This window comes from Mytilus galloprovincialis, chromosome 12 (assembly GCF_965363235.1).
Source record: "Mytilus galloprovincialis chromosome 12, xbMytGall1.hap1.1, whole genome shotgun sequence".
NCBI classification, from domain to species: Eukaryota; Metazoa; Mollusca; class Bivalvia; order Mytilida; family Mytilidae; genus Mytilus; species Mytilus galloprovincialis.
This window is the reverse complement of record NC_134849.1, coordinates 71846914-72135271: the sequence shown is the minus strand read 5'-3', so window position 1 is coordinate 72135271 and position 288358 is coordinate 71846914. Positions and strand designations below refer to the sequence as shown.

The following is a 288358-nucleotide window of genomic DNA, read 5'->3' as shown; positions in this document are numbered from 1 at the left end:
ATATAATAAGACCTCTATCTTTGACACAAAAACGTATCTATTAAAGAATATTTATTTCACTTATAATAAATAGAAGTTAAGTGAAACATTACTTGAGTGCTAATTTAAAATAATAATTATCATGAGAAGAATAATCAGTTCCGTGATAAACTTTCAGTTTTTTAATTTCAATTTCAATAACTGTAAAATGGTTATATCTGCTCTGTGTATTTTTTTTTTATCAGAAATAGCATAAGGGATGTCAACCTTGCTAATTACACAATTAGTAACAAATGTTTACTTATATGGACAAGCAAATAAAGTTGTTGCCTAAATTTTACCGAAAAATGCGGAAAATTGAAATCACTTATAATTAATATGAGGCAGGCATTACCTGTGAATGGGGACGAAGTTTATGATTTATTTTTTAAATCAACAATGATCAACAATGTTTAAAAGAGAAACGGAAATACCGTAACGTTTTCGATTTTGGTTCTGTTGTAAGGGATTTTAGTTGTGACGTTATTTAAGTTATGACGTCATATTCAATGTAAACAAAGAAACGCTGTCATAAGGTAACGTTTTTTTTTAATAAAAACATTTTTTTTTAAATGAATTAGTATTAGTTCCTTTCTTAGACTGATAAATATACATTTTATTCAAAGTCTCATGTAAACAAGACCGGATACGGAAGTAGATTTCTGCGCAGATCCGGAAATTCAAAAACGTTACAAAAAAAAATTGAACGATTTGAGTTCATTAGTACAATGATTTTTTTTTTTTTTTTAGAATTTTCTACTGTAATAGGGGACTCCGTCCCCATATAAAATTTAACAGAATTGAAACGATCCTTTTTCCAACATTACAATTCTTATAAAGAAATGTTATCATATTAGTTTAAATAAACATATAAAAATAGTCTATTCAGGAGCATTTTTTAGGTAATTGTGATCATACGAATTTAAAACTACAGCGTAGAAAATAAAGTAGACATATGTTTGGTTAATTTAAACCCAGTTCTAGCAGTGTATTACATGGGGAGATTAACACTAAAAATTTAGACCACTTTTTTTACTATTAGTCACCGCACTTTTAACGTTGGTTGTCAAGGTATGCCGGATACATTGATTTATCATATCAAATGATCAGTGAATATAAAAATAAATAGTCACAATATATTGTCTATATACAGAATAAGCGATTATATGCAAGTAAGATAAAATATGTTTTTTGATAACTATTATATTGTAAAAGTAACAAAATAGATATTTATTAAAAAAAAATCTTTAAATTGACTGAAATGTTTTAAGGTTAACATGATTAAAAATGTATTGCATAGATACGTTCTGTAAGATTTAGATAAACAAACGTGCTTACATAAACGCCAATATCAATAATACAATCGATAATACCGTCAAAAAGGTCATGTATTTAATCTTCAAAAATGTACCTAAATACCTTTTTAAGCTTGAAAGTCGATTCACTTCAAAGCAGCAAATCATGTATTAATTTAATCCATCTTACCTGATATTTAGGGTAAAACAGATACAGCTTAGTGTCCCTCATGTATTGATTTCAATTAAGAAACTTCCATTAGGGTCGGTTGAGAACAAATCCTAACGACAAAATGATGATTTCAGCTTCCAAGTTGTGAATTTTCCATTTTTGTGAAGCAGCATTTCAGCAGCGCCTGCATATGAATTTATCAAATAGCTTGGGCTAACTATTTTGTTTTACTTGATAGAGGGTTGCACACAAAGAAGTTGAAGTAATTCCTTCGAATATTTTAAGGACACCATCACGAGTTGGTTGACTAATATGGAATATCTGCGTCACAGATGACCACGGATATGATCTAAATGTCGTAACCACAAATTCTGTCCTCTTTTCCTGAACTTATGATATCACTGAATGTTTAAGTCTTGAAGCATTGCCCTGGTAAATCTGCCGTCACTAATGTTTACCGTTTGTACCAGGGGTTTGTACTAACATGCGCAATACGACGTGTGCCACATGTTGAGCAAGATCTGTTTACCCTTCCAGAGCACCGGAGATCCCACAGTTTATTGGGGGGTTCGTGTTGTTCAGTCTTCAGTTTTCAATGTTGTGATTCGAATACTGTTGTTTGTTTTTTGTTCCTTTTCTTTTCTTGTCACGGACTTATGAGTTTGAATGTCCCTTTTGTATCTTTCGCCTCTCTTTTAACGTGTTTTAAACGCAATCTGTTATGCTTCAAAATAACACAAATGACAATCCAATGACGTTAAACGCATTTCAGAACTTGGCTGTGAAGGCTATTGCATGATAATCTTTTGCCAATTATTCACCAATATTTCAGACTCAGGAAATAGAAAAGAAACGTCAATGAAAACAATGCATGTGTGAATAAACTCATCGTAAATACAATGATTGAAATTTTGTACGCAAGACGTGCGTTTCGTTTACAAAAGACTCATTAGTGACGCTCGAATAAAAAAGGCCAAAGTAAAGTATGAAGTTGTAGAGCATTGAGGACCCAAACGTCCGAGCTAGAATTGATTTATAATGGTATTTCAAATACAGTACGATGTTAAACTGTTAAAATCTATTTGTACTTGTTTTTATCATTCTTTTTTCCTACTAAAGGAGATTGGCAAAAGACAACATGCATCTATAATGTACCAATATAAAGTGTTCAAATCCTAAAACGAGAAATGTCACTGTATATTTTGGAAAGAAACAATTTACACTCTGCAGTATTGGGAAAGCTTTTACTAAAGTCTGCAAACAAGACTATAGTAAATGTTGTATTCCTTTGAACATTCAAATTTTTGGTTAAACTTAAACCAAAAAGCAACGAGAATTGGAATCCAAAAAAAAAAATGAATCAATAGTTATCAGTTCAGTTAATCGATCATGTAATAAGAGCCCATGAGTTTTAAGTTCTGTGAACGGTCTAATTTGATGGTTCAGAGTATCTTGAACAAAGCATACACGCAATCTGCAGTTTTCGCTTGTTGGAGAAGTAGTTCAAATGATATAAAACTTATCTACATACTTCGATGTTAAAAGTCTGTCAAAACTTTTATCATATTTCCACAGAAAATCGTTATCATTGTTCACAGTCAATTTTAGAAATCTGTATTAAATGTTTGTCCTACGCATTCACCCTTACTTTTTAAGTCTCTCATTTACAATTGTAAAAGTGAGTATTTAAATAAAACATCTGGGAGGAGTCCATACTGTCGTCTTCGTGTATCTCAGACAAACTGGTAAAGTCTGTAACAAAGTGATTCGAATTTTATTTCGTAAAGATTATGTAGAAATATCACTTTCCGTTTTTGAAATTGTATCAGAAGTCTCTCATTGTTAGTCATTGATTCACACATATCTGACCGTGTCTGTTTAAGGATACCCTGGATATGTTTTACGATTAAATCCTAGAAGATATTAAGAGACCTTACGTCATTTAGTTTGAACCCATTCAAAATCTCACATCCGTACAGCACCGCAGGAATAACAATTTTAATGTACAAGTTACGCACAGTAATCGGCATTTACAAACAAGATCCAGTGCCGACAATAGCAAACTATGCATTACGACTCTTTCTAAATGAATGCTTGATATCAATACTCGGCGATACGTCAAAATATTCTAAATATCATTATATGCTTGGTCTCTGTTGATACATTAATATTTTATGGTCCGTTTCAGTCCTTTATCATGATATGACCGATTATAGCAAATCAAACTGAAATCTCCATTTAAGTGAAGTGATAAATAGATACAAGAAAATGTGGTATAAGTGCCAATGAGACAACTCTTTATCAAAGTCACAATTTGTAAAAGTAAACCGTTATAGGTCAAAGTACGGCCTTCAACTCGGAGCCTTGACTCACACCGAACAGCAAGCTATATAAAGGCACCAAAAATGACTAGACAGTGTAAGACCATTCAAACAGGAAAACCAACTGTCTAATCATGAATAGATGTTCTCGAATTTTTAAGTCATTCTTTTTAAATCATCTTGATGATTATTAAGCATACTGTATCTACTTAAAAAGTACAGAACGATAATGCAGTTCATTTTCTGTTTTTTGGACACATTTGGACAGAACAAAAATTGTTAAAAGGTTGAAAACTCCTTTAACTATTAAATTTTAACAAACACTACGTTAAATATAGGCAACAGTAGTTTACCAATGTTCAAAATTTCATAAATCGATTGAGAAGATAAATCAGGGTAACAACACAAATTGAGGGAACCGCCCGGACGCCATAGTAGCAAAACTGGGTGCGTCTAAAAGGTAAGTGTAACCTGCTATGCATGCATCACAAACCATGCGATTTCAGACTTAAGGAAATGTCACAATCAAGAAAAGGACACAAGCAGTAAAATTACAGATTATGCGACTTTGACGATCTAAGACTGTGAAAACCTGTCGCTAGTGGGTTGAGACACAAATATATCATATATATCAATCAATTTGTGATGGTCACCGTAAAACTTATTTAGTGTCGATTTGAGTCGTTCTTCCTCATAACTTTGTTGGAACAGTTCTTGTGTAAGGAGGATACTCATGTATGTAAGCGCCATACGATAGAGCAGAGGGTATATTACTGCTGCAAAATGGGAAATTGACAATTTTAAAGCTCAAATCATCATATTTGTCATAAATTCTAGTTTCTCAAAGTAAGATTTTTTATGACCATAAACAAGAAATTTGTATTTACAACTCCCATTTTTTGTAGAAAAGACTCTGTTTAATGATACTATGTATTAGATATTCCAATGGATGATTTTGCTGTAGATCTTAAGAATAACTGTGAATCAACACCTGAATGACACCGTTGGATGTGGTTCTATAATCCTGGTACCTTTCATAACTAATTCCATACACCTCACTTCAATATTTTTGCCCCCAAGTGTGACTGGGGAACATAAATATGGTCACTATTGGTCTTCTTCCGACCGGTAGTAAAATCCTTGTTAAAGTAGGACTTTGTTTGGCTTTACGGGATGTACAAGTACGCAGTCATGCCCGTTCAGTTTTATGTCTTTAAACCCGATCCCTCGTGTAGAGATAGTGCCACACTCTCTGCACGTTCAGAACCCATGCAATAACTCTCTGAGGAGTCCGTAGTTACAAGGCAAATGTTTGATCCCTTTCCATTATACCCTCAATTATCTATGGCAGTTCAAATTTCTCCGACCTTCATACCGGACTACCTCTATTAAATGACCTACCTATTGTATGTACTGTGGATTCATTTTTATTCGTGGTATACCAATTTTCGTGGGTTTCAAGGGTCACAGCGAACCACGAATTTAAGAATTCAACGAAGAATAATCCCGATAAAAATGTATGGAGTCGGATGTTTATTTCCGGTTATGTTATGCAGTTCTAGTATAGTGTTGAATAGCGATAAACATTGTAACATAACACGTGTTTTTTATTAAAAGAAGATACAAGTATTTTGATTAAATCAATAATTAATCTATCGAATATCAGTGATAATTTACTTTTTAAAATTGATTAAAACGGTTCATGGAAAATAACTGCAAGTTGTTAATTACCGTGTCATAGTTTGGTTTACTAGTGATTGAAAATCAATAGGATTAAGTACGGGGATACTGCCCGTAGGTAATATTGTTTATGACAGGAACATTTATTTTCACACCTTTTACTTATATGACTGTTTATTGTATCGTGATTAGGAAAATGAGCTTTCAATCATAAAGTTTTGATTGCCTTATAGAATTCCGACAAGCATTTATAAATTGTAAAACAAACAAATAATTAGTTGTCTTTGTCCATTATTGTAATAGAAGTTTTCAATGAACACTTTAACCTAAAATGACCAAGCGAGGATTTTGACAATTCAAAACTTTTTCAATGAATTCCTTCTTTTTTGTTTGTTTTATTATTGATCAAACCAAGGAGGTTAAATGATCTACTAAATCATAAAGAAATCCACGAATTACGTATCAGAATTTTTTTTTTTGTAATCAGCGATCCACGAATATACGTATACCACGAAACGTCTTTTTTTCTCTATCCACGAAAATTGATACCCACGAAAATAAATGAATCCACAGTATTGTTGATTTGTTCTCATCCTGAACATACATTTTGTCACTTGACGTTAAGCCACCAACAATTGATCAATCAATCAAAATTTCTGAAGGCCATCTTTTACTGCAGAAAGAGTATTGTTAAGAATTTTAGAAAGATGTCTAGTCGAAAATCTAAGGTAAGGTTCAATCATAGATCAAATAAAGGACAGCAAAAACACATACCCTTGAATATTATTTTAAGCAATAAAAGCATAGATGTTATTGTAATAGTTTTCTACATAACTAAGCATATACGGCTATCTTGTTATTCACATTAATGTTCCAGCATCCTGCCGATACTTACATGTCGGCATTCTACAAAGCCATGCTTAACCTTGCTTATGATATTTTCACATTTAATCCATTGAATCTGTAATATTTAAATTTTAGTCTTGGAAACATGGTCTATCAATGTAGTATAAATTGGCTTTTCATAATTTAAATTTAAACTGTACATTTAATTGTTTTCTTATCTTTGTTTAAAACTATAATTATCAAATATACAGGATTTATTAATAAGAAACCAGACTCAACAGTTAAGCTCATATCAAATTAGTTGGAAGCCCGGGTCGATGTGGAAAAGCATTCAAAAACACAAAAATTCAAAAACTATATACCAAATCAAACTGATTCCATCTATGCCAGGGAGTAAACCTTATAGTTCCTTCTTTGAGTATAAATAGTTGAATCTTTAGCACATCTTGATAAAAATCGACGGATTTGCAAAGGTAAGCGTGACTTCGTGACTTCATTGCGCATCGAATTCTTAGCTTTCTTTATATTAGATATACACTTTAAGTGATTTATACAGCAAAACATAATTCTGTGGACGCCTACAAATTTTATGTCTTAGTCGAACGGATATTTCATATGCACTAACATATCATTTACGAGTAACAAATATTGGTAGTACAGGTTTGTGGCAAACGATCAATTTTCATTTTTTTAAGGTGGTTCATAACACTACACTACCAACAATTTGACTAGCATTTACATGTACATTAAATGCCGCTATATAAACAGTACTTTTAGGTAACATCACTAATCAGTACAATAAATGCCACTATATAAACAGTACTTTTAGAAAACATCACTAATCAGTACATTAAATGCTGCTATATAAACAGTACTTTTAGGAAACATCACTATTCAGTACATTAATTTTTATATCATTTTCAGTAATGTTGGGAAAAAGTTGTTTACAGTACTGAAAATTTCAGTCTTTTTTCAGTACTGAAAATTTCAGTCATTTTTCAGTACTGAAAATTTCAGTCATTTTTCAGTACTGAAAATTTCAGTCATTTTACAGTACTGTATATTTCAGTCATTTTTCAGTACTGTATATTTCAGTCATTTTCCAGTACTGAAAATTTCAGTCATTTTACAGTACTGAAAATTCAATCATTTTTAAGTACAGGAAGTTGTAGTCAAATTCAAGACCTGATAAAAAAAAAACTCGGTTATGCTATCAAAACATCATAAGCCCCAAGGGGGAGTTGGGAATAGAAATATGGTCACTTGGTCCTGTTCCGACCAGCAGTAAAAAGCTTCCCAAAGTGGGGCGTCCGTCTGGCTGTGCAAGATGTATCAAGTTTGCAGCTACGTCCTGTCAGAATGCATATGGGGAGGTTAAATCCAATGCCTCGTGTAAAGAGAGTGACAAGATCTCTGCACGTTAATACCCTTGCAACAACTCTTCCTGTTGCATGGCAAAATTTCTGTCCCTATCTAATATAGTTTTATTTTCCAGTGGAAGTCGAAATTCCTCCCGATCATCATCCCGGTGGGCCTCTATTATTACAAGACCTACTAGTACCTGTTGTATTCATTGTTAACTTGTTCTCGTCCTGAACCTTCGTGAAATATTTGCCACTGGACATAAAGCAATCAACAATCAATCAATAATCAACAAATATCATAAGTTGGTTTGGGATAAAAACAAGTATTTTATTTTAAAACTCCATGGCTATATGTATTCTTTCATATCAACACATTAATACATTGAAGAGGATTCTTTTGATGAACTTTATGACAACATTCTTTATGTGCCTGTTTCAAGCCACGACTTCTCATTTTTGATTGTCGTTATTTGTTGTATGTCATAATTTGTGTTATTCAATGTTTTTGGCGTAGATCAGTGCGGTTTTTTTCCTTACGATTAGTTTCACTAGTTATCAAGTAGACTTTTACAGCTTGATGTTTTTATTGTTGATTCATGTGAAAGACGGAAAAGGAGCTGTCATATAGACAGTAAAATTCAATCACATAAGCAACAAATACAAAACCATCAGACAGAGGTCACCAATACAGTTCTTCAATATTAAGCAGTCAACACCATACAAGAAGTTCTGAATAGCTCCGACGAAAAAAATAGATGTCATCTAGATGTACAGCACAATGTCAGAATATCGTTCATCAAACTAAATGTATAACTGCACAAAGACATATCTATAACATGACTTTGTCAGACTTGGGGCAGAGGTGCATATAAATGTGGCGGGTTAAACCGATTTTGTCGACGGCTGACGTTGAACATTATGGTTATATATATATATAGTATCCTTGTTATGTTGTTGTTAGTTGGGAGGCATACCACATCTCCTTGTTTTATTAATAGAACTAAATATGTAGATTATATATGTAGATTATATATGCAGTCGTCTATATTAAAACTGTTGCTCTTTCACACTTTCTTGTAGAACTTGAATTGCAATGAAGTCTTTATATAGCATTATAGTTCACGTTTCTCCTATAGAAAGAAAAGATCCTTCTGATACCATGACAGTTTGTTATCAGTAATAATTTCAAAGTAATTTAAAAGAATAAGCACACGTTTCAAGATATTTTTATAACATGAACCTTGGACCAAGTCAGGAACCTGTAGTCTAGTGGTTGTGGTTGGTTCATTTCGGTCATATTTGTTGTTTGTAAATTATTTTATTATACATTAGGCAGTTAAAATTCTCATATGAATTGTTTCATGTTCATATTTCACATGTTTAAACCTTTTATAGCGACTTTTACTCACTCTATCAAGGCCGTACAATAATTTTATTGACTACAATTGCGTATATCTAACTAAAACTTTGGTGAATTATAGTTGTCATTGAAAATTATAACCACATTTCTTATTTTGACCAACATTGATATTTTCTATTCAACGGCAAGAAAATAGAACTTTGCTTCTTATTGTTCTTTGTGTGGTTTTAATATATATAGCATAAAATTTTTGACAGCAGTAGATTTTGAATGAAAAGCTGGACTAATTTTTAGGGTAGTATGGCAGAATCCAATTAAAATACATATTCTAAATATAAAAAGAAATATTAGTTAAATTCTCACGAAACAGTAACCCTTCTACCAAAGATATTTCAGTCTATTACTATATGGAGTCTAATTCGGTTTTCTTCATCTTTTACATTACAAGTAAAAGAGTGTTCAATTGCAAAAAACTGCATTTTTTTTGTCCTTGACCTAAAGCACTTTCAAAATCACGGTTAGTGTAAAAGAATTATCTAAACTACAGACAAATTTTCTACCTATGAAATTAAAGTGAATCGAGCTATCACATGATTTTTTTTATGGGAAATGAACACGAATCGAGCCTTCACATGAATTTAACAGTAACTGGACATATTTTAGATAATATTATAGAAAGTAAATATGTTTTCTTTTTGGTAGTGAGCATGTTTTATACAACCTTTCTTTATTTCTTTCTTGTTGTTCAAATTTCTTGGTTCTCAACAATCAGTCAGTCTTGTAAGCTCTAACCAATAATGTCTCAAATATAACTTATAACATAAGATGTAACAAGAATGCTCAAGCTGAATCGTCTCGCCTGCTTTTCTATTCACGAATTATTTTATGCTGATAGTCCATTGATAGAGTTTTAGTACAAGTGTCACATACACCACACATTGTCAAAGATCCATGAAAATGAAGTCAATGTGAGATAAACCACAGTCGTTTGAATTTTAGTGATAAATAAACCAAAAATATAGAAAAAAGTCGCCCATATCTTAAACAAGAAACAGACAAAACCATGAAAATTACATATTGACCAATGAACCATAAATTTAACATTGACCAATGACCTGTGCAAATTAAACAAATAATAGTACACAAGACACATAAAAAACTAATGACTAAGCAACACGAACCCCACCATGGGTTTGATCTCGGGTGCTCCTGAAGGGTATGCAGATCCTGCTCCACATATAAATGTAGTACCCATCCTGTTACCCGTGTTATAACAAACCCAGTAAATAGTCCAATTCGGTAGTTCACTAATAGGTAAGTGAGAAATTAACATAACAAAAATAGAAATTTGTTTTCAAGCAGTTGCTTGACAATGAAAATGAGGTCAAGGCCAACAGACACAATACAGACTTTCGTTATACATGTATAAGCCATCTGTACACAAGGTTTGAAGCCTCCAGTTCAAGTCAATTACCATATAAAATATCAGGCTCAAAACAAATAGCTAACACCGTAGGATTGTTATCTGTATCTTTCGCATGTCACAGGCGTGACAATACAGCAAGAAGACAAGCAATGTCATGTACATCGATGACTCGCATCCTGGATTTTAGTTGTATTTGTTGATCAACTTTGAAACAAATTACCCAGGGAAAAGAGTCTCACTTGCAAAAGACAGAACGAAAGATGTTCATTCTTTGATGATTTTTTTTCTAATCCATTTATCAACTTAATATTCTAAAAATAAATTATTCAAACGCCTGCACCAAGGTAGGAACCTTATAATGTAAAAATTATAATGTAATGCAGGGATCCAGTCCCCTATATGGAGCTACATAAATGGTTAAAGCATAAACTTTATACATGTCCGACAACATGGAAAGGACTAAAAGTTTGTAAAAGTTATTTTTATTTCAATGTTTTGTACTTTAACGTTTCATTTAAAACTAAATTAAATTTTGCTCTTTTGAGACTTTATTTGTAATGTTCATACAATAATTTTAATTTAAATTGTATATTATTATGAACGAGCTTCTGGTTGGGAAAATGTACACTCATGGCAAGTTATTACAGGTTCTTTCGGTCTCTTTAAAAATACACCACTGTATGTCTCTTACATTAAAGTATTGTTTAAATGTTCTCCCCTGCACAAAATTACTATTAGTACCCATGGATTCTTTCATTTATTTGTATGTTATATTCTTGTAGGATGTTGATTCAATGATAAAATCCTGTTAAATAAACCGTATTAGACTCTTGGAATTCTTCATTCTGTTGCTGCAATCTAAAAATAAAATTCAGGGTACAATTTTCGTAAAATAATCAAATACTACGGTAACCTTACCAATCAGGGTTATTACTAAGGAATTTTAAAGATGAGTCCACATATTTCGCATTTCTGACATGTGCAATGGTGATTGGGATTACAATCGGAATAAGCTACCAGTTATTTCAAGTCAACCTGAAAAATAGAACAAAAACAGCAGAAAAACGAACAACATGATATAACATAATATAACATTTAACACATGTATATTAACTACATTTTAGGAGTATGTCTTTAATCTAAGTGGTGGGTGGGTGGGTAACTTTTGAAACAAACATTAGTTAATTCATACGGAACCCAATTTTTTGCGTCTTCCCTCTGCTGTATCGTACGTGGTAAAGAAAGAATGATGACGTCACAGTTATCAAGGTTAAAATAATTAACGTGACTCATAATACATAACAAGTTCCACCACGTGTTCAAAGCGGGACAACTCCCAAAACGTAAGCCCACTTTCCTCCGATAACCGGATTTATTCTTCATAGGAATAAATCTTATTATCTGAGACAACGTGGGGCCAAATGACATACAAATATATAAAGTAAGAAATATTTTATTTGGCAAAAGTACAAAATTGTACGGCCACGGCTTGACAAAGAATGGGACTGCCGAGAAACATAATTGGCAAGTCCCTAGTATATATAATTAAACCTTATAGTCCATTCCTTATTCCTTATTTCCACATTATTGTCCATTCCTTATTCCTTATTTCCACATTATTGTCCATTCCTTATTCCTTATTTCCACATTATTCTTATTCCTTATTTCCACCTTATTGTTATTCCTTATAATGTCATTTCCTTATATATCAATATAATATCCTTATTAACATTATTGCTTCCAAAATATATCGGATGCTGGCCCTGGGAAACAGAAGCTCAGCGGATACATAATTCCATTATAAGAAGCATAATATATTTGTAGATGTTGTGTCGCTATTTTCGCCATATGGTCGAATTCAGTGGCTATGCCAAGAGTTATTGGACACTGAGTTCGACCACCGCCACAAATGCGGTAGCGACACAACACACCCGCCGTGACCGTACTTTTAAATGACCACACACATATATTTATATTTAAATTACCCTGTAATGAAATAAGAAAAAAAAAAAAAAAAAAAAAAAAAAAAAAAAAAAAAAAAAAAAAAAAAAACAATTGCCCACATGAGATAAAGTAACGCCGTCAGATGTGAATATATCGGGCTTATTATATATTTCAGGCTATTTTATGTAACAACCTCCCAATTGTATATATAGCTAAGCGGCAAAGGTGTACATTCTTGTGGCTGCTTTATTCATGCTTATTGGTTTTTACCATATCTCCGATTCAAAATGAAACTGAATCCATTATTCCTACATGTATTCAAACTTTTAAAACTTAGAACACATGAACACTGGTACTTGTCACCAAAGTCAGAGAATAAGGGGACTTTAACCTTTGGTCTTTGCATTTCATATTTTTAACAAATAAATTAGACAATATTCTAGTTTAGTTCTGTTATTTCTATACATGTACCATGACAACATTGATCCGTTTTTGAGAATGGGATAACAATAATAGCAAAATTTTGCAACGTGATCTTTCTTTACGGATAACAGTTAGCTGTCCTATAAACCCATTTAATTTGTTTCAAGTGACATATAAGCAATAAATATAGTTGCATGCAATAAAAATGCCTTAAGTGATTCTAAAAGTGGTGGCCAAATGATATCATAATTATACAATTTACGGAACGCTTCGAAAGCCACTAGACATGTACACTATGTTTCTGATGTATCTACTTGATACAAATCAAAAATACTAAAAAGGAACAATTTACAGACACTGTGTCCTATCAATGTATCTACTTGATACAAACTAAATTATCCATAAAATACACAATTTACAGACACCGTGTCCTATCAATGTATCTACTTGATACAAACTAAATTATCCTTAAAATACACAATTTACAGACACTGTGTCCTATCAATGTATCTACTTGATACAAACTAAATTATCCTTAAAATACACAATTTAAAGACACTGTGTCCTATCAATGTATCTACTTGATACACACTAAATTATCCTTAAAATACACAATTTACAGACACTGTGTCCTATCAATGTATCTACTTGATACAAACTAAATTATCCTTAAAATACACAATTTACAGACATTGTGTCTTTTCAATGTATCTACTTGATACAAACTAAATTATCCTTAAAAGACATAATTTACAGACACTGTGTCATATCAATGTATCTACTTGATACAAACTAAATTATCCTTAAACGACACAATTTACAGACACTGTGTCTTATCAATGTATCTACTTGATACAAACTAAATTATCCTTAAAAGACACAATTTACAGACACTTTGTCCTATCAATGTATCTACTTGATACAAACTAAATTATCCTCATAAGACACAATTTACAGACACTGTTTCCTAACAATGTATCTACTTGATACAAACTAAATTATCCTTAAAAGACATAATTTACAGACACTGTGTCATATCAATGTATCTACTTGATACAAACTAAATTATCCTTAAACGACACAATTTACAGACACTGTGTCATATCAATGTATCTACTAGATACAAACTAAATTATCATTAAAAGACACAATTTACAGACACTTTGTCCTATCAATGTATCTACTTGATACAAACTAAATTATCCTTATCAGACACAATTTACAGACACTGTGTCATATCAATGTATCTACTTGATACAAACTAAATTATCCTTAAACGACACAATTTACAGACACTGTGTCCTATCAATGTATCTACTTGATACAAACTAAATTATCCTTAAAAGACACAATTTACAGACACTGTCTCATATCAATGTATCTACTTGATACAAACTAAAATATCCTTAAAAGACACAATTTACAGACACTGTGTCATATCAATGTATCTACTTGATACAAACTAAAATATCCTTAAAAGACACAATTTACAGACACTGTGTCCTATCAACATATCTACTTGATACAAACTATATTATCCTTAAAAGACACAATTTACAGACACTGTGTCCTATCAACATATCTACTTGATACAAACTATATTATCCTTAAAAGACACAATTTACAGACACTGTATCCTATCAACATATCTACTTGATACAAACTAAATTATCCTTAAAAAACACAATTTACAGACACTGTCCTATCAACATATCTACTTGATACAAACTATATTATCCTTAAAAGACACAATTTACAGACACTGTCCTATCAATGTATCTACTTGATACAAACTAGATTATCCTAAAAAGACACAATTTACAGACACTGTGTCCTATCAACATATCTACTTGATACAAACTATATTATCCTTAAAAGACACAATTTACAGACACTGTCCTATCAACATATCTACTTGATACAAACTATATCATCCTTAAAAGACACAATTTACAGACACTGTGTCCTATCAACATATCTACTTGATACAAACTATATTATCCTTAAAAGACACAATTTACAGACACTGTGTCATATCAACATATCTACTTGATACAAACTATATTATCCTTAAAAGACACAATTTACAGACACTGTCCTATCAACACATCTACTTGATACAAACTATATTATCCTTAAAAGACACAATTTACAGACACTGTCCTATCAACATATCTACTTGATACAAACTATATTATCCTTAAAAGACGCAATTTACAGACACTGTCCTATCAACATATCTACTTGATACAAACTATATTATCCTTAAAAGACACAATTTACAGACACTGTCCTATCAACATATCTACTTGATACAAACTGTATTATCCTTAAAAGACACAATTTACAGACACTGTGTCTTATTAATGTATCTACTTGATACAACTATATTATCCTTAAAAGACACAATTTACAGACACTTTGTCCTATCAATGGATCTAATTGATACAAACTAGATTATCCTAAAAAGACACAATATACAGACACTGTGTCCTACCAGAATATCTCCTTGATACAAACTAAGTTATTCTAAAAAGACATAATTTACAGACACTGTCATAACAATGTATATGCTTGATACAAACTAAATTATCCTAAATTGACACAATTTACAGACACTGTGTAAATATTCGTCCTGATAGATATGCCTGAAATATTTGCCACTGGACATTAAGCAACCAACAATCAATCAATCCTATTAAAATATCAACTTAGTACAGAGAAAATTTGTGGTCTAATAAATTATCTGAATTAATGAAATATATTGGAATACCCTTTAACAAGCATTGTAATAGTAATTTCAAACAGAAACTAGAAGATTTCTACAAAATTAAATTAAATTTGAACTATCTAAGATAAAAGATGGAAACTGTGGTTAACTTTTTATTTATCACTAAATTAAGAATAAGTGCACACTCATTATCAATAGAAACAGGTAGGTATGCAAGACCAACAATACCCTCTAATGAGAGATTTTGTAAATTTTGCACTGGAAACACGGATACACAAAATATTTTAACATGTATGTATTCGGTTAAGTTAGGTGCATCTTCTAAATGTACACCAACATAAATACTTATGTAAATAAGGAAAGCATCTATCCATGTGTTAATATCAGTAATCTTTTTACTTAGTTTAGTTTGGATAATCAGCTGTTCATTTGTATCTACTGTTCTGTGCCTGAATTTGTATTAAAGCAATTTATTATATACCTAAATCTACATATTCACCATTAATTATTTTGTTCCGAGTTTTGTGAAACATTTAAACATAGATTATCATTTGCACTAGTTATTGGCAAATATTAGAACTTTGTGTTATACCTGTATTCGATTGTTGCCTTTCATTGACTGAGTCAGGAGATGTAACACTAACAGTAGCTGGAGAGTGAATAAGGGCATTGCCATTGACAATCTGAACAACTTTATTCCTAAGTTCTGGAGTCATCATACATGTAGCTAAAACTTGCATGGAAGTATGCTGTCCAACGACATTGCTAGATCTGTTTCCCAACGGTGTCGGTACGCCCCTCTGCTGTACCCTTTGCCTTTGGCTGCATTTATAAGGACTTTTAGCAGGGCCTTTGTGACATACGATCTGCTTTCCCGATTTCCATAAGATGTTTGGTTTTTAAAACTGAAAAATTACTACAATAATATTAGTGAAACGACCGTTAAAAAGTTATAATATCTATACAACTCGTCTAAACATCAACCCACCAATGTTAGATCTGTATATTTTATAAACTTCATACATTTATTCATTATTGGTTTCTCTTTAAATTGCTTGCTGTGTAGCAGATGAAACATTTCATATAACGATAGTTTTAAAATCGCAGACGTCCATGCGACACGTGTCTTTAAAACCATGTGCGCAGTTTTTATCAGAAATTACGGGTCTGTTAAAATTTCTATTTTTGGAAATATAATTCATGATTTCCACTGAATTAAACCAACAATTAAAAATTTACAATGAAATATTTAGAAACTCTTTACAGAAGAAACAACAAAAGATATAAAATCTTTAACACTATTTAGTATTTATACTGGATCAAAACCATGTGCTTTTCCTATCTTTCAAACTTTCCGAACCTTTTCAGTAAAATAAGATTTTTTGAAAGACATCCATTTCATATACCAAATCAAAGAAATATTATTAACTTTTGAAACAAACATTAGTTAATTCATACGGAACCCAATTTTTTGCGTCTTCCCTCTGCTGTATCGTACGTGGTAAAGAAAGAATGATGACGTCACAGTTATCAAGGTTAAAATAATTAACGTGACTCATAATACATAACAAGTTCCACCACGTGTTCAAAGCGGGACAACTCCCAAAACGTAAGCCCACTTTCCTCCGATAACCGGATTTATTCTTCATAGGAATAAATCTTATTAAGGAATTTTTGTAATTTATAATTTATCATTGCATTCTCCATGATAAACTTGAACAAGAAAAATTTTCTAATAAGTTTATACCAATTTTACCCCTTAAATTAGATCTATATATATATATATATATATATTTGTTATTGGTATACATGTATTAACATTGATTTTATTATCAGTATATAAAAACCGTAGTTTATACACGAGTATTTTATACACATATATATATATTCTTTTAATTCTGTATTTTACTGATAAATATACTCACTTTTTAAGTCAACATCACACTTTTACACTAACAGCAGCAACTGCAGATGAGAAACAGAGTTCTGTGGATCCCCTTAGAAAATGTCCAATCTAGATATCCCTATGAAGATTTCTTGTATCCTAGTTTGGTAAAATAATTATGCTCATAAGAATATTAGCGGAGAAACAGTTTTTACAATTTTAGATAAGTTAACGGACAATGATTACGTGGATAAGTGGGGGCCCACTGACTGCCTAAGACGGGGCCCGTTCCTGTCAAGCTTCAGTGATTCCCTATTTAAGCAACCAAATTTTTTTCCCAAAAAGGGGGGTCCCTCAACAACAACCAGGTGCTTCGCGGGTGCGCAACTTTATACGACCGCAGTGGTCTAACCCTGAACGGTTGGGGCAAATTTGGTCACAATATTCAAGCTTGATACTGTCTGAATTTGGATTGTGATCGAATTTTTTACATAATAAAGTTTTTTGTCACAAAATAAATGTGGTCAAAGATCTAACAAATCTACTGCACAATACTGTGCAATTGAAGATTTCTTCTGAAACTTTTCAAAATTCGAAAGTTGAAAAATTTTGAAAAAAAAGAATCCCTTAAAAAAATTGTAAACAAAAACCCCCCTTCCCCAACTTGTTGACCCCCCCCCCCCCCTTTAAGCAATAACCCTTAAATTCAATCCCATCTTTTCCTTTGTAGTATGGAACCTTGTAGTACAATTTCAGAGATATCCATTCACTTAAACACAAGTTATTGTTAGGAAACTAGAAACATGCTTCTTTTTGGTCCTTTTTTGTTCCCTAATTTCTACATATTTTGGGCAATTAATCCAAAACTTAATACCAGCTTCCCCATGTTATATGGAACATTGTGATACAATTTTAGAGAGTTCCATACAATTACACACTTGTAAGTTATTGTCTTGATTGTTTTTGACCCCTTTTTGGCCCTTAATTCCTTAACTTTGGACCCATAACCCCACAAATAAATCTAAACCTTCTACTTGTGGTTTTAAACATTGTGATACAATTTCAGAGCAATTGAAATACTTATACACAAGTTATTATCCTTAAACTAGAAAAATGCTTGCTTTGTGCACCTTTTGGGCCTCTAATTCCTAAACGGTTGGGACCACAATCCCCAAAGTCGATCCCAACCTTCCTTTTGTGGTATTGAACCTTCTGAAAAAATTTCATAAAGATCTATTTTCCTTTCCTAAAGATACTGTCCGGAAACCAATGTATCTTCGGACGACGCAGACAACGACGACGTCATACCATTATATGATCCCAAACAATTTGTTGCGGTCGTATAAAAAATCACCTATAGTTTACATTGTGGCTTAACTTATAAAATTTGAGGTAGGGCCAATTTCCCGATAATTTTAGTCACAGAAGGGCCAATTTAAAAAAAGTGCTGAAAGAATAAAATTTACTTTAAAAACAAAAAATAAAAATGCTTTTTGATCAATATGTCGATTATCATATATCATGATATGTGTGAAAGATAGTTATTTCAACCCTAAACCAGGTGCTCCGTAGGGCGCAGCTTTATACGACCGCAGAGGTCGATCCCTGAACAGTTGGGGAAGGTATGGACAAAACATTTAAGCGTGATACAGCTCTGAATTTGGATTGTGATCAAATTTTTGACATTATATGGTTTTTTTACACAAAACAAATGTCAAAATTTTACAAATCAATTAAAGATTTCTTCTTCAAACTTATTTAAATCTAAAATTAAATAGTTGACACAGCATAGGTTTCTGACACAGAATGAATGTGGTCTAATGAACTTAAATTTTTTTTTGCCTTTGAGCAATTCACTATGCTGTTGAATATTAATCCTGTCAAAAAAATGTTTGAAGAAATTTTCTTTTTATTTATGAAATCTGAAATGAGAACAAGTATGGACACAACTTTTAAGCTAAAAATATTTTAGATAAGATAAGGAAAAAAATCCTTCATCAGCAACATTTTATATTGGCAAATTTCCAATGAAGTTATTTACATAAAGTTATTGGCAAATAAAAATAGAAAATGACATCATAGTCATGTCTGGCAAATGTCCAACATACATTATCTAAAAACATTTTAGATAAGATAAGGAAAAAAAGCTTCATCAGCAACATTTTATATTGGCAAATTTCCAATGAAGTTATTTACATAAAGTTATTGGCAAATAAAAATAGAAAATGACATCATAGTCATGTCTGGCAAATTTCCAACATATGTTATCAACTACTATTCTTTACAAAGAAAGATAACTCCAATTGAAAATTAATTGCTATTGCACAATATTGTGCATTTAGATATTTTTTGCTATTGCACAATACTTGATATGGAATCCTGATTTGGACCAACTTGAAAACTGGGCCCATAATAAAAAATCAAAGTACATGTTTAGAGAAAGCATATCAAATAAGCCCAATAATTTAATTTTTGTTAAAATCAAACTTAGTTTAATTTTGGACCCTTTGGACCTTAATGTAGACCAATTTGAAAACTGGACCAAAAATTAAGAATCTACATACACATTTAGATTTGGCATATCAAAGAACTCATTTATTCAATTTTTGATGAAATCAAACAAAGTTTAATTTTGGACCCCCATTTGGACCAACTTGAAAACTAGGCCAATAATTAAAAATCTAAGTACATTTTTAAATTCAGCATATCAAAGAACCCCAAGGATTCAATTTTTGTTAAAATCAAACTAAGTTAAATTTTGGCCCCTTTGGACCTTAATGTAGACCAATTTGAAAACGGGACCAAAAATTAAGAATCTACATACATAGTTAGATTCGGCATATCAAAGAACCCCAATTATTCAATTTTTGATGAAATCACACAAAGTTCAATTTTGGACACTTTGGGCCCTTATTCCTAAACTGTTGAGACCAAAACTCCCAAAATCAAACCCAACCTTCCTTTTATGGTCATAAACCTTGTGTTTAAATTTCATAGATTTCCAAAACCAAAAACCAAAAATAATGCTTATTTGGGCCCCTTTTTGGCCCCTAATTCATAAACTGTTGTGACCTCAACTCCAAAAATTAATCCCAACCTTCCTTTTGTGGTCATAAACCTTGTGTTTAAATTTCGTTGATTTCTATTTACTTATACTAAAGTTGTTGTGCGAAAACCAAGAATAATGCTTATTTGGGCCCTTTTTGGTCCTTAATTTCTAAACTGTTGGAACCAAAACTCCCAAAATCAATCCCAACCGTCCTTTTGTGGTCATAAACCTTGTGTTAAAATTTCATTGATTTCTATTCACTTTTACTAAAGTTAGAGTGCGAAAACTAAAAGTATTCGGACGACGACGACGACGCAAGACAACGCAGGACGACGACGACGACGCCAACGTGATAGCAATATACGACAAAAAAATTAAAATTGTTGCGGTCGTATAAAAAGGATGAAAGTCAAATATGCAGAATTTAGGGTGTTTTCAGGTTGGAAAAACAGGGAATCCCCCAAGAACACGGGTGTCATTCGGTTTATCGAGAGAAATGATCGTGAAAGAATATCTAACGGCGGTCAAGTATTGAGAGACGATCGTGAAAGTTCTGGTAACGGATCGTGAAAGACATTTAATGTACATTCTAGTTCAGAATCTTTGAAAAAATGGCTTAATTTTCAAAACGCGGAAAAAATCCGAACAAAAAAATATGTCTGTCAAAATGGTTTAACTTCCTCAACATAACTGTGAAAGAAGATAAAGAAAATATGAAGTGCTTTTTGAAAAAACACAAAAGGCGCAATGCGTGTCTATGAAATTAATTGCAAATAACACGCTTTTTGTACCTATAATGGTCATATTTCAGAATATCATGATATATTTGAAATTTGTTCTTTGGTGTATCTGATAGTACAGTGAAATTAAAGTATGTTCTTCCCTTAAAAGCGTTAATTTGTTTATGAAAACCTTGAATTTGTTGAATTTCCATCAAACTTGATCGTGAAAGATCAGGCTACGTATTATTTTGATCGTGAAAGAAAATGCGTGACCAGACTTAATACATGTACTAGTAATCAGAAATCAGTATTTCTTTTACCATTTGATAAACCTGCAACTGGTTGAAGCCTGTAACTATTTTGATAAGGATGAACATTAAAGCTATTATTTTTTTTTTTCTATTCAACACTTTACCTCGAAAGTTAAAAATAAACAACAACTAAAAACGTGTCTAAATAAGTGTGAAAGATTCAGCTCTGTGAATCGGTCTAGTGCAATTCAGGCAGACCGACACTATTTATCCAATAATAAGGATATGCAACGTTTAAACCAAAATGTTATCCATCAATCAAAAAATTACAGCAAAAACGGCATCTTTCATGTGTAATTTGAGATTGAACGATAACCAACATTTTGTGCAACAGTACTTTCTTAAGTTCTTTATACACAACGCAGATGTGGATTGCTTTAACTATATACTACAGACTGTAGAATACCAGATCGCAAATGCTGTAATGCTTTACTTATGATAGTATATTTGTTTATAACGTCTATAATATCAAGGGTTTTACTAGAAGTGTCAAATGCGCTTAAGATTGTCATTGGTTCATAAAAAGAGGTCAAGGTCAGATGAACCATGCCATACAGATCTCTACAAATATCCCGTACACCAAATAAATGTGTTCCGATCCTTACAGTGCCTTAGAAACTGACAAATGTAAAAGTTATGCTTGGCCAATTAATTCGGAACATAAGGTCAAAAGTATATGAACCCTGACCGACAGCCAGACATAGACATCTTACTATCATTCAATATATCAATTGAAATCACCATTGTCATATATGAAACATGCAGATAGACATGTATACCATACACGAAATACCTTGGCGCTACAAGCATTAAGGTATATAACCAAAAGGACAAACAACATAAAACAAACATTGCCGAATGATGCATGATAATGAGTTCGATGTCAGTTGAAACCTTGCAGAAGTCGAAAATGTACACCTTACAACCATAACAACAACACTGGATTGTTTTTTCGGCGTTTTGTCACCCATTGTCTTTTATTATTGCCGTATTGTTATTTCTTTTTCTTTTCATTTTCTGAAAATATTAATACTTTGAAATGCTTAAACCTATTGAGGATGTTGACCTATCTAGCTTTTCTCAATACCAATAACAAATATTAATTATCATATAATTGAAGAATAATTTGAACGTCTTCGTAGCATCAGATCTTTCACGATCCTTTTCACGATCTTCAAAAATGCGGTACGTCATCTTTCACGATCCTAAAAATCAATTTTGTGTAAATTGTTCTTTATTTACCAAGTTTCAGATTATATTTATACAAAATAACTATGAGAACCATTTGATTAATTCAAATAGAATGCCCTTACTCGGATAAAAGTAGTTTATCTAGTCGAATTTGTGAAAAAAAATCGTGTTTGTTTACATTTTTTATGTCATTGAAATGTCGAGAAGCAATCTGCCTTTTGTTGTTTTGTAAAAACTATGTACTTTTGAAATTGGATATTCTCACATACTGATCATAATGTTAAACCATTTTGACAGACAGTTTTATTTTGTCGTAAATTTGTCTGTGTAATTAATTAAATTAGAATATTTACTGATCTTTCACATGTCCTCTCGATTAAATGTCTTTCACGATCCGTTACCAGAACTTTCACGATCGTCTCTCAATACTTGACCGCCGTTAGATATTCTTTCACGATCATTTCTCTCGATAAACCGAATGACACCCGTGAAGAAGGACATTTCAAACCAAGAAACAAGTTATGTTTTTTGTTGTTGTTGTAATTAATACAACAATATTGAGTTGTAAGGGGCCTTAAAGCTACGGCGGTTTTGTTACAGCTCCTACAAAAAGTTGATTTATTTTGTGTAGAATGTCGTAAGACAATTAGTTTTTTGCTGAGACGAAGTTATATATGAATTTTGAAGAGTGTAGAGCAGTTGGAGAAGTCAGTTATGTTGAATTCTGAATATATTTCAAAAGAAAACGTAGAAGAAAACAAAGACAAATCCAATATGGCGGACACCAGTGAACAGGGTGAGACATATTCGTCTATTTTACAAACACATAACACCCAAAACTATTACGATATTGAAGAAGTTAAACCAGTCTTTATACTAGAAAGTGATTTGTTTGGCAGCAATAAGCCAAGTAGAGATCAATTTTTAACACACTTAGAATTGTACAGAATAATTGATGCAACAGTTTGCCCAGGAAGCCATTTGAGAGGGCTGCAGAGAGTGAGAGGGATGTGGAGGATCTATTTAGATTCAGAGACAGATAGAGAGTCCCTGATAATATCTGGCATTTCGATTCGAAATAAATTAATACAAGTGTACACAAGAAACCCAAGAATAACTCAAAACGAATATCCAGAATACATTAAAGTTAGGGTAAAAAACATTCCATGTTCAGCAGAAGATGGACAGATAGAGCGCTGTCTTGAGTTTAATGGATGTGACATCTTTAAATTATATAGAGAACGTTTGAGGGTAGATGGTCTAGTAACCAATTGCCAAACTGGCGACAGAATTGCGATAGTCGCGCCACTTAGTAAACCCTTACCTAGAACACTACTTATAGGCAAATACAAAGCTTTAGTTTTACATCAAGGGCAAGACAATCATACAGGACAATATGAAATATCTTGCAATAAATGCCTTCAGAAGGGACACAAATATGCACAATGTCCTAACGATTGGGTGTGTCGTCAATGCCATAAAGAGGGACACCGGCAGGCAGAGTGTGATTCTCCTCTTAGTGAAGTTGATGATACACATGACCAAAATTCTGATGGCGATGAAACTGGAGTAGATAATCAAGAGCCACAATCCAAATCTGTACCGCAACCAGACGAAAACACAGTCAGCCAAATATCTATGGTTCCACTAGAAAAAAAACAAACATCCACAAACATAAATACCAGTGTAGACGAAAGTGAAAAAGAAAAAAAAACAACTGCAGAAGAGACTCTAGGTGAAAAAAATAAAGGGCCTAAAAAGAAAGTCGGGATAAGAAACCCAAGAAAAAATGCACCACAAGGAGGTATTAGCCAATATTTCCATGGAACACCTGGTACTGTACACCCTGAAAATCATACGCCTACAAATAAGACCGACAAAAGAAATGCGACGACCCCCACAGATGAATACCACAAACGTACAGGTCCTGCACAAAAGACAAGTAAAAAGTAGTGCAAGACTGTATCATATTATAGTTGTATCAAAATTTATGCATTATAATATTTAAAAAACAAATGTACAAAATGTATATAATTTTTATTATTTTTATTATAATTATTGAAAAAAAACAAAAACATGAATGTGATGTGATTACAGATTGCATACATCCAAAAAGAAATGACAAATTGAAAGTCAAAGAAATGTTTGTTGTGAAAAAGGAAATTATTCCTATATGGTATATGTATGCTATAAAAAGCACAATAGAATCTTCTTTTTCTGGCAGAAACATAATTCTTAATATGAAGTTGATAATTAATCATTTTTTCCAATACTTATTATTCCTTGTGAAAATAATTAAAATATTCACTGAAAACGCATTTGTTATCAAATGTGATAGCATGTATCGCAAATCTTCGCTATGTGCAAGATGTATAGCAAGGGAAAGTCCAATTCTATTTTTAGCCAACCACTGGCCATATATAGTAACACGTGTTCACACAGTTCTAGTATTCCAATGTAAATCCATGAATAATACGTGCAGATTTAAAGTTTCCAAAACACATGGATTACGTATTTTTACACATCCACTATCACATAAATTTTCTACCAGGCCAATTAAGAACTTCATGTGGCATTTAAATTCCTCACAGGTGAAATTGGGTCAACCTATTTTTAAAGGCAAGGTCGAACACCGACTGAAAATAGACAATAAAACAACAATTAGTACAATGTCACAATATTATGAGATACACATTAATAGCATAGTTTACAGTTTGTATATGGATTGCTTACATAATGAAATATTTTTTATTAAATTAACAAGTATATGTAGAAGGTGTATAATATATGGATTTACAAAAATGATTATTGACTTTGGATATATTATTATTATGTTGTTAACATTAGATTTGGGTAAACATTGTATTATTATTAAAACACTTATGACAAATAATGAGTGAAACTGTACATATATGTTCATTGAATTGTCAGGGACTAGGATCAAAAGATAAAAGACAAAGACTTCATATGTGGATGAAGCATCAACATTGTAATATTTTATTTATACAAGAAAGCCATTTCACTGTTAATTTAGAGAAAGATTTGAATGAAGAATTCAAAGGTGATATATATAATAGCTATGGTAATTCACAATCAAGAGGGGTGTCAATTTATATTAATGAGCAAATAGAATATAAATTTATTGATAAATTTCAAGATAAAGAAGGGAGAATAATTTTGCTTAATGTAGAAATTAAAGATAGCATTTATACTTTAGTGAATATTTATGCTCCAAATTTACCAAAGAACAGAAATGTTTTTTTCAAAAAAGTAAAGGATATGATATCAGAGAATAGCTTAGGGATGGTAATTGTTGGTGGAGATATGAATGATACGCTATCAAATATTGACAGAAAAAAATACAGCACAAATAAAAAAACACAAAAACCAGTTAACAGTTTAAAAAATCTAATTAAAACACTAAAGTTGATAGACATTTGGAGAGAGACACATAGTAACAATACACAATTTACATGGAGACGCAAAAACAATATAAATGAAGCCTCTCGCATAGATCTCTTTCTTATATGCCCAGAAATAAGATCACATATATACTCAGCAGATATAAGACCTGCACTTATATCTCACACAGACCACCAAGCTATATCACTAAAGTTGAAAGGGAGATCACAATCAAAAGGGAAAGGATATTTTAAAATTAATAACAGCATTTTGGATAATATTGAATATAAAAACATAATAAATGGCCTAATTCATAAATATAAAAACAATCCAAAACTTACCAAAAATATTGGACACCATTGGGACTTATTCAAAATTGAGGTCAAAGAATACACCATTGAATACTGTAAAAGAAAAGCAAAACAGAATATAAGTGAAATACATGTATTGGAAAATAAAATTAAAAAATTAAATGAAAACATTAATAAACATTGTAAAGATGAGGTAATAAAGCATTTTCATGAAGAATTAATTAACAATGAGAATAAATTAAAGAAAATATATGAAATAAAAACAAAAGGAGCTCAAATCAGGTCACGGATTCAATGGGTAGAAGAAGGGGAAAAAAATACTAAATTCTTTTTAGGTTTAGAAAAAGCTAGACAAACAAGAAAAACTATAACTGCACTAAGAGATAAAGAAGGAGTGATACAAACTGACTCATCCAAAATTTTACAATTAGAGACAGAATTCTATAAAGATATTTATAAAAGTACAAATCCAGATATAAAATCTATAAATGATTATATTAATGATACAAATATTGATCATAAATTAACAACACAAGAGAGTGATATTATGGAAGGAAAATTAACTATAGATGAATGTACAGATTCACTATTTAAGATGAAATTGAACAAAGCACCTGGAATTGATGGTTTAAGCGTAGAATTTTATAGAACATTTTGGGAAGAATTAAAAGAATTCATTGTATCCACATTTAATTTTTCATATAAAAAAGGGGAGTTAACAACTTCTCAGAAATTAGGAGTTATCTCTCTTATCCATAAAAAAAATGATCCACTGAGTTTAGATAACTATAGACCAATTACTTTATTAAATATTGATACAAAATTAATAGCATATTCATTAGCTCAGCGCATTAAAAATGTCTTACCAAAAATTATCCATGAAGATCAAAATGGGTATGTTAAAAATAGATATATAGGTTATAATATTAGACAGATCCAGGATATAATTGATTATGCAGAAAAATTTAATATAGAAGGAGCATTATTATTTTTAGACTTTTCAAAAGCATTCGACTCTTTAGAATGGGATTTCATGTTCTCAGCATTAAAAAAATTTGGCTTTCAAGATTCTATGCTCAAATGGATAAAAACTATGTATACAGATATTAAAAGCTCAGTGATCAATAATGGGTGGATATCTGAACCCCTCAACATTTTTCGAGGGATTAGACAAGGATGTCCGTGCAGTGCTTTAATTTTCGTTATTGCTGTCGAGATATTAGCATGTAGAATAAGACAAGACAATAATATTAAAGGATTTGAAATCAAAATAGATGGGAAAACACATTCTTTAAAAATCAGTCAACTTGCAGATGACACCACACTTTTTTTAAAAACAAAACAAGACATTTCAAAAGTATTAAACATGATTGAAATTTTTGGCACTTTGTCAGGGCTTAAATTAAACAGATCAAAAACAGAAGGAATTTGGTTAGGAAAACACAAACATTGCAAAGAAAAATATGAAAATATCAACTTTACAAACAAACCAGTGAAATGTTTAGGAATTTTTTTCGGTTGTAACAAAAATGAATGCCAAAAACTAAATGCAGAAAAACAAATAGAAAAGTCTGAAAAGATCATAAAAAATTGGGAGAAAAGACATTTAACAATGATCGGTAAAATAACAGTTATCAAATCATTGATCATACCAAACATTACCTTTTTAGCGTCTGTTTCACATATTGAAAAAGAATATATTGTTAAATTTAAAAAAATTATCTATAATTTTTTATGGAAAAGCAAAAGAGAAAAGGTTAAACGCACAGTACTAAGTTTTTGTGAACTAGATGGGGGTTTAAAAATGATTAACATAGATAAATATATAGAATCTATCAAAATTGGGTGGATCAAAAGGTTAATTAATGGAGATTTAAAAAATTGGAAAATTATTCCACTTTTTTATTTTAATAAGTTTGGAAAAGATTTCCTTATCTTTCACATGAATATTGATAACACTGACTCTATTCCAGAGTTAAAGAAGCTGCCAAAATTTTATTTCAACATTGTAAAAGCATGGATAAATAATAAAAAAGTACAACAGCCAAAAAACTTTAGAACTATACGTCAAGAAGTTATTTGGGGAAATCGTTTCTTAAAGATAAAAAATAAATGCCTTTTATTCCAAAACTGGATAAATAGTAATTTTATCTTTATTAATGACATCATTGATGAAAATGGTAATATAGAAGAAAATTTTATTTTACAAAAGCTTAAAATAAAAAGTAACTGGATGTCAGAATTTTACCAATTAAAGAAAGCTATTCCAAGAGAATGGTTAAAGATTTTAAAACAGGAAAACTCAAAGAAAACTAAAGTAAAAACGCCCTATGCAATACATATTATTGATAATTGCAATAAAAAAGAAAAATTAGAAAATGTAGATACCAGAAAAATTTATAATATATTAATTGAGAATGAAATTGAAATACCTGTTGGTTTTTATAAATGGAAGACAAAGCTTAACCTTGTATACATTAAGAGTCTTTCATGTAATATGTTAAAGTTTGTTCATTATTTTTTAAAAGATAATAAATACAAAGTGTTCCGTTGGAAATTGCTACACTTTATTTTACCTTGTAAAGTTTTATTGAAAAAGTGGAAGATATGCGATATTTCAAATTGTCATTATTGCAACACCACAGAGGATTATGATCACATGTTTCTAACATGTCACTATCTTGATAATTTCTGGAGAAAAGTAAAAACACTCTTAGAAAAACTGAATATTAATAATAATATTCTAACATTAAAAAATTTAGTTTGGGGTTATAAAATAAATGATGAACAATACTATGAAATTAATTATTTGATTACAATTATAATGTTTTGTATATACAAGGCAAACTATATGTCTGAACAGAAAACAAAATCTTTAGATGTATATACTGTATTTAAAACAGAATTCATGTACAGCTACAAAATGCAGGCAACTAGTAAACATACTAAGAATAAATGTCTACTTGATAAAGTTGTCAAATTGTTGTAATAATTTTTATGTTTGCAAATGTATAATCTAGCAAAAAATGAGAATAGAAAAAGATAAATAATTTAAAATGTCCAGATCAGGAACTGATTTCGAGAAATAATTTCACCTTTCACCGATAAGCGTGGAGATAACGGTATTGCTCTCCACTTTTTTTATCGTTAAAAAAAATGGGAAAAAAATTAATTACATTCTATTTTTATCAGAATCGATACACATATATTGTAATATGTGTTTATACATACCTGTGAATTGCTTATATTAATCATAAATCATTATTAAAACTGGTATTTCCAAACCAGGAAGAGATATCAATTCAATAATAGGAAACCGATAACGGCAAGTGTGAATTATTTCCGGAAACTTTTTATTTCTAAACAAACTAGATATACATATTGATAAATTAGAATTTCATATATAATTATTTATTTTACGGTTGAAAATGAATTATATACACTATAGTCTAGATAAATTGTACTTTATCATTGTTACACAGAGAGAAATGATATTAAAATGCAGGTACTCTTCACTAGGAGGCTGGACTAGTGGAGTCAATTGTTAACAGCAAGCAATATATTGTTGAATAAAAAAAAAAAAAAAAAAGTAATTAATACAACTTTTCCCTCAAAAATGAAATTGGTTTAGTGTGTCCTTATTACAGTATTACCTAAGAAGCAACTTTTCAATGAAAAGGTTGAACATCGCTCAATTGTACCTATATAGTTGATTAACACCAGAAGTAATCATATGCACCGCCGTGGCTCAATCGGTAGAGCCTAGCACTTGAAGGGAAATATTATTATCAAGAAAGGGTTCGAGTCTCATATGGATGTTTTGATTTTTTTTGTATTGAAATATTAGATAATAATGTTTTTATAATATTTTTTGGGATGTTTGCTTAATTTATAGAGTCATTGTGAATCATTTTGACTATATATCATTTTATTAAAGAAAAAACGCTTATTGCATGCATTCCTATGACTCTTGACTAACTTTCTATTCATGTGTTTACATTTTTTACATATTTGCAAGGAACACCTGCCGTAAAACTGAAGTAGATGCCTGTACATAACCAATAACACGAGACAAATAACACGAGAATTGATTATATAGCAATGAAGCTCAAATGTTGCATGTGTAATATAGTGTAATATACAAATAACTTAAAATAAGGCCATTGTTTACAAGTTTCAAAACAACACAAACAAGTTTTGAACATGGTATTATACGTAACAAATGCAGTCAAAAGCAATTTTGTCGCCAGTCCACCAACTGTGTAGATACTACTACTGAAATGTGAACCACTGTCCCTGTACTGGTACCTAAGTCATCAGAAAATAAAACAACACCACAGAACAAATCAATTACACTACAAATCGTAATTAAATGTAAAACATCAAGAAGCTGTTTTATTTGTTAAAATGACAGGAAAGGACATATTACATGTGATGATGTGTTGTATGGTTGTAACACATTAGGTGTTTTATGACCAACTGATGTCAGATTTTGTCGTCCGGTTAAAATATATAATTATGATCTTATCTTATCTTATAGACGATTAAACCTTACAGACCAGGACAAATACAGATATACATATATTAAGAATGATATAAAAAGCATCCTATTTAAATTTGTTCGATATTATTTGGCTTCCTAACAAGTTACGTGTTATGTTACCTTATGCGCATAAAGGGTGTTAACAACCAGATAAAATCAATAGTCTTGGCCTTGTTTTTTGTAGGAATACCTTTCAAGATATGAAAATAGATGATATGACGTATTTTAATGTACTATAATTAGCATCTATCGGGCTATTTAAAACATAATTTACCTATCTTATCGAATGAAAAGAATTCACGGGAAATTGGCCATACCTCTTTGACACTTTAAAAAAAATAATGACGTGTAACAGTCAGGATTCTACTTCGTCAAAATTATCTCCCCATTACGCCAGTTCATTTTCACAATCGTAGAAATGGAAGCCATTGTAGCGATGACGCGCTGCCAATTTTGCTCTTGAAAACCGATAAATTTATCCACATAGCACCATTACGATCCTTATATGTCAGTTGTATTTTAAAAGACAAATGTATCTACTAGTTAATGAGCATCAGTTAATGATCTTGTCTGCATTGATTCAACTTAAAACTATTGTCTGATCGGTTGTCTGGTGGAATTTTCGAAAATTCTTAAACATTTATAAAAATTCTAATTAAATATTTCGTGGAAGGGCAGACTAAAAATAATCAGTGGTTGAAGTAGATTATAAACCCTAGTTATCACACACACACACAAATATTTTTTTCGAAGATATGCATTTTTATCATCCAACTAAAAAGACTGTCGTCAAGTACTTTTAATTTAAAAAAAAATAGCTATTCGAACACACCTACTCTGTGATTCAATAGATAGGTATTTCACTTGACCCATATATTTTATCTTTTCGTACTGTGGTTGTTTTATGTTATAAAGTCAGCCTGTAGCTTTGATACATGTATATAAAAATGATAGAATCTGAAGCGAGATGATATATCAAATACTCTTGCTTTGTGCGTTTCAAAGACAAAATATACTCCTAAAAGACGCCTTAACATAAAAAGGTGCACTCAATTGTCTCTTTTCGATACATTTATTACCCATTTTTTTTTCTTGAGTCACATAATGGAAGGGCAGACATGAAAATTACTGAACTAATAGATTGATACATATGTTCTCCGTGCGTGGTAAAATTTAAAAAAAAATCTGAGGTTATGCATTTTCTACATCCAACTTGATGGATACCCATGACGTCGACTTGATATTAATTATAGATAAATTGAAAACTTATGCAAATGGTGTTTTTAGAATAAAACACTCCGTTTTCGGAGAATAATGTCGTTTTATTCATTTCTATTTACATTTAAAAATGTTGTTACTATAGTAAACATTACAGTAAGCACTTATCGCCTTCTCTAACAAAGAGCTTCGATTCTTTTGTTCTATTTCAACTGGCTTTCCGACTGGTAGGAGTATTTGAAAGCAGATATACTTTTTGATTTTTTAATTTCACTGGATAATGAATTTCACACTTTTGGACCAGTAAAAGAAAAACTTGATTTGTATAATTCTGTATTTGATTTAGTGACAATACAATTATCCGATGATGAAAGTCGAGTATTGTACGGTTGTTTACTATTTGTAGGCACAATAAGAGTTAAGAAAGTTGAGTTGCGAGTTAAGAACGAGTTAAGAAAGTCGATTTGCGAATTACAAAAGTCGAGTTGCGAGTTACAAAAGTCGAGTTGCGAGTTACAAAAGTCGAGTTGCGAGTTAAGAATGCCGAGTTGCGAGTTAAGAAAGTCCAGTTCCGACTTGAGAAAGTCGAGTTGCGAGTTACAAAAGTCGAATTGCGTAAAACTGTGGAAACGAAACTATTGTTTTGGTGTAACTGTTTAACATTTTGGAATGATGATTGCTTATAGAATTGTATACAGTATTGTTGATTATTTTTGTTGTTTATATCTCTTCGTAAAAATAAAATGGATTGATAATCACTACTATCGGATTTTCTGAAGAAGCAGATAGCCTTTTGAGATACAGCGGATAGCTTGCAGTTTAATCATAATTAAATTTCAAAGCTAGCACCGTCATATTAAACGTAAAGGAAGATATAGCAACCAAGCTATGGTACATATGTAAAAGACCCCTTCTGCAAGTTTCGTTTAGAATGGACAATTTAGGGCAGCTGTAGAGCCGGGTAATATTCGTTAGGGACCTCAAAATTTATTCTTTGACAATGACACTCAAAATTGTGGACGTTAAAATTATATATGTCTACATAGGTTAGAGTTGAAGGGGAAATGATGGGTGTGTATAAAACCAGTTTAAACCAGCCCCCTTTTTGTGTCTGACCGAAGTCGGGACCTTTAGCCTGTTTTGGTCTTGTATATCTTTTACAATTGGAAAACTTGCTGAATTTTTCGTTTCCATTCTCTGACTTTAGTTTGCCCCAATCAAATTGTATGAAACTTATACACACTGCTTTTTATTACAAAACACAGACCAAGTTTGAATTATGGTGGGGTCACCTTAACCGTTCAAGAGTAATGCTCCTTAAAAAAAATGCTGATTGTTTTCGTTTCTTTTCGCTATAAACTTTAGTTTGTCTTAACCAAATGTTATGAAACTTATAAACAATGCTAAATACAACAAAAAACGGATCAAGTTTGAATTTTAGTGTCGTCATTCTACCCATTTTAGAGTTATGCCCCTATACAAATGAAAAAATGCTAATTTTTTGTTTCTATTTTTGCCTAACCAAATGTTATGTAACTAATAAACAATACTTATTACGACAAAACTCGGATCAAGTACACATTGAATTTAGGTAGTATCACTTTTACTGTCCCTCAGTGATGTCCTTTTATAACTTTATACGATATGCAAGCGGGGCTGTGTCCAATGGACTCATTACCTATTTATCTAAATTCTTTAAAGTAACAGATATAATTTATAGAACAGACAAGAGGTAGTTGCAAATATTTCATGTATATTTTGAACACATGCAGAGAAGATTACTTAGGAACCCTTTGCCAAAAAATAAAACCTTCTTTTCTTCTATGTGCCTGCCTTCAGATGTTATGTTTTGAATTTTAGTTTCACTTTCAATATTCGGTATTTATCCTTAGGTAAGCGCCTTGTGGCAAAAATCACGTGATGCAAGAATTTATTATCCTGGAGTTAGGCTATTTATTTCTTTTTGTGGCGGGTATCCAAGCAGACAACGTGCATGTGTTTAACGGCAATGCAGATTTTCTATTATGAAATAAAATTAAAAAGTTGCCGATCCGGCACATAATAAAGATCGGTTAGAAAGCAAGGTTTTCATTTTAATTTAGATCGAAAATCTTAATTCGAGGGTTGAAAATTTAGAGCACAAAAAAAAGGAGGTGTTCCTCGGGGAATCTTTTTATCTTATGCACTCTCATTTGAAAGCTTTATTTTTTAAATTTAATCAAAACAGAGAAAACAAATGTTAGTCAACTTGTGAATGGTCTTTCTTCCTTTCTCCCATGCCACGTTATTCTCGCTAAAAATTCCAGTGGACCTCCTATGGCACCCACTAATAGTAAAAAAAAAAATCATTCAACAAATTAAATTATGACCTGCATGCACTTTGCATACTTTCAAAGGAGGCAATTTCATGACAAAATTGTTCTATACTTAGGGGGGCGGGGGTCTAGAAATTTTGAAAGGGGGGAAGTTTTAAAAGTTTTTGGGACCTTTTTTGGCTAAAAAAACATAAAATAAGTGTAAAATGCACTTTTTAAATGGTTCCTGGCGTGGGGCATGTATATTCTATAGTTGCTGTAAAGTGTAAGGGTTGGACATTTTTTATGTTGTATTCTCCCTATTGATTGTCTATCATAAAATGTTCATGAGTATGGATCCAAATATACACTGATATATTTGATGTTGGACTTGTCAATAAAATAGACATGACAAATTCTCGTTTGTTGTATGTTAAGTTAGCATAACCTCACAGATTTCTTGTTATGGACAAGAAATACACCGGGCTATTGGATGACATTTAGAATACAACCGAAACGAGTTAAAAAATCCAAACAAGCAATTTTTATCTAAATGTTTGGTTGATATGTTTCACCCAACAAAATTAAGGGAGGCTAGGGGTTCCAAATCAACCAAAGATACGAATGAGACTGAAATGACAAGGAATTTGTGAATGACAGTCGACAAATGGAGACCGTGATAAAGGCACACTCAGCAGTCAGGTTGCAGTCTTGAAAAAAAGTATTCAATATAACAGTTCGGAGAAACAGACATTTCGGTCAGATATGCAAACCCCGGCCTCAAAAAAATATGCCCGTTCTTTATTCATCATGATCATTTAATGCTAAATAATTCTGTTGGAAATTTCCGTTTCTAATAGCAAAAAAATTGATAAGATTATTGTTTTCAATCCAGATACGGCCAGAATTTTTATTTAATGCAAAAATAAGAGTCAGATTTTTTTCTCTCAAATACCTTAGACTGCCTCCTCAATTCAAATGGTTCGTACCTTAGACTTTCAAGCTATCCAGAGCTACTGAATGTGGATCATTATTCAGCTATTATGTCAATTTAAACTATCATGTTATTTTAAAATAGGGCTGGGGCGTTTGGGGTTAAACATTTTTTCGTTGGTAAATAATATTGCTGCGGATTATTTTTTTCATGAGAGTGTAATAGAGTTTTACTTTCTGTTTGGTTGAATAGTGAAATAGAAGTCACTACGTTCTTGGTCAATCCTGTGTCGCTTTGAAGGTTTCATGTATGGTTGTCATCCTCAGCCTAATCAACGTGTTACTGTAATTTGAATTTCAAAATGACTGAGTGACGGTTTTTTTACGCACTGGTCAACTCCACCATAGAGAATCACATGACTTTGACACAATCAGTAAATACCAGCGAAATTATCTTTATAAGTAAAGAATTGTCGCATAAAAATGAAATACACAGGAAATGGCAAAATTCACGAAGTCTGATTAATCATTTTACAAACAAAAAAAAAGTTCAAGCAAAGGGGGGTGTACGCCCTCTACGCCCCCCTCTGGATCCGCCACCGGCGTCAATAAGTGAAATTAGGCATTAAACCCGTCAGTAATGCACGCCTTTTTGACGTCATTTACTAGATAGAGGGGGTCGCCTGTTTCCTGCACTATTACCGTTCATCATCGTCATTATACAGGATAAACTAAAAATAAAGTTTGTTTTGTAAGTACTTAATCACAGGTTCCTTATGACAGCAATGCTGATTGTCAATTACGAGGATTTTTATTTGCCGAATAATTTGTACAATAAAGCAATGTAGTTTTGCAACCACTCGCTCGACATTGAAGTGACGATGCCACTAAACGTACGAATGATGTTCACTAAAACCAGTTTTTGACGGAAATGCATCGAACTCGAAAGTTGTCTATTGCATGGCAATATATATATAGTCCCCTATCGGTTAAACTTGTTCTTTAAACTACATTGAATATAACAAATATCAAGTAAATATCGTCAAGCATAATGCAAAAGTGCGGAAATAATTTAAGTGAATTTTCTGTCCAAGGACCGTAAACAGACAGACAGACAAGTCCCAAAAATACTTGAGACTAGCACTAGTACTCAACTGCTGATCATGATAGATGTCTCTTCATGTACAGACCTAGGGCGTTTTTTACATTTTTTTTTATTGGTCTCTTCTGTATATCTCCAGAATATATTCTGTTGAATAGTCCAAAAAAATGAATCAGGACTTCTTCAGGAGATATTATGATGAAGAAGTCACAAAACAACAATTCAATTTGCCGTCGAATATAGCACATTTTTTTTTATGTTGGATTACATAAACAAAGTTTACGATAATTTATTAGAAAATTTAGTTACGCCAGTTTATTTGACACAACGCTAGTGACTATATCAAACCAAAACTGAATAAAACATGTATAATTAATGGTGGTCCATTCATTAATAAAAAAATCTAACTAAAAAAATCATAAAAAAATGTCCTAAAAACAAGATTTATAATTTTTTTTGGTTAAAAAAAAACCGTCGCCACGTAAATTGTGCATTTTTTTTTAAATGAGATAAATATACAGCAAAAATTATATAGTTTTATCATTTTTGATATGAGGAAGGGGCTGTCTTAAATGCCAGCTTAATACCAAGACTATGTCCTATAAATTGATTAATTGTTGGTTGCTTAATGTCCAGTGGCAAATATTGCATGCACAAATTTTGACGGGACGTATTATGGTATACAAATTTGTCCGACTTCCGTCTGTCCGTCGTAAACATGGTACAGTATAATGTCATGGTTGTTTTTTTTTTCGTGATGGTCAAGCGAGTTATAAAATAAAACACAAAATAGAACATAAGTCATGACCGTGCTCGTTTTCGAGAAAATTGAGGCTGTAAATTGGGAATTTGTGCAATTTTGTAAAAAATGTAGGCAATGTTATAAATTTTTTGGAGCATATATTCTGCGTCGTAAATTATTAAGATCGGGTTCAATTTGAAGCTGTGATCAGTGACAATAAGTAAAACTAGAGGCTCTAAAGAGCCTGTGTCGCTCACCTTGGTCTATGTGCATATTAAACAAAGGACACAAATGGATTCATGACAAAATTGTATTTTGGTGATGGTGATGTGTTTGAAGTTCTTTCTTTACTGAACGATTTTGCTTCTTACAATTATATCTATAATGAACTTTGCCCATTAGTAACAGAGAACTATATTTGGTAAAAATTTACATAAATTTACCAAATTAATGAAAATTGTTAAAAATTGACTATAAAGGGCAATAACTCCTTAAGGGGTCAACTGACCATTTTGGTCATGTTGACTTATTTGTAGATCTTACTTTGCTGAACATTATTGCTGTTTACAATTTATCTCTATCTATAATAATATTCAAGATAATAACCAAAAACAGCAAAATTTCCTCAAAATTACCAACTCAGGGGCAGCAACCCAACAACCGATTGACCGATTCATCTGAAAATTTCAGGGCAGATAGATCTTGACCTGATAAACATTTTTATTCCATGTCAGATTTCCTCAAAATGCTTTGGTTTTTGAGTTATAAGCCAAAAACTGCATTTTACCCCTATGTTCTATTTTTAGCGGTGGCGGCCATCTTGGTTGGTTGACCAGGTCATGCCACACATTTTTTAAACTAGATACCCCAAAGATGATTGTGGCCAAGTTTGGATTAATTTGGCCCAGTAGTTTCAGAGGAGAAGATTTTTGTAAAAGATTACTTTAATTTACGAAAAATGGTTAAAAATTGACTATAAAGGGCAATAACTCCTAAACGGGTCAACTGACCATTTTGGTCATGTTGACTTATTTGTAGATCTTACTTTGCTGAACATTATTGCTGTTTACAGTTTATCTCTATCTATAATAATATTCAAGATAATAACCAAAAACAGCAAAATTTCCTCAAAATTACCAATTCAGGGGCAGCAACCCAACAACCGATTGACCGATTCATCTGAAAATTTCAGGGCAGATAGATCTTGACCTGATAAACATTTTTATCCCATGTCAGATTTCCTCAAAATGCTTTGGTTTTTGAGTTATAAGCCAAAAACTGCATTTTACCCCTTTGTTCTATTTTTAGCCGTGGCGGCCATCTTGGTTGGTTGACCAATTCATGCCACACATTTTTTAAACTAGATACCCCAAAGATGATTGTGGCCAAGTTTGGATTAATTTGGCCCAGTTGTTTCAGAGGAGAAGATTTTTGTAAAAGATTACTTTAATTAACGAAAAATGGTTAAAAATTGACTATAAAGGGCAATAACTCCTAAACGGGTCAACTGACCATTTTGGTCATGTTGACTTATTTGTAGATCTTACTTTGCTGAACATTATTGCTGTTTACAGTTTACCTCTATCTATAATAATATTCAAGATAATAACCAAAAACAGCAAAATTTCCTCAAAATTACCAATTCAGGGGCAGCAACCCAACAACCGATTGACCGATTCATCTGAAAATTTCAGGGCAGATAGATCTTGACCTGATAAACATTTTTACCCCATGTCAGATTTGCTCTAAATGCTTTGGTTTTTGAGTTATAAGCCAAAAACTGCATTTTACCCCTATGTTCTATTTTTAGCTGTGGCGGCCATCTTGGTTGGTTGACCGGGTCACGCCACACATTTTTTAAACTAGATACCCCAATGATGATTGTGGCCAAGTTTGGTTTGATTTGGCCCAGTAGTTTCAGAGGAGAAGATTTTTGTAAAAGTTAACGACGACGGACGACGGACGACGACGGACGACGGACGACGACGGACGACGACGGACGCCGGACGCAAAGTGATGGGAATAGCTCACTTGGCCCTTCGGGCCAGGTGAGCTAAAAAATAATCCCTACACGAATGACTATACAATTATTCAAGCCTTGCTTGACCATGCGGACCAGATGCTCAAAGTGGTATTTTTTTATTCCTATGTTAATTATAAAATCATATTTGTTTGGATTCTTACGGCTTTTCTACTTGTGTGTTATACTTTGCGTTTACCCAAAAAGGAAAGCAGGAAGAATTAGATAAAGCCCGTTTCCAATTTAACGTCATTTTTCTGTTACACTAAATGGTAGCAATATCTGACGTTGCGTCATTACGTTTCTAATTACGGAAAATTACACGATATTTTAGTAAACGCTAGCAGTGATGACACATATATGTGTCAGGCATGGTGTAAAATTGAGAATGGAAATGGGGAATGTGTCAAAGAGACAACAACCCGACCAAATAAAAAACTACAGCAGAGGGTCACCAACAGGTCTTCAATGTAGCGAGAAATTCCCGCACCCGGAGGCGTCCTTCAGCTGGCCCCTAAAAAAATATATACTAGTCCAGTGATAATGAACGCCATACTAATTTCCAAATTGTACACAAGAAACTAAAATTAAAATAATACAAGACTAACAAAGGCCAGAAGCTCCTGACTTGGGACAGGCGCAAATAGTCTGTTAGAGAAAATGGACAAGTTGTCACAATTACATACAGACAGACAAAACCTGGAGAGATTTAATATTTTATGTGAAAATGACAATGAGAATGATGGTTGTAGTATGAACGTAGTCAGATCGTAAGAAATCCGTAATGAGGGCGGCATGCGCGTGCTAGTATCATACTATGGTCTTGAACAGCGTGGTGTAAACGTGATATAGTCGTAGTGGAAGCGTAGTTGGGTCGCGGTGAGAACGTGATGGTCGTAGTGAGGTCGTAATAACGTCGCTGTGAGATCGTAATGGTCTCGACCTTTGAGATCTTACCACGACCTTATAATATCCTAGTCCCACTAGGCCACGATCGCACTACGATCTGTGAAAAAAATGCAAATTTTGATGATCGTAGTGCGATCGTGGAGATCGCAGTAAGGTCGTATCACGGTCGTGGTGAGGTCTTCAAGATCGTGAAGAGCGTGGCCAACTTTGAACATGTTCAAAACAGTCGTGGTGCGGTCGTGGCGAAATCAGGTCGTAGTAGAAGCGTAGTGAGAGCGCACTAAGATCGTAGTAAGATCGCAAAGGTCGCTGTACAATCGTAGCGAGAGCGTAGCGAAAGCGTGATTCTATTCGGAGAGACTGCGCTACGATCGCACAGCGACGTTATCACGACCTCACTACGACCATCACGTTCTCACTGCGACCCAACTACGCTTCCACTACGACTATACCACGCTGTTCAAGACCATAGTACGATTCTAGCACGCCCTTGCCGTCCTCATCACGCTCTTCTTACGACCTGACTACGTTCACACTACGACCATCATTCTCATTGTCATTTTCACATAAAATATATAAAAAAAGCTCCCTAGATTTTGTTTGTTTGAATGTAATTATCCATTGCTCTAACGGCTCAACCATGCTTCTCGTTTTTATATAGATTAGACCGTTGGTTTTCCCGTTTAAATGGTTTAACACTAGTAATATTTTGGGTCCTTTATAACGTGCTGATTGATGTGAGCCAAGGCTCCGTGTTGAAGGCCGTACCTTGGCCTATAATGGTTTACTTTTATAAATTGTTACTTGGATGGAGAGTTGTCTCATTGGCACTCATACCACATCTTCCTATATATATTGATACATCTATGTCATCTCTGCTATCGTTCACTAAAATATCGTCATTGAGCTTCATGGACCAGCAATAGGTTGTAATTTAGGTTGGATTGGTCGGTCCGACATCTCTGCTTGATCAGGATTCGTTACTTTGCTCCCCCTGCCTCTACATCAACTCCTACCACTATGCCCACGTGTTCTGGTAGATTTTGGTGGCATGACTGTATTGTTTCCGAGAAATCTACGATTTAATCAGAAATAGAAGGAATTGAACTGTATTGATATGGATCACGATGTTGACGTTATTGCTGAGAACGTAGTAAGATCGCGCTATGAACGTAGTATAATCGTGGTAAGAACGTGTAATAATCGCAGTAAGATCGTGTTGCAATCGGATAACTCGTGGTATGGTCGTAGTGAGAGCATGAAGAGCGTAGAAAGATCTTGATAAGCGTAGTGAGGTCGCAGAATAAGCGCGGTGAGAACGTGGTATAATCGTAGCGGGATCTTTGTAGAAGCGTAGAGAGGACGTAGTAGCATCGTGAAAGCAACGAAAATTTACATTTTCATGCCGCTCATACCGCGACCTCACCACGATCTAAATTTATTTTAGATCGCGGTGAGCGTGGTGCGATCGTGGTCTAGTGGGATGTTGAAGAATCTTAATAAATCATGCGTTGTGTTTTTCTATACGTTTAATCGTCGTGATAGCTAATGCATATAATATAACGTCACAGAGTAAAATCGGTATGGTAACAACGTTACCATAACGTAATGTTTGTACTTCGCGTATTTTCCGACATTCTGGGGGCCGACAAAAGTGCAATATGTAACGAAAATTAAAAAATGTAAATTCACAATATAGATAAATAAATTTAAAATTAATGTCCATCTCAAATAAATAATCAAGTTCATTAACCTTGACTGAACACAATTAAAGTTTATTTCTTAGTCCATTCGTGGATGTTTCTTCTGGCACACACGGTTACTTCACTCAGCGGCAGTTTTCTTAAGCGTTATAATTTCCTGTCCTGTATCTATGTGGCTTGTTAACTCCAACAGTTGAGGGTGTGTTTCTTCAGGCGGTCTAGGTAGCAAGTTACTTCCTTGGAGAGTTTCCTCAAATTGGTTGATGTACGATCTACTTTGTACGAGCCATTGCGATGGGTTTTCTGGTCTTCTTTTGGCAACGGTCATGCCTGAAGGAATATCATCTGGATGGTCATGTTTCCAAGGCAACCTTTCTGTGAAATAGCCTTTCTCGTTTTCAATAGCTGTCTTCTTGTCTGTAATGACGTTTACACGAACTGTTGACGGCTGGTTGATGTTTCTATTGATCGGTCCTGATAATAGATATCCGATCTTTGACTGAACAGCGGTGGGTCCGTTTCCTCTAATTACTTTGTCCTCGATAATGTCCCAATAGTGGTCGGCGCCTATGAGTAAGTCGATTTCAAAACGTTCTGTACTTTGCACAGAATGTGCAAGTTTAATTTCTCTTAAGTGTGGCAAGCTCCTTGTAGTCTGGGAAATATTGTTCTCAATTGGGACGGCAATTTCCGGAACAATGAGTGTGTTAATAAGCACCTTTTCTCCTGTGTCGGTCTGTAGTTGTATTGTTGCAGTGTCTAAGTTACGAACTTTCTGAGATAAATCTCCGAACGCAGACAGTTGAATGCTGACATTTTCTGTTGGTTTAATTTCTAGTTTATCAGCTAAATTCTGAGTTATGAAAGAACGCTGTGCTCCCTCGTCAAATAATATGTTACATTCTACTTCTTGGTCGTTATATATAACTGGCGCAGTTGCTGTTTTCAGGAGAATGTCCTGACTTTGTTGTGATAAATGCATTACTCTAGTCTCGTTTGGTGTTTCCACTTCATTTATCGCTGACTGTTGAATTGTAGGCTCCGGTTTCGTACCCGGAATGACCTCTTTATCTTTGCATATGCTAGTATGATGCATTCCGTTACACTTTTTGCATCTATTAGTAGACTGGCATGCGGCCACTCGGTGTGACCCTAAACAGTTAAAGCATAACTGTTTCTGTTTTACAATTTGATTTCTTGTGTTTGCGTCTGTTACTTCAGTGCACTCCGTCGGATAGTGCTCACCTGAACAGAATATACATGTACGTGTATTTACCTTCTTGCGTGTGTCTGTTAATTTACCTTTATTGTGTGATCTTGGTTGTGTACCTGTGAAAAATGCTGTGGTGTGCAATCTGTCCGGTTCCATGACTCCCTGTCCTGCCTCAAGTATTTCAATCTCTTTAGTTATTGATTTTCGTAAATTTTGCAATATCAAATTATCTCTCCCGTGTTCTCTTGCAATACATTTTCTTATCTCAATCGGTAACTTGTCCAAAACTACAGGTACCAAAAGCGAACCATACATCTCTGGTGTTTGACCAAGTGACTCTAATCCTCGTACGTAGGATTCTAATCTGTCTCCGTAAGACCTCAAACTAAAAGCATCATTTGTCGGTGCGGGTAAATTCATGAGTGCTTTCATGTAAGCATGTATAAGTTTGCTAGGTTGTCCGAACCGATCTCTGAGAAGGTTGACTGCGGTTTCGTAGTTACCATTAGTTAAAGCGAATCCCTCTACTGTTTGCGCGGCGCTTCCCTCTAGCTGGGCTTTAAGATAATTAAACTTTTGGATTGGCGTTAATGTGTCGTTGTAGTGTATAGATGACTCGAAACAATCCCAAAATGTTTGCCACTTGAGAATATCTCCATTAAAATAGGGTAAGTCTAACTTTGGAAGCCTATGGTAATTAGTTTTTGAAGATCTCGGTTCTGACGGGACTTGAAACATGATATTCTCTGACGGACGGGTATGCACTGCAGGGGCGTTAATTGAATACTGCTGGTTCATAGAATCTATTGCACATCTGTTCATATCAACTCTAGCTTCGGGTGTGAAATGATATGCGTCTGGGTTAAGTCTGCTCGTTGAAGGACCAACAGTATCATGCGAAATTATAGTATGTGTTTCAACATGTTCAAAGGACTTAATAAATTTCCGAATTTGTCTAATTTTACAATCAAGTTCGTACATATACTCATCTGAGTCGGTGATTTCCTGCTCCAGATTTTCCTCCGATGTCTGTTCCAAAAGTCTGTTATTCAGGTCAATCAATGTTTTCTGTTTCTGCGTGACGGCATCATCAAGGGCTTTCACTTCGTCAACTTCTGTGTCTGTTTTTGACTTTAACTCGTCGAATTTCACCAGTAGCTTCGTGACGGCTCCTTTGTGTCCAGCACGAACTGACTTTAGCTTTGAATCCATATATATCCAAAGGTTACGGCACCATTAAATGTTGAAGAATCTTAATAAATCATGCGTTGTGTTTTTCTATACGTTTAATCGTCGTGATAGCTAATGCATATAATATAACGTCACAGAGTAAAATCGGTATGGTAACAACGTTACCATAACGTAATGTTTGTACTTCGCGTATTTTCCGACATGGGACTGGGGCTTAAGTGTGCTCTTACTACGCTTCTACTACGACCTGATTTCGACACGACTGCACCACGATTGTTTTGAACATGTTCAAAGTTGGCTACGTTTATCACGATCTTGAAGACCTCACCACGACCGTGATACGACTTTCTGCGATCGCACTACGATCGTCAAAATTTGATTTTTTTTTCAGAGATCGTAGTGCGATCGTTGCCTAGTGGGACTGCGGTATTAAACTTTATTAGTTCACTAGAGCCACATGAGCTTAACAAAAAATATTACAACTTAGCCCACATGTTTACATATGTCCTTGGTAACTGGACTTAAAGAAGCAAAAAGGAGGGCCTGAAAGTGCAGAGTGTACAAATTAGTCCAAATTATGTCTAATAAAAAGAAAATAATATATTCAGACATTTAAAACTTTTTTTCAGTTTAAAAAAACAAATAAAAACTCTGTTCAACAGTAAACTTTCTTTAAAAATAATAATTTGAAAAAACACATTGCACAAATTTAAACTACATTTTATATATATAAAACAGAATTTACAAATAACTAACAAAAACAGATTATGTTTATCTTTTAAAACATAAAAGTTATGTATTTCTGTCGAAAGGAAAAATACGTCCACAAATCCGAATTTTGAGCAAATATACAAAATTTCGACCTTATTTTACTAAAAAAAAAGAGTAGCACATGAAGGTATATTTTTATTACATATTTGATTTAATCACGCAAAAAGTAGCCTATATGCAAATTGTCAGCAAACTGTCGATATGGATTCTATTATATACTAGAAAAAAATAATGGTTGGAAGAAATTGCTGTGTAAGTGATATTTTGTCTTTATACTTTTCTAACTTAATTAAGATAAACAAATACACCTTAAAGCTCAGACTATTATCTTTTTGAAATAATCTGAAACTATTTTAAAAATTGTCAATATTTTACTGGTATATATATTTGACCGAAAAGGACATCTTTTCTTTAGAAATTGTATATAAAAGATATTGCAGAGTTCTTAAAATCTGTTTATTCCCTGTTGGTCCTGGAAGACAAATCTACTAGTATTCGTCAAAACATTAGTACCACCACTTTCTAAGAACCTTAATCGTACAAATGTATATGTTTCAAGGTAAAAGTGTGCAAGGTAATGGCGTTTTTCAGACTGTTTATGACTAAATCCGTTTGTTGTGTAATGCTTGACAGAGGAGGATTTAGGGGCAGGGTTGATAATATACTGAAGCATGATTAGAGCGAGTATCCTCTTGCACAAACCCCGGCCCCTTATGAACATTTCTTGATCCGCCAGTGGTTGATACTTTAATCTGGAAGAGTATGATTTATATGCTGGTTTTAATTGGCTTTTAAATAGTGTGCTAGTACTAATAGTTTTCAGTTACTACAAATACTCTTATTTTGGTGCTTCGCGTTTATAATCTTTAGTAAATGTTAGTTGTTTTTGTATCTCGTATCGATCTTTTGGGTCAATCCAATTGCAACGGACTTTTAAACGTTGTTTTATGTTATACTATTATGTTACAACACTGACTGTCTAAGTTTAGGGGTTGAACGCTCACACACATGTTGAATCCTGCCACATTATCATGAGCATGTAGTTGAGTGGTTATTGTTTGTTCATATCTGTCGACTCATATTTGAAGTTTTTAGAATGGGTTTGTTATATATCGCTAGGCCGTTACTTTATATCGTCTTAATTGTTTCACATTTTTGTCGTTGCCTTTTATAACTGATATACAGTATGGATATTTGTCATTTTTTAAGGCCGCACGGTTGGTTATAATTGATAATACTACTTTATTGAACTTCAGTTGATAGTTGCCAATTTAGCAGTCATACCACATCTTACTTGATATGATATTGTATACATGACTTTTAATTTCGGGTCGTGTCTAAACATTTATGAAATATTAGTCGCTTGACGTTAAAAACAAACAACTAACAATTAATCAATTTAAACTCGTGTTCAATAAGGAGAAAATCATTTGATTTGTTGGGTTAAAAGGGGGAGGTGGCAGGAGTATTTTGAATATGAATATGGTGGGCTGGTAAGAGCTGGAAACAATAGGCATGATTAGCGACAAGTTAAATCCATAGGCGGATCCAGGGGGGGGGGGGGGGGTGTGTGGCTGGGGCCCGGCCCCCCCTTTCGTGGGAAAAATTTGGTTGATTATATAGGGAATCATTGAAGCACGACTTGAGCGGGCCCCCCTTAGGAAAAGTTCTGGATCCGCCACTGAAATCTTTAACATGAACAAAAAATTTCGCAAAAGATCCTCCTGCCAGCCCCATTCCCATCATTAGAATAACAAAAGGTCGTACCCTTACTGTAATTGTCCGTGTGTGTTTATTATTTATCCAGCTAGTTGTCCTTATAGTGTGCTACTAAGGGGACGACTATTTGATATTCTGGGGAGGAGGATTTTGAAAATAAATAACTAAGCCTTGATAATCACAAAAATCAAAGGTTTGTTCTGTGGTAGTTTGAAAATAAATAACCTGACACACAATTTATTGAAAAAATAGGTCTATTCGAAAGTATTAGATGGCACCAGATATTCATAATTTTTTTTCCAAACAAAAATCGGGAAACACTTCCGTAAACTTTACATAATGAATTATAAATATTATTTAAATATACTTGAAATGTGTGAAAATGGGTTTCATTTTTAAAGTTGAGAAATATTGTGGTAGAAATACGCGTTGGTAAATATTGGGTACGAGTTTGCGAAGGTACGAGTTGACATGGCTCCACAGCTATTTTATTCTAGATTTGTAAAACTTTTGACTTGTCAAACTTCTTGATTTGTAACTTGTATTTTTCTTTAGAAACGCAACTTCTCTTTGGCTGGCAGCGGTAACTATTACACAGACGCGATCTCACAAAACGTGACTAAAACAAAGTGACTACATTTAAAAAATTAAGAAACGTAGAAATTCATGAAACTAATGGAGAAAATATGTTTACAATTTAAGAAATTGTGTTTACACATGTATCAAGAAATTACATTTCACAAATCCAGAAATGTAGAAATTCGTGTAACGGATGGAAAAAATACATGTTACAAATTAAGAAATGACATTTTACAAATTAAGAAATTGCATATGTAATACGAATAAGAAATTGCATGCCATTTCACAAATTAAGAATTGCATAATTTTGGCGGATATTCCCTTCCATAGTTTTGCACCCAACTAAAATACCCCAAGTTTGAACGCCTTATTTGATTTCAGGACCACCATACTCAAATGTGAAATACTTTGATCTATTTCGTAACTTTTTACCTTAAAGAATCCTGGTCCTGAGTAGATTTAGAAGTTGTCGTCAGCAAAAGATTAAAACACCGTTCATTGCGGGCTTCCGTTGTCGTTGATTTCTATATTTTGTGCAATGTCAATTTCATCATGGAAAACTTTCTCTACCATCAGAGGTTCATCAAGGGAAAATACTAAATTTGATATTTATGCTATTAATATATGATATTCTAATGCAATTAGTTTGTAACGATAATTTTCATTGGACGTTGATAAATATTTTGAGGGGTTAGATTCCACGTTCTACCAGTCCGTAACTAAGAAAGCCACCATTTTGAATTCTGGGATATGTAATTTCTCAAAATATAAACAAGATATTCACATTTTGAGCCTCAAAATCTTCTTTTAGTCTATATTGAAATCATTCTGAAGCGTACGAAAAGTAAAAATATGTTTAGTATTCATGTTTGACACCCAGAGTAAACACATGACGTCACATTGTTTAGATGCTAAAGGCAATGCAACAGTTTCGCGGACTTTTTCATTTATGCCATTTTTAAGCCAACATATTTATTAAATGACATTTATTTTAATATGTGGCATTAGAATGGAGATAACTGTATTGTATTTTAAGCTTGGCCTTCATAAAACTTGATTTTACTGTCGCAAATATCCGTTTACCTATCTCCGCTCCGCGTCGCTAGGTAAACTCAATTTGCGACAGTAAAATCTACGTTTTACGAAGGCCAAGCTTAAAATACAATACAGTTATCTCCTAAGTTACGATTTAAAAATCAATGTTTTAATTTAAGTTGCAGTATAAAAACAATATTAGGTCAATGTCATAAAGATATAAACTTTTTGGTATTCCGAATAAAACTGGGGAAGGGAAGGGCGCAGTAAAAGCTCGTCCTTTCCCAGTTTCTCAGTCTCAGTAATATTTTTTGTATGAGGCTGAGAAACTGGGGAAGGACGAAGTTCTACTGAGCCCTTCCCCATTTTTGCGCCGAGTACAAAAAAAATGTTTTTTCTGACATTGACCTAATATTGTTTTTAAACTGCAACTTAAATTAATAAATTGATAGCTATTCAAATCGTAACACAAATGTCAAACTTATTTTCATCTCTAAATGGACCCCTGATTGTGGAGAAAGTGTTCCATGATGAAATTGACATCGTACACAATACGGCTGTGTTACTATATTTTATATGAAATAAACAGAACTATTTGCAGTATAAAAAAACATTATATATTTTTCTGACATTGACCTGATATTGTATATTTAGAAGTACTTAAAGATGACAAAAAGTTTAGTATTGAAAATGACTAAAATTTTCAGTACTGAAAAATGACTGAAATTTTCAGTACTGAAAAATGATTAAAATTTTCAGTACTGAAAAATGACTGAAATTTTCAGTACTGAAAAATGACTGAAATTTTCAGTACTGTAAAATGACTGAAATTTTCAGTACTGTAAACAACTTTTTCCCAACATTACTGAAAATGATATAAAAATTAATGTACTGAATAGTGATGTTTCCTAAAAGTACTGTTTATATAGCGGCATTTAATGTACTGTTTAGTGATGTTTCCTAAAAGTACTGTTTATATAGCGGCATTTAATGTACTGTTTAGTGATGTTTCCTAAAAGTACTGTTTATATAGTGGCATTTAATGTACTGATTAGTGATGTTTTCTAAAAGTACTGTTTATATAGTGGCATTTAATGTACTGATTAGTGATGTTTCCTAAAAGTACTGTTTATATAGCGGCATTTAATGTACATGTAAATGCTAGTCAAATTGTTGGTAGTGTACAGGGAGATAACTCTCTAAAATCAGCTGAAGGTTTTAATCACGTTCTATTGTTAAGAAAATATGAAGCTTCTCAATGATCAAAATTAGTGTTTGCCAAACTGCTATATATCCAACCATTTTTTTCCGATAATGTGTCTGAGTTTTTTGAAATTTTACTATTTTTGTCAAAGGGTCAAAGTAAATACTTTGTAAAAATTTATGAACATTAAACGAGCCGAATTTATTTTAGTCAAGGTGTTAGGTATCACCTTAAGGCACTGGGTGGATACTACTACTGGTGGACTATCTCTATCTCCGAGGGTATTATCAGCTCAGTAGTCAGTATTTCGGTACTGACATGATTTATAACACATCTTTTTTAATTAGTCCGTTTACCCATTTAGAAATTATAGCCAAAATTCATAAAAAATCAAATTTGCATGAGGGAGTTAAACCTTAGTTTCTTATAAGATTATTAAATTTTTAAACGGACAATTTAAAAAGGTTTGTAATAAATGATTAATCATGTCAGTATCGAAATAAATAGAATATCTATGGTAAATAAAGGCAACATTAGTATACCGCTGTTCAAAACTCGTATTAATAAGAAACCAGACTCAACAGTAAAGCTCATATCAAAATAGTTGGAAGGCCGGGTCGATGTGGAAAAGCATTCAAAAACACAAAAATTCAAAAACTAAAAAATGGGGCCTTAAACTGACAGATCTTGTACAAATTAAGCCTAATGTATTTCCTCTTAGATAAAAGAACTACCTAGTATCATAATGCATTTGTTTAATGATTTTTTTTACACATATGGACAGTTCAACAAAGTTAGCAAGTTACCGCTTCGACGTCTTATTCAATTGAAAACTATAGCATTAACATATGTATTTTTTCTTTTTCTTATTTTGGTTGATTTGTATATTAGTACTTGAACTATTTAATTCTAACAAACATTTAGTTACAACCGGAAAAGGGCGTAATGTCCCTTTGGTATCTTTCGCCTCTCTTTTATGAAAATTATTTAAAAAAAAGAACAAAGGAAGCTTCATTTTTAATTATGTCCATTACAACGGACACATTATAGAGATAATGTTCCTTCATTATGATACTGTAAAACATTGAATTTTAGATATGATCCCTGTGGTCATGTTATTTAATGAGACCTAATCATCGTTTAATCGGTATGGATGTCTTTCGCCATCTTGGATTGTAAAAATCAGAGAACCTAAGGTTCAGATTTCCAATCCAGTTAGTAAAATTTGATGCAGGAATGCAGTTAACTAATGTGAATTTTCAATCAAAAGACCAAATGTATAAGATTCTAACATATAAATATTAATATTTTTACAAAGGTAGATTATTTTTGATTGATTTTTAATGTTTTTAAATTGGCATTTTAAGGGGAGGTAACTCTAAAACAGTGCATTTGCTGAAGGAATCTACATGGAATTTTCCTTTTTTGTATTTTAGCTGGAAAAAACGCACGGCGACCCTATCTTTTCTTTTGATATTCTCAAAGCATTTTCTAAAAGCTATCTTTTCGTATTTTATTTTAAAATTCTATCATTTAGTTTAGCTTCTAATCACATAATACTGTTTTTTCCTGTATAATCCATACAAAATGTGTCATTTTGTCACAACCTGTAGCTTGAGAAAATGCACGGGGACCTATCATTTTTATTATATTTTTTACGTTTAGGCAAAGTAGGAATAAATTCTATCTTTTTTTTATTTTAGACTGCCAAACCACCTTAAGACCAAAACGTTTGAAACGTTTTGAAAAATTAAATAAAAATATCGTAATCCACTAAAAGAGGGACGGAAAAACAATAGAACACATGACACAACATAGAAAACTAAAGAATAAACAACACGAACCCCTCCAAAAACTAGGGGTGATCTCAGGTGCTCCGGAAGGGTAAGCAGATCCTGCTCCACATGTGGCACCCGTCGTGTTGCTTATTTGATTACAAATCCGGTAAATAGTCTAATTCGGTAGGTCACATTCATGAAAGGGAAGGGGATTGTAGTTACGACGTAAGAACATATCCGATATCATTTGTGAAACGGTTATTCCATTACGGTCAACCAACTCGTGATGGCGTCCGTAAAATTTACGAAGGGATGATTTCAACTTCACCATTTGGAACTCTTGGTTTAATAGCTTCCTTGTAAGCAGTAACCCTCTATCAAGAAAATCATGATAGGAAATGCAAGCACGGGAATATCGTATCAATTTGGAGATATATACCCCGTACTAACCAATACATTAGAAAGATTGACATCAGGTCATAAAAGACGCTCTTGCGCCGTATTCTAAAAATAGTTGTAAAAGGGATAAAACTGATAACAAATCTGATACTTATTTAAAAAACATTATGATAATGTAGATATCCAAAATAACATTTTGAAAAAAAATAGAAAATTCTTAAAAGGGTTACTACTACACCCATATCTAGAATTCGAAACAAATTTCAAGTATTCGCAAAGCGGACTGTTTTCGGACCGGCCGATAATGCAGACATCAATGTGGTGGTGGTAAATTCTACACGGAAGTTTGAGAGAATGCAATTAATAATTTCGATACATTCCGGGCTGTTCGCTCCACAGATAATTATTTAGTAAACAATCATATGCTAGATGCAGTTACTGGAAGTTTGTTGATGAGATTATCAAAGCTGTAAATGTCTTCACACTTTCTGCAAAAATGTTTATCAATATGTTGAAGGTAAAGTGCTAACTGTGCCCCTTTTATAGCAGAATTGTCCTTTATTATTTAAAATCACAGGTAATGCCATTATACATGTACTTGTTTAATTTATTTTTTCAAAGGAATGTAAAACTAGAAATGAATTGCTTTAAGCGCAGTCTTATTTATATAAATATATTCCTCATTTCTGTTGAAGGACAGTTTCTCCAAGACCACTGATGGAAATTGACGATTATCCATTGGATAAATATGGTTTACCTTACTTTATGACTCATCAGCTGGTTTTACAGTATCTAAATGAGATTGCTGATGATAGTGATATTAGGCAATTTGTCAAGGTGAAATAAATCAAAAGACGTCAATGTGTGATAAAGCTTTTATAACCATTCAAGAATACTTACTTCTCGTAGATATGTTTCTTCCACAGCACGGTTAAATCGAAGGATTTCAAATAATATGATAACTGTATCTTATTTTAAGCCTGTCCTAAGTAAAGTGAAACGTAGGTTGGACTGTGCCAAATTTAATTTTCTTAGAGACGCGTAGCTGAGCTATGTTAACGGATATGGGTACAATTTAACTAAGTTTTGAAATCAACATTTTTAGCTTTAGATCTAAGCTTATTAAGCTGATCAACATTTCTAGCTCTAGATTTAAGCTATTTTGAGAAATTTATGTTTCATGCACATATTACAAAATACACAAAAATGTTGTATACAATACGTATATGTCCTTATTTGAATTCCTTCGGTTCACTCTACTGTAAATCAATCATATTTCTCCGAGAAGTAGGTACAGTTATCTTCACTGTAATGCAAAATTAACAAATATCTCATTGCTATTATTTTTCGTGCAAAATCTCTTAAATAAAAGTTACCTCAAACGTTGCACTTCTCTTTGACAACTTAACCACCGAATGTGACTTTAGAAATACTACATTTGTCTAATTAAACGGTAATAAATCTACAGACTTCGTCATTTCTTAAAAAGAATTAAAAGAATCTGGCATTGTTCTTTAAATTCACTTTCCGTTATATAGATGATGCACACTGACTAAAAATTCTGGCATTGTCTTATAACTTCACGTTCCGTTATATAAATGATGCCCACTCACTAAAAATTCAAAACGTTGAACACATCTATCAAATCGACCATGAAAAAAAAGCCACCACAAATACAGTTAAGTAAGCCTACTTTCTTGACTTACATCTAGAAATTGACAATGAGGGTCGATTGAGAACAAAACTTTACCACAAAAGGGTTGACTTCATCTTCCCAATTTTGAACTTTTCATGTCTGTGTAGATACATTCCAGCACCGACTGCAAATGCAGTATATATGTTTAAGTTGATACTTTACTCCAGAGCTTGCGATACATATCATGATTTCATTGAGATGGTTGCATCATACAAGAAAGCTTTTGAACCTAGGGTTTCAAGTGGTTACAGTTGAGATCGTCCCTTCGAATGTTAAGTGTAAAGTCAAGCACCTTAAATCCCCTCCCCGGTTTTGGTCGGGTTCGTGTTACTCGTTCTATAATTTTACTCAATTAATGTAACATCTCATCTGTTCATGTTGTTGTTTATTACGTCATAATATAGAGAGTATGAAAATGTCATTCAATACAAACCGTATCAATATACCATCGTCTGATTATCAAGCTAGCATAGAGCAACATTATAGTTAATTGAATTTTAATTCTATACAAACCGTTTCAATATACCATAACTTACTATTATAAGAGCATAGAGTAGCCTTTACAGTAATCGCTTTTCGGCAAAAGGGGAATAACTTTATTTTAGAATGTTTTGTTACTATCGCTGGACAATCAATGTTTGTCATTCTTTCTCAGCACTAGTTTGTTTATCATTTTTTTAATACGGGCAACCAGTTGTGACAAGGACTAATGAAATTGTTTATACACACGGTAACTTGCTTCAACAAAGCTTAAATGTTTAAGGATAATATTATATAAATAGCTTACAGTATCGGAGAAACCGTGCACCATACAAGTATATAAATAGCTTACAGTATCGGAGAAACCGTACACCATACAAGTATATAAATACGCGTGCTTGCAGTAAAACTTTCATGTTACAGACTTTTAACATAAGTTCAATCACGATCAGAAAAAAACAATTCGGTGTGAGTACTCATGTTTAAGCAGTCGCTGAACCACGAAAAAGAGGCCAAGGACAATGGAAATATGACATACAGTTTGATACCAATTTTTAACTTTTAATTTTTACTGTTAAACTATAAGTAGAGATGTTTTTATTTGTTATTAAATAATACTGTCAGGACATTCGTATGACTATATTTCAGATATCAGGACATTCGTATGACTAAAGTTCAAATGCCCTCTTAAAAATTACTTTTTTTCTTTTTTTTCATATTTCCGAAAGAATTTCCGAAATATGTTTGGTGTTTAGTTCTGTTACCTCAGACATAGAAATCTACCAGTAAGATTATGTATATCATGTATATGGTCGACTATCCTACTCTGAATTAATTACTTATACCTATTAGGTCGAATTTTTCTTTAGAAATTACTAATACCTATTAGGTCGAATTTTACTTAAGAAATAACTTATACCTATTAGGTCGAATTTTACTTAAGAAATTACTTAGATTTTAAATACTACCAGATTTTTACTTTTGTAATGTTTTGTTTACCTAAGATGGAAGACGGAGGATCTGCTCGAAATGAAGCAAATACATTTATTGTAGAAAAGTTTTAACCATTAGTTCCGTAAATGATATGTTTGAGAATATTTTATTTGGTACAATTAAAAAGGGAGAAAACTTTCTGATAATTTATCTATAGTCCAAAATTTACAAATGATATATAATACAAAAATAAAAACGATAATTATTGCTGGGATCACTGATAAATATTAACTAGATATGTTAATTTCATTCAGTTTTGCAATGTTATGTACTAATAAATGGAGGTGTCGGATCAACGTCAATGAGACAACAATCCAACAACACAAATAACCAATAGATGTCTAATGGACAACACACAACGTACGAGTAACAGGAGGTGTTGGATCAACGTCAATGAGACAACAATCCAACAACACAAATAACCGATATACATCTAGTGGACAACATACAACGTACGATTAAAAGGAGGTGTGGGATAAACGTCAATGAGACAACGATCCAACAACACAAATAACCAATAGACGTCCAATGGACAACACAAAACGTAGGAGTAAAAGGAGGTGTGGGATATACGTCAATGAGACAGCAATCGAACAACACAAATAACCAATAGACATCTAGTGGACAACACACAACGTACGAGTAAAAGGAGGTGTGGGATAAACGTCAATGAGACAACGATCAAACAACACAAATAACCAATAGACATCTAGTGGACAACACACAACGTACGAGTAAAAGGGGGTATGGGATGAACGTCAATGAGACAACAATCCAACAACACAAATAACCAATAGACGTCTAATGGACAACACAAAACGTACGAGTAAAAGGAGGTGTGGGATATACGTCAATGAGACAACGATCCAACAACACAAATAACCAATAGACATCTAGTGGACAACACACAACGTACGAGTAAAAGGAGGTGTGGGATAAACGTCAATGAGACATTTCAATCAAACAACACAAATAACCAATAGACATCTAGTGGACAACACACAACGTACGAGAAAAAAGGAGGTGTGGGATAAACATCAATGAGACAGCAATCGAACAACACAAATAACCAACAGACATCTAGTGGACAACACACAACGTACGAGTAAAAGGAGATGTGGGATATACGTCAATGACACAACAATCCAACAACACAAATAACCAAAAGACATCTAGTGGGCAAAATACAGTGTTTAGCAATCCATCCTTTTGTTAGTGAGCAACGTACAGTGTTTAGCAATCCTCCTGTTAGTGGGCAACATACGGTGTCTAGCAATCATCCTGTTTGTGGGCAACATTCAGTGTCTAGCAATACTCCTGTAAGTGGGCTACATACAGTACCTAGCTATCCTCCTGTTAGTGGGCAACAAACGGTGTCTAGCAATCCTCATGTTAGTGGGCAACATATTGTGTCTAGCAATCATCCTGTAAGGGGGCAACATACAGTGTCTAGCAATCCTCCTATTAGTGGGCAACATACATTGTCTAGCAATCGTCCTGTTAGTGGGCATAGTACAGTGTTAATCAATCCTCCTGTTAGTTGGCATAGTACAGTGTTATGCATTCATCCTGTTAGTTGGCAATGTACAGTGTTAAGCATTCCTCCTGTTAGTTGGCAACATACGATGTCTATTAATCCTCCTGTTAGTGGGCATAGTACAGTGTTTAGCAATACTCCTGTTAGTGGGCATAGTACAGTGTTTAGCAATTATCCTGTTTGTGGGCACAGTACAGTGTTTATCATTCATCCTGTTAGTGAGCAACGTGCAGTGTTTAGCAATCCTCCTGTTAGTGGGCATAGTACAGTGTTTAGTAATCCTCCTGTTAATGGGCATAGTACAGTGTTTACAATCCTCATGTTAGTGGGCAACATACAGTGTTTAGCAATCCTCCTGTGAGAGGGCATAGTACAGTGTTAAGCATTCATCCTGTTAGTGGGCAGCATAGAGTGTTTAGCATTCATCCTGTAAGTGGGCAACGTACAGTGTCAAGCATTTATCTTGTAAGCGATCAACGTACAGTGTTTAGCAATCATCCCTGGCCACAGACGCAGTGTTAAGCCTTCATCCCTGGTCACAGACACAGTGTTCTCGTCCTAAATCTGCATGAAATGTTTGTCACTGGACGTAATAAGAAATCAATCAATCAACCAATCAACAGAAGACGGGAAACTTAAACAATATTTTAAGCTCAATGCAGTACAGTCGGATTCAATTAAATTATTATAAAACTAACAGCTCTTTAGACGATATTTGTTAGTATCACGAAAATAAGAAAATTATCTCAATAGCTTATAAAAAAAGAAGATGTGGTATGATTGCCAATGAGACAGCTCTTCACAAGAGACCAAATGACACAGATATTAACAGCTTTAAGTCACCGTACGGCCTTCAACAATGAGCAAAGCTAATACCGCATAGCCAGCCATAAAAGGCTCCGAAATAACAAATGTAAAACAATTCAAACGAGAAAACTAACGGCCTAATTAATGTACAAAAAATGACCGAAAAACAAATATGTAAGACAGCAACAAACGACGACCACTGAATTACAGCCAGGCTCCTGACTTGGGACAGGCACAAACATACAGAATGTGGCGGGGTTAAACATATTGCAGGATCCCAACCCTCCTCCTAACCTGGGACAGTGGTGTAGCAGTTCAACATATAAAGAACGAACTATAAAAATCAGTTTAAAAACTCATCAGATGCTTGGCGTTTTTTTAATGAGTTTCGTTGCAAAAATAACTATAGTTTTATAAGCGAAGAGAATACGCCAACGAGAAGCACCCAAACAACGTTCAATGAAAAGGCATTTAATCTGTCCGAGAAAGATATCTGTCAAACAAAAACATAAGTCAACCAAAAATATCTGTCAAAAAATGACTTCTGTCTAAAAAAGACTTCTGCTTAGTAAAGACATATGTTCAACAAAGATAGCTGTCCAATAAAGACATGTACAACAAAGACACGCACAACAAAATAATATAGTCTGTCCAACAAACACATGTCCAACAAAAACACGTACAACCAAATACTATAGTTTGTCCATGCAACTAAGATATGTCCAACAAAGACATCTGACCAGCAAAGACATCTGTCCAACAAAGACATCTGTCCAACAAAGACATCTGACCAACAAAGACATCTGTCCAACAAAGACATCTGACCAACAAAGACATCTGACCAACAAAGACATCTGTCCAACAAAGACATCTGACCAACAAAGACATCTGTCCAATAAAGACATCTGACCAACAAAGACATCTGTCCAACAAAGACATCTGACCAACAAAGACATCTGTCCAACAAAGACATCTGACTAACAAAAACTGAGACATCTGACTAACAAAAACTGAGACATCTGACTAACAAAAACTGAGACATCTGTCCAGCAAAGACATGTCCAGCAAAATGAGATATCTTATATATTAATTGAGATATCTGATTTATTTAAAAATAAGATATCTTATATATTAAATAAGATATCTTATTAAAATGTTTATAAAGATATCTTATTAAATATATAAGATATCTTATTTAAAATATAAGATATCTCTATTAATTTATAAGATATCTTATTAACTATATAAGATATCTTTTATATAGTTAATAATAGAGATACTATGAACCATGCAAGTGCCTTTGGTGGAGATGTGTATTCCACATGTAAATATTGATGGGTGCTTTCGTCGAGGTCCGCGTTGTTAGCTTCCGTGTTGTGTATTCACAATAAACACAAGTTGCTTTCTTTAAAAAAAAGAAATGAAATCGTGAATATTAATGATGCCTGTTTTTTTTTTTATGAAATTTAAAGAGTCAGATAATTGTTATTTAAGGATCCATGATTTCACCTGATTTTGTATAAAAACTGACGGATTCTTAATGAAACTCATTGTTGGGCATAATTGTCTTGTTTTAAGAATTCATTTCTCTTCCGATAAATAACATTACTGCATGCTAAATAGGAGGCAACCACGTACTGAAAACAGTCTTTGTTTTGAAGAAGATAATGAAATGAATCATGATTATTTGTTTTTGTAGCCAGTTCAAAAACAATAGTTCAAAACCCTAAGCTATATTCTTTTTTGTTTATATAACCCTGAACTAAAACCGTTTTGGAAAACCAATTACACTGGTTTACATGGTTTGGTCATTGACTAACATATCCAAAATATGTTTGATCTCAATTTATTTATACCCAAGGCAACAAACTCCTATTAGGCTTTAACATGTTTAAGAGTAGAAACAGTTTGAAACCTAAACTTAAATCAATTTTTTTAAACAAATCTCATTTTTTCATTCCATAACTTATCCTTTTGTTAATTAGCCAAAATATAATGACGTGTTGATTTGTTGATTTCTACGATTGTGTGACAGGATGAGCAGGAATGACAGTGACAATTCAGTACAGCTCAGCTCATGTCCTGTTTTTTTGCAATTGCATGTCCGTTGAATACGGGTGTTTCCTGTTTGAATTGTTTTACACTAGTCATTTTGGGGCCTTTTATAGCTTGCTGCTCGATGTGAGCCAATGCTCCGTGTTGAAGACAGTACTTTGACCTATAATTGTTTTACTTTTTATACATTGTGATTTGCATGATTTGGATGAAGAGTTGTCTCATTGGCACTCATACCACATCTTCTGATTTATGTTGATTTTAAGAAAAATAATGTGTAACTAAGTTGTGCTATTATTTGTTTATGAATACAAACGTTTTAGTGTCGCCTTATTTTAAAGATATCGTCCTATAGGTCTCTGTCATCGGGTGCATTGCATTTGCGCCAATTTTTGAAAAGTGCAATATATTTTTATCTGCATCTTTGGCACGCATGAAATGTATCATTGTGATGCAAATTAAATATGGTTTATGGCACAAATAAAAGATTGTTTTGGTGCGAATAAAATGCCAAATGGCGCAAAAGCAAAGCACCGCTGTTAACTACACTGTAAAAATAGTGCTTAGAATTAAAACGTGTTGCAAGACTTATGTGCTTAGGAAAGTGTTTAATTTCTAAGCATTAAAAACTAAACATGTTTTGGCTCTCAGCACTTCGCACTAAACATGTTTTGGCTCTCAGCACTTTTCAATAAACATGTTGTTGTGCTAAACATGTTTAGCTACATCGTCAAGTATATGAAGCTAAACGTGTTTAAATTCTAAGCACTTTCAATATTTAGACACTTTCCTAAACACGTTTAGAATTACAACACATTTAGGCCGAAGACGGCATGCATACCACGTGCTAAGTCAAAGGCCACGCTGTTTACTTCTGACCATAACTGACCGTAACTTTACTGTTTCAGAAAGGTAAGGAGTTATAATTATACTGATTTTTATTTTGTACTGCCAATTTTAAATGATTATTGACAGTTATAAGTATTATTTACCAGTACACTACCGTATAGTCAATGCAGGAGAAGAAAAAGGGGGAACCATCCCACGAAACAAGTGCTTGCAAGAGCTTTTAGTGTTCAAACTATTTTGTGTAAAGATAAGAGTTGTTTAATGTTCTATCATGCAAGCTAGCACTTATTATTTTATATATATATATATATATATATATATATATATATATATATATATATATATATATATATATATATATATATATATATATATATATATAATATATGTTCTTGGAAATGAGTTTGTGAGGACAATTTTCATTAGGTACTCCTCGGTAGATTATAATGGAACATGAAGGGAAGCGGAATCTGCCGAGTGCATCATTCGCATTGTTTTAGTCAGCACTTCCTAAATGCACAATTAACATTTGCTCAAAATAAATTAAAAGATGCTTATTTTTCTTCAATAGTTATAAGCGGTTGTGCTTTCTTATATTTTTATTGATATGTATTGTTTTATTCTAGATTAGAGAAGTGCAGAGGAAATCATTTGTCTTGACATGCTAAAAGAGGAGATAATGCACAGTAGCAACTATATTGCTAGGTAAGAATCCGAAGTGTATTTGATTTTAAAAATGTCAATATATATTTGATCAAATGGATGATATTAAGCATGAAAAGAAGTTTTATATTAAAAATATCAATTGACTCATCAGTACATTTATGCTTTTATACCACGGTTATAATGTTGTTATCTTGATCTTAAATCATGCATTTACTTTTTGGTGTTGTAGTTCGTATACTTACAAAAATGTATATTTTTAGATTAATTCTACTTAGTTGCTTATCAATATTTTTCTATCTTTCAGGCCAGTGACCAGCAGTTGGGTACTAAGAAAGGAGAAGTTCTTATTGACTTGTAAAATGAAAACAGGACATTTTCAAATTGTTTTGATTGGTCAATATTATGTATATGTACGTTGATATATGAATTTATGATTTTATGAGTTTATATTTGATTGTGTTCAATGATTAACTGGAAATAAACAATTGCATAAATTCCTTTGTTTCATATGTTGTAATTTTGTTTTTTATCCTAGATTTAATATAATAATAATTTCATTTCAAAAGTTCTAGACTGTTTAAAGAATATTTGAAATGAAGAAAAAATGCAATAGTCGAATGTCGACAATTGAATTAAAGAAAATACTCATTCAGATTGAAAACGTATTAGGCAGCAACCATTTGATTTTCTGGGGGGGGGGGGGGGGGGGGGGGCTATGGTTTTTTTTGGAAAAAAAAGTTTGTTTCCAGTTTTTGGAGAAAAAAATAATTTGTTTTTGATTCTGAGAAAAAAAAATTGTTTGTTTCACCCTCAGCTGCCACTATATGTAATGCTAAAATTGAAAGAAAAAAATTGTTTTCGACTTGTCGCGAAAAAAATAGATTGTTTTTCGCCACAGGCGAAAAAAAAAGTTTGTACAGAAAAAAAAAACCATAGCCCCCCCAGAAAATCAAATGGTTGCTGCCTTAGGCACAATCAATTTGATTTGGAAATTCAAGTTTCTTAGTTTGATGCGTTTGGCTCCTTTTGTGATGGTATGAAAACGTAGTATTGAGAGCTATCATACGTTTTACAGTCTAGCCTTCCGGAATATTAGTTTATTTGGGGTCTAATGAAGTAACGGCTTATCACACTAAAACGATAAACATGTTTCTTCGCGACCCTTTATGGTCTAAACATGTTTACATTCAAAACACTTCACAGCTAAACGTGTTTCCTGACAAAACACTTCTGAGATAAACATGTTTCCAGATACAACACTTTACATCTAAACATGTTAACAGTCTAAGCACTTTTTAGCAAAACATGTTTCTAGTCTAAACACTGTACATCTAAACATGTTTACAGTCTAAGCACTTTATAGCTTGACACGTTTAGGCTGTTAGCACATTAAATATATAACATGTTTAGATTTAAAACATGTCAAAAATCGGTTTCACAAATGTGTTTAGGAAAGTGTTTAGGCTCTAAACACAATTTTTAGAGTGTAGACCTTCTGAATTCGCTAATGAACTCCTCGAAAACAAAGTGACGTAATGCCCATAAACTAGCACAGATTGGTCTTTAGTAGGGACATTAAGTTGTGCACCTGCTACTTCAATTTTTAGTCTGATTGTGTGTGTGTGTGCGTTTAGGGAAAGAGGGGTGGGGTCCACATACCACAAAGAATAGCACTCAGTGTGTCTGTTTATCGTTTCATATCTTTATAACTATTCATAGGACTCAAACGCGTATTCATTATGAACTGCCAACACCCGAAAATTCTTCGGATAATAGATACCAAGATTTACTATAAACAACAATTAAACTTCCTTCACCCGATTCTTCAGACAATAGATAACAGGATTTACCATTAACTCCCAACTTCCTACACTAGTCTCTTCGGACAATAGATAACAGGATTTACCATAAACACCCAACTTCCTACACTAGTCTCTTCGGACAATAGATAACAGGATTTTCCATTAACACCAAACTTCCAACAACCGTCTCCTCAGACAATAGATAACAGGATTTACCACAAACACCTAACTTCCAACAACCGATTCTTTGGACAATAGATATACACACAAAGATAGCAAACAACGAACAACATATAGTTAACATACCATGACTTGGTACAGGCACATCATGTGTGTGGGGTTAAACCAGTTATACAAACAAAGATAAACAACAACAAAAAATAAATGGTTAACATACCCTGACTTGGTACAGGCACATCATGTTTGTGGGTTTAAGCCAATTAAGCAAACAAAGATAAACAACAATGAACAACACATGGTTAAGGGAGCTACCATTTGATTTTTATGGGGAAGGGGGGGGGGGGGGCTAGGATGAAAAATGTTGTCCTGCATTTTTTTGTACTTGTAATCTCTGTCCTGCCTTTCTATTTTTCACTCTAATCGGTCCTGCCTTTATTTTATTAGTGTATCCTGATTTTTTTTACATAACTTGTCATCCTGCCTTTTTTTTTGCCAAGTTGCTCATCCTGCCTTTTTTTTTACTCAAAACTCCTGTCCTGCCTTTTTTCAAATTTCATCCTAGCCCCCCATAAAAATCAAATGGTAGCTCCCTAACATAGCCTGACTCGGTACAGGAACAACATGTAGTGGGGTTAAACCAGTTATAGAAACAAAGATAAACAACAACAAACAACACATAGTTAACATAGTCTGACTTGGTACAGGAACAACATGTAGTGGGATTAATCCAGTTATACAAGCAACAAACAACACATGGCTAAAATAGTCTGACTTGGTACAGGAACAACATGTAGTGGGGTTAAACCAGTTATATAAACAATGATAAACAACAACTAACAACACATGGTTAACATAGTCTGACTTGGTACAGGTACAACATACAGTGGGATTAATCCAGTTATACAAACAAAGATAAACATCAACAAACAACACATAGTTAACATAGTCTGACTTGGTACAGAAACACATATGGCAAGCCGTTTTTTCCTTTTTTTCTTACTTCAAGATACCTTATATAATATAATATATAAGATATCTCATATAATATATAATATATCTTATATAATCTAGCTTTGATAAGATATCATAAGACATCTTCTAAAGTTTAAAAGTTATCTTATAAAGTATTTTAGATATCTTATAAATATTTTTTAAATAAGATATGTTATAATATATTTTTTATATAAGATATGTTATAACATATTTTTTATATAAGATATGTTATAATATATTTTTTATATAAGATATGTTATAATATATTTTTTATATAAGATATCTTATAAAAATGTTTAACATAAGATATCTTCATGATCTTATAAATATCTTTTATATAAAATATTATATTTTTTTTTTATATAAGATATGTAATAAATATTTTTTTATATATGTTGGTCTAGTGTGTCCAGATAGGATGACATGTCCACCAGTATACTGTTTCCTTGTGAACTAGCACGTCAAATGTATGCTTGTCGGTCTAGTACTAATGACTATCATGTATCCAGATAGGATGACATGTCTACCAGTAGATTGTTTCCTTGTGAACTACCACGTTAAATGTATGCTTGTCGGTCTATTACTTATCAGTATCATGTATCCAGAAAGGATGACATGTCTATCAGTAGACTGTTACCTAGTGAACTATAACGTTAAAAGTCTGCATGTCAGTCTAGTACTAATCAGTATAATGTGTCCAGATAGGATGACATGTCTACCAGCAGACTGTTACCTTGTGAACAAGCACGTTAAAGGTCTACGTGTCAGTCTAGTAATAATCAGTATAGTATGTCTAGATAGGATGACATGTCTACCAACAGACTGTTACCTAGTGAACTGACTAGCACGTTAAAAGTCTGCATGTCGGTCTAGTAATAATCAGTATAGTATGTCTAGATAGGAATACATGTCTACCAACAGACTGTTACCTTGTGAACTAGTACGTTAAAAGTCTGCGTGTCGGTCTAGTACTAATGAGTATCATGTGTCCAGATAGGATGACATGTCTACCAGCAGACTGTTACCTAGTGAACTAGCACGTTAAAAGTCTGCATGTCGGTCTAGTAATAATCAGTATAGTATGTCTAGATAGGATGACATGTCTACCAACAGACTGTTACCTAGTGAACTAGCACATTAAAGGTCTACGTGTCAGTCTAGTACTAATCAGTATCATGTGTCCAGATAGGAATACATGTCTACCAGCAGACTGTTACCTTGTGAACTAGCACGTTAACCGTCTGCATGTCGGTCTAGTACTAATCAGTATCATGTGTCCAGATAGGATGACATGTCTACCAGCAGACTGTTACCTTGTGAACTTGTACGTTAAAAGTCTGCGTGTCGGTCTAGTTCTAATGAGTAGCATTTGTCCAGATATGATGACATGTCTACCAGCAGAATGTTACCTAGTGAACTTGTACGTTAAAAGTCTACCTTTCGGTCTAGTACTAATCAGTATCATGTGTCCAGATAGGATGACATGTCTACCAACAGACTGTTGCCTTTTGAACTAGCACGTTAAAGGTCTGCGTGTCGGTTTAGTACAAATGAGTAGCATGTGTCCAGATAGGATGACATGTCTACGAGCAGACTGTGAACTACGCGTAAAAGTTCTGTGCGTGTCGGTCTTGCACCAATCAGTATAATGTACAAAGAAAGAATGACATGTCTGCCTGCAGACTGTAATTGAACCTTGGTAACTAATACGTTAAAAGTATGTGTGTCGATATAGTACTAATCAGAATAATGGGTCCATATATGATGACATGTCTACCTGCAGACTGTTGCCTTGTGAAATTACACGTTAAAATTCTGTATGTTAGTTCAGTACTAAATAGTATAATGTGTCCAGATAGGATGATATGTCTTCCAGCAGATTGTTACCTTGTGAACTTGCATAGTAAATGTCTGTGTGTCGGTCTAGTACTTATCAGTATCATGTGTCCAGATAGGATGAGATGTCTACCAGCAGACTGTAACCTTGTGAATTAGGAATCAAATATGATTCTTGTTGATAGCGCATGTGCAGAATGTGATTCCGCTAGAACGATATCAGACATCAGATCTGAAACAGTCTACAAGACAAAGTGATTCAACTTTTTTATGTTGTGTGGTGCTTGTACAAAATTAATTATTAATAAAAAATTAAATTGATACTGTATATTTAAAAAAAAAAATAGCCTAGCCATGGTTAATGTCATTACAACATTTAATGTGTCTTTTGAGCTTTAATAGCTTTACAGTTTTGCTCTATCTGATATTTATAATAGTTTTATAGTATTACTCTATCTGATAGTTTTAATAGTTGTATAGTATTGCTCTATCTGATGGTTTTAATAGTTTTATAGTATTGCTCTATCTGATAGTTTTAATAGTTTTACAGTATTGCTCTATCTGATAGTTTTAATAGTTTTACAGTTTTGTTCTATCTGATAGTTTTAATAGTTTTACAGTATTGCTCTATCTGATAGTTTTGATAGTTTTACAGTTTTGCTCTATCTGATAGTTTTAATAGTTTTACAGTTTTGCTCTATCTGATAGTTTTAATAGTTTTACAGTTTTGCTTTATCTGATAGTTTTAATAGTTTTACAGTTTTGCTCTATCTGATGGTTTTAATAGTTTTACAGTTTTTCTTTATCTGATAGTTTTAATAGTTTTACAGTTTTGCTTTATCTGATAGTTTTAATAGTTTTACAGTATTGCTCTATCTGATAGTTTTAATAGTATTGCTCTATTTGATAGTTTTAATAGTTTTACAGTTTGGTTTATCTGATGGTTTTAATAGTTTTATAGTATTGCTCTATCTGATAGTTTTAATAGTTTTACAGTTTGGTTTATCTGATAGTTTTAATAGTTTTATAGTATTGCTCTATCTGATAGTTTTAATAGTTTTACAGTATTGCTCTATCTGATACATTTGTAGTTTTAATAGTTTTACAGTTTTGCTCTATCTGATAGTTTTAATAGTTTTACAGTATTGCTTTATCTGATAGTTTTAATAGTTTTACAGTTTTGCTCTATCTGATAGTTTTAATAGCTTTACAGTTTTGCTCTATCTGATAGTTTTACTAGTTTTACAGTATTGCTTTATCTGATAGTTTTAATAGTTTTATAGTATTGCTTTATCTGATGGTTTTAATAGTTTTATAGTATTGCTCTATCTGATAGTTTTAATAGTTTTACAGTATTGCTTTATCTGATAGTTTAATTAGTTTTACAGTATTGCTTTATCTGATAGTGTCAATAGTTTTATAGTATTGCTCTATCTGATAGTTTTAATAGTTTTACAGTTTTGCTCTATCTGATAGTTTTAATAGTTTTACAGTTTTGCTTTATCTGATAGTTTTAATAGTTTTACAGTTTTGCTCTATCTGATAGTTTCAATAGTTTTACAATATTGCTTTATCTGATAGTTTTAATAGTTTCACAGTATTGCTCTATCTGATAGTTTTAATAGTTTTACAGTTTTGCTTTATCTGATAGTTTTAATAGTTTTACAGTTTTGCTATATCTGATAGTTTTAATAGTTTTACAGTTTTGCTTTATCTGATAGTTTTAATAGTTTTACAGTTTTGCTTTATCTGATAGTTTTAATAGTTTTACAGTTTTGCTCTATCTGATAGTTTTAATAGTTTTACAGTATTGCTCTATCTGATAGTTTTAATAGTTTTACAGTTTTGCTTTATCTGATAGTTTTAATAGTTTTACAGTTTTGCTTTATCTGATGGTTTTAATAGTTTTACAGTTTTTCTCTATCGGATAGTTTTAATAGTTTTACAGTATTGCTCTATCTGATAGTTTTAATAGTTTTACAGTATTGCTCTATCTGATAGTTTTAATAGTTTTACAGTATTGCTCTATCTGATAGTTTTAATAGTTTTACAGTTTTGCTCTATCTGATAGTTTTAATAGTTTTACAGTTTTGCTCTATCTGATAGTTTTAATAGTTTTACAGTTTTGCTCTATCTGATGGTTTTAATAGTTTTACAGTTTTTCTTTATCTGATAGTTTTAATAGTTTTATAGTTTTGCTCTATTTGATAGTTTTAATAGTTTTACAGTACTGCTCTATCTGATGGTTTCAATAGTTTTACAGTTTTGCTCTATCTGATAGTTTTAATAGTTTTATAGTATTGCTTTATCTGATAGTTTAAATAGTTTTACAGTTTTGCTCCATCTGATAGTTTTAATAGTTTTACAGTTTTGCTCTATCTGATAGTTTTAATAGTTTTACAGTATTGCTCTATCTGATGGTTTCAATAGTTTTATAGTTTTACTCTATCTGATAGTTTTAATAGTTCTACAGTATTGCTTTATCTGATAGTTTTAATAGTTTTATAGTATTGCTCTATCTGATAGTTTTAATAGTCTAATAGTATTGCTCTATCTGATAGTTTTAATAGTTTTATAGTATTGCTCTATCTGATGGTTTCAATAGTTTTATAGTATTGCTCTATCTGATAGTTTTAATAGTTTTACAGTATTGCTTTATCTGATAGTTTTAATAGTTTTATAATATTGCTCTATCTGATAGTTTAATAGTTTTATAGTATTACTCTATCTGATAGTTTTAATAGTTTTACAGTTTTGCTTTATCTGAAGATTTTAAGTTTTACAGTTTTGTTCTATCTGATAGTTTCCACACACAAAAAAAATGGGTAAAAATTGTCATGTAGGGGCAATATGGAGTCGACAGCCGATTGATTTTTTGGTAGATCTTGTTTCTTATATTAATCAGACCACTCAGACTGTGAACGTGGACCTTCTATAAAGGGGAGGTTAAGGAGGTGGGGGAGACTCCTTTATAGAACTACATATATGGCTAACGCATAGACGTTTTGCATGTCCCACCAAACTTTGGCCCCTTTCGAAATCGTGCATCAGCATCTGAATGTAATCCTGATCCCCTAGTGCTAAGAACCCCTTTAAACAAATGATGGAACTAGCTGCTCCACAAGTGACGAACTATTTTTAACATGTGGAGGAAATAACTGATCCACAAGTGACATGAACTCGATCAATCCAGTATGGGAACAAGTTGCTCTACAAGGAACATGGATTCCATTAAACCTGTGAAGAAACTAGCTGCTTTACTTGAAACACGAACTCTCTTAAACACGTAGAAGGACATGCTGCTTCAATTGGGACTTGAACTGTGTAGGAACTAGCTGTTCCAAAAGTGACATGAACTCCTTAAAATCAGAGGAGTAACTAGCTATTCCACTAATGACATATGCTCCTAAAGGAGGAACTAGCTGTTCCAAAAGTGACCTGAAATCCCTAAAATCTGAGCAGGAACTAGCTACTCCACTAATGACATGAACTCCCTAAAATCAGAGGAGGAACTAGCTATTCCACTAATGACACGAACTCTCTAAAATCAGAGGAGGAACTAGCTATTTCACTAATGGCATGAACCCCCTAAAATCAGAGGAGGAACTTGATATGCCACTAATGACATGAACTCCCTAAAATCAGAGGAGGAACTAGCTATTCCACTAATGACACGAACACCCTAAAATCAGAGGTGGAACTAGCTATTCCACTTATGACATGAACTCCCTAAAATCAGAGGTGGAACTAGCTATATTTCACTAATGGCATGAACTTCCTAAAATCAGAGGAGGAACTAGCTATTCCACTAATGACACGAACCCTCTAAAATCAGAGGAGGAACTAGCTATTCCACTAATGACATGAACTCCCTAAAATCAGAGGAGGAACTAGCTATTCCACTAATGACACGAACACCCTAAAATCAGAAGTGGAACTAGCTATTCCACTTATGACATGAACTCCCTAAAATCAGAGGTGGAACTAGCTATTCCACTAATGACATGAACTCCCTAAAATCAGAGGTGGAACTAGCTATTCCACTAATGACATGAACTCCCTAAAATCAGTGTAGGAACTTGCTATTCAACTAATGACACGAACTCTCTAAAATCAGAGGATGAACTAGCTATTCCACTAATGACATGAACTCCCTAAAATCCGAGGAGGAACTAGCTATTCCACTAATTACAAAAACTCCCTAAAATCAGAGGAGGAACTAGCTATTCCAATAATGACACGAACACCCTAAAATCAGATGGGGAACTAGCTATGCCACTAATCGCATGAACTCCCTAAAATCAGAGGAGGAACTAGCTATTCCACTAATGACATGAACTCCCTAAAATCAGAGGTGGAACTAGCTATTCCACTAATGACATGAACTCCCTAAAATCAGAGGAGTAACTAGCTATTCCACTAATGACACGAACTCCCTTAAATCAGAGGAGGAACTACCTATTCCACTAATCACACGAACACCCTAAAATCAGAGGTGGAACTAGCTATTCCACTAATGACATGAACTACCTAAAATCAGAGGTGGAACTAGCTATTCCACTAATGACATGAACTCCCTAAAATCAGAGGTGGAACTAGCTATTCCACTAATGACATGAACTCCCTAAAATCAGTGGAGGAAATTTCACTAATGACATGAACTCCCTAAAATAAGAGGAGGAACTAGCTATTCCACTAAATGACACGAACTCTCTAAAATCAGAGGAGGAACTAGCTATTCCACTAATGACATGAACTCCCTAAAATCAGAGGAGGAACTAGCTATTCCACTAATTACATGAACTTCCTAAAATCAGAGGAGGAACTAGCTATTTCACTAATGACACGAACACCCAAAATCAGAGGAGGAACTAGCTATGCCACTTATCACATGAACTCCCTAAAATCAGAGAAGGAACTAGCTATTCAACTTATGACTTGAACTCCCTCAAATCAGAGGTGGAACTAGCTATTTCACTAATGCCATGAATACCCTAAAATCAGAGGAGGAACTAGCTATGCCACTAATCACATGAACTCCCTAAAATCAGAGGTGGAACTAGCTATTCCACTAATGACATGAACTCCCTAAAATCAGAGGAGGAACTAGCTATTCCACTAATGACACGAACTATCTAAAATCAGTGGAGGAACTAGCTATTCCACTAATGACATGAACTCCCTAAAATCAGAAGAGGAACTAGCTATTCCACTAATGACATGAACTCCCTAAAATCAGAGGAGGAACTAGCTATACCACTTATCACATGAACTCCCTAAAATCAGAGGTGGAACTAGCTATTCCACTAATGACATGAACTCCCTAAAATCAGAGGAGGAACTAGCTATTCCACTAATGACACGAACTCTCTAAAATCAGAGGGGGAACTAGCTATTGTACTAATGACATGAACTCCCTAAAATCAGAAGAGGAACTAGCTATTCCACTAATGACATGAACTCCCTAAAATCAGAGGAGGGACTAGCTATTCCACTAATGACATGAACTCCCTAAAATCAGAGGAGGAACTAGCTATTCCACTAATCACATGAACTCCCTAAAATCAGAGGAGGAACTAGCTATTCCACTAATGACATGAACTCCCTAAAATCAGAGGTGGAAATAGCTATTCCACTAATGACATGAACTTCCTAAAATCAGAGGTGGAACTAGCTATTCCACTAATGAAATGAACTCTCTTAAATCAGAGGAGGAACTAGCTAGTCCACTAATGACATGAACTCTCTAAAATCAGAGGATGAACTAGCTATTACACTAATGACATGAACTCCCGAAAATCTGAGGTGGAACTAGCTAGTCCACTAATGACATGAACTCCCTAAAATCAGAGGAGGAACTAGCTATTCCACTAATGACACGAACTCCCTAAAATCAGAGGAGGAACTAGCTATTCCACTAATGACACGAACACCCTAAAATCAGAGGAGGAACTAGCTATGCCACTAATCACATGAACTCCCTAAAATCAGAGGTGGAACTAGCTATTCCACTAATGACATGAACTCCCTAAAATCAGAGGAGGAACTAGCTATTCCACTAATGACACGAACTCTCTAAAATCAGAGGAGGAACTAGTTATTCCACTAATGACATGAACTCCCTAAAATCAGAGGAGGAACTAGCTATTCCACTAATGACACGAACTCTCTAAAATCAGAGGAGGAACTAGCTATTCCACTAATGACCTCCCTAAAATCAGAGGAGGAACTAGCTGTTCCACTAATGACATGAACTCCCTAAAATCAGAGGCGGAACTAGCTATTCCACTAATGACACGAACCCCCTAAAATCAGAGGAGGAACTAGCTATGCCACTAATCACATGAACTCCTAAAATCAGAGGAGGAACTAGCTATGCCACTAATCACATGAACTCCTAAAATCAGAGGAGGAACTAGCTATTCCACTTATGACATGAACTCCCTAAAATCAGAGGTGGAACTAGCTATTCCACTAATGAAATGAACTCCCTAAAATCAGAGGAGGGACTAGCTATTCCACTTATGAAATGAACTCTCTTAAATCAGAGGAGGAACTAGCTAGTCCACTAATGACATGAACTCTCTAAAATCAGAGGATGAACTAGCTATTCCACTTATGACATGAACTCCCGAAAATCAGAGGTGGAACAAGCTATTCCACTAATGACAGGAACTCCCTAAAATCAGAGGAGGAACTAGCTATTCCACTTATGACATGAACTCCCAAAACATCAGAGGTGGAACTAGCTATTCTACTAATAACATGAACTCCCTAAAATCAGAGGAGGAACTAGCTATTCCACTGTCATGAACTGCCTTAAAAGAGGCTTGCTGCAATAAATCAATCTATTGTCAGTATTTAACATGATTAAGTTGAAGTCATTACTTATAACATACATGTTATTGTTAAGAAAATCCATGTAAAGGAGGACCACAGAGTTGGTCTAATTGTCTAAGTCACAATCTATTTCTTTTCTTTGACAGTGACATCAACGTATGTGAATTTTCACCAAATGTTTGCTTGCCAAGAAAAAACATGACAGGTGTCACTAGTGGACCAGAACATTCTTACCTTTCCAGAGCTCATGTGATCACCCGTTTTTGATAAAGTTGATGTTTCTCATGTCTTAGCTTTTCTGTGTGGAGTTGTGTGTACTGATGTTTGTTTTTTCATTTTCATTTTCTTTCATAGCCATTGCACTGTCTGCTTTTCTTTAAGACAACTTTTAAATGCCCTTCCGTATCTTTGATCTGCAACTTTTTCAGTTTAAGAATATTGTTGATGCTTTTGGAGTGTCCTTTATATATATATAAAACTGTATGTACAGGCTCCCGACTTGGGACAGGCGTAAACATACAGCAAATGGTGGGGTTTAACATGTTAGCGGTTGAAAGTATCTTCAAGCAAATGTGGGTTTGTTATTAAAATACAGGTGCATTAATGATATATTATTAAAAGAAAAAAAAAGAAAAATGTTGACAATTTTAATACATTTATAATACAGTAACTATACATGATAAATCATAATGAGAATCACACAATCAAAACACAGCTTGTTTATATGTTAAAATTATGGTGAACATATATATACATGTATATACAAATTTCATTATTAATACTATGTGTACTTATAGATAGTGTCCTATATAAAGGGAGACAACCTTTTAGATATGCACTTTTGCAATAAATAACTAGAGGCTCTAAAGAACCGGTGTCGCTCACCTTGGTCTATGTGAATATTAAACAAAGGAAGCAGATGGATTCATGACAAAATTGTGTTTTGGTGATGGTGATGTGTTTGTACATCTTACTTTACTAAACAGTCTTGTTGCTTACAATTATCTCTATCTATAATGAACTTGGCCCAGTAGTTTCAGTGGAAAATGTTAATAAAAATTGACTATAAAGGACAATAACTCCTTAGGGGGTCAATTGACCATTTCGGTCATGTTGACTTATTTGTAAATCTTACATTGCTGAACATTATTGCTGTTTACAGTTTATCTCTATCTATAATAATAGTCAAGATAACCAAAAACAGCAAAAGTTCCTTAAAAATACCGATTTAGGGGCTGCAACCCAATAACAGGTTGTCTGATTCATCTGAAAATTTCAGGGCCGATAGACCTTGACCTGATAAACAATTTTACCCAATGTCAGATTTCCTCTAAATGCCTTGGTTTTTGAGTTATAAGCCAAAAAAAAAACTATGTTCTATGTTTAGCTGTGGCGGCCATCTTGATTTGATGGCCTGGTCACCGGACACATTTTTTTAAACTAAATACCCCAAAGATGATTGTGGCCAAGTTTGGATTAATTTGGCCCAACAGTTTCAGAGGAGAAGATTTTTGTAAATGATAACCAATATTTACGAAAAATGGTTAAAAATTGACAATAAAGGGCAATAACTCCTAAAGGGGTCAACTGACCATTTCGGTCACATTGACTTATTTGTAAATCTTACTTTGCTGAACATTATTGCTGTTTACAGTTTATCTTTATCCATAATAATATTCAAGATAATAACCCAAAGCAGCAAAATTTCCTTAAAATTACTAATTCAGGGGCAGCAACCCAACAACGGGTTGTCCGATTCATCTGAAAATTTTGGAGCAGATAGATCTTCACCTGATAAACAATTTTACCTCCATGTCAGATTTCCTCTAAATGCTTTGATTTTTGAGTTATAAGCCAAAAACTGCATTTTACCCCTATGTTCTATTTTTAGCCATGGCGGCCATCTTGGTTGGTTGGTCGGGTCACCGGACACATTTTTTAAAACTAGATACCCCAATGATGATTGTGTCCAAGTTTGGTTAAATTTGGCCCAGTAGTTTCAGAGGAGAAGATTTTTGTAAAAGTTAACAACGACGACGGACGCAAAGTAATGGGAAAAGCTCACTTGGCCCTTCGGGCAAGGTGAGCTAAAAATTACACAAGGGGGAACACTGACCATGTTGCACCCTCATGGGAAGTGTAGGTCGTTAAAAACCACATTTTAAGCAGTTATTTGTTTTATCATAAATCAGATTGAATTGTTTCACAATTTTAGTTAGACCCTTTTTTCAGCTAACAATAAATCGAGTTTGCTATTTTATGAATGCGTTACAGTAGGCGTTACTTGCTTAAATTCACATGATTTTACCATTTGGTGGATAGCTTTCTCATTGAATCACACACTATCTCCTTATTTTCATTCTGATCAGTGATTATTACAAAAACAGGTCTCTATTTGTTGAAATATAGAAATACACAGCCGAGTCTTGCTTGCTTCTGCTAAAATACATGTACATGATTTATAATGCACGAGCTTGCCAATGTTCCAGAATTTTATGAATCAATAACAAAAAGGTTAACTCAATTAATCATGTTAATTATCTAGAACATCAACATTTTCAAACATTCAAGTAACATAACCCTGGAACAGTAAACATGAATGTATTCTGTCTTTACTGAGCAAACATATTCCAAAACAAAATTCTTTGCGTAACATTGTCAAAAAATCGTATTTAGACGCATTCATTTGTCAAATCAAAATAACAATATAGGACGGAAAAACAAATACATGAAAATAAATGATAAAGAACATGTATGAAAGCTTTCTGTCAGACAGTCTCTTAGCATTGTTGTATTAGATGTAAGGACAACAGACAGGCAAAGACTATACCTATGTCCCGATAGCTTTCTGTCAGACAGTCTCTTAACATTGTTGTATCAAATAGAGGGACAATTAGACAGGCAAGGACTTTGCATATGTCCTCAGCAGCACCGGGAATATATTGAACTAGAGGCTCTAAAGAGCCTGTGTCGCTCACCTTGGTCTATGTGAATATTAAACAAAGGAAGCAGATGGATTCATGACAAAATTGTGTTTTGGTGATGGTGATGTGTTTGTACATCTTACTTTACTGAACATTCTTGTTGCTTACAATTATCTCTATCTATAATGAACTTGGCCCAGTAGTTTCAGAGGAGAAGATTTTTGTAAAAGATAACTTAAGATTTACGAAAAATGGTTAAAAATTGACTATAAAGGGCAATAACTCCTAAAGGGGTCAACTGACCATTTCGGTCATGTTGACTTATTTGTAGATCTTACTTTGCCGACATTTATTGCTTTTTACAGTTTATTTCTATCTATAAAAATATTCAAGATAATAACCAAAAACAGCAAAATTTCCTTAAAATTACCAATTCAGAGGCAGCAACCCAACAACGGGTTGTCCGATTCATCTGAAAATTTCAGGGCAGATAGATCTTGACCTGATAAACAATTTTACCCAGTGTCAGATTTGCTCTAAATGCTTTGGTTTTTGAGTTATAATCCAAAAACTGAATTTTACCCCTATGTTCTATTTTTAGCTGTGGTGGCCATCTTGGTTGGTTGGCCGGGTCACGCCACACATTTTTTAAACTATCTATCCCAATGATGATTATAGCCAAATTTGGTTTAATTTGGCCCAGTAGTTTCAGAGGAGAAGATTTTTGTAAAAGATTACTAAGATTTACGAAAAATGGTTAAAAATTGACTATAAAGGGCAATAACTCCTAAAGGGGTCAACTGACCATTTCGGTAATGTTGACTTATTTGTAAATCTTACTTTGCTGAACATTATTGCTGTTTACAGTTTATCTCTATCTATGATAATATTCAAGATAATAACCAAAAACAGCAAAAATTCCCTAAAATTACCAATTCAGGGGCAGCAACTCAACAACCGGTTGTCGGATTCATCTGAAAATTTGAGGGCAGATAGATCCTGACCTGATAAACAATTTTACCCATGTCAGATTTGCTCTAAATGCTTTGGTTTTTGAGTTATAAGCCAAAAACTGCATTTTACCCCTATGTTCTATTTTTAGCCATGGCGGCCATCTTGGTTGGTTGGCGGGGTCACGCCACACATTTTTTAAACTAGATACCCCAATGATGATTATGGCCAAGTTTGGTTTAATTTGGCCCAGTAGTTTCAGAGGAGAAGATTTTTGTAAAAGTTAACGACGACGGACGACGACGACGACGACGACGGACGACGGACGACGGACGCCAAGTGATGGGAAAAGCTCACTTGGCCCTTCGGGCCAGGTGAGCTAACAAGCTAGTAAAATGCAAAAGTGTAGGTATTTTAGAAACATTTAAGCCGGAATGCACTTTAGTTGGTTTCACCTTAGCTGTAGTCGACTTTTTCTCCATATTGCATTATTGTTCTAACTACTCAGTGGTGTGCACATTCAAGCTATTGCACATTTGTTTAATTTCTTCGATATTGCACCTTTATCTCTGACTTTTTCTGATTCTCCAAGATTCGATAAAACTTCCTGTAAACAAAGTGCTCCTCTCCCAATGTTAACTAAAGCCTGTACCTGAGTACTCGTATTGTAGGTTTCACTGTTCTCTCTTCTCTCCATGCGAATAATACCTCTCTATTCTGAGATGCTAAATCTCTGGGATTATACTCTGAATATTTTCCAGGGTTCCAATCGACAACCCGATGGCAGTGCCAAGTTGAAAGAATACCTGACCAATTTGTGGTGCTAATGCATCCAAGATACCTTCTGTTGGAATAAAATCTAGGTATTCCAAAGGAATTTCTGAAATTTCAGTATTTGTAGATAATTTGACAATTATTTTGAAATAAAGCCTAGCCCGAAACATTGTAAAAATACTATTTGTCCTAAGGAACAAAATCCCACATCAGGAGACCTCGAAAAATTTGTCATTTGTTTTTTTTAAAGGTCACTGATTTCAAAATTTTCACAATATAGATGTAATAGCCTGAAATGGCTGCAAGGGATAACAAATATCTCTAAGCTTTAAAAGTACTGTTTCAAACTCTAGTGATGTTTTCATTTTTGCTTAGCGTTTGTTAAGATTGTAAATTGCATTGCTATACGATGCAATATTTATCCATCCAGCATTCATGCATTTGGTTATGATGTTTCTTTTGTAAATATAAATAAGATGATGTGGCGTGATTGCCAATTAGACAACACTTCCCAAGCGATCACATGACGTAGAAATTAACAACTATAGGTCAACGTACGGCATTCAACAATATGCAAAGCCCATACTGCATTATATAAATGAAAAATGTAAAACCATTCAAACGGGAAAACTAACGGCATAATCTATCTACCAAAAATGTCCGAAACAAATACTAGCATGTAACAAAGCAACAAACGACAACCAATGAATTACAGTACAGAAACAAACATACAAAATGAGCGGGGTTAAATATGTCCCTTTGTATTTGATCCCTCCTTTTAAATTCTTTTCAGTAATAATGGGGGACCAAAGTTAAATAAAATCAATATAAAGGGTTTAAGAGCTGATGCAACCAAGAACCAAAAAAGCAAATACTATGACAGTGAACAGGGGGAGATACATTATTTAGCTATAAATTACACTAAAACATTTAATTACAACAAATTTCAATGTAACATATTTCCTAGACTGTCTTTCCTTGTTTTCATGAAAAACTTGACAAATTTTATAACAGCAAATTTTCATAAACTAACATTTTATTTTCAAAGTACTGGGCTTGTTTGTTCTTCTGTTTATGTATTGACCAATTTAGTTTATAGTATTAGAAACAATTGAAGCTGCACCTGATGCAGAATTCGGTTTTTCATTCATACCAAACTGACTTAGCCTTGACCCATTATAAGATATGTTTTTAAATTCAAAGGAGAATTTTCTTTTACCTATACCAGCAATAATGTAAATTTTCAAGTACACTAGTTCATTTGACAAACATATTAAAGCTGTTATTATAATCCTATCAAGTTAAAGGTTTTGTTGGCTTGCTGGCTTTGTTTGTATAAATGTTTGCTCAATCGTAACAATTAAAATTGTTAGCTGATATCCAAAGATAGGCGGGCTTCAACTTGTATACTTTGCTTAACTTCCAACAACAATTATCATAGTATAATGTAAACCAGTTGAAGCCCCTTCTTACAGTTAAAACAGTTATATAAACCTAGGACACCGATTGTCCGTCAATGAAATCGGATTTAAAGGTTAAATAAAGTTTCAAAAATATTCAATTTACTAATATCTAAAAATATCTGAAATGGTGATTGAATGATAGCAGATAAAAAATGAGGAAAACTTTCATTCATATAAAGGGCAATATCTTTGTAGATGAGTTTATTTGTAGATGAGAAATATCAGATCTCTTTTAATCTTAATCTTAAAACCGAAACAATATGGTTTATTATACATTCAAGATTCAATGAGGCCTCATTACAATTGACATTTCAATTCTCATTTATGTTATAGACCAGATGTCGTCCAGATTGGATAGTTGTTCTAATAAAATTTTGCAGTAGTTGCTTTCAGGCTATTGCACAAGATTTCGACATCCTCTGTTTCTGACCCTGTGGTTTCTTGGGAATTGCACCAATGTCTGAAGAGTGTCCAAGAGTATTCAGATCAACATTCTTAAGAACTTCCTGTAAACAAAGTGCTCCTCTCCCAATGTTTACTAAGGCCTGTACCAGTACCCGTATTGTAGGTTTCACTGTTTCGTCTTCTCTCCACGCGAATAATACCTCTCTATTCTGAGCTGCTAGATCTCTAGGATTATTGCTCTGAATATTTTCCAGGGTTCCAATCGACAACCCGATGGCAGCGCCAAGTTGAAAATATACTTGACCAATTTGTGGTGCTAGTTTATCTAGTATCTCATCCGTCGGTATACGATCTAGAAATTCCAAAGGAATGTCTGAAATTTATATACAAATTGAAGTAGATTTTTTTTCAAATATCGCATATTCAATAATGAAAATATAGTTTTGCATTTAAAGTTATTAGGCGCCTACGTGCAAGACTAGTGTTATAAATAATGTTTATTAAACAAGTGAAACTGCGAGCTACTGCTCACTGATGATACCCCCGCTGCAAGTGGATAATATTAATAGTGTAAAAATATGCAAGTGTTCGGTAAACAGGAAGTTGTCGAGTGATGAATCTGAAAACGCATCACACGGTATAGCTGACTTATATAAATCCTGAAACCAAATTTCAGAAATCCTTGTATTGTAGTTCCTGAGAAAAATGTGACAAAAATTTTCAACTTGGCTATCATGTGTAAAATCATACAAGTGTTCGGTAAACAGGAAGTTGTTGAGTGATGAATCTGAAAACGTATCACACGGTATAGCTGACTTATATTAATCCTGAAACCAAATTTCAGAAATCCTTGTATTGTAGTTCCTGAGAAAAATGTGACGAAAATTTTCAACTTGGCTATCATGTGTAAAATCATACAAGTGTTCGGTAAACAGGAAGTTGTCGAGTGATGAATCTGAAAACGCATCACACGGTATAGCTGACTTATATAAATCCTGAAACCAAATTACAGAAATCCTTGTATTGTAGTTCCTGAGAAAAATGTGACGAAAATTTTCAACTTGGCTATCATGTGTAAAATCATACAAGTGTTCGGTAAACAGGAAGTTGTCAAGTGATGAATCTGAAAATGCATCACACGGTATGGCTGACATATATAAATGTTGATACCAAATTACAGAAAGGGTGGATGTGTAGTTCCTGAGAAAAATGTGACGAAGTTTCGTGGGACGGACTGACTGACGGACTGACGGACTGACGGACTGACAGACAGAGGTAAAACAGTATACCCCCCCTTTTTTAAAGCGGGGGTATAAAAAAAAAACACACCTATAACATAATTGCAGGATCAATCAAATGAATGAATGCATGTCTGGATATTTTTTTATTAGGCTATATTTATACCCTTAAATGATTTATAAGTCTTAGACCAGAAAAATCTCACAATAAGCTTTATCTGACTTATATAGTGTAACAGTGAACATGTACTTTAGTCTTTCACATCAACGTGAAGTATTCTTGACTTATGCATTTTTATTTAACCATGTACAATGACTTAATTACAAATTGAAACAACTCACATATCTCAATATAAACGTAAGTATTATCACTGTTCAGTTTAATAAAATGTTTACTGTTATTGCATTATTGACACTTAACAAACGAAAAAAAGGATAAACAAGTTTCTAGGGGTAATAACTCCGTTTCTAGGACTCCAAAATGGTCTGTTCAATTTTTAATTCAATTCCGCCGGTAGTAATTGAAATGTTGATCAACTCTTCTCTTAGTTTGAGGTATTAGTCAAAAACTGCATACATTAAGCCATGTTCTATTTCTAACAAACAGCGTTATGATATTGATATTTTACAGCGTTTTTTTGTAAGTTGTGATGTTATCATGTTTCACGATTGTTTCATATAATTTTGAAGGGTGTTTCCTATGAAAACGTTTTAACCCGCTTCAATTATTTGCACCTGTGCTTAGAATGGAATATGTTGTTCAGAAATTGTCGCGTTTTAAAGTGGTTCATATGTGTTTCTCGTTGCCTTGTTTTTCACAGAGATTAGACTGTTGGTTTTTTTCCGTTTGAATGGTTTTACACATAATTTTTTACACCTTTTATAGCTTGCTGTTCGATGTGAGACAAGGCTCATTGTTAAAAACCATACTTTGACCTATAATGGTTCACTTTTGCAGAAGTCCGACTTGGATGAAGAGTTGTCTAATTGGCACTCATACCACATTTTTTAATATCTAGTATATATCACAAAGTTTATTACTAATACACTCAAGCACATATTGTGTGCAACAACAGCAACATGATATAGTATACAAACAATGAAATTGGTCAATAAATATGACAAAAAAAAAAAAAAAAAAGACGTAACAGGGGTCATATTTATTGATGAAAAAAATCCCAGGTAAACAAATTTTAAACCAGACACCCGAGAAATATTTAACCAAAGCGTGGCAATAATTCCTGAAGAATCAGGTTAAAGGAGACTTATTTTTAAATTAAACAGACCGACTAGAGTACAACAATGGACACCAAGTGATGACAAAAGCATGCATAGCATACCAATCCTTGTAAGCTAAAATGGGTTAAACATTTACAGACAAAAAGCCTTGCAATGTGTTATTTTGAATGCAACACAAACTCAAACAGTAAGTCATCATTCCCATTACAGCGAATTCCATTGAGTGTGTAGCCAAATGGTTAGCTTGTTTGTTAGCTGAACCGTGAAGTCATTATTAGGTGAGGTATACTACCTTCTTTTCGAGGTAGCATAGTCCAACAGACAGATAGATTGGTTTTCTGTACGACTAGTCTATTTATAAAGTAGGGTAGTTTACCTAACCTAACAATGACTTCACAGTTCAGCAAACAAGCAAGCTAACCAAAGATATTTCCTTTGGCTACACACTCAATGGAATCCGCTGTAATGATTTTATCAGTTTTATATTCACTTATTATCGGTAGACAAAGCGACAACATGCCTTTTTGATATCAAATGGACAGATTGAGCCACTATATACTTGCATGTATAGGTTAGTTTAAATAGTCATATATCATGTTTTCAAGACGAATATAGTTTACACCTATGGAAATGTAATTGTCCGAGTTATATTTCGAAGGAAAAAACATGAAGTGTACCATGTTTACCATTCAACATCCATACATACCTGTCTCTGCTCTTCTTTCCCGTTTTACCTACAACAAATACAATTATGACAATACATTTACCATAAAAAAGTAAATTAACAAGACTTACAATCTCCAAGGAAATTGAAATTTAAAGTCCACATACACAATTTACATACCAAGACAACACATACACCATATACATACCAAGACAACACATACACCATATACATAAAAAGGCAATACGTACACCATGTGCATACCCAAAACGCCACATACACCATCTACATACCAAGAGGACACATACATAAATACATACCAAGACAATTACGCATACCATATACAAACCAAGACAAAACATACACCATATACATACCAAGACGATACATACAAAACTACATTCCAAGACAACATTTAAACCATATAAATACCAAGACGACACATACACAAACACATACCAAGACAGTACATACACAATATACATGTACATACCAAGACGATACATAAAAAATTCATACAAAGACAATACGTGAACCATATATATACCAAGACGATACATACACCAAATACATACCAAGACAAAACATACACCATATATATATCAAAATGATACATACACAATTTACATTCCAAAAAGACACATACACCATAAACATACTAAGACGATACATGCACCATATACATGCCAAGAGCAGTATCAACAATGATTAAATTTGATTTATCATCTTTTGTTGATTGTTGAAAAATGAGATCAGGATATAGTGTTATAAGTGTATTCAATTTCCAGGTGAACGCTTTATTTGTATGAAAATTTTAATGGAGAGCATTCATACATAACTTAACAAAAGTCAGCTTTGTGTATAGACATAGCAATGGATTTACTTAATTTAATCTCCCTTTTAACAGATCTTTGTTTTATATAGACATAGCAATGGATTTACTTAATTTAATCTCCCTTTTAACAGATCTTTGTTTTATATAGACATAGCAATGGATTTACTTAATTTAATCTCCCTTTTAACAGATCTTTGTTTTATACAGAAATAGCAATGAATTTACATAGTTTAATCTCCCTTTTAACAGATCTTTGTTTTATATAGACATAGCAATGGATTTACTTAATTTAATCTCCCTTTTAACAGATCTTTGTTTTATATAGACATAGCAAGGAATTTACATAGTTTAATCTCCCTTTTAACAGATCTTTGTTTTATACAGACATAGCAAGGAATTTACATAGTTTAATCTCTCTTTTAACAGATCTTTGTTTTATACAGACATAGCAAGGAATTTACATAGTTTAATCTCCCTTTTAACAGATCTTTGTTTTCTATAGACATGATAGACAAAGCAATGAATTTACATAGTTTAATCTCCCTATTTGTTTTATATAGACATAGCAATGAATTTACATAGTTTAATCTCCCTTTTAACAGATCTTTGTTTTCTATAGACAAAGCAATGAATTTACATAGTTTAATCTCCCTCTTTGTTTTATATAGACATAGCAATGAATTTACATAGTTTAATCTCCCTTTTAACAGATCTTTGTTTTATATAGACATAGCAATGAATTTACATAGTTTAATCTCCCTTTTAACAGATCTTTGTTTTCTATAGACAAAGCAATGAATTTACATAGTTTAATCTCCCTCTTTGTTTTATATAGACATATCAATGAATTTACATAGTTTAATCTCCCTTTTAACAGATCTTTGTTTTATACAGACATAGCAATGAATTTACATAGTTTAATCTCCCTTTTAACAGATCTTTGTTTTATATAGACATATAGCAAGGAATTTACATAGTTTAATCTTCCTTTTAACAGATCTTTGTTTTCTATAGACAAAGCAATGAATTTACATCGTTTAATCTCCCTCTTTGTTTTATATAGACATAGCAAGGAATTTACATAGTTTAATCTCCCTTTTAACAGATCTTTGTTTTATATAGACATAGCAATGAATTTACATAGTTTAATCTCCCTTTTAACAGATCTTTGTTTTATACAGACATAGCAAGGAATTTACATAGTTTAATCTCCCTTTTAACAGATCTTTGTTTTATATAGACATAACAATGAATTTACATAGTTTAATCTCCCTTTTAACAGATCTTTGTTTTATATAGACATAGCAAGGAATTTACATAGTTTAATCTCCCTTTTAACAGATCTTTGTTTTATATAGACATAACAATGAATTTACATAGTTTAATCTCCCTTTTAACAGATCTTTGTTTTATATAGACATAGCAAGGAATTTACATAGTTTAATCTCCCTTTTAACAGATCTTTGTTTTTTATAGACATAGCAATGAATTTACATAGTTTAATCTCCCTTTTAACAGATCTTTGTTTTATACAGACATAGCAAGGAATTTACATAGTTTAATCTCCCTTTTAACAGATCTTTGTTTTTTATAGACATAGCAATGAATTTACATAGTTTAATCTCCCTTTTAACAGATCTTTGTTTTATATAGACATAGCAAGGAATTTACATAGTTTAATCTCCCTTTTAACAGATCTTTGTTTTCTATAGACAAAGCAATGAATTTACATAGTTTAATCTCCCTATTTGTTTTATATAGACATAGCAATGAATTTACATAGTTTAATCTCCCTTTTAACAGATCTTTGCTTTCTATAGACAAAGCAATGAATTTACATAGTTTAATCTCCCTCTTTGTTTTATATAGACATAGCAATGAATTTACATAGTTTAATCTCCCTTTTAACAGATCTTTGTTTTATATAGACATAGCAATGAATTTACATAGTTTAATCTCCCTTTTAACAGATCTTTGTTTTCTATAGACAAAGCAATGAATTTACATCGTTTAATCTCCCTCTTTGTTTTATATAGACATAGGAATGAATTTACATAGGTTAATCTCCCTTTGAACAGATCTTTGTTTTATATAGACATAGCAATGAATTTACATAGTTTAATCTCCCTTTTAACAGATCTTTGTTTTCTATAGACAAAGCAATGAATTTACATAGTTTAATCTCCCTCTTTGTTTTATATAGACATAGCAATGAATTTACATAGTTTAATCTCCCTTTTAACAGATCTTTGTTTTATATAGACATAGCAATGAATTTACATAGTTTAATCTCCCTTTTAACAGATCTTTGTTTTCTATAGACATAGCAATGAATTTACATAGTTTAATCTCCCTTTTAACAGATCTTTGTTTTTTATAGACAAAGCAATGAATTTACATAGTTTAATCTCCCTATTTGTTTTATATAGACATAGCAATGAATTTACATAGTTTAATCTCCCTTTTAACAGATCTTTGTTTTCTATAGACAAAGCAATGAATTTACATAGTTTAATCTCCCTCTTTGTTTTATATAGACATAGCAATGAATTTACATAGTTTAATCTCCCTTTTAACAGATCTTTGTTTTATATAGACATAGCAATGAATTTACATAGTTTAATCTCCCTTTTAACAGATCTTTGTTTTCTATAGACAAAGCAATGAATTTACATCGTTTAATCTCCCTCTTTGTTTTATATAGACAAAGCAATGAATTTACATAGTTTAATCTCCCTTTGAACAGATCTTTGTTTTATATAGACATAGCAATGACTTTACATAGTTTAATCTCCCTTTTAACAGATCTTTGTTTTCTATAGACAAAGCAATGAATTTACATAGTTTAATCTCCCTCTTTGTTTTATATAGACATAGCAATGAATTTACATAGTTTAATCTCCCTTTTAACAGATCTTTGTTTTATATAGACATAGCAATGAATTTACATAGTTTAATCTCCCTTTTAACAGATCTTTGTTTTCTATAGACAAAGCAATGAATTTACATAGTTTAATCTCCCTTTTAACAGATCTTTGTTTTCTATAAACATAGCAATGAATTTACATAGTTTAATCTCCCTTTTAACAGATCTTTGTTTTCTATAGACAAAGCAATGAATTTACATAGTTTAATCTCCCTCTTTGTTTTATATAGACATATCAATGAATTTACATAGTTTAATCTCCCTTTTAACAGATCTTTGTTTTCTATAGACAAAGTAATGAATTTACATAGTTTAATCTCCCTTTTAACAGATCTTTGTTTTATATAGACATAGCAACGAATTTACATAGTTTAATCTTCCTTTTAACAGATCTTGGTTTTATACAGACATAGCAATGAATTTACATAGTTTAATCTCCCTTTTAACAGATCTTTGTTTTATATAGACATAGCAATGACTTTACATAGTTTAATCTCCCTTTTAACAGATCTTTGTTTTATATAGACATAGCAATGAATTTACATAGTTTAATCTCCCTTTTAACAGATCTTTGTTTTATATAGACATAGCAATGAATTTACATAGTTTAATCTCCCTTTTAACAGATCTTTGTTTTCTATAGACAAAGTAATGAATTTACATAGTTTAATCTTCCTTTTAACAGATCTTTGTTTTATATAGACATAGCAATGAATTTACATAGTTTAATCTCCCTTTTAACAGATCTTTGTTTTATATAGACACTTCAATGAATTTACATAGTTTAATCTCCCTTTTAACAGATCTTTGTTTTATATAGAAATAGCAATGAATTTACATAGTTTAATCTCCCTTTATAACAGATCTTTGTTTTATATAGACATAGCAATGAATTTACATAGTTTAATCTCCCTTTTAACAGATCTTTGTTTTATATAGACATAGCAATGAATTTACATAGTTTAATCTCCCTTTTAACAGATCTTTGTTTTATATAGACATAACAATGAATTTACATAGTTTAATCTCCCTTTTAACAGATCTTTGTTTTATATAGACATATCAATGAATTTACATAGTTTAATCTCCCTTTTAACAGATCTTTAAATATTTAAAAGGAATACTAAAAGTCCTAGATACTTTCATGTGTTAATTCAGTTGTTGTTTTAAAATAGTCTCCAAGGTGACAAACGTATTGTGCAAATACAACATAGATGGGATTGGAGGTCTACCATAACCATGATAACTGCATATCAATCTTAATTATATTCAAAGCCAAAGGTTTTGGTATCAGAATGATTACCTTGAACATATTCAGGCTAACCATTTTATATTCATTGAATCAAATGTATTCATATGTTATTATGTAGGCTTTTGCGTAATACTATGTGCATTAGTAAAACAATTTATTTGAGCTCACTTTGACATACACATATCATATCTAACGATATTGATATAAGAAAGTGTAAAACAAAGCCAAAATGTCAGACTCAAAATCTCATTATAATGTCCAATGAACAAAAACTGTATCGATTAAAACCATAATTTTCCCGACAACTTAAACTTACAAGCACATGGTGATTTTGAAATAGTAAGATGGTGTAGTGATTTTTTTTTACATATATATCATGTATATTCGGAACATTGTAAATCAAAATTGAATAACTCGTTATATTTATTATCATAAAAAAACTAAACCTATCAATTATGGTATACTGGGCTTTAAGGGAGACATTTGTTTTCATAAAATATTTGTACATATCTTTACTAAAATGAACAGAAGTGTTTACAATAACTATTTAAAATTAAAGAACCTTAGTGAGCACGCTCACATACCCCACGTCCCCACATTGTCATTGGAGAAATTAAATAAGTATAAGAAAAAAAATAGTATAAGAAAAAATACTGAATAATAATTTCCTGTCAATATACACATCTACATAGTATGTCCTTATTATCTACAAAATTTCATGAAATTCTGTTGTGTGTTTTCAGAGGAGTTGAGATGACAAACTGTTGCAGAAGTACATTGAAGCAAATAAGTTCAAAGGGGCATAACTCCTAGAAAAAAAATTGAATCGTAATTTCCTGTTGATATGCACATCTACATAGTATGTCCTTATTATCTGAAAAGGTTTCATGAAATTCTGTTATGTAGTTTCAGAGGAGTTGCGATGACAAACTGTTGCAGTAGTACATTGAAGTAAATAAGTTCAAAGGGGCGTAACTCCTAGAAAAAAAATTGAATCGCAATTTCCCGTCGATATGCACAACTACATAGTATGTCCTTATTATCTGAAAAGGTTTCGTGAAATTCTGTTGTGTGGTTTGAGAGGAGTTGCGATGACAAGAAACTGACGGACGGGTCAAAAACATTATACCCTCATTGTTCTAAGTTGTAACCTTTACTATATTATGTAGGACAAACAGAAAACTAAATGATAGGGAGCCACTGTGACCAACCGCATATGACCATTAACAACGAAATAGCGAAGAGCCTACTGATTGAAACAAAGGAAGATCCCGAGGAAATTCAGACATTTTCCTCTACATTTCTTATACATTATCAAACTGCAGCAGGTTTGAATTCTTTGTAATGGATGTTCAGTAGGGTATCAGTAGTCTTCCTTAAGGGTGTACTGATATGAAATAACAAAAAGTCAAGAATTTAAGATTGATACTATAAGTCAGAAGACCATTTATTAAGGAACATAATAAGCTAAAGATACAGAAAAGTTATCAAGCTCCTTTTCGAGATAGTTAATTAAACAAAATGGTGGGAAAAGCATCTATGTATAATAATGTATGTGCAATGTATCTAAACTAGTTACCTGACACAGTGTATGAACCGGTAAGTCCATATCTGTTAAAGCTTTGGATATACTGCTAAATTTTCCTGAGTATTTTTCCCGCCAGTTGACCAGTATTCTATACTTAACAATCTCAATCCGAGCATTATCAGATCTAAGTGTATCCCAATCTTGTAGAGTCATACCAAGATGTATGGCCAACTCTCGTATTGTGGTTTCATCACATCCTGATGTTAATCGATAAAGTTCAACATCACTCGGAATTTGATTTAAGGCACTGTCTAGTAAACCTAGAATTGTATAAATAAGATACATAATGCTAGTAAAATTTAAGATCTTGATAGATTACTTTTTTAACATGGTTAAGGATGAAAAACCAAAGAATGTTCATTATATCTTCTAATATAATTGTACAGTTTACAAAGGATAGATGGCTACATGTATCAAAGGCAAAATTATAAACCTAACCATTATATCAAAATTCATTGGTTGAAAAAACACAGACAAAAAGACACGAACAAGAGGCTATACAGAGCCTGTGTGACTCCTCTAGGTCTTTGTACATCTTCAGTTATGCTAACTATGTAGACTACAATATAATTCATGGTAAAATTATTCTTTTGGTAATACCTTTTGTAATGTATTTCTGATCTTTTTCTTATTTTTATTTTCTCTCCACAGGCAATTGTCTCAGAATTTTTTTCCCTATATTACCTTAATATAACACAAGGTACTTAACTTGCATTTTTGAAAAATGTCAGGCGGTGAGGAAATTCCGTTATATGCCACTTTCTAGTCGGTCAACCCTATTTAAAATTGTTATATCGTAAATCTAAATTGATTTATCTCTACAATGGTGTATAACACGCCTACATTTGTTGTCGGAATTATTTGAAGCAATCCTATTCAAGTATGTCAATCGTAATAATTTTGCCAACCACTGAAAATCTGGAAATAAATGATGTGTGTGAAGTTAGCAGCCGGTTCGTTATTCGATATTCGATATTCAATATCCAACCGGCTGCTAGCAGTCGGTTGGATATTCAAAATTAAGTTGAAAATAAAAAAAGAATAATACTTAATAACATTAAAAGCATGATTTTTATAGTTAAAAGAACTGATAAGATACGTAGGAGATAGTTTCATGACCTCTTCAAGCTGTCGCAAATTCTCGTTGTTCTCGAAAATAAACCCTTTTCTAATTTGCATATTTGTCTAAATGTAATATAGATTAATGTCAATAAAAAAAAAATCAAAGAGGTACAGTACTTTAATACAGGATTTTTCTTAAAAACAAAAACAAAAACCGATTACTCTAGAAAACAATTAGGATTATAAATAGAAATATTTATGGAAAGCCCATAAAAGAAATATATAGTGAAAAGCTACCTGAGACCGCTTAAATGAGGGTGAGACCCCCTAGTCTTTCAATGTTCACAAAATTTAAGTAAATCATAGACTCTGTATATATAAAGGTTGTATCAGAAGGATTGCCCAGAATAATGTCATATTCGATATCTATGGAGGGCTTGTATTGTCACTTTTCAGCTAAAAATTATCAAAATTTTAGGACAAAGGGCACAGGGCAATGGTGAGAGCCCCCTAATTGCTCAATCTTTCTAATATTATGCAGACATTTAGTCAATAGGTAGATACAAACGTGACTAAAAGGAATTTGGATAGACTTCCTGTCTTTAATGTTAACGGAGCGCCCAAAGTTCCAGTTGGATATTCAAAATAGATAGTGAAAAGCTACCCGAGACCGCTTAAATGAGGGTGAGACCCCCCTGGTCTTTCAATGTCCACAAAATTTAAGTAAATCATAGACTCTGTAAATATAAAGGTTGTATCAGAAGGATTGCCCAAAATAATGTCATATTCGATATCTATGGAGGGCTTGTATTGTCACTTTTCAGCTAAAAATTATCAAAATTTTAGGACAAAGGGCACAGGGCTATGGTGAGAGCCCCCTAATTGCTCAATCTTTCTAATATTATGCAGACATTTAGTCAAAAGGTAGATACACACGTGAAAAAAAGGAATTTGGGTAGACTTCCTGTCTTTAATGTTTACGGGGCGCCCAAATTGGCTGTTGGATATTCAAAATAGATAGTGAAAAGCGACCTGAGAACGGTTAAATGAGGGTGAGACCCCCCTGGTCTTTCAATGTCCACAAAATTTAAGTAAATCATAGACTCTGTATATATAAAGGTTGTATCAGAAGGATTGTCCAGAATAATGTCATATTCGATATCTATGGAGGGCTTGTATTGTCACTTTTCAGCTAAAAATTATCAAAATTTTAGGACACCAGCACAGGGCAATGGTGAGAGCCCCCTAATTGCTCAATCTTTCTAATATTATGCAGACATTTAGTCAATAGGTCGATACACACGTGACGAAAAGGAATTTGGGTAGACTTCCTGTCTTTAATGTTTACGGTGCGCCCAAAGTGCCAGTTGAATATTCAAAATAGATAGTGAAAAGCTACCTGAGACCGCTTAAATGAGGGTGAGACCCCCCGGTCTTTCAATGTCCACAAAATTTAAGTAAATCATAGATTCTGTATATATAAAGGTTGTATCAGAAGGATTGCCCAGAATAATGTCATATTCGATATCTATGGAGGGCTTGTATTGTCACTTTTCAGCTAAAAATTATCAGAATTTTAGGACAAAGGGCACAGGGCAATGGTGAGAGCCCCCTAATTGTTCACCCTTTCTAATATTATGCAGACATTTAGTCAATAGGTAGATACACACGTGACTAAAAGGAATTTCGGTAGACTTCCTTTCTCTGTGTTAACGGAGCGCCCAAAGTGCCAGTTGGATATTCAAAATATTTAGTGAAAAGCTACCTGAGACCGCTTAAATGAGGGTGAGACCCCCCTGGTTTTTCAATGTCCACAAAATTTAAGTAAATCATAGAATTTGTATATATAAAGGTTGCATCAGAAGGATTGTCCAGAATAATGTCATATTCGATATCTATGGAGGGCTTGTATTGTCACTTTTCAGCTAAAAATTATCAAAATTTTAGGACAACGGGCACAGGGCTATGGTGAGAGCCCCCGAATTGCTCAATCTTTCTAATATTATGCAGACATTTAGTCAATAGGTAGATACACACGTGAATAAAAGTAATTTGGATAGACTTCCTGTCTTTAATGTTTACGGAGCGCCCAAAGTGCCAGTTGGATATTCGAAATAGATAGTGAAAAGCTACCTGAGACCGCTTAAATGAGGGTGAGACCCCCCTGGTCTTTCAATGTCCACAAAATTTAAGTAAATCATAGACTCTGTATATATAAAGGATGTATCAGAAGGATTGCCCAGAATAATGTCATATTCGATATCTATGGAGGGCTTGTATTGTCACTTTTCAGCTAAAAATTATCAAAATTTTAGGACAAAGGGCACAGGGCAATGGTGAGAGCCCCCTCATTGCGCAATCTTTCTAATATTATGCAGACATTTAATCAATAGATAGATACACACGTGACTAAAAGGAATTTGGGTAGACTTCCTGTCTTTAATGTTTACGGAGCGCCCAAAATGCCAGATGGATATTCAAAATAGATAGTGAAAAGCTACCTGAGACCGCTTAAATGAGGTTGAGACCCCCTCGTCTTTCAATGTCCACAAAATTTAAGTAAATCATAGACTCTGTATATATAAAGGTTGTATCAGAAGGATTGCCCAGAATAATGTCATATTCGATATCTATGGAGGGCTTGTATTGTCACTTTTCAGCTAAAAATTATCAAAATTTTAGGACAAAGGGCACAGGGCAATGGTGAGAGCCCCCTAATTGTTCAACCTTTCTAATATTATGCAGACATTTAGTCAATAGGTAGATACACGCGTGACTAAAAGGAATTTGGGTAGACTTCCTTTCTCTATGTTAACGGAGCGCCCAAAGTGCCAGTTGGATATTCAAAATATTTAGTGAAAAGCTACCTGAGACCGCTTAAATGAAGGTGAGACCCCCCTGGTTTTTCAATGTCCACAAAATTTAAGTGAATCATAGATTCTGTATATATAAAGGTTGCATCAGAAGGATTGTCCAGAATAATGTCATGTTCGATATCTATGGAGGGCTTGTATTGTCTTTTTCAGCTAAAAATTATCAAAATTTTAGGACAACGGGCACAGGGCTATGGTGAGAGCCCCCTAATTGCTCAATCTTTCTAATATTATGCAGACATTTAGTCAATAGGTAGATACACACGTGAATAAAAGTAATTTGGATAGACTTCCTGTCTTTAATGTTTACGGAGCGCCCAAAGTGCCAGTTGGATATTCAAAATAGATAGTGAAAAGCTACCTGAGACCGCTTAAATGAGGTTGAGACCCCCTCGTCTTTCAATGTCCACAAAATTTAAGTAAATCATAGACTCTGTATATATAAAGGTTGTATCAGAAGGATTGCCCAGAATAATGTCATATTCGATATCTATGGAGGGCTTGTATTGTCACTTTTCAGCTAAAAATTATAAACATTTTAGGACAAAAGGCACAGGGCAATAGTGAGAGCCCCCTAATTGCTCAATCTTTCTAATATTTAACAGACATTTAGTCAATAGGTAGATACACACGTGACCAAAAGGAATTTGGATAGACTTCCTGTCTTTAATGTTTACGGAGCGCCCAAAGTGCCAGTTGGATATTCAAAATAAATAGTGAAAAGCTACCTGAGACCGCTTAAATGAGGTTGAGACCCCCCTCGTCTTTCAATGTCCACAAAATTTAAGTAAATCATAGACTCTGTATATATAAAGGTTGTATCAGAAGGATTATCCAGAATAATGTCATATTCGATATCTATGGAGGGCTTGTATTGTCACTTTTCAGCTAAAAATTATCAAAATTTTAGGACAAAGGGCACAGGGCAATGGTGAGAGCCCCCTGATTGTTCAACCTTTCTAATATTATGCAGAAATTTAGTCAATAGGTAGATACACACGTGACTAAAAGGAATTTGGGTAGACTTCCTGTCTCTATGTTAACGGAGCGCCCAAAGCGCCAGTTGGATATTCAAAATAGATAGTGAAAAGCTACCTGAGACTGCTTAAATGAGGTTGAGACCCCCTGGTCTTTCAATGTCCACAAAATTTAAATAAATCATAGACTCTGATTATATAAAGGTTGTATCAGAAGGATTGCCCAGAATAATGTCATATTCGATATCTATGGAGGGCTTGTATTGTCACTTTTCAGCTAAAAATTATCAAAATTTTAGGACAAAGGGCACAGGGCAATGGTGAGAGCCCCCTAATTGCTCAATCTTTCTAATATTATGCAGACATTTAGTCAATAGGTAGATACACACGTGACTAAAAGGAATTTGGGTTAGACTTCCTGTCTTTAATGTTTACGGAGCGCTCAAAGTGCCAGTTGGATATTCAAAATAGATAGTGAAAAGCTACCTGAGACCGCTTAAATGAGGGTGAGACCCCCCTGGTTTTTCAATGTCCACAAAATTTTAGTAAATCATAGACTCTGTATATATAAAGGTTGTATCAGAAGGATTGCCCAGAATAATGTCATATTCGATATCTATGGAGGGCTTGTATTGTCACTTTTCAGCTAAAAATTATCAAAATTATAGGACAAAGGGCACAGGGCAATGGTGAGAGCCACCTTATTGCTCAATCTTTCTAATATTATGCAGACATTTAGTCAATAGGTAGATGCACACATTACTAAAAGGAACTTGGGTAGACTTCCTGTCTTTTATGTTTACGGAGCGCCCAAAGTGCCAACTGGATATTCAAAATATTTAGTGAAAAGCTACCTGAGACCGCTTAAATGAGGATGAGACCCCCCTGGTCTTTCAATTTCCATTAAATTCAACCAAATCATAGATTTTATATATATAAAGATTGTATCAAAAGTGGAATGTTCTTGAACGGACTGTTTGCTGCAGATCAGATCAGACCAGAACCCTAGGCCTAGTAGAATCGATGACCTAGTTGAAAATACAAACCGTCACTATAGGTTGAAGGGAAAATATACAGACCTTTATCACACACCTTCACACAGCTCACACAACCACCCCTTTTGATGTAAAATCCAGGTCCAAATGCATTGTTGATCGCTATTTCACACAGACAACTTAGGGCTCCAACACCTCATGCTGACATGAATTGTGTTCGCCAACATAGGAAAGGCTCGCATTGCCCTTTCCGCTAACATGGATAGGAATCCACTTTCTTTTTGAATGTTTTTCTTCAATTGGTTAGTGCTTTTTTCCACTAGAACCATTTTGTAGAAGCTTGGTGATCTTTTCAATCTGTCGCAGGGTAAACAACATCTTGTGTTCACCATGCAGGTTTGTGTGGGATAAACGAATGGTGACCGGGAAACCTTTTTTGTCTGCTCTCTGTAATATTTATGCAGACATTTAGTCAATAGGTAGATACACGCGTGACTAAAAGGAATTTGGGTAGACTTCCTTTCTCTATGTTAACGGAGCGCCCAAAGTGCCAGTTGGATATTCAAAATATTTAGTGAAAAGCTACCTGAGACCGCTTAAATGAAGGTGAGACCCCCCTGGTTTTTCAATGTCCACAAAATTTAAGTGAATCATAGATTCTGTATATATAAAGGTTGCATCAGAAGGATTGTCCAGAATAATGTCATGTTCGATATCTATGGAGGGCTTGTATTGTCTTTTTCAGCTAAAAATTATCAAAATTATAGGACAAAGGGCACAGGGCAATGGTGAGAGCCACCTTATTGCTCAATCTTTCTAATATTATGCAGACATTTAGTCAATAGGTAGATGCACACATTACTAAAAGGAACTTGGGTAGACTTCCTGTCTTTTATGTTTACGGAGCGCCCAAAGTGCCAACTGGATATTCAAAATATTTAGTGAAAAGCTACCTGAGACCGCTTAAATGAGGATGAGACCCCCCTGGTCTTTCAATTTCCATTAAATTCAACCAAATCATAGATTTTATATATATAAAGATTGTATCAAAAGTGGAATGTTCTTGAACGGACTGTTTGCTGCAGATCAGATCAGACCAGAACCCTAGGCCTAGTAGAATCGATGACCTAGTTGAAAATACAAACCGTCACTATAGGTTGAAGGGAAAATATACAGACCTTTATCACACACCTTCACACAGCTCACACAACCACCCCTTTTGATGTAAAATCCAGGTCCAAATGCATTGTTGATCGCTATTTCACACAGACAACTTAGGGCTCCAACACCTCATGCTGACATGAATTGTGTTCGCCAACATAGGAAAGGCTCGCATTGCCCTTTCCGCTAACATGGATAGGAATCCACTTTCTTTTTGAATGTTTTTCTTCAATTGGTTAGTGCTTTTTTCCACTAGAACCATTTTGTAGAAGCTTGGTGATCTTTTCAATCTGTCGCGGGGTAAACAACATCTTGTGTTCACCATGCAGGTTTGTGTGGGATAAACGAATGGTGACCGGGAAACCTTTTTTGTCTGCTCTCTGTAATATTTAGATTGACCTTTTATAAAGTTCAAACCGTATTTCAATAGACTATTTATTCATGCCTCGCGAAGATGGAAGCGGATGGTGAGATGTTCTCTGCGGAGATTGTGGAGGATCGCCGTCTGGATTGGTGAGGTATGTCTGCATGCGATTGATGGTTCTCAAGATCACGGGTAAGAACACCATATTTTTTGGGGGTTTGAATGATCTTTACCCCAGAATCGATTGCAGTGGGGGGGGGGGGGGGGTAAGCTTCAGATAGTGGACTGTTGGGAGCCGTGTATGTAGCTGCTATTGATGATGCCACTGTTCACCAGGATGCTGTTTATGCTTCTGATGCTAACAATGTCTTCACCCTCTTTGTAACATTTGTTGCCCGATCAAATGTGTAGAGCTGTCGCTTAAATCCCAATGTGGTGTTCGATTCCTTAAATTGTAGTTGGGGGAGGGGGTTGAACAGAGTAAAAATGCGACTGTCGTTTCTAGAGACAAGGATGGAAAACCCTTGTTTTAGGTCTGTGTTGTGGACGATTTGCTGCAACAGTGTGGTGTCCATTTATTTATTAAAACACGACGTTCAACTACTGACCGAACGATTCGAACTGGATGCCTTGGACTCCTACGGAGATTGGAAGTGCAAATGCTTCGGTGTTGGCGGGAACATAACGCTCGAATTCCGCTCGACTTTGGATGTCCGCTCGGACTGATGACTTACATCAATGACCAACAGCGGCTATATGTCAATGAAATCAGAGGGGTTGACATCACCGTTACTAAGGAGGGTGTCAATGTTGTAGAATTTCTTTCTGAAGTCTACATCCTCCTTGAACACTATGGCAACCTTGTTTTCTGAAAAAAACCGGCATTAAAGTCGACGGCTGAGTAGCGTTCAGCTTTGAGGGTGACATGGATATTTTGCAATCGACAGCGATTGAACACGGAAGCATTATTGGTTTTGTCATTATCTGCTGTCGGTTTGAAAGGCAACGATAATATATCTTGGCTTTTCGCGACCACTATTGGCAGCTAGGCGGCAGTTAAACTGTGAGGCTTGGAGAACGACTATGAAATCACACTGTCTCATGCGAAATCCTTTCTGGATGGTTTTGTACAGTTGCATCTTGTTTTCGTCTGCAGGAGTGACGCTCCAGAGTTGGTAAGTTGGGCGCCGGCTTAAGGTTCGAATTCGTGAACCTAGTATTAATATTTTTGAAGACTTTCATCGAAGGTCAACCCTTCTGTGATTGTAAGGATGTCAGACATTATGTATTTATTTATAGCATTGGAGGAAGTTGGGATGGTACCGATGCCACGACCAGAGATGAAATTGTTTAACTGGGTTTGGTTGTTGGGCTTTCTGCGTTTAACACTGAGCTGTTGATTGGGCTTGCTGCGTTTGTCAATGGGTTTTCGAGTGCGGGTCACTTTGTCAACGACATGGTTGACGACTACCACCTACCACTCCTATCATGGCTGCATTGGTGGCAGTGCTCATAGGCCTACTTTTCAATGTCTTGGCAGCAGAGGAGGTGAACATGCGACCAGCGATACTGGTGATAGTGTCAAAAAAACTTCTACCACCGTATGCATACTTTCAAACAAAACCTTTCTTAATTGAGGATATTACGATGGAGTTGCTTATATTCCTTGATGCTGATGTGTTCACCTTTCTTTATGGCATCGATGATCGCCATAATCGCGTTGCGCACACCATTGTTTCCAGCACGGTATGCAGTGTTGCACAGATCCAAGCAAAAAAGGAGCTGGTCAAAGTCGGAGGGTAGAAACACGGTTTGAAGTCCGCCACAATGCTTATCTTGCTTTAGATGTGAGACACAATCTTCGTCCACTTAGATCTTTATCGCCTTAGGGTTCTCGAGAGGGTTAATTGCCTTGATACATGCACCGGAACTGTGCAGGATCTCTGCATAGTCGACAAGGTCTTAAAAACTTCGGACTCAAAAGATTCTGATTTCTTTTTCACCATGAGTTCCCAGAGGTTAAGGGTTCCTTTGTACCTCACACCATCCACGAAAATATCATCGTCGTCAGAAGTAACTGGTTAGCTTCCGATGAAGAGATCGAGATCCAAAGGTGTGGTCGGCGAAGGATCGTTACTGATCTGCAAATACTGCTGTGCTCGAAGTCCGAGGATGGTGTCTATAGGTGGTGCAATGGATAGTGGGTAGTCAAACTTGGGCGGTGGAGGCTGGAGGGCTGTCACTGCTGCAGGAAGTTAAACGATCGTTTAGGTGATCGGTGAAGCTGCCTCTCGCTGAGCCTCAACCACAGGCTTAACACCTTGGAAAGGTCAGGGTTGAGTCCAATCTTCTCCAGGCGATGCTGCATGTTAATGGCTTGAATCTTCCGCTTGATCTCTTGCAACTCCTTGGCGAGCGCCTCACACTGTTTCGGGTCTGTAATCTTTATAAACGTTCATTTATTTAAAGCGTTGACGTGAACCTTCCTAAGTGAAGGTTTGAATACCTGTAAGCGTTTGTTTGAACGCCCCTAAGCGTTGGTTTGAACAGTTGTACCTTTCCTGAAACTATAGGCATATATCTATCGAAAGGTTAAAAAACACACATGCATTTTTGCTCGTTTTTCCATAATTTGAATTGAAAAGGTCGAGCTATAAATATTTGTTGATAAACACTACAATAATTTATGGACCTATGGGTGGTACGGATAGAAAAATACGGACTGTCAAACAGATACATACCATATAAAACATGCTAAAAACAATCTAAATGTTCATATAACCCCACTAAGGAGGCTATATTATTCTTCAATTATCTAAAAATGTATTTCATTGTACAAAAACTTTCATATTTAAAAAATTCACCATGGCCATAATGCGATACTAAACTTCTATTAAACTGTGTATTGCTACAGAACCTTATCGTTTTTGATTTCAACCGCATCGGTAAATCAAAGCACTCAAAGTCCGCGTACACTACGAAAGGGACTCTCATCGGGTGGGTGTTGTTGACAAAAGTCAGCTGGTATGTCCCTTCTTTGGGCAGCTCTGATCTTGGCTGCCTTGTGGTTGACGCAACACTCTTTGTTGTTTTCCAGAACTTCCTTGCTATAAACGTGGTTTAAGCACATGTAGCCTTGGATCAGCAGTAAGTTGAGTTCTCTCTCCCGCTGTTCACCAATGTTTGAAATGTGCAGCGGGTATACTTCACTATCATCTATTCTAAATCAAGGGTTAATCTACCCTTCTCAAGGGTTTCAAGCAAGTCCGTGGTTGAAGGGAAAATCTGGTTTCCCAAATGAAAGTATCCCACGTTCTCATCATCCATCTTACCTGTTGGGTTAATCTTCACAGTGCAGCATCACATTGACTTGTTATCCTTTCAATGCCCAATCGTCTATAAGTTCCACTCTTGACATCTGAGAGACCTCAAGGAAGGTCTGCACCTCCATGTCAATAATAGTGGTCATCTTTCAGGTAGTAAATACATCTTTAAAGGCTTTCTTCAGTGGATGTACCTCAATTTTATCCCCAATGATTTCCTATCTTCTCTGATCTGTTCCTGTAACTTATCCAGTAGTCGATCTTTCGACATCCTGCTAACCTCTATCAACTCATGCTGTTTGGCTTGGGTGATAATATCCTTCCTAGTATAGGGTTGGAACAACGCTAAAAAAATGTTGGTCTTCGTTCCGATCAACTGATCCAACTGATCCTTCCTCATCCGGGAGTACCATCGGCGGTGGTTCATTTTGGCAATACCACTCAGGGCTTTGACGTTTTCAACAACCAATTCCAGCTATTAATAGTTATTGGATCGATGTCTTAATCTTTATAACAATCCAAAATAAAATCAATTTGTTTCACCCAAAACTAATATCCACGATTAAACGGTTTTTAGACCCAGCTTTTGATCTTTCGATCCTATCGTCCATATCAAAAAATATAAAATTCGTGGTAATCATACCCGGTGCGCCTGTTTTTTTTTCATCCCATAGCTCACAATTTGCCGAGCTCAATCGGTCTCTCTCTTTGTCAAGACGGTGGTCAGCTGCTTGTTTAATCTCTCACAACCCCAAGTGGGGATATGGTTGGCCCTTTCCAACATAAGGTTATAATTTCTGCCTACCTATTAACTAAATGTCTGCTTAGTAATACAAAGATTGAGAGATTAGATGGCTATCACCATTGCCCTGTGCCCTTTGTCCTAAAATTCTGATAATGATTAGCAGAAAAGTGACAATATAAGCCCTCCATATATATATCGAATATGACAATATTCTGGGAAATCCTTCTAATACAACCTTCATATATACAGAGTCTATGATTTAATTAAATTTTATAGACATTGAAAGACCAGGGGGGTCTCAACCTCATTTAAGCGGTCTCGGGTAGGTTTTCGCTATATATTTTGAATATCCAACTGGCACTTTGGGCGCTCCGTAAACATAGAAGACAGGAAGTGTACCCAAAGTCCTTTTAGTCACGTTTGTATCTACCTATTGACTAAATGTCTGTTAAATATTAGAAAGATTGAGAGATCAGGGGGCTCTCACCATCACCCTGTGCCCTTTGTCCTAAAATTTGGACATTTTTTGACTGAAAAGTGACAATCTTAGCCCTCCGTAGATATTGAAGATGACGTTTTTCTGGAAACTCCATCTAATACAATCTTTATATATACAGAGTCAATGATCTGGTTGAATTTTAGGGACATTGAAAGACCAGGGGGGTCTCAACCTCATTTAAGCGGTCTCGGGTAGGTTTTCGCTATATATTTGAATATCCAACTGGCACTTTGGGCGCTCCGTAAACATAGAAGACAGGAAGTGTACCCAAAGTCCTTTTAGTCACGTTTGTATCTACCTATTGACTAAATGTCTGTTAAATATTAGAAAGATTGAGAGATCAGGGGGCTCTCACCATCACCCTGTGCCCTTTGTCCTAAAATTTGGACATTTTTTGACTGAAAAGTGACAATCTTAGCCCTCCGTAGATATTGAAGATGACGTTTTTCTGGAAACTCCATCTAATACAATCTTTATATATACAGAGTCAATGATTTGGTTGAATTTTAGGGACATTGAAACACCAGGGGGGGTCTCAACCTCATTTAAGCGGTCTCGGGTAGGTTTTCGCTATATATTTTGAATATCCAACTGGCACTTTGGGCGCTCCGTAAACATAGAAGACAGGAAGTGTACCCAAAGTCCTTTTAGTCACGTTTGTATCTACCTATTGACTAAATGTCTGTTAAATATTAGAAAGATTGAGAGATCAGGGGGCTCTCACCATCACCCTGTGCCCTTTGTCCTAAAATTTGGACATTTTTTGACTGAAAAGTGACAATCTTAGCCCTCCGTAGATATTGAAGATGACGTTTTTTCTGGAAACTCCATCTAATACAATCTTTATATATACAGAGTCAATGATTTGGTTGAATTTTAGGGACATTGAAAGACCAGGGGGGTCTCAACCTCATTTAAGCGGTCTCGGGTAGGTTTTCGCTATATATTTTGAATATCCAACTGGCACTTTGGGCGCTCCGTAAACATAGAAGACAGGAAGTGTACCCAAAGTCCTTTTAGTCACGTTTGTATCTACCTATTGACTAAATGTCTGTTAAATATTAGAAAGATTGAGAGATCAGGGGGCTCTCACCATCACCCTGTGCCCTTTGTCCTAAAATTTGGACATTTTTTGACTGAAAAGTGACAATCTTAGCCCTCCGTAGATATTGAAGATGACGTTTTTCTGGAAACTCCATCTAATACAATCTTTATATATACAGAGTCAATGATTTGGTTGAATTTTAGGGACATTGAAAGACCAGGGGGGTCTCAACCTCATTTAAGCGGTCTCGGGTAGGTTTTCGCTATATATTTTGAATATCCAACTGGCACTTTGGGCGCTCCGTAAACATAGAAGACAGGAAGTGTACCCAAAGCCCTTTTAGTCACGTTTGTATCTACCTATTGACTAAATGTCTGTTAAATATTAGAAAGATTGAGAGATCAGGGGGCTCTCACCATCACCCTGTGCCCTTTGTCCTAAAATTTGGACATTTTTTGACTGAAAAGTGACAATCTTAGCCCTCCGTAGATATTGAAGATGACGTTTTTCTGGAAACTCCATCTAATACAATCTTTATATATACAGAGTCAATGATTTGGTTGAATTTTAGGGACATTGAAAGACCAGGGGGGTCTCAACCTCATTTAAGCGGTCTCGGGTAGGTTTTCGCTATATATTTTGAATATCCAACTGGCACTTTGGGCGCTCCGTAAACATAGAAGACAGGAAGTGTACCCAAAGTCCTTTTAGTCACGTTTGTATCTACCTATTGACTAAATGTCTGTTAAATATTAGAAAGATTGAGAGATCAGGGGGCTCTCACCATCACCCTGTGCCCTTTGTCCTAAAATTTGGACATTTTTTGACTGAAAAGTGACAATCTTAGCCCTCCGTAGATATTGAAGATGACGTTTTTCTGGAAACTCCATCTAATACAATCTTTATATATACAGAGTCAATGATTTGGTTGAATTTTAGGGACATTGAAAGACCAGGGGGGTCTCAACCTCATTTAAGCGGTCTCGGGTAGGTTTTCGCTATATATTTTGAATATCCAACTGGCACTTTGGGCGCTCCGTAAACATAGAAGACAGAAAGTGTACCCAAAGTCCTTTTAGTCACGTTTGTATCTACCTATTGACTAAATGTCTGTTAAATATTAGAAAGATTGAGAGATCAGGGGGCTCTCACCATCACCCTGTGCCCTTTGTCCTAAAATTTGGACATTTTTTGACTGAAAAGTGACAATCTTAGCCCTCCGTAGATATTGAAGATGACGTTTTTCTGGAAACTCCATCTAATACAATCTTTATATATACAGAGTCAATGATTTGGTTGAATTTTAGGGACATTGAAAGACCAGGGGGGTCTCAACCTCATTTAAGCGGTCTCGGGTAGGTTTTCGCTATATATTTTGAATATCCAACTGGCACTTTGGGCGCTCCGTAAACATAGAAGACAGGAAGTGTACCCAAAGTCCTTTTAGTCACGTTTGTATCTACCTATTGACTAAATGTCTGTTAAATATTAGAAAGATTGAGAGATCAGGGGGCTCTCACCATCACCCTGTGCCCTTTGTCCTAAAATTTGGACATTTTTTGACTGAAAAGTGACAATCTTAGCCCTCCGTAGATATTGAAGATGACGTTTTTCTGGAAACTCCATCTAATACAATCTTTATATATACAGAGTCAATGATTTGGTTGAATTTTAGGGACATTGAAAGACCAGGGGGGTCTCAACCTCATTTAAGCGGTCTCGTGTAGGTTTTCGCTATATATTTTGAATATCCAACTGGCACTTTGGGCGCTCCGTAAACATAGAAGACAGGAAGTGTACCCAAAGTCCTTTTAGTCACGTTTGTATCTACCTATTGACTAAATGTCTGTTAAATATTAGAAAGATTGAGAGATCAGGGGGCTCTCACCATCACCCTGTGCCCTTTGTCCTAAAATTTGGACATTTTTTGACTGAAAAGTGACAATCTTAGCCCTCCGTAGATATTGAAGATGACGTTTTTCTGGAAACTCCATCTAATACAATCTTTATATATACAGAGTCAATGATTTGGTTGAATTTTAGGGACATTGAAAGACCAGGGGGGTCTCAACCTCATTTAAGCGGTCTCGGGTAGGTTTTCGCTATATATTTTGAATATCCAACTGGCACTTTGGGCGCTCCGTAAACATAGAAGACAGGAAGTGTACCCAAAGTCCTTTTAGTCACGTTTGTATCTACCTATTGACTAAATGTCTGTTAAATATTAGAAAGATTGAGAGATCAGGGGGCTCTCACCATCACCCTGTGCCCTTTGTCCTAAAATTTGGACATTTTTTGACTGAAATTTTTTTTTTGGCTTTCCATATATATTTCTATTTTTAGTTAAAAATATTTCTAGAGTTATTGGTTTTTCTTTTTGTCGTAAGAAACATTATACACAAAAGTACATCTTTGAAGTCGTTTTTATGACAAAACTCTATATTACATACAGACAAATAAGTCGCACGGAAAAGGGTTTATATTTGAGGACAACGAGAAATTGCGACAGCTTGAAAAGGTCATTTAATGATTCCTACGTATCTTCTCAGTCCTTTTGACTATGAAAATCGTGCTTTTTATAATTTCAAGTATTTAATTTCTTATGATTTTTCACTAAATTTTGAATATCAAACTGGCTGCTAGCAGCCGGTTGGATATTGAATATCGAATAACGAATAACGAACCGGCTGCTAACTTCACATACATAAATAAATGTCTCACAGTAAATTATTATAAAAACTGTTTCAGAAAAAAACCTGTTATTTTTTGTCTGAATAGAACTTATCCCCCTGTTAGTAAATTTATATAAGATACCTTGAAAAAAAAACCTCACAAGTATTTTTTGTGGTATGTCTAATAAGTTCAGAGGTTCCTTTTTTAGATACAAATGTTCCCATGACATCAATGTCATTCAGACTCTCTCTTGACTTTACGTATAAATAAAGGCAACAGTAGTATACCGCTGTTCAAACTCATAAATCCATGGACAAACAAGAGTGCACACGCTGAAATGTCTCGCCTTCTATACTAATCATTGATATTATGTTGATAGTCCTAAGTATAAAGTTAAGCATTATAACAACTGTCACATAAACTTAACATTAACCAAGATAACTAAACAAAGACCAATGAACCTTGAAAATGAGGTCAAGGTCAGATGAACCATGCCAGGCAGACATGTACAGCTAACAATGCTTCTATACAACATATATAGTTGACCTATTACTAATAGTTTAAGAAAAATAGACCAAAACACAAAAACTTAACATTGTGCAATGAACCTTGAAAATGAGGTCATGGTCAAATAAAACCTGCGCGACTGACATAAAGATCATAAAATATTTCCATACACCAAATATAGTTGACCTATAGCATAGAGTATTAGATAAAAAGACCTAAACTCAAAAACTTAACATTGACCACTGAACCATGAAAATGAGGTCAAGGTCACATGACATCTGCCCGCTAGACATGTACACCTTACAATCATTCCATACAACAAATATAGTAGACCTATTGCATATAGTATGAGAAAAACAGACCAAAACACAAAAATTTAACTTTAACCACTGAACCATGAAAATGAGGTCAAGGTCAGATGACACCTGCCAGTTGGACATGTACACCTTACAGTCCTTCCATACACCGAATATACTAGCCCTATTGCGTATAGTATCTGAGATATGGACTTGACCACCAAAACTTAACCTTGTTCACTGATCCATGAAATGAGGTCGAGGTCAAGTGAAAACTGTCTGACAGACATGAGGACCTTGCAAGGTACGCACATATGAAATATAGTTATCCTATTACTTATAATAAGAGAGAATTCAACATTACAAAAAATTTGAACTTTTTTTTCAAGTGGTCACTGAACCATGAAAATGAGGTCAAGGACATTGGACATGTGACTGACGGAAACTTCGTAACATGAGGCATCTATATACAAAGTATGAAGCATCCAGGTCTTACACCTTCTAAAATATAAAGCTTTTAAGAAGTTAGCTAACACCACCGCCGCCGCCGCCGCCGCCGCCGCCGCCGGATCACTATCCCTATGTCGAGCTTTCTGCAACAAAAGTTGCAGGCTCGACAAAAACCAAATCGGGGTAACAAACTAAAACTGAGGGAAACGCATAAATATAAGAGGAGAACAACGACACAACACTACAATGTAACTAACACACACAGAAACGGACCAAGCATCAGATAAAATCCCACGAGAATAACAAATATAACATCAAAACCAAATACATGAATTTGGGATAGACAAGTACCGTAAAAATGGAACAAGATCAAATAACTCTGATAATCATTTAGACTTTCCCATAAAATTGACCAATCGGAAACCGTGATATATAAGCAGACGTGACGCCTTTATTGCCAATTCATTAGCGGTTGGCAAAATTATTACGATTGACATACTTTGGTAGGATTGCTACAGATGATTCTGACGACAAATGTAGGCATGTTAAACACCATTGTAAAGATTTGCGATATAACAAATGTAAATGTTTCTCTCTATCGTCTACAGCTTTTACACATAACACAAAATAAGGTTAAAAGCCATTACGATCATCTTGGTTGATAGATGGGGTCAACGGACACATGCAACTAGATAATATAAAAATAATTTGGGCTAAGTTTGGTTAGATTGGTTCAGTAGATTCATAAACATTTTTTGAAAAAAGATTACAAACTAGATGTGTCAAAGCGACATGAATGGTCCCGTCTCAAAATTTAAAAGATTTGCAATTTCAATAACACATGTGGACACAAACATGATGGTAGTCTCACATGTCAAAAATCAGCTCAAAATCTAGAGGCGTATAGAAAAAAAGTCTGTAAAACAATTTTCGAAGTTGTTAACCCTTCATTTTGTCAAAAATTAGTGGAGCAAAACGAAATTTAAACTTGATCTACAACTCATCATAGTAAGCTCACATACAAAAAATCAGCACAAGATATGTAAGCATTTAGAAAAAAAAATCTGTATTACGCAATTTTTCAAAAAATTCACAAAGTCCAAAGCACAACATTACAGCAAAAATTAGCCGAGTGAAACAAAACTTAAACTTGATCTGTAACTCACATATAAAAAATCAGCCCTATATCTGAATGCGTTTAGAAAAAAAGTCTGTATAATTGTGATTTTCAACAATTTATCAAAGTAAATAGCCCATAATTTCGGCAAAAATTAGCAAAGCAGAACAAAACTTAAACTTGATCTGTAACTCATCTTGGTTAACTCACATGCCAAAAATTATCCCAATATCTGAAAGAGTTTAGAAAAAAAGCCTATATATAACCGTGCTTTTCAACAATTTATGAAAGTCCAAAGCCCATAATTTTGGTAAAAATTAGAGGAACGAACGAAGCTTAAACTTGATCTGTAACTCATCATGGTTAACTCACATACCAAAAATCAGCCCAATATCTGAATGCGTTTAGAAAAAACTCCGTAAGACAGAATGATGGAAATACGGACAAGGGTAAAACTATATGGCACCGACAACTTTGTAATAATTATGAAAAGTGTGAAAAAATTACATGATAGGGCCATTACTCCTGACAGGGTCAACAGACACTTTTGATCATGATGAATTATATGAAGAGATTAGTTTGTTGTACATTTTTATCTCTATCTGTCAAACTATTCAAAATAAAAAATTGAAATTCCAAAATTTCCTTAGAAAGACCAATTTAGGGGCAGCAACAAAAAAATAGGTTGTCTGAAGCGTCTACAAATTTACGGTCAGATATATCATGACATGATTTACATTTTTACACCAAAAAAGATTTGCTTTTAATACTTCAGTTTCATAGATATAAGCTTAACTGGATTTTTACGACCATGATCTATTTTTTTCTATGACGGATAATTAAGACATTCCACATGTATATGGGTCTATAGTTTGAGAGTAGAAGACTTGTGTAAAATGTATTGAACGACGACGACAGATGACGAAGGCCTTCATATAAGAAAAGCTCGCTTGGTCCTTTTTGGACAGGTAAGTTAAAAATGAAAATGTCACTATCATTTCTGTCTTACATTTTTGCTATAAGAGTTATCTTCTTGTAAATAGCTAAGTTGAACAATTAATATAAAAAACACAAGATTTGGTATTTGCTTAAACATTTTGGATAATGCAATCACCATGATAACTCATTAGTTATATTCATAGACATAATTAGTTTTACTAATTAATTGCAAATCTCTCTCAAAATTTGCAGATTAAGGTAAATAACTTCATTGACTGTGGACCGCTACTTGTTGGATTGTTGAAATAATCTGTAATGTTTCCTTGTTCTAAAACAACCATAATTGTCAATTGCTACTCTTTTAGACTTTCAGATATGATGTCTGTATACATATCAAAATTTGTACACTGATTTTTTTGTAGGCAGTATCTTGCCGATTGAATTGACTTTAAAATATCACTGTTTCTGTTATTTTTTCACCTATCTATCAGCTAAAACCAAGGGAAATGTTGTGATGTACTTAAATGCTGAACCTTTTGACAAGTTAAGCAGTTCGAATTATTCATAGATCATGTTTTGCAGATATTTTTACTTTTTAACATGACTTTTCATTTATCTACAATAAAGAAAATACTAACAAATGCATTTAAGGGGAACACACTTCTATAAGCAATCACCTAGCTTACAACTTTGTTCAGATTTGTGACAACCATTGAAAATGTACCGTCAATCAGTTCTTTGTCAAATGTTTAAATTCATAAAAGTAAATATATTATGTTGATATTAGCATGCAATCACTAAGTAACTTGTTTCAAGTTTTAAATCATGTGAAGCTACGTTAGAGAAATCTTACCTGGACAATGTAATTCACACTGTTCTTTTATCTGTAAAAATAAAACATATATACATGCAATAATTTTAATCATCTATAGAATAGGAGATATTTCATTTATCAAAATATGCACCAAATGTACTATCATTATCAGTTTTGGAAATCTGGACCTTGTGAAGAAAATAACTCCAACACAAAAAGGGAGTAACACAATGATGTACATTTGTACCACGAACACAGCCATTTGTTGTTGTACAGTCAAATGGTTTTTGAGTAATACTAGTAGTTAAAATATGAAAAATAGTGTATTATCTAATGATAATTAGCACGTTGATAAAAAAAAATAACTCTTTATAGTTTTATTTACAACTACTTGTTACTACACAAGAAAAGAATGTAAAAACTGGGGTTCTGTTTTTTTAGTTTTCTATCTTGTTCGTTCTTTAAATTAATTTGCAATTTGCTTACTGACCTTACTATATATATATATATATATAATGTTTACCTTATCTTGGTTCCAAACAACCCAGTTTCCTTGTCTGTGTGTAAGTTTATGTTTGTCACAAACCCATTCACTGATCTGCAAAGCTGTCTCTTCACTAATGAAGCATTTCAATTCAAAACATGAATATTCAATATGGAAAGGTAATTGTTTGCCGTGTTTTACATGGATTGTGGACTGATAGAAATCTGATATTCTTTCCATTGTTGTAACCAAGCATTCCTTAACTCCAGTGGCTATATCTGGTACTATAAGTCCAGCCGAGGTTTTATGGACTAAATAAAGAAGAATCTTGTTGCCTTCGACACATATTACAACATCATGTGCCTTGTCAAATGAGACAACAATAAATCCTGAAAAGAGGAGTTTTCTCCCTTCATACTGCTTCAAAGTCCACATGCTCAGACACGCACTGATCAGACGATTGGGCAAAGCTGGTGGTATGACAGTTCCTTTAAAAACAAAGGCTAGACATATTGCTTTCTCTGGTGTACATTCTTTTTCCATAAAGCTGGTTGTGTTTCTTTCTGTAACCATACAGGGAACAAAGAAGTTCTCTACTGGTAACCGACTTCCTGTACCTGTGTCATATCTTCTTTGCTCTGCCAGAATATCTAAATGAATGAGGATGTTGAATATAAACTCTTTGTACGGTAAAATTGGACGGAAATCCTTTTGTTCCCAAATCTGATACAGGTCTTCTCGGTGTATGATTCCACTTTCTGACATTCTACTGAATATTACCTGCATTCTTCTTTTCTTTGGCCAAAATCCTATGTCTGAAAGTAACATACAGAGATAAATCACCCTCTGAGGATGGCATGATTTTTCTTATTCATATTGATTATGGGCTGTACCGGTGTGAAAGGCAAAGTTAACTGTAAATTCAGTAATTAGTGATAAGTTTTCATTGATAACGATAATGCGACTGTAGCATGTTATTTTATATCCTATTCAAATATTTTGGTGCAGATTTTCCTGAAATCGCAATTATAATCCCTTATTTGTGTTCATTCTTAAAAATTGGAATAATAAAGGCAGACAACATTTCTGAATTTTCAGTAAAAATATAAAGGAACACTTTTGTTTAATTTCACCATGTTTATTGTATACATTTATTCTACACCTCTTAATCCAATATTCATCCTTGCTTTTCCCTTTTTGATGTATGGTTAAAGATTTTGTTTAACATTGAATTTGGTGACCTATTAATATTTTTAAAATTCAAAAAAATAAATATTTTTCAATGTGATACAAATCTTGTCATTTCACCTGCATGTCAAAGTTTTGTTTTGAATTTTAACGTGTTTTGTGCATTTGTATCAAGCTAATTGAAATTGATTGACACCAGGAATAAATTTGGAATGGTGTATTAACAAAGCATATAAAAAAATACACATCCCCAAAGCAAATAAATCAAAAATAAGCTATTTTAACCAGAAAACTAGTTTTGCTCTACTTTTAATCTGAATTTTCACCAAAATAAAAGACACATCCAGATGTCGCACTTTCTCAAAACAAGACACATTAATCATGTTAATAATCTTCAAAACAACAAGCTTTCAGTTGAAAAAAAAAACAAACAGTAAAATAAAACAGGTGCCTGTAAATTTAACAAAACATTATTTGACTGGCTATTTGGGTTGATTTCAATTCCCTGTTGTCAAATTAAGTGTATATAAAACTCTGAATTACAAACAAACAAACTGACAATGAAATTAATATAGGAAAATCAGAGGAAAAATAAATCAGTACGAAAACAAATCAAAAGTTAAAAAATACATTTTGATTTGTCAGTGTTCTTTCTGACCAAAGCATTGCCTATTTTAATACCAATTATAGTTGTTAACATCTTCTCTCTTTGTATATTGTTTGATGTCAGATATGACACCAATGACACCTTCACCATGTTCGACTATAACAATAATTTACAATTTATAACTACCTGTCACAAATGATCTCATAACCTCCACCATGAGTAGCGGGTTAATTATAACATAATCTCGGAGCTGAAGGGTATGAAAGTAGATCATCTTTCCAAGAGAATGCTGGAAGTGTAAGAAATCATGAAGTTGTTCAAAATCCAGAACGGACACCTTGCTGATTGAATTCAATTCTTCAAGTTCTACCAATGACAAGATTTGCCTTCCTGCAGCTACCATTTCAGCAATCTCCAGTTCAAGGGGGACCCAAGCGTTGGGCATGTTCTCTCCCCAACAAGGATGATCGAAAGTAAGCTCTGTGATGGCTTTCTTCAGGGATTCAATTTCTTTATCATCTTTATCAGTTGCATTGACAAATATTTGTTTGTCAAGGACAAGATGATTTCTTCCCTCGTGGTCTTTAAATAATTCCTCTACTTCACTGTACAATAGTGCTCGTCTGGTTTCAACATCCTCCTGCCAAAAAATAAAGTAGACTTTAAAACAAAGGCATCATCATGGAATACAGTTTTTGAGGCTGAATAGTATGCTGTTGAAAAAAAAGTTGACGTCATAATCAATTTTTCTTTTATTTCTTTATAAATTAATGCATTATGATGATGATTTAAATGCTTTAAAAAAAAATGCCAAAAAGTGTAAATACTGAAATAATTCATCTGCTTTACAGTTTAATTTATATTTCAAGTTTTAAGAAAGGTTTTATTATAGGTAGATATATACATGATATAGCTTAACGATATACATTATAATAATTGACATATCACTTACAGCTTTAGACTCGGACAAAACAAACACAGATCTAAACAGGAAAAAGAAATGAACAAAACAAACCTTGTTGAACTTTAGACTTCCAACGTTATCATCATGATCATAGTGATGTGGTTTTTTTTCCAATTTTTAAGGACCATAACATTTTAACATAAACATAAAAACCAGTGGAGTATAGAGGGGGGATAGGAGGGGTCCTGATCCCGAAATCCCGGACTTAAAAAAACGAATTCCCGAGGTCCCGAATTTAAATAAAGTAAATCCCGATGTCCCGAAATCCGAAAAAAACGATTCCCGGATCCCGAAAGGGTCAATCCCGAAATCCCGAGCTTAAAAACACCCGATCCCGGAGTCCCGATAAAGGTCCTATCCCCCCTCAGTATACATATTCTGCATTGAGGATATTTTTGCCTGTTCCTGTTTATCGTACACATATTTTGGAGCTTTGGAATAGAGTTTTTCTATATTTGAGTAAATTTTATTAGGCTAGCATTTCAATGTTTTGGATTGGATTTCCAGCTTAAATAAAATCTAGATTACCTACAACCCTTTCTCAGAGGCGGATGGGAGGGGAGGGGGAGGGAAGAAATTTGGTTGATTATATTGATTATATAGGGAATCACTGAGGCATGACTGGAACAGCCCTCTCTAAGGCAGTCAATGGGCCCCCTCTTATGAAAATTACTGGATCTGCAATCGTTTCTATTCCTATTTCATGTTGCTTACTTTGTTTCTTTGTTCCTTACATATTTACTACATTTTTCCATTTTTTTTCTCTCAAAAAGTCATGAAGACCAATTAGCCAAAAAAAAAAATTAGTTCATTTAGTAAGTTATTAAACCCTTGTTGTTTTCTGGAACTTAAATTGTTTTTGATGGAATACATGCTTGTACAAAGTATGCCTTCACATGTCATCATGTTTAAACTATATTTAACAGGTAGTGGATGGTATTGTTCATCACACACTATAGCATGTTCATGTGAAGCTGGATACCAAATTTGAAGAAACTATGATCATGATGATGTGTGTTGCTCCTCTTAAAGACAACCAAAAGTTCATGGAACGAATGGAAACATGGACAGATGTATGTCAACAAGTATACCACCCCTATCCAATATGCGGTATAAAAAAATCATTATATATATACTATAGACTTATATCCAAATCACCTACTTTTGGTACTTTGTTTGTGTAGGCAACACAAACAAGATCTAAGGATTGCCTGTATAAAAGACTTATTTATATCTTGTTCAATTACCACTGGTACCAATGTTATAATGGGTGACACCAAAACAGATCTAAAGATTACCTGTATAAATGACTTATATATATCTTATCCACTTTACCACTGGTACCTTAATCTTATTGGTAACACCAAACAAGATCCAAGGAATACATGTATAAAAGACGTATTTATATCTTGTTCAATTACCCCTGGTACCTTGTCCTCATGGGTAACATCAAAACAGATCTTAAGAATGCCTGTATATATAACCTATTTATATCTTATCCACTTTACAACTGGTACCAAGGTCATTATGGGTGACACCAAAACAGATCTAAAGAATGCCTGTATAAATGACCTATTTATATCTTGTTCAATTACCACTGGTACCTTGTCCTTATGGGTAACAACAAACAAGATCCAAGGAATTCCTGTATAACAGACCTATTTATATCTTGTTCAATTACCACTGGTACCTTGTTTTTATGGGTAACACCAAAACAGATCTGAGGAATATCTGTATTTAAGACCTATTTATATTTTTCTCACTTACCACTGCTACCAATGTCCTTATGGGTGACACCAAAACAGATCTTAGGAATACCTGTATTTTAGACCTAATTAATATCTTTTCCACTTTTCCACTGGTACCAATGCCCTTACAGGTGACACCAAAAAAGATATAAAGAATACCTGTATAAAAGACATATTTATATCTTGTTCATTCACCACTGGTATCTATTCCTCATGGGTAGCAACAAACAAGATCTTAGAGAAGCCTTTATAGAAGTCCTATTTATATCTTTTTCACTTACCACTGGTACCTTGTCTTTATGGGTGGCAACAAACAAGATCTTAGGGATGCCAGCATACACCACCTTACAATAGGTCAGGATTGAGTTTACCCAGTGCAGTAAAAAGACTGAAAGAAAAATAAAGTTAAAAATATTTGTGTTTTAATTTTTTCTGTAACTGAATTTTCAGGTGTGAGGAAATATTCGTTTTGAGAACTTTATCCTTTGTCCAGAAAAAAGTTACTTGACCTGAATTTCTCAATAAATATTGAAGTGTTTGACTGTAAACATTTATGGTTCTTAAAACTGTTTAGTATCACATTATCTTATGGTTGTGACCTGTTATCCCTGCTTGCATGAGTAGATATTTCTAGTATCACATTATCTTACGGTTGTGACCTGTTATCTATGTCTTGCATGAGTAGATATTTCTAGTATCACATTATCTTACGGTTGTGACCTGTTATCTATGTCTTACATGAGTAGATATTTCTAGTATCACATTATCTTATGGTTGTGACCTGTTATCTATGTCTTACATGAGTAGATATTTCTAGTATCACATTATCTTATGGTTGTGACCTGTTATCTATGTCTTACATGAGTAGATATTTCTAGTATCACATTATCTTATGGTTGTGACATGTTATCTATGTCTTACATGAGTAGATATTTCTAGTATCACATTATCTTATGGTTTTGACCTGTTATCTATGTCTTACATGAGTTGATATTTCTAGTATCACATTATCTTATGGTTGTGACCTGTTATCTATGTCTTACATGAGTAGATATTTCTAGTATCACATTATCTTATGGTTGTGACCTGTTATCTATGTCTTACATGAGTAGATATTTCTAGTATCACATTATCTTGTGGTTGTGACATGTTATCTATGTCTTACATGGGTAGATATTTCTAGTATCACATTATCTTATGGTTGTGACATGTTATCTATGTCTAATATGAGTAGATATTTCTAGTATCACATTATCTTATGGTTGTGACCTGTTATCTATGTCTTACATGAGTAGATATTTCTAGTATCACATTATCTTATGGTTGTGACCTGTTATCCCTGCTTGCATGAGTAGATATTTTTAGTATCACATTATCTTATGGTTGTGACCTGTTATCTATGTCTTACATGAGTAGATATTTCTAGTATCACATTATCTTATGGTTGTGACATGTTATCTATGTCTTACATGAGTAGATATTTCTAGTATCACTTTATCTTACGGTTGTGACCTGTTATCTTTGTCTTACATGAGTAGATATTTTTCGTATCACATTATCTTATGGTTGTGACATGTTATCTATGTCTTACATGAGTAGATATTTCTAGTATCACATTATCTTATGGTTTTGACCTGTTATCTATGTCTAATATGAGTAGATATTTCTAGTATCACATTATCTTATGGTTGTGACCTGTTATCTATGTCTTACATGAGTAGATATTTCTAGTATCACATTATCTTATGGTTTTGACCTGTTATCTATGTCTAATATGAGTAGATATTTCTAGTATCACATTATCTTATGGTTGTGACCTGTTATCTATGTCTTACATGAGTAGATATTTCTAGTATCACATTATCTTATGGTTGTGACATGTTATCTATGTCTTGTATGAGTAGATATTTCTAGTATCACATTATCTTATGGTTGTGACCTGTTATCTATGTCTTACATGAGTAGATATTTCTAGTATCACATTATCTTATGGTTTACCTGTTATCTTTGTCTTGTATGAGTAGATATTTCTAGTATCACATTATCTTATGGTTGTGACCTGTTATCTATGTCTTACATGAGTAGATATTTCTAGTATCACATTATCTTATGGTTGTGACATGTTATCTATGTCTTACATGAGTAGATATTTCTAGTATCACATTATCTTATGATTGTGACCTGTTTTCTATGTCTTACATGAGTAGATATTTCTAGTATCACATTATCTTATGGTTGTGACCTGTTATCTATGTCTTACATGAGTAGATATTTCTAGTATCACATTATCTTATGATTGTGACTTGTTATCTATGTCTTACATGAGTAGATATTTCTAGTATCACATTATCTTATGATTGTGACCTGTTATCTATGTCTTACATGAGTAGATATTTCTAGTATCACATTATCTTATGGTTGTGACCTGTTATCTATGTCTAACGTGAGTAGATATTTCTAGTATCACATTATCTTATGGTTGTGACCTGTTATCTATGTCTTACATGAGTAGATATTTCTAGTATCACATTATCTTATGGTTGTGACCTGTTATCCCTGCTTGCATGAGTAGATATTTCTAGTATCACATTATCTTATGGTTGTGACCTGTTATCTATGTCTAACATGAGTAGATATTTCTAGTATCACATTATCTTATGGTTGTGACATGTTATCTATGTCTTACATGAGTAGATATTTCTAGTATCACATTATCTTATGGTTGTGACCTGTTATCTATGTCTTACAGGAGTAGATATTTCTAGTATCACATTATCTTATGGTTGTGACCTGTTATCTATGTCTAACATGAGTAGATATTTCTAGTATCACATTATCTTGTGGTTGTGACATGTTATCTATGTCTTACATGAGTAGATATTTTTCGTATCACATTATCTTATGGTTGTGACCTGTTATCTATGTCTTACATGAGTAGATATTTCTAGTATCACATTATCTTATGGTTGTGACCTGTTATCTATGTCTTACATGCGTAGATATTTCTAGTATCACATTATCTTATGGTTGTGACATGTTATCCCTGCTTGCATGAGTAGATATTTCTAGTATCACATTATCTCATGGTTGTGACCTGTTATCTTTGTCTTACATGAGTAGATATTTCTAGTATCACATTATCTTATGGTTGTGACCTGTTATCTATGTCTTACATGAGTAGATATTTCTAGTATCACATTATCTTATGGTTGTGACCTGTTATCTATGTCTTACATGAGTAGATATTTCTAGTATCACATTATATTATGGTTGTGACATGTTATCTATGTCTTACATGAGTAGATATTTCTAGTATCACATTATCTTATGGTTGTGACCTGTTATCTATGTCTTATCTTATGGTTGTGACATGTTATCTATGTCTTACATGAGTAGATATTTCTAGTATCACATTATCTTATGGTTGTGACCTGTTATCTATGTCTTACATGAGTAGATATTTCTAGTATCACATTATCTTATGGTTGTGACCTGTTATCTATGTCTTACATGAGTAGATATTTCTAGTATCACATTATCTTATGGTTGTGACCTGTTATCTATGTCTTACATGAGTAGATATTTCTAGTATCACATTATCTTATGGTTGTGACCTGTTATCTATGTCTTGCATGAGTAGATATTTCTAGTATCACATTATCTTATGGTTGTGACCTGTTATCTATGTCTTGCATGAGTAGATATTTCTCGTAGTACACTGCACAGAATGTGATACAGAAAAGTGAAATGAAAACCAGCGTTAATTTGATTGGCTTATCTAGCATTGCACAACAATATTACGGCATTATCATTGGTCATCTGTTAGGTCAATGATAACTTTCAAAGGTTGAGACGATGTACATTTCATCCATGGCAATAGACATTGTGATTTCTTCAATTAGATTATACAAAATACTAACACATTTCACCTTACAATCTTCTTTTTCTCAAATTTTAATACATTCTGAGTCTAAAATGTCTGATGTTACAGTTTAACACCGGAAATAGGTTGGTGACCAAAGTCAATTTATAAAATTTTAATCGTCAAAAATGGTACACGGCTATATCATATATCATTGGATTCGGAAATATGTGTACTTTGAGATTCTTCTGGTCGTCAAATGAAAATATGGTGCAGTTTTTCAGAAATCTTGATCATATGTCGTTTTCAAGGAAAAATAAAATTGAATAACTCCATTTTAAATACCCTTTTTACAGTAGAATGATTGAAAACTAAAAATCTATTTTCTTCCTTACTCAATTTTTCATCCAAAAAGTGGAAATCAATTATTATATGAGATTTCCGACTGTACAAAAAGGGGGGTAGTTTTCAGTTTTAAATGATGTATTTTTTTCAAATAATAAGAACAACGTCTGTCAAAACTTAACAAAATTTATATAACATTATGAAAAAATATGTATAAAATTATGAAAAAATATGTATTTATTCATATAACCATCTAGTATACATTAATGAAAGTAATAACTTTTAAGTTTTAGCCATATACGTTGAATACGCTACATGCAAAACTGACAACACAAATTATTTCAAAACATGCTTATAGTTTTTACAATGTCATGACGATTTCTATGAATTAAATTTGTATCAATAGGAAAATAAATCATCTTAAGATAAACTTTCAACTTTAAAAAGGTATGTTTTATGAAAAAATAGCCTTTTATTCGTTTGAAAATGAAAAACGTTTCGGTTATTCAATCCCAAACTAAATGACGCAAGATCATATTTTTTTTAATACGGGATATATTGACATAGCACTAAATATACCTAACTTTAATCAGTAATTCAGACCTCAAATGACTTTTTTAATGTTGGAACGTTATTACGACGTTCTGACCATTGGCTGGAATACGCATGTTCGCAAGTGGAAGTTTTAGTAAATCTTGAATGTCGGTATTGGTCCGTAGTGTTTAAAGAACACAATAAAATTCTTAAGCCACGAATCCGATATTTATATTGCGAATATCAATGTTAAACTTCGGACATTTAACGTGTTGTGCCTTGCAATAGAGTGGTTGTCAAATGTTTGTGTACCACATAGAGTGAGCTTTTACCCATCACCATTGGACATCATCGTCATTACTAAATACACTTTGGCCATGTCATTCTATTTTATGGGGGACATAAGACAACTGAAACATCAGTGCACCTCTAGGACAAATGTCAAAAGAACCCTGTATTGAAAGAAACGTCTTGTCCTACTGCTTGAAACTCAAAAAATATTTCTAAACAAAAGCCAAAAAAAAAAATACCCATTTGTGATCCGCATCGACAGTATACACTAGCCATGATCACATGACTGTAGTCTGAGCAATGTTTCCGATTGTCATGGTCGTTATGCCCTACATTATGATCTGTATAAGTGATTTAATATCTGAACTAGGGAAAGCATTTATATCACACTGCTGATGGTAAAAAAACTTTCTTCTGTGAATGTTCTTGTAATTTAGAATACAACAGTTTGACTCCCAGTAAAGGTTTATAGTAGCTATATATGACAAATAAGCATAAAACAGCCTTTACTTAAATGTTCTGTTTTAGAGAATGAAATTCCTCGTCTTGGTTGTAGTTTTCCTTTACAATGAATGCAAGCATATGAAAGAGAGATGAAAGATACGAAAGGGACATTAAAAGTCATAAGTCTAAAATAAGCTGACAACGCCATGGCCAAAAAATGAAAAAAAAACACAGACAAACAATAGTACACATAGCACAACCTTTGATAGCCGTGAATTCGGTTTCTGACTTGAGCCGGCTGCCATTTTGTCTGTATGTCTCAAAGAAACATTACAGGCATCAGTACGTAAGTTACCGATGGTTGTGTTTTAAACAAAGCTAGGGGAATTCCAGGAAAAACAAAAAAAAATAGTTCAGTTTGGTTGTGTCAACAAGATGTTACCCGTGTCATGCGAATCAAAAGTATCAATATATTACAAACAGGAATGGAACACAAATTAATTTCAAATTTTGAGATCTGATCTGACACTTAGTATCTAAAAATTGTAAACCGCAAAAAGATGTGCTAGTGAGTTGGGTCACGACAGAGCTTAAAGGTATCATTATTTGTGATACGGTAATATAAAAACCTATTTTGTGTCTATTTCAGTTTTTTTCATAATTAAGTACATGACACCAAAATTAAATTTCCATGTTCGACACTCAGGTGTTACAATTGAAACAGAATCTTCTAAACATGCCAGGGGCACACGAGATAACCCCTTGCTTTCAGTATGTTTCGTGTTTATATCTTTGGTGGTCTATGTAGAGTTTTGCAGAATTTTGTTTGTCATTTATGGCGTTCTTCTACTTTTACAATGCCGTTTTGATATTATCGTCGACTAATATGTTTGAATATCCCTTAAAATTCTGCAGCCTGTTTTAAGTAGTCAAAGGTACACCGTACCCCTGTCCACGAAGACTGTATTGACTCAACAAGCACCAGCGTAAGGTATTATTTGAGATATGTGCATATTTTACGATGGCGCAGAGGAGTGTAGTACATTGAGACCTAGCTGGGGAATTTACATTTGGAAAGTTAAAATCGCCCTCCAAAGTTTGTCATAGATTTTTGTTTGTAGTCGTTAATCCGTCTCAATATGAAAGAAAAAGGTCAAGATATGAAGCGAACATTCTAATTTCTGTAGTATCCTTTATCACAAGCTAACTGGGAAATGTAAGTACTGACTGACTAAAACGTAGATAAAAAAGAGAAAGGTAATCTTCAATATATCTGAATTTTTAAATCAAAGAACTAAGCAAAAAGGTTTACTTTAGGTCTTTAAAAGGTTCTGCATTTCAAATTGCAGTGCGAACTGTAGATATCACTATGTCATGTAGACTTATGCATCATTCGCATCCATTTTTATAATAAACAATTTTCAAGCGAATAGAATGAACCCGATGATAGATGTTCATCTATGAATTAAAGTCACAACTATATGCACAATCTTGGGTATATTCCATCATCACACCAATCAACTGTGTCAAAATACCTCAATTTACTGTACGTTTGTAAAAATAAATCAATTATTCTACCACTGCATTTAATAAAATAACACTATTTTAGGGATTAAAATGAATGTTTGCTTCTAATTAAAATGAATGTTTGCTTCTAAGAAATGATAACGCAAAGTTTCAACGAACTTTCTAGTTTTGTTATCTTTTGGGGATTTTGTCGGATTCCTATTTCTTAAATTAACCATTGAAAGACTTATTTAAATAAATAAAATCAAAATAACATAACCCTAAAAAAGAATTATGGACACCAAACTAATTAAGCGAAACAATAAAACATCAACAAAAACAAGTAATATCAAGTCCAAATATTACAGGAAAACTATGTCCCAGCCCAATCATGGACGAGACACAACTATCCGGAATTTTTTTAAGTAAATGATTGATTAGAAGAGATTTTTGAAATTAAAAAAAATATCGTTTTAAACAATATGACCTCATAAAAACATGTGTACATGCAAATAAAATTGCAGTTTAATTACTTTATAGTACAAATGTAGTAGATACGATATAATCCATTCATCAGCGCTTTGTTGTATGATGTTGGAATCGGGTAACACACAAAATTTCCCCTTTAACAGTACATAAGTAGTTTTTTACCTTCATAATTTGTCATCAAAAGGCTTTGAGAATTACCCTTTTTGCGTAATGCATAGAACATTATGTATCACATTTAAATAAAACAAAAAAGAAAGATATACGATGGCAGCTTTTGAATAAAAAGCCAAATTGCATGCCACTTATGATCTGCATTTGATGTCAAATTTGCTGACTAAAAGCTGAAAAAAAAAAATGACTTTTTGACGACCAATCTTAAATTCAAGTAAAATCATTTTTCTAGGATTGTGCCAACTTTTAGCCGTGTACCATGAAGTGAAATTAAACATCTTTAATAATCGACTTTTTCCTATTCTGTCAATGCGCTATAAAGGACAAATGACAAATATCTGTTTGTCAGATTTAAAAGGTCACGACAAGACATAAAAATTGATATCCAACATCCCATTCTCACTCGTTACGAAACATATATCAATGATGTTTGTGATATTTGTGTATTTGAATGAATTAAAGGAGGTATGGGATTAACATCAATGAGACAGAAACCCGACAGTAAAACAACACAAAGAAATCTAGAAGGCAATTTTTCAATGTTTCAAAATGCTAGGTTGAAGGTACATATACTAAGTTTTGAAACCAGTTAAGGAATGAAAACTGGACTATTAAACTAGATAATGCACTAGATTAAGTGTCCCTTCTATCTATTTATTTGCCACAATTGGTTTTTAATTGTCCTTATGCATGTCATTGGTAAATGAAGTAGTTTCAGTAATATAGGTGTTACAATTGTAATTGATATATTACCTGCTGGGGTTGGTGTCATGTGCTGCCCTGGAAAACACAGTACATCACGGATTTCTTCATTCAATTCTTTACTGCCATCAAAAACTACTAGAAACAACGCTCTGAAAGTCATGAATGTCTGGTGTGTTGTATAATAGACATACTGTCCTCCAAAGTCCCAGAAGATGAGTCTGCCAACTTTCATTTCATATTTACCAGTTTTGAGGACCTTTTCCATTTTCTTTCTCATTTCTTTTTTGGTCATTTTAGTTGTCATTTTCTTCTTCATTTGCTGTTTTTTAGACTCAATAGAGGAAATCTGTTGTGACAAAGAATGGGCTGCTTGTGGCTGCTGAGAGAGTTCACCCGAGAGGTTCAAAGGGAAAGATGTTGACTTGGTAGATTGTGGCTGTGTAGAAGGTTCATCTGAGAGGTTCACAGGTAAATATGTCGACTTGGTAGCTTGTGGCTGTGTAGTGGGTTCACCTGAGAGGTTCACAGGGAAAGATGTCGACTTGGTAGCTTGTGGCTGTGTAGAAGGCTCACCTGAGAGGTTCACAGGAAAATATGTTGACTTGGTAGCTTCTGACTTCTGAGAATGAATATAGTCTTTATTTGGAAGTTCAACAAGTTTTGCATCGGATTTATGTTTTCCTGATGTTTTTGTTTGTTTTCTTTCATCCTTTTCAACAGAGGTCATTAAAACCTTATTGTATACTACATCCAAGGCTTTATATGTTCCTGTATATAAAAAAAAGTAACTGTTTTAACATTATCCTTGATATTTTTGTAAGAACAATTTTGCAGGAACATGCACACAAAAAATTCAAATGTTCAACAAATTGCAAGTGTTCAATTGCCTTGTAACGAAACCACTTAATCAATTATCCCTATCCACGAACATTGGTAGAAACCAAAATAAAATAATCCACAGTACATACAAACTAGATAAACTTTGATATATTTATACTATATAGTCAAATAGTCACTCAATGTAACTGAAAAACTGACATCAGCAGAAAACCTGTTTTTCATCATTAAAACCGGAAAACAAATGTTATTCTTTTTCAAAACTGATGTGTCATGAATGCATATGAGACAACTACTCAGTAAAGTGCAGTTGACTAGATTTAAGAAAAAGGTTTTGACCAGAAATCTAAAACCAGTGAAACAGAGGAAACAAGAAACCTTATTAATGTCAAAATAATTCATGAAAAACAGATGTAACAGAAAGCAACCAACACCAACCCTGAATTGTAACAGAAAGCAACCAACACCAACCCTGCATTGCAGTATTAGGACAGGCATCATTTGACACAGAACGTTTGGGATAAGGATTGATTGTCATACAACAACAAAATTCTGATTTCGACCATTTCTTTACAAAATCGAACTTGCGTTCATCTACCTCATGTTAAAACCATATATATAAAAATGTGTATTCTTACCTGGATCAATCATGATCCAATTTCTTGTCTCTATGTCAAGTCCACAGCGACCTTCAACGAGGGAAATGCCATCAGTGGCATGTCGCCCTTCTGGAACATTATCCCCAACTAAAAGCTTGACTAAACTTGATTTCCCTACCGAAAATTGGCCGGTTACCATGCAGCGCATGTCAAAAGATTGGTAGCTTCCGTTGCCAAGCAGTTTGTTCAACATGGAATCTGTGAATAAAAATTTCCTAAATGGTTAAGAAATGATGTATTGCTGATTTCTTACAAATAGTTGCATACACTTTAGGAATAGTGCCTACATATTATCATAATATTCTTCAGCAATAAGTGATATCTTTTTTTGTTACGTCTACCCTGCAATCCAGTTAAACTGTTGATAGATAAAGGAGAATAATTGCAATATGGAGTTGATAGACAAGCACATAATCAAATCTGGAAAGCTCATTATTTAATCATACTATTACCAGGTTTGTACTATATTGTTCCGTAGTTTTTTAGGGTTAAGCTTTTTATTGTGACTTGAGCGTAGCACATAGCGTTGTTTTCCACCGATTGCATTTCATTCAAAATTACACCTGAAAACTGCTTCCTATTTATTTTATTAAAATAAGCCATTGAAATTTAAGATTGTATCTATTCAATTGCTTACCTATACAAATAATTTTTATAATTTGCATTTTACCAATTGTCTTTTATATTCAAAAGATTACACATCAGTTTGATTTAAAGTAAATTATATATGAATATACACTTTGTTGTTAATAAATTTCCAGGAGAGATAATTTAAATCATACATTAGATTTTAATTTCAAAATTTTGTATCATGCATAATGCTGCCCTTATGGAAAAAAACGGGGCACATACTTGCATTGTTTGCATGCCTTACTGACCATGATTGAATATAAAACTTTACATTATCAATTATCCATAACACTGAAGGCAAGGTCAGATAACTCTGAATGATCGAAAGATATTAAGCCATACGCATCAATATATTGCTTAAAGTATTCATTAGACAAAACCATAACAAAACTAGGAAAAGAGATGTGCCTCACATGTTTTGTAATAAAGGTGGAAAATTGCAAACGTTGAAATAAAAATGTCAATTTTTAAAAATGTCAACTATGCGAATCGTTCAAAGTCAATTAACAATAACTGAATGGGCAGGTCTCCATGGAAATTGTGTTAGTGTATCCAACAGACCAAATCGTAATAAACTGTTGAAATCAAGATATATCTCACCCTTAAGGAATTTAAAAGGTCACATTAACCCCATCGAAATAACATGAGCCAATACTCATACAATTGCATACCTTATATCATTGACTACTTTTAAATTTTTTGACAAGCTGAACAGATTTGATAAAAACTAACTGTAATTGGACAAGTCAGAACTTGGAATGCACTGCAATAGGCGGAGAGAACGATTACCATATAGTTGTCACTGCAAACAAACTTTTTCAAGGATAAAACTTTATTACATATAAACGAAAAATCAGAAAATTTACAAAAATCGAAAGGGAGTGGACTGACATCAATAGATATAAACAATTCAACAAAGTTTCATAAAATCTGATGGAAGCGTTTTTTAGTTATTATCTGAAGTGTGGACAACGGACGGACGGACGGACAATGGTATACCATAATACATCCCGTCTTAGACAGGCGTATAACAACCGCAACAAATCTTCCTTGAGACATAAATTCAGATTCAGAAAATTTTCAATTTCTAAAAAGATATCAACTCGAAAACGGTGATCCAAAATTGGAATTTGGTCTGTCTTTTTTGGTAACAAATATTGTGTAAAAAGTTCTTATTATTTTGTCCAGGACCACCTTATTTAAGAAATCACAAGCATTTCGGGATATAGGGACACATGTAGATAATAAGGGTAAACATTCATCTCCCAAATGAAAGGAACTGATTTCGAATCTTTTCGATTCATTGTTGATATAAAGGAATTTCATAAATAAATTATAATAATTGCACACATGAGAGTGCACGTGCTAACATAGTAATTTATTTAAAATCCGTATTTCCAAGGGGTGTTATTTTAAAAAATAGTTGATATGTATCAATTTTCCATTGCAGAAACACAGATACAATCTACAAAACCAAAAATGTGGAAATAATTGTACACATGGAAAAGCTTACATAAATACAAAATCAATAACCCAATTGGACTCATTTTCTAAACATATTCCAGTCTCTTTCTGACCTGGTGACATTAAATGGAATAGGGATCTACCTCGCATTTACACAGATATTATTAGTATTATTTACAATATTTATATAGCGCATTATCTAATTAAAATTTAATTACTCTAAGCGCTTAACACAAAACAATCAATGCAGTTAAAAAAAGGTGTAAAAACATTAAAACAATCAACGCAATAAGAATGAAATAAAATTTTGATACACATATAAAAAAACAAAAAGAACAGAATAGTTAAAAAAATAAATAATCATAATTAAAAGGCATAAGTAACACTAAATACGTAATGTGTCACATCTAATAATGAAATAAAAAAATACCTTTTGTCCTAAGTACAGCAGTCTGAAATAAACAGTAAAATGTATTTAGTGTATATCCGGAAACTTGTAGAAATGTTAAAGTTTAAAAAATAAACACCAACAACCGAATGTAGTCTGTAATGGACAACAAATTGATTGTGATTGATTTATTTTTGGTGGCAAATGCATCTCGCTGACCTATTTCTTGCATGTCATGTTTCTTCATAAATTTTACGCACGCCATCACGAGTTGGTTGATAGTTATGGAATAACCGTTTCACAAATGATATCGGATATGTTCTTTAAGTCGTAACTACAATCCCCTTCCCTTTCATGAATGTGACATACTGAATTTACAAGATTTGTTATCTCATTAGCAACACGGCGGGTGCCACATGTGGAGCAGGATCTGCTTACCCTTCCAAAGCACCTGAGATCACCCCTAGTTTTTGTGGGGTTTGTGTTGTTTATTCTTTGGTTTTCTATGTTGTGTCATGTGTATTATTGTTTGTCTGTTTGTCCTTTTCATTTTTAGCCATGGCGTTGTCAGTTTATTTTAGATTTATGAGTTTGACTGTCCCTCTGGTATCTTTTGTCCCTCTTTTCATAACTGAAGGAAGCTTGAGTACCTAAGAAAATCAACCATGTATAACCATACTAATAAGATAAAATTGGAAATCGTACGCAGTGTGAAGGATTGGGATAATAATATCACTACCTCGAGAAGTATAATATTAAAGTATCAGTATCATTGCCTTCTGTAGACTGTGAATGTGGTATGATTACCCTTAACTTAACCACTTTAACTATCCTAGCAAAACATGTATGAACTCAATATTATATAATATACGGTACGGTGACGGATCATTAACAGAGAGAGAAAAGGTAGAATTGGTGTGTATTTATTTGTTATTATCATATTTGAGCACAGCTATCAATAGTCAGTTGTACATTTTCTACAACCGTTCTAGATTAAGAAATAGGTAAGAAAAGGCAAAAATGAATGGTGAATTGATGAACATTGCCTCAAACTTGTTTAATTTCTCTTTTAAATTGTACGCATTGTACAGAAAGAAAGTTACAGAAAAAAAGATTTAATAGGTATATCGCAAGAGTTGTTACAAAGGCACAATTTTTCTATTTCTGTGCATGGAACGAAAGAAATGAGTCTCGTCAAAATTGAAGGACATTAATAGTTCATATGACCATGGAAGTAATATTTAAAAGGAATAACATCGAGTAATTAGCATGTATTAACGGCCTGTAGAGCCCTGTACTAAAGTTATATGATTTTATCCAATTATAGTCTCAGCTGTAAGACCCCTTTGGTTACTATCTGTGATACCGCGGTTGTAAAATGGCATCTGCAATTTCTTATCAGTCACATGATTTTATCGAGTTCGGTAATTTTAAAGTACCTGTGTGAAATCCGAGGTTTATTAATAAGAAGGTGGCGCTGTATCATATAAAACCTCTGCCTTCAGATGAAGTCGTATGATGTAAAAAACTTGAAAAACGGACGAGAATTGTTCAAACTACAGCAGTTTAACATGGAAAATTGTATTTAATTTAGCATATTTTTGCTTTTTACCGTTTGTTTTAAACTGTTCTAAAAGTATTTTCCGGTTAAAAGCGGATCCCGAGTTAAACAGATAAATACCGATGAATCGATCAGGTTTCACATGATGTTTAACAAAATAATGTAGGCAAATGTAGGCATAGATTTTTTTACTGTTGAAATGTGCAAAGTTAATCGAGATTGAATAAAAGAATTTTAACTTTCAAGTATTCTAAATTTATGTATGTGTCATAAATGTCATTGATTGCATTATTGAAACTGGACAACTAAAATGGGGATAATATTTTCGTAAATATATATTATTGTGGAATGCTTGTATTAATATAATAAGCTATACAGCAAAAATTATAACAAACCCGACGAAATGGGCTTGAATCTATCTTCTTACGGTAAATTCATTTTTACACAAATTAGTTATGTATCAAGAACTTAAATTGAAGGATAGAACCGTTTAGAATTGTGAATATTTTAATTGTCTATAAATACACGAAGGATTTAGATTTTCCGTATTTAATAAAGGGGGTCCAAATGTATTTTTTTTACAATCATCTTCTTAACTTACGGAAATGTTTTTTTAACTGTCTGTAAATATTAAAATTGAAATGACACAATCTTGTTCTCCAATTTCGTATGTGATAGCTGTCGGTTTAAACTATTATGATCAAACAAACCAAAAATAGGGAAAAATTGGACTAAAATAAAAATTGAACGAATGACTCTTTTCGGCAGCGTACATCAACGGAATGTAACGAATGGACTATAAGGGTTACTTCGCACGTATAAACGACAAAAACTTGTCTGTTCGTATTTCTCCGTGAACACGAAAATGACCGATAAGTGTCAGTAATTTGATCGATCACATGCGGAGAATCAACTTCGATGCCAGATATTGAACCAATTAACAAGTTATTGAAAGATGGGCGGTAACGCAGATGAAACCTTTGAAGTGACGACGATGTTATTCCTTTCAATATTACTTCCATGATATGACACAATAAAATAGATATTAACATTACACAAACTCTTTCACTTTTTTAAGTAGTCACTGAACCATGAACATAAGGTTAAGGACAATGAACATATGACCGACGGAAACTTCATAACATTAGACATATTTAAAGTATGAAGTATCCAGGTCTTCGACCTTCTAAAATATAAAGCTTTTGAGTAGTGAGCTAAGGGTGTCAAAACAGATTGCTATGCCTATGTCCAGCTTTCAGTGACTTAAGTCCCAGTTTCAACAAAAACTAAGTTTATTTATCAGAAAATACAAATAAATATAACTAAATATTTGCTATCATTTCGCAAAATAAATTTTGCAGGCTTAACAAAAATCAGGTCAAGGACAATTTACATATGACATCCTACCACCTTGTTTCAAAGGCATCTGCAACCCAGTTATAAAACATCCAGTTATTCTTCCTTTTAAAATTCAAAATCTTTATACAAATAGTTTGTGCCGCTGAGGTATGAGGTATATATAAATAAATATATGTCTGCAAGACACAAAAGAAACCATATCTATTTACTGCAGTGTTATGCCCACTGTTTTTATAAAAACTAGAACCAGAGCATATCTCGAACCTGGTAACAAATTTTAGGACACTGTCATAATTTTACGTAGATAGTTAGTGATAACTGTAGTGTATTTTAAGGTTGACCTTCTACAAATATAGGTTTCACACCAACATACTGAATATTCCTTGATATCGGAGCTATGTTAAAACAATTTCATGATAGTAGAGGAAGTAAAATAAAGTTTTCTGCAGGACAAGTTAACATTCAATTCGTGTATCTCAATTCTTATGGAATCTACAGTAGAATTGACAAAGCAGTAAAATTAAAACATATTGTTTGTGTAAATATCTCTTATATAAAAATTCGTAAACCTTGTTCTTTATCGTACTTGCTTGAAAAAAATGGCAGACGTCTACTTATTTTGTTTACTTAAAAAAAAATCATGTATCAATAAATTAATGAATTAAAAATGGCAGATTACCTTAGTTGAAGGACGACAAAGCTTATAATGTGGCGCCTCAAACAAATTGGGTTGTCTAATCAAACTTGTAATAAAAAATAGATTGCATTATATTTCAAGATATTTTTCAAGCCTTACAAAATGTTTAAAGCTTGAAATCTACTATCTTGGAGCATCCTGGTTTTGTGGATGTGCATGTACCTGCTATATTCTTGATATAAGCATATGTAATTTAAAAGCATGTGTACCTGTAAGTATTCCATCACTTCTTTATACTGTCCCTTTTTTTCTGCTGCCGCTAGATCATACGGAGTCTTACCCTGAAACACAAAAAATTGTTGTATTGCTTTTCTCTGTTAATTACAAATAAGACTTGTATATCTCATATCTCATTATGAGTAACTGAGACCATAATAGTTGAGTGGTGCTTTAATGTTATTTTACATGTGCTCAACTTATAATGTCTAGTTTATAACGCAAAACTAATGCAACATCATTCCAATCCTTTTGAACTTTTGCTGTGGTCATTAAGACAGCTTTAAGTGTTTCTAAAATATTTAATGAATGGCTGTTATTTATTTTGAATTTATTGAACCATAAAATTAATTTTTGACTCTTCACATTCAATAATCCGTGAAGCGGATTATGTTAAATGTGAAGAGTCAAAAATTAATTTTATGGTTCAATAAATTCAAAATAAATTATTGCCATTCATTATAAATAAATTTCTATCAAAAAAAGGCTCAAAAATGTATATCAAACTTATAACAACGTACATAGATGTTGGCGTATGAATACACAACGTTAGAGTGGGTGTGTCGCCATAAAAATTGATAACATTGAAAATAAAGCTAATTCTTTTAACCAATCAGAAGACAGTAAATACACAAAATTTATTTATTATAAAACAGCATTTAGTGTTTGTCACATATCTGTTACATTTTGTTTCTTAATAAACAAGTGAAACTGCGAGCTACTGCTCACTGATGATACCCCTGCCGCAAGTGGATAATATTAATAGTGTAAAAATATGCAAGTGTTCGGTAAACAGGAAGTTGTTGAGTGATGAATCTGAAAACGCATCACACGGTAAAGCTGACTTATATAAATCCTGAAACCAAATTTCAGAAATCCTTGTATTGTAGTTCCTGAGAAAAATGTGACGAAAATTTTCAATTTGGCTATCATGTGTAAAATCATACAAGTGTTCGGTAAACAGGAAGTTGTCAAGTGATGAATCTGAAAACGCATCACACGGTATGGCTGACATATAAAAATGTTGATACCAAATTACAGAAAGGGTGGATGTGTAGTTCCTGAGAAAAATGTGGCGAAAGTTTTGTGGGATTGACTGACTGACGGACGGACTGACAGACAGAGGTAAAACAGTATACCCCCCCCCCTTTTTTAAAGCGGGGGTATAATGAATACATCCTTATGTTTACATAAAGGTTGTAGGGTTTTGAAGGTCTTTTTAACTAATTTATATTTCATTTTTTGATTTTTCCGACAAATTATTCTTTTTTTTTTAATATTTTAGCACCCCGTTATTCTCTTTTTTTAATCAAAGAGCTCTGAGGGAAAAGACGGCCAGTGTTTCTATTTTTTAAGGGGGTATCTTTTGATAGTCTACATACAAAGAATGAGCAAAAGAACAGCTAGAACATATAGAAAGGTTGACAATAATGCAACTAATTGTTGTTTATTGTTATTTCATTTCCTTAGTCAAGAATTCATCATAGAGACAATTTGGACCAATGAGATCTGCACCTTCTAAATCAAAACATTTGATTAAAGTTGGGAGTTAGTTATCTAAAAGTCAATTGAATTTAACAACTACAGCATGTACAGTGGAGATCACTTCTAACCTCTCATTTTAACTGTCAGAATATTCTGTCATAGAACTGTTCTAACCTACTTAGAACAGTTCTACCTAGAACTGTTCTAAGTAGAACTGTCAGAATCAGTTCTAGGTAGAACTGACTAAATCAGTTCTAGGTAGAACTGTCAGGATCAGTTCTAGGTAGAACTGTCAGGATCAGTTCTAGGGTAGAACTGTCTAAATCAGTTCTAGGTAGAACTGTCCAAATCACTTCTAACCGCAGAACTGACTAAATCAGTCAGGACTGTAGAACAGTTCTAAATGACGTCACTGCAGTAAGGGCACTTTAGAATTTAGAAGAAATAAATCACTTCCAATTACTTTGTATATAATAGCAGATTTTCTATATTTTTTACTGATCAAACGTTACATGTACAAATATCGAAGTGAATAGGAGGTTATCCAACTCATCGGAGAAATATTATTATAAGATTGCATATGGAAACATCGTTGTTTACGTTTCTTCGTTCCCCGTTTTTAACAGTCTCTTCCTAAATATAACTCTGCATTAATTGAATGGAATATTAATCGTAATTTACCTTGTTTGCCTTGGATTTACATTCATTTAAGATTCTGTTTTGACAAATGTTCAAACGAAAATTGTACAGTGGATGAATTATGGGATATTAATGAAAAAAGTGTTGTATAACGTAAACTAGAGGCTCTCAAGAGCCTGTGTCGCTCACCTGTTAATGTGTTTACTGATGTCGGCCATCTTTGTTGGTAGGCGGGTCATTAGACACTCTTTTAAAAATAGATACCCTAGTATTATGATTGTGGCCAAGTTTGGTTAAATTTGCCCAAGTAGTTTTAGAAAAGATTTTTATACAAGTTACAAAAATGAGGAAAAGTTGTTTAATATTGACTCTAAAGGGCAATAACTCCTTAGGGGGTCCTCTAACAATTTTGATCATGCTGACTTATTTGTAGATCTTACTTTGTTGAACATTATTGCTGTTTACAGTTTATCTCTATCTATAATAGTATTCAAGATAATAACCAAAAACTGCAAAATTTTCTTAAAATAACCAATTTAAGGGCAGCAACCCAACAACAGGTTGTCCGATTCAACTGAAAATTTGTGAGGGGATATATCTTATTCTGATGGACATTAAAATCTTGAAAGATTTGCCCTAAATGTCTTGGTTTCAAAGATATAAAGCAAAAACTGCATTTTACCACTATGTTCTAATTTTAGCCATGTCGGCCATTTTGTTTGGTAGGCTGGGTCATCGGACACATTTTTTAAACTATAAACCACAATGATAATTGTTGCCAAGTTTGATTAAATTTGGCAAAGTAGTTTTAGAGAAGAAGATTTTTAGAAAATTTACAAAAAATGATGAAAAGTTGTTAAAAATTGACTATAAAGGGCAATAACTCCTGGCAATTTTGGTCATGTTGACTTATTTGTAGGTCTTACTCTGCTGAACATTATTGCTGTTTACAGTTTATCTCTATCTATAATAGTATTCAAGATAATAACCAAAAACTGCAAAATTTCCTTAAAATAACCATTTCAGGGGCAGCAACCCAACAACAGGTTGTCCGATTCGTCTGAAAATTTCAGGGCAGATAGATCTTCACCTGATAAACAATTTTACCCTTCTCAGATTTGCTCTAAATGCTTTGGTTTTTGAGTTATAAGCCAAAAACTGCATTTTACCCCTATGTTCTATTTTTAGCCATGGCGGCCATCTTGGTTGGTTTGACGGGTCACGCCACACATTTTTTTAACTAGATATCCCAAGGATGATTGTGGCCAAGTTTGGTAGAATTTGGCCCAGTAGTTTCAGAGGAGAAGATTTTTGTAAAAGTTTACGGACGGCGGACGCCAAGTGATGAGAAAAGCTCACTTGACCTTTCAGGTCAGGTGAGCTAAAAAACTATATATACATTTGCACCATCTCATCAATTTAGCCAGACTTATCAATAACAATTATAAATGATATTTGGGAGTCTGGAACTCAGAAAAATATACTCGATCTGAACATGAATGAAACATTTGCCCCTGGACGTTCCGCTACAAACAAAATTATGCATTTTTCTTTGCTTTCTTCAAATTATATTAACCTGTTAACAGTATACTATTCCAAGAAGGGAACTTCCCATACATGTACTTTTTTATTTTATTTTTATAATAAAGTATATGAATCCGTCATGTGTGTGTTGGATGATGCCGTTAAATAGTTTTGTTAAAAAAACCATCACAAACTACAAATGACTTAAACATGTTAAAAAGTCACTTTAGTGAAGGTTCATTATTATGGATACAGAGAGGAAATAACGGCGCGCTAAATTCTTAGATATGGTATAAATACACCTTGTCGCTATGTGTCTGCCATTACTGGATATCACACAGGTTCCAGTAAAATTTTGACGTCATAAAACAAAATATCTGACGCTACAATGGAAAAGTGATTGTTGTATGCTTTAAAAGTTCAAGAGGCCGGGTCAGCCAGGATTAGCGATGAGGTGTATTGTGTTTCAAAGTTGGTGTCATTTTTATCATACGATCCGTCCTCACATAGAAATATTATTGGTTTACAATGAGGCCATATATATTTACATGATAAAGTGTACATAAGTTCAGTTTTGGTTGATATATATTGTTTTAACTTATTAAAGACAGGTACATTTTTGCATAGTTAATTACTTGGAAGTTTTCTCTGAAAAAAATAATAAGATAGAATAATGTATTTGTTCACCTAATTTTAAAGATCAAAATTAATAATTAGATGCATCATTTAATCCTTTTGTTTGGATAACCACCCTAATTATAGGTTATAAAACTGTTAATGGAGTACAATTTATAACCTGGGGCAAAATAATGTTAATATCCCTCTTAATTAATTAGACATTGATTTTTGCAGTTATTGAACCAAAAAAAAAAAAAAGAAACCAGAAAAAAAAATTCAACCCTGAGAAATCCTTAGAAAATTATGTAAATAATGATAAATGAAACATGCAGTGGTGAATACAGGTTCAAAGTTTGAGATGCAGGTTGTTCAATAGAATTCGAAGGTGGTACCTTGTACTTTTAATTCTAATGTTACGGAAAGTTTCATGTACATTCAACAGCTTAATTTAGGATTTTTATATTCTTGCAATATATTTAAAAGAATCTACTACATGTATAAGGTAAAGAGTGTCGGTCAACATGAGTGACTAGCTTTTAAGTATACATGCATGACATGTAGATATCAATGAATACCAGCAATTGACAAGTTCAAACTCTGTAGACAATGCAGAAAAAAAAAGACAAAAATATATCAATAGCTCAATCAAACTTGATTGGTGTAAAACACACGAAACATGCACAAGGACTCATAAAGAAATATTTAAAGAAGATAAACATATATAAAAGCAACAATTTGGTACTAAACATGAATCCCAGTAAAAGTTGAACTTGTACAAGTATGTTCCATTAGATGATTAGACTGTATTTGGATAAAAAACATACTTTCAGTCCTGTTAAATATACAGATACATGTATTCATAAAGTATTGCCATTTCCATTATCAAAATAAGACACAGATGAGACTTCTATCATTGTCTTCGCTTATTTATTTTTCTTCCGTAAAGTTCCATTACACATATTGCCTATCGTAAACCACTCAAACTCTATGCATGTACAGTACTGTAAATTCAGAAATAATTGAATGCGAATAATGTGACTAGGTAAATATCGCAATAATAAGAACTTGCATTCTTAGACATTTTTAACTGAAACATACACATTTATGAGGAATTATTTAAAATCACAATAAATAAACATTTTTTAGTAAAATTGAGAATGGAATTTAGGGAATATGCATGTCAACGAGACAACCCAACCAAAGAGCAGATAACAGCTAAGGCATCCATTCTTGAATAATTGCAATAATAAATGATCATATACTGGAAATAGTATAATAAATACATGCAAAACTTTCAGTATTTACACTTTTTAAAAATTGCTGGGTATCCAGATTTAACATCTTTTATAAACTGATTTTATTTAAATTATGAATCATTTTTCAATAATTTAAAGTTGAAAATTGACATATATATATGTGAAATCTAATTTGGTAAGTGTTGGTTATATAATTTCTAAGTGTATCCATATTTTTTTAAAAAGGGGTCAACAAAAAACATGTAAGCAATACACATGATACATGGTCACACAAAGACTTTATTGCAATTTGTCTGTTTTTATATCATATAAGGAGATGTAGTATGATCGCCATTGAGACACTTATCCACTAATTGTAAGTTCTAATTAAATAGCTATATATATAATCAATTACACTATAGGCATATACCTCCTTTGACAATGAGAAAACTCATGCTGAATAGTGGGCTAAATATGGCTTGGACATAAAAAAAAATCAAAGTGCTGGATAGCACCTCTGGAAAGTTTGCAACTGTATAATGTATTATTTCAAATAGGTTATAGACGTGTATATTTTCAAATATGCATTTAATCACAGTTTGGATTTTTCAAACAAAAACATTGTCTCGGCAGCAATTTCCAAATATCACTTTTAATGCCCCATTTATGGACATTATGTTTTCTGGTCTGTGCGTCCGACCTTCCGTCCGTTTGTTTGTCTGTCCCATTCAGGTTAAAATTTTTGGTTGTGGTAGTTTTTGATGATGTTGAAGTCCAATCAATTAACCTGTGTATATATATAGCAAATTCTGAAACACTGTGACCGTTTGGTGGTGCGCCTGTCAGATGAGAAACGTACAGATAAGGTAATAGGTAATAGGTAAATATACTATTGGTATCGGTATCCGATTCGACCCTGAACTTGTTAACTATTGGCAATATTAATCTATTTGGGGAAAAAAGGGTCTGGAGTGGTGTATTTTTTAATCAACACCTTTGTCCTATATTGGATATATATATATATATATAATTGAATTCTTTGATTAGTCATTTTTACCCCATGACGGCTGACAAATTGACCTCGTTATTTTAGTATTATACTAAAACACACCCATGATATCGCAGGTCCGTGACTGACTTAAAGTATATAACTATGCGTATGCCTTATTTTAGTATTGGTATTGTCATCTGATAAAGTCATGCCGATTATAAGATGCACAGTTTTCTCTGCTTTCAAAATCTTTCTGTTTGAACCCGTCGACCTGAAATCTATCAATTATTGGTAGTATTAATAATTTGAAAAACAAAAGGGCCTGAAATGGAGTATTTTTTACTCAACAGTATACAGCAAAATTCTAAATACACCATTTGGTGGTGCGCCTGTCAGATGCGAAACGTACAGATAAGGCAATAGGTAACAGGTGAATATACTATTGGTATCGGTGTCGGACTCTATCTGAACTTCTTAATTATTGGCAATTTTAATTACAGGGAAAACAAAGGGGCCTGGAGTGGTGTAATTTTTAATCAACACCATTGTACTATATTAGTTATATATAAAGTTGAATTCTTTCATTCATCGTTTTTACGTGAAGACGTCTGACAAATTGGACCTTGTTACTTTAGTATTATAGATATATAGATGTTCCCTATGATATAATCTTTTTGATTTAAATGCCAAATTAGAGTTTTTACTCCATTTTCACGGTCAACTGAACATAGAAAATGATAGTGCAGATGGGACATGCGAGTACTATGGACACATTCTTGTTTTATATATCTATACTTCAAAATCTCACCTGATAAATGTATAACTGAAGAAAGCTACAAGTCAAACTTATATATAAGGGTATAAATACTTGATAAGGTCAGAGACATATAATACTGTATTATATGTCTCTGATAAGGTATACTGAAAAATTCACCCCTTTACATCTAGATTGGTAAAAGTGACGCCAACACTTGAAATTCAAACTTGACTTGTGTTTTGTGGTTATAAGCATTGCGTATAAGTTTCATAAAATTTGGTTCAGGCAAACTTAAGTAAGAGAACAGAAATCAATTTTGGGATCATTGTATGGACGTAGTCGTACAAGTAAGGGACGTACATACTTACAGAAAAAAAAACAAGGATACAACTCAATATGGTGGGGGCATAACAGTAGTAGTATGACCTCAGGAATAAAAAGTTTATATACACTAAATTCATACAATGATGATCATTGTCATTAATTAAGGGCATCCGATACAGTTTCAAGGGAGTTAACTTTTGGCGCGACGTTAAGGGTTTAAATTCCCACAAAACATCACTTTTTTCGGGACGTAATGAGTGTCATTTTCCGTAATTAGAAACGTAAATGTGGATTTTTCGATGCCCTAATTTCTGTTTCTCCTGCAACTTACTTCTACCCCGTTAATATTAGTGGATTTGATTCTGACAGGATAACAGTATAATAAAACCATAAGAAATAAAACACATTACTGTTTCTGTGAGATCTTCAACAAAATATCATATAGTTACAATCTCAAGATGACTCACCCTTTTGGTGTTACTAATATAATGCTTGTCAAATATCATTTTTGATATGAGGAAGGCACTACCTTCAGAGGCAGATTTAGGGGGGGGGAGGGGGCCAGTGGGAAAAAAATTGTTTGCTTATATAGGGAATCACTGAAGCGTGACTGGAGTGGGCCCCCACTTATGAAAAATTCTGGATCCGCCACTGACCTTAAATGCCAGCTTAATACCAAGACTATGTCCTATAAATAGATTAATTGTTGGTTGCTTAACATCCAGTGGCAAATAGTTCATGCAAAAAATTTGATGGGACGTATTATGGTATACAAATGTCCGGCTTCCGTCTGTCCGTCGTAAACATGGTACAGCATATTATCCTAATGTCATGGTTGTTTTTTTCATGATGGTCAAACGATCTGTATTCTTTTTGGTGAACTTTTGAGTAACCAAACCAGGGGTGTTTTTTTTTTTCACAGTCTGCGCTGTATCTTTTAAAGGATAGTTGATATGCACTCATTTTCGAACGTGTCCATACGATATCAGTTTAATAGAAATTTGACAAGAACTGTACACTTGAAAAATCTAATTAACCATAATGACCGGAAGGACAGACAGAGGAATGAACGTGCGATATTTTATGTACCCTGCAATGCGTCTCGCTGTGGTGATAAAAAAAATTTAATTACTTATAATTTCCAATGAAATTACGCATAGGTAATATGCACAGTCCTCTCGCTATTGATTCAACCGTTTTTGCCAAATCAAAATTTAAAATAATTAAAGAACCTTAGTGAGCACGCTCACATACCCCACGTCCCCACATTGTCATTGGAGAAATTAAATAAGTATAAGAAAAAAAAATTGTATAAGAAAAAATACTGAATAATAATTTCCTGTCAATATACACATCTGCATAGTATGTCCTTATTATCTACAAAATTTCATGAAATTCTGTTGTGTGTTTTCAGAGGTGTTGAGATGACAAACTGTTGCAGAAGTACATTGAAGCAAATAAGTTCAAAGGGGCATAACTCCTAGAAAAAAAATTGAATCGTAATTTCCTGTTGATATGCACATCTACGTAGTATGTCCTTATTATCTACAAAGTTTCATGAAATTCTGTTCTGTGGTTTCAGAAGAGTTGAGATGACAAACTGTTGAAGTAGTACCTGAAAGCAAATAAATTCAAAGAGGCGTAACTCCTAGAAAAAAAATTGAATCATGATTTCCTGTCGATATGCACATCTACATAGTATGTCCTTATTATCTGAAAAGGTTTCATGAAATTCTGTTATGTAGTTTCAGAGGAGTTGCGATGACAAACTGTTGCAGAGGTACATTGAAGCAAATACGTTCAAAGGGGCGTAACTCCTAGAAATAAAATTGAATCGTAATTTCCTGTCGATATGCACAACTACATAATATGTCCTTTTCATATAAAAAGATTTGTGAAATTCTGTTGTGTGGTTTGAGAGGAGTTGCGATGACAAACTGTTGCAGTAGTACATTAAAGTAAATAAGTTCAAAGGGGCGTAACTCCTAGAAAAAAAATTGAATTGTAACTTCCTGTCGATATGCACATCTACATAGTATGTCCTTATTATCTGAAAAGGTTTCATGAAAATCTGTTGTGTGGTTTGAGAGGAGTTGCGATGACAAACTGTTGCAGTAGTACATTGAAGCAAATAAGTTCAAAGGGGCGTAACTCCTAGAAATAAAATTGAATCGCAATTTCCCGTCGATATGCACAACTACATAGTATGTCCTTATTATCTGAAAAGGTTTCGTGAAATTCTGTTGTGTGGTTTGAGAGGAGTTGCGATGACAAGAAACAGTACTGAAGGACGGACGGACTGACGGACGGGTCAAAAACAGTATACCCTCTGCAACTTTGTTGCATGGGGTATAATTATGGTATAGTTTCTCTGTATGGACAAAAGCATCCTTTAATTAAGACAATGTTTTTCTGTTGTCAGTTTGATCCACTTGAGCATGCTGAACGAGTGGAGGTCCTTATATCCACATTGGAAAGTGAAACAGCTTGTATTTTATAAATAACGGAATTAAAAGTTTTCAAATGATTTTTGGCTTTAAAACTTTCAGATCGACGTCAGTTTGACAAAAACAATGCACTCTTCTATTAAAGCCTGTAATTACCTTTACCCGTCCTTGGCGTGAGACATATAAGCCATATAATTATCGATTATTTTATATTCTATCACCTGTGTATTGTTAAAATAAAACTTGTCAATTATCCGACAACTTGGTCAAATATCAACTTGTTCTCGCATACCGTACTCTTTTGATACACTCGGGCTTTTACTTATTCAATAATAAACAGTTGTAAATATCGTACATAGTAAACTAGAGGCTCTAAAGAGCCTGTGTCGCTCACCTTGGTCTATGTGCATATTAAACAAAGGACACAAATGGATTCATGACAAAATTGTATTTTGGTGATGGTGATGTGTTTGAAGTTCTTACTTTACTGAACGATTTTGCTTCTTACAATTATATCTATAATGAACTTTGCCCATTAGTAACAGAGAACTATATTTGGTAAAAATTTACATATATTTACCAAATTAATGAAAATTGTTAAAAATTGACTATAAAGGGCAATAACTCCTTAAGGGGTCAATTGACCATTTAGGTCATGTTGACTTATTTGTAGATCTTACTTTGCTGAACATTATTGCTGTTTACAGTTTATCGCTATCTATAATAGTATTCAAGATAACCAAAAACGGCAAAATTTCTTTAAAAATTACCAATTGGAGGGCAGCAACCCAACAACCAGTTGTCCAATTCATCTGAAAAATTCAGGGCAGATAGATATTGACTTGATTAACAATTTAACTTCTTGTCAGATTTGCTCTAGATGCTTTGAATTCATAGTTATAAGCCAAAAACTGCATTTTACCCCTATGTTCTATTTTTAGCCGTGGCGGCCATCTTGGTTGAATGGCCAGGTCATCGGACACATTTTTCAAACTAGATACCCCAAAGATGATTGTGGCCTAGTAGTTTCAGTGGAGATTTTGTAAAAGATTACTTAGATTTATGAAAAATGGTTAAAGATTGACTATAAAGGGCAATAACTCCTAAACGGGTCAACTGACCATTTTGGTCATATTGACTTATTTGTAGATCTTACTTTGCTGACCATTATTGCTGTTTACAATTTATCTCTATCTATAATAATATTCAAGATAATAACCAAAAACAGCAAAATTTCCTCAAAATTACCAATTCAGGGGCAGCAACCCAACAACCGATTGACCGATTCATCAGAAAATTTCAGGGCAGATAGATCTTGACCTGATAAACATTTTTATCCCATGTCAGATTTCCTCAAAATGCTTTGGTTTTTGAGTTATAAGCCAAAAACTGCATTTTACCCCTATGTTCTATTTTTAGCGGTGGCGGCCATCTTGGTTGGTTGACCAGGTCACGCCACACATTTTTTAAACTAGATACCCCAAAGATGATTGTGGCCAAGTTTGGATTAATTTGGCCCAGTAGTTTCAGAGGAGAAGATTTTTGTAAAAGATTAATTTAATTTATGAAAAATAGTTAAAATTGACTATAAAGGGCAATAACTCCTAAACGGGTCAACTGACCATTTTGGTCATGTTGACTTATTTGTAGATCTTACTTTGCTGAACATTATTGCTGTTTACAGTTTATCTCTATCTATAATAATATTCAAGATAATAACCAAAAACAGCAAAATTTCCTAAAAATTACCAATTCAGGGGCAGCAACCCAACAACCGATTGACTGATTCATCTGAAAATTTCAGGGCAGATAGATCTTGACCTGATAAACATTTTTATCCCATGTCAGATTTCCTCAAAATGCTTTGGTTTTTGAGTTGTAAGCCAAAAACTGCATTTTACCCCTTTGTTCTATTTTAAGCCGTGGCGGCCATCTTGGTTGGTTGACCAGGTCACACCACACATTTTTTAAACTAGATACCCCAAAGATGATTGTGGCCAAGTTTGGATTAATTTGGCCCAGTAGTTTCAGAGGAGAAGATTTTTGTAAAAGATTACTTTAATTAACGAAAAATGGTTAAAAATTGACTATAAAGGGCAATAACTCCTAAACGGGTCAACTGACCATTTTAGTCATGTTGACTTATTTGTAGATCTTACTTTGCTGAACATTATTGCTGTTTACAGTTTATCTCTATCTATAACAATATTCAAGATAATAACCAAAAACAGCAAAATTTCCTCAAAATTACCAATTCAGGGACAGCAACCCAACAACCGATTGACCGATTCATCTGAAAATTTCAGGGCAGATAGATCTTGACCTGATAAACATTTTTACCCCATGTCAGATTTGCTCTAAATGCTTTGGTTTTTGAGTTATAGGCCAAAAACTGCATTTTACCCCTATGTTCTATTTTTAGCCGTGGCGGCCATCTTGGTTGGTTGACCGGGTCACGCCACACATTTTTTAAACTAGATACCCCAATGATGATTGTGGCCAAGTTTGGTTTGATTTGGCCCAGTAGTTTCAGAGGAGAAGATTTTTGTAAAAGTTAACGACGACGGACGACGACGGACGACGGACGACGACGGACGACGGACGCCAAGTGATGAGAAAAGCTCACTTGGCCCTTCGGGCCAGGTGAGCTAAAAATAGTGTGGGAAAATGTTCATTCATGAAATATTCATTGATATGAGAGTGTGGATGGGGTATACAGATCTAGGAGGGTTTGGATGGGGTATACAGATATAGGAGGCTGTGAATGGGGTATACAGATATAGGAGGGTAAGGATGGGCTATACAGATATAGGAGAGTGTGGATAGGGTATACAGATATAGGAGGGTAACGATGGGCTATACAGATATAGGAGAGTGTGGATGGGGTATACAGATATAGGAGGGTAAGGATGGGCTATACAGATATAGGAGGGTGTGGATGAAGTATACAGTGTCAAAGATTCACGACCTTGTTCAAACGTACCCAACGTTACTATTGTTGACGTAACGTTATTGTAACGCAAACTTGTATGGGATCTGAATTATAGAATTGAAAGCAACACAACGTCTTTTTATTGCCTACAAAAGCGAAGTACTAACCCTAGCATCATAGCATCTTACATATATGATAGATATCTGTATACCTGATCCACACCCTCCTATATACAAATATCTCATATATCTGTATACCTGATACACATCCTCCTATATCTGTATACTCCATCCACACCCTCCTATATCTGTATAGCCCATCCTTACCCTCCTATATCTGTATAGCCCATCCACACTCTCCTATATCTGTATGGCCCATCCTTACCCTCCTATATCTGAATACCCCATCCACACTCTCCTATATCTGTATAGCCCATCCTTACCCTCCTATATCTGTATACCCCATCCACACCCTCCTATATCTGTATACCCCATCCACTCTTTTATATCTGTATACCCCATCCACACCCTCCTATATCTGTATATCCCATTCACACTCTCCTATATCTGTATACCTTATCCACACCCTCCCATATCTGAGGGTGGTAAAGGGTTATTTTCGTGCAACATGATCGCCGTTTTTTATTTCACGATCAACGTGTTTTTACTTTTTTATTTGACGTTCAGTCGTGCAAAACAGGTGCCTCGTTCAACGTGTTCTGCTTATTTATTTTACGTGCATCGTGATTTTCAAAGTCTTATTTTGCGTGCTCGGTATTTTTCAAATAGAATTCAAACACTTGACAGGGATCTCCAAGAAATACCTTTTTAAAAGCCGTAAACCAATTATATCATAAAGTGTATACTAAATCGGGAATATCAAGTAAAACAAAGAGTTAATGTATACAAGAAGACAGTGACTCAGTCACAAAAGGTTCAAAAAAAAGTATTTATTTTTCGTGCAACGTTCATTACAGAAATTATTTCACGTTCAACGTGAAATTATGTCTTATTTCACGTTTTTTTCGTGCAAGCACCCCCCCTTTACCACCCTCATATCTGTATACCCCATCTACACCCTCCTATATCTGTATACCCCATCTACACCCTCCTATATCTGTATACCCCACCAACACCCTCCTATATATGTATACCCCATCCACACCCTCCTATATCTGTATACCCCATCCACACTCTCATATATCTGTATACCTGATCCACACCCTCCTATATCTGTTTATACCATACACACACTCCTTTAACTGTATACCCCATCCACACTCTCTTATATCTGTATACCCCATCCACACTCTCCTATATCTGTATATCCAATCCACACCTTCCTATATCTGTATATCCCATCCACACTCTCCTATCTCTGTATACCCCATCCACACTCTCCTATGTCTGTATACCCCATCCACACTCTCCTATGTCTGTATACCCCATCCACACTCTCCTTTTTCTGTATACCCCATCCACACCCTCCTATATCTGTATACCCCATCTTTACTATCCTATATCTATATACACCATCCACACCCTCCTATATCTGTATACCCCATCCACACTCTCTTATATCTGTATACCCCATCCACAACCTCCTATATCTGTATACCCATCTTTACCCTCCTATATCTATATACACCATCCACACCCTCCTATATCTGTATATCTCATCCACACTCTCTTATACCTGTATACCCAATCCACACCATCCTATATCTGTATACCCCATCCACACCCTCCTTTATATGTATACCCCATCCATACCCTCCTATATCTGTATACCCCATCCACACTAACCTATATCTGTATACCCCATCCACACCCTCCTATATCTGTATACCCTAACCACACCCTCCTATATCTGTATACCCATCCACACCCTCCTATATCTGTATACCCTATCCACACCCTCCTATATCTGTATACCCCATCCACATCCTCCTATATCTGTTCCTATATCTGTATACCCCATGTACACCTAGATCTGTATATATTTTTTTTTACAGCATTTCATAGTTTTTAGTGATTGTTCAAATAAGGAAATAAATAAATTATGACAAGATGACATTTATCTCTAGACAGATTTGTAGAAATTTCCATAGGATCATCTCTTTCAAATTATTGCATTAAATAATTTCCTACTGCCAACAATATGAAATGATTAAGCATTTTTTCCCCCTTATTGAATCCATATAAATATTGTCTAGTAGTGTTTAAGTTTGTTTCACCCATCTTAAAGATTATCTGTCATTGCCCACCTTGCATCTGTTTAAATATATAAACACATGTTGAACGAATGTCAATCCATTGCTTAGACTGTTTTGATATTATCACATAACTTTGTTATAATTGTCATGACAACAGACAGGTGTAAGTTTTGTTTGACAGTTTGTTTGTTTACACAGACTTTAATTACAGCAAACTTCTTAAGTTCAATTCAAATAATCATATGACTTTTAACTATAGCCTTTAAATAGAATCCAACCATATCTTATACATCATTTTAGTAATTCATTACTTAATAGTTGAACACTGGTCATATACTATAAAATATTACCTCACGTGTTGTAAACAAGGGACTGGCACCTCCTTGTTCTACCAGACATCTTGTGATCTGTAGATATCCCTCCTTAGCAGCATAATGTAAAGCTGTTTCTCCACCTCCCTATAATATAACCAAATAACATGTAACTATTATGTACAATACTTTGTTATCAATATCAATAATATACAACATATCCTAAAACTGACATTTAAACTTGTCTGATAAACTGGACAATGTTGTGTAATAAATATAAAACAAAATATATATCACATGAATCAGTGGTCAAAACTGATTAAAATGACCAGTCACACTTGTATTTATATTCTACATAAACAACAAATAAACATGTTTTGTTGTGAAATGTCAAGACTTCCATAAAACCTAATATTTTTTAAAAAAAAAATTTTCAAGAAACGTGTAAAATAATTAACAGGAATTAGTGTAGATTCAGTATAATTGATCATTTTAATAAAATATTTTTTTTTAAGAAACATGAAAAGGAGTAATATTTTCTGACTCAGAACAATAATACGAGTAAAATGAGACCCCACTTGATATAATTATTACAAATATTTGTTCATTAAACCTGTCTAATTAACAACATGATTTAGTGTAGATTAATAGTAATGTGATCAGACTAAGTAGATAACATACTGATGTGATGTCGATCTTACATCCTCTATCAATGAGGAGTTTACAGATCTCCAGGCGTCCTCCAAAGGCAGCAAACATTAATGCTGTCCCTCTATACTCCTGGAATAATACAACTGACATCAAAACTTGTCTGATAAACTGGACAATGTTGTGTAATAAATATAAACGAAATATATATCACATGAATCAGTGGTCAAAACTGAATACAATGACCAGTCACACTTGTATTTATATTCTACATAAACAACAATAAACATGTTTTGTTCTGAAATGTCAAGACTTCCATTAAACCTGATATTTAAAAAAAAAAAAAATTTCAAGAAATGTGTAAAATAATTATATTAATGGATTCAGTAGAACAAAACAAGTAAAATGAGACACCACTTTATATGATTCTTACACATATTTGTTCGTTAAAACTGTCTAATTAACAACATGATTTAGTGTAGATTAATAGTAATGTGATCAGACTTAGTAGATAACATACTGATGTGATGTCGATCTTACATCCTGTATCAATGAGGAGTCTACAGATCTCCAGGTATCCTTCCCCGGCAGCCTTCATTAATGCTGTCCATCCATATGCATTAATACCCTGGAATAATACAACTGACATCAAAACTTGTCTGATAAACTGGACAATGTTGTGTAATAAATATAAACTAAATATATATCACATGAATCAGTGGTCAAAACTGAATAAAATGACCAGTCACAATTGTATTTATATTCTACATAAACAAACAATAAACATGTTTTGTTCTGAAATGTCAAAACTTCAATTAAACCAGATATCTTAAAAAAATATTTTTTTCAAGAAATGTGTAAAATAATTATATCAATGGATTCAGTAGAACAAAACAAGTAAAATGAGACCCCACTTTATATGATTCTTACAAATATTTGTTCATTAAAACTGTCTAATTAACAACATGATTTAGTGTAGATTCAGTATCATTATTCATTTCAATAAAAATATTTTTTTTAAGAAACATGAAAAGGAGTAATATTTTCTAATTCAGAACAATAATATGAGTAAAATGAGACCCCACTTTATATAATTATTACAAATATTTGTTCATTAAACTTGTCTAATTAACAACATGATTTAGTGTAGATTCAGTATCATCATTCATTTCAATAAAAATATTTTTTACTGCTTATGTACAATTTGTTATGTTCTGAAGTAACTTGTAGTTGTGTGTTTTATATTTCTTATGTACAATTTGTTCTGTTCTGAAATAACTTGTAGTTGTGTGTTTTATACTGTTGGTGTACAATCTGTTATGTTCTAAAGTAATTTGTAGTTGTGTGTTTTATACTGTTGGTGTACAATTTGTTATGTTCTGAAGTAACTTGTAGTTGTGTGTTTTATATTTCTTATGTACAATTTGTTATGTTCTGAAGTAACTTGTAGTTGTGTGTTTTATACTGTTGGTGTACAATTTGTTATGTTCTGAAGTAACTTGTAGTTGTGTGTTTTATATTTCTTATGTACAATTTGTTATGTTCTGAAGTAACTTGTAGTTGTGTGTTTTATACTGTTGGTGTACAATTTGTTATGTTCTGAAGTAACTTGTTGTTGTGTGTTTTAGATTTCTTATGTACAATTTGTTATGTTCTGAAGTAACTTGTAGTTGTGTGTTTTATACTGTTGGTGTACAATTTGTTATGTTCTGAAGTAACTTGTTGTTGTGTGTTTTAGATTTCTTATGTACAATTTGTTATGTTCTGAAGTAACTTGTAGTTGTGTGTTTTATACTGTTGGTGTACAATTTGTTATGTTCTGAAGTAACTTGTTGTTGTGTGTTTTATATTTCTTATGTACAATTTGTTATGTTCTGAAGTAACTTGTTTTTTTATTTTTTATACTTCTGTTATTATAGTTCTAAAGTAAATTGTTGTCGTGTGTTTATGTACAATATTCAACATTTTGAAGTTACTTGTAGTTTTCACTGTTTCACTGTGCTTTAATTTTAAGTAACATGTAGTTTTGTGTCTTTTTTTGTTCATGTACCATAAAAGGCTGTATCTTCAAGTGATTTTTCTATGAATTATTAAAATAAGGTAGTTTTGAATGTGAATATTTTACTTACATCTCGATAATCGATGTCTGCACCATTCTGTAGACATAATTTTAAGGCCTCTATATCTCCATCTCCAGCTGCTGTAGTAAGTTTCTGTAAGTAAAACATAAAAATTACATTTAATCTTGATAATCAATGTCTGCACCATTCTGTAGACATAATTTTAAGGCTTCTATATCTCTATTCCCAGCAGCTGTATTAAGTTTCTGTAAGTAAACCGTAATAAAAATATATTAAAATGAATGTCCTTACTGTTAAATTAGGTAATAATTATGTATTCTTCTGTTTAGCAATGACTACATAAATCAGTAGTATCCTTCCTTCAAATAACAGACAGAGGAATTCTTTTAATAGCATATAATTGTTGGGATTTATGCATTTTATATTATCAACAAAAACACCAAGAGTGCACACGCTGAAATGTCTCGCCTTCTATACTAATCATTGAGGCTTAAATTAAAATATTGTTTGTTTGCCCTTTACCGACCGACCCTATAAATTCGTTCCGCCTGAAAATCTTTTATTTGTATTTACCAGCAAGATTTTATTTTATTTTATTTTTTCGTTCCTACCAAAAATCTTATATTTGTATTTCCCGCTCAAAACTTTTTTTACCGGAATCCTCATGTTTTATCTTTAACGTATAAGGTCGAGTCCATTTGGTATCACGTGAGCGTTTGACATGAACACTTGCATTTGAAGTTTCAAAGCATTTGTTTGAAATCGATGTTGAACGATTCCTGAAATCATGATATGACGTACGTTACACTGTACCTTTATACTTGAAGAGCAGGGTTCATTTACAAAAAAGCTCGTTTGATACAAAATTATCAACGTGTGTACAAACTATTTTATAAACGGATGTTGTATTCTATGTAAGGATGGCCTTTTGTGATCCGCAGATCAGGATGATTATGTTAACGATGCCGCTATATTATTAAATCTGACATGACCTAAAGGTGACAAAACCCTGTAAAGTGGAAAATATTTGGCAGTAAAATCGCCAAGTTTTCCATACAGATCATTTATAAATGGGATGTAAAATATGTGACAATTGAGTTTTAAGTCTTGGAACAATTTTATTGGAAACAAAGGCACACACGAAATTTTAAACACTCTAGGGACTTTTTCTACTAATGTATGTCTGCCTGGACACATCTTACCAGTACAAAGTTATCTCTTACAGAAAACCTTTAGGTAAGAGTACAAGGTACGTAGAGTTTCTTGTGTACAATTTGGAAGTTAGTATGGCGTTCATTATCACTGAACTAGTATATATTTGTTTAGGGGCCAGTTGAAGGACGCCTCCGGGTGCGGGAATTTCTCGCTACATTGAAGACCTGTTGGTGACCTTCTGCTGTTTTTTTTTTCTATGGTCGGGTTGTTGTCTCTTTGGCTCATTCCCCATTTCCATTCTCAATTTTAGTACAGAATATTATAAAGTGCAAATTCAAACTCTTCAAAGTTCCAGGCATATAAACGTTGAAGATATGCGGCACAGCTCTATATTTTGATATTTGAAAACAAAATAGTACTATTAGTAGTGCATATGAATTATAGCTTCACATTCTACCTGATATTATTTTTCAAAACTAATTGTCCCAGAAAACTTATTTGCAAAAGCAAAACAGACAAAAATGACATTAAGCAGATTTTGTATCTATAAAATAAAATATTATGCCTACCTGCCTACCCATGACAAAAAATATACCGAGCCAATTTATTTTTTTTTTTGGAAAAAAAATAAAATATTTTACCTACCTACCTACCCTGTTTCAAAACATAGGGTCGGAAAAGGGCAAACAAACAATATTTTAATTTAGGCCTGATATTATGTTGATAGACCTAAATAAAAAGCTTTATCACAACTGTCACATAAACTTAACATTAACCAAGAAAACTAAACATTGACCAATGAACCATGAAAATGAGGTCAAGGCATGTACAGCTAACAATTCTTCCAAACTACAGATATAGTTGACCTATTGGTTATAGTTTAAGAAAATCAGACCAAAACATAAAAACTTAACACTGAGCAATGAACCGTGAAAATGAGGTCAAGGTCAATTAAAACCTGTGCGATTGACATATACACCATAAAATATTTCCATACAACAAATATAGTTGACATATTGCATAAAGTATTAAATAAAAAGACCAAAACTCAAAATTTGAACTTTGACCAGTGAACCATGAAAATAAGGTCACGGTCAGATGACACCTGCCAGCTAGACATGTACACCTTACAATCATTCCATACACCAAATATGGTAGACCTATTGCATACAGAATAAGAACAAGAATGTGTCCATAGTACACAGATGCTCCACTCCCACTATCATTTTCTATGTTCAGTGGACCATGAAATTGGGGTCAAAACTTTAATTTGGAATTAAAATTAGAAAGATCATATCAACATGTGTACTAATTTTCAAGTTGATGTAACTTAACTTCATCAAAAACTACCTTGACCAAAAACTTTAACCTGAACTTTGCACTATCATTTTCTATGTTCAGTGGACCATGAAATTGGGGTCAAAACTATAATTTGGAATTAAAATTAGAAAGATCATATCAACATGTGTACTAATTTTCAAGTTGATGTAACTTAACTTCATCAAAAACTACCTTGACCAAAAACTTTAACCTGAACTTTGCACTATCATTTTCTATGTTCAGTGGACCATGAAATTGGGGTCAAAACTATAATTTGGCATTAAAATTAGAAAGATCATATCATGGGGAACATGTGTATTAATTTTCAAGTTGATTGGACTTCAGCTTCATCAAAAACTACCTCGACCAAAAACTTTAACCGGACAGACGAACGGAGGCACAGACGGACGGACGGACGGAGGCACAGACCAGAAAACATAATGCCCCTCTACTATCGTAGGTGGGGAAAAAAAACAGACCAAAACACAAAAACCTTATACTGTAACCACTGAACCATCAAAATGAGTTCAAGGTCAGATGACACCTGCCATTTGGACATATACACTTTACAGTCCTTCCATAAACTGAATATACTAGATCTATTGCTTATAGTATCTGAGATATGGACCTGACCACAAAACTTAACCTTGTTCACTGATTCATGAAATGAGGTCGAGGTCAAGTAAAAACTGTCTAACAGGCATGAAGACCTTGCAAGGTACACACATACCAAATATAGCAATCCTATTACTTATAATAAGAGAGAATTTAACATTACAAAAAATATTTTTTTCAAGTAGTCACTGAACCATGGAAATGAGGTCAAGGACATTGGACATGTGACTGACGGAAACTTCATAACATGAGGCATTTATATACAAAGTATGAAGCATCCAGGTCTTCAAGTCAGGGGACTTACACAAATAAGTGATTTTTAAATCACTTATTTGAGTAGCAAATTTGAGGTTTTGTCACAAATTGGGATTTTGTAGTTTTTTCAAAATTTTAAAAACATATGTTTAAATAATATCTTTTAATTAGTAAAATTAAAAAAAAATGAACTTTTTGCTTCTTTTAAGTAGCAAGGTTTATACCTTTGATGCTATCATTTAGCTGAAAATTCTATTTTAATTGAAAAAATGCTATAATAATGGCTTAACATAATGAACTGATACTTTCTTAAAAGATTTTCCCAGCAGTGGGAGTATTTTTCCTGTGAAGTTCAAGGTTTCATCTTTCAGATTATGTAATAAAATTCTACTGTTCGCGATAAAAATTTCACTGTTCGGGGGTGTTGAAATTAGTGGTGGTTATTAAAAGAATGATACTTAAAGAAGTGATTTTTGGGAAGGAAATTGAGGTCTGATACTTAAACAAGTGATTTTTATGTCATTATCCTAGATTCAGTACAAGGTCATCACCTGAAATGACCTGGTCATCCTAGACAACACAGATGTTGGTTCTGATAAGTTTAGAAACATAATTACTCCCTGGATCATTAGTATTCTATATTTAAAGCTACATTAAAATTTAATCACTTCTTCTAGTGATTAATTTGTACTACTTAAATAGGTGATTATTAAAGAAAGACAACTCTAACTTCCAACCTTTATGGAAATAATGTTACTTGAATCAGTGATTTAGAAAATCACTTATTTAAGTAAGTCCCCTGACTGATGAAGCATCCAGGTCTTCAACCTTCTAAAATATGAAGCTTTTTTAGATGTTATCTGCCGTCGGATCACTATCCCTATGTCGAGCTTTCTGGGACTTAAGTCACAGACTCGACAAAAATTGTTAACTTTCAAAAAATTATTTTTTTATAGAATCATGGACTAGATTTGGCATATCCTTGATTTTTCTTTCTTGTAGTATTTTCTGGACTTTGACCTTTGTCCTTTTAAAGACATGTAATACACTTAGTCCTTTAGTTGCCCCTACTTTTCGTCCTTTTTAAGACATGTAGTTGTGTTTTTCATTCACTAAGTCCTTTAATTGCCTTTTAAAGACATGTAGTTGTGTTTCATTCACTTTGCCCCTAGGTACTTTCTCATCCTTTTTTCATATCAGCTAGTAGAAATCTCTCTATTAACTTACTTAAAGAGATACATAATTATATAAATGTATGTAGACTGAATAAATGTAGATGTGGGATATAATAAAGCAATGAGAATGTAAACTAACAAGACAAAAAGTGTGTTGCATCAGTCAGCTCTTTATACCATAAAATAGATTTGTCGTATTCCACTCACATGAACTTAACAATGGCAAGGGGAGATAACTTCTGTATTTTATTTTGTTTATGTAGAAAAATTGTCCCAATATTTTTTTCAAATAACTCTACAGACCTACATAGAGTTACAAATAAACAAGGATTCTGAAGGTACTACATAAATAATACACTATCTCCCACTTTAAAAATCTCCCCCCCCCCTTCCCACCTCCCTCAAAAGCTTTCCATCCTCAAAAGCTGTCCATCCCTCCTACATCATGTACCTTCATACTTGAAAAATATTCGCTAAATTTCTTAAACTGCATTTTTGTTTGTTTTGTTCAGTTACTGAATACTGATTCAAATGCTGTTTGTGTCACAAGTGTAATGAGTAGAAATGTTTTTGAGTTCACCTTGCTTTGTCCCAGTTTTGTATTTTTTTTTTTTTTTTGGAATAAGTAGTTTGGTAGTTCACTTAGAATTCTACTAGTTTTTATCTCAAGTTATCACATACTTGTATCTAATTGTACACTAAGGCCAAATAAAAAAGTATGTGTGGTTCCAGTTACATCTGAAAATAAGTTAGGGTAGGTAGGCAGGGAATTTTTTTTATTTAATGTTTTTTTTTTTTACATTGAGTCTATGGGAGCAACATTCTGACTTTAACAGTGCTTAATGAAAAATGACAATAAAATCTTTAGGGTAGGCTATTTTTAAGCCGAAAAAGTAGGGACGGTAGGGTTACTGGATCCACACATATATTTTTATTTGGCCTAATGGGGAACAAAACTATAAATGACAAGGAGACTATTAAGTAAATCTTACCTTATTCCAACTTTCCATTATAGCCTAAAAATAGAAAAGAATAATTATAGTCAATATATACTGTTGAGTTTTAATTGAGGTATTTGTGTTATTGCCAATTGAAACATGATCACTATGAGTGGTAAAATACTGACTTAATATTTTTATCTTCTTATTTCATTCAAATAATATATTATAGCATTGAAACAGTCATTTATCTCAACTTTTCTGCACTATTTAAAGTTAATGAACTGAACTCAAAACCTTAAAAATCTAATCATACCTAAATGAGGTACAAATGTATTCTACAAGCAGGGTGTGACTTTTTCCATCGAACATCAGAACATCTATTGCACTTTTCCAGATCTAAAAATTTCAAGAGTTTTATTTACCAGCATTAAGACACACATAAAGAACAATATTAATTATTCCATATTGATAAAACTTTAGAAGGTTTTTCTATATGAATGAGGATTTTGAATAAATAAGCATATTCACCTGCGGAAAAAGGATATTCACCGTGCATAACGTCGCGTGCTTTTACCTGCACTATTTTGGTAAAAAGAAAACGATTGATGTACAATTGGTTTTGGTTAATAATTGCAATTACATGCATCTCTCTCGGAATATGGAATAAAACAATTACTGTCTTTTGTTTCGGTAAATATGTGGTTTAATTGACTTTTGAAAAACTGATATTCACTTTGGCTGTTGGTCTCAGTGAATATCAGTTTTTCAAAAGTCAATAAAACTACACATTTACCTCATCAAAAGACAGTAATTGTATAATAAAAACATTATCAATAATCAACTAGACCAGTCACATTAAATTCAATCATTTTTTTTTAATTCTGTATGTGCCTGTCGAAAGACAGGACCAATAACGTAGTGGCTGTAGTTAGAAGCTGTGTATTCTACATACAGGGTGTGACTCTTTCCACAGACAGGACCTATATAAAGTAGTGGATGTAGTTAGAAGCTGTGTATTTTACACACAGGGTGTGACTCTTTCCACAGCCAGGACCTATATAACGTAGTGGATGTAGTTAGGCTTAAATTAAAATATTGTTTGTTTGCCCTTTACCGACCGACCCTATAAATTCGTTCCGCCTGAAAATCTTTTATTTGTGTTGACCAGCAAGATTTTATTTTATTTTATTTTTTGTTCCTACCAAAAATTAATCTTATATTTGTATTTCCCGCTCAAAGCTTTTTTACCGGAATTCTCGGGTTTTATCTTTCCCGTATAAGGTCTAATTTGTTTTGTATCATGTGAGCGTTTGACATGAACGAACACTTGCGTTTGGAGTTTCAAAGCATAAATTTGTTTGAAATGGATGTTGTATTGAAAGCTTTGAAATCATGATTTAACAAACGTTACTCTGTGTCTTTATACTTGAAGAGCTGGGTTCATTCAAAAAAAGTTCCTCCAATACTAAATTATCAATGTGTGTACAAAATATTTTGTAAACAGACTTTGTATCCTATGTAGTGATGGCTTTTGGTCCGTAGATCAGGATGATTATGTTAACGATGCCTTTGACCAGCATTGATATATTCTGATTTATATCTAACATGAACCAAAGGTCTGTAAAGGGGAGAATATTTGGCAGTAAAATCGCCAAGTTTTTCCATACAGATCATATATAAATGCGATGTAAAAAACGTGACAATTGAGTTTCAAGTCTTGTAGCATTTTTATTGGAAACACAGGCACACACGAAAATTTAAACACTCTAGGGACTTTTTCTACTAGTAATGTACAAAGTATGCATGGTATGTCTACCCGGACATATTTTACCAGGACAAAGTTATCTCTTACAGAAAAACTTTAGGTCCAGGTTAAGCGTACAAGGTACATGTACGTAGTACAGAATATTAGTAAGTTAAAATTCTTGGGACTATTATACTTAAAAGCAAAAGCATACTTAAACAAAAGCAATACAGACAAAAATGATATCATGCAGATTTTGTATCTATAAAATAAAATATTATACCTACCTGCCTACCCATGACAAAAAATATACCGAGCTCAGTTATTTTTTGGGAAAGAAAAATAAAATATTTTACCTACCTACCTACCCTGTTTCAAGACATAGGGTCGGAAAAGGGCAAACAAACAATATTTTAATTTAGGCCTTAGAAGCTGTGTATTCTACATACAGGGTGTGACTCTTTCCACAGACAGGACCTATAACGTAGTGGATGTAGCGGTGCATTACGTTTGCGCGCATTACCATTACATTTGCGCGCAAAAATCATTACGTTTGCGCGCAGCTTTTGATTACAATTGCGCGCATTTTTTTTGACAGGTAAACTCAGATAAAATACAGGTAATAATACTTATTTATTTATAATTAGTTCAATTATTTACAAGTATAAGTACTCATTCCGTTAGTCTTGATCCCCTACTCACCAACGATAAGGTGGAAGTGGGATTTCGAGCAAGATAAGTCCGTTTTATTATGCACAAGCACTAAATCCCAGAAATATGTACAGATCAAAATGTTAAAATGCTAAAACAAAGCTAATCATAAAGGTAAAAGTATTGATAATTTCATTACTTTACATGTAGGTACGTGTCAAAACTCCATGTTTGTGCCTTGGTGTAACTTTACTGTGACAAACTATCTTAAATTATTTACCTATTTTAAAAACGATCACTATTCGTTTAAATCCTTTTCACTCTGAAATATTCGCAATGAAGTTACATGTATTAAGCTATACTACGGAGTTTATAATGATCACTTTATAATTTGTTTTATAATTCAATATGAACAATATATAGTTTGAATTAAGAAATATTTTCAAAATTAATAATTGATAGTCATATTTATCATGAAAATAAAAAAATATATAGTCAATTATAATTTAATTTAATTTTTATATATATTTTTACCTGAGTTTACCTGTAAAATGAATGCGCGCAAATGTAATCAAAAGCTGCGCGCAAACGTAAGATATTTTAATCCCCAAATGCGCGCAAACGTAGTGCGCCCGGATGTAGTTAGAAGCTGTGTATTCTACATACAGGGTGTGACTCTTTCCACAGACAAGACCTATAACGTAGTGGATGTAGTTAGAAGCTGTGTATTCTACATACAGGGTGTGACTCTTTCCACAGACAGGACCTATATAACGTAGTGGCTGTAGTTAGAAGTTGTGTACTCTACATACAGGGTGTGACTCTTTCCACAGACAGGACCTATATAACGTAGTGGCTGTAGTTAGAAGCTGTGTACCATATTTGTTTTTTTTCATTGTTGTAGTAGGCTGTTGATTTTTTCTTCTGAAATGTTTCACATTTTATCATACCAAGGCTTTTTATAGATGATTATATGGTATGGGTTGCTCATTGTTGAAGGCTGTTGGACGACCTATAATTGTTTATATCTTTGTCCTATGGTCTACATGGTCTAGGAATAATAGTATCATTGTTAATCATACCACAACTCCTAATTATCCTATGGTATGGGTTTTGCACATTGTTGATGGCTGTTGAACGACCTGTAATTGTTTATATCTTTGTCCTATGGTCTAGGAATTATTGTATCATTGTTAATCATACCACATCTTCTAATTATTATATGGTATGGATTTTGATCATTGTTGAAGGCTATTAGACGACCTGTAATTGTTTATATCTTTGTCCTATGGTCTAGGAATAATTGTATCACTGTTAATCATACCACATCTGCTAATTATTATATGGTATGAGTTTTGCTCATTGTTGAAGGCCATTAGACGACCTGTAATTGTTTATATCTTTGTCCTATGGTCTAGGAATAATTGCTTCATTGTTAATCAGTTAATCATACCACATCTGCTAATTATTATATGGTATGAGTTTTGCTCATTGTTGAAGGCTGTTGGACGACCTGTAATTGTTTATATCTTTGTCATATGGTCTAGGATTAATTGCTTCATTGTTAATCATACCACAACTCCTTATTTTGAGATCGATTCAAGATTTGGGTTTTATAAAAAGGTCGGCATTTAAGAAAAACATAAAAATATCAAGTAACAGTTTCTTAAAACATCATCAATAATCAACTAGACCAGTCACATTAAATTCAATGATTTTTTTTATTCTGTATGTGCCTGTCCACAGCCAGGACCTATAATGTAGTGGCTGTAGTTAGAAGCTGTGTACCATATTTGTTTTTTTTCATTGTTGTAGTAGGCTGTTGATTTTTTCTTTTGAAATGTTTCACATTTTATCATACCAAGGCTTTTTATAGATGATTATATGGTATGGGTTTTGCTCATTGTTGAAGGCTGTTGGACGACCTATAATTGTTTATATCTTTGTCCTATGGTCTAGGAATAATTGTATCATTGTTAATCATACCACATCTCCTAATTATTATATGGTATGGGTTTTGCTCATTGTTAAATGGCTGTTGAAAGACCTGTAATTGTTTATATCTTTGTCCTATGGTCTAGGAATAATTGTATCATTGTTAATCATACCACATCTCCTAATTATTATATGGTATGGGTTTTGCTCATTGTTGAAGGCTGTTGAAAGACCTGTAATTGTTTATATCTTTGTCCTATGGTCTAGGAATAATTGTATCATTGTTAATCATACCACATCTTCAAATTATTATATGGTATGGATTTTGATCATTGTTGAAGGCTATTAGACAACCTGTAATTGTTTATATCTTTGTCCTATGGTCTAGGAATAATTGTATCATTGTTAATCATACCACATCTCCTAATTATTATATGGTATGGATTTTGATCATTGTTGAAGGCTGTTGGATGACCTGTAATTGTTTATATCTGTCCTGTGGTCTAGGAATAATTGTATCATTGTTAATCATACCACATCTCCTAATTATTATATGGTATGGGTTTTGCTCATTGTTGAAGGCTGTTGAACGACCTATAATTGTTTATATCTTTGTCCTATGGTCTAGGAATAATTGTATCATTGTTAATCATACCACATCTTCTAATTATTATATGGTATGGGTTTTGCTCATTGTTGAAGGCCATTAGACGACCTGTAAGGCCTAAATTAAAATATTGTTTGTTTGCCCTTTTCCGACCCTATGTTTTGAAACAGGGTAGGTAGGTAGGTAAAATGTTTTATTTTTTTCCCCAAAAAAATAACTTGGGTCGGTATATTTTTTGTCATTGGTAGGCAGGTAGGTATAATATTTTATTTTATAGATACAAAATCTTCATAATGTCATTTTTGTCTGTTTTGCTTTTGCTAAAAAGTTTCTGGGACTATTTGTATAATAGTCCCAGGAAGTTTTGAAAAAAAAATATCATGTAGAATGTGAAGTTAATTCAAATGCACTACTATTTTGTTTTCAAATATCAAAATATATTTTCAACGTTTATATGCCTGGAACTTTGAAGAGTTTTAACTTTCACTAATATTCTGTACTACGTACCTTGTTCGCTTACCTCTACCTAAAGGTTTTCTGTAAGAGTTAATATTGTCCTGGTAAAATATGCCTAGGCTGACATACATCACTAGTAGAAAAAGTCCCTATAGTGTTTAAATTTTCGTTTGTGCCTATGTTGCCAATAAAATTGCAACAAGACTTGAAACTCAATTGTCACGTATTTTACATCGCATTTATAAATGATATGTATGGAAAACTTGGGCGATTTTACTGCCAAATATTCTCCACTTTAAAGGCGTTTGTCACCTTTGGTTCATGTCAGATATAATGAATATAGCAATACTGGTCGAAAGCATCGTTAACATTATCATCCGGATCAACGGATCACAAAAAGGCCAAGGACGTATGTTAGTTATACGTCCTTGCAAAAGGCCATCCCTACATAGAATACAACGTCCGTTTACAAAATAGTTTGTACACACGTTGATAGTTTTGTAAATGAACCCTGCTCTTCAAGTTTAAAGATACAGAGTAACGTACATCATATCACGATTTCAAAGCGTTCAACATCGATTTCAAACAAATGCTTTGAAACTCTAAATGCAAGTGTTCATGTCAAACGCTCACGTGATACCAAACGGACTAGACGTTATACGATAAAGGTAAAACCTGAGGATTCCGGTAAAAAAAAGTTTTGAGCGGGAAATACAAATATAAGATTTTTGGTAGGATGAAAAAATAAAATAAAATAAAATCTTGCTGGTAAATACAAATAAAAGATTTTCAGTCGGAACGAATTTATAGGGTCGGTCGGTAAAGGGCAAACAAACAATATTTTAATTTAAGCCTAATTGTTTATATCTTTGTCCTATGGTCTAGGAATAATTGTATCATTGTTAATCATACCACAACTCCTTATTATTATATGGTATGAGTTTTGCTCATTGTGGAAGGCTGTTAGACGACCTGTAATTGTTTATATCTTTGTCCTATGGTCTAGGAATAATTGTATCATTGTTTATCATACCACATCTCCTAATTATTATATGGTATGGGTTTTGCTCATTGTTGAAGGCTGTTGGACGACCTGTAATTGTTTATATTTTTGTCCTATGGTCTAGGAATAATTGTATCATTGTTAATCATACCACATCTAATAATTATTATATGGTATGGATTTTGATCCTTGTTGAAGGCTGTAGGAGAACTTGTCATTGTTTATATCTTTGTCCTTTGGTCTAGGAATAATTGTATCATTGTTAATCATACCGCATCTCCTAATTATTATATGGTATGAGTTTTGCTCATTGTGGAAGGCTGTTGAACGACCTGTAATTGTTTATATCTTTGTCCTATGGTCTAGGATTAATTGCTTCATTGTTAATCATACCACAACTCCTTATTTTGAGATCGTTTCAAGATTAAGGGTTTATAAAAAGGTCGGCATTTAAGAAACGCATAAAAAATATCAAGTAACAGTTTCTTAAAACATTATCAATAATCAACTAGACCAGTCACATTAAATTCAATGATTTTTTTTTAATTCTGTATGTGCCTGTCCACAGCCAGGACCTATAACGTAGTGGCTGTAGTTAGAAGCTGTGTATTCTACATACAGGGTGTGACTCTTTCCACAGACAGGACCTATAACATAGTGGCTGAAGTTAGAAGCTGTGTACCATATTTGTTTTTCCTTCATTGTTGTAGTAGGCTGTTGATTTTTCTTTTGAATGTTTCACATTTTATCATACCAAGGCTTTTTATAGATGATTATATGGTATGGGTTTTGCTCATTGTTGAAGGCTGTTGGACAAACTGTAATTGTTTATATCATTATTCTTTAGTCTAGGGATACATGCATCATTGTTATTCATCACATGAACTTTCATGAACATTTTCTTTATACAATGAATTTGAATAATTTCAAACTATTGGGTAACAGAAAGAAGTTGCACAGCATAAACAACAAGAATGTGTCCTAAGTACACGGATGCCCATTCCGCATTATAATGTTCTATGTTCAGTGGACCGTGAACTGGGAGTAATCTCTAATTTGACATTAAAATTAGAAAGACCATATCATAAGGAACATGTGTACTAAGTTTCAAGTTGATTGGACTTCAAGTTCATCAAAAACTTTAACTTGAAGCAGGACAGACGGACCAACAGGTGAAAGATCAGACGAACAGACGGACCCAAAGATCAAAATACATAATGCCCATGAAAAAGGGGCATAAAAATTGCTAACATTCTACAAATCAACATTTTCAAGCTGTTCATCAAATATAAAATCATTCCCTTCCATAGAAGCCAAGAAAAAGAAATTTTCATTGTACAATGAGTGTTGTATAATTTCAAACTATCAACCAATAGGATGTGGCTGTACGACAGATGTGAAAACAGGAAGTGGATGTATGACAGATGCCAAACCAGAAAGTGGATATATTACAGATGTGAAAACAGGAAGTGGTTGTATGGCTGATGTGAAAACAGGAAGTGACTGTATGGCAGATGTGAAAAAAAGGAAGTGGCTGTATGGCAGATGTGAAAAAAAGGAAGTGGCTGTATGGCAGATGTGAAAACAGAAAGTGACTGTACGGCAGATGTGAAAAAAAGGAAGTGGCTGTATGGCATATGTGAAAACTACTTACTCTGACTCTGTATTGATTTACCTTATTTTGGAGAAGCAGCAAATATTAATTTTCAAGTCTTTGGTTGAACTGTCCAGGGTACAAACCCACCACCTCCCACACTAAAAGTTAACACAATACCACAACACCGTGAAGATCATCGAGGCAGTCTTTGTGGATTGATTTGTTTTGTTCTCTTAAAAAAAACATATATTATACAATACATACTAATAAATAAATACTGATGAATGTACTTCTGAGGTCAGCCTAATTTATAACTAACGTTGTGTCGTCATCTAAAGCATCTGTGAAAAATAACTATAAATCGTATTTACTTGTTTAAGCCCGATATATATGTAAAATTGAAGTACATGTATGACTAAAAAATATGTCATTGGTACTTGTTATGAATGTTTCTTATAAACATATCAATGTGTGCGTGTTATCTCCCTGTTTCAATAAAATAAACTTAGAGTTATAAGTTATATGGTTCGCTATTGACACCTTACGGATCCATAGAGGGTTAGTAAAATCCATAGGGGCTGAGGCCGAAGGGGGTAAGTAGTGAACCATATATACAATATAACAAGTTTATCGCACATGGGACTTTTCCTGCTGCGTTTTGTATAAAAATAAACAATGAAATTCAACAACATAAATAGATGAGGTCACCATTAAAAATAGACAGACGTCATGAACCCATATGAAATTTACTAACCCCATACTATAAGTTATATGGTTCGCTACTGACCCCATACGGATCCATAGAGGGTTAGTAAAATCCATAGGGGGTGAGGCCGGAGGCCGAGTCCCCTATGAATTTTATTCACCCTCTATGAATCCGTAGGGGGTCAGTAGTTAACCGTATAACGAATTTATCGGACGCTGGACTTTTTCTGCGACGTTTTGTTGAAAAATAAACAATGAAACACAACAACATTAATAGATGACGTCGCCATTAACGCGTCATGAACCCCATATGAAACTTACTAACCCCATACGGTCTCATAGGGGGTCACCACGTGACGGCATTTAACCAATCACAACGTGATAATTCATCTGTGGTCCGATAAAGATCCATAGGGGGTCACTATGTGACGGCGTTAAACCAATCACAACGTCATAATTTACCCGTGGTGTGATAAAAAGGTATAATGTGCAATTATTTTCTTAAGTTAAAATGAATAAATCCTAAATTTAATGGCCCGCTTCATGAAAATGAAGACCTTATCATATGAGGTTATTTTTGAATCGTTGACTATATATTGACCTGTACACATCTCAATTCTTGCTTTGTTGGGTTGCTCATTGATATATATCTCACTTTATTTTTTTATAGCACAAGTTCAATGCTAATATTTGAAGACAAATAACATTGTAATGATGTTATCACATTATTTGTGTCTTGTTTACTATAAAAACATTGGTGGTATTTTGAATGTAAAAACTATATGTTGATTATCTCCCCTTATAGAGTTTGAATATTTTACATTATCTCCCCTTATAGTTTGAACATTTTATTTTATCTCTCTTTTTAAAGTTTGGACATTTTACATTATCTCCCCTGATAGAGTTTATTTTACATTATCTCCCCTTATAGAGTTTGAATATTTTACATTATCTCCCCTTATAGAGTTAAACATTTTACCTTATCTCCCCTTATAGAGTTTGAACATTTTACCTTATCTCCCCTTATAGAGTTTGAACATTTAACCTTATCTCCCCTTATAGAGTTTGAATATTTTACATTATCTCCCCTTATAGAGTTTAAATATTTTACATTATCTCCCCTTATAGAGTTTGAATATTTCACATTATCTCCCCTTATAGAGTTTAAACATTTTACCTTATCTCCCCTTATAGAGTTTGAAGATTTAACATTATCTCCCCTTACAGAGTTTGAATATTTTACACTATCGCCCCTTATAGAGTTTGAACATTTTACATTATCTCCCCTTATAGAGTTTGAACATTTCACATTATCTTCCCCTATAGAGTTTGAACATTTTACATTTGCATGATTTGAATTCAATAGTAAATGATCCTATATAGTTTACATATATAATGTACACTTACCTATAATAAGAATTTGGCTGGACAAGGATCACGTTGACTATAATAACAACTTGACTGGACAAGGATCTAATAAATACAAATAATAGATGTTCAAACTAAAAATATGGCTAAAAAAGAAAAAGAAAAACAACAGTACACAAAACACAAAATTAAAGACTGAGCAACAGGAAACCCATCAACAGTTTGGGGTTATCTCAGGTGCTCCACATGTGGCACTTGTGTTGCTAATTAATAAGTACACACTCAGTGATAGTTCTAATTTAAAGATAGTTTTCAATGGTTGAATACAATGTTGACCTCTTTCATTGAATGGTTGCTGTCTCATTGACATTAACATCCAATCTGTCATTCCTACACCACAAGTGACTTCTTAAAAATTCTTACTCTTTAAGTAACTCACATTGTAATGATTGTAATGTTTTGTTTAGTTTTCACTAACAAATGCACTTCATCTTGTTTAAATTATATCATGTTATTTCTTGTTTCCAATTTATTTAACAAAAGTAGATGAGTGCAAAATGTTAATCCTGTTTAAAAGAATAAAAAAAAAAAAATGCACTGGTGTAATGCTACTTAGAATGAACCAGCTAGCTCTTGATTATCTCCCCCTTAAGAATTTTAACATTTACAATTGAAATATATTTCTGAATTTCATTCGATAAAATAAATAACTTAACGATCCAATACAATTTGACTATAATATTCACTTACCTTTACTAAGTAATAAATTGACTGGACTTGAATCAAATAAAACGAACAGTAGATCTTTAAACTGAAAATATAAAATAGCTCAATTTCAGTTCTTCACATTTATATAAATATCAGTTGAACCATTTCTGAATATGTATACTTGTGACAAGTAACTTGTCATGAATGAAAAAAGAAGAGGTTTAACCTACCATAGTACCATAAATAGCTCAGTGTAAGAGTTTTAGGACAAATTCATAATAGCATGAAGGCCTGTTATTAGCAAGGCTGTCTAATGGGAGTTATTTTTGTGTCACGTCACTGTATTATTAGACAGGCTCTGTCTAATGGGAATTATTTTTGTGTCATGTCACTTTAACTGGTATTATGGAACGAATACAGATTTTTGTCATACATGTAGCTAATCTGCTTCAAAAATAAACAATTTAGACAAGTGATTTGGAAATGGAATATGACGCTTTTAATGCAATAAATGCAATAAATGGATGGAACATGAACTAAAGGCAATATTCATCACGTTCTAATGAAGTTATAAACTTATTTTGCTGATAATCAGAATGTTTTCATGTATGCTCTCGAGCAACAAGTATTGGAAGTGAATGAAAATACTTCATACAAAGTTGTTTGTTTGAAATATACATGAAGCATACAACCAATCTATAAAGTCAATGCTTTCACCTCTTTTCTAAAGAAATAAATCATTTAAGACTTTGAATTTCATTACTTAAAAATGAAAAATTGCTGTTTCATCAACTTGGTAAAAATGAAAAATTGCTGATGACAAAAGCGACAGAAAGCGATATCGTGAACACCTGGGCGACTGGATATCACTTTTGACGGTTGGCCAAAGCTAAGTGATGGACATGAAAGCGTTTTCTTATCCCCAGTCGCCTGCTAGCGTGAGACCTGCTATAGATGAAGCAGACAAATCTTGGTTTCAACACATTGATTCAGAAAAGATTTTAAAGAAAAAATTACAGAAAACAGATGGACAGACACAAAGTCATGTCAAAAGTTTACCTAAACATGTAAAAAGAGAAATAATATTTCAGTTTCAATAAGGGGATAATAGGGTCCGACTGTACATGTACGTACTTAATTGAAATAAAAACTTTACATATATTTAATTCAATTATTTAAAAAATTGACGCTAATTAAATCTGTTAATCTCTTGTATTTAGCATGTCGATCAGTACTACATTAATCATGTTAATTGAATTATGATCACTGAAGATATTGGAAATAAACATAATGTGGGAGGACAATTGTTTTAGAATATTTAGCAACTTTACAATAAAACTCAAATGCAAATGTAAAAAATAAAATGTTACTTGTGGTAGCAAGTGTCACCTTGGGCGAGAGTACCAAAATAGGATTCAGATATACAATTAAACAGTGATTACTTATGAAGATAAATAAATTTTAAAAAAATATACAGAATTTCTTGTTTTGATGTCTTTTAATGTTATGGGTTAGGTCCATTTTTTTTTATTACAAACATATAATTCTTTAAAACTTGGTTGATTTTAATTAAATGACTAGCCTCGACTTTAAAAAAGTAAGAAGGAAATCCATTGAATAAATAATTCACGTTTAAATGAATCCAACCACAAGGTTGATGTCCATTCAAGTCGTTAAACTCGAGCTCCCCATTCAGGCCCGAGTTGTGGCTTCAGATATATTTTTTTCCCGTCTAGATGAATGGAATTAAATAAATTTTATTTCTTACAAGTTTTTTAATTTGAAGTTTATTTAAAAGTGAAAAATATAAATAAAACTACAAACTTTGTAATTTCTGGTCCGTCCAAGTTTACGTAAACATTACGTTTTAAACAAGTGATGATTAAACATAATTTATTCAATGAAAATTTGAAAATCTGATTTCATGTAGGAGAAAATTTTCAAATTTTATTTGAGACAATTATTTAAAAAAAATATGAGGGACAAAAATTGAAAAAATACTTTAAAACATGAGTAAACTATTTCTAATTTTATCTACATGTATGAACAAGAGGCTGTCACAACGACAGCAAACCGGATTTATTAGCATTTATTTGTGTCCTGGCAATATCACAAGAACCATTACTGATGATTGGTGAAAGTGAAAATTGTCAATTTCAAATTTGGTTCACGAGAAAATGCACGGACACGACTGGAAACACCATTTTTCAATCTTTCAAGAACCATAACTCCTGAACGGTAAAAGTCAAAATCGTCATTATTGAACTTGACCTCCATTTTGTCACCAGTAACATTAACATATTAAAATTTGGGAAGCTTTGGAAGAAAAGTTCATGCATAAATGCACGGACACGACTGGAAACACCATTTTTCAATCTTTCAAGAACCATAACTCCTGAACGGTAAAAGTCAACATCGTCATTATTGAACTTGACCTCCATTTTGTCACCAGTAACAACATATTAAAATTTGGGAAGCTTTGGTAGAACTGTTCATGCGTAAATGCACGGACACGACTGGAAACGCCATTTTTCAATCTTTCAAGAACCATAACTCCTGAACGGTAAAAGTCAAAATGGCCATTATTGAACTTGACCTTCATTTAGTTGTCAGTAACAACATATTAAAATTTTAAAAGCTTTGGTTGAACGGTTCTTGAGTTAATGCACGGACAACATTTGATTGCCGCCTGCCCGATCGACCGCCCGCCCGCCCGCCCGCATCCCCAATTTTATAACTGACATTTTTGTCACAAAAATCCGGTTAAAAACAGAAAATACTAATGCTATTGAATAAATCTTAAATTTGAAGGAGTGAAAAAAAAATTGCTATTTAAAATTTGCCCTGTATATTTTCAGGTCCATTCTGGTCTTTAGTGTTACCATTATCAGTATTCGAATTAACTATAGTTTTAAAAGCTTCTAAATACACACAAATGAAATCATTCAAATGTGCATAGGTTGGGTTTTTTTAAAATAAATATGGGTAAAATATCATTCCGTAACATGAATATTGCACTGAAACGTTTAATTGGAGTATATTTTAGGTATATTTGGGTATATTGGGCACTGATATTGGGGTAAAAAGTCATTTTGTGATCGTAAGCGGCTGGTCAACATGAACAGAACAAGTTATAGCCTTTTCAATAGTCGTCTGGCGCGAAAAGGAAGATAACTCAATTTTAGAATTTAATATTTTTGGAGACGGTCAATTTCCGGAATTCCATGCTTGATCATCCCGATTTTTTCTTTGGCCGTTGACAACAGAATTATTGCTGCATTCTTTGACAATTAAAGAACCTTAGTGAGCACGCTCACATACCCCACGTCCCCACATTGTCATTGGAGAAATTAAATAAGTAAGTATAAGAAAAAAAAATGTATAAGAAAAAATACTGAATAATAATTTCCTGTCAATATACACATCTACATAGTATGTCCTTATTATCTACAGAATTTTCAGAGGAGTTGAGATGACAAACTGTTGCAGAAGTACATTGAAGCAAATAAGTTCAAAGGGGCATAACTCCTAGAAAAAAAATTGAATCGTAATTTCCTGTTGATATGCACATCTACATAGTATGTCCTTATTATCTACAAAGTTTCATGAAATTCTGTTGTGTGGTTTGAGAGGAGTTGAGATGACAAACTGTTGAAGTAGTACCTTAAAGCAAATAAGTTCAAATAGGTGTAACTCCTAGAAAAAAAATTGAATCGTGATTACCTGTCGATATGCACATCTACATAGTATCATAGTATGTCCTTATTATCTGAAAAGGTTTCATGAAATTCTGTTATGTAGTTTCAGAGGAGTTGCGATGACAAACTGTTGCAGTAGTACATTGAAGCAAATAAGTTCAAAGGGGCGTAACTCCTAGAAATAAAATTGAATCGTAATTTCCTGTCGATATGCACAACTACATAAAATGTCCTTTTCATATAAAAAGATTTCGTAAAATTCTGTTGTGTGGTTTGAGAGGAGTTGAGATGACAAACTGTCGCAGTAGTACATTAAAGTAAATAAGTTCAAAGGGGCGTAACTCCTAGAAAAAAAATTGAATCGTAATTTCCTGTCGATATGCACATCTACATAGTATGTCCTTATTATCTGAAAAGGTTTCATGAAATTCTGTTGTGTGGTTTGAGAGGAGTTGCGATGACAAACTGTTGCAGTAGTACATTGAAGCAAATAAGTTCAAAGGGGCGTAACTCCTAGAAAAAATATTGAATCGTAATTTCCTGTCAATATGCACAACTACATAATATGTCCTTTTCATATAAAAAGGTTTTGTGAAATTCTGTTGTGTGGTTTGAGAGGAGTTGCGATGACAAGAAACAGGACTGACGGACTGACGGACGGACGGACGGACGGGTCAAAAACATTATACCCTTCGCAACTTCGTTGCGTGGGGTATAATAAGGTATATTTAACAAGGCAGTATTATCAATGTATTATCGTGGTATCAATATATGTTAGAAATGTTAGATACCTGAATTATTTGTAATTTTGGCAAGGACAATTCATCACGTCCCCTGAAAACATGATTTTGTAAAATATCACTTATCGGCATCTCCGGGCGGCAAGCCAGATTAATTTCCTGATAATCTTTACTACAGCATTCTGATTGTTATTAATTGCTACATATTACCGCTTTTTTGTAAATCGATGTTTGTTTACATTATCAACAAATGTGAGTAACATTCAAGGTCGAGTTGTCGTTTGTGGTGTATAGTTTGTTCCAAACCATTGTTATGTTTGTTTCTGGTACAGGTTGGCAGTTGTTTATCAACAATAAAGTTGTTGCAACATAAACACATGTTATTTTCAGTGTGTATGTGTGTTTTTCTTTCTTTCTAATTAGTTATGATTGTTTATAAAAAACAAAATGTTTTTAAATTCATTTGGAAGACAGGATTGTCATGATTGTAATTGTTATTTCCCTTGTTTAAAAATAGAAATTGCGTGTTTCTATATTTAACGATTTGCATGACACTATTTAGTACATATTTGTTAAATAATATAGATATTGCTGTTTCGAATTCATTGTTAAGGAGAATTATATATGTTCTAAAATTCAATATTTGCATCGTTGCTTATCATTTATAACCTTTGTTGAAAGACTTAATCATTTTAGATAAGTTGTTTGAAAATATTGTTGGTAACAAACTTCCTTCTGTTGTTTGATTGAAAGCAGTCAATGGCGCTTTTCAAGCACTGCCAACGCTAATACTGTATATGGTTGGTAACAACATTCAATGATTGTGATGTTTATGAACTGACATTCAGTCCGACCATGGGCAGTGGCGTAGCTTCCATTGAGGCAATGAGGCAACTGCCTCACTAGGTTTTTTTGGCAAAAAAAAAAAAAATATGAAATATTTTCATGTACTTGACACTTAGTTTTATTTCAAATAAGAAAATACTAGATCATCGTCTTTTTCTGTGAAGCTTTTTTACGGAAACATACATTGTCGCCCGTCATTGGTATTATAAATTTGTAAAAAGTTGTTGACAATCCAAAATTGGAAATCATGGACAAATATCTTATTAAAAAAAGAAAGACAGTCACTGCAGAATCCACGGATAATATGGATCCGGGTAAATTAATATATAATAGTTCTTTAGTATCATGACAGCATTATATCCGATTTATTGTGTATAGATCGTAGATCTTTAAATTGTGTATGACACAGGCGCGGATTCAGATGGAAGAAAAAATGGGGGAGGGTCGGACCCGGCATACGCCCCCTAAACATGCACTTTTCTCTTTTTTTAGCATATACTTGTCATTGTTTCGCCCCCCTAGTATTTAAACCTGGATCCACCCCTGTCAGTCAGATCTCAGACATAAATAAGTCTGAATCTGCTTTTGACTCATAGAGGTCTAATTTTGTAAGTTTTAGGATTTGTCTCCCTTTAATGCAAGACAAAATACAACTTTAATAAGTCAAATATTGTTAAGCAAGAAATGATTGACCAGAATCAAAAAGTTGCAAATATCGACTCCTACAAGTTGATAAGTTACCAAAATTGGTTAACTTCAAGACCCACGCATATTTATAAAAAGATCATGCATCTAAATCAAATAATGACAACATTGAAAGCCAATGCTTTGTCTTCTAAAGAAAAATATGAATGAGAGGCTAAAAAATGGGGGAATCATGTAAATTAACCTTACAATGCAACCACCTGGATCCACACTTAATGAGGTAAAACATCTGTGTTTAGTAAGGATGTTCAATTAGATAATTAAATATAGATAGCTCAAGTCCTTGTGAACTCTCAGACAGGTTTTTGCTGTCATAGGTGGTGTACTTTGGCCACCAAGTCAAGTTAAGTTTTTTCATCAACATAAATAGACCTAAACAAGTCTGTCATTTTGTGACTTAGATAAGTCTAAAATTGAAAACACATTTTTATAATAAATACATGTTTTGACTTCTTTAAGTCAAAAACAGAAATCAACTTGTTTATGTCTGAGCTCTGACTGCCTGTGACATACTAATGTGTGTTCCCAATAAAAAAAAGAGAAAGTCCGCGGTCTGAGACATATCGGTAGAAATATTTACACCCCCTTTTTGTTTTTAAAGTCGGTAACTACATGTACAAATAACATAAGCTCTGTAGGGCTATTTTAAACCGACACACAAACATGAGACAAATATACAAACAGTACAATATTAAAAATTAATAACATGTACATTGTATGTCTGTCTGTCCTTTATAACACTTTGATAGGCAATATTTCATTTTCTTACGGAAAGACAGTCGTATCAGACGTTCATGATGAGCAACAAAAATACTGTCAACGATTAACTTGCATGAACTTATTTTACAATCTGACTTTTTTTTTGCAGTTATATCCAAAACCCATGAAGAAGCTTCATGTAGCGACTCTCAAGATTCTGAAACAAACCCAAATACAAAAACACAAACACAGTCTCTTGATCCAGTTGGTTTTATAGGAAAATCTTTAAATGATACACTTAAAAGTACAATTCTTGGTTCAAAATGGACACCAGAAAAAGGAAAATTTTCATTTCCTCTTACACACGGTAGAAGATATAATGTAGCCTGGGAAGATAAATTCAATTGGCTAAGGTATTCTCCTTCTACAGATTCTGCTTTCTGTGCTCCCTGCATAGCGTTTGGTGAATGTAAGTCTTCTGGTGGCTATTCAGACAAATTTTCCTCGTCTGGAATGAAAGACTGGAAAAATGCTGTCGGGGATAAAAGAGGAACTTTTTTGATACATCAAGAATCTAGTGGCCACAAGGACGCTTTGCTCAAATCGTCGAACTTTCTACAAATCATTGAGGGAGGGGAAAAAAACATCAAGTGTAGTATTTCTACATGTTCTAAGGCTTACAAATAATATTAAGAAAAATCAACAGATAATTCTCAATATTATCGACGTTATCGTAGTCATGGGTCAACGTAACATACCACTTCGAGGTCATAATTGGGATAAAGACGCTAAACGTGAAGATGGGAATTTTGATTTTTTCGTCCATTGGAAAGCCGAAGACAAACCCGTCCTAAAACAACATTTAGCTACAGCAGCATACAACGCAAAATATTTGAGTCCCGACATTCAGAATGAAATTATTGCAATCGCTGGAGATGAGGTGTTAGAAGTCATTCTGTCAAGAGCTAGATGTGCCAAGTGGTTTTCTATTATGGCAGATGAATGTACAGACGTGGCAAACCTAGAGCAAATGGCAGTCTGCATTAGATTTGTTGATGTGAAAAGTATTGTGAATGAAGATTTCATTGGATTTGTCCCTCTAGATAAGGTAGATGCAGCATCCATATCAACAGCCTTGCTTAAGATAATGGAGGATTGTAAATTAGATTTGCGAAATTTACGGGGTCAGGGATATGACGGAGCAAGCGTGATGTCTGGGTTAAAATCTGGTGTAAGTGCCAGAATTAAAGAACTACAACCCGTGCAGAATACCATCATTGTAGAGCACATGCGTTAAATTTGGTTATTTCGTCATCATGTAGAAGTGTTGATATGATAAGAAACGTATTTGATGATGTTAATCAATTAACGTGGTTCCTTGGTGGCAGTCCAAAGAGAACAGCAATTCTTAAGCGACACTTGCCCGATGCAAAACAAGTTGATTATTTAGTAGGGGATACTGATGACGAGAAAGTCGAGAGTAACATCAATATTGCAAATGCCTTTTCCAAGAGTTTGCTTCCGAAATTGTGTGAAACAAGATGGTCTGCTAGAGTTGACACACTGTCCGTTATTTTGGCTAAATACAAGGCAGTTCTTGCATCTCTTGAAGATGTAAGAAAGGAGAGTACGGCAACCGAAGCTCGCACAAAAGCCACTGCATTTATACATATGATGGAGAAGAGCACTTTTTTTGTTGCAATAGTAATTGCCCATCATATTTTAAGTTATACAAAGCCCTTAAGTCTTGCATTGCAGAATGCAAAATATGATGTGTTCAAGGCCTTCACAGATGCTCAGACATGTAAAAAGGTAGTTGCTGCTCAAAGGTCGGACGAAGTGTTCAATAGATGTATATGGATGAAAGCAGCTGCGATCGCCGAGAGCATAGACATCGAGCTCGGTAAACCAAGAACAGTTGGGCGAATGCGTCATCGGGCTAATGCTGCATTTTCCGACTATTCGGTACACGGCTATTATAGAGTGAACGCATACTTTCCGTTTGTCGATCACTGTTTGAATGAGTTGAATGAACGATTTCCTGAACAAACACGCCCATCTTTCTTGGCGTTTCAGTTGCTGCCATGTCGCCTTCAGAACATAACTGAGGAGGAAATTGCCGATATCCAAGTCAGATATGAGGAGGATATGCCAGACTCTCCAGGGTTTGTTAGAGAACTTGAACGGTGGAAAATGTTCTGTTCCGGACTCCAAAACAGAGATAAAGATACCGGTAATCAGTCTTTGAAAACGGCAATTCAACTTGCAGACCCCAATTATTATCCCAATGTTCATGCAGTATTGAGAGTGCTGCTCACAATGCCTGTAGGATCCGTGCCCTGTGAGAGGTCTTTCTCTGCGATGAGACGATTAAAACATTGGAGCAGATCTACGATGACCGAAGACCGACTTTCTGGACTGGCTAGTCTCTTCATACATAGAGATATCACCGTTTGTAGAGAGAAGATTATGAGAAAATTTGATGAAACCAAAAAAACATCGCCTTGGACCATTACATTTCTAACATTAATGATAATTTGATAACTACATGTTCTTGTACACAGGTGTTAACTTATTAAAATTGCAAAAAATAGTACACTGTCATATTATTTACATGTGAAAAGAGAATCCCATACAATGCATAAGAGGTATACTTTCGAGACGAATACACTATTTATTTAATATTTAGTACTTGTCATCCCAAAAGACAGTGTTGTATCAAGACTAACTTTCCTCATATAGATATGTTGCGATATGGCGATATGGCATTAGGTTGTGATCACAAATCATACATTTAAATCCAGGAAAACGCGTTTCAGGCCCTCAAACACCCCTAAAAAAAATTTCGCCTCGCTCCGCTCGCGAATTGCCTCACTATATATAAGACCCAAGTTACGCCCCTGGTGGGAAGCTGTGCTCTGCCGGATGCGTGCTCAATTATTGTAGTCATTCAATGCTACATTTCTCTACTTTAGGTCTACATAATAAAAATTGTACTTATTGAAAAAAAATATATATTGTTTTCATTTATTTTATTAAGATAGCTCTATCACATTCGGCATCCATCGTATTTTTATTTATCAGTTGTCAAATAAGACCAATATGTGGTCTGCATCCCCTGCATAATTGATCGTTTACATACATGTCAGACTCCACTCCTTTATTTCTTTAATGGCTTTCAGTTATTTGGTGGACACAGGGAATTGATTCCCAGTTCCCTCCCCAAACTCCTACTTCACTCCATATTCTGTTCCTCGGCACTCTTATTTTTTCATCAACAAGAATTATCCCTGTTTTATCAAACTTTTCTCACGATTAAGACCACCCTGCCTCAAGCTTTCATCCATCAAATTCTCATTTCTAGTCCTCTTATTCCACAGTTCCCATAATTCTGTCCAACCCCTTTAAAGTGTCCCAATGACTCGCACCCATTAACAACCCATCATTCGACAAATTATATTAAACAACCTGATTTGTCTCCTATATGCAAAAATTACGAGTCAGGTTTTTTTGCTTTAATATAAATGGCAATTTTTTTTCACACATCTCGTTTTTGAACTCTCATGCGTATTTGTTACTATCAACTATATGGCATCAATGCACACAATTCAAACGATCTTTTCACAAAACCACAAAAATTGCATAGCAAATACATTCTCAGGATTTTTAATTATAAAATAATTTGGTAAAGCAAAATAAATATCTAAAAGATGTTTTAAAAATAGACTATAGTGGATGAGCTACCCCTTCGTGTAACAAGATTTATCTCTCCTGGGATTTAAACACATTGAGATTGAGATTGAATTGTTTCCCTTTGATAACAACCACTTCCAAAGCAAGATTATTTGTGTGATGATTTTTAATTGATTAACAATATTTTGATAAAGGAAAAGGATAATACTTTCAATTTCGAGGTCTCACAAAGGCTTTTTCACCTTCTATTCTAATTTTACATTAAAAACCCAAATTTAGATGAAAAGGCTACAAGTTACGAGGAAAAAAGTGTTTTAAAATTAAATATATTTATAAAATAAAGTATTGTTGGTGTTAAAATAACATGTAAATGCCTAAAATGATATTATTATTCAAAAATATTATGTTGAAACTGTTGTTTTTTTTTATATTGGGGTAAAATGTCGCACCCCATGGGATCAACTTTATCAAAATTTACCACGTCCGTCCTGGGACCATTATACTACCATAGTTAGCATAATAGTCACATGTCCGTCTTATATCTTAATTGGATTCTCTGTGTTCTCACAATACCTTGGTATATCTTTGAGTAGGTTTTACCAAAATCGTAAGTTTTACACTTTCTTTCACAGGAAACATATTTTGGTCAGGGGCGCGAAACGGGTGCGCATAATATACAACTCGTTTCAGGAGTTGTTTCTCCGGAAAATCTAAAGTCAGATAAGTTTTTTTTTCGCGCGGATGCCGGAACCAATCACATTCAGTTTTGAATCCGGTTTCTTAACTGGAAGAAGAAGAGGTTGCAGCAAGAAACATCTACTAAATATCTTGGCTTAACAATACAAACTGATTTGAAATTTAACAAACACATAATGATAACATCACAGCAAATGCAACTAAACAACTGAATTTTATCAAAAGAAACCTTAAAGTCAGCTCGCAGTCAGTTAAAGAAAAGGCCTATATCTCACTTGTGAGACCAAAGCTAGAGTATGGTAGCTGCATCTGGGACCCACATACAAAATTTCAAAAATCACAAATAGAAATGGTCCAAAGACGTGCAGCCAGGTATATATGTAATCGATATCATAACACCAGCTCTGTGACAAACATGCTTAACCATCTTAACTGGCCAACACTTGAACTTAGAAGAATAAGGCTTATATTTTTCTTTAAAATTATACACCACCAAGTAGCAATATACCCCACGAACCTGTTAATACCATCAGACACTCACAGTCACTCATTCAGGCACATACAGGCAAAAAAAGACTAATATAAATTTTCATTCTATCCTAGGACAATCGTCCAATGGAACCTTTTACCAGTTACTGCTGTCCAATGCACCACAGTTGAAGAATTCAGAGAACAGATTCCTATATCTGTTCTCAACCAATACTACACCATGTAATGTAACACCTTGTAAATAGTTTTATCTTATATGTACAGTGATCATGAAAATCAAAAACAAGTTATTATTTCTTTATTTAATTTTTTGATGTAAATATAAAATTGTAAATTTTACCCACGCATGCACGGCATATAGTCATCTATATTATGATGGAGTGCGGAAACTAAAACGGAAGAGAAGAAGTTGCAGTGGCGGACCCAGGCCTGAGGGGACGTCTAGAGCGTACAATATCTCCCCTTTTGATCGAAAAACAAAATTCTCATGCTACTCACGATTTATATGATGTTTAGGGTTACACGCAAACTTTGAAAGGAAATAAACATGATAAATCAATAATCTGTGTCTAGTTCACCTGACTGGATCAGTTTTAAATGTTATAGTCAATGATACCTGTGCGTGTACAATCAATAAGGACGTTATGCTTACTTCTTCGTTAGGTGGACCTTTAAATAGATTTATCTTTGTTAGCTTCCTATTGAAAGAATACTTGTAGCTATTACAAATCATTGGGACGGTAACCAAAGACGATTGAAAAACCTGTTAGACTAGTTTATAAATAAATTTCTTTAAACGAATAAATATGTGCAATTTACACCAAAAGATTGTATTAAGATTAGTCCATCTTTTCTATTTGGTTTACTATTAATTGAGTTAAATAACTTTAAGTTAGTAAAATAATGACTTGAAACGTTGTCCTACTGGCAAATTAGTCTTGGCAATAGTCTTTGATCCTATTACATATTTATTTTTGTATACCAAGGAAACAGATATGGGACACAAGTACAAGGAAGTATTCCCTTATGACCAGATTTAAACAGGGGCGGATCCAGCCATTTTAAAAGGACAATGGGAGGGGGTCCAACTATATGTCCCCATTCAAATGCATTGATCGTCCAAAAAAGAAGAGGGGTTCCAACCCCCGGAACCCTCCCCAGGATCCGCTGAGCATTACAAGGAAGTGTGGCCTGTACGATCAGATACATGTAGCAATGTTTAATTACTTAAAGAAAGTTGATCAAAAGAGTAGGCTAACTTGTTACAAGTGCCATATACCAATACAATATTTTTTTTTAATTTCCGAATGAGGTCCCCAAAGGGAATGCCTATATGTGTAAAATATGATACCTTTCACCAGTGGCTGATCCAGGACTTTCAAAAATGGACAGGGGCCAGAGGGGCACATTAAAAAAAACCAGGGAACCCGACAGTTAAAAGCCTGAGAAATGCACATAAAACCCAATGTTCGGCCATAGGGTGCCTCCTTGGTACGCCCCATTTTTATTAATCAGTACAAACAGAGCCTATAATATTCTTATAAAAAGTTTAAATCGTGTAACAGACAAGTGTAGATTATAAGATACTTAAATTACTATCTAAATAATCAATACATATATTATCAGAAATAATTAAAATTACCTTTAAAAAACAATTGTTCACTTGGTTAAAATGAATTTCCACTTTCGATTCATCACAGACATAATCGACTGTCGACAAGTCATTTTTACATACGGGTATCTAGAATGTAATGCAATACCATTCAATGCAATACAATAAACAAACAAATATATATTTATTTGAACCACTTAAAAATGCCGTTAAGTGATTATAATTGAACCTCATACATGCAGCAGATGATATTACAATATTTCATTCATAAAAGAAAAGGAGATTATATATTTTAGCAGAGACATATATGTCTCTGATTTTAGCAAGTCCCATAGCCATTAATTTAAAAAAAAAAGGGGGGGGGGATTCTGCGGTAACCGATGAAAAACATGCATTTCTGACAATTTATTGCACATAATGCTGAGTCATAACTATGAACATCTCAAGGATTGACAATGTTGACTGGGGCGCATGGAAATATGGTCACCTGGACTTCTCCCGTTCCGGTGTCATATATAGCCATTCTTCCCCCATGCCAATTTTTCCGGGGGGGGGGGAACTGGATTGATCCAATCCCCCCGGAAAAATTGGCATGATCCAACTTTCCCCCCTCAGCGTGATGGGGGGGGGGGACCAGGATTAGGCCAAATTTTCCCCCTAATAGCACGGGAGGCTAATTTTTTCCCCTTGTAATATAACGTCGGCGACGTCAGACTGGTTGTTCTTTAATAACGAAATAACTACGAACGATTTTTTTTATGTATGAGACAATGCTACAGTTCATATAAAAAAGCACGCAGAGACAGACATTAACTGCGAAAACATGTCTATTTAGTATAGTTGTGAAACGATAGTTTTTTCAACCGGAGATAGATAAGACTATTATTTTTGAAGCTTTACTTGCATCATTGAAATACAAGTTTACTCGTCATACTAGCCTGTTGTCAGAAAAACTAAACCTGCAACGTGAATTGTTGTGGCGAAACATATTATAAATGTTCCTTGGGTGATAATGAACCCCAACGAAAACTGTTTGGCATTTCAAAGCATGAGGGTACTAGTATGGAGTATACACCTACATGTAGTAATTTTTAGGTCCAAAGAATGCATGTAAATGTCAGCATGTTGAAGATTCGGACGATCAGACAAACAACACAATAAAAGCAATTACTGACGGTTAAAAATTTAGACGGACTGATGGACATATTAGACCGTTGGTTTTCCCGTTTGAATGGTTTTACACTAGTAATTTTGGGGCCCTTTATAGCTTGTTGTTCGGTGTGAGCCAAGGCTCCGTGTTGAAGGCCGTACTTTAACCTATAATGGTTTACTTTTTAAATTGTTATTTGTATGGAGAGTTGTCTCATTGGCACTCACACCACATCTTCCTATAATGATATGATATATATTACCGGTATATAGAAATAAGTAAAAAGTGAAAGTAGTGATTCAGCCCGCATAGGGTAGAAATTAACTAGCTACGCCATTTATTCAAGATTCAAATCCAACCATTGGCATGTTAATATGGCTCTCAAAAGAAAAATCGCTGATGGATTGTCCTGGACAATTTTATGTTTGATGCAGTGCAAACTTTTTAATTCAATTTGACTTTTACACAAAAACATGTATTACATCAAATGGAAAGAATAATTGTTGATTTCGGTTATTATCTTGAATATTATTATAGATAGAGATAAAACAGCAATAATGTTCAGCAAAGTAAGATCTACAAATAAGTCAACAAGACCAAAATTGTCAATTGACCCCTTCAGGAGTTATTGCTCTTTATAGTCAATTGTTAACAATTTTCGTAATTTTTCGTAAATTTTTAGAATATATTTTCCCCTGTAATTACTGGGCCAAGTTCATTATAGATAGAGATAATTGTAGCAACAAGAATGTTCAGTAAAGTAAGATCTACAAACACATCACTATCACCAAAACACAATTATGTCATGAATTTATCCGTGTCCATTGTTTAATATGCACAAGACCAAGGTGAGCGACACAGGCTCTTTAGAGCCTCTAGTTAAATAAAAAGAAATGCCGAGAAAGTAGCTTTTTATTTGTTTGGTTACGGTATATAGCTCTCAGGCAGCAACCATTTGAATTTCGGGGGAGGGGGCAAGGACTTTTTTTTTTGGCGAAAAGACGAAAACAATTTTTTTCTTTCAATTTTAGAATTACATATAGCTGAGGGTGAAACAAACACTTTTTTTTTCTCAGGGTCAAAAACAAATTATTTTTTTCTCAAAATCCTGGAAACAAACTTTTTTTTCCAAAAAATCCATAGCCCCCCTCCCGAAAATCAAATGGTTGCTGCCTTATAACATGCTCTCAGATACGAAAAAGAAAATATGGTCACCGAACTTTTTTTTGCTACATATTAAAAATAGGTAAATTCACATCACTTTCTATAATTGTAAAAATACTTTATCTGAGTTATCTCCACTTATTTGGCAAAGCTGAAATAAAAATTACAGCTGTAAATATGAGAAAACACATAATTTTCTGTATTAACATTAAAAGTCTTACACATTTGAATTACATCATACTTCTCTCAAAATTTGCCCTTTACATTAAAGATCAAGATCAATTGTTATCTGCTACATCAAAAAAGATGGAGGAAACACCCGAATTTTAAGTACTTATAGGCTAGTGTATAACCCTTCAAATTGAAAACTCAACGGTCTAATCTATACGAAAAACGAGAAACGAGAAGCACTTATGAATGAACTAATACACCAACAAAGACAACAACTGAACAACAAAGGGCAGGTGCAAACAAATGCAGCGGGTTTATACGGGTTCAAGCCCTTATATATTACCGAGACTTAAGTTCAAGAAAAAACCAAGATTTTAATTTCCATCAAAACGTCTCACAAACAGCATAGTACAATGTATGACATAAATAAGACAATAACAATAATAGTATAGTCTAGTATACATATATTTTGAACATCATGAACTACACACATATATAAATACAATGTATATATTCCTTCCTTCTCAGGTGAACCCTAACAATAAGTTCCAAAAATATTAAAATGGCAATGTTCTTAATGTGATCAGAACCGTATGTGTTGAGGTTAACTATCATTTTCGAAACAATTCACCTTATCGACTGTTAATGCATTATCGAAGAAGTAACTATCATTGTCTGCGCGCGAGTCACATTAATTAGACCATCTATGATGGTCGACCGTAAAGTATACTTTACGCCGTACATCTATAATGGTCGACCGATAATCTATCATTGTCGCCGATAAACTGTGATTATCTATTAATGTGATTTGCGCGTTCCATACAAAGATATTAATAAAAAAAAATCCTTTTCCCTCTAATTCAATTTTTTTATAATTTATTTTTAATTATATCCGATGCTGAAATAGACAATTAGTAGTCTCGGTGATTAGGTGGTGATATATAATTATGTCGTCTGCTACTGATCAATACGACACTACGGTTAAATACGAAACTGAAAAGGTGGAGACTCACACTACACGATAAATCGGTAGTGACCAATCTCTGTGTTATATAGTAGTCTCAGGCTCAGCTTCATCTGTTGATTTATATTGTAAACGTTTTGTGTATATTTAGATATGTTTACCTATGCTGAAAGACTTATATAATGTCAAATAATCAAAATACAAATTGTTTAGTCTCCGAGAAAACATGTAAGATTTTCACTGCTACTTTTGCAAAATAGGTGCAATTTGGGTGTCAAATTAACCAAAAGCTGACAACAATCACAATCCAAGTATGTAGTTGACAAACTTTGTCCGATCACTTCACTTGCCAACCATCTTGGCTGACGTGGCTAAAAATAGAATATTATGGTAAAACGCAAACTTTACTATTATCTAGAAGAAAAAACAATAGATAGATTGTTCAGAATGTTGAGATCGACCGACATTTCACTTACATTCAAGTTGTTAAAAGATTTCTGTGGGAGTTATTGCCCTTAAAATAAATATTTTGTTTGTTTACTGTTGGCCTAATATATTGAATACTGCAATAGATAGTGAGAAACTTTGATACCTGAAATCTAGACTACATAGATAGAGTAGAGGCTTGGCGCCTTCAAGCTGGTTAATTCCCCTCACATTCTGTACGTGACTGTTCCAAGTAATTCAGTGGTAGTCGTTTGTTGCTGTGTCACATATTTGTGTTTGTATTTACTTTGTACATAACTAAAGTTGTCAGTTTTCTCGTTTGAATTGTTTTACATTTGTCATTTCGGGGTCTTTTTTTACTGATTATTCGGTTAGGGCTTTTCTTATTGTTGACGGCTGTACGGCGACTGACCTATATTTTTTTATTATTTTTGTGTCATTTGGTCTCTTGGGGAGTGGTCTCATTTGCTACCATACTTATATCTTTTTTTTTTTAATATCAATGAATTAGACCGAAATGTTTGTCTTTTCATAAATATTATTACCATTTGTTCCGTTTTTGCATTATATCTTGAATGCTATATAAGAGAGATCAAAACTTTCTAAGAAAAATTATCAGCAAGAGCAGATATTTCAAAAAAAGGGAGTCCAATGTTGAAGATGTGACATCGACTCCTTATATCCTCTAGTTTGTGTCTCGCCTGACGCGAAAGTAGCGTAAAGCGAGACTTAAGGATTGCTTGTCCGGTGATTGCCACGGCGTCAGCAATTGTTACGTTTTCTGCTAAAGTTAATTAGTTTGAACTTTGAATCGATCTACTTGTGATATAACTGACATTGAAGTCGGTAGCGACATCACGTACAGAACTGGAGCTTTATCCTTTATATTTTATATCATATTAAATCACCGCGCTGAAGTACGTCCATTCTTCTTTAGTTACGGAATACCATCAACTTTTTGAGGATTACTTTCCGGCGCATGCCTGTATGAGGTCGCTTTAAGTTAATTTCATTTTTTTTAATTTATTTATGAAATTTACAATTTTTTAAGTTTCGATTTTTACATTTTTTATGTATATATTTTTTATAACTATAAGATAAAAACAATAAGCACATTTAGTTTAGATGAGAGAATGTTTTAAGAAGCACCTCATGAGTGAGTGCAATCTTAAAGTTGTCTGTAGAGGTTTGGTTTGAGATATCAGTTGGTAATTTGTTCCAATCTTTGATTGTTTGGCTGAAAAAAGAAAATTTAAAGGTGTCTTTATTACACTGAAGTTGTCTGTTGATGGGTAGTTCTTGTTCTAGACTGGCTTTTTATGAGTAAATCTTGCGATGGTATTGCAATTTCATTGTTTATGACTTTGTGCAACATTTGGAGTTTGGTTTTTAGTCTGCGTTCTTGTAAGGATTGCCATTTTAGATGTTCTATCATTTCAGATACACTGCTGGTATTGTGGTATCTGTTGCAAATATATCTTGCAGCTCTTCTTTGTACTTGTTCCAATTTATGTATATTTTCTGAGGTGTGAGGATCCCATAATGTACATCAGTATTCTAGTTTTGGTCTAACTATTGTTTGTTGAATTTGGAGATCAACAAATTGTCGGCATTTCTCTGGGAACGAACTGCGCGCCTCTCCTTGCTGACCTTTTCTTATTTTCATATAAATCGGAGTTCCTTCAGACACTTATCAAAAACAAGAAGATCAAAGAAGCCAGGTTATTTAATTTTACTCCCAGATATATTGATGATGTTCTTTCTATTAACAATCCGAACTTTTCAGATTGGGTTCCATTAATATCTCCACCAGAACTAGTAATTAAAGAGACAACAGACACGGCTTCCTCCGCCTCATTTTTGGACTTATACCTCGAATTTGACATACACAGTCATCTCAGTACCAGAATCTATGACAAACGAGACGATTTTGATTTTGAAATTATCAATTTCCCCCACCTTAGTAGCAATATACCAACTTCACCTGCATATGGAATATACATTTCCCAACTTATTCGGTATTCAGGAGCTTGATGCTCCTACTCAGACTTTGTAAAACGTCACCAGTGTCTGAGCAGAAATCATACCTGCCAACTTTTGAAAATGGCCATGGGGATTTTTGTGCGCGGCACCATTTTTGGGGGTAGAAATTTTCGCGGCATTTTTTTCGTGTGATGATTTGGCTCCTAAAAATGGCTGATATACTTTTTTTTTTTTGGGGGGGGGTGATAGTTGAAGATGCTGTTGTAACCCGTCTTTTTTTAAATTGTTTGATTGTATTCTTTTTGTTGAGATAAACACCAGTAAGATGACTTTATGTCTGATACATTGTCAAGAAATAAAAAAAGTAATAGTTTTAATAATTTAATAACAAAAAACTTCAACAATATATTATATAGATCAATATCACCAGTTGTAATGTCAATCACAAAAGGTATGTTCTGTGCGTTGAATGACTTCTGGTGAAGAGCCGTACTAGAATGTTTGGAGACATCATAAAGGCCACCGTTGTCAACTTTAAAGTCTCTGTTGTAAATTTACAAAAGGCATGTGACAATCGTAACGTTGATTTAGACAACCAGCCCCTGTACTTGACATCATTCTCCCACTTCTCTAAGTATTTGCACGAAGCAACACGCTTTTTCTTCTTAGGCGGTGACAGAACCATTTTGCAAGTGACACATTTTTTTCAAAATTAAAATACTCTACGTAGTCTTTCTTTTTTTAATTTTCACTGGACCTTTGCTATTCTTTATCCTTAAATAAATTATAGATAAAACAAGTCAATTGTGCCGCAATGACCATTAGAGGGGTAACGGAGGACCTAAATGCCAAAATACGCGTGAGAATTAAAAAATAGCCAATTTTTAATAATGAAATAGATATTTTGAATAATGGAATGGAATGATACGACCCTTTAGCCCTAATTATAAATCAACCTTATACCTCATTCGAAAGCTTATTACGAAAGGAACAAAATAATTATAGTAGTCAACATGTTCCGCAACGCATATTAGAGGAGTAACGAAGGACCTAAATATCGAACTACGCTTGAACATTAAGAAATAGCTTATTTTGAATAATGGAATGGACTGCTGCTACCCTTCAGTCCCTAATCAAGGCAAAATTTCTAAACCAAATTAAAGCTTATTGATAGGGGAATAAACTGAGTATAAACCATATGTGCCGCAATGACCATTTGAGGGGTTACGGAGTACCTAAATGCCAACATACGCGTAAATATTAAGAAATAGCCAATTTTGAATAATGAAATAGATATTTTGAATAATGGAATGGAATGATACATCCCTTTAGCCCCTAATTATAGATAAACCTTATACATCATTCGAAAGCTTATTACGAGAGGAACAAAATGTATATAGTCAATATGTTCCACAATGCTTATCGGACCACAGATAAATTATCACGTTGTGATTGGTTAAACGCCGTCACGTGGTGACCCCTTATGAGACTGTAGGGGGTTAGTAAGTTTCATAGGGGGTTCATGACGCATTACTGGTGACGTCATCTATTGCTGTTGTTGTGTTTCATTCTTTATTTTTCAACAAAACGCAGCAGAAAAAGTCCAGCGTCCGATAAATTCGTTATACGGTTAACTACTGACCCCCTACGGATCCATAGAGGGTGAATAAAATTCATAGGGGATTCGGCCTCCGGCCTCACCCCCTATGGATTTTACTAACCCTCTATGGATCCGTAAGGGGTCAGTAGCGAACCATATAACTTATAATATTAGAAGAGTAACGAATGACCTTAATATCGAAATACGCTTGAACATTAAGAAATAGCTTATTTTGAATAATGGAATGGACTGCTGCAACCCTTCGGTCCCTAATCAAGGCAAAATTTCTAAACCATTTTAAAGCTTATTGATAGGGAATAAACTGAGTATTAAAGATATGTGCCGCAATGACCATTAGAGGGGTTACGGAGGACCTAAATGCCAAAATACGCGTTAAAATTAAGAAATAGCCCATTTTGAATAATGAAATAGATATTTTGAATAATGGAATTGAATGATACGGCCCTTAAGCCCCTAATTATAGATAAACCTTATAACTATTTCGAAAGCCTATTACGAGAGGAACAAAATGTATATAGTCAACATGTTCCGCAACACATATAAGAGGAGTAACGAATGACCTAAATATCGAAATACGCTTGAACATTAAGAAATAGCTTATTTTGAATAATGGAATGGACTGCTGCAACCCTTCAGTCCCTAATCAAGGCAAAATTTCTAAACCATTTTAAAGCTTATTGATAGGGAATAAACTGAGTATTAAAGATATGTGCCGCAATGACCATTAGAGGGGTTACGGAGGACCTAAATGCCAAAATACGCGTGAAAATTAAGAAATAGCCAATTTTGAATAATGAAATAGATATTTTGAATAATGGAATTGAATGATACGGCCCTTAAGCCCCTAATTATAGATAAACCTTATACCTAATTCGAAAGCCTATTACGAGAGGAACAAAATGTATATAGTCAACATGTTCCGCAACGCATATAAGAGGAGTAACGAATGACCTAAATATCGAAATACGCTTGAACATTAAGAAATAGCTTAGTTAGAGCTAAACTGGAAAAGGCTAAGGAACCAGAGGCATCCTCCAATAAATCCAAGCCGGTCCTGAAAAAGAGTAACCCACCATCCACCAGGAGAAGGGACGTCAAGCGTTACGACCAGTGGGTGCAGGCCAAAAGCTCTGCTGCAACATCAGCTAATGTCATACCACCAACAACCAGGGTAGACCAGAAACAGCAGACAGAAACTATAACAACACTAGAGGGCAGCAGGGAGATAATACCTACAAAATACCACGGGAAACCTGAGGGGATCAGTCATCAGTCCGTTCAACCCCAGGAAGGCATGCCATCGCCAATATTATCTCCAACCAACCAGCGACAGAGGCAGGCGATGCCGGATTGATTATGACGAGGGATTTGACCTAGATGATCCACAGTTACTCCGGACACCACGACATACATCGCCACTAGTAATGCCATCTCCAGAGGCAGTAGCAACAACACTTACGATCTTGGAACGGCCTGATACACCACACCATACTCCTCGAGGCAAAGCAAAAGCTAAATAGTCATCAGAAGTAGAACAACACAATAGGTAGAAGTTAGTCCGCAATATCCAGACAGGATAGCCGGACGATAAAATCCACTTATCATCAGATAACAGGCCACAACCAAAAGAGATTTACCATGCCGTCACATCAAATTTTAATTTCATTATACACGTCTTAACACGTGACAACTTTATGGCAGACCGCATTCTCCATCGGACAGCAACTGGTTATACAGGGCTTACATGTTAATATATATTTAATTGTCTCAAATTTAGCCGAACATTGTTAGATCTTCAAATTTCCGTTAGTACCAAGACCTAATAAAATAAAATGCAGTGTCTACTTAACAAATAATACAGGATGGTCTTGAGTTATAGATTCTAGGTGATGACTAAGCATTTTATCGACTGAACAGTGTATACTTTTATTTGTCTTTGTGCTATTATGTTCCATTTGATCGTGGTTCGGTAAATAGGCATTCAGCTTTCAGGTTTTTGCCTTTTGGCTTTCCTTATGTGGGTATGTTCAGAGATGCGATTCGGACACATGATAGATAAATATTTTAATTAACCAATCATGGTGCCCAAAATTTGAGCTATACAATCAAATGAATTACAAAATAAACATGACGTTTTTATAGTGTTGCTTCATTGTGTATATCCTTGAATTTATATTTTACTTTTTTTTGTCATTACGCACGGTAAGGATCCCCTTAAGTGCCAAGTAAAAAGATATATTTTCGTTTGCCGGAGATTTAATCTGGTGCGCACTAGCTTGCAAAATCGTGCGCACGACATTTGAAAACTGGTGCACATGGCATTCAAACTAGTGCTCCTCCTATTTCTACTTTTTAAAATTACTATTCCTTCTATTCCAACTTGAAAATAACAATAGACATTGTGATAAATAATTTGTTTTATAACAATCAAGGTTAATTAGAATATCACCTAAGATTTAAAAATAAATACGAAATTTTGTTTTCATGTGGAATTTGGTAACTAGAAAATAATATAATAGAAATAGAAGGTTTTGTAAAATATTATGTTTCAATATAAATGTTAAAATGGGTACCCGACATGAAGGTGAATTAGCTATTTTTTGTAAAACACAACCCGACTTGAAGGTGAATTAGCTATTTTTTGTAAACACAACCCGACTCGACATGAAGGTGAATTAGATATTTTTTGTAAAACACAACCCGAATTGAAGGTGAATTAGCTATTTTTTGTAAAACACAACCCGACTTGAAGGTGAACTAGCTACTTTTTTTGTAAAACACAACCCGACTCGACATGAAGGTGAATTAGCTATTTTTTTGTAAAACACAACCCGAATTGAAGGTGAATTAGCTATTTTTTGTAAAACACAACCCGACATGAAGGTGAATTAGCTATTTTTTGTAAAACACAACCCGACTTGAAGGTGAATTAGCTATTTTTTGTAAAACACAACCCGACTTGAAGGTGAATTAGCTATTTTTTGTAAAACACAACCCGACTTGAAGGTGAATTAGCTATTTTTTGTAAAACACAACCAGACTTGAAGGTGAACTAGCTACTTTTTTTGTAAAACACAACCCGACTCGACATGAAGGTGAATTAGCTATTTTTTTGTAAAACACAACCAGACTTGAAGGTGAATTAGCTATTTTTTGTAAAACACAACCCGACTTGAAGGTGAATTAGCTATTTTTTGTAAAACACAACCCGACTTGAAGGTGAATTAGCTATTTTTTGTAAAACACAACCCGACTTGAAGGTGAACTAGCTACTTTTTTTGTAAAACACAACCCGACTCGACATGAAGGTGAATTAGGTATTTTTTTGTAAAACAAAACCCGACATGAAGGTGAACTAGCTACTTTTTTTGTAAAACACAACCCGACTCGACATGAAGGTGAATTAGGTATTTTTTTGTAAAACAAAACCCGACATGAAGGTGAATTAGCTAGTTTTTGTAAAACACAACTCGACATGAAGGTGAATTAGCTATTTTTTGTAAAACACAACCCGACTTGAAGGTGAATTAGCTATTTTTTGTAAAACACAACCCGACTTGAAGGTGAATTAGCTATTTTTTGTAAAACACAACCCGACTTGAAGGTGAATTAGCTATTTTTTGTAAAACACAACCCGACTCGACATGAAGGTGAATTAGCTATTTTTTTGTAAAACACAACCCGACTCGACATGAAGGTGAATTAGCTATTTTTTGTAAAACACAACCCGACTTGAAGGTGAATTAGCTATTTTTTGTAAAACAAAACCCGACATGAAGGTGAATTAGCTAGTTTTTGTAAAACACAACCCGACTTGAAGGTGAATTAGCTATTTTTTGTAAAACACAACCCGACATGAAGGTGAATTAGCTATTTTTTGTAAAACACAACCCGACTTGAAGGTGAATTAGCTAGTTTTTGTAAAACACAACCCGACTTGAAGGTGAATTAGCTATTTTTTGTAAAACACAACCCGAATTGAAGGTGAATTAGCTATTTTTTGTAAAACACAACCCGACTTGAAGGTGAACTAGCTACTTTTTTTGTAAAACACAACCCGACTCGACATGAAGGTGAATTAGCTATTTTTTTTGTAAAACACAACCCGACTTGAAGGTGAATTAGCTATTTTTTGTAAAACACAACCCGACTTGAAGGTGAATTAGCTATTTTTTGTAAAACACAACCCGACTTGAAGGTGAATTAGCTATTTTTTGTAAAACACAACCCGACTTGAAGGTGAACTAGCTACTTTTTTTGTAAAACACAACCCGACTCGACATGAAGGTGAATTAGCTATTTTTTTGTAAAACACAACCCGACTCGACATGAAGGTGAATTAGCTATTTTTTTGTAAAACAAAACCCGACATGAAGGTGAATTAGCTAGTTTTTGTAAAACACAACTCGACATGAAGGTGAACTAGCTACTTTTTTTGTAAAACACAACCCGACTCGACATGAAGGTGAATTAGCTATTTTTTTGTAAAACAAAACCCGACATGAAGGTGAATTAGCTAGTTTTTGTAAAACACAACTCGACATGAAGGTGAATTAGCTATTTTTTGTAAAACACAATCCGACTTGAAGGTGAATTAGCTAGTTTTTGTAAAACACAACCCGACTTGAAGGAGAATTAGCTATTTTTTGTAAAACACAATCCGACTTGAAGGTGAATTAGCTATTTTTTGTAAAACACAACTCGACATGAAGGTGAATTAGCTATTTTTTTGTAAAACACAACCCGACTTGAAGGTGAATTAGCTATTTTTTGTAAAACACAACCCGACATGAAGGTGAATTAGCTATTTTTTGTAAAACATAACCCGACTTGAAGGTGAATTAGCTAGTTTTTGTAAAACACAACTCGACATGAAGGTGAATTAGCTATTTTTTGTAAAACACAATCCGACTTGAAGGTGAATTAGCTAGTTTTTGTAAAACACAACCCGACTTGAAGGTGAATTAGCTATTTTTTGTAAAACACAACTCGACATGAAGGTGAATTAGCTATTTTTTGTAAAACACAATCCGACTTGAAGGTGAATTAGCTAGTTTTTGTAAAACACAACCCGACTTGAAGGAGAATTAGCTATTTTTTGTAAAACACAATCCGACTTGAAGGTGAATTAGCTAGTTTTTGTAAAACACAACTCGACATGAAGGTGAATTTGCTATTTTTTGTAAAACACAACCCGACTAGAAGGTGAATTAGCTGTTTTTTTGTAAAACACAACCCGACATGAAGGTGAATTAGCTATTTTTTGTAAAACAACCCGACTCGACATGAAGGTGAATTAGCTATTTTTTGTAAAACACAACCCGACATGAAGGTGAATTAGCTGTTTTTTTTGTAAAACACAACCCGACATGAAGGTGAATTAGCTATTTTTTGTAAAACAACCCGACTCGACATGAAGGTGAATTAGATATTTTTTGTAAAACACAACCCGACATGAAGGTGAATTAGCTGTTTTTTATAAAACACAACCCGACTTGAAGGTGAATTAGCTTTTTTTTTTGTAAAACAAAACCCGACATGAAGGTGAATTAGGTATTTTTGTAAAACCCGACTCGACATGAAGGTGAATTAGCTGTTTTTTGTAAAACACAACCCGACATGAAGGTGAATTAGCTATTTTTTATAAAACACAACCCGACTTGAAGGTGAATTAGCTTTTTTTTTGTAAAACAAAACCCGACATGAAGGTGAATTAGCTTTTTTTTTGTAAAACAAAACCCGACATGAAGGTGAATTAGCTATTTTTTGTAAAACACAAGCCGACTTGAAGGTGAATTAGCTATTTTTAAAAAACGCTATTATTTGTCAATTCTTTTGTATTCAAGTTTAAGTACTTTAAATATGTTATTTATAGGACTGGGTAGAAAATCAGCATTCTGAGTTTTCTTGAGATAATTCTTGATCTGCAGTAAACGCACTATACATATATATGTTTCCTCTTATGGTGGCTGGTTATCTATTTCTTGCATGAATAGATATTTTACGTATCACACCATATGGCGGATCTAGGTGGAAAGGGGGGGGGGAGCGGGATTTTGTCGGAAACATTTGGTTGATTATATAGGAAGTCACTGAGGCATGACTAGCGGACCCCTCTTTTGGCTTATCCAGCAAAATGAGACGATATTAAGACTTTTCCATTGGCTATTCGTTATGTCATTGATTACTTTCAACGGTTAAAACGATGAACAGTTCGTCTATGGCAACATTCATATGTGATTTCTTCAATGATATACCAAAAACTCACACTTTTCATCTCTAGATCTTCTTTTCGTCAAATTTTATTGCATTTTGAATCTTACAAAGTTTTACAAGTTTTAAAATGTCTGATGTTATAGTTTGACGCCGGAAAATTGCATATTTTTTAATGAAGTAACTCATGGTATGTGCCAAAGACTAGGTCAACGATTCACGGAATTTTTTATTTTACACAAAAATATTGTTTATTAATAGTAATAGTAAACGCGAGTTGATATCAAGCGATATCGCAGTTCTCACTCGTTGTGGAACCTGTAACTATCTCTATCTTATAAGTAGTCTCATAAAATAATTATACACTAAAAATAATACGGAAATCAACATTAAACTCCTGTTACATTCAAATTTGATGACTGTCTTTTGACCCCCAGAATAGATTTCAACATCTTGTGTTTGTAATTTATCCATTGGTAGATTGTCAAAATTATTTAAATTTATGTTATAATCTGATAACCATATTTCACTACAAGCATGACCGTATGTCAAAATAGGTTTAACTGGGGGAAAAAATCCGTGAATCGTTGACCTATATATCTAGTCTAGAAAGTGTTCATCTTAAAGGGTCACGAATTTTAAATATTTTGTATCACGTCTTAAAAGTTAATTGACAATGATGGTCTTTTGGCACCGTCTTACGGTATTTATATATCCAAACTCTTTCGCTATACCCGTGTCTGTAGTAACGTTTTGGATTTCAATTAGCGTGATCCATGTGTTACTGTTAAATTATTAAGTCAAGGATTTCATTATCACAAACTTCTAAAAACCTTTACTGAATTCTTCAAAAAATAAAAGGATTTGATTTGCAAGTTTGACTGTAGCCGTAGAAAACTTATTTCAAACGGAATAGCAAATCCTAAATTCTACGGTGATGTTGTTTACCGAGCCCGGAAATTTACATACAATCCGGGTAAACATTTTTTTCTAAAAGGTTACCTTTTCAACACTGTAATCAAATCTTTGAATATTGTTGTTAATGGCTTTGAACTAGCTGTCAGTAACTACAAGAACTCTTAGATCCGTTCTTGTGCGTCTTTTTTGTTGTTATGGATGTATAAATACCCTGCCAAGTCTGGTATGTGTTTTCATGTCCCACCTAGGGGCATTATGTTTTTCGGTCTATGCGTCCATTCGTTCATCCGTCCGTCTGTCCTGCTTCAGGTTAAAGTTTTTGGTTAAAGTTTTTGGTCAAGGTAGTTTTTAATGAAGTTGAAGTCCAATAAACTTGACACTTGGTACACATGCTCCCAATAATATGATCTGTCTAATTTAATGCCAAATAAGAGTTTTGACCCCAATTTCACGGTTCACTGAACATAGAAAATGATAGTGCGAATGGGACATCCGTGTACTATGGACACATTCTTGTTGTTGGATGCTTTTCAGCTTGGTATCGATCTGATTAGTTAAACACTATTCAACTGATTTTTGTCTCGCTTGACGGAGGTATGCTGTTTCCGGCGTCGGCGACGACAGCGACGGCGGCGTCAACAATGTATAAGTTTGTGTTTAGGTCTATTTTATGGTGAACCACTAGAGGTAAGTCAAAGATATTTGGTATGCAGTTGTAAAAGTATTGGCACATCTCATTACCATGGAGATTATTTGACCCCGCCCCCTCAGTAATGGTCTATTGACTTTGAAACGTTTGCTTAGTTTTCATGTATTAGATTGTGATTAGGTCAGTTTATGGGGAACAACTAGTGATAAAGTAAATTATACTCATCATAGATACCAGGACTAAATTTTAAATTTACGCCAGACGCATACCAGACGCATAAATGGTATGCAGTTGTATAAGCATCGGCATATCTCATTTTCATGGAGATTATTTGGCCCCGCCCCCTCATTCATGGTCTATTGACTTTGAAATGTTTGCTTAGTTTTAATGTATTAGTTTGTGATTAGGTCGGTTTATGGGGAACCAGTAGTGGTAGGTCAATGGTACTTGGTACGCAGTTGTATTATCATTAGCACATCTCATTACCATGGAGATTTGTATATTTAAGTTTGTTCAAAGAGAACTACTTATGATAAGTCAATGGTATTTGGTATGCAGTTGTATTAGCATTGGCACATCTCATTTCCATGGAAATTGTTTCGCCATGTACCTTCAGTCATGGTTCATTGACTTTGAATATTTACAAAACTTACATGTTAAAGTGTTGCTATTTTTTATTTCAACATTTTCATTATCGAAATTACAAAAAAGCGAGACATATCTCTGTGATAACAGTTTATTATAGTTTGTACTTATGTTGTGCTGTAACATCACTGTCCCAGGTTAGGAGGGGTCGAGTGCTCACAAACATTTTTAATCCCGCCACAGTCTTTATGTCACGATACCAGTTTATTATAGTTTGTACTTACGTTGTGCTGTAACATCACTGTCCCAGGTTAGAGGAGGGTTGAGGCAGAGCGCTCACAAACAAGTTTTATCCCGCCACAGTCTGTGACTGTCCCAAGTCAAGAGCCTATAGTTCAGTGGTTGTCATTAGTTTATGTCTGTCATATTTGTTTTTTTTCGTTAATTGTTTTGTATAATTTAGGCCGTTAGATTTCTCAATTGAACTGTTTCATATTTTTCATGTCGGCGCCTTTTATACCCGACTATACGGTATGGGTTTTTCTCATTCTTAAAGGTCTGATGTATTGTATAGTTTTTCGATCATATGTTCCTTCTAAATTTGAACGGTTTCGTGAACCCTGTGTTTTCTTATGGTCTAGTCAATCTATATGGTATTTTTGTAAAGACAGTCTGTTATGGAACGCCAAAACTGTCTTGTTATGGCCATTTTTCATTATATGATGTGTATTTACCTTTATATGACGTGCACTTGTCATTATATGATGTGCACTTACCTTTATATGATGTGCACTTGTCAATATATGATGTGCAAACACCTTTATATGACATGCAAATATGCTTATAGTATGTGCAAGTATCTTTATATGATGTGCAAACATCTTTATATGATGTGCAACTACACTTATATGATGTGCATACATACTTATATGCTGTGCACATGTACTTAAATGATGTGCAAATGTCCTTATATGATGTGCAAATATCCTTATATGATGTGCATTTTCCCTTATATTATGTTCAAACATCTTTATATGATGTGGTTGAGTCATTATATTATGTACTTGTAATCTTATATCATGTGGTTCTGTTAACTTCATTATATGATGTGCTTTCATAGTCGTTATGGTCAATAAACATGATTACGATTAGATGTCTCTGTTAACATGGTTAAGATCATCACTATTTGTCCAGACTCGGGGCAAGCTAGATCATAAAACTTTAAATACGAATTGTTATTGTTGTAAATGTCTCTATTAACATGGTAAAAATGATCTTAACTTCTCCAGACTCTGGGGCAAGTTAGATCATAAAACTTTGTATAGAAATTGTCTATTGTTGTAGATACATTGTATCTCTGTTAACATGGTTAAGAGTATTTCAACTTGTCCAGAATCTGGGGCAAGTTAGATCAAACAATTTGTATAGGAATTGTCTATTGTTATAGATGTCTCTGTTAACATGGTAAAAATGATCTTAACTTCTCCAGACTCTGGGGCAAGTTAGATCATAAAACTTTGTATAGAAATTGTCTGTTGTTGTAGATACATTGTATCTCTGTTAACATGGTTAAGAGTATTTCAACTTGTCCAGAATCTGGGGCAAGTTAGATCAAACAATTTGTATAGGAATTGTCTATTGTTATAGATGTCTCTGTTAACATGGTAAAAATGATCTTAACTTCTCCAGACTCTGGGGCAAGTTAGATCATAAAACTTTGTATAGAAATTGTCTGTTGTTGTAGATGTCTCTGTTAACATTGTTAAGAGTATCTCAAATTTTCCAGACTCGGGGCAAGTTAAATCATAAAACTTTGTATAGAAATTGTCTATTGTTGCAAATGTCTCTGTAAATGTGGTTAAGAGTATCTCAACTTGTCCAGACTCGGGGCCAGTTAGATCATAAAACTTTGTATAGAAATTATCTATTGTTATAGATGTCTCTGTTAACATGGTTAACATGATCTCAACTTCTCCAAACTCTGGGGCAAGTAAGATCATAAAACTTTGTATAGAAATTGTCTATTGTTGTAGATGTCTCTGTTACCATGAGTAAGATTATCTCAACTTGTCCAGACTCGGGGCAAGTTAGATCATAAAACTTTGGATACGAATTGTCTATTGTTATAGATGTCTCTATTAACATGGTAAACATGATCTCAACTTGTCCAGACTCGGGCAAGTTAGATCATAAAACGATCGACCTTCTTAGCTTAAGTTTGTTATAAACACTGGAGCGAAATAAAACCAAATAACAATTGAGTATTTTGTCAAGGGGGGGGGACGGAGGACGATCGTTCCATTTAGCATAAGTCTGTCATTAATACAGATAAGGATGACACAATTCAGTTGAGTATCTGGTTAGCGGGAGGGGCGGAGAACGATCGACCTTCTTAGGCAGCAACCATTTGATTTTCTGGGGGGGGGGGGCTATGGTTTTTTTTGGAAAAAAAAGTTTGTTTCCAGTTTTTGGAGAAAAAAATAATTTGTTTTTGATTCTGAGAAAAAAAATTGTTTGTTTCACCCTCAGCTGCCACTATATGTAATGCTAAAATTGAAAGAAAAAAATTGTTTTCGACTTGTCGCGAAAAAAATAGATTGTTTTTCGCCGCAGGCGAAAAAAATAATTTGTCCAGAAAAAAAACCCATAGCCCCCCCCAGAAAATCAAATGGTTGCTGCCTTAGCATAATTAAGTCTGTTATAAATACAGATAAGGATTGAAAAAAACAGTTGAGTATCTAGTCAGCGGGAAGGGAAACGAATGTCGATCCACCTTCTAAGCATAAGACTGTTATAAATACACATAGGATTGAAGAAAAACAGTTGAGTATCTGGCCAGCGGGGGGACGGCAGACGATCGTTTTTGAAATTTTCAGGTACCAATCGCACAATTTGGAGTATAACACACAATCTTTTCTTTGTTTGGTACTCGTTGGCATTACTGTGGATTCATTTTTATTCGTGGTATACCAATTTTCGTGGGTTTCGTCCTCCACCCCGCCCCCCCCCCCCCCCCCCCCCCCCGCCATGACAAAATACTCAATTGTTATTTGTTTTTTTTTCTCACTCCAGTGTTTATAACAAACTTATGCTAAGAAGATTGATCGTTTTATGATCTAACTTACCCGAGTCTGGACAAGTTGAGATCATGTTTACCATGTTAATTGAGACATCTATAACATTAGACAATTCGTATCCAAAGTTTTATGATCTAACTTGCCCCGAGTCTGGACAAGTTGAGATAATCTTACTCATGTCAACAGAGACATCTACAACAATAGACGATTGCTATACAAAGTTTTATGATCTAACTTGCCCAGAGTCTGGACAAGTTGAGATCATATTAACCATGTTAACAGAGACATCTATAACAATAGACAATTCGCATCTTAAGTTTTATAATCTAACTTGCCCCGAGTCTGGACAAGTTGAGATACTCTTAACCATATTAACAGAGACATTTGCAACAATAGACAATTTCTATACAAAGTTTTATGATCTAACTTGGCCCGAGTCCAGTTGAGATAATCTTACTCATGTTAACAGAGACATCTACAACAACAGACAATTTCTATACAAAGTTTTATGATCTAACTTGCCACATTTCCATACAAAGTTTTATGATCTAACTTGCCCCGAGTCTGGACAAGTTGAGATCATCTTACTCATGTTAACAGAGACATCTATAACAATAGACAATTTCTATACAAAATTTGATGATCTAACTTGCCCCAGAATCTCGACAAGTTGAGATCATTTTTACCATGTTAATAGAGACATTTACAACCTTCTTAGCATAATTAAGTCTGTTATAAATACAGATAAGGAGTGAAAAAAACAGTTGAGTAACTAGTCAGCGGGAAGGGAAACGAATGTCGATCCACCTTCTAAGCATAAGGCCGTGTTCACACCAAACGCCGTGTAGAGTAAACATGTTTACAATTAGTTTAGTGTAGTGTACACTGGTTTCACATTACATTTGTTCACATCTATACACCTTGTTTAGCTATCTGTACATAAGATTTGTTCCCACTTGTAAACTATATGTCATTTAAATGTTCATTACGTAGAACTGAATTCAAAATTTTTGGAAATTTTTTCTAGCGGTAAGGGAACAACCAATTGACTTCAAAGGGGGGGCGGAGGATGGGAATGGAAATATTCCGATCTCCAATTTGATAAAAAAAAAATGGTCATACAGATGATAAAAAAAAATGGTCTGAATCAAGAGTGTCCCCATACATTATAGTGTTAAATATTGAAAAAAAAGTATTTGATAACCAGCATCGAAAAAAAAGGAATAAAAACGTACGCGCGAAAAAAAATCTGACTCAGATAAAAAAAATAACTCTCCCCCTTTTTTTAAGTTAAGTGGTTGCTACTTTAAGAAAGCCATTTTTATAATTTGCAGTAGTTTGAATATACAAGAGAAGTCTCGATGACGCATTAGAAAACGTTAGCTGCAACAGCGTGCTTACAGCCGGAAAAAAAGGATTGAGATATTAGGGATCACTACATTTTTATCTTTTCTGTTCGTTTCAAATGGTATTTCTTTTCCAAGGAGTATTTGGTAAAGGAATAGGGTAGCGGTTTTTTTTATGTTTATTTTACGTGTTATTTAATGGATCTGAGATACTAGACAAACATATCATTTACCTCACACTTGTTTTAGTCATGCATTTATGCGTGAATCGTTTTTAGAGTAAAGACCAGTGGCGAATATTTCTGTGTACGTCAAGTCAATTCGGGAAGACCTTTTCAAATGAATTAGGCAACAATTATTTACTTCATTTTTTGTGGAGGGGGAGGGGGCGTGAGCTATTGATTTTTTTCAGGACAAATTTTGGTGACAAGTCGAAATCAATTTTAGCATTATATATAGTGGCAGATGAGGGTGAAACAAACAATTTTTTTTCAGGGCCAAAAACTGGAAACTTTTAGTTTCCAAAACAAAATCCATAGCTCACCCCCCCCCCCCCACCCCACCCCCCTTGCCTTTATGTTTTATACTCAACTATAATAGCCCCCCTCCCCCGAAAATCAATTGGTTGCTGCCTTATGGGTTCGGCAATGATGCTGCTTTGAGTCTTGATTAGGGATTAATAAAGTTACGTTAATTTTTTTTAACAAAAAAAATCTGTAAAAATTCACAGGGACTCGGTTAGCAGATTAAAATTTTGTAAATCAATGTTTTTAATTTATTTTTTATTATTTCCTGTCTATTTGCATTACTATATTAACGTATTTAACGTTGCCATCACTATTTCTTTGTTTTCTGGCAATGTGCAGTTTACTATCCATATCCATATACTGAAAAAACCTAAAGGGATCTAAGTCGCCATCTTGAATTGCCTTCCCTACTTTAGATAAAAAATAATTAAAAATATTAATAAATTACTATATACCTTACAACAGCCCTCATTTTCTTCCGAAATTATTCTTCTATCACATGCATATTTTGATTTGTGGATTAACAGAACCCGTACGCAGTTTCAGTTGCATTCGTGTCAGAATATTCAAATTTCCCGGCGAAAGCAACGTATCATTCGGAAACTTCCGGGTTGATGCGTTTACTACAACGATAAATCGTTATAAACAGACGAGTGCCAACTTTTATAAATCATACAACAATAATATCCTAGATACACTTGAAGCTACAAATATTGGATTTAAGATCGGAACCAATTACTTAGGTTGTCCAACATGTGCAGACGATATTATGCTATGTGCAACTTCTGAACAGGATGCTTCAACTCAACTCCGTATAATTGAAAGCTGTACAAAGAATGATAGAGTAAAAATCAATAGTAAAAAGACGGAAATTTTACTGATCAACAAAAAGAACAAAGAATTTAACCTTGAACTTTTCAACGAGAAAATCAGCGAAAAACAAACCATAAAACATCTGGGTATTGAAAGACAAGACCGAAATTCCCCAAATGTAGTCAACAGAATATCCACCGCTAGAGCTACCATGTATTCTCTCATGGGAGCAGGCTTGCATGGAATAAATGGAGTAAATCCGTTGATTTCATATAAACTGTGGAGAACATTTGTCATACCAAGAATGCTATATGGTTTTGAAATTTTGAATTTTAATAAGGCTGATATTTTGAAATTAGAGAATTTCCAGAAAAAGACATTTAAACATCTCCTATCTCTGCCACAAAGAACTGCAGATGCTGCAATATATATTTTGCTTGGAGCAGAAGCAATTGAACAACTCATCCACAAGGCAATGATTTCTCTATTCCTTAGAATTTCAAAAGATACAAATTCCATTGAATACAAAATAGGAATCAGACAATTAGCAACAAAAGATGATAACTCCAACAGCTGGTATATCAAAGTGGATCATATTCTCAAGGCATATGGATTGCCCTCTGCGCATGAGATAGTCTTAAATCCAAACAAAAACTGGAAAAGATTGACCCATGATATGATAGACTCAACATGGAAAACAAAATGGTCTGAGATAGCTAAAACAAAATCATCATTAAATCATATGGAAATAAGCAAATGGAATTTCCGAAATCCTAATAAGTGTTGGAGCAGTGTCAGAGACAACAAGAGAGATGTTGCTAAAGGCATAATTAAATCCAGAATACTCACTGGAACGTATAAAACTCAAAGTATAAACAACCGCTTTGATTCAACAAAATCTCCACAGTGCAAACTTTGTACAGAAGAAACAGAAGACTATAAACATTTTCTTATGAACTGCAAAAGCCTTAACTCAGTCAGGAAAATTCACCATATAAGACTCAAAAATTTGTTGATAGAAAATCAAATCAACTACAATAACATCATTAAATCTGATGACGATCTACTCCAATTGTTAATTGACAGTTCCACTAACCTTCGGATACCAAAAGCTCAATTAGGAGATATAGAAAGAATCTGCAAAGACTGGGTATTTGCATTACACACCAAGAGAGCTGAATTATTGTGAAATATACATAACAATTACACTCTGCATATTAACTGTAAGAGTTCTGGAATTCAGTGAAGGATAATGAACAATAGTACTCGACTCCCTACTGATGAACATCACATCATCTAAAATTTAGCTAGTATCGGTCATGAGAATGGGTATAAATATTAACTTATCGTCATGATTATTAATGACATATATGATTGTTCCATTCCAACTATATAAAAATTCAATAAACAGAGAATTAAATCTGTTGCTAGACGATAATGTTAAATTTTAAATCTAATATGAGCCTCAACGTTATAAGTATAACAAAATTATAATACATGTTAATATAAATCTACAACATGAATTAATGTTTTTTTTTTTTTTTAGATTTTATATAAACATATAATGAGGAACCTCGTTTGATAAACTTTTTATCATCACTGCCATAGATGAACCATAAACATATTTTTATCTTTTAATAAGTGGACTCCTATATTCTTATTAACTTTAGGTTTTATCCATTTTTTAAATTTTAAATCTAAATAGTGTTTTAATCTTGTGACAATATGCTATGTACAGTGTAAATACAAGTTTTTACCTTTTATCCTTATTATTTTGTTTTACTAAAACTAAGTACATATTAAAGCCTAACAATTTTATTTATTATTTATTTTATAAATAACTACGCATTTTAAAAAATTAACCTAAAACTAGGATATTTTTAATGCGGTGACCCTGCAAATAGGGTGGACTTCCGAAGAAGAAGAAGAAGAAGCTGTCCCCTGATTTATTGTTACATATCGAGCGCAAAATTATTAACCATGTTAACGAATAGAACCTTTCTTCAAACGGGGTAACATAAATCATTGACTTTTTCGTAGACACATCAATAAAATGAAGAAGTTACTTAAAATATTGACACGTTCAATGGGATTTATAAGGTTTACTAACAGTACCAGGACATAAAAAAAGGGGGAGGGCCGGTTGGTAGGTCAACTTGGAGTAATACTCGAGGAGTAATACTTTGAAAAAGTATATTAACTTCTCATACATGCATGTATGAAGTTCAATCAGTAGGCCCCTTTTCCATATACATACATACTCCTCTGATTATATAAGTGTTGTACTGCATAAATCCATGATTTGAAAAATATCAGGACAGATTTATATATACACATATATATATATGTGTGTATATATGTCTCTGATCAGGACGATGTCAGAAGATCTCAGAAATACAACCCGATAGTTTGGGACAATCATTTGATATTTTCAATGGGCGGAAGGATAGGAGGATAATCTGATATTGAAACAATACATGCACTAACTGTTCAAAGACTTTTTTGTTTGATATTTAATTTATATGAAGGATATCTTCGTGTGGCGTAGTATGAAGTTAGGGGACAGCACTCGTCTGTTTATAAGGATTTATCGTTGTAGTAAACGCATCAACCCGGAAGTTTCCGAATGATACGTTGCTTTCGCCGGGAAATTTGAATATTCTGACACGAATGCAACTGAAACTGCGTAAGGGTTCTGTTAATCCACAAATCAAAATATGCATGTGATAGAAGAATAATTTCGGAAGAAAATGAGGGCTGTTGTAAGGTATATAGTAATTTATTAATATTTTTAATTATTTTTTATCTAAAGTAGGGAAGGCAATTCAAGATGGCGACTTAGATCCCTTTAGGTTTTTTCAGTATATGGATATGGAAAGTAAACTGCACATTGCCAGAAAACAAAGAAATAGTGATGGCAACGTTAAATGCGTTAATATAGTAATGCAAATAGACAGGAAATAATAAAAAATAAATTAAAAACATTGATTTACAAAATTTTAATCTGCTAACCGAGTCCCTGTGTAAAAATTTAGACAACTTAAAATTATCAAAAATATCAATTTTACTCAAAAATAGTTTCCTCCTTAAATATATACACGATAAAACTAATGTCCTAAATGCCTAGTTTTGTGTACACTTTAATAACCTACACAATGCCTACATTGACTATCGACTGTGTGTAGGTAAAACATGATTTAAACTACATGTAAAAATTGAGTTTTATCAATGGGAACGCAATTGTGTTTAGTTTACGCTAACACAACACCAAATTTAGGTCAATTTGAACACGGCCTAAGACTGTTATAAATACACATAGGATTGAAGAAACGCAGTTGAGTATCTGGCCAGCGGGGGGACGGCAGACGATCGTTTTTGAAATTTTCAGGTACCAATCGCACAATTTGGAGTATAACACACAGTCTTTTCTTTGTTTGGTACTCGTTGGCATTACTGTGGATTCATTTTTATTCGTGGTATACCAATTTTCGTGGGTTTCGTGGGTCACAGCGAACCACGAATTTAAGAATTCAACGAAGAATAATCCCGAGAAATGTGTATGGAGTCGGGTGTTTATTTCCGGTTATGTTATGCGCAGTTCTAGTATAGTGTTGACTAGCGATAAACATTGTAACATAACACGTGTTTTTTATTGAAAGAAGATACAAGTATTCTAATTAAATCAAGAATAAATATATCGAATATCAGTGATAATTTACTTTCTAAAATTGATTAACACTGTTCACGGAAAATAACTGTAAATTATTAATTACCGTGTCATAGTTTGGTTTACTAGGGATTTAAAATCAATAGCATTAAGTACGGGGATATTGCCCGTAGGTAATATTGTTTATGACAGGAACATTTATTTTCACACCTTATACTTACATGACTGTTTATTATATCGTGATTAGGGAAATGAGCTTTGCATAAAGTTTTGAATGCCTTATAGAATTCCGACAAGAATTTATAAATTGTAAATTGTAAAACAAACAAATAATTAGTTAATTGTCTCTGTCCATTATTGTAATAGCAGTTATCAATGAACACTTTAACCTAGAATGACCAAGCGAGGATTTTGACAATTCTTTTCAATGAATCCCTTTCTTTTTTGTTTGTTTTATTATTGATCAAACCAAGGAAGTTATATGATCTCCTAAATCAAAAGAAATTCCACGAATTACGTATAGATCTGAATTTTTTTTTTTTGTAATCAGCGGTCCACGAATTTACGTATACCACGAAACGTCTCTTTTTCTCCATCCACGAAAATAAATGAATCCACAGTACATGAAGAATATCGCTTTGATATCTAGACATTTTCATATGAATATACAAGCAACAAGGTATACAAAAATTACCAGAATTGGTAAATTAAACAGTCAATGTGTGTTACCTCTGAATAAAACCGAAAGGCAACAAGAAACCCCTTCATCACTGGCTTATAGAAAATTTACAAATAATAAAAATTAAAGGTGCGAATTACAAAGTGACGACGGATGTGTTTCATTTGTCATATTAACCAAAAACCCGGCCGATTTCCCTCGAAATTGAATAAGACTTATCACCCGATTTATACTTACATGAGCAAAACGACGGGTGCCATATGTGGAGCAAGATCTGCATACCCTTCCGGAGTACCTTAGACCATCTCAGTTTTGTTGGGGTTGGTGTTTTTCAGCCAATATTTTTGCATGTTTTGTTTTGTTTGTCTTTTCTTTGGTGAATAATAGGGTAATACGTTCTTGAACTGTATGAGACTCCTGAACTGGGAAAAAAAACCTGTTGTCCGTCCTAAAATTGTCTAGAGGACTAATCTACAATGTAGCAGCAGCAAATTAAAAACTTTTCTTACCGTAAGTAGTACATGCAGGTTTTACATTTGGAATGTCAAATACATTGTTACATCTGAAAGAATATTTCGATTTTTGTTTCCATTGAATAAATCTAGTAAACAAACCGCGATCGCAAGTCATTAATAATTCGAAAAGTTTCAATTGCCATTGTTCTCATTCTTCTGACTTGCATCTCTTTTTATAGTAAATTATCATAGAAGCTAGACAAGACATCATACACAAAACATAGTGCTCTTTCTTGCACTGTTTTCAATTGCTTTTGGAATTTTTCTGTGTGCAGAAATGCCGTGCCAAAGTTGACATTACTAAAGACCAATTATTAAACAATGGTTCATTTGCAAAGTTTGTTAAATAAAGTGCCTAAACGTTAGAGCATATTCATTTGATCGGATGCCTTCCTGCAAGTCTTACTTATATATAGTAAAAAGAAGATGAACATCAACATTAAGTTGCTAATCTATATCTACACCAAGTACTCTCACTAATTTTTAAAAAGTTTTTTAAAATTTCGTAGGGATTTCCAATTCTGAATTAACCATGTAGCCGACAATGATAGTGATATTCATTAGGTAGAGATATCATTGTTATAAAATAAGAAGATGCGGTATGGTTGCCAATGAAACAACTCTCCACCAGAGACCACATTAGGTAGAAGTTAATATAAAAATATTGAAGATTTGGTATGATTGCCAATGCGACAACTCTCCATGAGAGACAAAATGACACAGAAATTAACAATTATAGGTCACCGTAAGGCCTCCAATAATGAGCAAAGCTTATACCGCATAATCAGCTATAAAAGACCCAAAAATGACAAATGTAAAAGAATTCAAACGAGAAAACTAACGGCCTCATTTATGTACAAAATAATGTACGAAAAACAAATATGTAACACAGCAACAAACGAGACCACTGAATTACAGGCTAAAGAGTTAGGACAGACACATAACGAATATTGGGGGGAAAGGGGGGGGGGGGGTAAACTAGTACGAAGGCACCAACCCTTCCCTAACCTGGGACAGTGGTTTAACAACACAACATAAGCACAAACTATAAAAGTCAGTTGAAAAAGGCTCAACTCATCAGAAGGGTCGACAGGCTGAAAGGACCAGAAGGATGACAGGAAACAAGTCTTTTCGTGTAAACTATGTATTACAGGTATAAAGTCAAGTATTTCATTACAAAAAATTCTTTAAGATTGTTTCAATTTATTCTTATGTTGTTCTGTTACACCACTGTCCCAGGTTAAGGGTATGGTTTGACGCCGGCAAACATTTTTAACTCGCCACATACGGCCTGTGCATTGTCTGTAATTCAGTGGTTGTTGTTACTGAATATCATTTTTTCCCCACCTAAATGTATACATCTCAGATCAACGGACCTATACTACTCAGGTTTTATTTTGGTAGGCACTTACAGTTAACCATCGAGAGACTTTAACCACCGAGAGTCGGTTTTTAGACCCGCCAAGTGCACCTAAGCACGCCTACTTTTGGAGCTCTTTAGTATAAAGATAAGAAAAGTATACGAAATTACGGAACTGTGTACCCTGTTTTATCCTTGTTGTTGGTTTGCAGACGTTATCCGTAAATAAACTGGATCCCTGTTGTGTTCACTTATCGATACACTACGATGGAATTACGGACCAGTTTAACATAAACATGGTAAATAGATAGACAGCTGATAATCATAATTCATTAAGAAATAACCTGGAAGAAGAAATGATTGATTATAACAGAGACGAGAATGCCCTCGTGTTTGTTCAGCTAAAAAAAGCAGGAACATTGGAGTTTATGGTTAGATTTTAAATATTTATTGTCTCCAAACTGGGTAAATTTAATATAGTAACCCCCCCCCCCCCTTTTTTTTCTTCTTTTCTAAATAACTCGAAAACCACACATCTCGCTGGCTGAACAAAGTAACAATAAGAAATAATTATTGTTAGTTTCAAGAATAATTAATTGTCAAAACGTATCCCCTCCCCGACATCAAAGGAAGTTAAATGTATTGTTATCCCAAAATTAGACCAAATAATAATGATATAATGACGTCTTGGCAGGCTATGATTTTATTTTGTTTTGTTGGGTTTTTTTTTTTGCTTTGACGTCTTCCTCCTGTATGAAAAAACCATAATAGACCCACAATATGACTAACTCATATGCTCTTTCCCATAAATGTCACAATATCAATATATTACAGTAAAACTGATAGTTTGATGACATTGTTTAAGACTTGACCTCAGGTCAGCCTAAACTGAGTTTAAAACTGTAATTTATTCATTAAAACAGTTCAAGACATGTATCTTCTGAAATATGATTGCATCAAAATTAAACCTAAGGCATAACATACTTAGTGTACAGGAAGTGCCACCAAATAAATACTGATTTGTAAAATTAGATGATGATATTTGTGAAGTCAAAGACATTATAGCTAGTTATAACTGGTTTTAGATATAAATCTGAGTAAAAGGTTGATTTGTATGTGCTATTTCATGTTTAGATTATAATTTAAATTTAATCTTTTGAAGTTTTTTTTATAATATTTAGACATTAAAATCACAATTATTTATTTATACACAAAAAATAATGTTTGTCCTTTTTTAGTTGAATGACTGTACACAAACATTATACACAAATAATTTTGATAATTCTGTAATGTTTTTTTTTTCTATAGCCCCAGAATGGTTAAAACAGTGACAAAAGACTTATTAATCCAGATTTACAAAAAAATAGAAATAGTTCAGCTACCACAAGACTGCTATGACAAAAATTCTGCAGTTTCCAGAATTTGAGGTAGAGTATAGTTAGGAATAGTTTGAATATGCAGATGCTTAGTTTGCCATAAACAATTATGTCCTTGATACAAAAGCAGAGGAAATAAAAAAGTATGAAAACAGTTGAAACAAGTAATCATTATTACCTAGTCATATACTGTAAATAGAAAAAGAGAAAGGCACTAGTTATGATTTGGTATTTTTGATAGCATTATCATTTGTCCATAACTTGGAATATATACTGGATTGAGCTTGACATTTATTTAATATCATTTACACATGGTTGCAAGAAATGAATGATGGTAATTTAAACCCAGCAATTTTACCAAGATTTAAAAAAAGCTTTTGATTTGGTAGATCATGACTTTCTTTGTTTAAAGCTCGACATTTGTGGATTTAGTGAGACTACTGTTAGTTTTTTTAAAGTCATACCTGAATAACAACAGGTATACATTTGTAATGTTAACTCTGAACAACAACATGTAAAATTTGATGTCCCCCAATGTTCTATACCTTGTCCTCTATTGTTTGTGCTATTTACAAATGACCTTCCCTTATGCATTGAAAATTGTGAAACAGACCTATATCGTTGTATATGCTGATGACACCACTAATCATAAATCAGGGGGAAACATCTAGAAAATATAAATGATGATGTTCAAGAAGATTTATACAGGGTTGAAGAGTGGTGTAAAATGAATAACATGTTCATAAATGCAAATGAAACAAAATTTTTGATTACTGGAACAAAGCAAAAACTATTCAGACTGTTCAACCAAACTTGATAATAAATTAAAGTATTACAAAATTCTTCATGTGAAAAAATATTAGTTTCAAAATTGACAGCCCACTAAGTAACTGGAGAAATCAAATTGACCAAGGTTGTGCTTATATATCATCCAGAATACTATCTTTCTTAAATAATTTTTTTTTTAATATAAATGCAAGAAAACATAATACAATGGGTATTCTGCCCCTAATTGACTACTGTTGTATTATTTGGGATGAATGTAAAAATGAAGGGATAACAAGCTAAGAATTTTAAAAATCCAAAAAAAAGGGCAGCATGATAAATTCTAGATGCAGATCCGTTATACCCCTCGGTATATAGGAGCACTATATTCTATGTTAACTACCGACGGTAGGTACAGAAAAATACTGTTGATAGACGGTATATAGAAGCATTAAATTCCATGTAAACCACCGAAGGTAGGTATCGACAAATACTGGTGATAGACAGTATATAGGAGCACTATATTCTATGTTAACCACTGACGGTAGGTATAGCCAAATACTGTTGATAGACGGTATATAGGAGCACTATATCATATTTTAACCTACGACAGTAGGTATAATAGACAAATACTGGTGATAAACGGTACATAGGAGCACTATATTGTATGTTAACCACCGACGGTAGGTATATACAAATACTGTTGATAGACGGTATATAGGAGCACTATATTCTATGTTAACCACTGACGGTAGGCATAGCCAAATACTGTTGATGGACGGTATATAGGAGCACTATGTCGTATGTTAACCACCGACAGTAGGTATAGACAAATACTGTTAGTAGACGGTATATAGAAGCACTATATTGTATGTGAACCACCGATGGTAGGTATAGACAAATACTGTTGATAGACGGTATATAGGAGCACTATATTGTATGTTAACCACCGACGGTAGATATAGATAAATACTGTTGATAGACGGTATATAGGAGCTCTATATTGTATGTTTACTACCGACAGTAGGTATAGACAAATACTGTTGATAGACGGTATAAAGGAGCAGTATATTGTATGTTAACTACCGACAGTAGGTATAGACAAATACTGTTGATAGACGGTATATAGGAGCACTATATTGTATGTTGACCACCGACGGTAGGTATAGACAAATACTGTTGATAGACGGCATATGGGAGCACTATATTCTATGTTAACCACCGACAGTTGGTATAGACAAATACTGTTGATAGACGGTATACAGGAGCACTATATTGTATGTTAACTACCGACAGTAGGTATAGACAAATACTGTTGATAGACGGTATATAGGAGCACTATATTGTATGTTAACTACCGACAGTAGGTATAGACAAATACTGTTGATAGACGGTGTATAGGAGCACCATATTGTATGTTAACTACCAACAGTAGGTATAGACAAATACTGTTGATAGACGGTATATAGGAGCACTAAATTGTATGTTAACCACCGACATTAGGTATAGACAAATACTGTTGATATACGGTGTATAGGAGTACTGTATTGCATGTTAACCACCGACGGTAGGTATAGACAAATACTGTTGATAGACGGTATATAGGAGCACTATATTGTATGTTAACTACCGACATTAGGTATAGACAAATACTGTTGATAGACGGTATATAGGAGCACTATATTGTATGTTAACCACCGACGGTAGGTATAGACAAATACTGTTGATAGACGGTATATAGGAGCACTATATCGTATGTTAACTACTGACAGTAGGTATTGACAAATACTGTTGATAGACGGTATGTAGGAGCACTACAATGTATGTTAACTACCGACAGTAGGTATAGACAAATACTGTTGATAGACGATATATAGGAGCACTATATTGTATGTTAACCACCGACGGTAGGTATAGACAAATACTGTGGATAGACGGTATATAGGAGCACTATATTGTATGTTAACTACCGACAGTAGGTATAGACAAATACTGTTGATAGATGGTATATAGAAGCACTATATTGTATGTTAACCACCGACGGTAGGTATAGACAAATACTGTTGATAGACGGTTTATAGGAGCACTATATTGTATGTTAACTACCGACAGTAGGTATAGACAAATACTGTTGATATACGGTATAAAGGAGCACTATATTGTATGTTAACCACCGACGTTAGGTATAGACAAATAATGTTGAAAGGCTCGGTAAAGGAGTTCTTTAGCGTATTTTAACCACTGACGGTAGGTATAGACAAATACTGTTGATAGACGTTGTAAAGGAGTATTATATCGTATGTTAATCATCGACAGTAAGTATAGGCAAATACTGTTGATAGACTGTGTAAAGAATTACTATATCGTATGTTAACCACCAACGGTAGGTATAGACAAATACTGTTGATAGACTGTGTGAAGGAGTACTTTATCGTATGTTAACCACTGACGGTAGGTATAGACAAATACTGTTTATAGACTGTGTAAAGGAATATTAGTCTATATCGTATGTTAACCACCGACGATAGATGTAGACAAATAATGTTGAAAGGCTGTGTAAAGGAGTACTTTATCGGATGTTAACCACCGACGGTAGGTATATACAAATACGGTTGATAGACGGTGTAAAAGAGTTCTTTATCGTATTTTAACCACTGACGGTAGGTATAGACAAATATGGTTGATAGACGTTGTAAAGGAGTATTATATCGTATGTTAACCACCGGCGGTAAGTATAGACAAATACTGTTGATAGACTGTGTAAAGGAGTACTATATCGTATGTTAACCACTGACGGTAGGTATAGACAAATACTGTTGATAAACGTTTGAAAGGAGTATTATATCGTATGTTAACCACCGACGGTAAGTATAGGCAAATACTGTTGATAGACTGTGTAAAGAAGTACTATATCGTATGTTAACCACTGACGGTAGGTATAGACAAATAATGTTGAAAGGCTGTGTAAACGGGAACTTTATCGTATGTTAACCACCGACGGTAGGTATATACAAATTCTGTTGATAGACTGTGTAAAGGAGTACTAAAGCGTATGTTAACCACCGACGGTAGGTATAGACAAAAACTGTTGATAGACTGTGTAAAGCAGTACTTTATCGTATGTTAATCACCGACAGTTGGTTAAGACAAATACTGTTGATAGACTGTGTAAAGGAGTACTAGTCTATATCGTATGTTAACCACCGACGGTAGGTATAGACAAATACTGTTGATGGACGGTGCAAAGGAGTACCATATCGTATGTTTACCACTGACGGTAGGTATAGACCAATACTGTTGATATACGGTATATAGGAGCAATTTATTGCATGTTAACCACCGACGGTAAGTATAGACACATACTGTTGATGGACGGTGCAAAGGAGTACTATATCGTATGTTAACCACTTACGGTAGGTATAAACCAATACTGTTGATAGACGGTATATAGGAGCACTTTATTGCATGTTAACCACCGACGGTAGGTATAGACAAATACTGTTGATGGACGGTGCAAAGGAGTACTATATCGTATGTTAACCACTGACGGTAGGTATAGACAAATACTGTTGATAGACGGTGTAAAGGAGTACTAATTAGTATGTTAACCACCGACGGTAGGTAAAGACAAATACTGTTGATGGACGGTGCAAAGGAGTACTATATCGTATGTTAACCACTGACGGTAGGTATAGACAAATACTGTTGATAGACGGTATATAGGAGGACTGTATTGTATGTTTACCACCGACGGTAGGTATAGACAAATACTGTTGACATACGGTATGTAGGAGTATTGTATTTTATGTGAACCATCGACGATAGGTATGGACAAAATCCGACAAATACTGTATGTAGACTGTGTATAGGAGTACTGCATTGTATGGTAAACACTGATGGTTGGTATGGACAAATTCTGTATCATGCATCAATTGTAAATAAAAGGATCATGTCAGTGACACAGGCTCATTGAAGCCTCTAGTTTTGATATTATTTATGTGGAGATCTGGTCTAATTTATCATTTTCTTTATTACCTGCATGATAATTGCAACAATGGAATTGAAATAAAAGTGATAATATTTCTGTTGTAGGTTATCAAGATTTAGTGTTTCCATACAAGTGACAAAGATTGAACAACAAAAACATCTCAAACTTTACAGGACAGAGTAGACTTTTTTCACTGTGCTTAGTTTTGTCTTTATGTCTAAATTATGATACCTTTTAAAAAACCAATAAAATATGGAATAACATTTATTTTTATCTTATAAAGTGGAGTGAAGAAATAAGGGGTAATTGAAAACATAAGAATATATTGCTATAATATATGTAGATCAGCAGCCCATACATTTGCTATAGCACATAAATATGGGACCAATAATTTCAAGTTGCCTTTTAAAAAAGACCTTATTAATGTTATGCGAGATACCACCAAAGATCACTAGGTGTTGATCAAATGATATTGTAAATAAGAGGGTTGTCCAAAATATTTCCAACAGCTGTTTGATATACACTACCTTAATCAAACCACAATGGTAAAAAACAGTTTTGGTCAGTCTTAAAAGAAGCCAATATAATTTAGCAAAAGTGCAAGCTGTTGATAAAAACTACAAATAACTGCCAGTCCTAAATGTGGGTGGAGATTACCATTTAGCACAAATGAGTTTCTGGACTAAAGAAAGTAATTTCGGCAGAAACCGATTATACCCTTTCAAAAACTATGTGTAGTCCCTTTTATAAAAGTGGCAGATTATCTTTCTATCTAGAGTATCTATGACAACTAACTGCTGCTCCTAGTGAAGTTAGTCTGGTTTTTGAAAAGATTGGATATATTGTCACAATTCTTTCTAAGGTACCGGTCTGATAAGCAGGAAGTAGCCAGATTAGCTACTAAATATATGCACACTGAAATATAGTCCCTTAAAATTCCCATGGCTGTGTACATGTTCAGATACGAACTATGAAAATTTTGTTTATATCTTTAGAGAAGTAAAATCAAGCATGTATGTCTTTAGTTTTGTCAAATTGCTGGCTTGTTTTGTCCTTTTATTAGGTAACAGTACTGATACTATACTGTAAAAATAAGGAGATGTGGTATGATTGCCAATGAGACACCTACATGTATCCACTCAAGTTCAAATATAGTGGATGTAAGCAGTTATATGCAACCATACAGCCTTCAACAATGAGAAAAATCATACCAAATAGACCCTTGTAAATAGGTGTTGATCAAGTGATATTGTAAATAAGAGGGTTGTATATTTCATGACGGTATAATACTAAACCCCTAACAGGAGGGATTGTGCCTGATATTCATATGATGAAGACATAATCTGTCAATCAGTTTAAATGAGGTCTAGATCTGGCATGTCAATAACTGCTAGTAGTCTGTTGTTACTTATGTATTATTGTCATTTTGTTTATTTTCTTTTGTTTCATATTCTGACATCGGACTCGGACTTATCTTAAAGTGAGTTTTACTGTGCATTTTGTTGCGCGTTTGTTTTTTCTACATTGGCTACAGGTATAGGGGAGGGTTGAGATCTCAAAAAAACATGTTTAACCCCGACACAATTTTGCGCCTGTCCCAAGTCAGGAGCCTCTGACCTTTGTTAGTCTTGTATGATTTTTAATTTTAGTTTCTTGTGTATAATTCGGAGCTTAGTATGACGTCCATTATCACTGAACTAGTATACATATTTGTTTAGGGGCCAGCTGACGGACACCTCCGTTTGCGGGAGTTTCTCGCTACATTGAAGATCTATCAGTGGCCTTCGGCTATGTTGTCTCCTTGACACATTCCCCATTTCCATTCTCAATTTTATAGTATGATTTACATTTGCAATAATCACGAAACAATCATAGACGAGTTTGGGTCTAAATCTGTATGTCCCACATAATGAAATTGACCGAAGAGAGAGGCGAAAGATACTAAAGGCTCATTCAAACACATAAGTCAATAATAAACTGACAAAACCACGGCAAAAAAATAGAAAGATTAAAAAACAAACAACAGTATGCAAAACACAACAAAGAACATCAAAGACAACCAAACGAACCTCTCCAAAAAACTGGTGTGACCAAATGACTAATTTATCTCAGCCTTACATTATTTAGCAGACCCTTTATTATACCAAACCAAACAAATTTCTTCGTGGTACAATGTTTTTGATCCATCGGTCTGTCAGTCCTGTTCTCTTTATTGCAACTCCTCTGAAACCACAAAACAGAGTTTTATAAATCTTTGTAGATAATGAGGATTTTATGAAATTATCAATTCATTGATTTTCTATATACTCCTACAACAGTTTGTCATAAATTTCATGAGTTTCATGAATTTTTTAGATAGTTAGGACATGCTATGTAAATGTGCATATTGGCGGCAGAAAATTATGATTAATTTTTTTATGCCCCACCTACGATAGTAGATGGGCATTAGTTTTCCGGTCAATGCATCTGCTCCTTCGTCCGTTTTCTCGCTTCAGGTTAAATGTTTTGGTCAAGGTAGTTTTTGTTGAAGGTCAGGTCCAATAAACTTGAAACTTAGTACATATGTTTCCAATAATATGTTTTTTTCTAAGCTTAATGCCAAAGAAGGGTTTTTTCCCTATTTCACGGTCCACTGAACATAGAAAACTAGAGGGCAAGTGGGGAACCGTGTAGGGTGGACACATTCTTGATTTTGTCGAGCCTGCGACTTTTGTCGCAGAAAGCTCGACATAGGAATAGTGATCCGGCGGCGGCGGCGACGGCGTTAGTTCACATCTTAAAAGCTTTATATTTTAGACGGCGAACGACCTGGATGCTCCATACCTTAAATACAGATGCCTTAAGTTAGGAAGTTTCCGTCTGTCACGTGTCCATTGTCATTGACCTCATTTTCATGGTTCAGTGACTACTTGAAAAAAAGTTAAAAGTTTTTGTAATTTCTCTCATATTATGGGTAACTATATTATTTGCGTACCCTGGTCAGCATGCCCATCAGACAGTTTTCATTTGCCCTCGCCATCATTTCATGGATCAGTGAAAAGGGTTAAGTTTTGGTGGTCAAGTCTATATTTCAGATACTATAAGAAATATGTCTTGTATATTTGGTGTATGGAAGGATTGTAAGGTGTACATGTCCAACTGGCAGGTGTCATCTGATCTTGACCGCATTTCCTTGGTTCAATGGTCAAAGTTAAGCTTTTGATTTTTGTTCGTTTTTTCTAATACTATATGCAATAGGTCAACTATATTTGGTGTCTGGAAATATCTTATGATGTCAGCCTCGCAAGTCTCATTTGACCTTGACCTCATTTTCGAGGTTCATTGTTCAGTGTTTAGTTTTTGTGCCAAGTGTCATCTGACCTTGATCCATTTGTATTGAATGATTGTAAGGTGTAAATGTATTCCTCATTTTGGTCATATGACCTTGATCTCATTTTCTTTGGTCATGTTATTAATACGTTTTTGTGATAATTGTAGTAAAGCTTTATATTTAGGTCTATCAACATAAATAAGGCGAGAAATTTCAACGTGTGTACTCTTGTTAGGAATTAGGAACTATGACTTCTGAACTTAGAATTTCGGCCTAAATATACTTCTGCATATCTTCTGAAATTACACAACAGAATTTCATGCGTGTTTGAACTAAATAATCTGTTGAAATTTTGTTTGCTTAGTGACAATGTCGGGCTGTGAAGTATGTGAGCGTGCTCACAAAGGTTCTTTGATTACACACAGTCAATGCATTGTCTGTGCTTCCCAGATACAGTCTGTATGCATTGTCTTTGTTGTAAATTAAATTAAGTTTATGTATTGTACGTCGTTCTTTACTCTATATACAAATGTACATTGTTCATATGCTTTGACTATGAGTCTAAGATACTTCTATTGTCGGTATATCTTAGATTTAGTCGGTTAACACTGTCTATGTATCAGAGACACAGTATGTATGCATTGTAAGTTGTTCCAAGTTGAAATAAAAGTCTGTATGTTTTGCCTGTTACTGCAAGATAAAGTGTGTGCACTGCCTGTGGTTCTTATATACAGTATGTATGCATTTTCAGTATGCTTTATCTATGGGTCTAATTTTTAGATACAGTCTGTATACAAACTGTATCTCTGACCCATATACAGTGTCCAAAAAACTCTGTTTTAAGATCTCTAGCCCTTATACAGTGTGGAAATGATCTTTGGTTCTAAGATGCATTTTGTTTGATTGGCTGAATGCTTAGAATATATTGGTTTCGATATATGGTATGTATGTATTGTATGGATCTTATATATTTGTATTTTTTCCATCTGATGAGTAAGCGTTCTTATGTTGTACTGTTACACCAAAGTCCAAGGTTATGGGAGGTTTGGGATCCCGCTAACATGTTTAACCCCGCCACATTCTCTATGTATGTGCCTGTCCCAAGTTAGGAGACTGTAAATCAGTGGTTGTCGTTTGTTTATATGTTACATATTTGTTTTCCGTTCATTTTTTGTATATAAATCAGGTCGTTAGTTTTTTCGTTTAAATGGTTTCACATTGTCATTTCGGGACCTGTTATAGCTGACTTTGCGGTATGGGCTGTGCTCATTGTTGAAGGCCGTACGGTGACCTATAATTGTTAATTTCTGTGCCATTTTGGTATCTTATGGAGAGTTGTCAGTAGTGTTTGTGGGACAGTATGACCCAATAAAAGTGGACGTCGGACGCTGACGTCATATTTGGACCTGGGTGTGAAGGCCGACGCCATATTTTAGCCTTAACGCGGACGCCATAGTCGACACTGAAATCGGGACGCGAATTTGGGGTTGGACCGTGTGATTCGGACATCGAGACGCCGACGCCATATTTGGGCTTTTAACCTGGACGCTATACCTTAATGTTGCATCAGACTACCCTTTAAGGTGACGTCATACCCTTAAAAGTGGACGGTATATTCTCGAAAATGGACGAGAATTTGTCTTTGATAAACGCTTACCCAACCCCTAGGTAATAAGTCTGTGATAATTCTAAAAAGAACATTCTACCTCTAAAATAATTAACTGCTTATACATGTTTATAACAGCTGTAAGAATTCTCCAAGATATACTATTTATATTACTCAGAAAAAAACTGTCACTCAATGCAGTAGGCGGAACTATTCCCGTGTAAAGAGAATTGGATTTAAAAAAATGTTTGATATCAATACAAAAAATATTTATCTTTATCTTTTTAATTTTTGTATTTCTTATCTTATTAACATGCCAATCGTGAAACATTCAGTAGTATTGCTTTCTACGGAAGCCCATTTAGGACCTCCCAAAAGTATAATTTGAATTCGAAATCACGAATTTAAATGTTATCACGAAATTTATAATTCGTTTTAACAGATTAAATTTGTGATAATGAATTGGTAGAAATCGTTATAACAGATCTTGTAATTCGTGATCACAATTTTTTGTAATTTCTGATAACGATAAATTCGTTATAACGATTTTATCGTTATAACGAATTGTAGATTTTTTTGTAATTTGTGATAACGATGAATTCGTTATAACGATTTTAGCGTTATAACGAATTGTAGAATTTTTTGTAATTTGTGATAACGATAAATTCGTTATAACGAATTGTAGAATTTGTTTAAACTGATTAAATTTGTGATAACGAATTTGTGAAATTCGTTATCACAGTTTTTACTGTAATTGGTAATTTCAGATTAAAATTCATTATCACAGATTTTTAGTTCACATGGCACACAGAATTAAGAGAGCTTTCTTCCTCACTTTGCACCCATCGCTGTTAATTAATTTTACAAAAATCTTCTTCATTAAAACCTTTTTGCCAAAGTGAAACAAACTTGACCGCAATCAATTTAGTGTTAACGCATTTTACACTATACCTAGAAATTTTAAACGGTGGGTTATTAGCCATTGACCCAGTTTACACACCGAAAATCTCCGGGGAAAAATATGTCTAATTCTCATATTTCTTGACCGAACTATTTTTATTTTTTATTTTCTATCAAAGTGATACATTTTACACAGATGCAACGGAAATAGTTTCGCCAACATGGTTTATCTAAGTGTAAACCTAGGGATGAAAATCTTAGGTTTTACACTTCGATTAACCATGTTGCCGAAACTACTTCTTTTGCGTCTGTGTAAAATATGTTAATTGGCGATACACACGAAAGAAATCGCCTGTCTAAGAAGACTTTAAATTAAAAAAAAGGAATACAAATGTAACTGTCACGAATTATGGGTATCAAACACATTTTTATGCCCCCGCCGCTAGGCGTGGGAGAAGTTTAGTCTAGCCCTTGTCCGTCAGTCCAGTCTGTTTGTCGGGTACGTTCCCAGAAATGGTTTCCTTTTGCCTCAACCAAATGTTATAAATTCAACCTATACACTATGCCAATTACTAAAACACACAGATCAAATTTGAAATTGAATGGCGTCTCTTTTATAGTTCGTGAGTTATGACCCTTTACAAATGGTCAAAGACGTAGTGCTTATTCTGTAATTTCCGCTCTCTACATTTAGCTTGCCTCAACCAAATGTTATTGAACTAATACACAATGTTTATTAACACAAAACACTAATGATCAAGTTTGAAATTGGGTGACGTCGCTTTTACCGTTCTGAAGTTGTGCCCATTCAGCGCTAATTTACAAAAACAAAACAAAACCAACAAACAACCAAATTAAGTGTCCAATCAATTTTGCTTATTTTTAAAATAGAAATCGTTAAAACTAAATTGCTCGTGGTCAAGTTTGTTTAACTTTGACCAAAAGGTTTCAGTAAAGAGAAAAAAGCTCACTTAACCCTGTTTGCCAGGTGAGCTAGTTCAAACATAGGTGAAAATGTTTTTAATCTGGAATCACAAATTACATAAAAAAAAACTGTGATAACAAATTCCATAAATTCGTTATCACGAATTTAATCCGTAATAACCAATCATACAATTCGTTATAACGATTTTAATTCGTTATCACACATTACAAAAAATTGTGATAACGAATTACAAAATCTGATATAACGATTTCCACCAATTCGTTGTCACAAATTTAAGCTGTTATAACGAATTATAAAACTCGTAATAACGATTTAAATTCGTAATTTCGAATTCAAATTATAGTTGTGGGAGGTCCTATGGGCGTCCGTACCTTTCCGACTTATTTGAACCACTTAATTAGATTAAGAGATAATGCACGTCTGGTGATTAAAAATAAGTATCTTTATACACTTTCTTTCAATAACATGTTTACAGGTGTGCACTTTTTTAGTTGGTTCTAATTAAACACCAATTATAAAAATATAGTCTGTGACATTAAATAATTATCTTTATTTTTTTAGATAAGCATAACAACCGTAAACATTCTGTAGCATTGCATTCCAACTCATTTCAACCACATATAATTACTATCATATGATTAAAATTTCAACCCAAATCATTAACTAAAACCACGTCTGGTCATTTAAAATTGTTTCTCATTTAACGTAATCTTATCTATATATTTGAAAGTTCCACGGTCGTAATTGGTTTTTATCTTCAAAAATACACGGATAATATATTTAATCAATCAATATGTATATACAAGGAGTTTGGATGGGGTTTACAGAATAGAGAATAATGGACGAAAAAATAAATAAAGAATGATATGGGCGAGAAAAATTAAGAATAAAGAAATATGACCAAAATAAATATAAAGAATAGTGAAATAGGGACTGGTAAAATATATCGAATAGAGAAATATACGGCTGCTTAAATATAAGGAATTAAGAATTATGGGATGTTAAACTATAAAACAATTATAGAGGAATACAAACAAATATGACTGTATATAATTGCAGTAGCATTTTTTGTTTGTTTGTGCACGTGCAATAATAATGTCCGTGCAGAGAAACAAGAACCGGTTTGAACCGGTATAAATGAGATGATTCTGGCTCTGTAGGTGGCCGGCTCTTAGCATACGGTCCAATCAAACAAGTTTTATGTCTATATAGTCCTCAACATAAAATTATGATGAAGATTACTAAATGCTTAAGGAAGAAAGATGTGATCAGGAGGATTCATTAATTATACAGAAACAACAAAATTTGTATTGACTATAATAATTATTTCAACCGTATAGAAGATAAATTAGTCTACTGTACTTATATAGTTATACACAACACATTGCAATTTATGTTCCTATCCAATATACCCTTTATCCCACGGGGTGTCCTCTTTTACAAGACCTATACCTATTGTATTTATGGTTAACGTGTTCTAAACTTCATGAACTATTTGCCACTGGACGTTAAGCAATCAATTACTATTTCCGTTTATTTCCTTAAATACGGGTTTGAGTATAACAAAGCTGTAAGAGAGATACTGGAGGTTTCACTGGAATTTACACTATGGACGAGTTTTGTTTATTTATTAATAGCGAAGACTCGCTTTCATCCATCGTTTGAAAATAACGTACGTGGCAATTTCAAAGTGCGCCTTTCAAAACGCTATACGTTGGATGGATCGTGGGAATGTGCAATGGAGGTGTGGTTCATACCGGAATTAGAAGCCTCAACGAGACGTATGTACTTCTGTTCCGATTTCGTGCACCAGTCGTACGTTAGGGAAACATCTCTCCCTATTCTCCAGTCGATACGATTAAATGAAGATATCACGGACGTGACGTTTGGGAAACCAGTCTATTTCACGGTAACCAGGAATGAATTGTATCACATCGAATTTGTTTTGAGAGACGATCATCTTCAAATATGTCGTCTAAAAGATGACCATGTATTTCTTTTGCTATATTTTCGAAGGAAGTGAAGTAAATCTATAAGAGGAAACTACTCACTGTCATTTAGGAAATTACGAGTATGTTTAATTGCAATATTTGCCGTAAAGTGTATGTGTGGCCGCACGATCTTCAAAGACATATGAGAAGTAGGCATTCTTCCGATGAGCCACTATATCACTCAGGTGTTACCCAGCAGCAGCAAAAGCAGCAGCAGAAGGCTTTCGTGCTTAGACACCCTTTCACCATGATTGTGTCCGGTCCAACCTCCTGCGGAAATTTTTGTTTGTTTGTTTTTGTTTCAACACATAAAAAGGCTGTGAAGTCCTAGTCCAGACAGGATCTTTTGGTTGTATAAAAGGTGGCAACCTCTTTACGAGGAAATACAACGAACAGTGCTTCCACGCGTTAAATTCATTCGTGGAACTCCTTTTGATCTCGAAAGGGACGATTTTTTCGATCCCAACATTCCAAACATGATCCTATTAGATGACCTCATGTCGACATCGGCCAAAGACTCCAGAATAAATGATTTGTTTACGGAAGGGTGTCACCATAGGAATTTATCGGTCGTCGTTTTAAATCAGAATTTATACTTTGGCAAAGACCCAATCCAGAGACGAAACTGTCATTATCTCGTTCTCTTTAATAACCCCATTGACCGACAGCCCATCGTGACTCTTGGCCGACAGATGTATCCTTCTCGAGGAGACTTCTTTCTCCGGAAATTTGAAGAGGCAACGAGGACATCTTTCGGGTACCTTCTTGTTGACCTAAAAGCTAGAACCCCAGAAGCCTCTAGATTGCACACTGAGGTCTTGCAAGTCGGTCAAGGAGAGACACCAGACGGACAGAGGGATGACGACCGTCTCTCGAATACTTTTGAACACGATAGTTCGGTCTCATCAGACGAAGATATTGCCGACGAGACAACACATAGTTCGTCAGAGGATGATGAAACACGAAAAGATCTCATCGCCTGTCAGGATTGCGGAGTAGTGTTTGCTCACTTACGTGGATTAGAAGCCCAATGTCAGCAAGGATGTGGGAATAAAAACGGCATTGCTCTACCGATCACCGGGAAAGATGTAGAGGATGCTTTGAGTGGATTGCCCGTGACCGTTGCTGTGCAGAAGACATAGATATGTGAGCGACAGGCCTAAAAGGTTTGTGGTCAATACGGACAACTGTGATCAAAAGGGGAGTCATTGGGTTGCATTTCATTTCCCCGCATCGGGTCCATCAGAATTTTTCGACTCCTTAGGACGATTACCGGAAAAGTACCAACGCTATTTCAGAAATGTACTCATCGTCAATGGACCGAAATACTGTGTGGTTTGCAATCAAATCCAACCCGATGATTCAGATACATGTGGCCTGTATGGCATTTATCACGTCAAATTGAGATGTCGGGGACACGAGATGAAGGACATTATCAACAACTTTTCATCCACTGACACGATTCAGAATGAAAGTAAACTCGTAGCCCTATTTGGTTAAATAAAAAATAATGATGCAAAAAAAATAATGAAAAAAGAAAGAAAAAAAAACAGAAGAAAAGAAAAAAAATCTTAAAACACCCACATGGATGTGTAGCAGGTCTCAAGTCTTGAAAACCTCTTTCTAGGGTCACTAAAAGTATCCACCCTGGAGGGTAGCCTGGTCAAACATTAAGATATAGCGTCCATGATTTAATCCCAAATATGGCGTCGACGTCTTGATGTCCTAGTAACATGGTCCAACCCAAAGTTTGCGTCTTGATTTCAGGGTCGACTATGGCGTCCGCTTTAAGGCCCAAATATGGCGTCGGCGTCCTCGCCAAGGTTCAAATATGGCGTCAGCGTCCGACGTCCACCTTAATGGGGGTCATTCTGTCCCACAAACACTACTGTTGTCTCATTGGCAATCATACAACATCTTCTTTTTTATATTATATATATATTATCTATACGTATATATTTTCTATATACGAATTTTACATGTTTAGATGATGCAATGAAAATTCAGAAGATATGTGGTAATATTGCCAATGAGAAACTTATCCACCAAAGACAAACGAACGTGAATTAGCCATGAGTTACACATATGTATTCATGTAAAATGCTATTAAAACCCATTCCTGACTAGATGTGACGAAAACGAAAACTAACAGCCCGATTAATGCTGAAACAATAAACGTAAAATCAATATCAAAGACAGCAACCAATAGCAATATAGTGCTCCTAGTAGAGGTTTCCAGATTTGCTACGTATCAGGTACGGTTGGTACGTAACACAACCGTTGGTGCTGTTTGGGAGGTTTCATTTAATGCATGAGATTATTGTATGTATCATGATGAAAATAGAGAAACAACATTGCATACCAGTGATAAAAACCTTAATCTTTTATTTTATAACGATTTCACTGCTTCTAGAAAACCTTGCACGTGATTTCATACGATAAAATTTATTTTGTGCACAAGAGAATGAATCAAACAGTCCTTACTGGAACTGAGTTGCCTCGACCTTTATATTCTAAATATAGATTTGCGTTTCTGTATGGCTATGTTTTTGTTTTCTGCATATTAAGAAAAGGATTAGAATAAAGAATGTTTTCTCATACTTAAATATAAATTGGAATAATTAGAAACTAATTATTAATAATATCTTACTTGCACCTTACTGGTGTCGTTAATGACTACATTGACGGATACAGGGGAAGGGGTCTTGGGGCCCGCCCCCTTTTTGTGGCAAAAATTTGTTTGATTATATAGCGAATCACTGAAGCATGGATGGAGCGCCTCCCCCTTTTATGAAAATTTCTGGATGCGTCACTGAACTAGTACGTGTGCTAATGGCAAAAATAAATGTTCAAAATTGTGTTGATTTCTCATTAAAATATTTTTTTTATTAATTAAGCTATCTTTTCGATCATTTGAGCAACATTTTTTCATAAAACGCAACAAACATTGTAAAACTATCGATCTATCGTTTTCCTTATATTTTGTCACTGAACTTTTAATAAAACTGTTGATTATATTAATTACTTAAAGAATGAATACACATTTTATGACACTAACGAAAACCATTTTTTGAGTCGAAATATTTATCATCACGATGTTATTTCATTGTGTTAGCTTATTATTAAATATTGTCGCGAGTAAAACTGTGTATTGCACGTGCTTGCGAATAGTATAATATAATCTACGAGGGGTAATTTTAAACCAATATCCATCCATTAATCCTTTTGTCGTACAGCATTGCCAGAAAAACTTACAACACAGCGTATTTTGTTCACTGATAACGGCAATAATTTGACGCTATATTTACACTTAGTCTAATGCAATATGAATATGTCTTTCTAACTCTTCGTAATGTTCTACGGAAAACACTATGTTGCTATATAATGTCTTTTGCACCATTTACAACTGATTTATCGACTCAAAATTAAGGATAAATTTCATCGGTTGGTAAATGTTTCTATGTAATTTGCTCATGTTTATATGTACTAGTATCATGAATACGATATTACTTAAAATAGTTTAACTGCAGTTTTTCTGAGTTTTCTCTCTCGGCTTACTGCGAAAAAGATATATGAACAGTTGTGTTTTAAAAAAGGGCATGTTTCTAAAATTTATAGAGCATATAAGGGGTTTTTTTATAAAGAAAAACTTTAAGCCCGACGGTAAAGATAATTGTTCAAAAAGGAAGGATACCAAGTAAATACGATATCAGCCATATCTCTATGCATAATTGTTCAAATTGAAGATGTAAACGACCTTGAATTTTTTATAACTTCATTCCGGACGTCTGATTTTTTTTTATATCTTTATTCAATTCTTTAACATATATATACAACAGATATATTACATAATACACAAAATTATCACAAGACAATGGTATTAAGTATAATGACATACATAATCAATACAATAATAAGAAATCACACGTATTGACACCTTCAGTTTCTTGTAACAAAGTATTATTTTTTAATAGTATGTCTCCTTTTGATAAAATCAAGTGATACAAGTGTAGACGTGATATATGTGAAAGAGACCTCACGCTTACAATCTGAAAAAAGATTTGGTTTTATATTAATTTTGTCATTTTTCTTTTGTTATTAAGGTCAATTTATTTTGTTCAAATACATTTTACTTGATTATGTTTTATAAAAACTTACCAAAATAAATACAAACCTTAAACATTTTATAATGATACATAACGTTGTTACAAACAAAATTTATAAAGTTTTTAATTTGTTTCGTAATTTAGCTTCATTGTATCTAAGTAGTTTCACGGGGAAATAACTCTTAACTATAAACCTTTCGTACCAACGGTTACTTGCAACGGTTACTTGAAAACATAATCGAGTGCACACACTATTGTTTCCTACGAATACAAGAAGAAACCACATGAAATTAGTCCCAAATTACAGCTAAAAATTCTCAAAGCAGTTCTGCATATGATTCCTAAAACATTTGTTTATATAAAGTGTATACATCAATAATTTTCAAACGTTAAATGACGGCTCCCACTCCGTACTACGGTTGGTACGGTAGCAAATCTGGAAACCTCTAGTAGAGGTTTCCAGATTTGCTACGTATCAGGTACGGTTGGTACGTAACACAACCGTTGGTGTTGTTTGGGAGGTTTAATTTAATGCATGAGATTATTGTATGTATCATGATGAAAATAAAGAAACAAAATTGCATATCAGTGATAAAAACCTTAATCTTTTATTTTATTACGATTTTCTGCTTCTAGAAAACCTTGCACGTGATTTTATACGATAAAACTTATTTTGTGCACAAGAGAATGAATCAAACAGTTCTTACTAGAATTGAGTTGCCTCGACCTTTATATTTTAAAAATAGATTTGCGTTTCTGTATGGCTATGATTTTGTTTTCTGTATATATTAAGAAAAGGAATAGAATAAAGAATGTTTTCTAATACTCAAATATAAATTGGAATAATTAGAAACTACTTATTAATAATATCTTACTTGTACCTTACTGGTGTCGTTAATGACTACATAGACGGATCCAGGGGGAGGGGGCTTGGGGCCCGCCCCCCCTTTTCGTGGCAAACATTTGGTTGATTATATAGGGAATCACTGAAGCATAGATGGAGCGCCCCCCTTTATGAAAAGTTCTGGATGCGTCACTAAACTAGTACACGTGCTTATGGCAAAAATGAGTTCAAAATTGTGTTGATTTCTCATTAAAATAATTTTTTATTAATTAAGCTATCTTTTCGATCATTGGAGCAACATTTTTTCATAAAACGCAACACACATTGTAAAACCATCGATCAATCTTTTTCCTTATATTTTGTCAATGAACTTTTTGATAAAATTGTTGATTATATTAATTACTTAAAGAATAAATATAAATTTTATGACACTAACGAAAACCATTTTTTGAGTCGAAATATTTATCATCACGATGTTACTTCATCGTGTTCGCTTATTATTATTATGTCACTAGATATTGTTATTACATTAATATTTGTTAATATTGTCGCGAGTAAAATTGTGTATTGCACGTGTCTGCGAGTAGTATAATATAATCTACGAGGGGTAATGTTAAACCAATATCCATCCATTAATCCTTTTGTCGTACAGCATTGCCAAAAAAAACTTCATACAACACAGCGTATTTTGTTCACTGATAACGGACATAATTTGACGCTATATTTACACTTAGTCTAATGCAATATGAATATGTCTTTCTAACTCTTCGTAATGTTGTACGGAAAATACTATGTTGCTATATAATGTCTTTTGCACCATTTACAACTGATTTATGGACAGTCACTCAAAATTAAGGATCATTTTCATCGGTTGGTAAATGTTTCTATGTAATATGTTCAGGTTTATATGTACTAGTATCATGAATACGATACTGCTTAAAATAGTTAACTCCAGTTTTTCTGAGTTTTCTCTCTCGGCTTACTGCGAAAAAGATATATGAACAGTTGTGTTAATAAAAAGGGCATGTTTCTAAAATTTATAGAGCATATTGATTTTATGAGTTTTTTTTTTTATAAAGAAAAACTTTAAACCCGACGGTAAAGATAATTGTCCAAAAAGGAAGGATGTCAAGTAAATACGATATCAGCCATATCTCTATGCATAATTGTTCAAATTGAAGATATAAACGACCTTGTATTTTTTATAATTTCTTTCCGGACGTCTGATTTTTTTTATCTTTATTTAATTCTTCAACATATATATCACAGCTATATTACATATAACACAAAATTATCACAAGGCAATGTTATTTAAAAGTATAATGACATACATAATCAGTACAATAATTAGAAATCAAACGTTTTGACACCTTCGGTTTTTTGTAATAGAGTATTAATTTTTATAAAGAATGTCTCCCTGTACTTTTTTTTTTATCTTTGATTCAATATCCATCGACAAGGGTTTTAGACCTCACGCGAACAGACTGAACAACGATTTGGTTTTATATTAGTTTTGTCATTTTTCTTTTGTTAATAAGGTCAATTTATTTTGTTCAAATTCATTTTATTTGATCATGTTTTCTAAAAACTTACCAAAACAAATACAAAACTTTAACATTTTACAATGATACATAAAGTTATTACAAACAAAATTTATAAAGTTTTAAATTTGTTTTGTAATTTAGCTTCTTTGTATCTATGTAGTTTCACGGGGAAATAACTCTTAACTATAAACCTTTCGTACCAACGGTTACTTGCAACGGTTGCTTGAAAGCATAATCGAGTGCACACACTATTGTTTCCTTCGAATACAAGAAGAAACCACATGAAATTAGTCCCAAATAACAGCTAAAAATTCTCAAAACAGTTCTGCATATGATTCCTAAAACATGTGTTGATATAAAGTGTATGCATCAATAAGTTTCAAAAGTTAAATGACGGCTCCCACTTCGTACTACGGTTGGTACGGTAGCAAATCTGGAAACCTCTATTTACCGTCTATCAACAGTTTTTGTCTATACCTACCGTCGGTGGCTAACATGCAATACAGTACTCCTATATACCGTCTATCAACAGTATTTGTCTATACCTACCGTCGGTGGTTAACATACAATATAGTGCTCCTTTATACCGTATATCAACAGTATTTGTCTATACCTACTGTCGGTAGTTAACATACAATATAGTGCTCCTATAAACCGTCTATCAACAGTATTTGTCTATACCTACCGTCGGTGGTTAACATACAATATAGTGCTCCTTTATACCGTCTATCAACAGTATTTGTCTATACCTACTGTCGGTAGTTAACATACAATATAGTGCTCCTATAAACCGTCTATCAACAGTATTTGTCTATACCTACCGTCGGTGGTTAACACACAATATAGTGCTCCTATATACCGTCTATCAACAGTATTTGTCTATTATACCTTCCGTCGGTGGGTAACATACAATACAGTACTCCTATATACTGTATATCAACAGTATTTGTCTATACCTACCGTCGGTGGCTAACATGCAATACAGTATTCCTATATACCGTCTATCAACAGTATTTGTCTATACCTACAGTCGGTAGTTAACATACAATACAGTGGTGCTCTTTTATACCGTCTATCAACAGTATTTGTGTTTACCTACTGTCGTTAGTTAACATACAATATAGTACTCCTATATACCATCTATCAACAGTATTTATTTATACCTACCGTCGGTGGTTAACATACAATATAGTGCTCCTATATACCGTCTATCAACAGTATTTGTTTATACCTACTGTCGGTAGTTAACATACAATATAGTGCTCCTATAAACCGTCTATCAACAGTATTTGTCTATACTTACCGTTGGTGGTTAACACACAATATAGTACTCCTATATACCGTCTATCAATAGTATTTGTCTATACCTTCCGTCGGTGGGTAACATACAATATAGTACTCCTATATACCGTATATCAACAGTATTTGTCTATACCTACCGTCGGTGGGTAAAATATAATACAGTACTCCTATATACTGTATATCAACAGTATTTGTCTATATCTGCCGTCGGTGGGTAACATACAATGCAGTACTCCTATATACCGTATATCAACAGTATTTGTCTCTACCTACCGTCGGTGGTTAACATACCATACAGTCCTTCTATATACCGTCTATCAATACTATTTTTCTGTACCTACCGTCGGTGGTTAACATATAATACAGTGCACCTATATGCCGTCTAATAACATTATTTTTCGAAACCTACCGTCCGTGGTTAACATGCAATATAGTCCTCCTATATACTGTCTATCAACAGTCCTTCTATATACAGTATATCATTACTATTTTTCTCTACCTACCGTCGGTGGTTAACATATAATACAGTGCACCTATATGCCGTCTATCAACATTATTTTTCTATACCTACCGTCGGTGGTTAACATGCAATATAGTCCTCCTATATATCGTCTATCAACAGTATTTGTCTATACCTACCGTCGGTGGTTAACCTGCCATACAGTACTCCTATATACCGTATATCAACAGTACCTGTCTATACCTACAATCGGTAACAAGGAATACAGTACTCCTATATACCGTCTATCAATACTATTTTTCTCTACCTACAGTCGGTGGTTAACACATAATACAGTGCACCTATATACCGAATATCAACAGTATTTGTCTATACCTACCTACCGGTTGTTAACATACAATATAGTCCTCCTATATACCGTCTATCGACAGTACCTATGGTTGAAATGATTGGTGATCAGGGTAATCATATATCTGACCAATCCACGATTCTCTCATAACAAAATAATTTTTATAAAAAATTGTATTCAAAGAGAAAAATTGATTGTTGAAGTGAAAGCTTTTTTTCTCATGATGTTGCCCTCACCCAGGAACAACGTGACCTGTGTGAGGGTAACATGACATACGAGGAATGTGCTTTAGCATTGAGTAAGATGAAAAATTGGAAATCCCCAGGAAGCGATGGATATACTGTCGATTTTTACAAATTCTTTTGGAGAGATCTTGGATCATTTGTTTATCGATCATTATTCTATGGATATGAATCTGGACTTTTTTCGGTGGTTAACACATAATACAGTGCACCTATATACCGAATATCAACAGTATTTGTCTATACCTACCTACCGGTTGTTAACATACAATATAGTCCTCCTATATACCGTCTATCGACAGTACCTATGGTTGAAATGATTGGTGATCAGGGTAATCATATATCTGACCAATCCACGATTCTCTCATAACAAAATAATTTTTATAAAAAATTGTATTCAAAGAGAAAAATTGATTGTTGAAGTGAAAGCTTTTTTTCTCATGATGTTGCCCTCACCCAGGAACAACGTGACCTGTGTGAGGGTAACATGACATACGAGGAATGTGCTTTAGCATTGAGTAAGATGAAAAATTGGAAATCCCCAGGAAGCGATGGATATACTGTCGATTTTTACAAATTCTTTTGGAGAGATCTTGGATCATTTGTTTATCGATCATTATTCTATGGATATGAATCTGGACTTTTTTCAGATTTTCAATATCGAAGTGTCATAACTTGTATACTGAAAGAAGGAAAAGATAGGCGATATATTGGTAATTGGCGACCTATCAGTCTATTAAATACAGACACTAAGATAGCTTCTGCAGCTGTAGCAAACAGAGTTAAGTCTGTATTGCCATTTATTATAAGTGACACTCAAAAGGGATTTATCAAGGGGAGATTCATTGGGGAGACTACTAGATTATTGTATGTTTTGATGTATTATCTTGAATATCACAACATGAGCGCCTTACTTTTATTAGTTGATTTTGAAAAGGCATTTGACTCTGTTGATTGTGCAGATGGTTTGAGACTCTCTACAAAAGTGGTAAAAGTTTTGTAATCAACACTGGCAATTTGTCAATTTTTTTCAAACTTGAGAGAGGTTGCAGACAAGGTGACTTTCTCTCCCCTTATTTGTTTGTTATTGGTGTAGAGTTGTTATCGTTAAAACTTAAGTCAGACCCTAAAGTTCACGGTATCCTCATTAATGAAAAACAAGCACTTTTAAGTCAGTATGCAGATGATACTTTTCTAACTTTAGATGGTAGTGAGACATCACTACAAGAAAGCCTCAATTGTTTTGATTCTTTTTATATGTTATCTGGATTGAAAATGAACAAATCAAAGACAAGAGCTGTTTGGATTGGTAACAAAAAATATTCTGATCAAATATTGTGTCCTAATTACAATCTTATGTGGTCACACACAAACTTTAGACTTTTATGAATAGATTTTGCGCTTGATTTAAAAAGTATTCTTGATATTAATTTTAGAAAAAAAGATCAAAGAGGTTTCAGCTATACTAAAAAGCTGGGAACATAGAAAATTTACATTACTAGGTAAAATTACTATAATTAAGACTTTGTCATTGCCAAGACTGATTCATTTGTTGACTGCCCTGCCAAATTTACCTCACTCACAATTAAATGAGCTGAGTGCTATGTTTTTTTAATTTCATTTTGAATGATAAGACTGATATAGTAAAGCGTAGTACTTTTATTGCAGATTTTTCACAGGGAGGATTAAATATGGTGCATGGGCAGTCTTTCTGTACATATCTTAAATTATCTTGAGTAAAGAGATTTTTATCAAATTCAGAAGGTACTTGGCAGAATTTATTACTAGCAGAACTAAAACAGTTAGGTGATGACAGAGTCTTTACATTACAAAAGGAAAAGATTAAAGAAATTTCTAATTGCGTAAAAAATCCATTTTGGAAAGACATATTTGAATGTCTAAACATGGCAAAGCCTTATACAAAGTTATGTGTTCCAGAAATTTTGTCATTGGATATTTTAAACTTTATACCACTATCTGAATACCCTCTTTATATGAAATGGAATTTTATATGGTATACAGTTTATAAGGGACATTGTAGATAGTCAAAGTAAATCACTACACAAATTCCAACAAGTAAGACAAAAACTTAATTTGGAAATTTTTTTGAGATACTATGGTTTATTATCTAACATTCCAAAATACATGTATATCAAAACAATACATCAAAGATTATTGTGATTTGAACTTAGAAAATGTTGTTCCTTTTGATGCAAGGATCTTGGAAAATAAGAAGTTAAAATTTGTATGCAGAGATCTTGTAGAAAAAGTATGCATACTCCCATATGAGAAATTTTTAAAATGGGAGGATGTAACAAATTCTGAAATCTCAGAATGGTCCAAGTATTTTTCTCTTTTGAAAAGCTGTTGTAGGGATACATATTTAAAGAACTTTCAATATAAAAAATTACATAGAATTATACCTACCAATACATTTTTATATAGAATTAAGCAAAACAAAACAAGTATATGTACCTTCTGTAATGAGGAAGAAGAAACAATAGAACATTCATTTTATGATTGTAATGCTACATACAATTTTTGGTTGTCATTTTTACAGAAAATTAAATGATTTGATGAGCATTTCAGCATTAGCAAGATGAAAATTTTATTGGGATTTATTACTAAGAGTTTGTGTATAAATTTGTTAATAATTATAGCTAAAAACTACATCTTTAGATGTAAGTTAAGAAATATAGCTCCTAGTTTTATAGGACTTAAATTCAGAATAAAACAATACCAATCAAATGAAATTTATACTGCTAACAAAAATAATAGAGCAGCATCTTATGAAAGATTCTAGTCCACACTACATTCAATTTTTCATGATTTATTATCATTTATATTTTAAATTATTCTATAGTGAGCAGTGGTATTTTGAGTTTTTACTTTATATATAGACATGCATGCACACTAATGGTAAGATTGAAGCGACTTTGTATAAATAGTGAGAGAAAGTGTGAGTGTGAGCAGCTATATTGTTGTTGTTTTTTTAGATAACTATATTCTTGTATTATGAATATAAATTTGAATAAAAACAAAATGGATAGTCTTGTATATAACTTTCAATATATACCCCAAAAACCATAGCCAGGTGGTGATTGTAGGGGTATTGTAAAATCCTGTATTTTTCTATACCTACCGTCGGTGGTTTACATACAATACAGTACTCCTATGTACCGTATATCAACAGTATTTGTCTTTACCTACCGTCGGTGGTTAACGTACAATACAGTCCTCCTATATACTGTCTATCAACACTATTTTTCTATACCTACCGTCGGTGATTTGCATACAATACAGTACTCCTATGTACCGTATATCAACAGTATTTTTCTATACCTACCGTCGGTGGTTAACAAACAATACAGTACTCCTATATGCCGTATATCAATAGTATTTTTCTATACCTACCGTCGGTGGTTAACATGCAATACAGTACTTCTATATACCGTATATCAACAATATTTGTCTATACCTACCGTTGGTGGTTAAAATATAATACAGTACCCCTATATACCGTATATCAACAGTACTTGTCTATACCTACCGTCGGTAGGTAACATACAATATAGTCCTCCTTTATACCGTCTATCGACATTACCTGTCTATACCTACCATCGGTGGTTAACAAGTAATACAGTACTCCTATATACCGTATAACAACAGTATTTGTCTGTACCTACCGTCGGTGTTTAACATACAATACAGTCCTTCTATATACTGTCTATCAATTCTATTTTTCTCTACCTACCGTCGGTGGTTAACATATACCATAATGCAGTGCACCTATATACCGTATATCAACAGTATTTTTCTATACCTACCGTCGGTGGTTAACATGACATATAGTACTCCTATATAGCGTATATCAACAGTACCTGTCTATACCTACCATCGGTGGTTAACAAGCAATACAGTACTCCTATATACCGTATATCAACAGTATTTGTCTATACCTACCATCGGTGGGTAACATACAATATAGTCCTCCTTTATACCGTCTATCGACAGTACCTGTCTATACCTACCGTCGGTGGTTAACAAGCAATACAGTGCACCTATATACCGTATACCAACAGTATTTGTCTGTACCTACCGTCGGATTAGACATACAATACAGTCCTTCTATATACCGTCTATCAATACTATTTTTCTCTACCTACCGTCGGTGGTTAAAATATAATACAGTACTCCTATATACCGTATATCAACAGTACTTGTCTATACCTACCGTCAGTGGGTAACATACACTATAGTCCTCCTTTATACCGTCTATCGACAGTACCTGTCTATACCTACCATCGGTGGTTAACAAGTAATATAGTACTCCTATATACCGTATAACAACAGTATTTTTCTGTACCTACCGTCGGTGTTTAACATACAATACAGTCCTTCTATATACCGTCTATCAATTCTATTTTTCTCTACCTACCGTCGGTGGTTAACATATACCATAATGCAGTGCACCTATATACCGTATATCAACAGTATTTGTCTTTACCTACCGTCGGCGGTTAACATACAATACAGTCCTTCTATATACCATCAATACTATTTTTCTCTACCTACCGTCGGTGGTTAACATATAATACAGTGCACCTATATACCGTATATCAACACTATTTTTTATACCTACCGTCGGTGGTTAACATGACATATAGTACTCCTATATAGCGTATATCAACAGTACCTGTCTATACCTACCATCGGTGGTTAACAAGCAATACAGTACTCCTATATACCGTATATCAACAGTTTTTGTCTATACCTACCGTCGGTGGTTAACATATAATACAGTACTCCTATATACCGTATATCAACAGTATTTGTCTATACCTACCATCGGTAGGTAACATACAATATAGTCCTCCTTTATACCGTCTATCGACAGTACCTGTCTATACTTACCATCGGTGGTTAACAAGCAATACAGTGCACCTATATACCGTATAACAACAGTATTTGTCTGTACCTACCGTCGGTGTTTAACATACAATACAGTCCTTCTATATACCGTCTATCAATACTATTTTTCTCTACCTACCGTCGGTGGTTAACATGACATATAGTATTCCTATATACCGTATATCAACAGTACCTGTCTATACCTACCATCGGTGGTTAGGTAGCAATACACAGTTAGAAGTTTAGTTTCGCATTATGGCCCCTGTGAATTTTTTAAATATGAAAGTTTTTGTACAATAAAATTGATTTTTAGATAATTGAAGAATAATATAGCCTTCTTAGTGTGTTTATATGAATATTTAGATTGTTTTTAACATGTTTTATAGGCCATTTATATGATTGACAGTCCGTATTTTCCTATCCGTACCGTCCATAGGTCCATAAATTATGGTAGTGTTTATCAACAAAGATTTTGCGCTCGATCTTTTCAATTAAATTTTATGGAAAAACGAGCAGGAAGGCATATGATTTTTTTTGAACCACTTGATAGATATAAACCTATGGATTCAGGAAAGGTATTACTGTAACTGATTGAAATTTTCCTTTAGACCAAATTTTGGAGACTTTTGTGACATGTTCACCCCCCTTTTTTGCTATATTTTGTATCTAAGAAATGCAGATTGTTGCCATGGTTACACCCAAAAGGGATTATATTTCACCCTTATGACCATTAGAAATCAAATCTATGGAAGATTCTCTTTCTAAAAGTATATACATGCATAACACACATATAAAGCCTTCTTTGTTAGACAAGAGGGGGAAGAGGGTGTTTAAAAATTATGAGCGTCAATTTTAAGTTTTTTTCCTAACTGTGTATTGCTACCTTAACAAGCAATATAGTACTCCTATATACCGTATATCAACAGTATTTGTCTATACCTACCGTCGGTGGTTAACGTATAATACAGTGCTACTATAAAATGTATATACTGTCTATTAAAAGTATGTGTCTATACATACTGTCGGTGGTTAACATACAATAAAGTGCTCCTATAAACCGTCTATCTTGAACAGTTTTCATTTATACCTACCGTCGATGGTTAATATAACGTATTATATGGTCCGTATTATATAGTGCTCATATATACCGTCTGTCCTAAAGTATCTGAATTTACCTACCGTCGGTGGTTAACATACAATATAGCGCTCCTATATACCGTCTATTAACAGCATTTCTTTATACCTACGGTCGGTAATTAACGTACAATATAGTGCTCCTTTGTATACCGTCTTTCAATAGTATTTCTTTATACCTACTGTCGGTGGTTAACATAGAATTTGGTGCTTCTAACCGTCTTTCAACAGTTTTTAGTCTATACCTACCGTCTGTGGTTAACCTACACTATAGTGCTCCTATATACCGTCTATCAACCGTATTTGTCTATACCTACCGGCGGTTGTTATCAAAACAAACTATGATCAATCGGCAGTCCAAAGTTTCGTATCTATACTTCACTCTGAATGACCGATGACATTAATTTGACCAGTAACATTTACTATTGTATTCATTATTTAGTTTTCTCCTTGAACTTGTCTGAAATATTTGCGGCTGTACTGATGGCAAACAACAATCAATCAATTTCTTAAAGTACTTCTTAATCTAAATAATATATTATTTTTTAATCTAACCAGTAATATGTGATCGGTGAATGTACGTATGACAATTACGCCAATTTTGAAAAAAACATTTTTTTTTTCATTTGCGCACATTGACATTTTTTAATTTGCGCCAAATTGATTCGAAAGGTTAGGTCTGATAAATTTAGATGATAAAATTAAACTTTTTTAACCAAACGCAGCAGTTCAATGAACACAAGCTACAATATAGATAAATGTGTATATAGACACATGTTGAGCTCATGGGTATCATCATTTAATCACACTTCTGGTACCCGAACATTAATTTCATATATGAAACCGATGCCATAAAGAAAAAAACAGGCACTAACTTGTAAAAATGATAATCAGATCTCTCAACGTGGCAGCAAATGTACCATAACATGAAAAGGTGTTTTTTTTTTAATAAAAAAGGGAATGCTTTATTGTAGGGAAGATATCACAAGGTTGCAGTTCAACAGAAGTGTTGCATGACAATACTCAGTTAAAAAAGATTTGTGCATATGCAAATGTGCTTTTTATGTCAAACTGTTACAATCTTATTTTATAAAGTGCTACTTCAAGTGTGATGTACACAGTTTTAAAACTTTTGCAATAAACTTATCCTGCTTTCAATTCCCCTCCTCCTCCCCGTCACGTGTGAGCAAGTGACAGGTGGAAAAAGGCCAGAAGGAATATTTTTGTTATCATATAAATGAATTCTATACATCTTATATGCCTCATGACTTGTGTTTACCTGTTAATTTGTGCAAATGAAGAAAATGAATTTGGCGCAAAGAAATAAAAAAAGATAGGCGCTAATTAAGTGCAGATTGGCGCAAATGGAAAAAGACGAAGCAAATATAATCTTTTCTCGTATCAGATCAAATTGGTGTTTTCTTTCTTTTTTTCGTTCAGTTTCATCTAGTCCATTTGTTCATTTGACTCTGTCTCCATCACGACTAAAATAAGGATGCATTTTAATTTATGATGTAAAGTCGTTCAGGTTTTTGTTTTATTATATAAAAAAAGAAGATATGGCATGATTGCCAATGAGACAACTCTCTAAAAGAGACAAATTGACACCGGAATTAACTATAAAAAAACCTTTAACATATCACGGTACGCTCACGGTACAGATGTCTGTAAATTCAGAAATTTATGCGAGGTTTTTGTTATTGCGACAATAATTAAGACTCGCATTTTGAAATATTGCGTTTGAATTTATCAGGATTGTGTCTTAATCGTTGTAATCAAAAACTCATTTTAGGCTATAATGACACTCATCGCATTAAATATTTAACAATTGCAGGCAACAAATTAACATTCAAAGACTATGAATTGGATGTATAATTGACAAGATTAGTTCGTTTCAGTTGCCAAAAATTCTATAATTAGTGTATTATTCTCCCAAGTTCATTTGAAAAGGTATAATTCCTTTATACAAATGGCAAAATCTTCCATAAAATATCCAGTAAGTTGGATAAACGTTTACCAAATCATCCCAATACAGTTTGATTTATATATTCACTTTGCTATGTTCTTGCACAGTGATATAGTTCATTTTGCGTCATCCCATATTCTAGCAAAGGGAGATTATCTCAGCATCACCGTTACATTAGTAATAGCTCTCGTACATAAAATAGTTAGCTCGAACTGTATGATCCTGTGTGAATCTGATCTTTATATTAAAAGTGCATAAATGGTTCACATATAGGTCTTATTTAAACTTTAAACAGTATCAAAACAATTAGTGCATTATAATATAACCAAATAGGCATGCAAAAAAGAATCAATAGGCAAAATATGCTTGTCTACCGTCTAATTCTAATTGCTAATATTTACTGTATTGTACATAGCTCAATTCCATTCTACATTCAATTCAATTTTATTTATTTTTTAATTTTCAGCAGAAAACAGTATTTCTAACAATTAAATTGAATTAATTTGATATGACGTTGACACACGGTAATCACTCTCATGTTTTTATTTACATCGCTGTCAATCATCCGGTAAAGATGAATAAAGATGAATATTCATTACTACCCTCGGTAGTTAACGTCCCTCGATGGTTAACTTTAAGTGCCCACCTTTTATTTTACCTATACTTCTCAGACAAACGGATTCATACTATTCGGGTTTTTTTTTACCTTTACTTCCCAGATTGAGATCAACATACCAATACTATTCAGTTCAATGGACCCAAGCTACTAAGAGTTAGACCAACGGACCTAATAATACTCATGCTCTTTGCAATACTTCTCAAATCAACGGACCCATACTACTCATGTTTTATTATACGTATACTTCTCATATTAACGGACTCATACTTCTCAGGGTTATCTGCTCAGATATTTGAAAAAAATTCCACTTTGTCCATCAGATACTCTGTTCCTTGGAACCATTTTACTCAGATCATCAGACCAATATTACTAAGATTATTGGACACATCCTACTCAGATCAATGGACCCATGCTACACAATTAAGGACTCTAACTACTCAGATCAATGGACCCATGCTATACAATTCAGGACCCTAACTACTCAGATGAACGGACCCATACTACACAATTCAGGACCCTAACTACTCAGATCAATGGACCCATGCTATACAATTCAGGACCATAACTACTCAGATCAATGGACCCATGCTATACAATTCAGGACCCTAACTACTCAGATGAACGGACCCATACTACACAATTCAGGACCCTACCTACTCAGATCAATGGACCCATGCTATACAATTCAGGACCATAACTACTCAGATCAATGGACCCATGCTATACAATTCAGGACCCTAACTACTCAGATGAACGGACCCATACTATACAATTCAGGACCCTAACTACTCAGATCAATGGACCCATGCTATACAATTCAGGACCATAACTACTCAGATCAATGGACCCATGCTATACAATTCAGGACCCTAACTACTCAGATGAACGGACCCATACTACACAATTCAGGACCCTAACTACTCAGATCAATGGACCCATGCTACACAATTCAGGACCCTAACTACTCAGATTATTCGACCCATGCTATACAATTCAGGATCCTAACTACTCAGAGCAATGGATACATGCTACACAATTCAGGACAATAACTACTCAGATCAACGGACCCATACTACACAATTCAGGACCCTAACTACTCAGATCATTAGACCCATGCTATACAATTCAGGACCCTAACTACTCAGATCAATGGACCCATGCTATACAATTCAGGACCCTAACTACTCAAATCATTCGACCCATGCTATACAATTCAGGTTCCTAACGTCTCAGAGCAATGGATACATGCTAAACAATTCAGGACCCTAACTACTCAGATCAACGGACCCATACTACACAATTCAGGACCCTAACTACTCAGATCATTTGACCCATGCTATACAATTCAGGACCCTTACTACTCAGATCAATGGACCCATGCTATACAATTCAGGACCCTAACTACTCAGATCATTCGACCCATGCTATACAATTCAGGATCCTAATTACTCAGAGCAATGGATACATGCTACACAATTCAGGACCATAACTACTGAGATCATTGGACCCATGCTACACAATGCAGGACCCTAACTACTCAGATCAACGGACCCATACTACACAATTCAGGACCCTATCTACTCAGATCAATGGACCCATGCTACACAATTCAGGACCCTAACTACTCAAATCGTTCGACCCATACTATAAAATTCAGGACCCTAACTACTCAGATCAATGGACACATGCTACACAATTCAGGACCATAACTTCTCAGATCATTCGACCCATGCTATACAATTCAGGACCATAACTACTCAAATCATTCGACCCATGCTATACAATTCAGGATCCTAACTACTCAAATCATTCGACCCATGCTATACAATTCAGGACCCTAACTACTCAAATCATTCGACCCATGCTATACAATTCAGGATCCTAACTACTCAGAGCAATGGATACATGCTACACAATTCAGGACCATAACTACTCAGATCAACGGACCCATACTACACAATTCAGGACCCTAACTACTCAAATCATTGGATACATGCTACGTAACTCAGCACCCTATCTACTCAAATCATTCGACCCATGCTATACAATTCAGGGCCCTAACTACTCAGATCATTCGACACATGCTACACAATTCAGGACCCTACACTACACGAAAAGGCAGATTTACAACAATTTGGGCAATCATGTAAATGTTTGACAAATGTAACTACTTTTCTGCCAGATATATTTGCGGACCTACTAATGTATATGTAAATGCATTATTCCTTTGGCATTATTTAGGACGTTTCAAAGATATGCTAAAGATAATTATTTTATTTCCATATCTTTATTCATATTCTAAAGATATGTAAAGATAGGCCTTAGATTTGCATGCACTTTCCAGGATAGGAGATGTATGCAAAGTTTAAAATTTACATATTTGTTTTACAGAGGTGTGGGCAGTTTTGAGAGACCGCGGTTTATAAAACATTTACAGCCAAAGTAAATGCTGTCAAATGTTTGTGTTATATTTGCAAACATTTGTCGATATAGTTTATGTATGTAAAGACATGTATTTTATTTACTAATATTTTCCACTATCATAGTTATTTTGATAAATATTAATATTTGCAACATATCTTTATAGACGTATGCAAAGTTTTGAGAGACCTCGGTTTATAAAACATTTACAACCAAAGTAAATGCTGACAAATATTTGCTTATTTTTGCAAACATTTGTCGGATGTATTTATGTACGTAAAGAAATGCATTTTATTTACTTCATAGTTAGTATATGAAACATTGATACTGTGAAGTTGTCTTCACACAGGTATAACTTTGCGAGACTGCAGTTTATATATCGCATGCACAACAAACGTAAATGAGGGTCGTGATTAGAGCTAAAAGAAGAAAAAAAAAGAAAATAATTTACTCCCAAAAAAATAGATAAAAAGGGTCTAATATATACAGTATAGAAAATAATCATGACAATGGGCATAAAATATAAAAGAAATAGAGGAATATGATCTAAATTATCATAGAATACAGATATGAAAGACCCCATTCAGACCCTAGTAAATGCTGTAAGATGTGTCGATTATTTCACATTTACGGAAAAAATAAATCAATATATTGTATAGTACGTTTTGCAGCAAAGTTCACGTATTGATTGTTTCAAGATTCAAGATTTCAAGATTCTTTATTTCTCAAACACCATAAAATTACAATGGTACAAAGAAGTTCATCAAAAGTTATATAACATAACACAAACACACATGAGAGAGAGTCACACCGAACGAATATTTGAATTGAAGTAGATATTGTTCTTCCCGATTCAAAACAGAACTGCTTGAAGATATAATTAATTATATTAAAAAATGGCAAGGTGCTTTTTATATGTCGGACCGATGATATTTTTTTTCTATTTGAATAAATAAGGAAATATCCACAGCTTTACTCCAGAACCATGGACAAACTTTTAAGATCTTGCTTGCATAACAAAACACGGCTTTAAAATGTTCATAATTTTCCTTACAGCAGATTTTACAATTCGATATGCTTGAATCATAACGGAAACTTTAACTTTAAGACGATGAATTGTAACAGTAAGCTGATATTTTTTTTACATCTTATAGCCACATAATAAATGGGTAGATGGATTGATTTGTGTAAGCGTCCAGTTGCAAATACTACATAAATCTCAGGTGTAGGGAGAAATGCACTATTATAATAACACTGTACTAAATTGTAAGCAGCTTTTCCTTTTGTACTTCAAAATATGAAAACAACGATGTCATTAAGAATGAACTCTAAACTAGAATAAATAAGATCAAATCGATAAACACGGTATGTTTTGTCCACATCAAGCTTAAGTTTACCACTTGGAAAAAAGTTAGTTTCGCTTCTGCTTATTTGTGATCTTTTTTCATTTTAAACAAGAGAATACAAAATAATTATTTCAATATAACTTCAGCCAAGGCGTGGGTTTTGCATGATCCTATGGTTTGAAAATACACGAGTATGCACATACATGCATTTTATCAGAATGTTGTCAGAATGTTTATGTTTACAATTGAAAATGTCTAATAATACAATGAAGAAAGATATGATGATGATGGGAGTTTTTAACAACCTCGACTGGCTATACTGCGAAGAAAGAGCATGAATTAACGATCCCTTAATAGGTGGTCAGTGGTGTAGCTAGGTCATTTTTACGTGTACGCCCGAACCTCGGCGAGGGGTCTGAGGGCCTGAGTCATAACACCTGTTGGTAGTTGGTTCAACGGGGCGAAGTTCCCGTAAGCTAACAGGTTATCAATAATGAGATACTGTTCCCGTTATTGAATTTTTTTATTCATCGTGTTAATTTGGAATCTAATGGTCATTGGATATAGAGAAAATGTCTAACCAGTTTCTTTAAAATATGTTTAAAAGGAGCCATGGGGTAATTGTCGTTAATGAACATGAAATAATTAATGTTCGGAAGATTTCTGTTGAATCCTTGTTCTCGGTTGGAATTGATCCCCGCGAAAAGTGAATGCATTTTTCAATCTTTTACAGTATTTAAACAAAACATATTTTTTTTTAGATATTTTTACTTTACTTTAACGAAAATCTATTAAGGTTTATAAATTTATCATGGGAAAAAATCCCAGATCGTTAAATTGCGTAAAGATAAGCCCTTCGGTCAGATTAATACTGAAACAATGGAAGAAAAAAGAATGCTTTCAAAATTTTAATTCAGACATTAAAATCAGAAAAAAAGCTTCTTCCATCGTATAATCCAATAAAGGTTTGACAAAGTAGTTGATATATAACATACTTTTATCCCAGACTGTATCATAAACAGTTTCTGTCCAACTTTAATACAAAGGTTTCCTTAAGGTATTGATATTTAAAAAAGAAACACCTTTTAACCACATACTTATTCTGAAGAGTCGGGGGAGGGGGAGGGGGGTCGGGACCTTTTTCGGGACGTCGGGATCGGGTGTTTTTAGGCTCAAGATATCGGGATCCGGGAATTTTTTTTCTAATTTCGGGATGTCGGGATTTATTGTTTTTTAAATTCGGGACCTCAGGATCTCATGTTTTCAAGCCCAGGAGTTTGGGATCAGGCCTCACGGTCATAAAACTTTCGAGCATGATTTTTGTACTCAGAATCAAATATCAACCAATCAAATTGCTGGATTTCATGTTTCGAGCATGATTTTTTGTGCTTCGAGCACTGAGCAAAGTTTTATGCATTCAAGGCCAGGACCCCTCCGACCCCTCATCAAGAGCGACACCACCGACGAAATTTAGAATTGCATATGTCTTGCTTTTGCGACATATAGAAATGTCACAGGCTCGATAAAAATGCAAACTACATATCGAATCACAGAAGAAAATGAATTCATTTAAATAAAAGGAAAGTTGGTAACTATTAATAGATTCAGACTTTGAAAGACAATTAACAGATCTATATAAAATGATACCTTTTGTTTGAAAAGTAAAATTCTTCACTTTTATTCGCAATTGAAAAAAGATTTACACGCCTGGTGTACTATTTATTAGTAATTTGTATTTTATTTCGATTTAAATATATATTATTTTTTTTTTATCAAAATTCAAGTGTACGCCCGAGCGTTTTGACGTAAACGTAGCTACGCGCCTGGTGGTAAATGTGTCACTTGTATGTAAATGAAGGGATTTTCCTGACTGTGAAATGGTTTATCTTTTAACACTACAGGGTACTTTAAAAGGAAAACCGTATGTGTTAATTACCAAAATTGATCAAATACAATGTAACTCTAATTGTGTATAATAACATCCAGATGTTGTAAACAGATTATACCAATTACGCAGGCCAAGAGTTGCCAGATAAAGACATCATTAAACATGCAGTTTGTATTCGTGAAAACGTGTTAATACTTTGAAAAACGCAGATAATTAAAAAAGTTTATATGCTAGAAAATTAAAAGAGAAATAAGGACAGTTACTGTAACATTGTATCTAAAAATATGTTGAAATTATATACAGTAAAACTGTTTTTAAACAATTATCTTTTGTATATAAAAAAAAACATTCTAGTTTCCCCACTTCTCATACATGTAGCAGATATAATAGATTCGATGCAAAGCAAGTACTTTAATTTTTGAATCAGGTATAATCTCTGTATTTCGTGTTTTAACAAGAATAAAAATAACCAACATTAATGGAAAAAAAATACATTAATTTCAATAACCTTCCTGCTCCTGTATCAGTTTTATTCTAAAGATATATAATTTTTTATGGTAGTATTCAATCAATTTAAAATTTTAATAAAATATCTTGGTGCCCTTTGGTTTCCCGATCTTGACTTTGTCCTATTTAAAGGTATAATGATATGAAAAAAATCCCAGTAAATGTATTTGTTCTAATCGAAGGCTCAAAATTTTTAAAACATTTCTTAGCAATAGCATTTCATTTCAAATCAAAATAATGTTGTTGCTGAATGATGTAAAGTTAATCGTCAATATCGAACTCTACCTCCATTTTCCCACCAGTTACAACATATTAAAATTTCAAAACCTAAATAGATGAAAGGTTCATAAGTCATCGCACGGAAACGACTGTTTGGTGTTTGTCTTTGAGTCGCTTTTTGTTTTTACTCAATGCAATAAGCAGTTTGTCGGCACTGATTTTTGAAACTTGTCAGCAACAATGCTGATATATATCTGATATATACATTTTATAAAAATCTAGCAAGAATTTTACCCGTTAGAGACCTAACAAGACCGGACGGAAGGACGGACGCCCGATATTTCAATGTTCCCATCAACGCGTCGCGCGGGGGACAAATCTTAAAATCATTTTGAATTTAGATTCATATTAATTTGCACTTTGGTCTTCGGAGGTGGGTGTGTTTTTTGTGTTTTGAGTTAGATAGGATACACAGGCCTGGTACAGCTGGTAAAATACGCACCTTTTCACAAAGTGGGGAGACAAAACGACTCGCATGCGATTAGCAAAGGTGCCTTTTTGTTGGGGGCATATTGGTCACATGGGCGTCGGGAAAAGCCCGAGAGTATTCACAGTCTTATAAGGAGTTTTTCTAACAAGTATACAAGTGTTTATGTAAATTAAAAGGGTTGCTATTTCTTTATTTGCAAAAATGGAAATGTGGGATATACACAGCAACCGCCGTGCCAATTAACGACAATCAAAACCAAAGACATATAGATAAAACGTAACTAATGCAGAATGGACAAATATTTTTCTACTGCTAATCTGTTACGGTAGTTTTAGTAAAGATTTGTTGGTTTCTTGAATATGTAAGTTAATAATTATAAAAAAAGGAAGATGTGGTATGATTGCCAATGAGACAACTCTCCATAAGAGACCAAAATGACACAGAAATTAACAACTATAGGTCACCGTACGGCCTTCAACAATGAGCAAAGCCCATACCGCATAGTCATCTATAAAAGGCCCCGAAATAAGTATATTTAGTATAGCAAGTATTAAATCTATCAAATTATAACATCACATGTTTACAACAATAGTAAGATCTAAGCTATAACAGCAACATAGTTTATTCTTCTAGTACGTATTTGTTAGTCTTGAAAAAACTCAAACCATTATGACAAAAGGAGATGTGATATGATTGCCAATTAAATAACTTTCCATCAAAGTCAAAATGACGTACATGTTAGCTTGCTATATTTGATATCTCCCAAGTACCATCCCACTATGAACTGCTTATACAAAAAAATATTTTGTCACCAAATGATTTATAATAACTTATAAAATAGAACATCATTATATATGCTAATATAAATTGTGTGCCCATGGCTAAATACTGGGATCATATTGTTTTACCAGTGTCCTTTCGACAGTCCCGCACTTGGTATACTAGCTAGTATAGGATTATACGGCTGATTTCGTAGGATTATGTACAGTTTTAAGCTTAAACTTTTAAATGATGTACCTGGTGTTAGTACATACACTTACGATTCGCATCTTGTCATTTTTTTCTTCTTTTTTTTATGACAGGTTGCAAAATTTTGCATTTTTAAATATATTGCGCCGATATATTTTTTTTTACCTATTTTGAGGGTGCATATATATTCTCAGGATCATTTTTTCTTTAATAATTTTTCACGAACGAGAGAATGTTGAACTTGGTGTATTTGAGTGAAATTTGGCATACAGTTTGCAAGGTTTGTCCGACCATGGAAGTATATAATACTTCCACTTCCATGGTCCGACTTACTACGCACACAACCCACACGTTTACATCATACAAAGTATGCTATATTAAGATTGTGTATTGTATCAGGATGTTGATTTTCTTTTTAATTTTCACAAATAAACAGAATGTTTAACCTTTCTTGACTGCTGCACCAAATGTGTTTTTCAGACACAACAATTCAAATTGCACTGTATCGTCCTGTAAATGCATGAAATATTTGCCACCGGACGTTGAGCAACCATCAATCAATCAATTCAAATTGTACCTCAATATCACTGTTTACCAAATTACTTTATTCTGTAACGTCACACGTTTTCTGTCAAATTCTTAGCGTATTGGTCAACTTTGAAGCAATGTATATAAAACACAAGGATGATTACATATGTGTTTCTATATATATAAAAAAAAATAGAGGATGTAGAATGATTGCCAATGTTACAACTCTCCACAAGAGACCAAATGACACTGAAATGTACATCTATAGGTCACTGTACTGCCTTCAACAATGAGCAAAGCCATACCGCATAGTCAGCTATAAAAGGCCCCGAAATGACATATGTAAAACAATTCAAACGAGAAAACAAACGACCTAATTTATGTACAAAATAATGAACGAAAAACAAATATGTTACATAGCAACAAACTAAATTACAGACTACTTGACTCGGGACAGGAACATACAGAATGTGGTTAGGTTAAACTGTTGTGTTCCCTTATCGCTACACTAACGGTGCGAAGCTTAAGATGGAATGACGGACAAGTTTAACTTCGGCTTGGGACAGTGGTGTAACAGTACAACATGAGAATAAACTGTAGAAATCAGTTAAAAAAAGCTTAACTCATCAGATGGATACAAATATAATACATCTAACAAAAACAGAGTGGACGTAGAAGGGTACTTATACATCCCAACAACCAAAAGACTTTAAGTACAGAGTACTCGCAGTTACTGACAGCTAGTTGAAAGCTAATAACAACTATTACAAAAAGCATGCATCAGTCCGGGATATTATGTTAGTTTTTAGTTTTCTCCGTATATAAGAACAAAGCCATCTATTGAAAAATCTTTAAAAAAAAGAAAAGTTAAAACAAGGCATTTTCCCTGCGTGAATTTGTCGTCAAAATTGACGTTTTCTAATCAAATTTACGAAAAAACAAAAATGGTGACCGCCATTTTTTTATTACATGATCCGATGTAACTCGATTCAAAGTACAAGTGTGCCAAAAATTTTAGAAATCGGGAGATATGCCATTCGCTGTCGTGTTATCTTGAAATATAAGTACACAGTTTTGGATTATGAAGAAAAATTGCCCACTTAGAGGGGAACACGAAACTGCATTGAAAATGAAAAAAAATCTGGAGCAAAATTAAACATACAAATCTATGCCCAGTCCCACTAGACCACGATCGCACCACGCTCACCACGATCTGAAATAAATAAAGATCGTGGTGAGGTCGCGGTATGAGCGGCATGAAAATGTAAATTTTCGTTGCTTTCACGATGCTACTACGTCCTCATTACGCTTCTACAACGATTCCGCTACGATTATACCACGTTCTCACAGCGCTTATTCTGCGACCTCACTACGCTTATCAAGATCTGTCTACGCTCATCACGTTGTCACTACGACCGTACCACGAGTCATCTAATTGCAACACGATCTTACCACGCTTCTTCTGCGATTATAGCACGTTCTTACCACGATTTTACCGCGATCTATTCTACTCTCTCAGCAATAACGTCAACATCGTGTTCCATATGAATACAGTTCTATTCCTTCTATTTCTGATTAAAATACGTTCTCTCGAAAACAATAGTCATGCCACCAAAATCTACTAGAACACGTGGACGTGGTGGTAGGGGTTGATGTAGAGGCAGAGGGAGCTCTGATAGTAACGAATCTTGATCAAGTAGTTATGTCGGACCGACCAATCCGACGTAAATTAAAACCTACTGTTGGTCTATAAAGCTGAATTTACGATATTTTAGTGAACGATAGCAGAGATGACACAGATGTGTCAATAGATATAGGAAGATGTGGTATGAGTCAATGAGACAACTCTCCATCGCCAAGTAACTATTTTTAAAAGTAAACCTTTATAGGCCTTGGAACGGCCTTCAACACGGAGCCTTGGCTCACACCGAACAGTAAGCTATAAAGGGTCTCCAAAATTACTACCATAAAAACGGGAAAATCAACGGTTTAATCTATATGAAAACGAGAAGCATGGCTGAGCCGTAGGACAAAATGAACAAGAAGTCCCAATTACATACAGACAAACAAAACCTTAAGATATTTAATATATTTAATGTGAAAATGACAATGAGAATGATGATCGTAGTATGAACGTAGTCAGGTCGTAAGAAGAGCGTGATGACGACGGCAAGGGCGTGCTAGAATCGTACTATGGTCGTGAATAGCGTGGTATAGTCGTAGTGGAGAGTAATTGGGTCACGAGAACGTGATGGTCGTAGTGAGGTCGTAATAACGTCGCAATGAGATCGTAGCGCAGTTTCTCCGAATAGAATCACGCTCTCGCTACGATGGTACAGCGACCTTTGCGATCTTACTACGATCTTAGTGCGCTCTCACTACGCTTCTACTACGATCTGATTTCGCCACGACCGCATCACGATTGTTTTGAACATGTTCAAATTTAGCCACGCTCATCACAATCTTGAAGACCTCACCACGACCGTGATACGACCTTACTGCGATCTACACGATCGTACTACGATCATCAAAATTTGCATTTTTTCACAGATCGTAGTGCGATCGTGGCCTAGTGGGACTGGGGTATTAGAAAAAAACACTACTTTTAAAAAAAAAAAAATAACATTAAGAGATACAATCATAATTAAAAACCAATTGTTCAGAGAACCATTGAGGGTCTTTCCACCACTTACAACATATTTTGATGTGAAAATATTAAAAATTCAGTTGATATGTCAGTTCCTATGATTTATGATGTCTAAATATGAATTTGGAGCAAAGGTCAAAATCTAGAACGTCAAATTAACCTATGACCTTGACCTCAATTTCAAGGTCATAGACTAAGGATCTCAAACCTAAAGACACGAGTTCCTTAATATGTATGGTTTATGAGTAATATCACTTTACACATAATTCTAAACATAAGAGGGGCGAAAACTCCCATTTTTTGTCTACGCACCCTTTCAACCAAAATATATAAGTTACGACATGTCGCAACTAACAATTTAGTAAAAATAATTTGTCGATAAGTTATACGACTTTTGAAAATAAGTGAAAATAAGCCAAAATCAAAATTTATAATATGACCTTGACCTTTGACCTTGACCTTATTTTCATTTTTTTGGACCAACGACCTCAAATCAAAAGACCCTAGGTCTCTATCACTTATGGTTTTCCAGTTTAAAATACATTTCAAAATTTCAAATACAAAAGGGGAACTAACTCTCATATGGAATCTCTATACGGCTTCGGTCAAAATAAAACAGAACATCCTGAGGATGTAACGAGCAATTTGGTAAAATAAATTTGTCGTAATCTTTTACGGTTGGGAAGGAGTAGTGGCCACAAGAAAAACAGTGTTTGGGGAGATAACTCTTACAACGTAAAGTATTTGGTTACGCAGTGGTCAGTTTTAAAAGCGCATACGCTTTAAGATATCATATTCAAAATATCTAAGCGACATCTTTTGAAACATCAATCCTACGCAAGAAAAAAATTAGGCGGAAGAAAAAAAAATATAATAATAATCAGAACAAAATCAATAGGTCTTTCCACGGAAAGGTGGAAAGACCTAATAATTAAGTGAAATAAAAAAAAAACGTAGATAACTAGAATGGCATCTTCTATGAGGGTGTGGATGGAGTTTTACAGAATAGAAAATAATGGGCTAAAAAAATAAAGAATAGAAAAGAAAAGGATAGGCCAAAAATTTAAGAATAGAGAATAGTGGGCTTCTACAATATAAAAAATAGAGAATAATGGGCTTCTACAATATAAAAAAGAGAATAATGGGCAAAATTTATATATAGAATAGAGAAAAAATGGCGTAAATAATATTAAGAATTGAAGAACACCCACCTCTCTCCTTTTCCAGACCCTCTTTTATCCTATGACTGTTAACAAACATATATATATATATATATATACAATGCTAGGCGGTGTTGTCGTAGAAGATAGAAAAAAAGTACAGGTTCCAGCCCCGGCGCCGGGGAGGAAGTTACGAATCAAATCTACTGTAACATCGGTAGGTTGATTTTCTAGGCACTTTATATAAATTATATATATATATATATCTTTCGACGTAAACCCGAATATGAGACAACGTAGAATTTGAATACACATACACAAACACAAACGCATTGCAACATTTTGATTTTTTATTAAAAGAATAAATTCAGTCTCTGCTTTTACTCTTGTTTTACCTCCCAGAATTGTATGTTTATTTATATTTTCTCTAACTTTTCAGCCATGATGTCTGAGAGACATTTCAAAATTGGCCTTCAACACTAAATGCTTCTATAGTACGTTTGCCCACGACGATGCAGTTTGTTTATAAATTACAATGGAAAACACGCTACAGTACATAAACATATTGTCCTTTAAATAGGTTTAATTTTGCTATGTGAAAAAAAAAAAACAGAAATGTCGTATTAATAATGAATAAGTATAAATGTACAGCTAAATTTTCAAATTCATTAAAAAATGTCTTCAGTTAAAACAAACAGTTTAACGGCGTGAAAAGCAGCGTCTTCTATATGTAAAATAAATTTGCAGATTTTGGCACTTCTATCACATTCACTGGCTACCTATAGAATAATAGACCATTTTTCAAATTAGATTGTTTTTTTAAAGTTAGGATGTTCTGACAAAGTTTTTCTAAAAAAAGATCAGTTTGCAGGTCATCTTACAATGGACACTCTATCAATACATATTCCTCAGTTTCAACAATTTTTATACACGCTTTACATGTTCGTTGATGGAAGGATAGGTCTCTCACTAACAATAATGATATAGTCTTAGAGTACTTGTTTTTGTTATAGATATAAGCCAATCGAAGCACATACTTATGAATTTATGTCCCTGATATTCTCAAACTAATCAGCAAATTTTCCAAAATTTCATTGCATGCCGCCTAAAAATATAAAGAAAGTACCACAGAAAAAGTGTATACAATAATGTTCCGAGTATGATATAAAAAAGGGGGGAGTACCCTGCCCGGAAAATAATATTACTGATATGTAAAGGAAAGTTTTAACCACGAGTTTGACTGAACTTGACAGTGTTATCTGAAATTCACAACAGGTGATCAAATACACGATGAAATTTGTGAACTTCACGCGGATATCTTTAGAAAACATGCTAATCGAAACAACAGGGGTCGCAGGCATCTGTTTTCATGTATAATTCTAAATTTTAACGATTCAAATTATCTCATTCAGTCGATAAATAAAAAAATAAAAATTCTGCAAATACATGTACGATATAAATGCAAGAAGATTTGGTATGAGTGTCAATGAGACAGCTCTCGGTAAACTTTACATTAACAGAACAATAATTAAAATAAGTTTCCTTTTTAATACAAATTTTACATAAATGTTCAAGTATAAAAATTAAATATATTCAAACTTTAGAAACTTAATTAAAATCTAAAATTTATAAAAAACGAAAGGAGCTTACGTCAATAGATATATTAACAATTCACCAAAGTTTCATGCGAATTGGGTCAAGCGTTTTTGTGTTATTGTCCGACATGCTGACGACGGACGGACGGACAGACGGGCAACGGTATACCATAATACGTCCCATAAACGGGCGTATAAAAAGGATTCCTGTCAAAGTACAATTGAACGCTGTAAAATTTTAGTATAAAATAGGCGGTATTAATGAGATTTCGAATGACTGATAGTTCGATAACTTGTTTTAAGTTTTGCGTATTTAAAACAACACAATCAAATGACAACGGGAGCATTGTTTTAAGACAATTTATAAATCATAAAGAAATGATAATTATTTGTGCCTTATTATATTGATGGATATTGATAATAGCGGTTGTCTTCTATTGATCTTTTCGGACCAGATCTTTCTGTAAAAGGTGATAATTGTCACAGTTAACTCCTGATATACCCCGTTGATCGGAGAAAGGGCTACATCTCGTCCATGGAATGATATTATCTCTCGATTTTGTTTGATTTCATTGGTAAATTGTGTGTCAATTATGACACGTGACTCACTGGTTCTTTGTTTGTAATTTTGAACTTTAACAAGAATGTTTTTGCAGAGGACGCTTCATGAAGCACACGGAGTTCAACATCTCGTGAAAGGACTTAACGGATAAGGAAAATATTCTTCAATAGATTTAACGTTTATATAATTATGTGTGCATTCTCTCAAGATGTGTTTTGTGTCAAATATTATGTGGCAACTTTACTACAGATGAAGGAATATTTCTAGACTATTTCAGAGACTTGGACTTTTTATAAAAATTTGATAAATCGCTCGATAACCTTCCGAACGCTACCGATTTTAAATTTGTTATTATCTAGTATTGTTTTGGCTTAATTTGTATATGTGTATTATTTCTACCAGTAACAAGAGACATATATAAATAGTATAAATGTCTCTGCAGTAACATATAATACATATTGTAGTATATGTCTCTTTAAAAAAAAGTAAATTCTATGTTTTATAAACAGAGTGAATTATGACGCGTGCAATTCCAGAAGTTTCAAAGAGATACTCAAAGGAAACGATTGTGTTATGCTACGCGAATGAACCATCATAACTTCCCGAGAGTAGAAGATTTTGCCGGATGGATAAAGAAATTCACGCAGTACATCAAGAGATCAAGAACCGTTTATGCAGACCCGATTTTTTTTTTTATTAAAACGAAATTATTGAAATACATGTATAATAAATGATATTTACCAATATGCCAAAACCAATCCCAAAGTAGCTATATGTGTCATATCATAGCTTTACCAGTAAAGCTATGGCAATATTTGTCCATATAATCTGCACCTTTCAAATATATCAGCAAACTAAAAGCAAATATAACTATTTACCATACATTTCTAGCTGTCTTAAATATCTTTCTTTATAATATCTTTGCATACATATTCAAAGTTTCATATGCCCAATATATTTACACATACATTTCTAGCTGTCTGAAATATCTTTCTTTATCATTTCTTTGCATATGTATTCAAAGTTACATATGCCCAATATATTTACACATATCATTGATATTATCATTTGGCCACATTTCTTAATTAAACAAATTGTCTGCAAATCTATGTATTTACCATACATTTAGGAATATGCTCAAAGGCTTTTGATATGTTCTGATTTGACATACATTTCAGCCGACTATAAAGACTAACAAAACTATTCCTTTACAATACATTTGACAGGTCTCTGCAGATTAAAGGAAATGATGCTTTACACCCCTCTATAAAGTTCTCGTTTTCATTTGGTTTACATACCAGGCAAATGTAGATGTGTCACGTACTCGGGGTAGTGACTTCTGGGTATCGTACCAAAGTTTACCCCTGGATATTGGAAGCTGCACCGTTTCTTATATTTTTATCTTTAATTTGTTAACTTTTGCCTCTGACACACAATAACAATTTGTGGGACGTGTTGCTGTCTTTGAACAGACCTTGTGTTAAGCAACAACCAGTGCTAACCTATGCACTATTCCAAACCTTGCTAATGTCTACCTATGCGCTACTATCCTGTGCACCGCTATCCTGTGCACTATCTGGCTTATTCAGCCTGTGCACTACCTAACCAGTGCACGTCTTTCCGCACAGTCGCCTATGCACCTATTACCCGGTGCGTAAATACAACTTTAATACTCCTGCAACCTTATTCAGGTACGCAGATAGATTCTTATTCAGATTCTATTAATTCTTTTATAAAGTGTAGATAATTACCTTTTCCCTTCTTTAAGGCGTCTGGATTATCCATCAAGCGACCCTTGTTCTGACAGCACATCAGCTTATATACTAAGGTTTTGGACCATACCATTTAATTTGGACGATACCATATGTCTTATTCATATGAGTGTTATAATTACCTAACCCTTAATGCTAAAACGTTTGAATGACGGCCCTTATGTTTACGACTACCGATCGGAATATTTCCGGGTATACTAACCACGACCGGTCCGTTACTGATTCTAAATATTATAAATATCCATAGCAATGTAAACAAAACAAAATCGATAGTAGACAACTGTTCAACTTTCAAACATAACGAGTTCGTATAACAATGTTTCAGCTTGATAAAAGAAATAAGATGAACGCTAGTAAAATAAAACTGATGAACCATGTTCATCACATTACCCACGCCTCCAGGAAATGCGTCCCCGCATTTATCGAAATCAATTGAGCACATCTACATCAAGTGGACATTTTTCAGTCCCAAACTCTATCCGGGTATTGCCTCGAGCCATGCCATTTAAAAACCACAATTATAACCGTTACTTCTTCAGTAGCTAACCACTAGAACAACTCGTAGATGTATGATCTACCCGACATGACAAGATTCCCACTCAACTGTATACTATTGTCTTTACACTGGAGGAAACGTTAAACATGGACATCAACTTAAACACGTCAACTTAATCATAAGTACCCTTACATAGTTTTACATCTTTATTTGAAACATGTATGCTGACATATTTTAGAGCCACCAATTTTTAACCTTTAAAACCAACAAGCCAAATGTTACATTTGAAAACCACTGAAAATATCAAAGCCAAAACCGGTATGAAATAATTTTGCCTAACAACCGGCCACTTATGGACCACTCAAAGAGCTTGTTGAGAGGGATCTTTAACGTGCACAAAGCGTGGTACTCCTTGAACACGGGACCTCGGATTTAACGTCCCCATCCGATGGACATAATATTAAAATATACAACCAAATAACATTTAGAAAGTGATTCCTTCACTTTTCCATTACTATTTTTTTTTTATATTTATATACATCATGTACATGATAGGAATATATATACAACAATGAGATCCAAATTATCGAACAAAATCATGAAGCCATGCCGGATGCTTGGTAACCCTGCGTGGACGCCCTGCGTAGCCTGACTCATCACTTGAATCACTTTGATCAACAATGTTGTCAGCACTATCAAGCTCCTCATTGAAAATTTCGGGCAACACACTTTCCGGCACAAAAGCATCATCTTGAATTTCGAGTTCATTCATCTCTGTTTCTCCTCTCAGATGTTGGCCCTTGCACAACCTCATTCTATCGACATGTATAACCTGTGGTCGACCGCGTCTACCACAATTAATGAGATAATTCACATCCGAGTATTCTTTGAGTACTCGAAAAGGACCACGCCAGTAAGATGTGAATTTGGGAGAATGACCAGCTTTTCGAATTGGAAAGAATACATATACTTGGTCGTCTTTCCTAAATTTGCTCCAGTTTAACTGTTTGTCATAATACTTTTTCTGACGCACCATTTCCTGTCCTACGTGTTTTCTAACAAAGTGGTGAGCTTCTTCCATTCGTTCTTGAAGTTCCCATGCCCATCTGTTTTGTGGAATTTTCTTTAAATAATCAGGTACATCGTACATGAGGTCCACAGGTGTAGCAACTTCGCGACCTAACATCATGCGATTAGGCGTACATCCTGTGGTCTCATGTTGAGCTGATCTATATGCCATCATAACGTAGGGCAATAAACAATCCCAATTCGAATGGTGTTCGTCAACATAAGCCGTCAACATTTTGGCCAATGTTCCATTAAATCTCTCTACCATTCCGTCACACTGCGGATGGTAGGGTGTGGTTCTAGTCTTGTCTATCTGTAATAAGTGGCACATTTCCTGAAATAATTCGCTCTCAAACTGCGAGCCTTGGTCAGAGTGAACTACAGTAGGCACGCCGAAACGCGTAATAACCTCTGCTACTAATATATTGGCTACAGTTGATGCAAGCATGTTAGGCATTGGAAAGCTTTCCGTCCATTTGCTGTAATAATCGCTAATGACTAGGATATACTTGTGCCCTCTCTCGGTTTCGGGTAGTTCTCCCAATATATCCATAGCAATTCTTTCCATTGGGTAACCCGATTTTTGCAACTGCATAGGAGCCCTTTGCCGTTTATTCGGACCTTTTCTCTTGGCACAAATTTCACAACCGGCTATATAGGCTACTATGTCATGTCGTACACCAGGCCAGTAGAACCTATCTTTGATTCTAGATTGCGTTTTCTTGATGCCAAGGTGGCCTGACGTCTTGTTATCATGGCACTGCTGAAGTATTCGACGTCTTTCTGTAAGGGGCACTATCACTCTACTTTTGTTGTTGTCTCTGTGCACTTTGCAAAGTACTCCATCCTGAATCTTCAGGTCATCAAACTGCGACCATAAGCTTTTAATAACATAATTGTACTCTCCTAGATTTTTCAAGTTAGGCTTGTGCCCATCTTGTACCCATTGTCTTACAATTTGCAAATTTTTGTCATTGTCTTGAAGATGTTTGAGGGATATTTCTGTGTCGTCCTCCTTGTCTCTTTCACATTCATCGGGCTTTGATGACACTGTCTGTACAAGTTGTTGTGCCTTCCAATCAGAGCTATATCCACACTGTCTACAAGGTATCCTACTTAACGCGTCTGCATTCTGGTGCTGACTTCCTGGCCTGTGTTTAATTTTCATGTCATATGTACTCAACACTTCAAGCCATCTTGCTAATTGTCCTTCTGCGTTTTTGAAGTTTAACAACCATTGCAATGAGCTGTGGTCCGTCCGAACGATGAATGCTCGGCCATACAGAAAATGACGAAAACTTTTGACGAAGTGTACTACTGATAAAAGTTCTTTTCTAGTGACACAATATTTCCGTTCTGTTTTTGATAATGTTCTGCTTCCAAAAGCAATGACTCTCTCTTTACCATCAATTTCCTGTGATAGCACAGCTCCGATAGCGTTATTACTTGCGTCAGTGTCTAGGATGAATGGTCTAGATAAGTCTGGATGTGCAAGAATGGGTGCTTTAGTTAGTTTTCCTTTCAAGGCTTGAAAAGCTTCCTGACATTCTTCTGTCCATAAGTACTTTCGTCCTTTTTCTGTTAGTTGATGGAGACATTTGGCGATTTTTGCAAAATGTTCTATGTACCTCCGGTAATATCCACAGAGACCCAAGAATGAACGTAATTCGCTCGCATCAACTGGAATGGGCCAATCCTTTATGCTCTTTATCTTTTCTGGATCCGTGGCTACACCTTCCTCAGTGACGACATGTCCAAGAAAGTTAACTTTCTTTGAAAATAGTGTGCACTTCTTGGGTTTGAGCTTAAGGCCAGCTCCCTTTAGTCGATCAAAAACCGATCGCAGATTTTCGAGCATTTCCTCAAACGATTTTCCAACCACAATTATATCGTCCAGATAAACTAGACATATACTCCACTGCAGTCCCGCCAATACTCTCTCCATTAATCTTTCAAAGGTTGCTGGTGCACAGGCAAGGCCGAATGGCATCTGTCGAAATTGAAACAGTCCCCTTCGGCTGGCAAATGCAGTTTTCGGGCGATCTTTCTCTGCCATTTCCACCTGCCAGTATCCCGAACAAAGGTCTAAAGTAGAGAACCATTTATTTCCGGATAATTGCTCCAATGAGTCGTCGATGCGGGGTAATGGATATGCGTCTTTTACTGTTAAATCGTTGACCTTGCGATAATCAACGCAAAAGCGTGTAGTACCATCCTTTTTCTTTACCAGTACTATCCCAGACGACCATGGACCGTCGGCTGGCTCAATTACTCCGCGTTCAAGCATGTCATCGATATGTCTATCGACTTCCTCTCGCATATGAATGGGGGTGCGGCGAGGCGGTTGTTTTACTGGTGCATTATTTCCTGTATTTATGGTGTGGCGCACCAAATTAGTTCTACCTAAGTCCCTGTCGGATGCTGCAAAAAGATCTTTGTATTCATTGAGAAGATTTTCAACTCCACGTTTTTGCTCCTGGCTAAGATTTTCGCTGCAATTACTCAGTAATTTTTGCAATTCAATTCTTAGGTTCTGATCCTTATGTATATCAGTAATATTTTTGTCGTCGCTTATCACGTCCTGGATAGGGCTTATATTTCCTACAATTGTCCCAGCTCTTATTATCTTCACTACATTCGATACATTCATAAAGCGCAGTGGTACGTTTTCTGAGGCTGTAACTAAAGTTCTTGCCATTAAGGCACTGTCCTTTGCTACAAATTTGTCACAGGGTTCAATGATTCCTAAGCCTACTTCATTCTTTGTTGACGGATATTCGTTAATGTGACCCCGGACCAAAGCTTCTGTACCTGGCTGTATGCACGTATCTTCAACTACTGATACTTTATAGCAACCAAGCTGTCCAGTGAAGTTCAGTGGTATCACCTGGTTATTGCAAACCATATGTTCTTCTTGTAAATTAATCAGACATCTATTTTTCTTGAGAAAATCTAAACCAATTATGCCATCTAAAGCAAGATCCGCTACTACTACCTCTGCTAAATATACGTTATGATCAATCCAGATGTGAAATTCACCTTTTCCCGTAACGTTTAGTTCAGAGCCGTTTGCTGACATAATAGTTTGAACCACTTGATTGAGGTTTGGCATCTCTTCTTTTCTCAAACTATTGAATAGTTTATTTGATATAAGAGTGACAGTTGCACCTGTGTCAACGAGAAAACTGGCTTTTATATTTCCTATAGCTACGTCTATATATGCCCCTGCTTCTTTCGTCGAGTTATTTTGAACATTGAGCTTGATTTGTTTTCTCCGCTGTCTTCTTGTTCGAGAATGTACTGGCCTTGCAGAGCCATTCTCGTGGTTCCTGTATTGACCGTTCCCGTTGCCACCTTGCTTTCGTAGCCTACATTCTCGCTTAAAATGTCCATATTTACCGCAATTGTAACATTGCTGATTCCGTTTCCATTCCGGATCGGCAGTGTTTCTTTGTCCGCTGTTTTTAAATTCATTTAACTCCATTCGAAGTGATTCTAATTGCTTAGTAAACGAATCCATCATTTCTGTAAACTTATCGTCCTTAGATAATTCTTCTGTAATATTATCTGCATGCGTAGCCCGCATCTGAGGTTTTACAAAATCTTGTCTTTTCTCTGCTTTGTAGAACGCCTCAAGTTCGACAGCTAAACTGATTGCTTGGTTTAAGTTTTGCGGTCTGGATTGTTTAATTTTTATCCTCATCTCACTATCGTGCAATGCATCTAAGAAATAATCCTTTGATAATGTTTCTTTTACTTCAGTGGGTGCTAGTGGGTATGCTCTGTTTACTAATCGTCGTATAGTTTGTCCTAGTTCTGGCAAGGTTTCACTTGCGTGCTGGCGTCTCTCCTTTAATTGAACTCTGTATAGTTCGTTCTGATTTGGCGGAGCAAAACGCTCTTCTAATGATTTCACTAAGGTCTCATAATTCATTTTCTTATCAGTTGGTAAATCACTGAAGACACTCTGTGCGTGCCCGCGAAGGGCAGCGGCAAGGTAAAGCCCCTGTTCATATTCGTCCCAATTATTGATGATAGCACATGCTTCAAATTGCGATTTAAAATCAACCCACTCGCCAGACCCATCATAATTGGCCAGTTTGATTTCTCTTCTCGTATTCTTTCCAGGCGTGCGTACTTTTTCCTGGTTATTGACAGCCTGTTTTGCATTCCTTTGGCTAGGTCTTAAGATAGGAGAAATCTCCACTGAACCTCCGCTACTGGTACCGGGCGATGCGCTAGTTGTTTTGTAATGCCCTTGCTTAGAGCGGGCTCCCTGTTCGTGCTCACTTACGTAAGGTCCAAACAATGTTGGTGCATCATCAGCTCGTTGAAGCTGTGTTTGGACTGTGCGCTCTGTGACATCGCCGAAATACGTGTGCCTCGTCTGAGCAATACCAGAATCTGTCAGGTTTCTAGGTTGCTCTTTTGGGGTAGAGTGTTGTGGTGTCAAAAACCTAGGATTTTGAGTTTGTCTCAACTTTTCTATCTTTTGCTTTACATCTTCCTCTAACGTACTTATATGCTGTTGTAAATCGTCCATGTTTAATCAAGTATAGGTGCACTTGCCAATATCCCACCGCTGCCACCAAAATTATGTCACGTACTCGGGGTAGTGACTTCTGGGTATCGTACCAAAGTTTACCCCTGGATATTGGAAGCTGCACCGTTTCTTATATTTTTATCTTTAATTTGTTAACTTTTGCCTCTGACACACAATAACAATTTGTGGGACGTGTTGCTGTCTTTGAACAGACCTTGTGTTAAGCAACAACCAGTGCTAACCTATGCACTATTCCAAACCTTGCTAATGTCTACCTATGCGCTACTATCCTGTGCACCGCTATCCTGTGCACTATCTGGCTTATTCAGCCTGTGCACTACCTAACCAGTGCACGTATTTCCGCACAGTCGCCTATGCACCTATTACCCGGTGCGTAAATACAACTTTAATACTCCTGCAACCTTATTCAGGTACGCAGATAGATTCTTATTCAGATTCTATTAATTCTTTTATAAAGTGTAGATAATTACCTTTTCCCTTCTTTAAGGCGTCTGGATTATCCATCAAGCGACCCTTGTTCTGACAGCACATCAGCTTATATACTAAGGTTTTGGACCATACCATTTAATTTGGACGATACCATATGTCTTATTCATATGAGTGTTATAATTACCTAACCCTTAATGCTAAAACGTTTGAATGACGGCCCTTATATTTACGACTACCGATCGGAATATTTCCGGGTATACTAACCACGACCGGTCCGTTACTGATTCTAAATATTATAAATATCCATAGCAATGTAAACAAAACAAAATCGATAGTAGACAACTGTTCAACTTTCAAACATAACGAGTTCGTATAACAATGTTTCAGCTTGATAAAAGAAATAAGATGAACGCTAGTAAAATAAAACTGATGAACCATGTTCATCACAGATGCACCTTACACTTTATAACCCCTATAAAATTATTTGAATGACGATGCTTTGCTACCTAGACAAAGAAACACATTTGCGGATAAATTTACATCACAGAAAAATACATGACAAAGATTTCCATTTGCAGAGGTATACAAATACATAAGTTTGCGAAAGTTTTGAGATGGTTATAAATATATGCAAATTCTAAACTTTAAAATGGTTTGATTAGGTGTTAATATATTTTATAAACCGCGGTCTCTCATAACCGCCTATAGGAGGGTATAGCACAAGAAATGTTGATATTTACTACATGTAAAGACAAGATAAACTAAATGCAGCGGTTTGTAAATATATGCAAATGTCGGTCTCTGAATACATTTACATAACATTTGCATACCTCTTCAAATCCGGAATTTCGTGTAGTGCTAACTACTCAGATCGTCGGACCCAATATACACAATTCAGGATCCTAACTACTCAAATCAATGGACACATGCTACGTAATTCAGCACCCTATCTACTCAAATCATTCGACCCATGCTATACAATTCATGGCCCTAACTACTCAGATCATTCGACACATGCTACACAATTCAGGACCCTAACTACTCAAATCATTCGACCCATGCTACACAATTCAAGACCCTAACTACTCAGATCAATGGACACATGCTATACAATGCAGGACCCTAACTACTCAGATCATCGGACCCATGCTACACAATTCAGGACCCTAACTACTCAGATCAACGGACCCATACTACACAATTCAGGACCCTAACTACTCAGATCATTAGACCCATGCTATACAATTCAGGACCCTAACTACTCAGATCAATTGACCCATGCTATACAATTCAGGACCCTAACTACTCAGATCATTCGACCCATGCTATACAATTCAGGATCCTAACCACTCAGAGTAATGGATACATGTTACACAATTCAGGACCATAACTACTCAGATCATTGGACCCATGCTACACAATTCAGGACCCTAACTACTCAGATCAACGGACCCATACTACACAATTCAGGACCCTATCTACTCAGATCAATGGACCCATGCTACACAATTCAGGACCCTAACTACTCAAATCATTCGACCCATACTATACAATTCAGGACCCTAACTACTCAGATCAATAGACACATGCTACACAATTCAGGACCATAACTACTAAGATCAATGGACCCATGCTACACAATTCAGGACCCTAACTACTCAGACCAACGGACCCATACTACACAATTCAGGACCCTAACTACTCAAATCATTCGACCCATACTATACAATTCAGGACCCTAACTACTCAGATCAATAGACACATGCTACACAATTCAGGACCCTAACTACTCAGATCAATAGACACATGCTACACAATTCAGGACCCTAACTACTCAAATCATTGGATACATGCTACGTAATTCAGCACCCTATCTACTCAAATCATTCGACCCATGCTATACAATTCAGGGCCCTAACTACTCAGATCATTCGACACATGCTACACAATTCAGGACCCTAACTACTCAGATCGTCGGACCCAATATACACAATTCAGGATCCTAACTACTCAAATCAATGGACACATGCTACGTAATTCAGCACCCTATCTACTCAAATCATTCGACCCATGCTATACAATTCATGGCCCTAACTACTCAGATCATTCGACACATGCTACACAATTCAGGACCCTAACTACTCAAATCATTCGACCCATGCTACACAATTCAAGACCCTAACTACTCAGATCAATGGACACATGCTATACAATTCAGGACCCTAACTACTCAGATCATCGGACCCATGCTACACAATTCAGGACCCTAACTACTCAGATCAACGGACCCATACTACACAATTCAGGACCCTTACTACTCAGATCATTAGACCCATGCTATACAATTCAGGACCCTAACTACTCAGATCAATTGACCCATGCTATACAATTCAGGAGCCTAACTACTCAGATCATTCGACCAATTCTATACAATTCAGGATCCTAACTACTCAGAGTAATGGATACATGTTACACAAATTCAGGACCCTAACTACTCAAATCATTGGACAAATGCTACACAATTCAGGACCCTAACTACTCAAATTAATGGACACATGCTACACAATTCAGGACCCCAAATACTCAAATCATTGGACACATGCTACACAATTCTGGACTCTAACTACTCAGATCAATAGAACCATGCTACACAATTCAGGAACCTAACTACTCAGATCAATGGACCAATGCTACACAATTCATGACCCTAACTACTCAGATCATTGGACACATGCTACACAATTCAGGACCCTAACTACTCAAATCATTGGATACATGCTACACAATTCAGGACCCTAACTACTCAGATCGTCGGACCCAATATACACAATTCAGGATCCTAACTACTCAAATCAATGGACACATGCTACGTAATTCAGCACCCTATTCACTCAAATCATTCGACCCATGCTATACAATTTAGGGCCCTAACTACTCAGACCATTCGACACATGCTACACAATTCAGGACCCTAACTACTCAAATCATTTGACCCATGCTACACAATTCAGGACCCTAACTACTCAGATCAATGGACACATGCTATACAATTCAGGACCCTAACTACTCAGATCATCGGACCCATGATACACAATTCAGGACACTAACTACTCAGATCAATGGACCCATACTATACAATTCAGGACCCTAACTACTCAGATCAATGGACACATGCTATATAATTCAGGATCCTAACTACTCAAAGCAATGGATACATGCTATACAATTCAGGACCCTAACTTCTCAGATCATCGGACCCATGATACACAATTCAGGAGACTAACTTCTCAAATCAATGGACACATGCTACACAATTCAGAACCCTAACTACTCAGATCATCGGACCCATGCTATACAATTCAGGGCCCTAACTACTCAGATCATTCGACACATATTAACACAGTTCAGGACTCTAACTACTCAAATCATTCGACCCATGCTACACAATTCAGGACCCTAACTACTCAGATCAATGGACACATGCTACACAATTCAGGACCCTAACTACTCAGATCACGTGACACATGCTACACAATTCAGGACCCTAACTACTCAGATCAATGGACACATGCTACGCAATTCAGGACCCTAACTACTCAGATCAAATGACCCATGCTACATGTATACAATTTAGGACCCTAACTACTCAGATCATCGGACCCATGCTATACAATTCAGGACCCTAACTACTCAGATCATTGGACCCATGCTACACAATTCAGGACCCTAACTACTCAAATCATTTGACCAATGCTGTACAATTCAGGACCATTACTACTCAGATCATTGGACACATGCTACACAATTCAGGACCCTAACTACTCAGATCATTGGACACATGCTATACAATTCAGGACCCTAACTACTCAGATCATTGGACCCATGCTACACAATTCGGGACCCTAACTACTCAGATCATTCGGCTACTCAGATCATTGGGCCCATGCTACACAATTCAGGACCCTAACTACTCAGAACATTGGGCCCATGCTACATAATTAAAGACCCTAACTACTCAGATCATTTGGCCCATGCTACACAATTCAGGACCCTAACTACTCAGATCAATGGACCCATGCTACACAATTTAGGACCCTAACTACTCAGATCATTGGACACATGCTATACAATTCAGGGCCCTAACTACTCAGATCAATGGACCCATACTACACAATTCAGGACCCTAACTACTCAGATCATTGTACACATGCTACACAATTCAGGACCCAAAATACTCAGATCAATGGACCCATGCTACACAATTCAGGACCCTAACTACTCAGATCATTGGACACATGCTATACAATTCAGGAGCCTAACTACTCAGATCAATGACCCATGCTACACAATTCAGGACCATTACTACTCAAATCATTGGACACATGCTACACAATTCAGGACCCTAACTACTCCGATCAATGGACCCATGCTACACAAATCAGCACCCTAACTACTCAGATTATTCGACCCACTTAAAATCACTTACAACTATGAATATACAATAAAAGTCAAAAGTGTTGCATGATTCGACGATTTCTAGCTATCTCTTTCTGAAAATTTGATATCCGCCACTGAGAGCACCAATAATCAAAAAGGTCGGGTAATTTTAACAGTGTTTTCAAGATAAATTAAGTAACAAATAACAATTAATTGATTTTAGAAAAAGAGTGGTGTACGAGCCTACGAAATATAAATGAGTTTTACAGTAAAAATCATAAATTGTACAAAAAACCTGAAATTTTCGGCCAAGTCCCTTTTTGACGATTTGTAATACCCTGTCTGACTGATGACGGTCAGAAAAATGTCCGGTCGTAAACAGTTCAGTTGGGATGAGTTGTTATATACAACCGGTTAGATAACCTACCAGATTGCAAGATTCTTGTTTCATGAAATTCATATTTTTTTTGCATTGTGTATCTTACTGATTGTTCATATGCATTCACCCCCTCGATGTATAAATGTGCATTTCTGTAATAAATAAACATAAGAAATAATGTTATTTGAACCCCACGCATGTAAATGTTTGGCACTGTTTAACATTTACAGTTCGTTAGATTAATGCAAACTTTTTTTTTACAGAAATCATTCCACAGTCACAATTTATTGCACTTGCACCGAAAGACGACTTAAAACCCTGTTAAACTAATTTACAAGTTTTAAACGAATAAATATATGCATCTTACAAACAAGTTTAAGAGCCACCCACGTAAGATGCACATCGGTAAAAAATATTTTTGGAAATATGTAAGTTAATTATTTTCAGTTATGATGTATCAATTAGTTGTTGCTTAACGTCCAGTGACAATTAATTCATACATATTTAGAACGAGAAACCATTCCCAAATAGGGAGGGGTCGGAATGAAGGGCGGGAAACTTGAACTCCTTAAGAAGTTACTTAGTACTTGAAGTGTTATTTCACAAGGGCCAACCTACTTTCTCTTCACGAAGCATCGATTCTGACCGGATGTGGCAAGGTATTTATATATCCCCGCACAGCCAAACGGGCGCCTCCCTTCATCACGGGTTACAGTTTCTGCCGGTGTTATATAGTCATTCTTCTCCCATTACAGTTTTCCCCCGGAAATTGTTCGTCAGTCTGTCTATGTGTCCACTAGTCTGTCTTTATTTTCAACAGTCTTTGTAATAGTCCCCTAGTTTGTCTACATTCTCCACAGTCTGGCTATGTGTTCACAAGTCTGGCTATGTGTTCACAAGTCTGTCTTCATGGTTACCAGTCAGTCTATGTCCACTAGTCCGTCTACATCTTCAACGGTCTGTCTATGTATCCATTAGTCTTTCTTCAACTATATATTCTGTCTACATGTCCAAAAGTTCTTCTCCGTGTTCAATATTCTATCTACATGTTTACCAGTCAGTGTACATTTCCAACAGTCTGACAACATGTCCACCAGTCCGTATATGTGTTCATCAATCTGTCTACATGTCTACCCTACCAGCTGATCTATATTTCTACCATACTGTGCTTGCTTACATAGATATTATGCAACCGATAGAACCACTTAAATAGTAAAAATTTCAAAGAAAACAGTAGAAAATTAAAATACCCTATATGATAATTGAGAACTATTTTCCTAGACCAGGAACAAAGGGAATTAGTTGTGGTCTGAAGACTTTATCCTATTGTAATGTCTGTAGTCATGATAAGACAATATGGCCGCTATTCATATAAGAAAAGTGCCCCAAATTACGAACTTATATTGATGAGAATAGCTGAACTATGGTGCCCTGGAAAGACAAGCATTTCTTACTTCACTAGTGGATGATGTAAAATAAGTACATTTTTCACAGACGACGACATAACGGACGCCAATTGAGGAACAAAGCTGAACTGACTATGCGGTATGGGCTTTGCTCATTTTTGAAGCCGTACGGTGACCTATGGCTGTTAATGTCTGTTTCATTTTGGTCTGTTGTGGATAGTTGTCTCGTTGGCAATCAGACCACATCTTCTTTTTTATATGAGGTGCTCTGGAAAGACAAACAGATCCTGCTCCACAAGTGGTACAGGTTAATCGTGTTAATGTAAAGTTACCAACATTATTTATAGATGTTTTTACTATACTGTTAATTGAATGTACAAGCATGTTGATTACCAACATAAATACGAAATATCAAAAATCATATGTACATAGTATGGCAAAAATCATATATAAACACAATTCTATTGTAAAACTCATCCATAAATATTATTATATGGTAACTATCAGTAACTATCACATAGCAGAAATCAAATATAAATATGAAAATACAGTAGCAATCATCTATTTGAACATAAAATACGGTAGCAGTCATCTATTTAAACATAAAATACGGTAGCAATCATCTATTTAAACATAAAATACGGTAGCAATCATATATTTAAACATAAAATATGGTAGCAATCATATATAAACATAATTATATGGTAACACTTATATATAAAGTGATATAATAAAATGTACATGTATATGAACTTTTACAAATTGTGACTTGAATAAAAAGCATACAGAAAAGAGGTGCACGTTTCATCCTGCACGACTACAAATCCGGAGAAACAAGTTGCGATACATATATGCTATTAAAGCTGGGAATACAACATCTATAAAAACAAAGGAAACATCAGAGGCTGATTGTGTTCTACAACGTGATTGGGGTATTGGTGCTGGTTACTGAACCATTTAACTACCTAAAAAACAGAAACCTAGAGGCTCTCAAGAGCCTGTATCGCTCACCTGACTTCTTTTATATATAAAAAAAAAAGATAAAATCTGGCTACAAAGTAACAACACTTGGCCAGCACCTCAAAAGGAAAGGAACAAATATGTTTGGTTTCATTTAATTCAGTGGTTCTCTAAAAGAAGAAATTTGTATGTATTTTCCATAGGGTCCTATGTTAAACTAAGTCCCCCCTGGCGGCCATCTTGCATGATAGATCTGCTACAAAAGTAACAACATATGGTCAGGATCTCATAAGGAACATTCATGCTATTTTTGGTTTCATTCCATTCAGTGGTTCTCTAAAAGAAGTCATTTGTATGAATTTCCCATAGGGTCCTATGTTAAACTAAGTTCCTCCCTGGCGGCCATATTGGATGATGGATCGGCTACAAAGTAACAACATATGGTCAGCACCTCATAAGGAACATTCATGCTATGTTTGGTTTCATTCCATTTAGTGGTTCTATAAAAAAAATCATTTTGTATGCGTTTCCCATAGGGGCCTATGTTAAACTAAGTCCCCCGCTGGCGGCCATCTTGGAATATGGATCGGCTACAAAGAAACAACACTTGGTCAGCACCTCATAAGGAACATTCATGCTATGTTTGGTTTCATTCTATTCAGTGGTTCTCTAAAAGAAGTCATTTGTATGCATTTCCCATAGGATCCTATGTTAAACTAAGTCCCCCGCTGGCGGCCATCTTGGATGATGGATCGACTACAAAGCAGAGATGGGTCCGATTACTTTCAATGTAATTGATTAAATTACAATTACTTTGTCATTTGTACGATTAAATTAAATTAATGCTTACATCATTTCTGAAAGTGTCTGATTAAATTAATGATTACATTAGCAAAGTAATCATGATTACACACTTTTTGAATGATATGAATGAATTAACATTTGATACAACTAAAGCATTTTTTAGAAAGGATTTTGTTTTATATATTAGAAAATGATAACTTCAAACTTCATTTATTTAATAAACCACAAAAGTTCACTACATACATACATGAACATTGTGTCAGTGATTATGACCCACCAACTTTATCATCATTGATCTCTGAATTATTTTGACTTCAATTGAATATGGCATTATACAGAGTTTGCTGTTTGTCTTCTGACCTCTTTGAGACTTTATATGTATTTCAAGGTGAGGTTTATGGAAGTTAAAATATGGATGAAATAAAGTTACCAGTTAAAAACTGTGTAAAATTTTAATAGAATTGTTTAATCAAATTGTAAACAAAATAGAAATCCTATAAATCATTGCATTTTACATGTCCAGTTTAAGGAAATACATAAATTTGCTTATCTTGAACAAGATATTTGTCCAACTTTTAATTTAGTTCGATAAATTTTCACATGTCTGATTAATCTTTTATGGTCCAAGACCACAATTAATGACCCCGCTTTTCTTTGTTCACGAATATAGTTCCCTTTAATTATAGTGTATTTTTTCTTTATTTTTTTTCTTTCCCTTTCTCATTCATTTCTTAGCTTTTCTGGGGTGGAAATGAAAGAAGAGAGCTGAAATAAACTTCTGGATGGATTATTTTAACTGATTTTAATAAGGAAAAATTGTGGTCTCGGGCCTTATCATATACATTGTCCTACAGCTGTACTCAACATGCTTAATTGGAAACTGCAATAAATACAAACCTTAATTGGTTTCCTACCTGTCAATTCAGTTGACAAAAATCACAATATTAAAGGGGCACTAGCTGTCAAATTCATGGTCACCGATTTAACTCAAATTCTCATATTTGATTTATAACAATGTAAAACATTTATCCAAACTATCAAAAGTCTAAAATAAACAGTTTACAGAGCATGGGGTAGATAATATATAGGTTGGTTATGTGTGTATTTTAGTCCAGAAGCCATCTAATTAACTATCGATTGACCTCAGATGACCATATAAGCGATGTAAACATAAATAAGGATATGAATGATTAAACCAACACGTGCAATTGGATTTTTATAGGTCTGTTTGATTTTATTTTATAGATTAAAAATAGATGTTTCTCATTGTTTTTAACCGTATAAGAATGATTTTATGTGCATCGACTTAGTAATCACATGATTTACCGTAGTTTCACTTTCATTGTTGACATTCTTTTTCTTTTCTTTAAATAACCAGTACACGTACAATGCATGTGTTGTCAATCTCTAGCTAGGGGTTAACTTGAAGTTCACATGAATACGGATTTAAAGAGGTCGACTCATTCACTTGCAAGTGAATAACTAATTATCAATGTTTCTTAGCATAATTTGACAAAATTGAATCTTTTTGGCTACAAAAAGTGAATTGTTATTTCACTATTTCACTTTCATTATTGATTGAACAGAAAAAAATCAAACTTTAGATTTTTTATATATCTCGTAGCTATTTCCCTTTAACAAAAGATCATAATTCAGGATTAAAGAAAAGTATAATATTACTTGAATATAACAGTTATTATCAAATATATATATGTACATCTTTAAATTGTGAATATATGTACAATATATTTTACTAAAGCCTCGGTCACACCTTACCGGATAGCTCGAACGGACGCCTAACGGATAACTTTTTTTCAATCCATTCATGTTCGTTAGACGTCCGTTCTTATCCGTTAGACGTCCGTCCTTATCCGTTGCATGTCCGTTAAAACGTACGTTTTATCTGTCGACGTCCGTTCTTTCCGATGGAAAATTTTGAGCATGTTCAAAACTTTGAACAGACGTCCAACGGATAAAATGTCCATTGAACGTCCGTTAGGCGTCCGTTTTGTACGGTACTCGTCCGTTTCGTTTCCGTTTTGTATCCGTGACGTGTCCGTTATACATCCGTTGGAGAAGATAAATTCACCAACGGACTTCTACCGGATGCATCAGATAAAACAGATGTTGAAAGGATGAGAAACGGACTTCTACCGGACGTATAACGGATAAAACGGATGATGAACGGATATGAAACGGATAAAAGCCAATTGAAAATTTTGCGTCAGAAATGCCAATTATTGGTATGTCAGATTTCTTAAGGTTCATGAATTCTTATTATTCATAATCGATCTTAGAGTATAGACACGTCTTCACAATCAAGCAGTTCATATTCAGGGCAGACACTGCCCTTTGGAGGAATTTTGAAGAACAAACCAAAACAAGTAACACAGAAATATTTTGAATATTTATGCGATTTACATGTTTTATTATTGTCGCCTTTGATTTTTCCGTATATCTTGTTCATTTGTTTTATCCGGTACGCTTCCGTTAGGTGTCCGTTTTAGACAGTACTCGTCCGTTGGATGTACGTTCGGCATCCGTTCTGTCCGGTACGTGTCCGTTTCTCGTACGTTGCATATCCGGTGTGTGTCCGTTATGCATCCGTTACACGTCCGTTTTATTCGGTCAGTACATCAGCGGACTCCCAACGGTTAACAATTTTGTCAACGGACAACTTTTATTTTCATCCGTTAGGCGTAAGTTCGTGCTATCCGGCAAGTTGCGACCGAGGCCTAATGCCAGTACAATATATTTTACTAATTGTATTATATCATGTATATGTCTCTTCTTAGAATATAAATGATGACTTTTCAATACTGTAACTGTTTATTTTTTACTAAAGTATACAAATCAATTAACATGCTTTAGGCCAACTAAAATTAATTAGTAGATTTTCATCCAATTTTTTGAAAAAAATGGGGCGGGTGGGAGGATTTTATTTTTTTAATTTTATTTCATATGAAACCCTCGTCACAAGTTCTTCATACCCCGGGGTATATGCTAGTGGAAAGCAAGCTTGTATAATGTATATACATGCTGTATAAGGAATTCTACACTATTTTGTAAACCCTTAAATAACAAGAGTGCACACGCTGAAATGTCTCGCCTTCTATACTAACCATTGATATTATATTGATAGTCCTAAGAATAAAGTTAAGCTTTATAACAACTGTCACATAAACTTAACATTAACCAAGATAACTAAACAAAGACCAATGAACCTTGAAAATGAGGTCAAGGTCAGATGAACCATGCCAGGCAGACATGTACAGCTAACAATGCTTCTATACAACATATATAGTTGACCTATTACTTATAGTTTAAGAAAAATAGACCAAAACACAAAAACTTAACACTGTGCAATGAACCGTGAAAATGAGGTCACGGTCAAATCAAACCTGCGCGACTGACATCAAGATCATAAAATATTTCCATACACCAAATATAGTTGACCTATAGCATATAGTATTAGATAAAAAGACCAAAACTCAAAAACTTAACATTGACCACTGAACCATGAAAATGAGGTCAAGGTCACATGACTTCTGCCCCCTAGACATGTACACCTTACAATCATTCCATACAACAAATATAGTAGACCTATTGCATATAGTTTGAGAAAAACAGACCAAAACACAAAAATTTAACTATAACCACTGAACCATGAAAATGAGGTCAAGGTCAGATGACACCTGCCAGTTGGACATGTACACCTTACAGTCCTTCCATACACCGAATATACTAGCCCTATTGCTTATAGTATCTGAGATATGGACTTGACCACCAAAACTTAACCTTGTTCACTGATCCATGAAATGAGGTCGAGGTCAAGTGAAAACTGTCTGACAGACATGAGGACCTTGCAAGGTACGCACATATGAAATATAGTTATCCTATTACTTATAATAAGAGAGAATTCAACATTAAAAAAAATTTGAACTTTTTTTTCAAGTGGTCACTGAACCATGAAAATGAGGTCAAGGACATTGGACATGTGACTGACGGAAACTTCGTAACATGAGGCATCTATATACAAAGTATGAAGCATCCAGGTCTTCCACCTTCTAAAATATAAAGCTTTTAAGAAGTTAGCTAACACCGCCGCCGCCGCCGCCGCCGCCGCCGCCGCCGCCGCCGCCGCCGCCGCCGCCGGATCACTATCCCTATGTCGAGCTTTCTGCAACAAAAGTTGCAGGCTCGACAAAAATCCCTGATTGGCACCACTGTTATACATGTAATTGCCGCTTTAGAAACCTATGTATAGTATATACATCAAAAAGAAGAAAAATGCTCTCTTCTGTTGGGTTATACCTACACCAAATTTATTTTGCTTTCTAAGCAATGGTTTGTAGTCCCCATAAAATCAATAAAATGTATTCACCGTGTATCATCGTACAGCGGATATAGGTACTAACCAAGCGGGCGTGAGCGATTTTGATCTTACACGGTAACGAAAATCTTTGTATTGTTCACATAATATCTATGTGTACTATAATCTAAACATAATTGCTGTTTTAAGAAATGATTTGGTCGTATGTTGATGATTAGAGATGTCTCATTATTTTCCCAAAACAAGAGGGATTACTAAAACATTGTAAAAACATGTGCAAATACTTGTCAAAGAAGGTGGCCCTCGTCTCATCCGATATAATTCTATATTCATTGCAACTCTTTTTCTGATAAAAGGTCAATGTGTGTGTGTAATAAATATAGCTGTTTCAATAATTGGCATTGAAATCTTTCATACATATGTTATTTTTCGATATTTTATCCCTAAAGAAGAGTTGTGTACGGTGTTTAGCTGACCACATAAATCCTTATGTATGGTGCATAGTTAAGTTGTTGTACACCGTACACAAAAACTTTATTTTCATACTTGTTTATTACCCAAAAAGTTTGTGATTGGTAACTATTACTTTTGCCCTGTATTAGGTTTCTTTCAGATAAAACATATAAATGTCTCAACAACTGTATTGAAATTGAAAGTTGGTGTTGACATTCACAACTATTTGCGCATGTACAAGTTAATTGTTCTTAGATTATTAGAATATCAAAGTTGTTTTATGAATAGAAAAAAATCGATGCGAAAATTATTTGGGAGCAGGAATTTCAAATGTTGAGAAATGTACATTGAATATTGATAAAGCAAAACAAAGATTTTCGTTACCGTGTAAGGTCAAAATCGATCACGCCCGCTTGGTTAGTACCTATATCCGGTGTACTGATGATACACGGTGGTATTGGTATAATTGTATGTAACACAAGTATTATGAGTACAGAATAAAATGTAAACTCAGTGTTGAAAGTAATTATGATGTAAAACATGAATTTAATCAAAAAGTAGTTGTTGTTTAATGACTAAATTGAGGGTATTGGGGCAGTTACAGAGGGTGTTTGCAAATTACGCTCCAGATAGCATTTGTACTAAAAAAACTGTGTTTGCTTTGAACAAACTCTGTCCTGCGCCGAACTTGTTCTTATAAAAAAGGGAAGTGTCTTGTAATGCTAATACGCGTACTGAATCCGCATATGATGAATAAGATATTGATTCATGTCCCTATTTTATGAATACTTGAGCTATTGTGTGTCGCTTTTAAAAGTTATATAAGGATCATGACTGAATTTGAATTACAACATTAGAAAATTGGCATTGCATTGTATAATTTTTCATCCTTCCCTTAAAAAAATCAATGAGTTAACTTTTTTACCAGGATTATCCTACTAAAAAAATGTTCATGCACCAAACTGACTTTGTTTTACACTCAATTTTTTTTTAAACCTCGCATTCGCCTCGGGTGACTATAGTATATTTTGTGTTATTACTGCTCTGTCCAGACTTTACAAATACACAATATGTATTTATCTATAACTAGATACTAATTTTCACAAAATACACAACCTTTAAGATGCAAAATTAAAAACACTGTTTCAGCGCTTGAATTTTGTTTTTTTTCAAAGATAGAAAAAGTATTGAAACAATTTGATAAACTGGTGTTTTATACTTTAGAAAATAATTCTGTAATATACTATAGTGAAATACTATACTACTATACACAATATGAAAGTTTATGGATGTGAAAAGGTCAAGGCCACTTCTTCTTTTGCTATGTCTTAAATGGAAAAAAATCAGAAGGTTCCAAATCAACGCCATTTTGTAATGGCAGCTCTTCATATAATTAGTCAAATTTGTCGTTTTAACATCGTTTATAGCATATGCTTATGATTGAATCGTTTTTGTAGCATTCTATTGAATAAATATCAGAATATTTCTCTTTTTTGTCCTTGTGTTTGAAATATTGATATTTTTAGGTCTGACCTTTGACCTCAATTTCACAAAATTGTGACCACTCTGGATTTTTACGACCCAACTTTTCTTATTGTACACGTTGTCCTCTTTCCATCGATATATAATTTAGGTGTGTGTTCTTCCGGACCATTAAAGTTTTAAAAAATGAACTCTGGTTGCAGTACTATATGGACATATAACTGATCGACAGGTGTAGTGTGTCTCAGATTTGTGGACAAGAACAATGGGTATTTAAGGTAATTGTATTTAGTAGCAAGTAATTTCGTGCCCAAAACTAACATTTTATAAACAACATTACCAATTGATAGGCACTTGTGTGAAAAGTTTATACGACGAAGGACGTCTTTTTATAGTAAAAGATTCTGATATATATATATTCAGTATAGTTCATATGTAGATCTATGTGGGTTTTCTACTAATAGATTTTAGTTTGCTGTGAAGTTGCCATTTCCGTATTTAGAGTATATATATGTTATGTATAAGTTATCATTTGCAATTTTACATTTGTACAAAAATTGACAAAAATTCACTTATAACTAGTACAATTATTTATAATTTAAATGTTGGTGAATAAAAGCATTGATACATTATAGAATATATCTTGAATGACCACACAGTACACCTTAGTTACAAAATACAAAAGAAGTTCTGATAGAGAATTTTTTTTGTATTTTGTTAATATAAATTTTTGCTGTGCAGTCATTAAATTAAATACAATTTTATAGTGTGTATCAATACCTTCTTTCATCAGGGGCCACTCCAGTCATGATGCAGTGATACCCTATATAATCACTAAATTTTCCCGACAACAGCACCCCTCCCCCTCCCTCGGATCCACCTATGATATTATATATTATTGTACAAGCTATAAGCGAATTTTGGTCAAATCTTGCACAAATTATAATTTGTACAGGCATTTTTTTGTGTAAAAATTTAAGTCAAAATTCAAATTATAATTTGTACAATATTTTTGTATAACTTATAAATTGTACAAAATGATAACGTGTACACCCCTCAGCCTGATCCGCATTTATGAGACCTTCATTTTACCCTTTTGTTTGAAATTGATTATGCATGTACAAGTTGTAAAAGTGAAACCAGGGTGAACCATTTCGTTGACTCATTTGATCCACAACAAATATCATTCATATGCAGATAAATACGATAGTTAGCATTTTTTTTTAGCCATGAAACAGATATAGAAAGTATCAAGTGCACGCTCTCCCTTCATGTTTTATATCCATGTTTCCATCGTCTTATATGACCGCCAGCAGGAAGTCATCTCGATGTTAATTTGATGGCGTCTAGACTGAAAAAAACCAAACAAATGTTGACATATTGTCAAGTTGATGCAAGTTTTTAAATGATGTCTTATTATGTTATAAATCAAACATGGGTATTAATACATTGATATAACCAGAGGGTTCCGAATAATACAAAAAATCAAAAAACATGACCAGCGAGCATCCTTAAAAGGAATTTAGAATGTTTTCATTTCTGCCTATCTTCTTCTCTTCTTCTTTCGTAATTTCCCTCCTGTTTAGGAGCACTCGGATGAGACCTATTAAAATGTATTAATATGTACTATTGTTTGTGTACCGAAATAATCACATTGCATGTGTGTTTCATTAGAATTCATTTTTTTATTGGCTGACAGCAATTGCGAAGTGTTTAAATATCATATTCAATTCCGTATAGATAAAGCAGCTATGAATGCACGTGCTTTCCGTCAAAATGTGTAAAAAGAGCATTACAAACACACGGAAAGCATGAGATAACTTTCAATTGTTCATGGTTGTAGCATGACAATGTACTTATAAGAATTTGATGCTTCCTTCATCAGGATTAAACAGTCAGGATTCTACTTTGTCAAAATTATCTCCCCATTACGCCAGTTCATTTTCACAATCGTAGAAATGGAAGCCATTGTAGGGATGACGCGCTGCCAATTTTGCTCCTGGAAACCGATAAATTTATCCACATTGCACCATTACGATCCTTGTATGTCAGTTGTATTTTAAAAGACAAATGTATCAACAAGCTAATGAGCATTAGTTAATGATCTTGTCTGCAATGAGTCAACTTAAACTATTGTTTGATCGGTTGTCAGGTGGAATTTTCGAAAATTAATAAACATTTAAAAAAAGTTCTAATTAAATATTTCGTGGAAGGACAGACTAGATTTTTTAGTGGTTGAAGACTATAAACCCTACTTATCACACATAAAAAAAAATTAATTTTTAGAAGATATGCATTTTCATCATCCAACTTGAAAGATTGTCGTCAAGTACTTTTAGTAAAAAAAAATAGCCATTCGAACACACCTACTCTGTTTTTGTGATTCATTGGATAGGTATTTCACTTGACCCATATATTTCATCTTTTAGTACTGTGATTTTTTTAAGTTATAAAGTCAACCTGTAGCTTTGATATATAAAAATGATAGAATCTGAACCGAGACGATGTTTGAAATATTCTTGCTTTGTACGATATCAAGACAAAATATAAAACTCAAACACGCCCTAACATAAAAAGTCGCACTCAATTTTATCTTTTCGATACAATTGTTTCCCATTTTTTGGAATTTTTTCTCGAGTCACATAATGGAAGGGCAGACACGAAAATTACTGAACTAATAGATTGATATGTTTTCCGTCCGTGGTAATTTTTTTTTTAAATCGAAGGTTATGCATTTTCTACATCCAACTTGAAAGATACCCATGTCGTCGACTTGATATCTAACTGGTCTGCTTAACTATGTACTAGATAAATTGAAAACTTTTGCAAATGGTGTTTTTGAAATAAAACACTTCGTAATTGAGAAGAAAATTTTCATCTTATTTGTTTCTATTAACTTTTAAAATTATTGTCACTATAGTAAACATTACAGTAACCATTTATCGCCTTCTCTAACAAAGAGCTTCGATTTCAACCGGGGTTCCGCCTGTAAAGGCTTGTAAAAGTGTAGAACGTCCGCCCATGTTTAAAACAAAATGTGCTTTGGTCAACTGCAGCTTTTACTCTCAAGTAAAAAAATTTAAAAAATGAAGCATTCAACTCATAACTTCAAAGATATAAACTACCGTATTCGTATAAAATCGCGTTGTTTGTAAAAAAAAATTTGCAATGCTTTAATCGGCTAATTGTAAACATTGTGACGAGATTGGTATCGCAAAAATAAACATTTAAAATGTTAATAACACTTTTTTTAAATTTGTTATGGAAATAGAATTACCAAAGGCAAATTTGACTACCACAAATGCCGAAGCGGGAGGGTTTGCTAGCCATAATACCAGGTTCAACCCACATGTTTTTCTTAAACCTGTATTTATCATGTCAGGAATATATATAGCAGTTGTTAACAAATAGTCCGTTTCTATGTATGTTGGCATTTGTTTTTGTTGTTTCGTTTTTTCCTCTTAAAGTTGATGTGTTTCCCTCGAAGTCCTTAAATCAATAACATTTATCTCTCATTGTTAAAAGCAGTTATTAGTACTGAGGGCCCTCATGGGGTTTTTGATTATGTGATTACTTGGCCGTTTTTTTAATGATTATTTGATTATTAAGCCAAATATTTCATGATTATTTGATTACCTAGGACTGTATTTTTAGTTTATGATTATTTGATTACTAAAGATAAGCAAATATTTAATGATTATGTGATTATATTGGCAAAAAAATGGTGATTATGTGATTACTAGGACCCCCCATGAGGGGCCTCAGTACTTACAATATCTAATTCATATCATCACTTTGAGATAAAAAGATGTATAGTCCTAGCATCGCATGCTTAATTGACTCTTTTGAAATAATTTACTGACGTTTCTGTTGTTAAATATATATAATCTAATAATTTTAACACTGTTTGCTTATCGTACATTTTAAAGTTAAAAATTGATTATATAACAGGTGGATGAACAAAATATGTCATTTTTTAAACACTAGTCGCTAACCGTATATATAATATATTTAGCATTTGGATACTTTACTACACACATGTTACAGGTGGATGAACACATATACCAACACAGTGGAGGAAATCAAACATGGCTATTTACAGTATATTCTTGATTTGTGCTAATTTATCAGTCGCACAACGATACGAACCAACATGGGAATCTCTTGAAAGCAGACCTCTTCCGTCATGGTTTGATGAAGCTAAGCTAGGTATTTTTATTCACTGGGGAGTGTTTTCCGTTCCTAGTTATAGTGCAGTTTGGTTCTGGAATTATTGGAAAAATGGAAATAAAGACATTAACAATTTTATGAAACGTAACTATCGACCTGGTTATACATATGCTGACTTTGCAGCAGATTTCAAAACAGAATTCTATGATCCAAAACGGTGGGCTGCTATATTACAGGCTTCCGGGGCTAAATACGTTGTTTTAGTTTCTAAACACCACGAGGGCTTTACAAATTGGCCGTCAAATTATTCGTGGAACTGGAATTCTTACGACACTGGACCACATAGAGATCTAGTCGGCGAACTAGCTACTGCAGTTCGGGAGACAACAGATCTTCGATTTGGTCTCTATCATTCTCTGTTTGAATGGTTTAATCCGCTGTTTCTGAAGGACAAAGAAAATAATTTTACAACACAAGATTTTGTGAAAATGAAATCAATGCCTGAACTATATGAACTTGTGAATCGATATAAACCGGAAGTAATTTGGTCAGATGGCTCCGGCCAAGCGCCAGATAGTTACTGGATGTCTAAGGAATTTATAGCTTGGCTCTACAATGACAGTCCTGTCAAGGATACTGTTGTCGTCAATGATAGATGGGGTCGTGGCGATATTTGCCGCCATGGGGGATATCTTACGTGCAATGATAGGTATAATCCGAAATCTCTCCAGAACAGAAAATTTGAAAACCCAATGACGATAGACAAAAACCACTGGGGATTCCGAAGAGAAGCAAACATAGAAGACTTTTATACATCACGAGAACTGATTTCTACATTTGCACAAACTGTAAGCTGCGGAGGTAATATGCTTATGAACGTCGGACCAACTAGCTATGGAACATTCCCACCAATCTATGAAGAAAGACTTCTTCAATTTGGAAAATGGATGAAAATAAATGAGGAAGCAATATATAGTTCAAAGCCATGGACAACACAAAAAGACAACGCCACGAATGCATGGTATACAATGAAGAAAACGACGAGCGGAACTAACGTTTATGCCATTTTACTAGACTGGCCTGAGAAAAACTATTTGTATTTGAAAGCACCTGTGGCCAGTAGCAGCACTTCTATAACGATGCTAGGGTATTCAGGTTATTTTAGTTACTCAATAGTGCAACCATCCGGGATTAATATAACATTACCAGTCATATCATTTTCAAAGATACCAAGTACCGATGCGTGGGTTTTTAAATTGACTGATTTAAAGAACTAATTGACTCCATTGTAATAATGTAATCAGGTGCCTATTTCAATGTCACTAAAGAGTCATTTGCGGGTAACTGAAATGACAATGTTTTGGTAGATCCTTTATTGTTAACAATGTCTGACATCTTTCATATTTTTTTGAGTCATTCTATTTATACAAGTTAAAAGTGTTACATGAGACTACTATAACACTTGGTAGTAATGTCATAATAGTTGTAGATATATCCAGATGTAATAATTTTAGAATAATTGGCTCTTTAACTTTAGTGTTGTTAGTATGTTTTAATTTTGTAAAGAACCTTTGACTTTCGTTTCATTGTTTGTTCAAGCAGGAAGCGTGACATAACAGTTTAATATTTTTATGGATAGACGTATTACAATTCATAATTTCTGTCTAAATTTAAAAATGAACAAATTAAGGACTTTCATTAAAGTGACAGGTTTGGCTAGCAATAAAACCAGGTTTAATCCACCATTTTCTACATAAGAAAATATCTTTACCAAGTCATGAATATGACAGTTATCGATTCATTGGTGTGTTTGAGCTTTTTATTTTGCCATATGATAAAGGACATTCCGCTTGGAATTTTCCTCAGAGTTCGGTATTTTTATTGTACCAAGATTGTTTTGGTTTATAATTTAGTTGTGAGTTTTGATTCTTCTTCTTCACCTTAACCTTTTTTGAAGTTGAAACAGTAATTGTAGCATTAATCTGTTTTGCTATTCAACCACCTGTTTTGATGACTCATTATAACCTATGATGTTTTATTTGAATATAAACTGTTGCGCCGGTACTTGTCAGGATCCTCTGGCCTTTATTAGTCTTGGGTTTTTTTATGTTTTGGGGTTTGCTGTTACATCCATTTTCATTGAACTAATACACATTTTGATGAAGGGCTAGCTGAATCCCGACTCCGGGTGTGGTATTTGCTCGCTGTGTTGAATACCCATTGATGCCTTCGTCTATTTTCAGCTCTTTAGTTGGATTGCTGTCTATTTGACACATTCTACATTTTCAATCTCAAGGTTTTTATTCAAGGCGAAGCTTAATAAATATAAAATTGATAAAATTAGAAGGTAGAAGATATATATATGTGTGTGTTTAATTTATATTTTTTAAACATCGCAGTGGCGTCAAACATGATTTAATGTTAAAGATTACCCGACTTACTCTTCATAACAAGGCAATTATCCATTTCCAGGAAATTTTTTTACAAATACTCTGGCCAGAAAAGAGATGAAAACGAGTTGATTTAGGAGATTTTTACGTAGATTTTTTAAAAGTAATTTGTTAATTTGCATATAGTGCTTGTACATGATGTAGTGCATGAAAAGATTTTGTAGACGAAACCTTCCTTACAATTGTTATATTGGCTTTTATGAAAAAAGAGGGGGCAGAACGGTCATATTTAAATTTCATCTTATCTCTTGCTTTGTTTTGGTTTTACTATTATTTTTATGCCCACCTACGATAGTAATGGGGCATTATGTTTTCTGAAATGTGCGTCCGTTCGTTCGTCCTTCCATCCTTCGTCCCGCTTCAGGTTAAAGTTTTTTGTCAAGGTAGTTTTCGATGAAGTTGAAGTCCAATCAACCTGAAACTCAGTACACATGGGCCCTATGATATGATCTTTTTTTTTTATTTTAATGCCAAATTCGTGTTTTGACACAATCTCATGGTTCACTGAACATAGAAAATGAAAGTACAAATTTCAGGTTAAAGTTTTTGGTCTAGGTAGTTTTTTATGAAGTAGAAGTCCAATCTACTTAAAACTTAGTATACATGTTCCCTGTGATATGATCTTTCTAATTTTAATGCCAAATTAGAGTTTTTATCCCAATTTCACGGTCCACTTAACACAGAAAATGATAGTGCGAGTGGGGCATTTGTGTACTATGGACATATTCTTGTTTAAATTGATTCATACTTTATTGATAGTTATGACATTTGTTAGTTAGATATAAAAAAAAATACTGGTCCATTATCCCGCGCTCGTTCACCATTAGTAGTATAGAATAATTTGATTGATACTTATTAGTTTCTTAAATATATACAGTTCTGAGTTATAATATATCCAAATAAAACATATATCAATATAGAAACATCTAAACTGCTGTATAAGGAGAAGACAACAAAAAAGATTCACTTAAACTACAGAAATTAGGAATTTTGGCAACACCAAAAAAACGAAGCACTTCTTACTTACAGCATTCATTGCAGCTTACAAGATTTTTTCCTTTTGGATAATATTTGTACATGTTACTATAAAGAACATAAATGCATATATAAACTAAGACAAAACAACAAATCAACATAAGAAACCAACAATAAAGATATTAAATTATAACATAAATGGTGATGTGGAGAAGGTAAAAAAAGTGTAAAGAGACTCATTGGATGGCGGATGTCATTCTGCGGGTGTCATGTTTTTGTAATGTACTATGATGGTAATTATTTTTGTATTTCTCTGTGTAGACAGTTCTTGCGTTTGTTTGAACTGTATTCCTGTCACGCAGAGTTGTATTGTTAGTGATATTCTTTTACATTGTAATATAAGCGGGATGGTTAGCTAATCATAAAAAAAGGTTCAACCCACATTTTTTTCTTAAAATGTAGTTTAGTATTTCTGTTGTTTTTCTCTTGAATTGATGTGTTTCACTCGGTTTTGGTTTGTGATACTACTGTTGCTTAATTAGGTATACAAATGTTTGGTTTTATTTGAGTGACAATTTAAAAAAGAAGGCAACAGTAGTATACCGCTGTCCCTTATGCACCTAACATCAATTTTACAACTAGAACATACTGTTACAAAACCAGTATCCGAACTAGTTATACTAGTTTCCATCTATAAATAATTACTACAAATAGCCAGAGGCAGATTTAGGGGGGGCAAGGGGCCCGGGTCCTCCCTTTTGGTTGCTTGTATAGGGAATCACTGAAGCGTGACTGGAGCTGGCCCTCTCTTAGGTCAGTCAGTGGGCCCCCACTTATGAAAATTTCTGGATCTGCCACTGATAGCAAACGGGAAAACCCCTATTTCAAACGAAATAAAATACATTTAAAACAAATTGTTAACATCACCCCTGGATCAGTTAAGAATATAGTGGTTATTTTGGGTAAATTTATTGATATGAATCAATCCTTTAAAATACTTAAAATAGCATTCAATACTTATCATTCCATATTGTTGTTGCTAAGATCATGAAAACTCGATTTCTATCAAGTTATTCCTTTTTTTTTTTTACATGTGCACTTTATTGTGAAAGCTCATGTCATCATGAATGATACATTTCATTTTGAAATGACGATTAATTAATATATTTTACCAAATCATTGTTTTCATATGGTTTGATTATGTTTGCCCAAATATTATTTAAAGGTATGTCAGAGTAGTATTTGCTGCATTCTATTAATCAGTGTATTGTTATAAAACTGTTCACTACACTATTGATATATAACTGAAATTGTTTAAAATTGTCATAAAGCGGGAGGTCTAGCTAGCTATTTACCAGATACAACCTGAAATGTCCTGTACCCAGTCAGGTATATGGCAATTGTTATTTATAGTTCATTTCTATGTATGTTGACGTTTGTTTTTGTGCAGTTCGGTGTTCCTGTTGTTATTTTTTTTCTTCTTATAGTTTGTGTTTCCCTCGGTTTGGGTTTTTACTCCATCGATTTGAAACCTTCGAACTCCGGTATACTACTATTGTTTTTTTTTTTCTTTATTTTCTACTTTTCCACAAATATGGAAATATTCAGTTAATTAATGTGGCTATATTTATATATATTTATATAGTATATGAATATGCAATAAATTCCTTAATCCTATATGTGTGCTTTCGTAAGCCAGTGTATTGCTTTCAGAGGTTACATATGATGAATCATAAATGAAATGTAATCATAATTGTATAATACTAGTTTTGCTCTCAGTGCTCTTCCAAAAGAAATACTGACTTGTGTGTTGAAACACAGGTGATTAAATATGAAAATCTTTGTCACTAGTCGCTTATCGTATATATTCTAAATTTAGCAATGAATAAACAGGTCGATAATCTGATACCAAAACAAGTCAAGGAATTCAATTAAATAAGGCTATTTCTTACGTACAATACCTACGCATGCTAATTGATAACATCAACCTGTGATAAAAAGATGTACTGTACTAATATAATTTGTGCATGCTTACAAACTACTGTTGTAATAATCTCTGACTTTTCTGTTCTAAAATATACCTATTTTTAACACTGTTTGCTTATCGTACATTATAAATTTAGCAATTGATTATTTAACAGGTGGATGAACATAAACCAACACAAGTCAAGGAAATCAAATATGGATATCTACAGTTTATGTTTCTATTTATGTTGTGCATATTTATCTGCTGCACAACGGTACGAACCAACATGGGAATCTCTCGAAAGCAGATCTCTTCCGTCATGGTTTGATGAAGCTAAGCTAGGTATTTTTATGCACTGGGGAGTGTTTTCTGTTCCTAGTTATAGTGCAGTTTGGTTTTGGAATAATTGGGAAAATGGAAATAAAGACATTAACAATTTTATGAAACGTAACTATCGACCTGGTTATACATATGGTGACTTTGCAGCAGATTTCAAAACAGAATTCTATGATCCAAAACGGTGGGCTGCTACATTACAAGCCTCCGGGGCTAAATACGTTGTTTTAGTTTCTAAACATCACGAGGGCTTTACAAATTGGCCGTCAAATTATTCGTGGAACTGGAATTCTTACGACACTGGACCACATAGAGATCTAGTCGGCGAACTAGCTACTGCAGTTCGGGAGACAACAGATCTTCGATTTGGTCTCTATCATTCTCTGTTTGAATGGTTTAATCCGCTGTTTCTGAAGGACAAAGAAAATAATTTTACAACACAAGATTTTGTGAAAATGAAATCAATGCCTGAACTATATGAACTTGTGAATCGATATAAACCGGAAGTAATTTGGTCAGATGGCTCCGGCGAAGCGCCAGATAGTTACTGGATGTCTAAGGAATTTATAGCTTGGCTCTACAATGACAGTCCTGTCAAGGATACTGTTGTCGTCAATGATAGATGGGGTCGTGGCGATATTTGCCGCCATGGGGGATATCTTACGTGCAATGATAGGTATAATCCGAAATCTCTCCAGAACAGAAAATTTGAAAACCCAATGACGATAGACAAAAACCACTGGGGATTCCGAAGAGAAGCAAACATAGAAGACTTTTATACATCACGAGAACTGATTTCTACATTTGCACAAACTGTAAGCTGCGGAGGTAATATGCTTATGAACGTCGGACCAACTAGCTATGGAACATTCCAACCAATCTATGAAGAAAGACTTCTTCAATTTGGAAAATGGATGAAAATAAATGAGGAAGCAATATATAGTTCAAAGCCATGGACAACACAAAAAGACAACGCCACGAATGCATGGTATACAATGAAGAAAACGACGAGCGGAACTAACGTTTATGCCATTTTACTAGACTGGCCTGAGAAAAACTATTTGTATTTGAAAGCACCTGTGGCCAGTAGCAGCACTTCTATAACGATGCTAGGATATTCAGGTTATTTTAGTTACTCAATAGTGCAACCATCCGGGATTAATATAACATTACCAGTCATATCATTTTCAAAGATACCAAGTACCGATGCGTGGGTTTTTAAATTGACTGATTTAAAGAACTAATTGACTCCATTGTAATAATGTAATCAGGTGCCTATTTCAATGTCACTAAAGAGTCATTTGCGGGTAACTGAAATGACAATGTTTTGGTAGATTCTTTATTGTTAACAATGTCTGACATCTTTCATATTTTTTCGAGTCATTCTATTTATACAAGTTAAAAGTGTTACATGAGACTACTATAACACTTGGTAGTATTGTCATAATAGTTGTAGATATATCCAGATGTAATAATTTTAGAATAATTGGCTCTTTAACTTTAGTGTCGTTAGTATGTTTTAATTTTGTAAAGAACCTTTGACTTTCGTTTCATTGTTTGTCCAAGCAGGAAGCGTGACATAACAGTTTAATATTTTTATGGATAGACGTATTACAATTCATAATTTCTGTCTAAATTTAAAAATGAACAAATTAAGGACTTTCATTAAAGTGACAGGTTTGGCTAGCAATAAAACCAGGTTTAATCCACCATTTTCTACATAAGAAAATATCTTTACCAAGTCATGAATATGACAGTTATCGATTCATTGGTGTGTTTGAGCTTTTTATTTTGCCATATGATAAAGGACATTCCGCTTGGAATTTTCCTCAGAGTTCGGTATTTTTATTGTACCAAGATTGTGTTGGTTTATAATTTAGTTGTGAGTTTTGATTCTTCTTCTTCACCTCAACCTTTTTTGAAGTTGAAACAGTTATTATAGCATTAATTTGTTTTGCTATTCAACCACCTGTTTTGATGACTCATTATAACCTATGATGTTTTATTTGAATATAAACTGTTGCGCCTGTCTCATGTCAGGATCCTCTGGCCTTTATTATTCTTGTTTCTTTTTATGTTTTGGGGTTTGCTGTTACATCTATTTTCATTCAACTAATACACACTTTGTTGAAGGGCTAGCTGAATCCCGACTCCGGGTGTGTTATTTGCTCGCTGTGTTGAATACCCATTGATGCCTTCGTCTATTTTCTGCTCTTTGGTTGGGTTGTTGTCTATTTGACACATTCTACATTTTCAATCTCAAGGTTTTTATTCAAGGTGAAGCTTAATAAAGATAAAATTGATAAAATTAGAAGGTAGAAGATATATACATGATATATATATGTGTGTGTTTAATTTATACTTTTTAAACATCGCAGTGGTGTCAAACATGATTTTATGTTAAAGATTACCCGACTTACTCTTCATAACAAGGCAATTATCCATTTCCAGGAAATTTTTTACAAATACTCTAGCCGGAAAAGAGATGAAAACGAGTTGATTTAGGAGATTTTTACGTGGATTTTTTAAAAGAAATTTGTTAATTTGCATATAGTGCTTGTAGTGCCTGAAAAGATTTTGTAGACGAAACCTTCCTTACAATTATTATATTGGCTTTTATGAAAAAAAGAGGGGGCAGAACGGTCATATTTAAACTTCATCTTATCTCTTGCTTTGTATTGGGTTTACTATTATTTTTATGCCCACCTACGATAGTAACGGGGCATTATGTTTTCTGGTATGTGCGTCCGTTCGTTCGTCCTTCCATCCGTTCGTCCCGCTTCAGGTTAAAGTTTTTGGTCAAGGTAGTTTTCGATGAAGTTGAAGTCCAATCAACTTGAAACTCAGTACACATGTGCCCTATGATATGATCTTTTTTCTTTTAATGCCAAATTAGTGTTTTGACACAATCTCACGGTTCACTGAACATAGGAAATGAAAGTGCAAATTTCAGGTTAAAGTTTTTGGTCTAGGTATTTTTTTTATGAAGTTGAAGTCCAATCTACTTAAAACTTAGTATACATGTTCCCTGTGATATGATCTTTCTAATTTTAATGCCAAATTAGAGTTTTTATCCCAATTTCACGGTCCACTTAACACAGAAAATGATAATGCGAGTGGGGCATCTGTGTACTATGGACACATTCTTGTTTGAATTGTTTCATACTTTATTGATAGTTATGACATTTGTTAGTGAGATATAAAAGAATACCGGTCCATTATCCCGGGTTCGTTCACCATTAGTAGTATATAGTAATTTGATTGATACTTATTAGTTTCTTAAATATATACAGTTCTGAGTTATAATATATCCAAATAAAACATATATCAATATAGAAACATCTAAACTACAGAAAATAGGAAGTTTGGCAACAGCAAAAAAACGAAGCTTACAAGAATTTTCCTTTCGTTACTATGAAGAACATAAATTCATATATAAACTAAGACAAACCAACAAACCAACATAAGAAACCAACATATAAAATATTAAATTATAACATAAATGGTGACGTGGAGAAGGTAACAAAAAGTGTAAAGAGACTCATTGGATGTCAGATGTCATTCTGCGGGTGTCATGTTTTTGTAATGTATAGATTGTAATTATTTATGCATTTCTCTGTGTAGACAGTTCTTGCGTTTGTTTGAACTGTATTCCTGTCACGCAGAGTTGTAATTTTAGTGATATTCTTCTACATTGTAATATAAGCGGGATGGTTGGCTATTCATAAAAACAGGTTCAACCCACATTTTTTTCTTAAAATGCAGTTTTGTGTTTTTGTTGTTTTTCTCTTGAATTGATGTGTTTCACTCGGTTTTGGTTTGTGAGACTACTGTTGCTTAATTAGGTATACAAATGTTTGGTTTCATTTGTCGTAGTGAGTGACAATTAAAAAAAGGCAACAGTAGTATACCGCTGTCCAAAAGTCATGAAT

The 288358-nt window shown here is 34.0% G+C and overlaps 3 protein-coding genes and 3 long non-coding RNA genes across 8 annotated transcripts; 3 read left to right on the top strand and 3 right to left on the bottom strand.

Annotated features, from left to right (window-relative positions):
* Positions 1-24756: 24756 nt before the first annotated feature.
* On the bottom strand, positions 24757-29791 carry LOC143054748 (uncharacterized). Its single transcript, XR_012971813.1, has 3 exons — positions 29683-29791; positions 26482-26544; positions 24757-25374 (listed from the first exon to the last, which is right to left on the bottom strand). It is a non-coding gene; the product is annotated as an uncharacterized LOC143054748 (long non-coding RNA).
* A 43380-nt stretch (positions 29792-73171) lies between these two features.
* On the bottom strand, positions 73172-146534 carry LOC143054747 (uncharacterized). Its single transcript, XM_076227786.1, has 14 exons — positions 146433-146534; positions 145946-146044; positions 145304-145411; positions 129780-129851; positions 125996-126017; positions 123451-123669; positions 122024-122743; positions 113910-114016; positions 111103-111556; positions 109161-109936; positions 108677-108707; positions 88789-89057; positions 82239-82266; positions 73172-79428 (listed from the first exon to the last, which is right to left on the bottom strand). Exons 1-14 carry the CDS (start codon positions 146508-146510, stop codon positions 79040-79042), a joined length of 3372 nt encoding a protein of 1123 aa, XP_076083901.1. The 5' UTR covers positions 146511-146534; the 3' UTR covers positions 73172-79039.
* A 1505-nt stretch (positions 146535-148039) lies between these two features.
* On the bottom strand, positions 148040-177546 carry LOC143054746 (uncharacterized). Its single transcript, XR_012971812.1, has 7 exons — positions 177437-177546; positions 164271-164331; positions 163560-163625; positions 161526-161679; positions 153768-153850; positions 153506-153529; positions 148040-148125 (listed from the first exon to the last, which is right to left on the bottom strand). It is a non-coding gene; the product is annotated as an uncharacterized LOC143054746 (long non-coding RNA).
* Positions 177547-205469: 27923 nt separating this feature from the next.
* On the top strand, positions 205470-211651 carry LOC143053595 (uncharacterized). Of its 3 annotated transcripts, none has more exons than XR_012971430.1 (3): positions 205470-205554; positions 206564-206682; positions 211489-211651. It is a non-coding gene; the product is annotated as an uncharacterized LOC143053595 (long non-coding RNA). The 3 variants fall into 3 exon arrangements; XR_012971429.1 differs by lacking the exon at positions 205470-205554 and adding an exon at positions 205595-205686; XR_012971431.1 differs by lacking the exon at positions 205470-205554 and adding an exon at positions 205697-205720.
* A 63140-nt stretch (positions 211652-274791) lies between these two features.
* On the top strand, positions 274792-280360 carry LOC143054745 (alpha-L-fucosidase-like). The gene is made up of 2 exons (XM_076227785.1): positions 274792-274807; positions 278577-280360. The coding sequence occupies exon 2, from the start codon at positions 278618-278620 to the stop codon at positions 279974-279976; it is 1359 nt and encodes a 452-aa protein (XP_076083900.1). The 5' UTR covers positions 274792-274807; positions 278577-278617; the 3' UTR covers positions 279977-280360.
* A 3887-nt stretch (positions 280361-284247) lies between these two features.
* Positions 284248-285929, top strand: LOC143054744 (alpha-L-fucosidase-like). The gene has a single exon (XM_076227783.1). The coding sequence runs from the start codon at positions 284270-284272 to the stop codon at positions 285668-285670; it is 1401 nt and encodes a 466-aa protein (XP_076083898.1). The 5' UTR covers positions 284248-284269; the 3' UTR covers positions 285671-285929.
* The last annotated feature ends 2429 nt before the right edge of the window (positions 285930-288358 follow it).

What these genes read in the sequence shown, in the direction of transcription:
- LOC143054747 (XM_076227786.1), bottom strand. Translation starts at nt 146,510, where the DNA reads ATGAAGGCTGCCGGGGAAGGATACCTGGAGATCTGTAGACTCCTCATT. An exon ending in GTAAGATCGACATCACATCA is followed by an intron (nt 145,412 to 145,945) that starts GTATGTTATCTA and finishes GTTATATTATAG; the next exon opens with GGAGGTGGAGAAACAGCTTT. An exon ending in CATGACACCAACCCCAGCAG is followed by an intron (nt 114,017 to 122,023) that starts GTAATATATCAA and finishes TTTTTCTTTCAG; the next exon opens with TCTTTTTACTGCACTGGGTA.
- LOC143054745 (XM_076227785.1), top strand. Translation starts at nt 278,618, where the DNA reads ATGGCTATTTACAGTATATTCTTGATTTGTGCTAATTTATCAGTCGCA.
- LOC143054744 (XM_076227783.1), top strand. Translation starts at nt 284,270, where the DNA reads ATGAACATAAACCAACACAAGTCAAGGAAATCAAATATGGATATCTAC.